This window comes from Ochotona princeps, chromosome X, assembly GCF_030435755.1.
Source record: "Ochotona princeps isolate mOchPri1 chromosome X, mOchPri1.hap1, whole genome shotgun sequence".
NCBI lineage: Eukaryota > Metazoa > Chordata > Mammalia > Lagomorpha > Ochotonidae > Ochotona > Ochotona princeps.
The window spans coordinates 73,783,266-73,999,791 of record NC_080865.1 but is presented as its reverse complement, the minus strand read 5'-3'; the positions used below and the strand labels follow the sequence as shown (position 1 = coordinate 73,999,791).

The 216,526-nt window shown below is 38.9% G+C and overlaps 1 protein-coding gene and 1 long non-coding RNA gene across 11 annotated transcripts; one reads left to right on the top strand and one right to left on the bottom strand.

Moving 5' to 3' along the window:
- Positions 1 to 4,922: 4,922 nt before the first annotated feature.
- CHRDL1 (chordin like 1) lies at positions 4,923 to 132,054 on the top strand. 10 transcript variants are annotated; one of them, XM_058658893.1, is made up of 13 exons: positions 4,923 to 5,323; positions 8,806 to 8,954; positions 30,579 to 30,691; positions 34,561 to 34,654; positions 83,469 to 83,638; positions 85,049 to 85,142; positions 104,859 to 104,926; positions 112,638 to 112,806; positions 116,281 to 116,475; positions 122,386 to 122,481; positions 123,967 to 124,134; positions 126,186 to 126,275; positions 129,178 to 132,054. In XM_058658893.1, exons 1-13 carry the CDS (start codon positions 5,172 to 5,174, stop codon positions 129,306 to 129,308), a joined length of 1,689 nt encoding a protein of 562 aa, XP_058514876.1. In that variant the 5' UTR covers positions 4,923 to 5,171; the 3' UTR covers positions 129,309 to 132,054. The 10 variants fall into 10 exon arrangements, with proteins under 10 accessions (XP_058514876.1, XP_058514875.1, XP_058514878.1 ...); XM_058658892.1 differs by having other exon boundaries at positions 116,281 to 116,490; XM_058658895.1 differs by having other exon boundaries at positions 4,924 to 5,323; positions 83,499 to 83,638; positions 116,281 to 116,490; positions 129,178 to 132,053.
- Positions 30,643 to 56,275, bottom strand: LOC131478580 (uncharacterized). Its single transcript, XR_009244556.1, has 2 exons — positions 56,156 to 56,275; positions 30,643 to 30,787 (listed from the first exon to the last, which is right to left on the bottom strand). It is a non-coding gene; the product is annotated as an uncharacterized LOC131478580 (long non-coding RNA).
- Positions 132,055 to 216,526: the final 84,472 nt, after the last annotated feature.

Here is a 216,526-nt window from a genome sequence, read left to right as displayed (position 1 = left end):
CAAGGTTTTATAAGCTACTCTCTATCTAGATTTGTGGTTTTCATAAAGTTCTCGGAAACAGAATTGTTTTCACTAGTGGTATCAGTCAGGATTGGTTAGTGATGCTGAAAAAATAAGCAGCTTCCAAATCTCAGAAGTTTAACACACAAAGGTTCATTTATCACTCACTGCAGATATCCAAAATGAGCCTGCTGGGGGCTTTGCTTATCTTATTCGCTCAGAAACCTAGGCTTCATTTCAATGCATGGATCCATCATTCCTGGGTTAGGGGAAGGGGATCATTGAGAAAAGCATGCACTCTTAAAAGTGCCACCCAGAAGTGGCGCATGAATTTTCTTAAGATTTCACTGGGCAAAGCAATTCAGATGGCTACGTTCCACTCCAAAGAGGGAAAAACGGTAAGACCTTAGTAGGATCCTGAAAAGAAGAAAGTTTGAGATATTACATGAACCACACTGATGACAAACAATTTGTTTTCTAGTTATTTCTAAAAATGAATAGCAGGAAGAAAGTATAACAAAGAGGCAAAAATTCAGTATTCAACAGGAATGCATACAAATAGAAAAAGGACTCATTAAACTATGGTTTAATGGTTCTAAAAAGTCATTAGAATGAATTATCAACTATTACACAGTGAATCAAGTATCTCCGACAAATTCCAGCTTGGTCTTATTTTTGTGTGTGTAAACAGGTACTTTTGTGCCACACTACTCATCTATTTTTATGTATTCTGCCATTGCTTTGAAAGTTTATTCAACAAGTTGAGATTTCCATGTTCAAGTGGGACACTGGACATTTTAAAACTGAAAATTTGTGACATCAGAATTTTGTTTAGTGTTAATCATTGCGCATTACCTCCAATTTCACATGCTTAATGGAGTTAAAGAGAGAGAGTGAGAGATACAGAGAGACAGAGATCTTTCATCCACTGATTCACTCTCCAAATGGCCACAATGGCCAGTGATGGGCAAGGTGGAAACCAGGAGCCAAGAACTCTATCTGGATCTCCTACATAAATGCAGGGGCCCAAAGATATGGGTTATCTCCCACTACATTCTCAGGTGCATTAGCAGGGAGCTGGATCAGAAATGGAGCAACTAGGATTCAAACCAGCACCCATATGGGCATCAAAGGCAGTAACTTTACCTATAGAAAGAAAAGTTGATACATTGACCCCCATTAAGCTTAAAAACTTTTCTTTTGTAAAAGCCAATGGGAAGAGGATGAAAAGACAAACTACAGACTGGGAGAAAAAATTAGAGTAGATACACAGATGTCAAATGAATACATCAAATGATAGCATTTGGTATTCGTGGAATGCAAATATAAACCACAATGAGCTATCAATATACACCTATTACAATGGCTAAAATAATAACAAAAATATTGGCCAGGATACCGACAAGCTAGAAATTCCTTTATTGCTGGGTGGGAATATAAAATAGCATGCTTGCTCTAAAAATTGAGGTAGTGCTTACTAAACTAACATGTACTTACCATGCAATCTAGCACTGAATTGTTAGGCAGTTATCCCAGAGAAAGAAAAATTTATACTTATGCAAAAACCTGTAGAGAAATGTTCATAGTGGCGTTATTTATGATAACCCAGAGCTGGAATTAAATCTTCAACAGACGAATCATTACACAAGTTGTGATACAGCGACACCATGAAATACTACTCAGCAATAAACAGAAGCAAGCTGTTGATGAAAGAAACAGCTTGACTAGATCTCTGGAGCAGCATGTTGGGGGGGAAAGCCAATCTCTGAAGGCTATGTACTGCAATTCCGTGTAACAAATTTACAAAACAAAATCATCCAGAAAAAGAATAGGTTAGTGGTTGCTAGGGAATAGGGAAAAGGGAAAGGAACCAGTTGGACCTCACTACCACAGAGTAAAACAGGAAATGATTGTGGTATTGACATTGCTCTATATCTTGATTGTAGTGGTAATCACGTGAACCTGCACTTTTGATAAAATTGTGTAAAACTAGACATGTGAGCAAATGAGTGTATGCAAAACTAATGAAATCATAATGAGGTAAATGGATTGTAGCAATGTCGATTTCCTGGCTGTGATAGTGTGCTGTGGTTAAGTATGATATCATTATGGGGAAAAAATAGGTGAAGGCAGTCAGTATTCTTACTTATTAAATTATTAATTATCCTAATTATAAAAGTAATGCAATGTAAATGTTTAATATTTTATTATACTATAGCTAAATATATAGCAAATAAAATAGGATTATTTGCTGTTGTGAATTAAATTATTAATTATCTTTATGCATTAAAAGTACATATGGATTTATAGTTATCCTAAAGAGGTTTAAAATGTGATATATGGGAGCCAGTGTTATGGTACAATGGGTTAAAGTGTCACCTGCGATGGTGGCATCATTTGGGTACCACTTTGAGTCCGAAGTGTTCCATTTCTAATCCAGCCCTTCGTTAATTTACCTGGGAAAACAGTAGAAGATGTTTTGGAGCCCTGCATCCACATCAGAGATCCCAGTGAAGTTCCTGGTTCTTGGCTTCAACCTGGCTGTCCCAGCCATTTGGGGAATGAACCTTTGAATGCAAGATTCTCCCTCTCTCTCTCCCCCTGTCTCTCTGATTCTCTACCCTCTCTCTATATATAAAGTGATATATTCATTGTTTATGTTCTGATCCCCAGTTAATTGAGGAAACAAGCCATGAGGATAATCATCGGTTCAGTTACTACAAGACTTAGTAGTAAGTCTGGGTTAGAACTCATTCAAATTGGAGTTCCCAATTCAGAAACCAAGAATCAAAGTAATGCAAGGACCACTAACACTCTGTTGAAGAACCTTTCCAAAAATCCTAGCAGCTCAATACATGGTTGCCTGCAACTGTAAGAAACACTCTGAGAAGCTCAGTAGAATCAATTCTATTGAAAAACTGGCAGTAACAACTTATTTTGAACCAATTGTGTTGAGAATGGATTTCTTATGTGGTAGTCAGAGTACTACATTAAGTGAAAGAAGTAGCTCTTGCTGCCAAATACATGAGCTGTTATAACTCAGTAAGTCTATACATTTTAAATGTTAGAATCCATATTTGCCTTAGGTTATTTATTTATTTGTTTTAATTTAAAAGGAAAGAGAGAAAGAGAGAGAGAGAGAGAGAATCTGCATACACAGATTCACTTTTCAAATGTCCAAAACAATCAGGGCTGGGCTAGGCTGAAGATAGGAGTTGGGAACTCAAACCAGATCCCCAAACAGGTGGCAGGGACCCAAGTACTTGAATCATTATCTGTTGTACCCCAGGGTGCACATTAGCAGGAACCTGGAAATGGAAGTAGAGCATTAACACAAATCCAAGCACTCTAAAATGGGATGCAGGCATCTCAAGTATTGTGCCAAGTGCCTGCCCCTGGCCCCTAATTATTTCTTGAAACCCTGTTCCATGAATTTTCTATGAGCACGTTGGAAGTGATTATGTCCTTTGTGGAATGCACACATAGAGGATATTGAATGACCAGTCGTTGCCCTTGAAGACCTTACTCTCTAGTGAGACAAAATATCAGCACAGTAAATGGCATGAGAACAGTTATAAGGGAACAAATTAGCCAGTTACAACTCATACACCAGCACAAATTGAATGCATGTGGCAACGTATGGATACTCAAGTAGCAGGATGGAGCTAGACATTTTGGGCCCTGAAGGCACCATTTCCAGAAAGGGCCCCATTTTCCTTTGTTAATAGTGAAATAAACATTTCCAGCAATGCCAGGGCTAGTTGGATGCTATTTAGACTTCCAAAGAAAGAAAGGAAATAATTTCCAAGGAAGATTATTATTGGTTTATTTTTCTCTGTTCCTGATATGTGATTGATTGATTGATTGATTGATTGCTTTGCCACTGATTTCTCATCTATAGACTGGGGATAACCAAAGGAGATTAGTTGGTTGAAAGTTGGGAAATCTGAACTGGAAGCTCAAAGCGTATATACTTATCAGCTGAGTGAGTTTGGGTACATCACCCACCCTCACTTGTTTCTTTTCATGAGAAATGACCAGGTAGTTTACAAGATGCCCCTTAACTCACACATCATTCAGTTTGTAGTGAGATTGAAACATGGTTCTGATACCATGGATATGACAGTATTCGGAAACCAGAAACTGCTTGCTGTATAACTGTTAGGAATACCAAAGTCATCCAGTTCATGTAGCAAAAAAAAATCCTGCTACTCTCCCCCAAATCCGTGACTTAACATACAAATGGGTACTGTCGGGAGTGTTTTCGTAGATTCTGAAAATTCTTTAACTATGGCTCATGGAATAAGCCTAGGTGGAAACAATCTGTCTCAGGTTCCCCAGGACACTAGCAGTCCTGCTGGGACTCTAGAGATCTGGACACAACTGAGAATCTTAGGAACTGCTCAAACTCTGGTGATTCCTGGGCCCCTGCATGTTTTTTCCCCCCAAGGGACTTAACAGCAGATGTCCATTCCATGGGGGTGTGGGAGCCCTCTTTGTGGGAGAAAGCCGAGTTTTAATGGGCCTGCCAACCCCACTCCACCCCACCCTGACGTCAAAGCATTGTCACTTTACTTGCCACATAGTGAATCTGGGGAATGGCCGGAAATCAGCAGTAGTGTTCGAGGCCATAAATTGTTAGACCGATTCTGGTGTGTCATGAGCACTCGATTTGGATCAGGCCAGGTGCAGGGAAAAGGCCCCTGTGCCAGAGAGGACGTGGGGGCTTCCTGGCCAGGGAGTCAGCATGGAGTCTAGTCCTAGGCACACGTGCGAGGGGTTGGGGAGCTCCCAGGGCCTTCCAGGGGAGACAGGGGAGGAGGGGCCGGAGGAGCTGTGCGGCCCCTTTAAGACCCCAGCGCTCGCCTACCAAAGGAGGGCGGGGGGCGCTGCGTGATGGGAAAGTCGCCGGCTGAGCCTAACACTTTTTCCCCGGTGTTTTAACTTTCGGGACCAGGGAGCAGGAATAAAGCTGCGACATCAGTACAGAGAAACCCTGCGTGCTTGCAGCTGCTGCGTGCTAACAGACTTCCCGCCAGCGCCCAGCGGCCGGCCCGGGGGCCAAGTGGAGAGCGGGCGGGCAGGTGGCCCCGGGCCGCCTCACCCGCGCCTTGGCTCTGCCCCCGGGAGCCGAGCGAGCCGCGGCTCCCTCGTGGTGTGTGAGGGCGGTGATGTTTTTCCTCCCACCCACTTCTGAGTCCCCCCTCCCCCCTCGCGCGCACTCTAGCTCTCGCCACAACCTGCGAGCCCCAGATCTCGGAGGAGCGTCCCGGAGAGCTCGGAGCTTGTGCACGCGTGACAGACGGAGGAGGCCAGTGCCCAGGTCAGTGAGCAGTGCCCGGAGCCCGCTTCTCCTGCCTCCCCTCCCAGCCTTCGCACAGGTGGGGTGCTTTGCTGTTGGTTGGAGCTGCCCCCTGGAAGTTTTCCCAGTGCCCCTTGCTCCCAGACCTGCCATCCCAACGCGGTGTAAGGTCCAGCTGCCAGCGGCTAGGATGGAGTTGGGGGCACAGGGTGCCTGAGTTTAGTAGCTCCGGGTGGGGGCTATGACTTCGAACTCGCCACTTGCCACTCCCCGCTCAGGCCTACATTTCGCTAAGCCCTGGTGCTTCCAAGGGCCACTGTGTACTCCCAGCAGAGACTCCGCAGTTGCCTTAATTACGGGCGAGTGTCCTGGAGCCAGTTTTCTCATTTATGCAAGTGCCCTGGACCAGTGGCTAATGAATACGTGCAACAGGGTGGTCAGGCAGAGGGTCACTTCTCCTTTGGACATCTGTCTAGCTTTCTCGCACACACCCCTGGGGTCAGAGTTTGACACTACATGGTCTAGCCAGATCACAGGGCCTGGAAAGCTCCCCCTGTAATCCGTCCCTGTTATGCCACCAACTAAAGTCATGAGTCTCTGCCCCACCATTCAGTGCCCCGGGCCAATTTTGAAGATGGAATAGAATAAAATGATAGCTGAGAAGGTGTTTTTTAAGCCAAGTGCAAGGTATGGTCTCTCACAAGGGGCTACCCTGGACTGAGAAACTGCCATGTTCAGTGGCAACCCACCGCTGTTTTACTTTTTTTTTTTTTTTTTTTTGGAGTGGTACAGTGAAGAGAAGATGTCTACAGGTAGACTCAGGCCTGATATGCCAGTGCCTTTCTCATTTTCAGAAAGAAAACTGATACCCTAGGGGCTGTCCTGCAGATGATAGTAAATATGAGGTTACAAGGTCAGTCAACCCTTGCATGGGGAATTAGAGACACTGTGAGGTATGAAGAACTGATCACCCTGTGGCTTGCCTTTTGGAGTCGGCTCTGATTTTCTTCCACTCAGATGACCTGTTCTGAGAGTGGACTCCTGATACTTGGTGGCCTAGATTCCCTCTGACTATACAGCGGGGCAAGGAGCGTTTGTACCCTTTGCTTAATGCAAACAATGTGAATGCCGGTTTCATAGAGATGCTTTAATTCATACCTTGCTTCTGGTATCTGACCTTTTGTTCTTGTTCTCTAGCAAAATACATTTACCTTCCTTTTCCTGTCTCACCCTCACTCCTAGGCTTCCTTGCAGATTAATGTTTTCTTTGTTGCTTCGTGGTTGGGTCCTGGATACTCCCTAAATGTATCAATGACTGCATTTCGAAGGAACCTGTAGAAGAGCCAGGGCAAGTTCCATAGCACAACAGCCTGTGTAAAGCAGACAGAGAGTTAATGCAGAAATAACTCCAGTTAACTGGGTCAAAGTATAATTTGAAAAATTAAGGACAGTTTGGATCTTGCAAGAATAAGAGTCGGCATGTTTGCTGGGCAATGTTTGCTTGTGTTTACTGCGGTAGTCCCAACAAATGCCTTGAACCACCCTGATTCCCTGAAAGAAAAAGTTACAGGGATAGGGCAGAATTAAGTGGCAGGGGAACTTAGGAAGGGACTTCTTCCAGATTGATATTTCTGCATAGAATGCAAAGGCAGGACTCCAGGGCTGTGTAAAGGAAAGGTGAATATTTATAAAGCCATGTATTTTCTGTTGTTCTCCATCACCACTGGGTAGGCCACATAGATGACCAGAACACCAAAAGAGATTAATTGTGCTCAAGTCAACTTTTTTATTTGAATATAACATGAGTTAGGTCCCAAGAAAAGCAAAGGAATTCTATGAGCTGATTTTTTTTCCAACTTGAGTTTTGAAACAATGCTACTGTTCACCGAATTGCCCTGCTCTTGTACAAGAAAAACAGCTCTGTTGCTTCTTGAATGGGGAAACCCAAAACCCATGATTTCATTAAAAGGGGGGGGGGAGAAAGAAAAGAGAAAGTTTTCCTGAGATCCATATACACGTGTGAGGAATTGGATTTTAGCAGTTAAAAATCCTCTTTGGAGCCTTGGGGGATAAGCTTATTAAAGTAGATTCAGGAAGAACCTCACTGTGTTAAATTCTTGATGAAAATGATTAGCTTCAAGGGATCCTGGTAGCTCTCAGGGGGCAGAGAGATTCTGTGTGAGTGCAAGTGGACCATAACCTCACAGAAGTTACCCCAGACATCAGCATCCAGGCCCTTGGAAGGTTAGAAACATGTCTTGGAAAAATTTGATCTTGTATTGAGTTTCGTGTAGGAGTTAGAGGAAGAAGGCAAACACATGCTATAAATACTGACAACACAAATTATCCACTAAGCCCAGTTGTTCCTTGGTACTGTATTCCTCATTTGCAATGTACGTTTTGAATGATCCAGGAAACTTAATTACATTTATAGTAGGAACTGTGGCATCTACCTCAGAGCGTCGAGACGTTCAGTTCTGCAAAACGAGCAGCTTGCATCCTTTCGGATTCTTCATGCTCTTTATTTAGGCGTAACTCTAAAATGATCGATGAGTCCAGTTCCTATCCAGAAATAACCCCAGATTGAATGTTGTACTTCTAGAATATTTAAATATTTCCATATCACCCATTGGAAGAGGTTTACAAACTCTGAAATCTATAGAAATGATTTGTGATCGTATTTGAATTGCAGCAAACTTTCCATGTTCTAAGGTTCAAATGGATTAAAATTTCCACCCTTAAACTGGAAATGCCAACCTCATGTTTTAAAGAATTGCAGTTGCTTTGATGATCTTTTCCACAGTGGTGCAAGGTGAACAAATTGCCTATTTAAGTTTACCTAATTTCTCTTTGAGTGGTCCCACTTGAATTTTCCATTTCTCAGTGGGCTTCATTGGAAACTGGTATGTCTAAATTCTTCTAGCTAAGCAGTAAAACTTTTCAGGTGTTTAATTGCATCCATTTTTCGAATTACACATATCTTTTCCAACATACCTAGTCAAACTGAAGATCCTTTTAGAGCTCAGAGATATCACTGGAGAAACATTAATACATTTGTGTTTCATCCCAGAAGGCTTAATGATAGCACTAGTTCTGAAGCTAAGCTTAGTTAGCTTTCATTTCAGAAATTACTTAGGTGTCATGTCTATGACTTTTTCCTTGTTTGTCAAAAGGCTCCTTTTGCAATCTTTCATTTCTGTTTTCTCCAGAAGAAAATCTCTTCAAAAATCAACTTCAATTCCCATAGAAAGGGGAATTTCAAAATTTATTTTATTTTCCTCTGACTTGCCTGTAAGGATTTTGCCTCAATGCTGGATAGAAATGTATGTTCATTCACTTGAGTTTTCTCCCCAGGAAAGGCAAGGTTTTATGCAGGCAAGCAATGCTTGCAGGTATGGAAATTCTTTGGCATTGTTTTCCTAGTAAGTTAGAAGCTGAAGCGTCAATGAGCTTCATCATTGCCAGGGGCTCTAAGTCTTTTTCCCCTGTTTTCTTCCCAACAGCATGAGTCCAGTGGGCCTCAAAGGTTCTGAGCTGCGTTTTTCTGTGGTCCAAGTGAGGAAGAAGTGGAAAATGGGAGGCATGAGTTATATCTTTTCCTTGTTGTTGTTCTTTCTTTTCCTAGAAGGAAGCAAAGCAGAGCAAGTGAAACGTAAGTGTCTTGAGTTTAAAAATAATATAAGTGCTTATGGTTTCTTTGAAAATGTGGTTATAATCTGTAGGAATTATGATTTATCCCAAATGTGGTCATACCATTTTTCTATGAGAACAAAGCAAATGTTGCTGGTTTATGTACGAGTTGATAAAAGCATGAGAAATTTGAATTGGGCCAACCAAATTTAGCACTGGTTTTCTGATTATCATGTAGTTTTCATCTCATAGAACACATGACACATTAGCCTATTTCCCCTTTCCTGTTCTAAGCTGTACAAATCTCATTCCATTTTACGTAACTCAAGAAATATCTGACAGATGAGCTGGATTTTTTCCCAAATTTCAGACTCTTCAGCAAAGGTTTTCAGTTTATGAAAAACAATAACAGAAAAGAAAAAGAAAAGTGGGGGGAAGAGGGAAACAGGCTCCTCCTATTCCCTATGCTGAAAAACAAAGAAGGAAGAAACCTTCACATGAGCTGGATTCAGATGAAAAAATCCTTTGAGGAAATTGAGATTCCAGAGACTGTTAGCAAATTGGATGCCATTTATTGAAAAGAACGTCCGTGCAAAGCCAGGGGATATTTCTAGAAAGTCAGCGATCCATGTGATGGGCTAACACTTTGGAGAAAATGGAGGGTGGTCAGGCAGTGGGGAATAATCAACCCTCCTTGCCACCACATTCAGGAGCCTTGAGAGTAAGCATTGCCATCTCTGTTCTAGTTAGAAGCTCTCTGCTGCCTTGGACCGGTGTGGGCCTTGCCTTCTTCAGGCTACTTGTACACTTGCTCTGAATTTACAGGAAAAGCTGTAGCTCTAGTTCCCATTTTTGGCTGCATCAAAAGAAGCACAAAGTGGAATGGGTCCAAGAGGAGCATTCTCTGCTCCACTGAACTTATTCATGAGAAGGAGCTGTGAAAATATTCTTGGTAGGAGCCGAAGCAGCATCTGAAGTCCATCACTTAAACATTTATCTCCTTTATCAGCATAAGTTAACTATATTTGGCAGAAGGCTTGCTGACAAGCAAAACGCTGCCAAGCCTATTGCATTGTTAAGTATGTGTTTGTCCCCCTACAATTTTCATAGTAAACTTACTCTTCTTCCTGGGAGAAAATAGTGCCTTTGATTAGGCTTTTAAGTGTGAGTGATCTGTGGTGATATCTAATGTGATTGGAACACAAAAGGAAGTTGAACAGGGTATGATTTCAGCAAGGAGGCTTGAATCAGTCTCCCCCTCTGTATCTCTCCGACTCCCTCCTTTTCCTTTCACTTGGAGGATTCATGTAGCCAGTCTCAGAGCACCACTCTTTCAGAAGTCCTCCTTGATTTAAGTGGATGTAGCAGAAACATTGTCCATTCGTTCTCATATCAGCTGACAGTCGTCAAGGTTCAAAAGTCTCTCCTCCATTAGAAAGAAACTTCTGTTATTTTGTGTTACACATAGTCTCATGGGGAGAGTTTATAGCTTGCAAAAGACCATCTCCTTGGGTAGGCCTTCCATATTTATGAAAAATTGAGAAATATTGCTCGTGAAAGTTCAAGCTTAGTTGGCAAACCAAAGAATGATGCTACTTAAAAAATTTTGTTTTGTACTCCAAACTACTAGTTTTTAAGGTTTCCTTGTGCCTGTGAATTTGTTCCAATCCCTTTTGATATTCAGTTGGTGTCAGAGTGATTATGTAACAGATGGCCTTGGGCACTAGTTCTTGTCTAGTGTCTCAGGCTTAAAGTCATCAGCCATTGAGTGTAATTCTGTGTGGCCATGCCCAATCTAACTGTCATAAAAACATGCAAAGTTATCTCCACCAATGGGGAAACCTCAAAACATATGCTCTATATTTTTTTTGCTACAAGCACGTATACACTCATACACAAATACTCATATACACGTACAATATGCATTTATAGAAAATTGGATTGCAGCACCTACAGTGAAAAATGATCACAAAAATGATCCAAGCAATAAACTATCACATCACAGTTTATTGAAAAATTGGTGGTCCAGGAAAATCTTGGGTTAACTTATCTTTAAATTTCTTTTTTTTTTTTTTTTAAAAAAAACCTTTATTTGCTTTAAAAACATAAGACTTCTTGTACAATAAAGCATAAGCATGTTTCATCTACAAAGTCAGAATATCTTCCTCATGGAACACGCAGGAAGAAAGGAAAAACACACACATGGCAAAGTAGTCACAGATTACCTCTAAAATAATTAAGACTTTCGGCCAGAAAAATTTCTTAAGCTATAAAATTAATGCATGCTCATGGTACAAAATGATAAGAAACTATCTAAAGAATGCATAGCCCTTAACTTCCATTCCACTCTTCAGGGAAAACCATTATTACTTGCAAATTCTTCTCTGTGTTATAAAATCATATATAATCTTATATGTGTATGTCTGTGGAGTTTTTTATGTTACAAAAATGAGAGAGATTCTGAAACTCAGCAATGTGACTAGCACATCATTCTGTGTCCGAATATTGCAGTGTAACAGTGCTATAATCTTTCAAATGCTTAAATAGGTTTGGTTGCATAAAGGTGCCACAATTTATTTAGCCTGTCTCTATTTGTAGATATTTAGGTTGCTTCCAGTTTTCCTGGCATTATGACACCTTTAACATTTATGTAAAATTTGCAAGAACTTGTTGGTTAAGGTATATGTTTAATATTTAATCATGGTAAGTACTGCCAAATTACCCTTCAAATAAGTTGTATTAATCTGCATTGCCACCGTCTGTGTCTGAATACTGATTTCCAATTCCTTTCCCAACAGTATTATTCAACTTTGTAACCTGGGATCACTTTAATCACAGAAATTATATTTCAAGTTTGATTTGATAATTTCCTGTTACTGGGACAGCTTTTCAATTGCCTTTTAATTCAGTTTTATCTCATCAGTAGATTGATGGACTCTTTTTCAGTTCGGTTGCTTAATGTAGGATTTTTAAAAGCTTATTTAGTGAGATTTGTTCAAATTTTGTTATTTACCTTCCAAATTTCAAATATTAGTTTATCAGTCCGAGCTTTGTTTTAAACTTCAAGTTGCGTTTTCCTATACACAAGCTGTAAATGTTAATGCAGTCAGACACATCATTTTCTGTATACCTCTAGATCTCTTGTTATTTCTAGGAAGTTCTTTCTCACCTTCTTTTTATATTTTCTTCTGCCTTAATTTTGGATTTCACCAGTAGTTCTCCATAAATCTAAGATGTGTTCATGTACAGTGTGCAACATGGAATTGATGTTTTAGATCACTGGGTGATAGGTTTCTGAATGTTACTTTATTCATCCTTTTGCTCCTCCCACCAATTCCAAAGTTTTCACAATTTGGCGAATATTACTTTATAATAAGGGAAAAGTTCTTTCAAGTAAAAGGACATTTCATTTTCCAATTTTTTACTGCCCAATTCTAGAGAAGCCACAGTATGTGACTAGATGAAGGGAAAAGAGTGTTTTCTTCTTTGATAGAAACGACGACTGGGGAAACTTCAGGAAACCTCTATATTTAGAAGTAATAAACTTTCACATTTCCCTTTACTGCCCAACACCATTTAACTCAAGGGAATCACAGTTTCTGATCTTTCAGAGGCTACTTAGAACATTAGCCTCTAGTTCAAGGAGGCAGTTCTGTGGTCTGTTTGCTTCCCTCTTTGGGGCACAAGAGCAGAACTGAGTAGAAGTGATGGATGCTGTTACAATCAACGATGTTCCTTCAGCTAGTGTAGATCTGAAGAGGTCTGTAGAAAATCCTTTCTTTGCAGAATACGGTTGGCAAGGAATGGTGTTCACAAGGAATGGTGAAGGTGAGTGCTGCCACTTGCTGGTAGCTGATTAACCATAGTGACAGTTTCTCTCACAAGAAGGAAGACAGGCTCAGGAAATCAGGAAATACTGACAATGCATTGTAATGGATGAATGAGCTTTTGTTGCTTATTTAAAAGTTTGTTACTGTCCAGCATCAGCAAGGTTTGAGGCCTTTAGCCTGGAAAAGGTCTTTCTGTAACTCCATTATGTTCTGTTGTTAAAGTTGTAGTCAGTGAGGCCAGGAAGTTCTCTTGAAGTTCAAAGGACCGTAATATTCACAAACATAATATTCATGCAAATGTGGGATAAATGGACTTAGGGAGTTTGTCCATTTTGGCAGTTTTAACTTGGGAATTGAATTATTGATCAAAGTGAGGTGGAAGAATTGAGTTGTATTTCTAATGGACTAGCCTGTGCCAAGTCTGGCAAAAGTTCTGGGGACAGAAAATGTTCATGTATTTCATGGAATCCATTCCTGCTTTGTAAGGTGAGTTAACTACACCTTCAAGAGATTCAGTTCTTGTTCACTTTTCTCCCTAGGGGAAAAGCTTCTAGTATTCATATTTGGCTGACAGTGGCCCTCTGGGCATCTCATGAAAGCAAATCTGCCAGCAGGTTGAAGGAAAGGACAAAGATACTAAGAAATTTTGAGACATAAGAAGTCTGGCCTTATGGAGACCACCAAAGAGCCTCTGTGTCAATGGTAAAAGGCAGGCAGAAAGGCATGATTTTTTTTTTCTCCTCCAAATTCTTACTTGGAAATTTGAGGTAAGCTGGACAGTAAAAAAAAATCGAGCAAACAAGTAGATTGATTCATATCTTAAAAAGTTTCAGTAGCCGGAGATAAAAAGGAAGTAAAGATACCTTAATGTTGGATAACATAAAATATTTCAAAGTATATTTTAATTTGCTCTTAGTTTGAAGGTGGGAAGTGGGATTTGAGACCCTAGATCCAATCCCCATCTCCAGAGCTGACTTAACATACTTTGGGAAACTTATTTAAAGTTTACTTATCAGCACAGTGGTGGGGGTGGAGAGTGATAATAGCATAATGATTGTCCAAATGATCATCTGAAGAATAAATGAGATTGAATGAATACACTGAGATTGAATACATAGTTTTTTAGTAAGTAGTAGTTATCAGAACAGCTCTCTTGCAAGCCAGATGGCATTGTCCTCTTCATTTCAAGATGTGGAACTTGAAACAGCTAGAGGCAGAACTAAGCTCCAGGTCTCTAAATTCAGTATTTGCCCTTCCAGTTTGCCTCTGGCGTTATCTGAGGAAGAAGATTCCTTCTTCTGAATAGAAGCCCCTAGTCCCTTACACATGGAAGTCACTGAATGCATAAAAGATGATCCAAGGGAATTAATATTGACCTTTGTAACCAGAATTCCTAGGAGAGGCAGTACATTAGTTGAGAGTTAAATGATTGAAACTAGGACTAGAATTAATCAGGAACCCAAGTAAACTATGCCAAAGGAAAGTTCTGAGGAAGGTTAAAAATATGTGCCTTTATGTCCATTCTTCTTGGATTTCCCTGACTTCTCAGTAGGATTGGAATGTCTTCATAGTTTAATGCAAGAGGGCTGTGCTTAAAGTCAAGAGACCTGGTTTCCGGGTCAATTTTCTGTTGCTTGCTGTGTGGGATTGGTTAAGTCATTCATGTTTTTTGAAATATCATTTGACTGCTATGATCTGAAAACAGTTCTTACTATATGAATGGAGAATGAAAGGACAACAGAATAGGGTCTAGGGTGGTAAAGTAAGGAAACTAAGGGTCTGGCTTGTAAATGGGTTGGGCTTAACAATATCAACACAAAGTAATTACAAAGAGAATTTTATTCATTTAAGATTTATAGCTTGCTTGCTGCTGAAATAAAAGATTGGATACAGATTAAAACGAAAGAATATGTGTCAGATAATGTTTTTTAAGGAAGCCATCTGAAGAAAGTTAGAAAAAGTAGATGTTTTTAACATGTTTTTACAGCATTCATGCTCTAAATTTGCCTTCCACTTCCTGAAAAGTTAAAAAAAGAGAAACTTTGGACTTGTTTGCAAAAGAATATCCTTAATTTTATTTACAGAGATTATTTTTGTCCGCCCCCCCCCAACACTCAAGTAGTATTGCTCATGGGATATTTGAATTAGGCACATCTGGGAGGTATGAGATGACCACCTGTGACCTTGTTTCATAGAAGAAAGGAAGATTGTCTGTTTGAATTTCTTTGTAGACCTTCTGTAAAGGAAGAGGGCAAATATTAAGTTATAACTCAAAGGTTTTTTTTTCCCCCTACAAGTGGTAAGGGGATGTAGTCCAGATATTTTATCATTGAAAGATTCAAATTAATTGGAGACTAGGACACATAAATGTTAAATAAGCTACTGTTTAGTATGTTTACTAGATGGAGTTGTCAACTATCATATGCCCTAAGCAAGCTCTGTATTAACATATTTCATGATTTAAAAATAGGTGCTAATCCATAAGCATTCAAAAAGTAAATAAAAGCAAAGAAAAGCAGAAATCAGTAGTGATCTGAAAAGTAAGGATATTTGTAATTATTTGATACAAATATTTCTATTTTTTCTATACTAAACTACAATACATACTGTTTATATCATTATTATGTACATATTATCTTGCAGAAATGCAGCACTGGCTTGCGGCCAATTTGGGTCAGGGTTTATGTCTATACACAATTGGAATCTCTGAAATGCACCTATCTATAGTGAAGACATATCCCATTATGTCTAAAGTGAATGATGAATGGGGAATTCAAATTTGATTTTATTGTGTGAAAAGTTTAAGAGCCCCACTTCTATTCCTGACCAAATAAAGTCTCTTTTAACAAAGATTGTTCAACTGAATTACTGATAAGAAAAACAGGGGTTTTTGTTTGTTTTTTATTGAACAAGAGCTTTGCTTTTTGCCTAAAGTCCTGTATCATATGACACGTGAGAGATGATTTGAGCCAGAAAAAAAAAAATCAGGTCAGGTTTCACCAGCCGGCTTGTCCTTGTATAAAAGGATCTCCCCATAGTCTTATGTTAAAGACTAATAAGAGTATCATAAATTTTCATTTACCCATGCTGTTGGGAGATAGAAGGACACAATGAGTCAAAATTTCATAGAAAATTCTCCAGTTGTCATCTTAGCCCAATGGTGTCATTTTGCTTTACTGTCAAACCTTTTGATCTATAAACACTGTTTTCACATTGAACTTTCTCGAGCGCTAATAGGAAGCTGAATAGCCACAAGGCAAGTGTTAAGAAAGCCATGTTGTAAATGGGACACTCAGTATGTATTAACTTGAATGAATTCTGGGCAAATGATCCAGCATGTAGGAATAAGATAATTAACTCCTAGTTAAAGAAATAAGCTGTATGTACAGAATGAGGATGTGGCTTCTTCCTTACTTTCATTTTCTCTGGCTTCCACAGCCTAAAAATCAGCTCTCACAATCCTGAGGAAATCTAACAAGAGTCTTCAACTTCAGAAATCCAATTGTCAGAGAAACAAGAAACACGCCTCCACAATAGCTATTTTATTTTGCTCTTCCCACATTCTCCTTCAGTTTGATAAATGACAAGAGAGAAGTAATTATGCCTTTATTTTTCTTCACTGTTCTAGAAGCCTTTTTAAGAAATAAAAACTTGAAATGGAATTTGTTTACTTGATGTGTCCACTCACATAGTGAACACAAAGATTCATCTCTCCCTTTCCTCTGACCATATGTGTTATAATAGAATAAATATTATTGTAAAACTGACATGATGATGTGTCTACAGCAATAATTCTTATCAAAAACAGTTCATGGGAATGTTCTCTTGCTTTTGGATTGGTGATGAAATTGTTGACCTTTTGACCTAATCCTTGGTTCTGGGAAGTAATGATTGAGCAAAACATTGATGGCATAGTGGCACATCACTGTTGTTTACATTTTTCTCATCATTTTTCCTGTTAACATGTTCCTCTAAAGTAGCAGACATTTCTACCTCTAATTAGGGCCAGCTGAACCACTAAAAAATAGCCATGATGTTGCAGGTTGAACATCCAACTCACATGCTAACTGAAATTCCTTTGGGAACAACTAGTAGCAGCTCACGTCTTTGCCAGCTGGTATCTCTCAGTTCTTGTCTGTGATGATATCTGGGAATTTGGTTGGTGTAGATTATACTGTGTAATATTAAATTTTCTGGTGATGCCAACGCCTTTTTAAAAGGTCAAGCTTCTAAATGTGTGCTGAAACTAACTTTATCGTAGTTTCAGAAAATTGATAGTTATCTACCATACTTATAAAAAAGTAGTATAATTGTGCTAACCATTCAGCCTTGGATAACCATGCTAAAACATGTCTTAAAAATGATGTATTCATCTTTGTTATATGCATGAAAAAAGTTTCAGTGCTGATAACTTCAGGAGTACTGTTTGAAAGCACCAGTGATGTTACTGTTTTTCTCCTTCTCTGCCACAAGTTCCTAAAATCGCTATTTTCATAGTTTGGGAATATCTCTATGGTGGCATAATGGACCAAATCCCATACTACTGAGTTAGTAAGACCAATATACTGAATGAATGACCCTACTTTGTATGCAATTATTATCATATTTATGTCAAAATTTAGTGTTTGAGTAACATACTTGCATCCTAAAATAGCGTAGTTATATGGGAATATATGTGAGGAAAGTGCTGTTAGTTTTAAAGCAAATTAAAAAGAACATTTAGTTAGTATAATGTCTTTCCAACAAGATTTCAAAACGTTTTGAGAGCCTGGACACTATTTTATACTTCATCCTTCTTGTCATTGATACAAAAAATTGTGAAATAAAGTGTGCCAACTCTACCTTTGCTATAGTCCACCTTGAATTTGACTTAACTTCACTATAAACAAATTTGGTTCTACAAAAGATGATCAAAATTGTGTTGCAAAGGTAAAGTACAAGGGGAGCTTGAGACAAATTCAAGCAGGAATGCATGGAAACCGTGAATATCCTAAATTCTGAAAGTAGGTGAGTTGTACTTTACCAACTACATAACAGGAGATGCAGACCTGGTTCTAAAGTCAGGCTATTTAGCTTTGAAGCTCAGCTCCATACCTTGACTTGTTATTTCAACTTAGGCAAACTACCACATGTCTCTATGCTTCATATTATCTATTTATAAATTGGGGCTATGTGGGACATATCAGAGAGGGATGTAGTTGGATCGTGTGTGTGTGTGTAAAACCACTAGACAGTGCCTGATTTTTAAGGATTATTCAACAAATATTTGTTGTCATTCTGTTATTATCACCATTCTCTCCTGGCATCATGTTTTTAAGGTTCTCTGGCTGTTTTCTCCATTGCTTATTATCTGCCTCCAGGCTTTTGAGGCAAACATAGACCAGAACAATTCAAACTTATCAGTTTATACACAGTGAACAGTAACTCTGAATGGAATAAGGGTGAATGAAATCCATTGATTGAAGCAGTTATTTTATTCATCTGTAATTTTCATGAATGGGCTCAGATATGTTAATATTTATAAAAGTTTACATGGGAATTTAAAATATATTTCACTAGCACGACTATTCACAAAAGAGTTAGCAACTTAAAACGGTATATAAGGAATACTCCCCTTGTGGCATCAGCATTCATTGTCCCCTTGGAAGCATACTTTGATGCAAGCATGCTTAGAATCTTTATAACAGTTTGGATGGCAGTTTAAAAATGTACAAATGCACTCAACAGCCAATATTGACAGCTTATTTTATTTTAGTGCTTGCTTAATATTTCAGAGGTATTTAGCATTTTTCTTTTTTAAGATTTATTTACTTTTATTACAAATCAGATATACAGAGAGTAGGAGAGACAGAGAGGAAAAGCTTCCGTCCATTGATTCACTCCCCCAAGTGAACGCAACGGCTGGAGCTGAGTCAATTCGAAGCCAGGAGCTAGGAGCTTCTTCCACGTCTCCCACATGGGTGCAGGGTCACAAGGCTTTGGGCTGTCCTTGACTGCTTTCCCAGGCCACAGGTAGGGAGCTGGATGGGAAGAGGAGCCGCCGGGATTAGAACCGGCACCCATATGAAATCCTGGCGCATTCAAGGCGAGGACTTTAACCACTACACTATCACACCAGGTCCAGCATTTTTCTTAAAAACGATTTTATTCTAGTTGAAAGGTGGAGATATAGATTTTCCATTCACTGGTTCACTCCCCAAATGGCCACAATGGCTGGGGCTGGGTAAGGCCAAAGGCAGGAGCCAGGAGCTAGAAGGTTCTTTAGAATCTCCCATGTGAGTTTAGGGACTCAGACACTCGAACTGTTTTCTGCTGCTTTCTGAGGCACATTAGTCTGGAGTTAGATCAAAGCAGACCAGCTGATTCGAACTGGTGACCACATGGGATACTGACACTGCAGGCAATGGATTAACTGACTACACCACAGCACTGACCCCAGTGCTTTTATTATCCTATTTATTCTTCGAGTAAGAATGGATAATAATAATAATTTTTTAAGATTTATTTATTTTTATTGGAAAGTCAGATATGCATAGAGGAAGAAAGACAGAGAGGAAGATCTCCCATATGATGGCTCACTCCCCAAGTGAATGCAACGGCTGGAGCTGAGCCAATTCAAAGCCAGGAGCCAGGAGTATCTTCCAGCTCTCCCACGTGGATGCAGGGTCCCAAAGCTCTGGGCCATGCTCAACTGCTTTCCCAGGCCACAGGCAGGGAGCTGGATGGAAAGTGGGGCTGCCGGGACTAGAACTGGCACCCATATGGGGTCCTGGGTGTGCAAGGCGAGGACTTTAACCACTATTCAATCGCACTGGGCCCAATATTAAAAAAAAAAAAAAAACACAGTAGATACCCATGATAGAAAAATCTCATCTGATTTCATATTCTAATCAACCTTTGTGTCTGCTAATCCAATCAAGAACAGTAATTCAGTATCAAATATAAAACACATAGGCTGAAACCTATTTTGCAATGTGGTTTCAATCTACAAAGCACCTTCTATTTTTTGCCCCTTCAAGTACCAGTGCCTCAGTCTCCTATGATGACACTAGTCTAAAATAATGCCACATTAAGTACATTCTCCTAAGTACATTCTCAGATTTTCTCTCAAATTTGAAATAAGTTCTGTGCATGAAATGTAACTGACTTAAGTGTTTATCAGTGAAAATATAAATTTAATGTATAGAAACAGTGATTTTTCTCTCATAAATATGGAAGATAAAAAACGATGCCTCATTTAGATGTTAGTCTGGGGAAATTCATAGTGGTATCTCATCAAATAAAAATGCTGATATTGTTAAAATATTTAAAATATTTCTCATTCTAGCCTTAGAATTTGAGAAGCAAAACTCTAACCTATGAATCTACCAAGAAAACATTTATATTAAGAAATATGTGAGTGTTGCACAGTGAGATTACATACAAGAATGTTTCTCATGGAAATTATACCAACAAAGGGGGCTGATTATTAAAGTATGGTTCAGAGTTGAGAATTTGGACTAGAGAGTAAGATGCGCAGATTCCATATTGGAGTGCTTAAGTTTGATATCTGCCTTTGTATCCTGACTCCAGTGCCCTGCTAAGCAGGCCCTGGGAGGTGTCAGTGCAAACTCAAGTGATTGGGGATCAGTCACCCATGTGGGTGACTTGGATGGAGTTTTTGTTGCAAGCGTTTGGTGAATGAACAGCAAATTAGAGCCCTTTCTTGGTTGACTTCTCTGCCTCTTGTTCCTTTATATAAAAAAAAACCTTAAAAACATGATTCAACTACTTTTGGTATAGGATTGTCACAAAACACTAGTATTTAATGGTATAGAAAAGCTTTAGCATGTTAATTTTATAATGTAACTTATAAAATGTGTATATTTCATCCTGTTAATTTTATAATGAAAATCTGTATTCATGATGCAAAAAAATAGGACTGGAAAGAACTTCATGATTCTAATCTGATATTTAAAGAGCTTAGAAGTTGTCATCACCATTGTCACAAGAAAAAGGTTGAATGAAACTGAAACGGGTACACCTCTTAGATTCAATAGGATGGGAAATGGAAATAAAAGGTATACAGATTTGGGAAGAATAAATAAAACTCCTTTTTGTTTGTGGATAATATGATTGCACATATAGTAAACCCCAAAGAATCAACAATGACAAAAAAACCTTCTAGAATTAATGTGAAATTATAGCAAGATGTAAGGATACAAAGTTAATAAAATCAATGCACTTCATATAAACAAGCAATGAATGAGGTTTTAAATAAAAATACAAAGTAATTTACATTTGTATCCCCTGACTGAAACACTTAAATATGAAACCAATAGAATTTGTATGCAATTTGTGTGACAAATACTTCATAACTCTTAATGGAAGACATGAAAGCAGAACTAAAGAAGGCACAGATATTCCAGGTTCCTGTGTTGGAGCAGCGAATATTTTTGGCATGTTATTTCTACCCTAGATAATCTATACCTGCAGTACAATACTAGGAAAAATCCCAGGAAGTTATTTTGTAGGTATCAATAAATTGTTAAACTTTGTATGGAAAGGACAAAATACCTGTAACAGTAGATACAGTTTTGAAGGAGATCGAGGTGTCATAATGACCCTGCCTGACTTTAAAACTTACTCATGGGTTGCAGCAATCAAAACTGTAATATTGGCAAAAGAATAGATGAATGGATAAATGGAACAAAATATAAACCCAGTAATGGACCTATGTAAGCATTGCCAACGATATCTGTGACAAGTGAACACAAACAATCCAATGGAGAAAAGAGTTCCTGAAACTGTACATCCATATCCAAAAGTAAACAAATCTAGATGTAGATATTATTCACAAAAGTCACTCAAAATGGAGCACAAGCATAAATGCAAAAAGTAAAATTATAAAACACCTAGAGGACAATATAAGAGAAAATCTTGGTGACCATGTGTTTGAACAGTGAAATTTTGATGTAGCATTTAAGGTGGGATTTATAAAGGAAAGAGTTGATAATCTATACTTTGGTAAAATTGATATATCTTCTCCACCAAAAAGACTGTTGAGGAGATGAAAGCACAAGTCCCTGACTGGAAAACATTTGCAAAAGACATCTCTGATGAGGCAATATTTTCCAATATATGCAAAGCACCCATGAATTTAAAAAAAAATAAGAACAGCCTAATTAAAAAATAATCTGAGGAACTCAAGCACCTCAAGAAAGAAATATAGATGACAAGTTCTTTGAAAGATGCTTTACATAATATACCACTAGAGAAATACATACTAAAACAACATTGGAATAGCACTACTCACCTATTAGAATCACCAAAATCCAGAACAGTGATGGCATCAGATGCTGATGACTGTGTGGAGCAATAGGAACAAAGCTCAGTGCTAATTTGAATGAAGAACGTTAGAGTCACTTTGGATGATAGTTTGGCAGTTTCTTACAAAACTAAGCATGCTTTTCACTGTATGATCCAACAATTCTGCTTCTTGATATTTTAGAAGGGAGTGTAAAATTCATATCCATGCAAAACCTGCACACAGATGTTTGCAGCAGCTTTATTCATAATTGCCATAAATTGGAAGGAAGCAAGATGTCCTTCAGTAGGTGAGTAGATAAATGATAATAATAATAATAATAATAATAATAATAATAATAATAATAAAAGAGTCAGTGAATCTAGGCAGGAAAATATTCATCATTGCTAAAAAAGAAATGCACTATCAAGTCATAAAATACATGATGAAAATGTATAATCAGTACGTTACTAAGTAAAGTAAACCAATATGAAAAGGCTGCATATGTATGATTGTAACTATATGACATTCTAAAAAAGGCAACACTTTTAAGATGAAGCAATTAATGACTACCAAAGATTAGGCTAAGGAGGAATGCACATGAACAACACAAAGAATTTTTAGTGTGGTGAAACTACATTATGATACTATCATGGAGGAGTTTTGTCAAAACTCAAAATGTTCAGTAGCAAGAGTAAACCTTAATATAAGCTGTGGACTTTGGGTGGTAATAATGTGTCTGTCAGCTTAGATTGATCAGTGGAAGCAAATGCACCTCTCTGTTGGAGGTAGCGATAATCAGGGACACTATATGATGGGAGAAGTATAGAGGTACATGAGAAATCTCTGTATCTTACTCTCACTTTTCCTGTAAACCTAAAATTTGTATTAAAATATAGATAATAAAAGAGTGAGAAATAACCATACAGTTATTGAGTACTTGTCCCACTCACAGCATGTTTCAGTGCATCAATATGTCTATTGTATAATAGTGGGATTATAGTTGAAAGGACTACAAGAGTCAGAAAATATTTAAGAAGTTTCTAAGGAATCTCCAAGAAGCTGGAAGAAGAAAATGAGGACAGTAAAACACATTTAACCTTTTACATCATAATTACTATGAATAGTAATTGCAGCATAAGTCATGCTGAAGGCCTGTTGATTTCCAGCCAAAAATTAGAAAACATAATAAAGCTGGAAAACAGTCTAATAACAAATCAGCTATCAGAACAAGACTCAGATATTAATATATATCATAATTATCAAGCCACAAATTTTAAATATCTGTTTAGCATGCTAAGAACTGTAATGGAGAAAGCATTGAAAAATATGGACAGCATAATAAGGAATATTGAAACTCAATGAAAACAAAATATGAGAAATCAAAGATACTGTAACAAAAGTGAAGATTGCCTTTGATGTGATTATAAATGGTTTGGTCAAGAGGAGAAAATTATTGATGCGTTAAAGATATGCCAATGGAAACTTACCACAGAATATTTTCTTAACAAAAGGAAAAAAACATCCAAGAAGTGTAATAAAGAATGTGCATAATGTAAAAAGAATACCAGAGAGGAGGAAAAGAGTGGAAGGAAAAAAAATGGAAGCATTTGAAGTAACAATGGTTGGTAAATTTCCAAAATCTGACAAACACCACAGTACAGATATAGAAAACTCAGAGAACACAAAGCAGGATATATACATAAACAAAATCGACAACAAGGCCCATCATTTTCAGACTACAGAAAGTCAAGAAAAAAGAGAATATCTTGAAAAAAAAAAGAAAAAATAACACATTATCTGTAAAGGAATTAAGATAAACCTTACTCATATCTCTTTTCAGAACCTCTGAAAGCAGGGAGAGAATGGAAAGGAATGCTTAAGTAGTAAGAAAAACGAAATCTCTGGATGTGATAGTCTCCATTACACAGTTATCATATTCAGATGTGAATACACAATACAGTATGCATCTCTACTTTCAGACCCAAAATGGACTCCCAATGAAACTGTTTACTATATCTTGACATAAGATGCTGAGCTCTCTGCCATTGTCCATGCCCGCAATGATGGACAGATGACTGTGTATGAAGAGCTATATTATAGTAATGATATAAGGGATCTCAGTGAGGGGGGGAGGGAGTTAGGGAGGGGATAAGGGAAATTCCAGGGCCTATGGAACTGTATCATAAAATGATAATAATAAAAAGAAGTAAAATTTTAAAAGAAGAACAAAAATCTCCCCACCTAGGATTCTGTATGCACTGACCTTTAAAAAAAAGTTATGAGGGCCCAGTGTGTTGGCCTAGTGGCTAAAGTCCTCACCTTGATGTGCCGGGATCCCATATGGTCGTCGGTTCTAATCCCGACAGCCCCACTTCTCATCTCCTGTCTCAACTCCCTGAGCTGAGCTGGCGTGGACAGAAATCTGTAGATAGGAACCGAGAACAGGTCACAGGTCTCCCAAATGAATGACAGGAACCAAATTATTTGAGCTATCACTGTGGGCTTCCAAAGTCTGTATTACTAGGAAGCTGGGTACAGGAGCCAAATCTAGCTATCAAACCAAGTTACTGTGACAGGGGATGTAGGCATCTGAATCAACATCTTAAAATTTAGGCCAAATGCTAACCTGTGTGTCCAGGGAATTTATCTTTTAAGAGAAACATGAAATGTAAAGACTTTGTCAGAAAACAAAAGTGGAGATAATCTGTTACCAGTAGACCTGACTTGCAAGGAATTTTATCAAATTTTTGAGAAGGAAGAACATTATGGAACTAATACATGAATGTAAAATTAAATGTTTTTTCTTTCATTATATAATAGTCAATAATTTGTTCCAAGTAGTAATGACAGAATGGGAGGGAGAAATTGAGACTACTCTCTTAGAAAGTGCCTTCACTTGGGCCCGGCGGCGTGGCCTAGCGGCTAAAGTCCTCGCCTTGAAAGCCCCGGGATCCCAAATAGGCTCCGGTTCTAATCCCGGCAGCTCCACTTCCCATCCAGCTCCCTGCTTGTGGCCTGGGAAAGCAGTCGAGGATGGCCCAATGCATTGGGGGGACCCTGCACCCACGTGGGAGGCCCGGAAGATGTTCCTGGTTCCTGGCATTGGATCGGCGCACACTGGCCCGTTGCGGCTCACTTGGGGAGTGAAACATCAGACGGAAGATCTTCCTCTCTGTCTCTCCTCCTCTCTGTATATCTGGCTGTAATAAAATGAATAAATCTTAAAAAAAAAAAAAAAAAGAAAGTGCCTTCACTCCACATTAAGCAGTACAGTGTTACTTAAAACCCTACCTGATTTAATTATGAATATATATTGCATACTCTAAGGAAACCATTAAAACATCTGAAATAATTGATATGCTAAGAGGAAAGAAACTGGTATAGTATAAAATGTCCAGTTAAATTCAGAAAAGACAGAAATGAAATGAAAACTAGAGAACAGATTCCAAAATATATAGAAAAAGACAAATGACCCAGAATAGTCAATACAATGAGGAGAACAAGATCAGAATACTAACATTATTACGCTTTAAAAATTATAATGTGGCTATGTGATAGAATAGATTATAAAATACTAACACATAAGAAAAAGAAACAGAAATAGACCAATACAAATATAGTCGATCTCTGACAAAAAGGAGCAAAGGGAATACATTGGAGAAAAATGTAGGATTTTTTGTTTGTGTTTATTTACAAATGATTCGTTATCGAATGGATGTCTACAAGGCAAAAAAAAATCTAAACACTGTATTTAACCCTTTAACAAAACATGTATCAAAATAAAATCAAAGACTTACATATAAATGCAAAACCTAGGTGATCTTTATACTTGGTAATGAAATTATACAGTACTAACGGCATATGACATAATAGAAATTTGATTAATTGGACTTCATTCAAAGTAAAACCATTCTAGTTATTTTTAAAAGATTTATTGGAAATGCAGATATACTGAGAGGAGGAGAGACAGAGAGGTAAAGCTTCCATCCATTGATTCACTCCCCAAGTGGCTGCAACGGCCAGAGCTGAGCTGATTCGAAACCTGGAGCCAGAGGTTTCTTTTGGGTGTGCCACATGGGTGCAGGGTCCCAAAGCTTTGGGCTGTCCTCAACTGCTTTCCCAGGCCACAAGCAGGAAGCTAGATGGGAAGCAGGGCTGCCGGGATTAGAAGTGGCGCCCATATGGGATCCTGATGCGTTCAAAGCAAGTACTTTGGCGGCTACGCTATTGAAGGCCCAAAGAAAATATTCTATGAGACAAGAACCATGCATTTACAGTGCACATATCTGATAAAGCATGAACTGTTTTCGGAATATACAAAAAACTCCTGAAGATCAATAATAGAAAAGCGAACAGTTCAGAAAATGGGGGCCCGGCGGCGTGGCCTAGCAGCTAAAGTCCTCGCCTTGAAAGCCCCGGGATCCCATATGGGCGCCAGTTCTAATCCCAGCAGCTCCACTTCCCATCCAGCTCCCTGCTTGTGGCCTGGGAAAGCAGTCGAGGACGGCCCAAGGCTTTGGGACCCTGCACCTGTGTGAGAGACCCAGAAAAGGTTCCTGGTTCCCGGCATCGGATCGGCGCACATCGGCCCGTTGCGGCTCACTTGGGGAGTGAATCATCGGACGGAAGATCTTCCTCTCTGTCTCTCCTCTCTGTATATCTGCCTTTCAAATAAAATAAATAAATCTTTAAAAAAAAAAAAAGAAAATGGGAGAAGTATCTAAAGAGAGATCTGATCAAAGAGTATATAAAGATGCCAACTATGTAATGTATTCAACACTATATGCCATTAAGGAATAATATTAAAACAATAGTTAGATATCACTACATAGTTATTAGAATTGCCAACATATAAAACAATAATTCCAAATGGTGGTGAGGATGAGGAGCTATGAGAACTCTCATTACTGAAGGGAAAACAAGATGATAAAGTCACTATGAAAGACTGGCAGTTTTTACAACGCTACACCTGGTTTTACTATACAATCCGGAACCATCCCACTAGTCAGTATTCAAGTGAGTTGGAAACTCATGTCTACACCAAAACTTGTACAGAAGTGTTTGTAGCCATTTGGTTCTCAATTTCCCAAAATAAGAAGCACCGCAGTATACTTCAACAGAGAAATGGAGTGTTACCTAATAATGAAAAAGAACTGTGAAATCATGGAAAGATTTGGAGGAACTTTAAACCCGTGTTTTTGGGTAGTAGAAGCTGATTTAAATGACTGCATGCTCCATGATATCAAGTATATGACATCCTGAAAGACAAGTTTCCATATGGATGTTAGAAAAGATCATTGGTTTCAAGAGTTGAAGTTGTAGTGGAGGAGGGAAAGAATGGATAGGCAGAACATAGAGAATATTTAGGGTTGTGAAATTATTCTCTGTGCTACTGTAGTAATGGATCTATATGTCATTATACATTCAGCAAAAGACATGGAACTATATAATATGAATAATGAACCCCAATGTAAACCATGTACTTTAGTATGTACAAGTATTGGTTCTTCGCTCACAGTAAAGCTACTACATCAATGCAAAATATTAATAGGGAAAAGTGGAAGGGGGTGGAAAAAGTGTATACAGATAGCTTCTTTATTTCCTGATTAGTTTTCTTTGTAAACCTAACAGTAATCTCAAAATTAAAATCTGTTTATTTAAAAGGTCTATTTATTTTACTTGAAAGAATTATAGAGAAAGGGAGGGAGGGAGACAGAGAGAGAGAGAGAGAGAGAGAGAGAGAGAGAGAGAGAGAGGAGACACAGAGATTTTTCATTCTCTGGTTCACTCCTTAAATGGCCACTACGGCCAGAACTGGGCTCGTCAACCAGGATATTCCTTCGATCTCCCACATGAGTACAGTGACCCAAAGACTAAAGCCATCCTCTGTTGCACAAATATGTGTAGAAATTTGCCACATCTATTGCAGTAAGTGCAGTTTTTATTGTCCAGTTTGCTGATATGATGAATTACCTTGTCTGAATTATGAATGTAGAATTTCCAAGATAATGCTCACTTGTTTATAAAGTTGATATTTTTATACCTCATTGGACTTATTTTGTTGAGAAATTTTTTATTTATTTTTCAAGATGAATATTTATTTGCAGTGTCTTGTAATATATCTGGGTTAGGTGTGAGAGCATTGCTTGCACCAAAGATTTAAGATTAGGAAGCATTTGTCCTGTTTAGTTGGAATGTTTGATGAAATTTCATTAGTGGAAAAATCTAGACCTGGGGTTTTCTTTGTGCAGAAGTTTTCAACAAAACTTCAAATTCTCTCAACATATAAAATTGTTCAGGTTATTCCTCTCTTCTTGAGGAGCTTTTGGTGGTTTGGGTGTTTCAATGAATCCATTCCATCTAACTTGTGGAAATAACTGGCATAAAGTTACTGATAGCAACCATTTTACCCTTTGATGTTGATAGACACTATAATGAAGTCCACTCTGTCTCAAATATTGGCAAGTTGCATTTTCTATTTGTCTTTGTTAGTCTTGCTGAAGGGTTATTAATTTTATTGACCTTTCTAAAGAGCCAAGCTTTATTTTATTGATTTTTTTTCTAATTGATTTTCTGTCTTCAATTTTATTGATTTCTGCTGTTCATTATTCCTCCCTTCTGTTTTCTTCTAATACACTTTGCTTATTTCCTAAAGTATTGATTAGAGATCTATGTCCTTTTAAAATATAGATATTTAGCAGTATAAATTTCTCTCTAAGTATATTTCTTCAGCTCAATCTCATCCGTTTAATGTTTTCATTTTAATTTAGTAACAACTGCTTTGTAACTTTTATTTTTAGGATTGTGTTTATTTAACATTTTGTTCGAGATGCAGAAAGAAAGAGATAGAGACAGATAGGGAGAGATCTTCCAATCCAGTGATATATTTCTCAAATGCTCAGAACGTCAGGGGTTGGGCCAGGTCCAGGATCTTGGAACTCACTGTAGATCTCCCAAGTTGGTGATGGGAAATCAAGAATTTGAGCCATTGCCACTTGCCTTCTAGGGTGTAAATTTTCAGTAAACTGCAATTAGAGATGTGTTAAGTCTTGAACCCATACACATTGATATGGGATACAGGCATCCCAAGCAGTGTCTTAATATCTGAGCCAAACACCCACCCCTAGATATATTTTTTATTTTTTCTTCATCCCTTCGTCTATTTACATGAAATCAGATCCTTATTTTGAGTTTATGTCTGATACTTTTCCCTATTATATTCTTACATTTTATTTTTATTTTTATTTTGTGTACATTTTCAAATTTTCTAGGTTGTTATGCATTACCTTTTAATTAGAGCAAATTAACTAATATAAAATAGCACTCTGCATTTTATAGCACTTTAAAACTTACAAAGAGCTTTATTTAATCCTCTACCATCTGTTTCAGAAACCTAATCTATATTTCACAGATGTTGAAAAGTGATGTTGACAAAGCTTAAATGACTTGCTCAGTGTTACACAGCTATAGCTAGTTAGGACTCAAACTCAGATTTTTTTTTAACTCCAAATTTATTGTTCTGAAAAAGTTTTAAATAATGATTTGAAATGTAAACTACACTTCATTTTGTTGGTAATAGGAAATATTCATAGAGAATATTTTAGCAATATGACAACATATATTTACCTTAGCATAATTTTGTTTGGAATGTGTGAGAATGAACTTTTTTTCTCATCTATTCCCTATTTCCATTTCTTTTTCTCTGAATTATCTCCTTTTGTCCTTAGCTCCTTTTTCTAATATATTGATTGGTCCTTTACTTACTGATTTGAGTGCTTTAAAAATGTTCTAACACTAATACTGTATTTATTGTTATGTTCTCATAGTTTATTGTTTATTATTTCATTACTCTTTTGATATTGATCATATCATCAAAAGGGAGTGAGTGATTTTGGTTAATTTGGTGTTATTCATGCAAGAGGAAGTCTAAGTTAATGGCTGCAGAGACTGTTTTTAAATATTTTTGCTCAGAATTTTACCCCCCGCACTTATCATGGTACCTGACAAATAGAGAATGCTTAAATATCTACGCAGTGCTCAAATATTAGCAAGTGTAAGCAAGGCCATTTTAGAGACCTAACATATTGCTCCTACACTAACACCAAGCATCTCTCAGAATGTTCTGACACATCCACATTTCAGTCATTAGCTTCTGTTTTCAAATCCTTTTCTAAAAACAATACACAATGTGCTCTCTTACCTTGCTGTTATGACAGAGTAGCAATGACAGTTCTGGGATTTATTGTCAATCAAACCTGGATTGAATACCACTTCAGCTACTCACTGATTATATGACCGTTGATCTTCCTAATATATAAAAAAAAAGATTAATAGTAACCATGTTATGGATCATTATTAGGATCCAGTGAGCAAAGAATGTAACACATACCAAGAGTAGGAGATCTGAATAACACTAGACCTCTTTTCTTGATGTATAGTAACATCAATAGAATCTGTGATGGTCTTTGGATTTTGCAATGCAGTCTATGTTTTCTAATAGGTGTATTCTCCAACTCCATCCCCACAGATTCAGAGACATATTGTGTGTTTCAAGACAAGAAGTACAGAGTGGGTGAGAGATGGCATCCCTACCTGGAACCTTACGGGTTGGTTTACTGCGTCAATTGCATCTGTTCAGAGGTACAATCTCTTATAGAATGTGTTTTCCCAGTTTGCTCCTCAGCATGTAGAAACTTTCAGTGTCCTAATGGTCAGGAAGTGTGGGTGATTAAAAACCTGAAAGAAATGAAAATGTAAATTGCAAAGAAAAAGAAGCATCTCCTTTTTCTTCCTTATTTCTTTCTTAAAGAGTAATTTATTTTTATTGGAAATGCAGATTTAAAGAGAAAGAGTCACACACAGAGACAAAAGTCTTCTATCAACTGGTTTATTCTCCAAGTATCCAATGGCTGGTGCTCAGCCAATCTGAAGTCAGGAGCCAGGAGTTTTGTCTGGGTCTGCTGTGAGGGTGCAGAGTCCCCAGGATTTGGGCCATCCTCTGCTGCTTTCCCAGGCCACAAGCAGGTTGCTGGATGGGAAGTGGAGATTCTGAGACATGAACCAGTGTCAGTATCAGATACTGACACTTGAAGGAGGAGGATTAGGCAGTTGAGTCACTGTGTTGGGCCCCCTATTTTGTTTTGGCTTGATCTTTACGAGATATCTCAGAAGCTTTTTTCTGGACAGACATTTATGTTTCTGTGGCTAATGATATAGAACAGGGTTGATGGAAGCAGAAGAACTTGATAATAGGAACAGGGGAGAAAGCTTAATTTAGTGTCTGGAATATAAGAAAAATGATTTTTGAAAACTATTTTCTAGACTGTCCTTCAGGGAGAGTATTAGGGAAGGTTATAAACTGCTTTTTTGGGCAAATACATTTTATGATTTCTCAGTCAACAGCCATAATTAAAACTGAGGTTGTGAGCCATTGACCTGTACATGGCGTGAATTAGAGTTCTCTTGCTTGGATTTTGGTTCCTGTCCAATCATGCAAAGAGGCTTTGGGGCAACTTACATGCTATTTCTGCAGTAGATAAAGCAGGTAATTCCATCATCTTTCTGTGACTTACCTGAGGACCACAGCTATGCTGCATGGATTTCATGGTTAGGATTTTTCAGCACCAATACTGTTGACATTTGGGGTTGTTTAATTTCTCGTAGAAGAGGGCTGTCCTTCTCCCACCAAACAAGAGTAGTAACAATCCCAGTGGTAATCAAAATATATCTCCAGGGGTGGCCAAGTTGCCTGGAGATCACAATTGACTGTGATGGAGAAGCATCACACTAGGTCAGTTATGAAAGAGAACCTTCGGCTCAGCCTGGAGAATTGAGAATTTTGAACATGCAGAATGTTCAATAACAGTCTGTTACTTGAAATCTTAGGTAAGAACTGTCATTATTCCCTCATGTACAGCTAGAAAAGGAAGTTACTTGCATGCCAGATCCTTTTGTATTTGGAAAACAATCTTGTGCCCATGAAAATATAACCTTCGGGTAACATTAAAAGGTGTTGAGAAGCCATGAGGATATAGAATTAAGACAGACCAAGTTTGCAGCCCTGAGTCTACCACTTTAAGCCATGTTACACAGGACAAGTTATCTCACCTCTCTGAAATTCCTTCAGTGTCTGCTTTTAAAAATGGGATGGGGCCAATGCTATAGCATAGTAAGTGGGTAAAGCTGCTGCCTGCAGTGCTGGCATCCCATATTGGCACTGGTTCAAGTCCAAGCAGCTCTTCCTGTCCAGCTCCCTGCTAATGCACCTAGGAAGATGGCCCAAGTACTTGGGTGCCTGTATCCAGGTGGGAGACCAGGATGAAGCACATGACTTCAGACAAGCTCAGTGTTGGCTATTGCTGCTATTTGAGGAATGAACCAGTGGGTGGAGGATCCTCTCTCTCTCTAATTCTGCCTTGCAAAAAAAATGAATAAATCTTTAAAAAATATAAATAGAAATGCCATGATTCTTCTACTTATTTCATCAGGCTGTCATAAGGCTTAAATTCACTTAACTATTTAAATCACTTAAAACAATGATTGTTGATGATAAACATCCAAGAAGTATAAGCTACTGTTATTATCATCGTCAATGTCATCATCATCGATATGATGGTTATCACGATCATTAACATATAATATCTAGGGCCTGGCACGATAGCGTACTTGTTAAAGTCCTCGCCTTGAGCACACTGGGATCCCATATGGTGCCGGTTCTAACCTTGGCAGCTGCACTTCCCATCCAGCTCCCTGCTTGTGGCCTGGGAAAGCAGTCGAGGATGGCCCAAGGCTTTGGGACCCTGCACTCGCGTGGGAGACCCGGAGGACGCTCCTGGCTTCAGATTGGCTCAGCTCTGGCTGTTGCGGGCTGCTTGGGGAATGAACCATCATATGGGAGATCTTCTTCTCTGTCTTTCCTCCTATCTGTGTATCTGACTTTGCAAAAAATTTTTAAATATATATGTATATATAATATCTAGCATAGTATTCAGTACAGTCATCCCTGATGTCTATGGGAGCCTATTTACCAAGCCCCCATCAGATACCAAATTCTGTAGATGCTCAAGTTCTTTACAGAAAATGGCACAGTGTTTGCAAGTATCCTGTGCACAGCCTTCTGCGTACTTTAACTTGTCTATCTATAACCTCAGTGCCTAATGCAGTGTAAATGCTACATAAGGTGCTGTTATGCTGTATTTAGGGAATAATAAGAAAAATAGTTTTTCTATATTCAGTACAGACAGTATTTCTTTAAAATATGATTTTGCTCCATAGTTTGTTGAATTTCAGAGGTCTGATTTGCAGGTATGGAGGGGCAATAACTTTAAACAGCAATTTGGTTTAGCTGATACCTCAGCCAGGAAGCATAGGTTCTGCTGTGCTTTAGCAATCTCGCTTCAAGATGCCACTACCTGTTGTGCTGAGTGTATTGTATGAGGAACTTCTGTGGCTTTATCAAATGCAGTACTATGAGAATTTATTCTATAAAACATGAAGAAAAGGGGTTTTTGTAAGGTGATCCTAATTTGGAAAAAAAGAAGCCTGTCCCTTTAAATGGCTAGGGCATGTGTTAAATAGAGCATCTGGGGACTGATTAACTGCCTGGTATGGCATGATTTTGTCGGATTCTTGGCCTAACACAACGGGGATGGACAACTAACCCTTTGGGGCCGAGGCTTTGATGTCTATAGGGCAGTGAAAATGTTAATATGATCCCAATGCCAGCAACTCAAGCACTGGCCATCTTTCCATCCTTTTCACCACTTTCTTCTCTCACAACAGCCTGGCACATACGAGAAATCCTTGCTTCAAATGAATTATGGATGGAAAATGTAAATGAAAATTGATTTCTAAAGTCTTCCTTTGTTCTAGCAATGGTTCTGAGCTGTCAGAGCTAGGGATCTTGTAATTGTAAATCAGGCAGGGACCCAGTTGTCTGACCCAGGCGTACTAGATGATCAGCTTAGTTATTTCTCAAAAGAATTTTGGCTAAAAAGGGAAATGAGGAGAGGAGTCACTAGCCTACTGGACCAAGATAGAATTATGTGGGATCCAGGATCTGTGTGCTAGGATGGCTCCTACACAGGATTTTGGACAGTAGCTTGCAGGGAGGGGGAGGGAGCATTGCTCATTGTCCTTTCCCTTCCATGGCACTGAGCAGGTGATTATGAAATTGGAGTAAGCTCTTGGAAGACTTGTAGCTGGAGCTGCAGAAGGAGAGAAATGCCGCAGAGTCAGGCCAGAGGAAGCCTCCCACAATTAATGGCAGGCTTTGAAACCTTGAACAGACGTGTTCCCAGCCTTAGAAAAACATGCCAGTAAGCTATCAACCAGCCCCGCAGAGGTGCTAGTGATGAGAAAAGGAAAGAAAATGCTGATTGCATTCAGTTTCTCGGGAATAGGTTTATTCACTGTTGGGGTGAGTCCCTGCATGATTGTTTCCCAAATTGGCATGATCCCAGTTACCTTTGAGATCCATTTACTTTATCTTGCTGTCTATTCTTTTTCAGAATGGGAATGTGCTTTGCAGCCGAGTAAGATGTCCAAACCTCCATTGCCTCACTCCTGTGCATATTCCTCATCTGTGCTGCCCTCGTTGCCCAGGTAAACAAATTTGTCTCTTTAATATTTTCTCTCTCTCTCTTTCTCTCTCGCTCTCTGTCTCTTAATCTCTCTCAGCTTGTTTTCAGCTCATCTTTCACCTAACCCAATCCAGTCCATCTGCTTAACTCTCCAGAAGGAAAACTGAAAAGCTTCTTGAAAGTAATAAATGTAATAAAAGTAATACAAGACACTTTCAGGCAGCCCAGACTGGCCCCCTAAATGCTGTTGCTAACCCAAGCAAGCCACATTCTAGTAAGCTACTGGTAACACAATAACAGATTTTTATTGTGATTTTCATCACTTAAAGGTTGATGTCAACTGGGGGAAAGGAATTGTGTCCCAAGAGATTTTCTGCCATAAGCAGCCTCTTCCTGCCACAAGTGGCCCATAAGGAAGGAGTTGCTCATAGCGGCATGTGTCCTGTGCAATCAGTACAGGAATTGCATCTGAGCATAGCTTCTAAATGATGGAAAGGGCTATTCATAAATCAAAGCTGCTGAACCAGTGAGGTTTATGACTGTTCAAAGCTGCATGCCTACTGCAAAACCAACTGCCCCAGACTGCACAGTTATTACATGCACACTGTTAAGAGCAGCTTCTAGGAGAAAACATCAGAGACTTTTTCACAGGCTGTTAGGACTTCTACTTTCATGATTTACAGCTTTGGTGTTTGCTGACACAAGGACTCCCCTAGTATACTTTGTTCATGTCTTACTGAGACTTGATTCCCACAATAAAGGCATGTAAGTGTGAAATGATTCAGAGAACGTGTGTGGGTCCATCAGTAGTCCCAGGAAAAGCAACATTACAGTCTGAGAACCCGTACATTAGAAGTTCTTTCACTCTTTAAATTGATTCTGTTTTCCCCTAAGACAGAGGTTCTTTAGCTGAGGGTTTCTGGATGGATTTTAGGTGATCAGACAACCCTGTAACATTGCATGCTTGCAGGTTTTTTTTTTTTGGTGTTGTATACATAAAGAATCTTAACAAAGCTCATAGAAAATGCATGTTTTAGAAGAAATGCATATGCGTTCCAAAAAATTTTCCATCAAAATAAACTTATCTTTTAATTCCATTTTGCACAAACTTTGTAAACTTCCCTCCTGTAAGAAAATACCTGTGGAGACAAGCCATATCTTTATTGATATTCCTAAGGGGAAAAATCCCCGACATAAGGAGCCACTACACTGGGGCATAGATGAGGCTGCTTGTAGGGAAGAACATCCAGACTTATAAAGAGAGAAATAAAGCACATCAGGAAAAAAAAAAAAAAGATAGGGCTGAGAACGGAGATCAGTGAAAATTTAGTTCACCAAAATGTCACGAGAGCTTAAGGTTTGTGTAATGGAGAAGAGGTGTTAAAATTCCTTTTTTCATCATTTTTCTAAAATATGCTTTCCTGCATATTCCCAAATATATACAAATGTACACAGGGGATTTTTTTTTACCAGATGACAAAAACACATGCTATACCATGCTATGTTGGTGATTACAGTAATGACTTCAAGAGATGAGAGATTGACTGGACAGTTGACCAACTCAAAAGTTAATTTTGGAAATAAATCCCTGATACTCATTGGTTTTGTGTTTACTTATTTGATCCTGTTATTTAAACTGGAATATAATAACCTGGTGTAGGAGAAGCTCTGATAAATAGGAGTAGCACTTCTTAGAAATTGGAGAGAGCTTTAAAAATTGCCAAGAACCCTATCACATAGCTTTATGAAGGTAATTTTTTCCAAATGTCTCTAAAACTGGTCTGATGACATAGAAACTCATGTAAACTACTACATGAAAGATTGCTGTTCCCTGGGAAGAAGATTGGGGAATGACTTCCACTCAGAATCTGGGGCTGAAGAACGGAGTAGAATATGTCTGTCAACTACCCCAGCTGTGTAACAGGAAGAATGAGAAAAGGGGAACATGGGCCATCACTCACTGCTTCCCAGGATGCACACAAGCAGGAAACTGGGTTAAAATGACAGAATAACCAGGAGTTGATATGTCTCCAGCAACAGTTTATAGTGCTGTGCCACAATGCTTGCTCCTTCCCTAATTCTTGAATGATAATTTGACTGGTTTTAAAATTATTGGGGTGTGCTTATTTCCCCCCAACATTTAGCAGAAATTAGTAAATGGTTTGTTGGATCTTTTGCTTGTAGGTAAGAAATCTGTTGTTTGATTATGCTTTAAGTTTTTATGTTTTTCATTGATGCATTCAGTGAGATATGTGGATTTATGATTTATTTTTCTTCCGTCAATTCAGCACATGATTTTTGGCTTAAATTACTCTAATTTTCTCCTCCACATTTTGAGAAAATATCTCTTCCCTTTCTCTTTTTGATTTAATTCATCATCTGTGTCTTTTAATGTCTATTTCACATCTTGGTATGCTACCCATAGTGATATGTATAATTTCAGCTCTGTCTTCCAATTCACTAATCATGTTTTGAATTTATTTATTTATTTGAAAGAGAGTTACAGAAAATGAAGAAGAAACACACACACACACAGAGTGAGAGAGTGAGACAGAGAGAGAAATGATTGATCTTCTATCTGCTGTTTCACTGTGGAACTGTTGGATTGCTGCAGATATCAGGGTTGGGCCAAGGTCAAAGCCAGGAGCCAGGAGCTCTATCTGGATCTCCTTTTTGGGTGACAGAAGCCCGTGCACTTGATCCATCCTCCTCTTCTTTCCCATGTGCATTAGCAGAGAGCTGAATTGAAAGTGGAACAGCTGGGACTCAGTGCCTATATGAGATACAGGCTTCATAGGTGGCAGTTTAATCTGTTTTGCTACGTGCCAACCCACCATTAATTCTTTCTGTGCATATTATTTAGGTCATCTGTTGAGTTTGTTTATTTGTTTTGTTTTCAGTAATTATATTTTCTTTCAAGTTTCCTGTTATTTTTAAAAATACTTGCATGTTGCTATAATCCCATTATTTCTTGGGATCTTACTCTCTTTTATATTTCTTTAAGTGTTAAAATTCATTTAATTCCATTTTAGGTTGTTTAAATATCCTTATTTTTCAAGTCTTCATTACCATCTTTGGTGATTTTCCTTTTAAAGCTATTATTTGCGTATTTTATTTACTGGGAAGCTAAAAAAGGAGACAGGAAGACAGAGATTTCCTATCTGTTGATTCACTTCCAATTATTCACATCAGCCAGAAATGGGCCAAACTAAAACAAAGAACCAAAAACTGCATATAGGTCTCCCACACAGAGGTAGGGACCCAGTCACGTGAGCCATCACTTGCTGCTTCCAAAGGTACGTGCATTAGCAGGAAGCTGGAGACAAGAGCAGAACCAGAATTCAAAGCAAGGTGCTGGAATATGGAACACATTTATCCCAACAGGCATCATAACCACTGTGCCAACGGCACGCTCTTTGTGTTGGATCTGTTGAGATTTTCTTAGTTCTATACCTTGCACGGTTTTCTAGCTTTCATTTGAAAGTTCATTATCTATTAGTGTTTTCTCTGGCAGGAACTCTTCCTTCTTTGTACATGGTTGTTTCAGAGCTTATGGTTCACTTAGCTCTAACTTAGGTCATATATTGGCGTCTCAGCTTGGGCTCCTTTTGTCTAGATCATCTATTTTTTCTTCTGTTTTCTTATGCATTACTGGTCATTAATAATGATCTTTGGGCCTCAGTTACAACTACCTACATTAGAAACTCAGTGTATTTTAGGCAACAACCTTGGGTAGGCAGTTGTGTCAGCACCTCTTCACATGTGAGAAGTGTGATCCTAGGCCCCAGCTTGAACCACAAAGCCACTTGCAGGTTGCAGTTCTGATTTAGCTGCCTGGACCTAGCTATCCAAGTCTAGGCCCAGCTGATGATATGTCTTCAGCGCCCAATTTATTATTGTGCTTTCCTCCTGTATTTCATTGCACAAAATATCTCCTTTTGTTTCTGACTATGATTTTGGCAGTTTTGAATTTTAATTAATTTGTTTTTGTGTTTTTCACATTTCATTTCTCTTCTTGGAAAAAAACAGAAATATTTCTCACGTTATCTTTGCCATATTGAATCAGAATGTAACCAATCCTTATTTTTTTTCCTATTTAAGATAAAACAAGAATAAATAGGATTAAAACATAGCAGAGAAGAATCGAAGTTAATTAAAGTAAGAACTTTAGGACACAGTGGTTATTAAATCCCAGAATAAATGACTTCAGAAAGTTTTGTCATCTTACAGAATATCTCTAGAAATATAAAGTTACTCAGAGTTCTAAGATACAGTTGACACAGTCCTGCCTTGAGACAGGGCAGTGGACTTGATGATTCCTCTGTATATCTTCCACTTCACTGATTATTAGGCATGAGGAAACTCATGCCTTCAGGGCCACAGAAATATTTGGCTAAAGGAAGGGACTCTGGTTTTCTGTCTTAGCCCAAAGGAAGGCATGGGGATGAAAATTTCCTCCTCTAAAAACACAATAGAATGAACTATTTCTATGTCAAAACAGTAAGACAAACAAGCAGCCTACATGCTCAAGGTATTATTTTTACATACCAATGGCACTTGGGGAAGCTCGCCTGAGCAGTGACGAACTTGGTCATAATATCCTACCTGAATGCTTAAAGCTCATCTTCCGTTGAAAAAGACAGAGGAGCCACACCTTCCCATTTGTTTCTGTAATTTCCATGGCTATTGCTTTTCCCTGGATATAAGGACATGCAGACTCCATTTCCAGAAATACTAAAAACAAACTGATATTGATTCCCCTGAAGAACAAATGAAATTCTTTCTCATCAGCACTTACCCAAAATTCTGTTGCAAAGATCATATCATGATCATATATCACAAGGTTCTACTGGATTCAAAGAAGCTGGTGATATGTGGAGACTGGAGCTTTCTTAATGGAAAAGTCAAAAAACTTTATAAGAGTTGCAAAAGTCATTAAACTATCCTAATTTTCAATAGCACTCCATGTAGTCTTTGATAATTAGAGATTTGTGGGAATGAAATTCTGTGCTTTTAGGAAAATGAGGTAGAAAAGGGAGGAGGGAGAAATAAAAACATCACCTCATTCCTTTTTTTTTTTATACGTATAATTTTATCCCCCAAAGAAGACTGTTAGAGTGATCAGAAGCCTAAGTCATGGTATTATCTAACACATTTTTTATGGTCATTCCACTGAGAATTTGCGATTCAGAATTAATAAATTTGGGTTCCTTTGGAGATATTTCAGCATTCCTGTGTTATTAAAAAGCTGTTAAAAAATTGCCAAAATAACTGATTTGATCTGGTTACCAGAGACCTAATCCACGGTGTTTCCTTTCGGCTAGGTGTGAAAAAGTTTGGTTGTATGATATGGTTTTAACAGGGATAGTGACAGTGTGGTTTTGCCAAGAGAGGTATCCCTTATCCCAGTTTTTTAAATTCAAGGTAGGTTAAGGAAATGACCTTTCCACTGGTGCATTTATAGTCTGTTCACCAGTAAACAAAAAGCTGAAAGCCCAGTTCTTTCTCAACTGTAGTTGGGTTGTGAGTAAGCTAACAAATGTGAGCATTTCTGCTGTAATTTTATTTATGCACTTGTGAAAACCCTTACATCCTACAAATTATGTACTGGAAAACATTAGTACTATGTGACAGTTTCATAGGCTCTGGGAATCTCCCGACCCCTCCCTACGCCCCTCCCCCCTGGTGGATTCCTCCACCTTGATGCAGTATTACAGTTCAAATTCAATCAAGATTCTTTCCTTGCAAACGTATGCGAAAAAAATTAATAAAAAATATATATAAAAAATATTGTATGACTGTGGTTGACTGCAATTAGCCCAAATGCAGAGAAATGAGAATAGGGTGTGGAAGAGATTATCATTGAATTCTGTCTGCTATCTGCTTTTGTTTACATATACAGTTCTGATTTTCTGCCTAGTAAGTATATGGAATGTGTATTAAATATCTATTGTTGTTGTGGCTAAAGCATCACACACTTGTCACACTCTTCTTTTGCACTTATTAAACTAAACACACTCTCTTGCTCATAAGCTCTTACAAGGAAGCAATAAAGAATCAGCTGGGATTCCTTCAGTGCAAAGTTTTCTTGAAGAAGGATCTGCTTCCAAGACACTCAAATGGTTGACTTGGATTGTTCATCAAGGCCTTGGCACAAGATTCTTTCCACAGGGCAGCTAACAAGGCAGCTGACTTCGACCTCAGCCTATGATAGGTAGAGAGAGGATGTGGGCTCACTCTTGGTATCTTTCTACTGGAAATGATTTCCCATTCATTTGCCCTGTTCTGTTCATCAGAAGTGGATCAGTAAGACCAGCCCACAAGTGAGCAAGAAGGATTCCCAAAAAATATGTACATTATGCGAAAAGATTTGGAACTTCTTGGAGGATATTTATCTCTCATTTGGTGAATGGCATGACGTCAGCATTGGATAAACATTTGCCAAAAAGTTGAATTAACATTTCCTCTTATTAAAAATTTGCATAAATAATGCTATTCAAATTATATGAAATTAAATGAAATATGGTTTATACTGAGGAATAATCTGGACTTCCAAAACCAATGTAAATAGCTTAAGTAACTAAAACTTTGCTTTACTCAGTTAATCTAGTATGTAATTCAATACAACTCAAAATTATTATTCATTACCTGGCTAATAGCTCAGTGACTTTGTAAAGGGTTAGTAAGTTATTTACAAAGAGACAAACTTTCTGTAGGTAACAGCAAATTTTCTAGCTTAACGTAAACATCATATTTTTGTATTAAAATGTTAATGGTGATGGCTTTACTTTGGTGCTTTCTGAGCAAGTGGCAGCATGTACTAAAAGACTATTTAATCAAAGATAATTCATATCCACAAAGGTGAAAGTTGTACTCTCTCTCACTCTCTTTTACACACACACACATGTCACAGTGTATACGGCACATGCCTAGACTACTTTTCAAGTAGATATTCTAAGCATCAACATACATAGAAAAAATAATGCTTATAGGACATAATGAAGTATTGTTTTCTATTTGAATTGAAATTTCATGTTCAGTTACCTTCAATATTTTAATACATTGAAGAACAAATTACAGTGACAATTTATTAAGACTTCTGTTCTTACAAGGAATGTAAAACATTGGCATTTCTTATTACAGATTCTAAGATCTAATTACATATTGGCAGCTGTCAGATTATATGATTAGAAAGAGGATTGTGGATAAATTTTTCTAAAATATATTTGTCAGGTCTGTCTCTCAAGCAAATGATCTGGAAATGTCATTTTGTCACTTGACAGAGTTACCAGAAATATGATTCCAGTGAGGAAAAGAGTTATTAGACAAGAGTTGAAAATGTTACATTTAGCAAGTTCTATCTCATTGACAGGTAAAATGTATTCTTTGATTTAAATGTCATATTTCTTGATTTTTATGCCATATTTTTGGCATGTTTTATTGTTTACTTGCTTAATTTGGACTTGAAATTTTACGTTACCAAATAAAGGTGTATGTGCACTGGTTAGCCAAAAAAAAAAAAAACATTAGTACTTATGGGAAAAATAAGATTGGCAAAAACCAGTCAAAACTCAGGCAACTTTGGAGCCCTAATACTAATAAAACAACTATACAAATTAAATTCTAGCATGATTTGAAAATGCATCATACACCATTTATGAATAAAAGGATATTATAGTAAATATAAGCTTAGCCATCAAAATGATTACAGTTAATTGATGGATGGAAATGACTTTAAAGGAAAGATTGAAACTACTAAGTTAAAGATACAAGATAAAATGCATACAGATCAGACAAAATTATGAAATAACAATTTCTAATACAGAGCATATACTGGCCAAATTGAACCATGAGGAAGAATGTCAGATGAATAGAAATGAAAAGGAATACTGTATCACATTATGGCCTGCTGATTTTAGTTGAGTTCATATACGTTGTATTCAGGTATTATCACTTGGTTGTGTGGAGCACTATTTTGCTCAGAAAAGTCATGTATGAACTAATACATTTTCTGTTTTATACCAATCTTATTTCCTCATTTAGAAATCCCATATGAACAGCTTTGCACTAAATAAATTTGTGCTAGAGCAGAATCACAACGTACAAGATGAGTTGCATAAATGACATTTGGCCTTTGATGTGAGTTAAAAGTCATTCAGACACTCTGAATCTGTTTTTGGTCTTTAAACACTGGCACTTTGTGTTACCTTTTCCTCATATATTTGTATAAAAAAAAAAAGAGTTCTACATCTTTGTCTATGTCTGTGACTTCCAGTGTGGTATTAATTAATCAGCCAGACAGGCATTTTTTGCTCTTTGTAGTTTATTTTAGGACAAAAGTTCAAGACAGAGATGTATTTATTTTATATTATGGAAAAGTGCACATAGCGTAAAATTTATATTTTTAAAGTATACAGTTCAGTGTCATTAGTAATGTTCAAAGTGTTGTGCGATCAATCATTCTAACTAATCTGATTCCAGAAATTTTTTCGCCATCCCCAAAGAAGTCTGTAATCATTACACAGTTGTACCTCATTCCCTTCTCCCACCTCCTAGAAACCACTGAAAACACTTGTTTCTGTTTCTGTAGATTAGCCTATTCACATAAACTGAGTCATAAAGTATTCATACATAGACTTCTTTTTTTTTTTTTTTCAGTTTGGTGAATTCTTTTTTTTTTTTTTATTGTATTGTTGTTGACAATCTTTACATAGTTAATTACAGTTAAAGGAAAAAGAAAAAAAAGAAAAAAAAAAAAGAAAAAAGGAAAAAAAAGGTTCAGAGGGATAGGAAAGTGGGCAATGCCATTATGTCCATATTGTTTCCATCCTGCATCTGAGGTAAAGGGGGACATTGAGGGAGAAGCCCCACCCGGTTTCCCGCCCACCCCAAGTCCCGGATGTGGGGCATGCTCCGAGATATGTGCCCAAGTGGTGTTAATAGTTCTCTAGTTATGAATTGCTGCGCGTTTCGCTCGATGAGGTCGTCCACTGATTGATATGGTCCATCATAAAGTCTCCGTTTGCCCCATAATTTGCTGCCAACATATAGCTGAGATGAATGACTGTCCCGTTCTGTCTTCTGTCTTTTCTTGGTTAGAGTTCTGAGTCCAGCAGTTCGATTGGGGAGATCTCCAAAGATACTTTGAGGTATTCCCAGATTAGTTTTTTGTATGTTCTAGCAAGCACAGGGCCCGGCACAGTCCATCACCCCGATCAGCTGGTGGTTGCAACTGCTGGGTTGGTTCTGTTTTCAGTCCCGAGTTGCACTGGAACCAATGGGTGTTGCAGTCCAGTCTGGTTCGGCCCTTACATCAACCAGTGGGAGCTGCAGCCTAGTCGGGGCGACCCACATTAACCCCCACCAAGCCCGCCCCCCACCCTGGTTTGCCAGTATGTGTAGCAGAAGACCCGTCTGTCCCCCATCCCATTTGGCTCTGGTACCCGTCAATGGGTATTAAAGCTTAGTTCTATCTAATCAACTCAACCATCCAGCCCTCACAGATGTTGTTGAGTGCCTCTCTATCTAGCCATCCCAGCCCCCATCCTAGTTTTCATGCCCTCCTACGGGAATAGTGATTCAGGAAGGGGGAACCCACTTTTCCCTCCCAGGTCTCTCTGTCCCGGTTTATGCACTCTTTAGGTGGTCCTTATTATTATTGGAAAGCCGGATATACAGAGAGGAGGAGAGACAGAAAGGAAGATCTTCCATCCGATGATTCACTCCCCAAGTGAGCCACAACGGGCCTGTGCTGCACCGATCCGATGCCGGGAACCAGGAAACTCTTCCGGGTCTCCCACGCGGGTGCAGTGTCCCAATGCATTGGGCCGTCCTCAACTGCTTTCCCAGGCCACAAGCAGGGAGCTGGATGGGAAGTGGAGCTGCCGGGATTAGAACCGGTGCCCATATGGGATCCCGGGGCTTTCAAGGCGAGGACTTTAGCCGCTAGGCCACGCCGCCGGGCCCCATACATAGACTTCTTTGTACAGCTTTATTCACTCTTACATTGTAGTATGTATCATTACTTCATTCCTTCCTATAAATGAGTAATATTGCTCTGATTGCATGAGCCAAGTTTTGTTGACCCATTCATCAGATGATGACTATTGACTGTTTCTACCTTTTGAATCTCATGAATCATGCTGCTATGAATATATTAATACCAATTTTTCTGCAGCACGTATTTACGACTTGGGATAGACATATTACTAAGTGTGATATTTCTGGGTCATATGGTAATTTTATGTTCAACTTATTAAGGAATATGCCCCCAATTTTGATGATACTCCATTTTTTTGGTTTATGTTTTTGAATATCTATTGCTGCCATCCTTGTGACTGCCATTGATCACTGCTGTTGTCACCATCTACATCTGATCTCCACTGCACTGTCCTCTTAAGTTTCATTAATTTCTGTTATGTATTCACCTGCCTCTTGGGTTTCATTTAAAAAGATAATTTTATTTATTTTTACTTGAAAGTCAGCTGTTTTACAGAGAGGAGAGAGAGAGAAAGAGAAATCTTCCATCCACTGGTCCCCTCCCCAAATGGCTGCAATGGCAGGAACTGAAATGACCCAAAGCCAGGAGCCAGAAGCTTCTCTCCAAGTCTTCCATGTGAATGCAGGGTCCCAAGGTCCTTGGCCATCCTCTGCTGCTCTCCCAGACTACAAGTGGGGAACTAGAACAGAAATGGAGCAACTGGGACTAGAAACAACACCCATATGTGATGCTGGTGCCACAGGATGGAGGATTAGCTTGCTGTGCCATCATGCCAGCCCCACATAAATTTATTTTAAGTAATAACATCCAATTAGTATATTCTTTTTCTTTCTTAAAATGACTGCCATGACCATAATGTGCAAGATGATGTGTAAATGTAAAATATTGACGCATTAAAAAAAATCAGCTCTGGGTCCAGAACTATCTAAAACCTTAACAAATGTTGAAGGTTAGTCTCTGGAAAGAAAAGATTTATTTTACTCTAGTTATAGTATTATTATTATTATTATTATTATTATTATTACACTTGTTATGAGGGATTATAAAAAGATGTTCACTGATGTTCTCTAGACCTGATATGTATTGCTGACTGTTTGTTTAGTCCTGATGTTCATCTTTATTTTATTTCCATTATTTTTTTTCATACACTTGTGCCTTGGCTAATTTATAAAATATGAAGAATCAAAATGTTCTTTGATAAAATGGCACCTACTCAGTAAGGTGATTTTATTCTCTGACAAACTCTTTAAATTGATTTTTTAAAAATATTGTGATTCCCATTAGCATGTTCAAAGCCCTTATGTCATATAAAAGCAATGCTTCTAGAGGAAAGGTGACATTCTATCATGGTAGGGCAGCACTCTTTCATTTCTTTCTATGGAAGCTAACCAAAGCTAACCCCATGCAAAGGTGAAGAAGGTGGCACCTCACTGAGGGTTAATGAATGATCCCATTAGTCCTTAGTAAATCTTTTATTTTTTTTATAAGATGTATTTATTTATTTATTTATTTATTTATTTATTTATTTATTGGAAAGTCAGATATACGGAGAGGAGGAGAGACAGAGAGGAAGATCTTCCATCCGTTGATTCACTCCCCAAGTGGCCACACAGGCCAGAGCTTGGCCGATCTGAAGCCAGGTGCCAGGTGCCACTTCTGGGACGCCCACGTGGGTTCAGGGTCTAAGCTTTGGGCCATCCTCTACTGCTTTCCAGGCCATAAGCAGGGAACTGAATGGCAAATGGGGCTGCCCGGATTAGAACCAGCACCTGTATGGGATCCCAGAGTGTTCAAGGTGAGGACTTTAGCCACTAGGTTATTGTACCGGGCCCTTTTGTTTTCTTAATTTTCAAGAAATCTCCATAGTTATAGTTACTCTTGGTTTACAGAGAATATTGCCAAGTTTGCTGTAAGGAATACAATTTTATGGGATTATAATTGGGAATACTAAGGAAAATTATTATATGATGAAGTGTATTTGAGTCACTCTTTAAAATATATTTTTGGAAGTGTTAAATTATGGCATTCTTTCATCAGAAGGTATTTATTTTATAGCAATAAACTATTGATATATGCAGTATCTCAGTTTCAATAAATCCATTGGAGTAGTGGGCCGTTTTAGCATAATACTCTAAACTAGTGATACTCAAACTTTAATGGGCTTAAAAATCACCTTGCAGGATTTGATGAAATGCCGACTCCCCGGCCCACCACTAAAAACACTGATGTAGTCGGGCTGCAGTGAATAGCATGTACTTCAAATTAGCACCCCAGTGAATTCTGAGACAGTTGGACTGAGGATTGCACTGCAGCAATAGCACTCGGGAGATTTTGAGAAAGAAAGTCAAGAGAGCTCCCCACAAACAGTAGTCCACAGAGAGTAAGATCTTTGAGTAAAAGGTCCTATGCTTTTGCAGAGGGCTGCGGGAAGCATAGCAACATTGCTTTTCTGAAAAGGGCGAGCATGGGTATCCTACAAAGGCATTTTGCCTGTGTGACATTTCCCCAGAACCAACCAGCATTTACATGTACCCGCTCAGTGTGCCATCTGGCCTGCCTCCCGTGTTTTCCCAAAGGTCCCAGCCTAAGCCCTTCTCTTCTGCCATCTTCCACGTTCACGGCGCATGTCCAGAAAGCAGGACCCTCCGTGGGGAGCTCTCCCCTCTACTCCGCCCATTGTTCATGACTTGTTGGCGAGAAATGAATGGCATTTCTCGGAATTAGCCCAGGAATTTCTGCTGATAAACAAATGAAACTCTCAAAGGGAAAAGCAATCAACATAGTTTGAAATAAAATCAGTGTTTTCAGCTTAGTCTGTTTTCAACTTAGTTGGAAATATCTAGGGTATTTTAAGGAAAGGATTAGTAAAATGTCCTTTAGCAGGCTTTCACTTGAGTTGCAGGGCTGATCCTTAACCAGGGCTTGCTTTCTACTTGAGTAAGCAGAAGAGGTGATTATTACCTTGAGTTCCTGTGACCTTGGATTCCAAGACCTGTTCAATCACCAAATCAGTGTTGTCCACCCTCATTCTTGCTTCCCTGCCAAGTTGTCTTAAAACTCATAGGACTTTGATGGTGTTTTAACCTAAAATTGTCATTAATACACTTTCATCTTTTTCATATAAAATTTTGATTCCTGATGACTTCATCCATCTTCAAAAGTGGTAATTAATTCTTGTTAATCACTTGCAATTTAATCTGAATCCGGGATCTATAGAGTAGGAAATGCTTACAGAGAGAAGACAAGGGTTCGAATTGGGGATGAAGCAGATCCTGAAGCTAAGAGTTTGGCTGTCCACCTGTAGAGTTCAGAAGTAGGAGAGGCAGAGAAGGAGATGCCCACAGATTCAGGCTTTATCTCCTCCCTATGTCTGAGAGCACCAAGCCTTTCATAATGTTAGGTTCTTCATTTGTGGCAAAGCACATAGTGGTTTCCAGGCTGAGTTGCCAGCTCTCAAGTATTTTTCTCTGAGGTTGCTAATTTAAAACCAATATGTTCTTGAAGTAACCAGATATCCTTGCTATCTGTTGCCTTGAGCCAAAGGGTTTCACTTTAGGGTTTTGGATGCAGCAATAACTATAACCCAAAAATGTTTGCCAGATTATTTGCAGCCACTAAGATAAATAACAGTCTTTATTAGAATGATTTTTGGTCTGATTTTTGTATTTAGCTTTTTACACTGTCAGCTATTCCCTGAAAGTGATTTTATAAACTGGCAAAGTTAGGGTGTCAGTTATTGAAATCTGTTCCAAAATCTACCCTCTTACAGGACTCCATTGTTGGCTATTTACAGTGATCTATTTTAGAAATGTCCCAATGTGTTGTCTGTTGTCATTGTCACGTATATGCTGAGACCCAGAGTGGGAAGTGGTTCAGTAGTATATATGTAGCTGCTTAAGAAGTGCTTTCTAGGGTTACTATCCTAGAATTGAAGAAAGACTATGATGTATGAGCATACCTCAAAAAGCCTTTGGGAAATGCAATTAAAAGAAGTTTATGGGGCCCAGCGGCGTGGCCTAGCGGCTTAAGTCCTCGTCTTGAATGCCCCGGGATCCCATATGGACGCTGGTTCTAATCCCGGCAGCTCCACCTCCCATCCAGCTCCCTGCTTGTGGCCTGGGAAAGCAGTCGAGGACGGCCCAAGGCTTTGGGATCCTGCACCCACATGTGAGACTCGGAAGAGGTTCCTGGTTCCCAGCTTCGGATCGGTGCAGCACAGGCCGTTGCCCTCACTTGGGGAGTGAATCAATGGACGGAAGATCTTCCTCTCTATCTCTCCTCCTCTCTGTATATCTGACTTTGTAATAAACATAAAATAAATCTTTTTTTAAAAAGAAGTTTATGTTGTTGCAACAAAATTAAGTCATACATAATATCTTCATAATATGCATTTTCTATGAACTTTTTGAAGAACTTTACATACTTTTTGAAGAACTATACATGTTTGTATATCTATATACATACACACAAATACATTTGCATACACACATATCTTTCAGGAAAGGGCTGAATCAGCATTGTCTGTAGGAGGCAGAGGAATCCGGTTGGTTAGATTTCATTTTAACTGAGAAGGAAAATAAGGCATCAAATTTGGGAGTAGAGGTTATTTTTTTAAACATGAAGACAAGGTAAGTTTTTTTTTGAAAGTTCTGTTTTTTTTTATTTATAAAATGTTTATTTAAAGCCAAGTAAATTCTTTCTCACCAATACCGTGTTGATTATATAGTATATCCATTTATTGTATTGACAGGGATAAAATGAAGATTGAGAGAAAACAGGAAAATGGTAGACTGTCTGCATGCCTTCCTTCCTTCCTTCCTTCCTTCACCCCCTTTCTTCTTTTTTCCCCTTACTTTTTAATTCTCTCTCTCTGTTTAGTTTTTTAATTATGTTATCATGGTCGAATGTACATGTCAAAAATTTAACAAATTTTGCCATTTTTACTGTACAGTTTATATTGTACAATCAGTGCCACGGTTTCCAGAACGTTTTCATCTTCCCAGATTCCAACTTTGTATCCAATAAACAATTGTGAATTTGCGCCTCCTCTGCAGCCCTCCTGGGGCCGCAGGTCTACTTTCTATCAATCTGATTACTCTGTGTACCTCTTAAGAATGAAATTGTACAATATTTGTACTTTTGTGACTGGCTCATTTCACTTAATATGCCTTCAAGATTCACTCCCAATGTAGTATATCTCTTTAAAAACAAATGCTGGGGAGAAGAAATTTGAGAAATGGTTGGTATCAAATATGAGGAAATTAATAATAATAACAATAATCAATCATGCCTGGCAATGCAAAAAAGGAAAGAAATAAGTAGTGAAATCAGGAGACAGCCAAGCATTCTTAAAAGAATATAGCAAACAGGGCCTGGCACAATACCCTAGTGGCTAAAGTCTTCACCTTGCACATGCCGGGGTCCCATATGGGCACCAATTCTAATCCCGGCAGGCCCACTTCCCATCTAGCTCCCTGCTTGTGGCCTGGGAAAACTGTTGAGGACAACCCAAAGCCTTAGGACCCTGTACCCATGTGGGAGACCCAGAAGAGGCTCCTGGCTCCTAGCTCCTTACTTCTGATCGGCTAAGCTCTGGCCCCTTGGACCACGTGGGCAGTGAATCAATGGATGGAAGATCCTTTCTGTCTCTCCTCCTCTTTGTATATCTGACTTTCCAGTAAAAATAAATATAAATTTTAAAAATAAAGTTTTAAAGAATATAGCAAACAGTAGTTTTAATTGCACATGTTTTCATGGCATGAGTGACCACATTGTCTTTGCAATGACAGGCGTGACAAGCAGTAACTAGCAGGAATGACCATGTGAAATGCTGAGTTGTGAAAGAGAGAAACCCTTTCTTAATGTTTCCCAAATAAGTTCATTGAGTGGTATCCATTATGTTTATTACCAACAACCTTCGTCATCTGCTTTTGGAGACACCCAAAAGACTCAGACTGTATCCCTGTTTCCCTTTATCTTGAGAAATATATTTCCCAAAGAGCCTCTATTGAGATTGATTCCTAGGGGAAATCATATCTGGAGCCATTCAGTGTGGTTTTATTAGAAAGATTATTAAAGGATTAGAGCATCTAACCTATGAGTCAATTTTGAAGGAAAACTAATTACTTAGCCTGGTGAAAGACAGACTGAGGGGATTTCAACAAGCTTCAGAAAGATAAATTGATCCTAGGACACTGATCAACTTTCTCCTTCCATCTCCAAATGCACAGAAATGAGCTTCAGCGGGAGAACATGAAACCCAAGGATGTATAACGAGGCATGGATAAGAGAAATTGTTACTTGGAGGTCATAAAATTACTTCTCAAGCTTAACACTGAGTAAAAGCAAGACATGAATAAATGCACAGACACATGCACTATGATTCAATTATTATGATTCAATGAATATGATGCTCAAAATAAGTGAAACTTTATGTGAGAGTATTTCGTAAAGGAAATGAAATTAAAGAGAAGTCTGGTTATTTAAAAAATGGAAGTTTAAACATATTTTTTTCATAACATACATTTTTCATGAACTCCTAGAAGACACCTGCACTGCTTCATGGCTCTTGAGTGTGATAAAACTAAAATGTAAGGCAGAGAAGAAGTGTCATAATCTGCATGGTAGTGATCTTCATGATCTTCATTTGGGAGGGAGGGGGCTTCTAGACATTGACGGTGCATTCATTCCAGTTGTGCATGGTGGTCACATGGATTCTTGCTTTATAATCAACAGTCCAACTGGATGCGTACATTTATATGTTTAGGATGTCAGTCTTACTTACAAGTATAATATCTTTTTAAATGACATAGCATTTTCATTTGTTTGAGATGATTATGATTAGTGTTAAAGGTGATCAAAAAATCCTGCAAGGTGGTCATCAAGTATGTGATTCTGTGGAGGCATGTGGCTGTTAACTAGAGTGGAAGAATACTGTCGTTGTTGCTTTTCCTTGTTATTTAAATTATATGGTCTTCTTGGTGTTTGTTTCTTTTGTTCCATTTTTGAGAGGACCACAAAGCAGGCATTTCAAACACTGGAGAAGTTCCCTCTATCTTCTGAATGCGCCCTTGGAATTTTTCAGAAGGCAGCTTCTGGGGCATTTAATGCTTTGATCTCCAAGCTGCAGAATATACTGTTTGTTGATATCTGAAGGAAGCTATCTGCTTCAAGCTATGTTGTTGGCCAGGAGGCCCCTTGGCTTCTGGAAAATCAAGCTTATTAGTTCCATCTTTGGGAATGAAGAAGAGTTTTGTCCCTGTGAGGTATATGTGCCTTCCCCCAGATAGCGGGTTGCACTGTTCTGTCACAAGTACATGAAGACATGCATCCAGAAAAGATGTAGGTGCAGCTATGCTCCCCCAACTCACTGTTGCACTTTCACAGAGCAGGCTAACTGCTTTGCGTCTGTTTTCTCAGCTTGCAAAGAAAGAGTGATGATGTATTCTTCCTCCCAAGATTTGTAAGAGACAATGAAGAGAGACGTTGAAGTGGGAAAATGCTTTGAGAAGTATAAGGGGGTATATTAAGTAGTAGAAAGAAGTTTAAACTCTGGGTTGCCAGATTGCGGCTGTTCCCTGTTTATAATATTGGCAAAGCCTGAAACTTAGCCCACAATGACAGCACCACAGAGTTACTGAATATGTGTTCCTAGCTTAAGGAAAACGACGTGAGTTGTCTAAAGCCAACAGGTGACAGACTTAATAACTGTTAGACAAAGTTGTAAAATAGCATCACCTATGCCATGCCTTTCTATTATTTGCTTCTTATGAGATTTTAAGAAGTACCTTAAGTGAGTGTCCTGCACAATAATGCTGACACTGTCAAAGCCAAGCAGACCCCTACACACAAGAGTCATGTTGAGAATGCACCAGAGACAAGGTGCAAATCTCCGCATTCCCTTGAAAATGTGAAGGGCAGCTGTTCTGACACCTCCCCATTCTTCAATCAGTAAAACAGTGGGCAGGACTGCTTTGTGCAGCTGAACACTGATTAAGTTGCCCTGATTGCTAATCTCCAGCCAGAATTTCTTCATCCACGATTTTCTTGCAAATTCGCTTTCTTAGTGGAGCCTGTCTCACAGCTTCTCTTGCAGGAACATTAGGATCAAGGAAGAGCTGTTGCTATAGTGCTGTTGCTACAGTGCTACCAAATCAGGGAAGAGAAGCTCCCCCAACCTCACCTCCCACCCCCTGCTAACTTAGCCCGGGGCTTTGAAACTGTTTTGGTCATCACAGTGACATGATGGGGAATGTCATTGGCATTTGGAGGGCAGGAACTAGAGATGGTAAGTGTTCCTCATGCAGTAGGAACACAAGGCAGTGAAGAAATATTCCCCACAAAATTCCAGTGGTTATCCTATTGAGAAATGCTGGGCAGTAGCCAAACCCAGAGAATCCCGGGAAAGGGATTGCCTCATAACCAGAAGTTGGTGTTGTGATTTCACAAATTCATTCATTCATTCATTTCACAAATGTTTACAGTACAAACTTGGTGCCACATCTCATGTATTGTGCTGGGGATTCAGATCCCTGCTTCAAGAATTTCACAGTCTGGACGGAGAGAAAGCATAAATAATGAGCATTAGAACAGAATGTGCTGGATACTCTGGTAGATGTAGAGACAAGATTTGTGTAGGCAGAGAGGGGAGACAAGAGAGATGCTTTCTAAGAGTCAAAGGTCAGGGGAAACCTGACATTTGAGTTGGACCCTGACAGGTGAATGGGATTTTGCCAGATGGAGAAGGAGGAGATAAATAAGGCATGGGCAAAGGTGAGTTTGTGGGGACCTTTGACTGTAGTGGCCCCTGGTACTTTTCTTGCACTATTTGTCGTTTCTTGGAGTTTCTCCCGTTTTCCCCTCTCTCCAGCTGCTCACTTGTCACATAAGTCTCTAACATTTGCTGGGAATAAGGTTGGGTCTCTCTTTCCCGGGGATTTACTCTTTATCAGCAGAAAGGTGAATGCTAAACTGTAACAATTCACTAAGGGGAGAAGTAGTTACAAATATCTATAAGAGAGGATTTGGAGAGGGGGATTGAAATGTTTACATACATTCAATGCGTGTGAGTAAACATGGGCATTTGGGTGCATGGGTATGTTGGAGTGGGTGAGGTTGTATGTGTGTGTGAGAGAGGAAAAGGGACGAGAGAGGTGTGACAATACTTCCTGCTTTAAAGTACTGTTATGAGGATTAATTAAACTGTGTTATGAACGGGGTTTAGCACAACGTCCACTCCATACCATTCCCTCAATAAATGCAAGCCATTATTGCTGTTATTTTGCAATTCAAGACAGAGTACAATCCAGAGAAGTGAAAATAACCAGTCCATGGTGGAGATGAATATTTTATTCTAAGACTTAGTAACTGTGTCAGGCTAGGTTCCAATATGTGCCTGATTCACTTCCAGTTTTTAAGAAAGGTGACTGATTGGAATGTAGATATTCCCAAGTGGGAACATAACATTATTGTATGTACATTTGTCAACTTTCTCTGTTCCCATTTGGAATATATGACAGGTACAAGAAAAGTTGTTGTTTTATAACAGTGTTTCACAAGATTCATGAAAACATGGAATTTAAAAGATAATGTGTTTTTGGTGTGAAAAAATTTGAAATCCATGCATAGTTTTGTGTTTTTTTCATGATATACATTTTCATGTGCTTTCTGAAGACATCTGTTATGCATGGATTTCAAAAATTGCGCTAAGATAAACATGTCTTAATTTCATTTTCCACAGACTAGTTTCTAAAGTACCCTTTTACAAGTGATGTGAACCTGCCTGGAGGTTGGTGTCAGTAAGTCAGTCCTCATGTGCAGGAACACAAAGTAGGAGAACCACAGTGGTAGGAGAAGAACCAGGGAGATGCATTAGAAAGAAATTAAGTTGGGTGGGGCTGGATTAGGGAACAAACATCTTAGCTGGAAAAGGGAGGAAGGAGCAAAAGAGCAGGAAAAAATAAAGAAACCGAGGAGACAGGATACATAAGATCATCCAACTGCCCCCAAACTGAACTTACAATGTTTGCTGTGTTCTCTTTGGAAGAGGAGTTGGCTTGTCCAGAATTCAATGGAAACTTGTTGATTGACACTGAGTTGGGCACAAGTTCAGTGTGAGTGTGCCTCCAGCTATTTATTTGCTTTTTAGAAATTGCACCCTTTGCAAGTAAGACTGTTTAGTTTCTACTGGAGCCCTGGAGCAGTGAGTTTAGATTGTTAAAATAGCAGCCATTAACACTCCCTCTATTATGACACTGTCCTCTCTTACCACCTCCCCTTAGAGGAACTGGCCATGAAGTTGTTTGACAAAAGTTTAATTCTTCTTTCCCCACCAAAAGAAACTGAGTCTCCTCCTCTGAGTCACAGGCAAAGTTTCTTAGTCCTAACCCAAAGTCCCCCAGGTTTATCTATCCCCTCTCCACCATCCCCACTCACACATATGACTCCCACAGCCACTCTGACATACACTCTCACACATCACACCCACACCCATGCACAAGCTAGAGAAACCCTGGGGAGCCCTTGTGCTTGTCTTGCTGTTCTTTTGTTTTGCTTTCCTTCATTTGCTTTGTTTTCATTTGAAGTCAGTCTTTGGGATGACATTGGGTGATTTTTTTTTTCATGTTATTAATAGTGCTGTGGAGGGAGCATGTAAGGACGCTCTTGACTCAGTCGCAGCCCTGGTTGCTTCTTACAGCTAATACATACATGCATAATGCTAACTTTCATTGATTGATCAAACTAACCTTTGTTGGACTTTGCATACAATACCTCTTGGGCAAATAGCCCAGGGAGCTGTAAAAGATGCATGAATTCCTGGATTATCCAGAGATTATTCATAGGTTTGCTTAAAAGGGAATTTTTCATGAGAAGAATAGATGACTATAGCTTTCCCAAAGGCCCTGGGCAAACATCAAAGAAACACAGACAATGGGGAAAGTGTGGCACTACTCAACTCCTGCTCAAGGCAATAATCTCCACCAGACACAGAGTCCTCCACTGTCTTCAGAAGGTCAGCATTGGTCACAGCTGAACAGCTATCATACATTCAGGCCAAGAAGGGATGGAGGGAAGTTCTGGGATCTCTGGGTATCTGTGGTTCATGGTGTTTGTACCAGTTCTGTCCAATAGAATTGTTTGCGATGACAGAAACATTGTATATCTGCACTCTCCAATATCAAAGCCACCAATACATGTGACTCTTAGACACTTGCTGTGACCACCGTAATATGAAACTATACATTGCATATAATGTTGCTTAGTTTAAATGTAAATTAAACATGTGTGGCTAATGTCCATTATAGTGTCAATTCATCCTATTCATTGGATACTTGGGTGCTGTGTTGAATGCAGTGTTATATTTTCTATCCATCTGTTCAGTGTCTTACAACTAGATCATAAACTTTAGGACAGGAAGCATATACTCTTCAACTACAGAAAATCCTAACTGGAAGATATACTTTGTCCAGCCCTCTATCCCCACCTTTAACAAATAGGCAGACTGAGAAAGACATTGTATCTTACCAGAAGCCACAGGGCTCAGTGAGTTAATCCTGGATCCCAGGTCTCCTTTGCCTCCTGTCCTGTGCTTCCACCACAGCTCTCTTGCAAATAAGCTTGGAAAGAATAAACACCCTCTTCCCCACTCCCTCCACTGCTTACAAATGAGACTCACCCTCTGATATTTGGAAATAATTTGGATCCCAAGTCTATATTTATCTCTTCATGTGCCAAGGCACAAAGTAGGCTGTGGACAGATGTTTGTGGAGTGAATTAATTCTCTGAGGCTTTCATTTTGCCTGTTATCTTTTATGTTGTATTTTTAAAGGAAACCTATTTCTGTTTTGGTGTGTGTTGAGTCACTCAGTGTATATACTCCTAAAACCCAGGCAGTTTGGGCCTCTGTGGATAGAGCTATAGTCTAGGTGTAAATTACAGAGTCAGGAAACTGCCGGGCACAGTGAGAAAAATGCCGTAGCACTTTTGGCTCTTAGCTCATTTATATTCTATGATGTCTGGGGACATCAGACCTAACTCCCACTCTTCTCCACCTTTTTATAATAATTTAGAACTAAAGATGCCATGGAAACAATTTGGACGCCATTTCTAGCAATTCACTTAAGCAACTGAGAGAAAATACCTGTGCACTGTAACCTCACAATCTAAGTGGGAAGACAGTTTAACTCTGTAGATTCAAGTAAAGTATCTTTTTTTTTTTTCATCTTTTTTGTCTCATTTCCTGCTCCTGGCCTTTGGCTCTAACCCCTGAGCCAGCCGATGCTAACTCAGAAATAGTTGAATTGAAGCAAAACCTGTTAACAGCTACTAAAGGCTAAGTTTTAGCCAGGCAGCTGACTCCTTCAGCAGCCATGCCAAGAGCCAGGCGGAGGCTAGGTAGCAAATGCCCTGTGTCCCCTCGGCAGTGGGACAGCCAACTTGTTGCGGGTACCACCTAGTGAAGGAACAATCTGGCACTGAGATAGAAGGCTTCCAGGAACTCGACCAGCCCTAAAAATCTGAAGCCCAAGTATAGTCATCGGATGCCAAGGACACAGGAGAAAGTCTTTGGAGCATGTAGAGCACCACGCCAATTGGAGTGCCTGCTAAGCCAGTCCAGGATTCCTAGCATTCCAGTCACGCCATATACACCCCCACTCCCAGAGGGCAGCCAGTGGCCACAGCAGAGGTCACCTCCAAAAGGCCAAGACCCTCATTAGACCCTCCAGGAGTCAGTTTCCTCTCTTTGGACTGCCCTGCCTGCTTTCTCTGTGCTGAGTTCAGGGAGGTAGATAAACCATGCTGTTCAGTTTAGCTTAAGAATCTCACTTGCCATGGACTCTCCAGGCAGTGAATCATTTTGAGCAAGCACTTAAGCAACTTTCCACTGAGTCATCCTGAGGACTGTCAGGTTCACTAATCCTGACATATACTGTGTATATCCTTTGTTCAGATCTTGTCCCCATCCTGATACTGGGGGGAGTCAGGGGTATAAACAACAGAACTTGAATAATGCGCTTGTTGGGAGTCCTTGTATTAGGGTTCTCTTTGCCTCCCTTTCTCCACAAAGGCCTGAAGCACTAACAGACTACTGCCAGTACCAGCTCTTGCTCTGTGTGTCCTTTTGACTATATAGATATAAGCTTATGTACTCACTGAGTGTCAGTACATGTTTGCATTTTTTCTAGATTTCCATGGATGTTTTCATTTGATTTCTTCTAGAGCAGGAGGCTAACCTTTTTTTCTTTTCTATAAAGTACCAAATTTTGCACATGCAGACTGTATGGTCTTTGTTGCAACAACTTATCCATTGTAGTGACACTTAACCACAGACTAATATGGAAATGAATTGGCATAGCTGCATTCCAATAAAACTTTATTCACAGAAACAAGTCATAATCAGATTTGGCCTACAACACCTGTTTTAGACACAACAGACTAATGGGTTAAATTAATGTGCTTAACCTAATTTAACATATCAGAGTTTCTCTGAATACCTGTGTGGGAAAACAATCATTCTCATCCATAATTTTTTAAGGAGGAGATATAGAAAACACAGGAATGTTTTCACCTTTTCTATTTCGAGAATCAAATTCCATTCATCTTGTAGTATTGAATACCTTGTAATAATAAGCATTTCCTGAATTGTGATGCAGTAATACCCTACAAATGTCAGGGCTTGAAACATCAAAAGGAAGTAAGTTTATTTTGAGTGTGACAATTAAACTTGCCACATGGGGTACCCACATCCTATATTTGAGCATCTGATTTGAGTTCTAGCTCTTTTGCTTCCCAACTAGCGTCTTGGTAATATGCACTCTGGAATGCATCATATGATGCTCAAGTACTGGAGTCTCTGCCACCCACATGAGAGACTTAGTTGGAGTTCCATTTTTCTGGCTTTGGCCTAACCCACTCGTGGCTGTTGTGTGCCTTTGAGGAATGAACTGGAGGATTCAAGGTCTCTCTCTCTCTCTCTCTCTCTCTTCTTCTCTCACATTGTCTCTGTCTTTCTTACCATGTCTCTCACTCACTCTTGCCCGTGTTCTTACTATCTCTATCACTCTGCCTTCCAAATAAAATGAAAAAAAATACAGCAAAGATTTGTATCATACACGATATGTCATTTTCCTTTTGGCTATGTCACTCTCACCGAGGGGACTCTGAATGACAGAGCTTTGCCATCTGGAATTAAGTTCCAGTGATATGGGAAGGAATATAGTAAAGTGTGCTTGGCTTGTTACAAATGCCTGCCCTGAAGTGATACAGATTATTTCTGCTCATTTGCAAGTCACCTATGGCTGTCATTTGACTTTTAGGGAACAGGAAAATGCAATGCTACTATATTCCTGGAAGGAAGACAATTGTAATACTAGTGCATAGCGCTAATGACATACACTTAAAACTCCTTTCAATGCTTATTCTTAGTAGTGCTTCTCAACTGTCATTTGGATTATCTAATCTGATTGTCTATTTTGCCCAAACCTGACAATGATAGCTTGGGGCCCAAAGCACCAAGGCAGTGATTATTCATTAAAATGCTGTTTAGACCAACCATGAACATGAAGTCTGGCCTCTGAGCCAGATTCTGCATACCACTGGATCCAAGGATTGATTGCCATTGGGCAGTAAGCCTGAGAACAATTGGACCTCCTATGCCTCTGGTTTTGATTTCACTTTGGTTTACTTTTAATGTGAATTTGCATCAGAAAGGGAGTGTTCAGCCTGTGCTGGGAAGTTCTTTCCCTGAGTGTGATGGAGAGCAGTTATTGAGATAGAGGAAGGACAAGGGACTAAAAACTAAAAAGTGTAAGTGAGGGCAATACAATATCATGGGAAAAATTGCAACCTGTGCTTTTAGGAAAGAGGATATATTCACCAGGATAAAAGAACTTACAAGGATCAGCTAATGTCGCTAACAATCCCAAAGTTTTATTGGCTAAACACCATGAGAGGAGCAGTGAGCAGCTGGCTGTGGGGAAGGAAGGGTTTGCTCCCTGTAGTTATTCAGGGAGCCAAAGCCCTTTCTCTTTGGTAGCCTCATCTTCTTGTAGGGATCAAAGTATTCCACTTTGTCCCTTGGTCTATTTTTTTTTTGAAGTGGAAAGTTGTGCAAGAGGCTACAGTGATCAAGCTTCTAAGGCTTCTACAGCATTTGTCACTGTGTTTCCATTGGCTAGAACTCATTCACATGGATTCCCCTATTTCAGTTGAGGCTGAAAAAAGCGCTGTAACTGAATGCCAGGGAGAGGGGGCAAAGATGAATTTGATGAGCACACAACACTGTGTATACCGCTGTATGCATGCGTTAAGCAGGGATGACTCCTTGTAGGAAGGGTTCCATTTAGCTGAGACTTTGTATTACAGAGTTAAGGTAAAACCAGTCCTCTGAAACCTGGCATCTTCTGTGTACTTCACAAGGCCTCTGGACCTACTTGCAAGGGCAGTTTACAGAGCTTGGGGTGAATGATAGGGAGGCTTGGGGTGAGTATGCCAGGGGCAGGATTGTAGAGGAGGTACCATTTAATAAAATGAAGCTCAGTAAACCTGGACCACTCAGTTACTTCCTAAACTGTTCATAAACTGCTCCAAGGATGGAAAAGAAAGCCATTAATTAGGAACTGTAAAACTAATCTTATTTCTCTTTTTGCCTTTACTGCCAGGCATTCAGAGTCATTTAACACTCACATACAATTATGCTGACTTATTCATTGATATTTCTTGTAGTTACTTCTTGATTCCGGTCTTCTGTGTTTTCATCCTTAATTACTTTGTGATATATTCTGTTTGTGAGTAGATTTGAAGACTAGCATTTGTGAAAAATGAGTTTTCTCTTGATATCATGACTTCCTGAGCAATCAATTTTATTTTTTTTAAGATTTATTCATTTTATTACAGCAAGATATACAGAGAGGAGGAGAGACAGAGAGGAAGATCTTCCGTCCGATGATTCACTCCCCAAGTGAGCCGCAACGGGCCGATGCGCGCCGATCCGACGCCAGGAACCTGGAACATCTTCCGGGTCTCCCACGCGAGTGCAGGGTCCCAATGCATTGGGCCATCCTCGACTGCTTTCCCAGGCCACAAGCAGGGAGCTGGATGGGAAGTGGAGCTGCTGGGATTAGAACCGGCGCCCATATGGGATCCCGGGGCTTTCAAGACGAGGACTTTAGCCGCTAGGCCACGCCGCCGGGCCCACTGAGCAATCAATTTTAAAGTGTATATTTTAGAGAAAATTGTAGAGAAAAAAGGTTCAGTTGTAAAACTAAAGAGCACATCAGCCCATCAAGAGAAGCTGGCACTCTAGTGTTTAACCTAAAGCTGTTAGAACTGGAATGGAGAGGCGCTTTGTGCTTCCCGTGCTGCCTCAATGTGTTTTGGCATAGTGGGATCAGCACATTTGTGTATATTATTTACTTTAGTCTCGGGTTCCTCAGCTACTCTGGGACCTTTGTTGTAGGAGTGCATTATATGATAGTTAGCAGTTGCCCTGGCTTCCATGCACTAGCTTCCAGTACCACTTTTCCCTATGCAAGATGACCAAAAATGTCTCAGACATCTCCAAATGTCCTCTTAGAGAAACAGTTGCCCCAAACTGAGAACCAATACTGTAGTCCTAAAATGTTTTTATTGTTTCGAATAGATACTTTCACTCATGCTGCTGTATAATTTGATGTATTTTGCCATTGCTTATAGAGATAGCAATTGGAGACAAAAATATGGGTGGCAAGAAGCACTGTTCTAAGATTGTCTACATTTATATTTCAGTGGGGTAGAGATGGAGGCAATGTGGGACAAACACCACATGTTTATGCAAAATACTGATTAAAAAGATTATCTCCTACTTGTTAACCTCTAAGAAGTTGACTAATTTCTAAGGCATTATTGCAGGTTCTGAACATGACAAACTCTAGAGCTGGATGCCCTAAAGCATCACTTTTCAAAGTTGGACATGTAAGTGGATCACTGGGTAGCTTCCTGCAGTACAAGAAGGGTTCAGTAGGTCTGGGTGCAAGTGTGAGATTCTTAATTTCTAATTAGCCCTCAGGTGACATGAATAATATTGGTCCCCATACCTTTTAGAGTTAGTTATCTCTGATAAGACAAGCAGAATATCTGGACATCATTTTCAGCTTCTTAGAAGGAATTGTTTTGTTCCAAGATTATTTCATAGGCCTAGTAACTAGTAACTTATGTACAATTTATTTAAGCATTCCCCCTTGAAAAGGAACCACCCAAGATGGGAACCTCCTATTCTCCTCAAGCATCCAAAACTGAATATGAAATGAATTAGTCAAGCATGTCCTTCCAATCAGTCAATTAATATTTTAGATCATTCAAAATGTATATGTGTCTGAGAGAGAATGGCTTCCTTATCTGTGGAAGCACCTAGAAGGACTTAAGAAAAGCCACAGTGTAAAAGATTCTATGTAGTTGACAGTTCGAATCTAGCTGTAATTTCAAATAATGCAACCCAGATTTCTAGAACAATGTAGTGAACTACCACTTCTGGGCACATAGAATTCCAGTTATGATTTGACCTCTTCCTTGTTTTAGTTCCCTCAGCTGTAACAAGAGTTGATGGCTATTCCTTTTCAGAGGATGACTGTAGGGAAAAAAAGAGCCAGTGAAGAAGAATCTGAAATTACGAACACAAAACGTGTTCAGTGGTAGCCCGGGTCATTAATATTAGTTGCTAATATTGGAGCAGTTAGTTTAATAATTGATATTGTGTTCCTTGCTTGCATTGCATTCCTATTAGCAACATCTCTCGCTGTGTGTGATGATTCTCAAACAGGAATGAGGTGGTGTTGGAATGAAGTCCCACGCAGTGCCTTAAATGCAGATTCTAGATGTCATCAGGCCCCAGCCTCCCACCTGTCCTTCCTTAGTTTAACTCACTGAATTCATAAGGGAGTGATACAGCTAACCACCCAAGTTTTTCAACTACCAGAGTCATGCAGTCATTTTTTAAAGATTTTTTTTTTTTTTTTGGAAAGTCAGATATGCAGAGAGGAGGAGAGACAGAGAGGAAGATCTTCTATCAGTTGATTCACTCCCCAAGTGAGCCGCAATGGCTGGAGCTGAGCCAATCCGAAGCCAGGAGCCAGGAGCCTCTTCCGGGTCTCCCATGTGGGTGCAGAGTCCCAAGGTTTTGGTCCTCAACTCCTTTTCCAGGCCACAAGCAGGGAGCTAAATGGGGAGCGAAGCCATCTGGATTAGAACTGGCACCCATATGAGATCCCAGCACGTTCAAGGCGAGGTCATTAGCCCCTAGGCTAATGCACCAGGCCCATGCAGTCATTTTTTTCCTCCTCCAGCAGATAAAGTATTGGTGTCCAGTATTATTTTGAGCAGTTCAATTTAATGGAATTCCAAGTCCGGAAGGAAAATTCTGAGGCCATGGCAGATAGTAGCTACCAACTGCATGTAATCTCTGGACTGATTGAAGCCCATTTGGCCATCACACCTACCAAGGGGTGTTGTGCAGGCAGCTCTTGCAGAGCATTGCATGAATACCCTGGGGTTAGACTGCTGGCTTCCTGCTCACTTCTGTGCTAAGGCACAAGTTTCCTTGTTCCTTATCTCACAACATGGTGAAATCTAGCCCCACCAACCCAAGGATGAAACAAATAAGCAATATACAAATCTCAGGACCTGACAGCAGGTACTTGCAGCTTCTTTGTGATCGGCCCTGGTCCTCCTTCCTTGTGGACTCTTTCAGAACTCTCAAATACCCTCACTGAGGGGGGAACACTTGCTGAGATGGGAGTCAGCTACCCCTTGACCTGTCCACATATTAAACCAATGTCCTTCCTTTACTGTAAAAGTTTGTCGTCGTTATTTTTATGTGACATTGGGAGCAGGAACCAAGCTTTGGGTAACAGTGTGTGGAGTTTGGAACTGCTGCCACCAGAAACAGTGATCTGCTTGCTCCCCATTTGAGATCCCCATTGGTATAAAACAATGATTGTTATCTTACACTGTTTAGCATCGGTATGCCGGAAGAGTCCCATTTTCCAACTGGAAATTTTTATTCATCTTTATCATTTATTTGCTCTTCACCTTGATTGCTTGAGGTGTAATCACCATCTTCTGGCAACCTGTAGAGAAGCTGTTTTGAATCAACTTTCCCTAATACCTTTCCTTTCCTTTCTCTGTAGTGTGCACTGTCATCTAAACTTATTCTCATCCACCAGGAACTCTTAGGTATGCTGCTTAGAAGATTTCCTAGGAGGAGATTCATGACAGTTGGGCTTTCCCTCTAGTAGTTCCCTGACATGGCAGATGAACTGCCTTGGTCGGTCTCCAGGAAGAAGTGGACTGCGCTTTCCTAATAGCATTTCCACTCTTCCAGCAGCCTGGAGCCTTCTGCTGCCCCCACCTTCCCTTGAAGCCTCTGCCAGTGGCCTCCAGGGACTACTTTTGTGAAGTCGGCTGTGAACAGTTTTCCAAATACAACAAAATGTGTGTTTGGGGATAAGCTTTCTCAATTAATCCTCAAATACTGAATGCCTCTTTTCTTCCTGTAATATGTAATGTGATAGCAATCAGCTCTTGCAGTCACCCTCTGACAGGTCCTGCCTCCAGCCTCATTGTCTCTCCTCCAGTCATCCCCAAACAGTCTTTTGAAAATGTAAATCTCATGAAATCACTTCACTGCTTAAATCACTTCCCTGGCTTCTCAACCTATACAGGAGGAAAAAAAAATGCAAATTCCTGGACTTGACTTCTTTGTATCCCCAGGTGCCTGATGTCATTGAGTTATTGTTGCAAGTGCCAATGTGTGTGGTTCCAGTTATTAGCACTGAACAGTCTTTCAAATGGGTGGGGAATGTTTTCTCTTGATTTATGGAGCTTGCTAATGAAACGAAGAGGAGAGACTTTTCAGCCACCTAGGGGAGACAAAGCAGGTCTTAGCTGAAAGTTGAGTGGGGTTAGGGGAAGGGTCCTATATTCAGTCATTAATTCATCTAAAGACTAGGCGTGGTGCAAGGCAGCACTTTCAAAATGTTGTTCTTGGGAGTTCATAGTTTTTATCCAGGTGAAAATAATAATAATAATACAATAATAATAATAATAATAAAAGAATATAATGGTTAAGTAAAATCCAAGGAATTGCTGAGCTGCAATTAAACAAATTTCTTCACTGTGGGATTTGTGAGAGCTCTAACATACCAAAAGGACATTGTGAGCATAGAATATGGACCTTTTCCCAACTTTATTTGAAGCACAGCATTTTGTTTTCATAGAGCATCTTGCAGAGCAGACTTGGGAAATGCTGGTGTAGGCAATACAATGGAATGCTTGACCAAACGCCCCACTGTCTCATCCAGATGCCTCACATTGTTTCTGTAAATGCTGCTTGAGGGTAGTGACTAATTTGTCCATTTCAAAGGGTCATTGACCTTCACAAAAAAAAAAAAAACCTGGTTCCCAAAGGATTACAACTAACCAAGTAATAGTAGAACTCATACTTAATTTATTTAGGGAAAAAAAAGTATGCATGACATATGTTACCATAAAACCTGTCTTTAGCAATTAGGTATCATGCTAAATAGTTGATTTAACATTTGTAATTTACAAATATATATTTTGCTAACGAGAAAAATCTAAAACTCATTGTATAGTAGTAAAGGAATACTAAAAACACTGTGCCGAGGAGTTCTTTTTATTAGACTACATAACAAAATTAAGACTGGTGATTCTAGAATTAGTCTCTGAAAACAGAGGGATTTGTCTTCTTTCTCCTTTATTGCTCTGGATTTTATTGAGTTTCTCTAGGCTTAGTGCTTTATCACTGAATTTAAATCTTAAAAGTACTGAATTTGAGTCTGGGATTTGTCACTAATTTACATCCCTTGACCTTGATTCCATTGTGATAAAAAGGAAGTCCATTTCTGGTTGACTCTTGGAGATAAACATGGGTAACCTTAGGAGAATTAGGTAATGGGATTGGACTAGTCCATGAGTTCAATAATGTGGCTGATGATAAAGCTATTCAGTGAAGTGGAAGAAATTTTGATTGGAAAGAATGGAGAGGTACCCCCCTGAAGACTTGGTTAGGAGAAACTTCTTACCAGGAAGGGCTGTCAGCACAACTCAAGAACATAACTTTTGAACCATAGAATCTGGACAAAGTTTGCTGCAGAGATCCAGCACTGCTGAAGAGAAATCTTCAGCCACTCACTTTGTTTTGCATGGAGCATATTGCAAATCTGATAGACTTCATAGGCCCTTTCCCCTAGAAGATTGCATGCACTCTCATGCACTCAAAATTCTGTATGTTGGGCCTGGTGCAGTAGCCTAGTGGTTAAAGTCCTTGCCTTAAATGCTTTGGAATCCTATATGGGCACCAGTTCTAATCCCAGCAGCTCCACTTCCCATTCAGCTCCCTGCTTGTGGCCTGGGAAGGCAGTCCAGGACAGCCCAGAGCCTTGGGACCCTGCAACCACGAGGGAGACCCAGAAGAGTCTCTGAGGTCCTGGCATTGGATCGGCACACCACCAGCCCTTGTGGCCACTTGGGGAGTGTATTAACAGATGGAAGATCTTCCTCTCTGTCTCTCCTCCTCTCTGTATATCTGACTGCAATAAAAATAAATAAATCTTTAAAAAAAAAGATTTATTTATTTTTATTGGAAAGTCAGATATACAGAGAGGAGGAGAGACAGAGAGGAAGATCTTCCGTCCGATGATTTACTCCCCAAGTGAGCTGCAACGGCCGGTGCGCACCGATCTGAAGCCGGGAACCAGGAACCTCTTCCGGGTCTCCCACACGGGTGCAGAGGTCCCAATACATTGGGCCGTCCTTGACTGCTTTCCCAGGCCACAAGCAGGGAGCTGGAATGGAAGTGGAGCTGCCGGGATTAGAACCGGCGCCCATATGGGATCCCGGGGCATTTAAGGCGAGGACTTTAGCCGCTAGGCCACGCCGCTGAGCCCAAAATAAATAAATCTTAAAAAATATTTGTATGTCATGTCAGAATTACTTTTGAAAGTCACATTTTTTTCCTCTCCAGCTATCTAGATCTCAGATGAAGAGCTGTTTTGTCCAGGAAAGATGTATGTGTATGCTAATATCATGGATGCTAATGTCTTCAGAGAATTAATAATAGACTCTGAGCATTCAGACATGTATATATCTTTGGATGTTTATTCCTCCATGCCATGCCCTTTTCCAGTGTACGAGCCACCAGGACACAGAGCAAAATAAGACATAGACCCTATGTGTTTGCATTTATTGGATACTTGGAAAACAGTATAGATGCCATCAGGTGCTGGACTGTCAGGTACAAACAGGCAGGCCATTAGAATTTCTGCAAGAAACTGGAATGGGTTTGATGGATCCTGGAGGCTGGGCAGGATATGAGTAAGCCAAGAGTAGTCTCTGGGGGCAGCTGGACCTAGTGTGAGTCAGGGTAGAGTAAGCCAAGAGCACTGAGGAGGCAAGGACTAACAAGTCTGAAGTGAAACATTATTTAGCCAGGTGGCATATCCTCAGGAGATACATCTTGGAGATGCACTTCACAACCTTGCTTGGGCCATGCTGTAATCTTGTTCTGTATAAGGAGTTTCAGTTCTTGAGTGACAAATTGTAAGGCTAGAAGTGCCACTGGAGAGGCAGTGTCTCGCAAGCTGAGAGACCTGTCTGAGTTGGCAAACCTCTATGGCATGTGGTAAGTTCTGGACACTCGACCACCAGAGCACACACTGTGAATGTTTTAAATGATTAATATAGGATTTATTTCAGCAAGAATACATATAGTCATCATTGCTGGATGAAATAGGAGATGTTAAATGTTCGATCCAATTTTCTCTCCTGGATAAGCTTTTCTTTCTTATCCCTGCCCGCCTTGAAAATATTATACCAGAAATGCAGGGGCCCAATTCCAAGCAGAGCTCCTAAGAGTGAGGTCTTAGGAGTGGGCCTAAAATTTGGATAGATATTTATTGATCTTACATATGCCCAATGACTTAAGGCAGGATCTTCATTTGGGGTTCCGGAGATATGTCATATTCGGCCAGATTGAGAGGGTAGAGGTGGAAGTAGCCAGGCCTGGTGGCTTATACTTGAGGAATGATATCTCGGTGACCTTTTTTTTCCCTCCCAGATAAAATGTACTTGGTAAATTGCAAATAATCCCAATCAATTCCTTTGTATAACATTGCTTCTCTGCACACTGAAATGTTTCAAGCAACATTAATTGTGTCTGTTCTTAATACATAGCTAAATACAAGCACATGAAATGATTACCCTCTGCAGATACACATGGACACACCAGAGGTTCTTTCGAAACTGAAGCCCAGAGAGATGCAAACTGATGACAGTCCCATCACTCAGCAAGCCAATAGGGAAATCTCGCCAAGAACCCATGTACACCCGCCCCCTCCCACCCCCGACAACAGCAGCAACCAAATCTGCCTAGTCTACAAGCAACTTTTGCTTCACAGAGGTGTGATCTCTGCTCAAACAAACTCTCCCTTCAAGGCAACCCTCCCAGCCATATGCCTAACAAGACAGCATATTCAGGCAGGATGAGCTACTGACTGATGGCAGCTGCAACATTAGCGGAAGTGGGATGAGAACACACAGATGGGGTCCGGATAAGGAAGGGAGTATGGGGATTAGACCAGGGTGTGAGCTTTCAGCACCCTCTTCCACTCTCCTCTCCAGCTGGAGAGGCAGATGACTGTTTCCTCTCGCTCGGCACCTTCTTGGTTGGGACCCAATGTTGTGTCTGTCTGTTCAGCTGCAGAGTGATCTGTTGAATCTGCTACAAGAATTTCCCGGCCTGGGACCCCAGTGGGGGTTAATCAGGAGTTGGGGTAGGGGGTCTACCAGCTTGCTGAATATGTGGGCCTACCAGGCATTTCCTTGAAAATTCTAATGGGAAATGTGCCCTCCATCTGCAACTCTTAGAGCTCAACTGTGAGACCCAATCCATCTCCTAAAGGAGAATATATATTTGAGACTGACACCCTTTACCCCTTTGTGGTTCCTTTCCTCATTTTTACCTGCCTCCCTGTCTCCACAGTACAAAGCTCCTTAATTTTGCCCAGTTCTGGCCTGTTCTGATCCTCCAGACTTTATGTATGCGTTGTAGGATGTTTAGCAGTTTAGGTGTTTGTTTGTTTGGTACAAACTTTATTGAGGTATAATTTGCATACTATAAAGTTCTCCTCTCTTAGCATGTTCATAAGATTTTACAACTAATAGCAACAATCCCAGGATATTTTCATGATTCCCAAGAGACATCCCATACCTACTAGCAGTTACATGCTGTTCTGAACCCCACACCCCGGCATCATCCACTAACTGTTGTTCTGCCTCTCTATGTAGATTTGCCCATTCGGGCCGTTTCATGTAAATGAAATCACTATATGTGGTATTTTGTGAATGGTTTCCTTCACTTAACATTGTTTCCAAACTACATCCATTATAATGGAATAAAATTGCTTTTATGAATATGCCATCTTTCATTTGCTCATTCATCTGTTTATGGACACTTCACCTATTTCTGCTTTTTGATTATTGTGAATAATGCTGTTGTAAGCATTCATGTACAAGTAATTCTTTGAATTACTCTTTTACTTCCTTTTTCATTTTCTATTTATATAAAGGAAATGAATTTCATGTATTTCATATATGCAAATTTAAGAGCATAAGGACACTTGCTATTCTACCCCCTCTTAATCCCTTGCTCTCACCCTTCTTTTTCTTATTTTTCTTTTCTTTTTTAAACTGAAATACTTTTAGTTCACTTTATAATCATAGGCATAACCCTCCATTAAATAAAGAATTCAACAAATATTAAGTAGAAAAATCACTGCTCCTCAAGAGCGTAGGTATGAATCTAATAGTGGAATTACTGTCGAGTGGTAACTCTACACATAACATGTTGAGGAATGGCCAGGCTAGAACTACGGTTTTACTTTCTCCCCTGAAATATGCAATGTTTATAATTTCTTCACATCCTTGTCAACACTTGTTGATATGGTATTTTGTATTATAGCGATCCCAGTAAATGCAAAACTGTATCTCATTGCAGTTTTGTGTCCCTCCCACCCCCACTAGGGCCTTACTAATTAATGCTTGACTCTAGGAGCATGGCAGACATTTTGTTAGAGCAAAGAGGAAGAGAGTTTACGGACATGGTAAACTTGCCCCCTTCGGAAGCTATATCATTGAAGGAACAGTCTGTTCTACTGAAGAGTTTGCTTCCCCTGCAGAATCCGTCAGTCAGGTGCAAAAGTTTTTAGGTGAGGTTTCCTGGAAGAAGTAAGACTAGAGCAGGACCCTGAAGGGAGGGGACAGGACGACAGGCAAGAGGAAGAGAAATGAAGACTTGTTCTAAACTGAAAACTGTGGCATTCTCTAGCTTGGATATTGACTTAAAGATGCAACTCCAACATTAGCAATTGCTGTAGTTTAGCAGTTCTGAAAAACAAGCAGTGGAGGAGGAGATTGGAAATGATGGCTAAACTATATATAGTGGAGTAGTTGGCTGCCGAGTTTAGTCTTTTTCTGCCCTTTAGGATTTTTCATAATCACAAACACATTGGTTGACCCATAAATCTACCTGCCCAGGGCCTTCAGGAAATCTAAAGCAGAGTCTTTGAGTTTGTGAAATGGCTCTGGTCAGAACTGAAGTGGTTGGCTAGAGAAGTGACACTTTGTGGGCTCCACTGAGAAAGCAGTCAGTATCAGCTAAAAAAGCTGATGTATAAAATGATTATTTTATGAATGTGATGGCTCAGAAGGGACTCTGCAGTCACCACTCAAGGTCTACCAAGTTTTGAGAAGTTCTACAGGCCAGTAACAAGTAATGTTATACTACATGGGACAGAAACAAAGCTTTTCACAGTGTTCCAAGTGTTGAGAAGTTTTGCCTTCCAGAAACTCTGTCGTTTGTAACTACTGGTAGTAGAGCAAAACTAGTATTTATCGAGCATGAAAATTTACATGGTACTCTACTGAACACATTAGATGTCTTGTGTGATTCTCACAACAATGTAAGAGTATAGGCATTGTTATCATCCCCATTTATTAAGTGGGGAACTGAAGTTCATAGATGTGAAATGGTTCACTTAGCTAGTAAGTGACAACTAATTAATACTGAAGCTGGTAGTTGATCCCAAATGGGGCTCTCTGAAGCAAGGCCTTTACTGTCAATAGAACAGATCTTGGCAACTGCATTTTCAGCAAGCTTTCTCACATAAGTCCTAAATTCTGGAACATGTCCGACTCTTTGCCTTGTGCCCTACAGCCTCATTATGGTGAAAGCATCAAAGAAAATGACCAAGCTTTAAAGCATTGTCTTCCATTGGCACATCAATATGAATTAATTAATGGGATTAGTCCTAGCAGGGCAGCACTATGGGTCATAGAAGAGTTAAGCTTTATGAAGGATGAGAGTTTAGGGAAAATCTGGAAATTATAGGTCCCTGCCTAAGCAAAGTAGATCGAGCAAAGTCATACAAAGAGACCCAGGGCAAAAACAAGTGATGATAGTTGGAATACTGAAAGGAAATCTAAATGGTAGGCATCTCTGGTTCAACTTAAGAGCCCATTTGAAATAGTAGTTTTGCTTTCATTAAGCATTTCAAGGAAAAACTTATCTGAACCTTAATGACCCAAAAGTCGGAGAACTGTTACTTTTTGGAACAGGGCACAGAAAGCCATTCTACATCCTTGCATATACTCTGATTTAGCCTGATCAAGATGGAGTGCCTAGTTGCCCCTCTCTCTACCACAATGTCACTGTGTTAGTCAAAGATGATTTTCCACTAGAACCCGTATTTTTCTGCTTTCTCTATATTTGAGTCAAAGTCTAAATTTGCCAGCCCAAATTTACACAATGCATTAGTCTGTTTTCTGTACTATAACCAAATACCTGAGGTTGAGTAACTTAAAGGTGTAACTCACAGCTTTGAAGGCTTATGTCCAAATACCATGGTATTGCCTCTAGATGGATTGTATCATGGTATCATGGGAGAGAGAGAGAGAGAGAGAGAGAGAGAGAGAGAGAGAGAGAGAGAGAGAGAGAGAGAGAAAGGAGATCAAATAGTGATAGTGGAAGCCAGAGAAGGCTATGTGGGACTACTTGGGATGCCATAAGAGCTATAGCAGTTCCTTATAAAAAAAAGCCCTCCACTGAAGACCTATAGGGCCCCAACTGGATTCAACCTTTTAAAGTTTCACCATTTCTTAGTACCATCATATTGATGTGCATGCTTCCAATAAACACATGAACCCTTGGGGAGCACACACAAAGCATTCTCAAACCACTTTAAAAACAATTTAAGAGAGAAGCATAACGCAGTGTTGGTAAGAGGGAACACCCTCACTGAAATGAGGCTGGAATACAGGCATAGCCAGCATCTGACTCACTAGTAGAAATAGAGCTGAGCTTCTAATAACTGGCTTTATAGGACTGATTTTCTATGGTTGCAGGGCCCCAAGATGGTTACCTAGTACAATTTTGTTCAGTCTCCAAATTTAATTTTTAAAGAGTACATCTGTATCATTTATGAATATAAATGTGCATGTACAAGTACATAGGACTATCTATTTATATGTTTATATAAAAAGTTATGAAGTGGGCCTGGCGGCATGGCCTAGTGGCTTAAGTCCTCACCTTGAACGCACCGGGATCCCCTATGGGCGCTGGTTCTAATCCCAGCAGCTCTACTTCCCATGCAGCTCCCTGCTTGTGGGCTGGGAAAACAGTCGAGGATGGCCCAATACTTTGGGATCCTGCACCCCTGTAGGAGACCTGGAGAGGTTCCTGGCTCCTGGCTTCGGATCGGCGCAGCACCGGCCATTGTGCTCACTTGGGAAGCTCCTTTCTTTCTCTCCTCCTCTCTGTTTATCTGACTTTGTAATAAAAATAAAATAAATCTTTTAAGAAAAAGTTATGAAGTAACATGTCTTATTCATCCTATTCCACATGAGTTAAATTCTTATAGTGACTTACAGTTTCTCCTGCAATGTTTAGTACATTTGTATCTTTGTAGATATTTTATTTATTATATTTATTTGAGAGGCAGAATTAAACAGAGAGAAGTAGAGTAATAGGGAGATCTTTCATCAGCTTGCTGACTTCCCCAGTGTCCGCAGCAGCTAGGATTGGCATGCTGGGGCTTAGCCAGGCCAAACCCAGGAATCAGGGGTTTGAGTCAGTTCTTCCATATGGGCGCAAAGGTGTAAGGATTTGGGCCATATTCTGCTGCTTTTCCAGCTACATTAGCAGGGAACTGGATTGGAAGTGTAGCAGCTGGAACACAAACCATGCCTATATGGGATGCCAGTATTGGAGGTGGCAGTGTAACCTGTTTTACCATGAAAATATAAACAAGTATTAATATAGCTCTTTTAGAACTATGTTCTCTATTATATAAAAGTTAGTAAACCAATGCATATTTTTTAAAGATTTATTTTTTATTGCAAAGTCAGATATATATAAAGAGGAGGAGAGACAGAGAGGAAGATCTTCCGTCCGGTGATTCACTCCTCAGGAGACCGCAAGGGCTGGTACTGTGCCGATCCAAAGCCAGGAGCTCATCCAGGTTTCCCATGCAGGTGCAGGGTCCCAAGGCTTTGGGCCATCCTCTACTGCTTTTCCAGGCCGCAAGCAGGGAGTTGAATGGGAAGTGGAGCTGCCTGGATAAGATCCGGTGACCATATGGGATCCCGGAGCTTTCAAGGCAAGGACTTCAGCCACTAGGCCACCACACCTGGGCCAATGCATATTATTTTATACTTTATTACTCTCATTATTTAATAGATATATTTGAATATAGAAGAGCTTACTCTTTTACATAACTATATAATATTTGTATTGATGAGCCATCACATATCTAGCAAGATGTTTTCTGATAGATATAAAAATTGCTTCTATTTCTTCCTTTATAAACAAAGCTTCAAAGAAAAACTTTAATGTGTTTGCACATGTTGCCATGTATCTGTAGAATTAATTCTGCAAAGTAGCATTACTGTTCAAATATATATCTATATGTATGTTATAATTCATAGATGTTGTCAAAAATGTCACCTATAGAAAGCTTAGAAACAGACAGGAAACGGTCAGCGGGGACACACTTATAACTCACTGGGTGGGACACAAAGATTAGTTACTCCTCACTGGGGTATGGAAGATTTCTCTGCACACCCCTCCTAAACATGCTCACCTAAACTGTTGACATATATCCTGTTAGAATTATAGAGTTAGACCACCCGAAAAACAGCCAGGTTCAGCGAAAACGTGCTTCAATGCTATAAACTGCTAAAGACTAAAATTAAAATAGGCATGAGACAGCTGAACAGCAATCTAAGCCATTTTAAGCAATCTAAGCCATTTTAAGGTGTATAGAACACGGTTGAATGTAAACCAAAATTGAAATGTCTATGAAGAAGTCACAGGTTGTGGTTGAGAACCTGCATTTTCCTATTAACATATTGGTTAATCAATACCATGTCAATTAAAGCCACAATGTTGTAAATGGTTGGAAATATTATGTTGGGGCTTTTAATTGATTGGGATGATACTCTGCCGGCTCTACCTTCAGACCAGAGATGGTCTCACCAAGAAACCATTGAACTTACCAGGACAATAGGATGCTGGACTTTATGCTTGGTAAATACCTCCAACGAAAGAATGTCAACTGAATTTGAACTATGGTAATGCAACAAGGTGGAGCAACCCACTGTGGGGGGAGAGTTTGTGGAGGGTCGGGGGGAATTCCAGTGCATGAAGAATGTATCACATAATGCAATGTAATTAATTTTTTAAAAAAAATGAAATGCAATAAAAATATGTTAAAAAAAAGAAGACAACATGATATTTGGCTTTCTAGGATGGATTATTTTACTAAGCATAATGGTTTCCAATTGTATCCATTTATTGCAAAAGACAGAATTTCATGCATTTTAATACCCAAGTGCTATTTCATGTTATATATACACCACAATTTCTTATCCAGTCAACAATTGATAGAAATGTGGACTGATTCTCTACCTTAGGTATTGTGATTATAGCATATATAAATACAGAAATATGGATAATTTTTTCTATATGCTGATTTAATTTTCTTTAGGTAAGATCCTAGAACTGCAATGGCTAGGTCATATGCTAAGACACATGTTCAGAATTTTCAGAAAACTCTGTATTTTTCCATGATGATTTTACTAGTTTATATCCTCCTCAATAGCATATAAGGGTACCCTTTTCTCCATATTCTTGCTAGAAGTTGTTATTTTATAACTTTTTGGATAAGAGTCATTCCGGCATGGGTGAGTTAAAATCTCATTATGGTTTTGATTTGTATTTCCATGATGACTATCAATTTTTATCATATATTCATTATCTGTTTCACTTGTACTTCATCTTTTGAGAAATGCTTATTTATACCTTTAGACTGTATCTTAAGTGGATTGTTTGTTTTGATGTCCTTGTGCTTCTTGAACTTCTTACACATTCTGGATATTAAACCTTTATCATTTTTTTTTCTCAAAAAAAATGTCCCCTATAGCATCTGTATCAAATATTTATGTCCTTGTCAAGAAAGTATATTAGAGCACCCAGTTTTGTGGTATAGCAAGTGAAGCCGCTGCCTGTGATGCCAACAACCCATATGTATACCAGTTTGAGTCCTGACTACACCACATCTGATTCAACATCCTGCTAATGGCCTGTGAAAGCAGCTGCAGATGGCCTAAGATGGTCCCTGTCACCCCCCACGTGGAAGACTTGGGAGAAATTCCTGGTTCCTTGCTTTGACCAGGCCCAGCTCCAAACATTGTGGCCATTTGGGAAGTGAGCCAGGGATGAAAGATCTGTCAGTCTCTCACTCTCCCTCCTTCCCTGCCCCCAGGCCCATCATCTCTGTATAGTTCTTTCTTTCAAATAGACAAATATTAAATAAATAAATAAATAAATAAATAAATACGTTTTTTAAAATGAAAAACATTACTCAAAATTTTGGATTTCTGACACAAGGAAAGGTGATATCACAGGAGGATCTAATTTACAATTTTCTTTTTTTTTAAAGTTTTTTTTTTTTTACTTTTATTGAAAAGGCGGATATACACAAAGAACGGGAGACAGAGAGGACGATCTTCCATATGATGGTTCACTCCACAAGTGACGGCAACGGCTGGAGCTGAGTCAATCCGAAGCCAGGAGCCAGGAGCTCTTCTGGAATTTCCTCGCGGGTGCAGGGTCCCAAGGCTTTGGGCTGTCCTCGACTGCTTTCCAGGGCACAAGCAGGGAGCCAGGTGGGAAGCAGGGCTGCGGGATTAGAATTGGCACCCATATGGGATCCTGGCACGTGCAAGGCGAGGACTTTAACCACTACACTATCGCGCTGGGCCCAATTTACAATTTTCGCATGAAGGAGGTTATGCCTATCCCTCCCCCCTTTTTCTGGGTTTGTTTTTTCTGTCATCTATTTATTTAGTTATTTAGCTCCATGACATAGTTTTATAAGCATTTGGGTTCATCCCTCTCCTCCCCTCCCATCCTGCCCTCCCCATTTCCTCCCCAATTATTTATCCCCGTGTTATCATGAAAGCATAGTCACTCAGTTCACAGTTAACAAGCTTAACTTTCTGATATTTAAATATATCGTGACATGGCAAGTATAACAACAGGTAGAAACATAGTATCATAATATGTAGGTATGTGAGTTTCATTGGGAACCCTCCTTTAATTCAGAAATAGAGACACGTACTGTGTGGTATCTTTACTTTCCAGTATGCTAATCTCCCTTGTATAGTTTATTATATACATATATATTGATATGTGTATTAATATATATATTATCTCTCTCTCTCTCTCTCTCTCTCTCTCTCTCTATATATATATATATATATATATAGCTTTGCACCTTAGTTGTCTTTCATCAGAGAAAATATATAGTATCTGTCCTTTTGGGTTGGCTTACTTCACTAGGTATAGTGGATTCCAGTTGGGAATGATAAGATGATAAGATTTCATTCTTTTTATAGCTGAGTAGTATTCTATAGAGTAAATGCATCATAATATCTTTATCCATTCCTCTGTTGATGACCATCTGTGTTGTTTCTGTGTCTTAGTTATGGTGAATTGTTCTGCTCTAAACATGAGGTTCCAGGTAGCTCTTTAATGCAAATTTTACATCTTTTGGATATACTCCCAGGAGTGGGATGAATGGGTCATATGGCAAATCTATTTTCACTTGTCTGAGGATTCTATAGTGATTTAATAGTTGTACTACTTTGCGTTTCCAGCTACAGCAGATTAGGGGGACCTCTTTCCCCACATCCTTGCCAGCAGTTGTTACTTGTTGATTTCCATATGTAGGCCATTCTCACAGTTACACAGAACCTCATTGTGTTTTTATTTGAATTTCCCTGATAGATAGAGAATCTAAGCATTTTCCATGTGTCTGTTACACTTTTGAGTTTCCTCTTTTGAAAAATATCTGTTGATGTCCTTTGCCTATTTCTTGACTGGATTGTTTGTTTTGCTGTTTTTAGACTTTTGGGAGTTTTTTGCCTTAGAAGTGCCACTTCTGTCCGTTGTCTATTTATATTCTTTATAAACATTTTCTTCACTTATTATGGGCTTTCTATATTTTAAGAACAAATGAGATTTTAATTTAAAAATAGCAAATTCAGAAGAGGTTCTATGCCAGTTTGTTAGATCTTTCAGCAGCAAACTTTTTCTTTAAGTGAAATTATATTAATCACATAAACATGGACATCAACAGGATTAGAACTTTTCTCTTGAATTGGAAATGGAGACACCTCTGAAGAATCTTAACACAGAACGTACTTAGAAAATGCTGTACATGGCTGGTTGGATTGTGATTTTGGAATCTACTAACCCTTTCAGCTAGGAATATTTTCTAGAGCATAGCACAATTATTTATTGATTCAATATTGTCTGGCAGTTTGTGAGAATATGGCTTATTTTCCATTTGGAACTTTTTTATATTCCTAAAATGAGTTATCATTTAACATTGTTCTTTGTTCCTGTATCTCCGATGAGAGTAGCATTCTCCTAAAATCAGGAAAACTATTCCCCTGTAGTTTTAACCAAACACAGTGCTGGGTATTGTCAAAACAAGAGAGAATCAGTGTCTTAACCCTTATCCCTGAAGAATTTACCACAAACAAGCTACAAAACAGGGGCCGGGAGCCATAACCTAGTGTTTAGAGTCCTCACTTTGCATCTGCCAGGATCCCATATGGATGTTGATTCGTGCCCCAGCTGCTCCACTTTCCTTCCAGCTCTCTTCTTATGGGCTGGGAAAACAGTCAAAGACAGCCCAAAGCCTTGGGACCTGGCATCCACTTGGAACATCTGGAAGAAGCTCCTGGCTCTTGGTTTTGGATCAGCTCAGCTTCGGCCATTGTGGCCACTTTGGGAGTGAACCAGCAGATAGAAGATCTTTCTTACTGTCTCTCCTTCTCTGTGTACATCTGATTTTTCCAATAAAAATAAATAAATTTAAAAAATAATGTACAAGACAAATTTCTTCTATTGAATTGTCCATTCATCCCTAGAAAACGGGAAAATCATGTTTTTCAGATTCATAGCTTTCCTCTATATGCCTTCCTTCAAGAACACCATCATGTACCATTTTTTGTGAATATTGTACCTGTGAATTATCTCTGAATCTCACAGTCACATAAGGTAGATGGTGTACTCCCTTTGAATTACAAAACAATTGAATAACCTTCTCAAGAGTACAGGGCAAAAACATACTGAAACTGGTGTGTTGGTCTATTTGGGCTACTATAACAATATACCACAAACTGGAAGGTTATAAATTGATTTGTCACCATTTTGGAAGCTGGAAAGGCCTACATCAGGGTCCCAGCATATTTGCTGTGTGGTGTGGGCCTACTTTCTGGTTCATAGATGGCAAATAGTATGTTATGTGAAAATAACACATTATCCCAGCCATTTTCCCAATTTCTCTTCCCTTGTATTTATGTTTCTGAGACCTACGACATAGAGCACTTTGACTGTGTTTTATTGTGGAGTGTATTTATGTGTCTGTTTGACAGCCTAACTTCTTTTCCTGGGGCACTACCTTCAGTTTCATCTCCTGCTTCCACTGCCTGCACAAATGTTGCTATAATATCTATAGAATGGCAGAGAACCAGGGAAGCATTAGAATAAGGCTCAGCCATCAGAGGGAAGTAGGAGTCAAAGTAAATGTGGTAACAGCAGAAAAGGAATGATTTTACATGAAGTTGAGGACCAACTGATTCCTGGAAGCTCTAGGAAGGTTTGTACTTATTTCATTATTCCAGGAACTGATTTGTCTTCTGATATACCAACTGGCTTCCTGATTATCCAAGAACATTCTCAATATGAGAACGGAAATTTGAGCATGTGGAGAGTGGTGATGAGAGAAACCAGTGTGAAGACTTTGAGTTCTAGAGTAGGAAAGAATGTAGTGCCAGGAGGGGATGTTGGCGGATGGAAGGAAGTAGTGTAGGACCATATACTTCATAATAAAATTTGCCAGGAGCTCTGAAGGGGGAAAAAAGGCTGTACCAACACTATTCCTACTCATGGTACTGACTGACAATGTGTTGCTTTTGAAAGAGGTTCTGGATTTGCAAAATCTAATTGCAAAAAGGTCCTATTAAGACCAGTAAAGCACTAATGCTGATACTTCAGGAATCAGTGAGAAACAACTGGTAGCAAGAGACATTTAGGATAAGGAGGTGTATTTTGAGTACCCAAAAAATTGTAGTTCAGCTGGAGTATATGACATTTTCCAGGATGGACATTAACACTGTGGTTAAGACACTACTCGGGACACCTGCATTTTGTAATGAAGTGCTTGTGTTTGAGAACCTGGCTCCACCCACAATTCCAGTTTCTTTCAAGTGCTCATCCTTGGAAGCAGCAGGTGACATAGCTCAAGTACCTGGGTCCCTGCTGCCCACTGACCATACCCAGATTGAGTTCCAGTCTCCCAGAGAGCAGCCTGGCCCAACTTTGGCTATTGTAGCCATTCGAGAAGTGAACCAGAGGCCTGGAGGCTTCTCCCTTCCCATGTCTCTCTCTTTCCATTCCTTCCCTTCCACACTGGACACACCTCTCAAATAAAAAGGAAAAAAATGCAAAGATCATTATTACCATTGAGTGAAGAAACAATTTTCTGCTTATCTATTTACTTGACACATGATTTTGCCCCATTCCTCCTCATAGTGTTGTATGGGAGAGGCTAGGGGCATGCAGTCTGGCCATTCTGTGTACCATCCTCCTGACGGACCTTTAGCCAGCTTGGCTTTGGTCTGCTTTTTTCCCAGTTTTTGGCCAGGAGCACAGTGAGGGTGTCCGAAGGAGAGTTGATTAGAAGCCCAGTTACCTTGAAAAATCTGGGGTTCGTTAGGGTAGTCTCTGACTTGACTTTCCTTGCCTCTCTGGTTTGCAACCATGCTGCATTGATCTTCCAAAGATGCAAAGGGATGCTTGAGACCGGTATCCCATTCTTCTAATGTAAAAAAACACTGAGACCCCAAAAGTTTAATTTTTCATGCAAGATTATGAGAAACCGGAGACTCAAACTGAGGTTATAACTCAGTGGTCCTGCTTTAAAACTTTAACACTGAAGACAGCACAAATTTTAAGGCAGTAAAATTACCTCATATTTCCAAGGTGCTTCCCCTGTAAAGCAGCTATGTGACATGAGTCAAATCTTTTGGGGCCTCCATAGTCTCATTTTCATTATTCTCCATACATTATTAAGGATGTTGGAAGAATAAATAAGAGTAAATGAGTTGTTAAGATATTTTAGTTGCATGAAGCTAGTGTTAAGCATGACTGAAATTATTTTCTTTTTGATTCTGCTTTTTCTTCCTATCTCTTGCTTTCTGTTCGTGTCCTGTTGAGTATATTAAAAAAAAATTCTAATGCCAGATTACTCAAAAGATTATTGTAAGGAATGCTTTCAAGGTTATTCTTCCACTGATCCCCCCCCCTTCCAATTGCCTTCATTGATTCCTTACTGAAAGGCCTGGTTCAGAAATCAATCAACATTCTTTAGAGGCAAAATAACTCCAGAGGGTTTTTTTTTTTTTTTTTTTTTTTTTTTTGTATTCTAAAGTTTTGCCAGCTCATGCAAACGCCATGTAAAATATTATTTTGTAGGTCATTGTAGTTTTCCATTACTACAAGATGTTGAGATTTGGAATTATTAAAGCAAAGCCCAGGGGACAAATGGCACTGCTCCTGTCCTTTCTCTGATGGCTTTCACTTACTGTTGCCAGCTGCAGCTATGTGCTGTATTCACTTGTGGGCATGGGGCAGGGACTCAACACAGAGGAACAATTAGCCTGAATTAATCTCTTTCTTGGAGCTAAAATTTCTTTTTATAAAGGAAAAATAAAATAACTTTCTTTATAGGCTATAAGGGATTATTAACAACTAGTTAATACCCAAGGAATGAGTTACTCAGACATTGAGGCTAGGGGTTGATGTTGTGGTATAGTGTGTTAAACTGCCTCTTGAGACACTGGCATCCTGTATTGGGGCAGCAGTTCAACTTCCACCTACTCCTCTCCTGATCATGCTTCCTGATAATACACACCTGGTAAGGCAGCAAAAGATGTTGCAAATCCTTGGGTCCCTGATACCCATAGGGGGATACTAGATTAGAGTTCCTAACTCCTGACTGAACTTGGCCCAGTCCTGGATGCTGCAGCCATCTGTGGAGTATAAAAGTGGTTGAAAGAATACACACACTCTCTCACACTGTGCCTTTCAAATAAGTTTTTCTTAAAAAAGAATTATTTATTTTTATATACAGAGAAGAGAGGAGACAGAAAGGAAGATCATCCATCCCCTGATTCACTCCCCAAGTGGCTGCCACGGCCAGACCTGAGACAGTCTCAAGCTAGGAGTCAAGAGTCTCTTCCAGGTGTCCCACATGGGTGCAGGGTCCCAAGGCTTTGGGCCATTCTGTACTGGTTTCCCAGGCCATAAGCAGGGAGCTGGATGAGAAGTGGGGCTGTTAGAATAAGAACCGGCGCCCATATGAGATCCAGGCACATGCAAGGTGAGGACTTTAGCCACTAGGCTACAGCTGTGGGCCCTCAAATACATCTTTTTAAAACGGTAAATTGAGGATAGATCAAATTATGCAAAAGTGTGACATTGAGTTAGTTACTCAAATAATGAAACCAATGAATCTGCAATGTCTGTGTCTGGGTACTCTAAAGTATAATGTTCTAGAGGTTTAGGTTACTTTAAATATTTCAATGGTGTTTGGATTTTAGTTCAGATTAAATGGCCCTTTCCTTGTTACAATCAGAAGTAGTTGATATCCTTCTAGATAGTGGCTAGAGAAAGAAGATTCTAGAGTCAGATATCAGTTCAGAGCCATGTCACTTAAAAGTGGCATGATTTTGGGAAATCATTAGTTTCTTGAGCCTAAGTTTCTCATCTGCAAAATGCATATAAATGTAGGGTATGTGTCAGAACATTATCAGTAACAGGAAATGAGGTGATGTATATAAAACACTCAACCCTCATTGCCTATCATACATTTAGGGTTCAATAATGTTAGCTACTATTTTGTCATGGATATTATTATAAATGACCTTTATCATTTTTACCCATCCTGAGAGTAATTTCACTCTATATTGAACTATAATAAAATGGACTCACATTTATTTGTTTTCCTCATGAAACACAGAACTGTCCTGAATTTTCTTATTCTACTATCCTGTGGTAGGTATTTCCCTACCTCTGTTTTTATCTATAATTCACTCATGAATATTTAGTTTAATTTTAGTGTGTGTGTATGTACATGCATACATGTACATATACACATGCAGTATATGTGTTAATGAAGCCCAGTGACTAGACTGCTAGAGACCATTCACCTGGTCTCTACATAGCAACCCTGTGCTGGACTTCATCGAGTAAAGAGATATTTAGGAGTTCTACTTCTCAAAAAGCAATACATACCCAGAAGTCAATAGGAACAAGATGGAAATTAGGATCAGAGGACTATATTTTGATTCTTTTTCTCACTTCTCACTAGCTTTATGACTTCAGTTTGTAAGTCACTTAACTTCCAGTAGCTTGTTTCCTTCAAATGAGAAATAAAGATCAAATCAACCCTACCTAATCCATAGCTTTGTTATGAGGCTTCATTATAATAGAGGACGATGTTGTAAATGGATTTGTAGTATGCCACAATTCACAAATATGAATTCCAGTAATATTGAAGTGTCAAATTCTATGTTTCAGACATCATATGCCATGAGAGGTCAAAAGCATGGGCTGGAGTTGTTAGAGAAAACTTCATGGAGGAAAGGGGATATGAGCTGAACCCTCATCAGATAAGATTTCAGTAGGTATATGTGTATAAGTGGGGAGTATGGGACAGTGGAGGAGGAGTGACAAATAAGCTGAAGTTACAGAGGCTAGGGCAAAAGGCAAATATGCAACCAATGATATGAAACATGGTAAAGGGAATTCTTTTGTGGGGAGTTATAATAGATGGCTGCTCTTCTGAAGGGACAGAGGCAAAAGAATAATAGGTAACATAAGCCCAGCCCCTTCAGTCAAGTTGATTTCTTAACATAGCTAGATGATTTCCTCCATCAGAACTGGGCTCTTGTTCTTGTTCTCTGCTATCTTGCTAATGCTTCTCACAGTGCCTGACACATGCCAGGTGTTCAATGAATGCTCAGCAGGTGGGAGAATGGATGGATTCTCTCGTCCTTCTATGTAATATTCTCTCAACTCCCTCTGTGTAATACAGCCCCATCTGCTGTTGGGATTTATGAAATTCTTTGCAGTGATGCCAAGACCCAGTAGTTGTCCTTTTTCCCTACCCTGTTCCAGAAGACTCCTTACCCTCAATGAACAAGGTGACCAGCAAGTCATGTGAGTACAATGGGACCACTTACCAACACGGAGAGCTGTTCATGGCTGAAGGACTCTTTCAGAACCGGCAACCCAATCAGTGCACTCAATGCAGCTGTTCGGTGAGACCCAGATTTTAATGTCCTTCCTAGTCCCTATCCAAATATGAGACCTCCCTCTGTATAGGTAGTTCTTGTTTGAATCTACAATCTAAGATGTTTGAATGAAAGGTCAGTTCCATAAGCCTTGCAGCTGATCTAAAGCTCCTGATTGTTAACCTGTAAACAAGGCTGTTGAACATATAATACCCATTATGTCCCAGCCTTAAAGCTATAGGACAAGTAAAATATAAGCCATTATTCATGATCTGCAGTCTTTTTTGTAATAGTCATACCACCTAAGCCCTTATCAAAGCACTCAATTATCTGGATTGCTGGGAGTGTTCTGACAGGAAAATTTACTTTCAGCTTTAGGGCCACTCCATGTAATTCACAAGAATATGAAGTGTCTGTTAGTTCTTAACCTATGAAGTTCTACCAATTAGTAATTTCTGGTGTCGTGCAGTGAGAAAACTCTTTATAGGTGTTTAATCATGATGATTCTTGTGCCATTTCTTGTCAAAATACCTGCATATGATTCATGAGTAAAATATATCCATTTTATCTTTACTTGATTGCACAGTTCAAAGAATATAGGAAATCTAGTGAATGAAGAATGTTTAACTGAAGTATAAAAGAATGAAGTTAAATATAGAAACGAATGTTTTGCCTGCAAGAGGCATTAAACCCTTCATGGCCAGGGGGAATTTATAGAATCACTTCCCTCTAGGGTTTTCAGTGGAAATATAGTATCAGTGTTTGGGAGTATTTAGTTTTGGCCTGCTTTCCTATTGGTCTTTCAGGAACTCTTCAAGCTCCAGAAGGAAATGCTTCTAAGAAGTCAGAGCAATGCTTAAAAAGAATAATTTTTGTAAGATAATTTTAGGAGATTAAGATTATTTGAAAATATAGGTGTAACCAGAAAGTAAATTGTATCCTTTCTCATGGGCGAGACCAGGCTGTAAAATTCAGACCATGTTGTATAGTTTTGCTGTACTCCAGAGAGCTTTTCTCAGGCTTGGAAGAAAAAACCCAGAGAATGCTACAAATGATGGCTATAGTACACATCTTTATTTTGTTAAATACCCAGTATCCAACTGAGCCACAGTGAGAACCAAGGAATTCAGTGAGCACAGAAGAATGAGACTGAATCTGGTGATGTGGAGGTTGGGCAGCCTCATACAGTAGTCTGTACCATCTTAGATTTGGATATCCAACTAGGATTGCTCGCCCTTATGTGACTTAATCTCTGATGTGAATAGTAAATAGAACAGTAAGCAATGTGTAATAAAATATCAGAAGTACATAGAAACAACACTGGAAGAAAAGTTGGGAAGATTATGTTGTTTCAAACCTACTTTATTCCTGGGACTGAGTAGATTTTTTACATGTATTCCAGATTGTTCTGATCTTAATTCTATTTGTCCTTGGCAGGAGGGGAATGTGTATTGTGGTCTCAAGACTTGCCCCAAATTAACCTGTGCATTCCCAGTCTCTGTTCCAGATTCTTGCTGCCGGGTGTGCAGAGGTAAGTGTCATGTGTTCGCAGGCCTGGAGTACTACCATCCTGAGTAACAGAACATACGAGAAAGGAAAATACTTCTCCGGTGACCTAGAGAAAGGGGATTTTCTATGGTAGCCTTAGTATTTTGGGTGTAATCATTCACAAAATGGGGGGGAGAAAATAACATTGCTTTCTAAGGGCCCATAGCCTGAAAGAAACTGTGCTGGAGTATAGCAGGGAGGATGGGTGCGAGTCAGCTAATGTGGAAGTGAATATCTTTATCTCTCCTTCCTTAATCCCTTAAAGCTTTGCCCCTAAATTATTGTATCGTAAAACACAGACCATTTCCACTCACAGCCATAAAAGGAAGATTGGATCCTGCAAAGCACTGATGTGACCATCTTGAAGGAGTACAGGCTAAATTTAGCCATATTTTTTTAAAATCCCACAATAAAATGGTGACAAATTCAATAAAAGCAAAATGGAAGACATCATCTTCCCAATTTATATACAAAATAGAATCAGTTTTGTTTTTCCCCTTCAGGTTCCTAGTGTCAAACCTAATCACATTTAATTCTTCCTTTGTTGCTTCTTTTCAAACTACCAGATCTATCAACAGTATTCTATATTCCTCCCATTTTCTGATTTCTCACTGGAGTATCATAATATGATTAAACATCTTCTGTATGTTCAATCCTGTGATATAAACCAGCTTTGAATTGATAAATATAGACCATAAGGCATCTTTTTTAAGAATTGCAAAAAGGATCCCATTATTTAGGATGACTTGCTAACATTTTCCAGGAACATCTTTCTTCCTTTAGCTGTGGCATTTTTGTGCAATATCTAACCTTCTCAACCATATATGGTGTCCGTAGAAGGAAACATATACCCTTTGCTCTGATAGAATTCACATTTTTTCAGAGGAGGCAACCAATAAATATGTAGATATAAACAATGTAGATTCTGAGTTAAATAATAAAAGACTAGGATGGAAAACAAGATGTTTATTTAGGTTGGATAATCAAGAAATTCTCTCTGAGGAGCTGATATTTAAACATAACCTGAATGATGAAAAGGAACCATGCACGCAGAGTGCGAAGAAGAGCATTCCAGGCCCAAGGAAAAGAAATGCTAAGACCCCTGGCAGGCAGGAGCTTGGAGCATTGCAGAAACTGAAGAACTACAGTGGCTGGAATATTATGGTTCAAACTGGCAAAAGATGATGGCACAGAGATGAACAGGAGTTAGATCATGCAGGCACTATATAACATGGGAAGAAGTTTGGGTTGTGGGTTTTAGTGCATTGGGAGGTTGTGAGCAAGAGCATAGCTTGATCTAGTTGAAGTATTGAAGGATCTCCATGGATGTTGCATCTAGATTGAATTGCAGAGAGGCAATAATACAACCAGGAAGAAGGATAACAAAGCAACCTCCCTGGTGGGAAGACTGCTGACACGGTACAGAGAAGAGGTTTAGAGTAGAGCCTCTGGGGCCAGGCTGTCTCAGGTCCAATGTCAACTCTACTACATTCTAGTTGGCTGATCTTAATTTTGTTAACAATCCTGCCTTGAAGATAGTTGTTGATTTCTAAATGAGACAATGCAAGAAAAGAACCAAGGATGATTTCTTGATGTAGTGAACACTCAGTAATGACAAGCAGACAAATCTAACTTATGTTTAGAGCATTGGTATCAAGCATGGGTGTGTATTGGAATTAATCTTTATAGATTTATACCTAGGCCAGAAGGGGGAGGTGATTCCAATGGGCAAGCAAAGTTAAAAAGAACCAAGTTAGAGGAAAATTTATAAGATTTTCTAGTAGGGGACATGTAAATGACTCATGCATCACTGCTCTTTCAGTCTTCCAAACAGGGAGCCTTAATATCATTATATCTCTGTTCAACATAAGACGTTTATGCTGGCACATATAATACCTACTATAAACCAGTTTCAGTTGTAAGAACTTTTTATACATGAACTGATTTCATCACATGACAACGCTGTGTGCTGCATAATGTTAGTATCCCCATGTTATTATGAGGAAGCCGAGGCAGAGAGAGGTTAAGAACTTTGTCCAGGATCAAGTAGCTAGTGAGCTAAGGAATTAAGATTTGAATCCTGGTAGTCTAGATTCCAGAGTGCAGACTCTGAACTATGACATTACTCCTGAAATTGATGCCTTTCTGTTTCCACTACAATATATGTCAGCCCCTTGATACTGATGGAGAAGCATTGCATGGTCTTCCCCAAATCACCTTCATTGGTTTTGACTCTTCCATTCACAGGCCTCTGGTTTCAGTCACATTCCTGTGCTCTTGAACCTTTCTGCCTTTGCTGTCTGCTTCTCCTCTCAGTGTTTCTCAATCTTTTGTGTGCTGCAGAATTACCTAGAAAATGTGTTGAAATTCAAAACTTTGCAACACTTTGCAGATATTCTGATTCAGGAGCCTTGAAGTGATCCTAATTTAAAAAATCATTGCGCATACTGATGCAAAATGATTGTTTATGGACCAACACTTTGAAAAACCATTCTCATGTCCAAGTAGATGATTTGAGAACTCCTTGGAATGATGGTTTTGTATCTGAGTTTGGTGCATTAACATGCATATTGTAAGTCTGAATCCTATATTAATAGAATGCAGGACTCTCTGCCATTGTCCATATCTACAATGTCAGGATACAGTTAAATATCAGAATGATGGACTTATGACTGTTTATGAAGGACTATACTATTGTAATAATGTAGGGGAAATCAGTGGGGGTGGTGGGGAGGGAAGAAGGGAAATCTCGGAGCCTATTGGACTAAATGCTAAAATAATAAAATCAATTTTTAAAAAAGAAAAACAAAAGTAACCAATTTTAGTCTGAATATTCAGAGCAGCTGATTCGAACCATATGGCAACCAAGTATGTGGTGAATGGTAGACATTTTATGATAAAGGACTGTATGGAAAAGAAAAAATGATTGCTTAAGTAACACCTGCATTTGTGCAGTAGGGTAAGAACAGCGAATCTTCCCTCTTTCTGGAAAATCCTTTCCCTCCACCTTTCCTTGCCTGTGAAAGTTCTGGCAGTCTTTCAGTAACTAGCTCAAATGCAGCCTCCTTAGTTTCTAACATAGCTCATCCTCAGGTCACATTTTGATAACTATCAGCTGGAAAATCTTTCTTCTTTCATCACCTTCCCACATTTGTGCCTGATTTATGGACCTCTATATCCAGCGTATTCTTCAGAGGTCACCCTAAGTGTAAACCTACCTTCCCCTTAGAACCCTTTAGTACTGAATTTGTGTTTCTCCAGTACCATTATCACCTTATTAACTTTTTCCTCTTTTTTTTTTTTACTGGTGCCAGTATCTGATCAGTCATATCACTGTATGAATGTCTTATGGCAAAGGCATTCTCTGATCCATTTTTGTTTTCCCCACCATGGTAGACACAGACTAAGTGCACTTTCAAAGATTGCTAAACAGTATAATTTGAATTACATATTATTAAAATAAGAAAAGATTTTCATATTTTTCTCCTGAATTATTAATTGACTACAGTGGATAGCTAGAAGTTCACTGGTTTGTGCTCAATAGGAAATTATTCTAGGTCATTCCTGAGTCTTATGCTGATTATTTTTTTCTCTGTTGCATATTAGAACAGCATAATTAATATTTTTCTTTGGAAGGAATAGCCTGTTTCTGACTACTAGTATATGTTCATTGCTTTTGATAGCCTACTTGTACCAGTCCTCCTGTGTCAGTCAGGATTTGGTTACAACCTAATTTGATTTATGCATTAACAAGGTCCTACAGCTTTCCAAACCTGTTTATCACAGTATGATCTGATTTGAGAGTTCTTCAAAAAGTTCATAGAATATGTATATTATGAAAATACCATGTGTAAATTTATTTTTTCAGAGAGTTATTTTTATTTTTGCTGGAAATGCAGATTTACACAGAGAAGCAGAGACGGAGACAAAGATCTTCCATTTCCTGGTTCACTCCCCAAATGGCCACAATCACCGAAGCTGAGAGATATGAAGCCAGGAACTAGGAGCCTCTCCCAGCTCTCTTACATGAGTGCGGGATTCCAAGGCTTTGGGCCATCCTCTTCTCCTTTTCCCATGCCACAAGCCAGATGAGAAGTGGAGTAGCCAGGATGTGAACCAGTCCCCATATGGGATGCTGGTGTGTGCAGGCAGAGGATTAGCCGATTGAATCAACATTCCAGCCCCGCCATGCATGAATTTTTTAAAAGTATTTTAACAAAATAAATTTATCTTTTAATTTCATCATCACAAAAAGTTTTTGAAGGCTCTTCATATATTTGTTCTACACTACAGCGATTAGATTCTAGGAAAAATGGACCTAATGTTCCTCGCCCTTTTTTCTCATCTACCCTTTTATCTATTTTGAGTATTCCCCAGATAAAAGAAAGTCCTTGTACCTGTGATTGCTAATATAATCAGCTAATTGCTCTAATCCAGTTTTTAAGATGAGATTATGTTGTTTGGGCAAAAAAAAGTGAAATCTAAACTGAAACATTTCTGATAAAGGAAAGGAAACTGCAAAAGGATTTATTACTGCTTCTGAGAGGCAAAATAGTATATAGGGTATAGGTCCTGAACAGAAGGAATTGGATTTATGTGGCAAAGTTAGCATCTGTTGATGCTCTGACCTTGGACATATTACTTAACCCATTCAGAACCTGTATTTTCTCAGCTATACGAATGAAAATATACTGCCACCCATGGATGACGGTGAAGATGAATTCACATGGCATAAAAGTGCTAGGAGAAGTTTAATATTGCTTGATAAATGATAATGATATAATGATTGTACTATTCTTCTGGAGAGCAATAGAATTGAATCTTCTCTGTCTCCAGCAGTTTTGCCTTTTTATTTATTTCATCTTCATGGACAGAACTTTATTTCTAGTCTTGTTGTGACAGAGTCTAGGACTATCTTGTTTCTAGTTCTCTTGTCACAATTTAAATTACTTTGCTTTTATTTTGTCCTCAGAAGTAACAGATAAAAGCTACTTATTATTGATCATGTATTCTTCCCTCATGTAGTGTGAGGATGCCTTCGATCCTTTCCTTGCCTTCTCTTCTTCAGCCTAAATAACACCATTTTCTTTAATCTTTTCATATAAAGACTAAATCCTACACTTTCATAAAAATTGTTTTTTTTTCTTTGCCTCCAATTTCTTTACATGTTTCATTTGTATATGATGTGGCTGAAACCCTTCTGAAGTCCTCATTTCTGACGCACCTAGAAATTTTTGTCTGTTGAAATGATGTTTTTACAAAGGGGTATCTTGTGTAATCATTACTCATACAGCAGGGAACTCAGACACTTCTGTCCTATGCTGGCCACCCTAAGCAAGGGCCAACCGCTGAAGAAGAAACGACCTTTGAGTGCTGGGCTTGCAGACCTCAGTATAAATGGCTCCATTGAAATGACTCCCATGCCGTGTTAGCAGATGCTAATTTGTGCCCCCTTCCTGGGTTACACAGCAGTACTAGGCATGCATTGACTTTCAGCTCCAGCCTCAGTTGTTTAGACATTTCTATGCGGCTAGGACAGTCAGGAATGTTGGCAAGAGTGGCACAGATCATTGTTGGCACTTCAGCAAACCTCATCTGGTCTGGAAGCAGAGTGCCAACATCCACTGGAGCCTCAAGGGAAACTTTATCAGAAGAAAAAATCTCTTCACAGAGATTTTGCTACTGCCATGCCACATTTTGGGCAGGCAGGCCTCAAACCTAAACCCACACCCAGCTTCCTTCAACCATTTATCATGTCTGCTTCCTGTCTCCTGCTGACTTGCCAAAGCAAAGGAGAAGGCTATATGCTTGGACCTTTGACAAGAGAGAGGTATTTGAGAGTAGGCTATGGACCATAGTGAAAGCTAAATATGCCGTTTATTAAACAGTGTATGTGTGTAGCAGTTGCTACTTGCCAAGCAGTTCTAAGGGCTTATTACTAGAATAACTCATTTGACCCTCACAACAGCAGTAGAAACCATTTAATCTCCACTCTATAAATGAGGAAACTGAGGCAAAGAAATGATATGCCCATGGATAAATAGTATGTGTCCTAGTCAGTCTGGAGGGAATTCCACGTTCTTACTCCTTGCACTACCCATTGAAGTCCATTCATAGGAGTGTGCCAAGTGATGTTTCTGGTGCAAAGGAGGAAATGAGACTTGCTTGGCACATTGTATGCTGTTAGCCCTAAGAAAATATTGACACTGCTCATCTTTTTCCATGAAGGCTCCATTCTGCCCACTCTCAACCACAACGACCAACATGTTCAACTCCTCTCTGTTTCTAGGCCTAAAGAGGCCCAAGTATAAATATGTATCTGATTTCATTCAGCATACATTTGTAAAGCAACTACTAAATACCTGGCATTGCCAGTACTGGAGCTGCAATGGTAGATAGAAACAGACATGAAATCAGCCCACATGGTATTTCAGTGAGAAACACCATCATGTATCATCCAATGGCCTACATAACTGTGCTACATTCCACAAAGGAAAACTGTTATAAAAGCCAGTAACTGAAGCAACACAATCTAATGAAAAGGAAAACAAAAATTCCTGGAACTGTCTCTCTGGTCTTAACTCACACCATGTTCCTCCTCTGTCTCTGCTCTCCAGGCTAAAGGAAGATGTACTCAAAAATTAGGGAGATAAATGTTGACAGTCCTGTACTCCCAAGATCCCCAACTTCTGCTGCCACTTTAGAAACATCACTCCCGTCACATGCAATGATGCTGTGGCAGTCTCTACATTATTCTCGCTTTACTCTTTTTTGGGGGAGATTTGATAACGTAGTTCAGTGCCTGTCATTTCTTACCATATTGTGCAATCGAAATTCCTCAGCTCGTTTTTAAGGGCCCTCTGGTTTGGCTGAGTGGATAAGACACTATTTAGATGTCTGTGTCCCATATCAGAGTGCTTAGTTTGAATGCGTGGCTGTCCTCCTGTCTGCAGCTTTTTGCTAATACAGACTCTAAGTGGCTACAATGATGGCTCAATTAATTGTATTTCTGACATCCACGAGAGAGACTGATTGAGCTCCTGGTGACTGCTTTCAGCCAAGTACATTCTCAGTTAGTGAAGGACACTTAGAGAGTGAACCAGTTGTTGTCTCTCTCTCTCTCTCTCTATTTCTCCCTGGCCCCTATAAAACCATCTGATCCTTCCTTGACCTACCCATCCTCATTCATTTGACACAAACACACCTTCTCAGCTTTGTCCTGTGATATGTTGTCCCCTTTTCACCTTCCCTCTTGTTATATATCTTTCTTTAACCCCACAGTTTGGAATAGTTTTCCTTCTCTCTTCTACCTTCCATTAATCCCATTAATCTTTCAATAATCCAGCTACCCTTAAGCTTTTCTAATGGATATGCCTAATCATGACTACTCATTGAGTTTCTTCATCTGTGGCCACATTAAGGCCTTGATGTGGCTAATGGATGTACCTTAGTCAATTTTGTTTTGTTTTACACAATAAGTGAGGGTGTATAATTTATTTTTTTCTGTTACATTTATTTTGAATTTTTCCCATTTATTATTATTATTATTATCATTATTATTAGTAGTATTACCATTATTATTAGTAGTATTACTTTATGATACAGTTTCATAGGCTCTGGATTTCCCTTACCCCCTCCCCAAATCCTCTCACCCAATACACTGATTTCTCCTATATTACAACAGTATAGTTCCTCATACACAGTCCATCATTTTTGGCATGGACTGTGGCAGTGAGTCCAGCATCCTTTTGTCAGGATATAGTAAACAGTTTCATTGGGAGTCCATCTTTGTCTGGAAATAGAGATGCATACTACATTGTATCCTCACATCTGGATATGACAGTCTCCATTACACAGTTACTATACATCCCTTAAGTAAAAGCCACGATACAGAATCAACATCAGGAAGAAAAAAGAAATTAGCAACACCACGAAGTTAAATAACATGTTACTGAATGACTAATGTGTCACTGAAGAAATGAAAATCAAGAACTTTCTTTTTTTAAAGATTTATTTATTTTTATTGGAAAGTCAGATATACAGAGAGGAGAGACAGACAGGAAGATCCCATCCGTTGATTCACTCTTCAAGTGGCTGTGACAGTAGCAGCTAAGCTGATCCAAAGCCAGGAGGCAGGAACTTCCTTCAGGTCTCCTACACAGGTGCAGGGTCCCAAGTCTTTGAGCCATCCTTGACTGCTTTCCCAGGCCACAAGCAGGGAGCTGGATGGGAAGTGGGGCTAGCAGGACATGAACCAGCACCCATATGGGATCCTGGTGCATGCAAGGTGAGGACTTTAGCTGCTAGGCCACTGTGCCAGACCCAAGAACCTTCTTGAAGGAAATGCTGCAACAGTATGAGCCATCAGTCAGTGAAGAATTTAATATGAGAAAAAAAGTTTTGAAAAGATGAAACTAAAAACAAAACCATCAAAATCTATGACCTATAGTTCCTGCTTATCTTTGTTGGTGAGATGTGTCTACTGCAGGCAACAAATAGATGGGCTTTATTTTTTAATCCAGTTTACTAATGATGACGTTTGATTGATGGGGTTTAAGCCTTTTACATTCAGGGTTAATATGAATAGGTGGTAATTTGTTCCTGTCATTTTAGCTGCAGTTAACTCTAAGGTTGGCAAAGGTTTTTGCTCCTTTGCAGGGGAGTCTTCAGCAATATTCATTGTGTCTCTGTCTCTTGTTTTGCTCTTGGTCATTGTACTTCTGGTTAGCAGATTCTTCTCCTTGGGGCAGGTTTCTAAGCTGTGTCACCCACAGGTCTACAGTTCGATTTACTGCAGTTGGTATCCAGTTTTTTGTTTGCAGTCATTTGTGCCACTCCATCCAGTGAGTTTCAGGTCTGGGCTCTTGTATTAGATTTCCACCATGGCCTCCAAAGTCCCAGCTCCTGGCTCACCAATCTCCACCTCCTGTGATCCTTTGCTGTGGTTGAACTGTTGTCAATACAACCTGTCTCTCGCTTTGTGTTTGAGCAGTTCCCAGGATTAGGGAGACACCAGGCGTCCTAAATAACTAGGTTGTTGGTGTTGCTGATCTTGCCAGAACCTGCTGGCTGTTAGGTCTGAGGGCAACCTGGATCTATTTTGACCCTTAGGGTGCCAAAGTCAAATGGCTTAACCAGGCAGCGTGACAACAACAACAACAACAACAACAACAACAACAACAACAACAAACTATAAAAACTAGTGCTGGGCCAAGCTTAAGCCAGGAACCAGGCTTAAGGAATCCTGATATCCCACATGGGCGATAGTGGCCTAGGCACTTGAATCAAAATCTGTGGCCTTCACAAGCATATTAGCTAGAAGCTAGATTGGAAGGAATATTGCCAGCACCCAAATTGGTACTCTGATATAGGGTGTCACCATTGCAAGTAATATAATGTCAGCCCAAAATGGGAATTTTAAAAATTGTTTTTATTGGAAAGGCAGACTTTAAGAAAGAAAGAGGCAGGAAAAAAAAAAAAAGAAGCATCTGCTGGTTCACTCCCCAAATGACCACAACCTCCTGGAGCTGAGCTGATCCAAAGCCAGGAGCCAGGAGTTCCTTCCAGGCCTCTCACATGCATGCAGGGTCCATGGGGTTTGGACCATCCTCTACCGCTTTCCCAGGCCAGAAGCAGAGCTGGATGGGAAGTGGAGCAGCTGGGATAGAGACCAGTGCCCATATGGGATCCTGGTGTGTGCAAGATGAGGATTTAGCCACTGAGCCATCACACCAGGCACAGAATGGGAGTATTTTCGCTACCTCTTTCAAGGTAATGAAGACTGAAAGCAACAGCAGTTTGTCAGTGTTTAAGATGACTGCCTCTTTCTCAAGACAGATTTTTCCTAACTAGCAAGCAAGAGAGTGAGAGAGAGAGAAACTTAGAAGATTTGTACTTTGGATATCAGTTTTGCTGGAATCTGAGGATCATATGAAGAGTTACAGATGAGGTACCTTATTTTTTACTCATAAAAGCCAAATTTTCATTTTTTAAAAAAGTTGTTTTTCACGACACAGTTCCATAGGTTCAGGGATTTCCCCTTTGACCCTCCATATTCCCCCTGCCCCACCCCCACTCTTTTCCCCCATATTGTTTTCAATAGCATAGCCTTTCACCAGCAGTCATCAGTCCATCATTAAGTGTATCCTGACATTGTAGGTATAGACAATGGCACAGTCCTGATCCTATTACCAAGATATATTTAACAGTTTCATTGGGAGTCCTCCTTTTATTCAGGAGTAGAGATGTATACTGAAATGTATCTTCACTTCTTGGTATGCTGGTTTCCATTATGCAGTTCCTCTAGGTGAATATATGTATATGCATGTTTACCTATATATCTATTGATCATGCATTTGAAATTTTCAAAAATTTTAAAGTAAAACTAGGGAAAATATTGAACAATTCTAAATGTAGAACTTGGGAATTCGATCTCAAGTTGTTTTGTTTTGGTCCACATTTTCTCAGAAACACCAACAATTCCTGGGCATGAAGATCATAAGGAAATATTGTTCATGAGAAGCATTATATTAAAAGTAAAAATTGAGAGATGGCTATTTTAAAAGTAAAAATTGAGAAATGACTATTTGGCCTAGAGTTGAAGATGACAGTTATAATGCCTGCATCCTGTGTCACAGTTTCTGAGTTGGATACCCAGCTCTGGCTTCCTATTCCAGCATTCTATTAGTGCAGATCCTGGAAGGAAGCAGGTGGTGGTTTAAGTGGCTGTGTTCCTACCACCCGTGTAGGAGACATAGATATAATTCCTGGTTCCCAGGTTTGGCCTGGTCCAGCTCTAGCTATTGTGGGATTTTAGAAAGTTAGCCAGTGATTGGAACAACTGTTCCTCTGGCTCTGTGTCTCTTCATTGATTCCTCTGCATATCAAATAATTATTTCTACCCCCAAAATGCATACATTCTAGAAATCTGCTATATAACATTGTGCCTATAGTTAATATTACTAGATTATATATTTAAGAAATTTGATAAGAGGCCAGATCCAATTTTAAATGTCCTTACTACAATACAGTGAAATTTTTAAAAAGTAATTCCATGTTTTTCAATTACTATGTTTTAATCTAGACTTCAACCTACATTGAAATACTTTTCAAAGCTATGTAGTAGTCTGACAACCATTAATAATTTACATGAACCATTTACATTCATTAATGTGAAACTATCTCTGAAATTTAATATTCTGACCTCTTTCTTTTATAATTCCCAACTGGACTCTTCCCATTCATGGAAACTTTCCAGGTCATTTTTGTTCTCTGCCCATATCTTGTGCTCAGAATTCATCTCCACAGGACCTTCACACCCTCTACAGTCATGTTCAACTCTCTTGGCATACCTCTTATGTCCAGATTTCTTTCTAGTTGGAAATCCCTTCAAACAGTGATTGAGACAACACTGACTTTCATATTGAGCTTAACAAATTAATAGTGATGATTCCTAATTGGCCATCTGGGATATCCTGTCAGGGCCAACAATGTGCCATTCCATTTGTGGGGCTGGAGACCCTACGTGTGTATATGTAAGTCTGGTTCTACAGCAAAAATAAAGAATTTCCAGTGAAGCATTTCAGAGCAATTATTTCTGCACGGGTAGTTAGAATCAGTCTTTTTTCAGTCTTATTCTTTCTAACTACTTCAAGGAATGTCATGGCTGCCTGCAAACACACCATTGAATGTGCCCATTACTCACATCAGAACAGTTATCAAGAGCTTAGACAACAACATTTTTGGAAATGAATCTGATTGGTTGACTGGTAGTGTAAACAGACAGAAAAGAAAAAAGAGGAAAAAGCAATGCCAGGCGAGAGAATTATATTTGCATGTTACCCACATTGTAACTAAGAACTTACAGTTTCCACAACCCAAGAAAAGTGGGCACTTGATATCAGGATAGTTTAAAAGTATCTGAGCAAAAAAGAAATTAAAAGATATACTTATTTTGGTATACCAAAATGCATAGTATAGAAAAACTATGTATGCAGAAAAAGTTTTTGCACCAAACTGAACATTTAATGTACCCTTGTATAATCATCAGTTGATTTAAGCGAAGTGCCAGTATGACTACGTCAATGTTCTGCTTGGCTTTCATTTTTAAAACCAGTTCCTGTTTTTCACCTCTACCAAGGAGTTGAATTCTCTTCAGGGTTGCCAGAAAGCCAAAATGCTGTTTATTAGAAAAAAGAGGGATCTTAAAAGTGACTGCTTTTCATTTTTTAAAGATTGTTTTAAAAGATTTATTTTTTAAAGACAGAGTTACAGAGGGAGAGGAGAGACAGAGAGTGATCTGTCCACTGGTTCACTCTTCAAATGGCCACAACAACCAGAACTGGACCAGTCTGAAGCTAGGAGCTTGGAGCTTTTTCCAAGTCTCCAAGGATTTACGCCATCCTCTGCTGCTTTCCATGGCCATAAGTGTGTAGGATTGGAAGCGGAACAGCCAGGACTACAACTGGCACCCATGGGATGCTGGCACTACAGGTGGAGGATTAGCCTCTGAACCACTGCACAGGCCACAAAGCTGCCTACTTTTCATTCTCAGGTTGACTAGGCTGTTTACATGGCTGGATCACTGACGTTCCCTTAGCCATTCTGCTTTTCATTTTCAATACATGAATGTGTTAGCATGGCACTCTACTTCCTTGAAGTACTAGGAATTTTGACACATTTATTGTTATGTAAATTACAATGTCCCGACAAAGCAGATCTATTCATTTTGGCCTCATTTTAGTCAAGAGACAAAAAAGAGTTGTACCTAAGATGCAGTCTTGTTTTCTATAAAGATGAAAACAAAAGCAGGACTGGAATAATTATGAGAGACTCCAAGCCACATTACTGGGTTTGACTTAAAGAAATCTCAACAATCACTGTTTTCTGTCTCCAGGACCTGGGCTTCTGGTGATCCAGAAATGTAATGACTGCCTTTCTGTGGGAAGGCACAAATTTTCTCTTTCCTAGTCTTTCTTTGTTTAATCTAGACTCAGCTCTGTTCAATGTCTAGCATACTTATAGGAGTCCCTTAAACTGAGATTTTCCTTTATGTAAATTATTCCTGAAGAGAAAAATGGAAGAGTAGGCCAAAAGGATTGGAGGTAAGGGTAAGGAGTAATAGCTAGTACCTACACGACAATTACCATTTGCAGGTGTTTTGCATATAATAATTCATTTTAACCATCACAACCCTGTAAAGTAGCAATTATTGTCTCCATTTTAGCAATAAAAAAAGCCAAGGCACAGTGAGATTAGTTTGCTTGACCAAAGTCACACACAGGCAGGAAGGGGCAGAGCCAGAATTTGGATCCAGGCTATCTGGCTCTAGTCTGTTCTTGTAGCTGTTACATTGTATTGCCTGTGAACTTGGGGAAGTAAAATAAGTTTAGGAACTCTGTTTTCTCTAAGACTACTTGGAGGAACAGACTGTGATCACTCTGTTCCCAGGGGCCAGATATGGTAACAGTCCAGCAGATGCATTGGGACTGCTCTGAGAAGCCCAAATCCATTTTTATCCATGAACTTGGATCTGTTTAACAGCATCTTCATTGTAAAAGATGACTGTGGGTCTTAAGCACAAGCTATATAACAGTTTCTTAATTTTCTCTCTTCCTGCAAACACATGTACTCTCAAAATGTACTTTATTTCAAAAATAAGAGTTGCTGATGTTTCTGAATAAATTCTTTTGGACTCCTCTTCAGATTTGGCTTGCTACTGTTGGCAGGAAGTTTCCCCTTGTGATGTGCATTAATATTTCTCAAACAAATATTTTTATAATGTTAATGGCTTGCATTGACAGTATAAACAATAATATATTTTACTTGATAATAAAGTAAGTTCTAAAAAGCAATGGCTATCCATTTTATGACACTGGAAGATTTCCTGTAATACTATTTATCATTATGGGTTTCAGAAATCCATCAGTGGACAATCTATATCAATATTGGTTAAAACTTAACAGATATATTTCAGCACACTTCATTCCAGTAGAATCTATGGAATTATATTTATTGCAGAGACTTCTTAATATCATCGGATCCCAACTTCTACTTAATCTCTAGCTTGGTTATTAAATATAGGCAATTAAACACCCTACTGAAGAACTTGGTGACATAGGAGGTAGAAATTCCATAGTAGTTTCTTTTTATCTTAATATCCTTTTCTACTTTTCCTGAAAAGTCCTTTTACTATTTGTTTGGACTTTACTTATATCAACTCATTCTTCTGAATGTTTCTCTTCTAAGTCACATCTGAAAGATGCATATCGTTTTTAGTATTTGTATTATGATTACAGCCTATATAGCTTACCATCCAAACCAAAATATTTTTAAAATCATGATAATTAATGTCTTTCAGAGAAATAGGAAACAGATCTAATGGTTCTAGGTAAATTGGGTCTTATGATCACCCTATATATCATGTCTCATGTGGTTCAGAAGTGATCAACTGCTAGCATAATTTTGCTATCTTTAGGGGTATCTCAGAATTTCATTTAGCACTTATCCCCTTTGAGAGGACAGGACTTGCTTCTCTGTCCTAATCAAGCCAACTGGAGAGTAATGGAAGCCATGGGGGTTACAAACAATCTATACATTAGACCAGCATTTGACCATTTTTCAAATAATTATTCTTCATTTCTCCCATTACCAAAAAAGCCAAATCATTCCAGTTCCATAGGGTACCACTCAGAGTGTAATTGAGGTTTGAATAAACAGCACATGCGGCTTTTAAGGTTAAATGAATATTGTTTGACATGCAGTATGCTGAAGTTGTTTTTAATTTTGTTTTTAAAACTTGGTTAAAATTACATCTTGTTGCTTCTCGGAATTAACTAGAATTCATCTGTCTCCATTAGAATCATTATTATTTTTACAAAATGCCTTGGCTGGAATGAAGATGCTCAATCTCAAGATAAATATTACAGTGAATTAGAAATAAAAGATAAGGAGCAAGTTTTCATGTTATTGGTACCTAAGTTTTTCTAAAAGTATCTAAGGTTGTAAATAAATAAATGGGACCTCTTTTCAGCCACCCAGACAAAAATTACAGAGGTCTAAAAGCCACTTATAACCAAACAAAATATTGGTATCTAAAATGTCTTCAGTTTGACTATCATTTAAATAGAATAACTAAAAATGTTGAAATGCTTAGAGGCTACTTAATGGAACATTCGAGCTTAAATAATCCACATTGGTGACTTTAATATTGTACAGGGAACAATACTAGCAGTTCCTGGTGTTTATATATATTTATGTAAGATATATAGATTATGAATAAACTCACTGAGAAGTAATGGAATGGCTCTAGTAGCTTTTAATGAACTGAGATGGTTCAAATTTAGTCACACATTTATATCCACAAGTTATTTGGTCATGGCACATTCATCTGAATTTGTGGATTAATACTGTTTCTGTGCTTGATATTGACCTGCTTCATTGCATTTGTAATAGGCAGTATATGATTTTGTAATGCTTTGACATTATGACTGCACTTTAATTAAAACCCCTTTAAACCTCCACAGCCTAAATACAATAAACTGAACTTCTCCGAAGGCCATATAAAGGTCAAATAAACCTTTCTTGTCAATTGTAATCATGAGAGTCCCAGGTGGTCTAGAGGTTAGGATTCGGCACTCTCTAAATTGTAATCATGAAATTAACACTCTCAGTGACATTTGTTAAAAAGAGCTATTTGCCATTTGTCCCTTGTAATTTGTTTCCCACTTGGCTACTTAATTTAATCCTGAAAACACATCCTACAGATTTTAAATTTTGCTTTGTCATTTGCTGGTGAACCTTTTCTAGTGTCTCATCTTTTTTTAGTTCATTTTCGTTAGGCTCAGACTCACCACTAAAGCAGGATTCGTGCATCTGTGTTGATCGCTCCATCACTATTAGTGGCATTCCCTAGCTCTCCAAATGTGCAACTAGAGAGTCATTTTATACAGTTTTCTGCTTTACCTTTCTCCTTTCGTGATCAAATCTTCCCTGTGTATCTTACCCTTCTGCTGTATTATTGAGCAGCTTCTCATATGGCCTGTCATTTTCTGTAGCATCTTCCTGTTTGACCTCCAAGATCGCAGTTGCTCCCTACAAGTCTGCACTACATTGTAAGAAGAAACTTTGCCAAATATCATTTTGCCCTAGATACCCTTACCTCCAATAGCAGGCTCAAATGTTAATTCTTCAGTGTTTTTGAACTCCGTGCAACAATTATTTACTATCCCCATGTAGTTCAACAACTTGCCCCATTCCTTATCCCTCTCACTCCCTTTTTCCCTCCTGCTTTTTTTGGTGTAATCACCAGTTCCATAACTCCTGTTTCCACATCTAAAGCTCCTATTCAAGCCACACCTGCTTGCTCTCTCCCATCTATAGCTTCCTGTTTCCAAAGCTCTGGTCGTTTGCAAATGCCATTCCTTTCAGTTGAGATATTCTGCCCACATCTCTCTCTCTCTGTTTATGCCCTCCAGGATCTACTTCTAAAAATGTGATTTCATGATTGTTTTAGTAATCTTTCTAAATTACATCTGATTAATCCCTCCTGCTTTTAAAAAAATCTCCTAATCAGGAGTCTCTTTCATTCTCCAACCCTTTCTTCACCCCTCTCTTTCTTCACCCCTTCATTCTTCACCCCTCTCTTTCATTCTCCAACCAGGGTGTAAATGTTCTGAAATGTAAGGGCCCAGCATGATTTCTTGCTCCTCTTGTTTTAGCATCTGGCTGTCTACCCAAGAAACACTCAATGCATGTGAACTGGCTCTTGGCCATTATTTTGTAGTGATAAGAAAGCACCTTGACTCTTCGAGTGATCAGTAAGTCAGGATTTTTATGTGAATCTGTGTGCAGTTTTTGTCAACTTTCTTTACTAAGTCACAGACTAACCAAGAAGACTAGATTATACTATTGACCATGCACTTAATTCCCTATTTTGACTGCACTGAAATTCATTGTGTGTTTTGAGCCCTTGATGAGTTTCCAGCAATGTACTGTATGCTCCAACACAGTTCTTTTCAAACTCCTGCACCTACCAGAATCCCCTACAGAGGCTTATTAAAACCTAGATCCACTACCTCCAAGCCATAGTTTCTGCCTTACTAAGTTTGAGGTAGGATTTAAATGTGTATTTTTCTCAAGTGTTCTTTTTGTTTTTTTAAAGATTTATTTTATTTTCATTACAAAGTCAGATATACTGAGAGGAGGAGAGATAGAGAGGAAGTGGAGCTGCCGGGATTAGAACCAGCGGCCATATGGGATCAAGGCAAGGACCTTAGCCACCAGGCCACACCACCGAGCCCTCAAGTGTTCTTAACATACGTATTCCTGCTGCATATTCAGGAACCCTGCTTTGAGAAACAATGCTGTTAGGGGATACACAAAGACATAGTCTGTCTCAAGGAGGTTACAGTTTTTCCAGGGAAACAAGGAATGCTCCAGGATCATTAAGAGCACACAATATTGTATTTAGTTTGCACTCCTTCAGCAAATATTGAATGAATATCAAGTGCTCAGCACTACTGTAGCTGAGGTTACATAAGTGAACGTGATAAGTAAGGATTGTTGTCCTTGTGGAAGAATTCTGATAGGGGAAAGCAGATAATAGACATAATAAATGAAGTGCAAGTTACCAGATGTAAGGCAGTAATTAGTGCTAAGGAAAGGGGGTGATAGGAAACTTTTAGTCAGGATGGCGAGGGGAAGACTCAGTTTCATCACTTTGTAAGTATTTATGGAGTAACTACTATGTGGCAAGCTCTGTAATACATAATGGTGTTAAAGCCTTGACTAATAAAAATAATAAATTCCACCACAGAGTATATATAAACAAGTACTTCAGAAAGTTCATGGAAAATAGAACTAAAAGGCAAGCTTATTTTGGTACAAAACATTTTGAAATCTGTACATAACTTTTTCAAAATGTGTATTTTCTATTAGTTTTTTTAAGACTCCCCTCCATGCATGGATTCTTTTTTTTTTACACCAAAATACTCCTGTCCTTTAATTCCATTAACCACCAAACTTTTTAAATACTCTCATACCTAATTGGGAACCAGAGAACATGAAGTTTCAATGTTAATTCTCACAAACTCATTATTTGGCTATGTATGACTACTTGCCTTCTCTGACCACTGGTTTCTGCACCTCTCAAGTGGAGCAGTTGGACAAAGTGATGAATGAAATCATATACATTACTAAATCTATGGGGTCCTGAGTCCTTTAGGCAATCAAAAATATGTGTTTGAGGAGGGATTTGTATGTGGAACAAACGTAAATGTTAGTCATTAGTAGGAGAAGATTGGAAGGTGTTATTCAAAGAAGAGTGACATGAAGTAAGTTTGGAAGCAAGAATGGGAGTCATGTGTTCAATGAAGAGCAAGATCAGAGGATTCCTGTTATAGAACAACTGAGATGATAGGGTGTAGGATGAATGTTCAGTAAAAATAAGGTAGAGGCTAATTGTGATAGCCTTGGATCAGAATCCATTCAATATTTTGATCAGGAAATGACCTCATTATATAATCAAAGTGGTGACTTAGAGAGCTTGTTCTATTAATCAGAGTCAGATTTTCAAAATTCATATTTTTTCCTATAAGATCATATTTGAATAATAAAGGGCATAAAAATATACTTTGTTATGAAACCTTATCTGATCCTAATATTGCTATACAACTAGTTTTCAAACCCTAAAGCCAATGATATAACATTGCATTCTGAAGAATACCAATATATACTTGAATTGGTAATATGTGACTATTTAAATGTAGGTTTTTGAAAACTTGAGAGATGAATTTCTAATTCGAATGGAAAATTCTTTACATGTCTATGTGTCTATATTCGTAGACATATACGTGCTTTTATATTATTATTCAATTACATTTTTAGTTAAATACTAAATTTATCTTTACATATTTAACATATTTTGAATGGTGCAAATATCTCTGAAAATTGGCTCTTAGCTTGCTTGATTATAGGTAACACGTGGTAATGTTTTGGAATTTGTCCTCTTGATTTTCTTCTTTAATCAGCTAACGTATATCCATATCTCTTGTGAGTTTGTGACTCTCACGACTGAAAGTAGATAAGCTTCCTGAAAAAATTTAGTCTACTAGATGACATTGATAGGGAGTTCATTGTCCAAATGGTGGGCCATATTGACCTAAAGAAAGGTATGTCAAGCAAAAATAAAATAGAGTCTTGGGTATTTGTTGTGTAAATGCTCTAATCATAGAAGGTTTTACCTTACATTTCATATAAAATCATAATTTCTCAGACATATAATGGTAAATTTAACAAATCATAACAGACTAAATCCTCAAAACTCTTTATTTAAAGGTAGTTTAAGCACAAGTGAAATAATAGCTACAATATCCTTAACTTTCACTGAATAAACAGAAATGACAATGAGGTCTATATTAATGTAAAAAGCAATCATTTTCCCTTTCATTTTCTAAGTCACCAACGATGTTACTAGATTGTCTATTTGGAAAGTGGCCACTTTGTTCAAAGTTGTTTTGATAAATGAGGCACACCCAGAGAAATCTTTCAGCATTGTTTTTTGAAGGGCAGCCACATAAGCTAAAACATCTTGAGAACTTTGGGATCAGATCATAGTACCAAAAATGTTGCTGGGTCACAAGGGTGATATTTTTCCCTTCTATGTATGTATGATTCTTTCTTTTCTCCTTCTGATAAACAGGAGATGGAGAACTGTCGTGGGAACATTCTGATGGTGATATCTTCCGGCAACCTGCCAACAGAGAAGCAGTAAGTGTGAAGAGTTCAAATAATTCAACACTCCACAGCCATCAGGCCAACCTTTTCTCTTTCCATGGATACTATCCCAGAAAATACAAAAAAAAAAAAAGACCCATTTCTAATATAATTATTCCTCTTCTTCTGAAATTTGAATAAGAGCAGCAATTTGCAGCCATGTAAATGCACTGTATAATTGGCAACCAGGGTCAGCACATAAACATAGCCTTGTATCTAGACCAGGAGTTGATATCCTTTCAAGGTAATTTGCCAGTTGCATGTTCCCTGTAAGGAAGGCAAACCACTACCACAGTGTTGCACCATGAGGACCTTCTGTAAGAATGTCAGTCCACTCCATCCTTTTTATGGGATTAATGGATTCTGTGGCTATGTCCAATTAAATTATCTGTTATGCGTTAGGTTCTTCATCATGTAATTGGAAGAAAGTTAGCCATATTCTTCCTTTTATTTTACTCTGTGGTGTCTCCTTACTGTTGTTAGTCTTAATCTCAGATTAAACCTCATAAGTAGGTATCTCCCTAAGTATGGTAATAGCATGTTTTGTTCCTTTGTATTCTGAAATAATTGACAGAATAGAATCCCTCTCTTTAAAAATACCTATTTAAAATGAATTTTATTTTGAACTTCTTAAAATCTGAACAGTAAATGTTAAAGTGCAAAGAATCTATCATATTTAAAGTACTTATAATAGTGTACAATATGTAAAGAAGTGTTCATTGCACATAAGCAAATTTTTATCACACCTTTACATGAAAGAAGCATAAGGGACTTTTATCGCAGCATTATCTCAGTAAGTGTGAAACAGAGACAACATAAATGTCTATCAACAGGCCTTAGTTAAAGATACTCAATTCTTTGGACACTGTGAAGTTGTTAAAAAGGATATGGTGCATCCAAGTATAAGTAAAGTGGTGCCAATCTCAAGATGTAATATATTAAGAAATGAATGCAGTATAAAATTTTATTTTATGTAAAAATTGTGTGTGATTATGTGTAACATGCATATCAAGAACATATGGGAGGTCACATACCAGCATATAAAGGCTGGTACTCTCAGAGGAGTAAAAGTGAGCAAGTGAAAAGATAGCCTTTACATTTTTAACTTTATTTTATCTATTATTTTAGGTTTTCCACACATATGAATTGGTTTTATACAAAATAAAATTTAAATATAAAACCTTAGATTGCTTCTGAGCAAGTATTGGATATGAAACAGAAACTAGGGAGTCCAGGATAGTGATAGTGTGAGGTAGGGAATGATAGGGGATGTCATCAAATAATCAAGACAAACATCACCATGTTGCTTAGTCTGGGATTCCTGGTAATCACATGGGCTGTTTCTGACTTGCATGCCCTGTCTTGCAAACACCCAACCCAAAGGTTCAGCTGTGAGATTGAGCATTTTTTATTTGCTCTATTCTCTAGCGATTTTGTGTTCTGGATATTGCTGTCTATGAATGAATGTTGAAACATTATTCTGGACAACTCAAAAAAGCAACATCCCACAAGGGAGGACAATCTTCCCTATTTGTTGGTTAATATAGAGCCCAAGAAAAGATTTTCTTCATATCTGCTTTACAGTCAAGTAAGATTCCTTCCAGATCCTGAAAGGATGTGATATCAGTCTCAGTTGTTTTTGTATTGTGAATTTTCTCTTGTCTCAGCTCCATTTTTTTTCTTTTGCTGTAAGAAGTTGAAAGTTGCTAAATTAGTGGCTGTTAATCAGATGTCTTTCTAAACCAAATTTTGGGCTTATTCATCTTAAGATATATACCTTATTCCCTAAGAAGCACCATACTATGTATTGTCACTACCTTATTGGTCTTGGTGGTGGTGGTGCTCTTTCTCTTTGTTTGTTTTTTACTTTGTTCAGCATCATTGTTCTTCCTAATCTGCTAGTCAGAGGGCTTCACTTAATCCAGGACTTCCTGTAGCAAAAGAGGTCAGGTACAGAGCACAGACTTTGAAATGGTTATTGATTTTTTTTTTAAGATTTATTAATTTTATTACAAAGTCAGATATACAGAGAGGAGGAGAGACAGAGAGGAATATCCTCCGTCCGATGATCCACCCCCCAAGTGAGCCGCAACGGCCGGTGCACACCGATCCGAAGCCGGGAACCAGGAACCCCTCCGGGTCTCCCACGCGGGTGCAGGGTCCCAAGGCCTCGGGCCGTCCTCAACTGCCCTCCCAGGCCACAAGCAGGGAGCTGGATGGGAAGCGGAGCCGCCGGGACTAGAACCGGCGCCCATATGGGATCCCGGGGCGCTCAAGGCGAGGACTTTAGCCGCCAGGCCACGCCGCCGGGCCCGGTTATTGATTTTTAAAGGGGTTTGAAACTTTTCTTTAGAAGCAAATATTTGGTCTTGGTAGACCAAAAAACCAGATGGCTCCACTTTATTATAAATAAATATTTCCTTTTGTTCTAAAAGGAGTGGTTATTATGGGATATGATTTGAATAATAGTGTCTTTAGTAATGGAAAAATGTCTAACTGGCAAATAGCAAACACTCAATAAATATGTGCTGAATAAGTGAGTGAAGAAGGTAAATCAAAATTTATGCAGTGGCACAGGTGGGAAAGTGAAGGTTTCATTCTTCCTAATACACAGCAATTTGTTTCAAATCATAAAGAAAGGCTTTAGATTTGTTGTTTGATCTGGAGAAACGTTAAATGAGAAGATAGCAGAATCTTTTCTAAATATCCGTTGCAGGCCCAACTTCCTGTGTGGGAGCAAAAAGCACAGCCCTACCAGCACATTTCCTATTCAGTAGACTCGGTTTTCTGGTATGCTGCTCCTATTTTCAGGGAACCAGAAAAACCTCTGTACAACACAGATGATTGGTTTATTTTGCCAAGTGGGCTGAAAACTATCAGCTTAAGGGAAAATTGTGGTTCAAATATGATTTTGTTGTGAAAACTGGAAACGCTGTTGTTTGGTTTCTACATCGTAGCTTTACATGCATTGGTGCTTGTGCCATTAGGGAATGTAGGGTGTTTGTGTGTTTATGTGTATAGTATCTCATGAGCAGAAATGGAAAGCCATATCATGAGAGTAAGAATAATGTTGCTGTAGACAACAGTCAAACTTTTGACTGCTGTTACTAGTAGATTACACTGAAGTTTACCATTAGAAAAATTGAAGATTTGGGGATTGAGACAGCATGAACCATAACAGAAATGCACATTTTATTCATATTGTCAGAACAGTGGTTGAGGATGAAAACCGACATAGGGTGTTTTCCAAACAGGAATAGTCCCAGTATAATGGTGAGTAATATATAAAGTTTTCATAAGTGTGTAGATTGGAATATATTATGAGCACACATCAAAGACATAACAAAAGCTTCAATGAACACAGAGAGATCCGATATACCTTTGCCCAGTTTCTTCGAATGGTAACACCTTGCCAATGTATAGTACAGCATCACAACCACAAAACCCTCTTTAAGGTTCTTAAAAAGAGTCTAAAGACTGAGGTTTTCCTGTTTCCAACAATAAAACTATTGTATTCTATACCTAAAATCAAGCAAGGGGATTATTTCCAGGGAGCCTCTACAATGCTGGTGATGTCCCCATACCAGAAAATGATTTCAGAGCCACCCCCAAAGCCTGAAATACTTCTTGGGGATTCTAGCCAACAAATCAGTAATTATGAGGGCAGTGCTGCAACACGTGGTAGGTTAAGCCTCTGATTGAGGCACCAACATCCTATATGGGTTCTGGTTCAAGGCCTGGCTACTCCATTTCTGATCCAGCTCCGTGCTATTGTGCCTAGGAAAGCAGTGGAAGATAGTCTAAGTCCCTGGGTCCCTGCACCCACATGGGACATTTAGAAGAAGCTTCTAGATCCAACTCAGCTATGGCCTTGTGATCATCTGGAGAGTGAACCAGTGGATGGGAGATCTTTCTCTGTCTTTCCTTCTCTGTCTATAACTCTGCCTTTCAAATAAAAATAAGCAAATCATTAAAAGGTGCATCTCAAAGACATGTTTTTTAAAATATATGAAAATGTATCATAAAATAATAAAAAGTTTATAATTTTAAAATACAAACAATATATGAAACTATTAAGCAAAGTAAAACCAAAGCACAGCTTTGTGGTCCTTTCCACCTGAATGATTTTGACCTACTCTCTCAAGCAGCCTATTTGCAGCTGGTCTTTAGATAAGCCGCAGTTTCACACAACTATCCAAAGGCTTTTTTCTACTTTGCTGTAATTTACCAGTTCAGAATGGTCCCTAGTCAAACTCTTTCAATATATTTTTTTGAGGAGGTGACCCTAAAAGAGCAATTACACTTAAGTCAAATTCACATAGCAGAGACAAACCCCATGCCTAAATATTCTTCTTATTAGTGATTCAAATTAACTTCTAGGTATCATTAAAAAAAAAGTCCTGATATCCAGGCATCACCCCAGACCAATTATTCTCTGGGAGTGGGACCCAGGCATCAGTGTATTTTACAGTTCCCCAGATGACTCTAGTGTGCAGGAAAGGTACAGAAGCAGCCATGTGTGTGGTTGTGAGCACTGTAACCAAAATTCTAGGATTAAACGTCCACAAGTTCTTGAGCAATTAAAAGGAAACATGAATTTATTTTGGTGCAAAAAATGTTTGAAACCATTCAGAGTTTTGTTCAGAATATATGCAATTTCCATGACCTATTTCTTGGGGGGGGGGTAGTATGGGAGGAGGGATGTTTTGTATGCATGGATTTCAAAAACCTTTACACCAAAATAAACTTACTTCACAGTTCCAATTCTTACATTTAGATGTGTTTTGTGTGCCTGAAAGAACTTTTCTTTGTGATAGTGGATCACTAAGTTTGTTAGGAGCATCCTCTTTTGAATCTTCTTCTCGTTTCCTTTTCCTCCCCTTCCTTCTATTTGTTTTCTCTTTGCCTCCCACTCTCACACTTCTACCATCTCACAAACCTCAATTTTCATTGTCATCCCAAGTACATCACCTCGCCTATCTAGTGTCAGTTTCTCTGTCTATAAAACAAAACGTTTCATGGGGAAAAAAGTTTTCAACATGATAAGGCTGTGGAGAGGCTGAGTGATCTCTCATAGGGCCTGTAATCAAAATTCCTGAGTCTTTGGAACAGGGTGGGGTATGGTGGGAGGGCTTGGATCATTTTCCGACCCTTATCATGCACCTTGGTGCTGAAGAACAGCTTTTCCTTTTGTGCTCGGCATTGTGAATCATAGAACTTCTTGTGCTTGCAACTTATCTGGGGTCAGTGACCTTCCCTCTAATTCCATCCCTGTTGGACTCCTTCCTTTTAATGTGGAATATACACCAAACAAACTTTCGCCTCTGTGTTCCTTTATAACAAAGGCTTGCCAAACTTTTGTGGAATGTGAGTGATCATGGCAAGAAAAAGAAAAAGGTATCAAGCCATTGTGGGAATGAAAAATTATTTGCACTGAGAATCCTGTCTGTGTGCATGACAACAAATTCATGCAAATCCTTACTTGTGTGAATTTTTATAGCAATGCAACAGCAGGGGCTCGTCTGAAATAAAGAGAATAATTTTTTTTCAACAGGCTGAAAAGTTCCCCTTAACTGAGCTCCTGTTCACTATGTCCTCCCACCAAGAGACTAATAATATTACCAAAGCTAAGTTTGTAATGTGTGTGTATGGCACATAATTTCAATAAATGTTTTATGGGATGGTGGGATCAGGGGCTCTTATAACCATCTTCTCAAGATTCCATGCTATTTCTGTCATTTCATGTAATGATCTCCCCTTTTAAATTGCCTGTGAATGATTTTTTACTAAGCTGCCCCCCCTTTTGTCCCTAATAATTGCTCCTACATTATAATTAGTGTTATTTGGCTTTAAGCCCTAATGTTCCATTTTTTTGTTTCATTCTATCCTCAGCCTCTTTTGGTTCTGGGTAGGGGGTGGGTAGCAGAACAGTGAATGCATCAAGCAGGTTGAACTCTTGCTGCAGGAGTAGCAGCTGAATTATTTGTACTAAAGATGGTAAACTTCCTTTAGGAATCATAGCTTCATTCATTTAACAAATATTAGCTGAGTACCTTCTAAATGCTGAACATCATTCTAAGCACACAAAACAAATTATCAGCTTTGTGTGGAACTTATATTCTAATATACTCATGGACTGTCAACTTTGTTATTGATCAAGCACATAGGGCATCTCTGCTCTCTGTGAGATCCTGAGCTGTTGCCTTTGGTTAGAGTCTCAGTACACCTGACTGAGACTATGCTTGACTGCTTATCCTTCCTCCCAAGCAGTTCAGCCTACACACCATTAAGGTCCGATGCTTCCAAGCAGTTGTGATCCAGTTACTTAACTAAGAAACAAAACAAAACAAAAAACAACAACAACAAAAATCCTCAAGGACTTCCACACCAGCCCATCCTTTTCTTATCTTATAAAGTCCTCACTCCTTAGTCTATCATTTAAAGTCCTCCATGATCTGGCTCCAACTCCCTTTTAGATTGCTATCCTGTAACTGTTCCCTTTTATGGACTCTATGTTTCCTGTTACACCTTCATGCCTTGGAGTCTCTGACTGGAATATTCGTCACAAACTGTGCCAGTAAAATGTCTATCAACTCTTCATGGCTCAGACCAATTCTTCATGGCCCAGGTTGCCAACCCTCCCTTGTCTAGTAACTCTTGTCCTAATTTATGCACAGTGTATGCTTCTGTGGCCTCTGGCACCATCCACCTTATGTTGTAGACTGTTCTCCTAACTTTTTTTAATTGCTTATGTAGTTTTTTTTATTAATTAAATTGCATTATGTGACCCAGTTTCATAGGTACTGGGATTTCCCCCCACCCCTCCCCAAACCCTCCCCCCATGGTGGATTCCTCCACCTTGTTGCATAACTACAGTTCAGGTTCAGTTGAGATTCTTTCATTGCAAGCATGTACCAAGCATAGAGTCCAGCATCTTATTGTCCAGACAAATTCAACGGCTTGTTGGGGAGACCATCTCTGGTCTGAAGGTAGAGCCAGCAGAGTATCATCCCTATCAATCAAAAGCCCTGACATAACATCAGCAACAATTTATAACATTATGGAAGTAATTGACATAGTATTGAGTAATCAACATGTTAAAAAAATAATAATATTTATTTATTTGGAAGGCATTGTTACGGAAAGAAAGGAAGAAACACAGAAAAATATTCTGTTTAAACACTGCTGACAATGCCACAGAGTCCAAGCCAAAGTCAGGATTTAGGAACGTAATCTTGGTCTCCTCTGTCTGTGGCAGAAAAGCCAAACATGTGGGCGATCTTCTGCTGTTTTTCCCAGGCCATTAGTTGGGTGCTAGACTGGAGGTGAAGTAACCAGAACTTGAACCAGTGCCCATATTGGATTCCAGTGTCTTGGATAGTGGCTTTACTTGCTGGGCCACAATGATAACCCCTTAACTCATAAACTGAATATGACAGTCTTGAGAAGGAAGGACACTGCAGCTGTTTTGATTGTTTTCTCTTAAAGGAGTTTGTGAATCTAGTTAAATCTATGAGAAGAAAATCTTAGCTTACTTCCGCCAGTGCTTTCAGATGATCACATTGCTATTTCTATTATAGTATGTAGACATTTTCAGTTCAGCAGCCAGCATTATAAATCAAAATCACTGTATGTCTTCTAATGCCTATAACTCAATCTCTGCGATCTTGTTGACCTGATTTTTTTTTTTCTGGTCATTTTACAGAGACATTCTTACCCTCGTTCTCACTATGATCCTTCACCAAGCCGACAAGCTGGAGGTCTGCCCCGTTTTCCAGGGTCCAGAATCCACCGAGGAACTCCTATTGATTCCCAGCAAGCATCAGGGACCATTGTGCAGATTGTCATCAACAACAAACACAAGCATGGACAAGGTAAGGGGCATCCTAGTCTCAAATTTCTTTCATCTCAGGGATTCAGCTGTCCTGCTCCTTGGAAGACTAGGGCTAAGAAATGAACCTTTCTCCCATGTGGCTAACTTACCATTGCACCTACAAAATGCATATGGAGAAGTGACACAAGGGGGAATCTAAGGGGTTCCCTTCAAACACCCAAAAGAGCATGATCAACTCTCCTTGTGCTTGTGAACCAGCCTCCATAATTTTCTGTGTCTCTTGGAGGTTGGAGGTTAGGTGGTTGAAAATTCTTTGCCTCAGAATGAGAAGTTGTTCATTTTCCAGTAGAGCACCTGATTTCCAAAGGGACTCACTGCCAAATAATTCCAAAGTGTAGTCAATGCATGGCATATGAGAGGCTTGTCTTTATTTTTTTTTATTATTATACTTTTTTTTATGACACAGTTCCATAGGCTCAGGGATTTCCCCTCCCCTTGCCTGGCTAATCTCACCACTGATCTCCCCTATATTATTACAATAGTATAGTCCTTCGACAACAGTCACATGTCCATCATTCTGCTATTGAAGTGTATCCTAACATTGTAGGGATGAGTAATTCTGTAAGTGAACTCTAGAAACCACCTGACTCAGCACCAGGAGGACTGATGAGGTTAGTACACTGACATGTAGCCCACTCAGCCACACCCTGCCTGCAGCAGGCACCCACATGCGTCCCGTAGTCCCATTTCTTCCTGAACAGCATTCTGTGACCTCTACCACCCTCCCAGTAGCGGGGGTAGGGAGGCAGCAAAACAATTCACTGCTTCTTAATTTTTTTAGGCATCCTGTCAATCAGCCTTTTGGAGCAAGAGCTCAGCTAGTTCATTTTTATGAAACCACAAATATGTTTTGTTTCCTTTAAAGGAAAAACAAATCAAAGACAGTTCTCTGAATGGGTTAAAAGTAATAAATTATTAAACCGAATGATTGAATAACATGGGTGAAAAACAATCCGTTACAGAGAACTCCTACTATAAATCTTAACCAAGATAGTCAAGCCAAAGCTAGTTGATCACATCTGTTATTAGTTAGATGTAAATTTCAGATTACAGGTTAAAAATTCAATTGCCTTTGAAACTTACAGGCTTAAAAAAATCCAAAAGTAAGCTCTTAATAACAAAAAGATGGTATATTAGAAGAATTGTAAATGCTTTCTACTGATGTGCGTATAATTTGAAATTTACTATTTTTAACTGCCAAGGCATTTTGATAATGTAAATTTATTATTTTAGTTGGGGAGGGAATTTAGGTAAACAGGCAGATTTATTTCCAATATTACGGTGCCTCAGGTAAAGCTTTTACAAAATAATGTAGAAATGGACTTCAAAAATCCTAAATCCCATAATTTCCACAAGGCCTCCTCATTTTCAGGGCAGCAGCTCATTCCTCGGTTGTCTCTGTATTTATAGTTATTCATCTGCTCTGTCAGTTTGGGTGCAGCAGTTCTCTTCTGACCTTTCCATTATAATTCACCGAAGAACCGCTTGTCCGCACCCTCAACTCTCAAATCCCCAGCTGGATGATTCAAAATCACCTCAGACCTTCTAGGTGGGGAAATGGCTATATTTCCCTCTAGAAAACAGATTCCATTCTATTCCACTTCAGAGTTTCTTTCTCAGTCTCCTATTTCCTTACTGCAAATGTTTAAGTCGGTGGGGCGGGGGGCGGGGGGCGGGGAGAGCGTATAAGATCTTGCCTGTTCGACTCCTTAGCATGACTCATCTTTCTCCTTAACTCTTTTGCTGATTATGTGGCCTGCTGAGATGCAGCTATTTGCTTCCTTGTTAGGATCAAAGAGAAGAAATAGGACTCTATCTTTGTGATCTTGAATTCTGCCTGAATTTTCTTTAAGCAGACTAAATTCCCACTTGATACTCTCTTCCCACAATGTCATATCTAGAAGAGAGTATCACTGAGGAAGGCAGAGAAGAGGTGAGGGAAGGAGAAAGAAGAACACATCTGCCCTGCCTAGGGGTGATCCTTTCCATGGCCCAGAGCCTCACAATCGAGGTCTCAGGTTTCTATTCTGTTATATTGTAAGGTTGAGAATCTCTGGTTTGGGTTCTTGGAATTGTTTCCATGGATTGACCTGTTAGAGTGTCCAGTGCTCCAGAAGTTTTAACAAAGGACAGGAAATGGCAGCCAGCATCATTCATATTTGTTAATGTGACCCAGGGGGCCTGATGAGAAAGAAATAGCTCAGTGACTCATCCTGAAGCTATTGTCTAGCAGCCAAATCAGTCAGTTCCTAGAAAAGCCCCAAGCGGGGCTATCCCCTTCCCCTTGCCCACCCCCGCCTAATGTGCTACAACCCACCCCGGAGATGTTGATTGGGATGTCTACAAGGCTCCCCGGGGCAGGATGAGGTGATGGGGATAATGAGAAACACACCCATTCACTGTCATGGCTTGAAACATCCACAACATCTGAGCGCTCTCAGGAAGGGAGAGAACTCATTCTGTGACCTCCCCATTCATAGCCTGCTTGTAGTTCTTATCCTGGAGCCTAGTTCCATCCCTAACAGTAGGAACCAGCCGGGTTTCAGGGTTGATTTTCTTGGAAACAATGTTGCTGTGGTTGCCTCCTTTTGTAGGGCCCTTGATCTGCAGCCCAGATGCTTGCTCTTTCAAAGTGCCTCAGCAAACATGGAGCCAGTGATTACACTTCCCTCTTTACAAGTGTCAGAATGTCAAAGGAAATCTATGGAGCAGTCAGGAACTAGCTGAAGCCAAATCACTGCATCCATTATGAGATGCAAGACCAAAGAAGTTATTTTAAAATTAGAGGCATGAAAATCTAGACCTTTATAAATTAGCTGAGATCCTTTCCCTGTAGGTATTGCTTTCACACTTTCCTTCCTACATCACAAAGCAGGACTAGTATCATTAAGTTCCATACACAATCTGTGTGGATGGATCAGACTTCCATAGCATTTGACATTCTGAATGCATTTGCCACAAAGTCAGAAAAACAACTGGCAACCTGGGAAGAGCCATAATTTTTGCATCTAGTATCCTTGCATAATGAATTTGGAGAATTTTCATGCTTGGAATCATATCCGCTTGGACCACAGAAATCTTTTTGGGACTATGGATATCAATACTAATATTCTAGTAGAGAGTCCTTCTGTTGCCCAGGAAAGATAGAAGTCTGCTTTCATGTGCTCATTTATTCTTCCATTAAAAAAAAAATACTTATGGCTTACTCACTATGCTTCAGGCCATTTGTGACCATCCGGAGACTTTTACTGAAGACTTGGATGGCTGCTAACAGTAGAATGAAGCAGCCCAGGCTGATTCAAGGTCATGTAAACTACTCTGTATGCATATACCTATGGTATGGCAGAAACAAAGGAAGCTGGGTGTGTTGAACAGTTTAGGACTTGCATTCTGAGCCTAGATACACCATTTTAACTCCCTAGCCTTTAATTTCCAGGCCTATGTTCTCTTCCAGTGTGTGTTTCCAATGGAAAGACCTATTCCCATGGCGAATCCTGGCACCCAAACCTTCGGGCGTTTGGCATTGTGGAGTGTGTGCTGTGTACTTGTAATGTCACCAAGCAAGAGTGTAAGAAAATCCACTGTCCTAGTCGATATCCCTGCAAGTATCCTCAGAAAATACATGGAAAGTGCTGCAAGGTGTGTCCAGGTAAAAAGGCAAAAGGTGCGTTGTTTGGAGGTCCTACCTTTAGCTGACTGAAAAACTCATATGACTTTTTGCCTGGTAGATGTTTGCAATGAAAGAATCTCAACTGAATTTGAACTGTGGTGATGCAACAAGGTGGAGGAATACACCATGGGGTGGGGGGCGAGAATTGCAGGGCCTATAAAACCATGTCACATAATGCAATGTAATCCAAAAAATAAATAAATAAATAATTAAATAATTAAAAAAAAGAAAAAAAAGAAAAACTCATATAAGTCATCTTAACTTTCTTTAAGCATCATAAATATAGCAATTTGTCATATAATTATAATGATAATAGTTCAGATAAAAATAAACCTCAATTTCTCCTAATCTTGAGGAATACAAATGGTTTCTCGGAAGAAATTTACTACTAAAAGATATACCAGCAATTTGCTTAAGTTTGCCATACTTCCTATGTAGGCCTCAGAGTCAAACTAATGTTATTATTAGAAAGAACAGCGACATTTTTCATTTCTATCACTAAAGAGCAATTGTCTATCCAGTCAAAGTACATTATCCTTTTGAGATAGAAAAAAAGGTAAGTCATAGTGGTAAGGATTGAATTCTAGTCCAAATTTGCAAATTTGTTTGAAAAACATGCCGTCTTGTCAGGAGAGCAGAGAAATCTTCCACATGCTTAGAGTGTGAGAGGAAGATGTTAAGTATACTCTATCAAGATTGTAACAGGTAACTTATAGATAATAGACTTGAAACTGCATTAGACATTAGCAAAAACTGTAGAGACATACAGTGGGATCCAAGAGCGATCTGGAGAGCCTCTTAACAGGAGGTCATATGCATAGAGCAGGAGGGGACCACAAAGTGGAGCAGGAGGAAAGAGGAGGTCTGTATCCTAGTCCTGGAGACCCCCGGAAACCTCCCAAATGCCTTCACCACAGAAGCAGTGGATACCTCATCAAGGACTGTCAGTATTGGCACCAAAGGCCATATTCCAACTGCCAAGGAGATCACAGGGAATTTGAGTGCCCTCATAGGCCAAGAACTTTGAAGTCAACCATTCCCTATCGGATCTCCCACACAGGATGGAAGCAACCCAGAACCCTCCTCACAGGGTCTAATGACATCTGAACAACAGCCAGAAGCCCCAGGTGGTCCTCAGAGAAGGAAGAATAGTAAACTTCCTTCTGGACTCAGGAGAGGAGCCTTCTCTGATCCTTACTTAATTCCAACTTTGACTCCCCATCCGCTTTTGCACTGACCATCAAGGTTGCTCCGGAGCCCCCAAAATTAGATCAGATAGACAGAGACAGACCAATAAGGAAAACTTAGAACAGACAAGGAAAAGTCAGCTTGGATTCTCACATACCTCACTAGGTAGGACACAAAGATCAGTTTTTCCTCACTAACTAAGTTATTAGAGATTTCTCTGCACAGCCCTCCTAGAACTGTTCTATTCCTCAATTGTTAATATATGGCTTGTTAGATAATATATGGATTTTTAGGTAATCCTAAAATTCACGAAATTCAGTAAAATCTTGAATAGTATAAAATGCTAAATATATATATTAGCATTTATATAATACATTATCTATCTAGCCATATATTTATCTAGCTATTATATTATATACATAATATATTATATTATACATATTATATACATAATACATTTTCTATTTATATCTATATCTGTATATATCTAGATATAGATATAGATATGACTCAAGACAGCCGAATAGTACCCTACAACCATTTTAAGGTTTACAGCAGCTGGTTATGTATAAATGAAAATTGAGATGTCAATGAAGTAGTTACAGGACTTGGTTAAGAATTTGCACTTCCTAATACATCAGTCATTCAGTAGCATGTTATTCAACTTCATGATGTTGCAAATTTCCATTTTTCTGTCTGTTGTTGATTTTGTATTATGCCTCTTCATTTAAGGGGATGTATAATAACTGTTTATTGGAAACTATCATATCTAGATGTGAGGATATTCTGCCATCTCTACTTTCAGATCAAAGATGGACTCCCAATGAAACTGCTAAATTTATCTCGACAATAGAATGCTGGACTCTCTTCATGGTCCATACACACAATGATGGACTGTTTATGAACTATACTGTTGTAATAATATAGGGGAAATCAATATGGGGGTGGGCTTTAGGAGAGGTCGGGGGAAGTCCCAGAGCCTATGGAACTGTGTCATAAAAACAAAAAAAGAAAAACATGCCATATGTACTGTGACCCTCATCAGCCTCATCTGTACAATGCAAAGTTCAGAACAGTTAATGTCTTTGTTCCTTTCCAAGACTAAATTTCTAAAATCATATTATTTCTATTTCAAATATAAGAAAACTGAAGTGTATAGATTGCTGGTACAGACACTCCAGCATCCATTGTCTAGATATGTCCAACAGTTTCATTGGGAGTCCATCTTTGATTTGAAAGTAGGGATGCATACTGCATTGTATCTTCACCTCTGGGTATCAGGGTGGTTTTCTTTCTGGCTACTCATAGGGTGGTCCATAGACCTGCAGCACCTTAGTGCTAGTTAAAAATCCTAACCCCCAGATCTACACCCTGGAACTACTGTATCAGATTCTTCATTTTTAAAAGATTTATTTATTTTTATTGAAAAGGCAGATGTGCAGAGAGAAGGAGAGACAGGAAGATATTCTGTCTGATGGTTCACTCCCCAAGTGGCTGCAATGGCCGGAACTGAGCCCCTTCTGGGTCTCCCACGTGGGTGCAGGGTCCCAAAGCCCCGGACCGTCCTCGACTGCCTTCCCAGGTCACAAGCAGGGAAGTGGAGCCGCCGGGACTAGAACTGGCACCCATATGAGATCCTGGCGCATTCAAGGCAAGGACCCCAACCGCTACACCATCACGCCTGGCCCAGAATCTGCATTTTAACAAGATTGCCATGCGATTGATTCTAATGCACATTGAAGTTTGAAAAATATTAATTTATGGTACAAATGATAATTTCCCAATATGGGGAGTCCCATATTCACACATAAATATGGAACAGAGCGTAAATAGGAAAAAAGGGAGTGATCAGATAAGGAATACAGAATATGAACATCCAAATTTATCAGGAAATTAGGGTTAAAAAGAGAGCACATTCTAACCATTGTGACCACCCAGCTGTGATGGCCTATTAAGATTTCCAGATCTTTGATCTCAATAGATCCTTTACCCATTTTATGTCAGTTATAGTTCCATCAGTATAATTTTCTCTTCTGTCAAGTGTCTTAACACCTCAAGTTGAAAAAGGAATACAACAAGATAATTTCAGGGAAAAGCTAGTAGTTACATAAACTATGAAGAATACAAAAATTTTCTCACTATGTAAGAGTCTAATTGAAATCCCAGTCCTTCAGACCAAATCCCATCTCATTGTGTGCTAAGCATACTATTGATGCCAGTGAATTCAGAAAGAAAGAATTGAAATTTGTGAGACCAGGACCTAGAACTAACATTGATCTTCAAATAAATGCCTTCTTGGTTTTGTGATGTTTATTGAAAATTTTGGAGAAAAAAATGAAGTCCTAGTAATTCTTAAAGTAACCAAAGACATACACTAAAATAGATAAGCAAGGGCTTCTGATGTGCTGTTTATAATGCTGAAAAATTATAAACATTCTGAAATAATACAAATATGGAAATAGTTAAATTATGTGTATGTACTGTAGTCTATTGTACAGCCATTAAAAATAATTGTAAATCAAAATGTACAAAACAATGTTTACATTGTGACCCCACTGTTTATTTTAAATGGAAAATATATGCATAAACTAAAAAGGAGACTGGCAGGACATATGACAAAGTATTAATAGTGATCATCTTCAAGTGACAGGATTATCGATACTTCTCATTTCCTTTCCCTTTTATGTATTTTCTAAATTTTATTTAGTAAACATGTCTTTCTTATACAATTAGAATAAATATTATTTTTTACAAACTGAACTCTGAGGGTGAGTGTCTGGCTTAGTGGTTAAAATATTGATTGAGATACCCATATCCCATATCAGAGTGTCTATACCCAGTTTTGGTCCCTAACTCTGCTTTCCTGCTCATACAGGCACTGGAGGGCAGCGGGTGATGGCTGACGTACTTGCATCCCTGCCATTCATATGGTAGATATGGATGGATGGAGGGACATCCAGCCCCTGGCTATAGGCTGGCTCATCCTAGCCCTAGCTGTTGTGTGCATTGTAGTGTAGGCTATTCTCATACCCTTCTCTCCATTTCTTCCTCCCCCTTTCTCACTGACTCTCAAATATTTCAAGTCCACCATCTAAACTGATGAATCATAGTAAATAAACAAGTTTCTATCAAAGAGCTGTTTTGCCCACTTTCCCACTGCACTGAGGCGTAGAAAGAGATGATCTTTTGGGCATTACAAAAGGGCATAGTTTCTGTCTCAGTTTGTATTTCTCTTTGGGCCAGATATGGGTATCAGAACGCTGAATCACTCCTGCTGGTCACATTATCTTAAGTATCCACACAGCCCAGGACACCTCACCCAGATACTCAGAAACTGCAGAACATCAAATGCACTTGTTCTTGCATCTAATCTACAAAATATATTTAGTGCGTACTCTGTGCAAAGACACAGACACTGAGGATAAACAAGACAGACAAAGAATCTCTACCTTCATGTTCCTTATATTCTAGCAGAAAATACAGAATGTAACCCAAGCCAGTAAAGCATTTTTCAATAATGATGAGTACAGTGAAGAAGGTTTAGTAGAATCAGGAGATAATGGATGAAGCAGGAAGCACCTTCAAATGATTGTTGGAAAATGCTTCCCTAAAGAGGTAATATTTGAATAGAGTACTGAATGACGTGGTCAACATAAGAAATGAAACAATCTTGATTATTTTTGACTTCATAAGAAATCATATATGACAGAGGAAAAGGAACAAGCGAGTAAGGGAGTAAGGGAAAAAGAAAACCAGTGGATGGCCCAGCATGCTAGCTTAGTGGCTAAATCCTCTCCTTGCATCCACTGGTATCTCATATGGGTGCTGGTTTTAATCCCAGCAGCTCCATTCCCAACCCAACTCTATGCTTGTGGCCTGGGAAATCAGTAGAGGATGGCCCAAGACCTTAGGACCCTTCATTCATGTAGGAGACCTGGAAGAAGCTCCTGACTCCTGGCTTCAGATTGGCTGCCTTTCCAATAAAAAGAAATAAATCTTTTAAAATTAAAAAAAATCAGTGGAGAAAAGAAAGTCTTTAAATTCAGTTATGTTGGTTAGGGGTAGAGGACAATAACTTTGCCAATAATCCAGTCAGAGGTTTTGTTGTAACAAATGATTATGGGTTCTTCCAGCAACAGACCAGACAGAAATGAAGTGTGACTTTCACCTCTCTCTTCTTGCCTTTGTTCTGACACAGACTGTCCTGGCCTTTCCTATCATTGGCCACTTATGTGACTGTGTAGGACTTCCATTTCCTGAGGGTTTCCCCAATTCATCTCTCACATCCTTTGCACCATTCACTGAACCTGGAATTCCTACAATTACACCTTTCGTGTTATGGCATGAAAAGTCCTGGTTAAGACATGGAAGTTTCCTGGAATGTCTTGATATATCTCCTTAATCAGTCATCCTCATTTCCATAAAGAACGGTTTCCTAAATATTTTAATTCTGGGGGGTCTCAGTCCAGGAATATCCTCATGGTACTTGATAATAGCCAGAAGTGACTTAAACCATGGCATACTTCCCTGGAAGGAAGTAAGAGATGGTGAGCGTGGAGTGAGTACTACGCACCTTGAGGTGAAGAGTCTGAAAAATGGAGGAGAATGTTGCTGAATAAATCCTTCTAAAGACAACCTTTGCTTCTCATTGTCTTCAAATGCCAGCCAGGATTGAGTCACTGGTGGGTTTTGTTGTTGTAGATCCCTCCAGTCTAGTACATTCAGCTCTTGGAGAGGAGAGAGTGGTGGTGCAGGATGATTCTTCAGGATACTGGGAGAACTTTGAGCATATTACAGGTACTTCCAGTGCCATCATGAATTCCATCTGTCAGTTACAGCAATAGCCAGTATTAAGCTGGTGAGCAACATTTAACAAATGAACTTGGCTTCTGTTTAAAAGGTGATAATCAATTACATTAAGGTCCCTATACATGCAATCATCTCCTCCCTACCTGCACACATTTGAATACTGACTAGCACACATCCCTTAATTATCTAACATATTGCCCAAAAGAGTGGCCAACAAAGTAATCAAATTGCTACGTGAAAGACAAAATAATAAGAAAAGAGGGCCGATTCTAGGATAATTTACAAATTGAATATTCCAGCTTGGAATTGTCAAAAGATTATGGTTGTGTCCTTTTCGTGCCAAATGGTGGTAGAGGTGGGAAAGTTAATCAGGTCAGCAAGAGACATACAATAACAATCTGATTACAGCTTCTAGTCAATGTGTCTGATTGGCTAACTGGAGCTCTAATTAGAGTCACAGATCCAAAGCACTCAACACTCAATGGTTTTGTGATCGATGATGTGAATATTCTTGCAGATGGCTTCTGCTCAGTTTTCAGGATGTCCTAAACTTCTCTTTGTCATTCCTGATTTCACTATATACGTTAAGCAGCTGAAGAAGGTGCTTATCATGAAGCCAGCAGAGAAACGTAACTCATTGATAAGCAAAGTAAAGCAATTTTTTTCTTGGAAGGAAACTGAGAAAAATGGAGGGTAGAATGGAACTTTGAGTATTATGAGACTGCTACCTTTATGCCTGGGAGCTGAAATTCAACAGTTCATTTTATATATTAAATGATCCATAGTTGAGGGAGTTGGCCCATTTTTTGTGTCTCCCAACCTTCATTTGGCACAGCATACATATGACTAATTTGACATCTAAGTTTTGTCACTGGTGTTGATCTTGCATTATTATTCCCTTTACAAGCAAATCAACAGCATTCAGAAATGTCAAGCCAATTTGGATAGATTTTTTGGGCAAGTAAATATGCATAAAGTATCATGACTGTTTTCTAAGTGTACCTAAGTAATGTCAGGGAAGTTAAAACCAGGCCCTGTCAGCCCATTTCCTGGGCCTATTTTGGCAACATTCAGCTGGATATAGTAAGATTCTGAGTTGATTGTCCCTTAAGTATGTAAGATATTTGTACTTGTTACATGCTCCCTCATCATGAAAGTTCACTTTCTAGTGATGATGCTAGGGGAAATCCAATTTAGTTTGTGGGTCATTGTCCTGCATAACTATGGATTCTCTGGTCATGTGTACCCTAAACAAAGAGTATGCACTCCTTTGTGATCTGGTGATTGTCCTAGGAACAGCCTAAACAGAGCTAATGAAATATGAGTGGAATTTCTTGTCTCAGTAAGAATGTTTTCATAGATTGATCGCTTTTGAAGAGTGTGAGTGTTTATACAATGTATCAGACCAATGTAGAAGTTTGCCTCTAGTTTTAGAAAACCATTAACACGACTTTGATTGCTTCCTGATTTCAGAAGAACTTCCAGGCCCAGGCTTTGACAGCAAAGGCTACTTTTGTGGAGAAGAAACAATGCCTGTATATGAGTCTGTGTTCATGGAAGATGGGGAAACTACCAGAAAAATAGCACTGGAGACTGAGAGACCACCTCAAGTAGAAGTCCACGTTTGGACCATTCGAAAGGGTGAGCAAAACAATATGAATTTTTGTTTTTGTAAAGGTGGGAGATGGAGTCATAGGTAAGAAAGAGTACCTCACCTTAATTTTGCTTCAATCTGTTTCTCTATTTGGCTCAGAAGTTTTCCTAGTATCTTGAAATTGACATATATCTACCATTGCTGTAATTATGACCTCTCAGATTTAACTACAGCCTATGCAGAAAATTAGGTATTGATCTGAGGTTTTCTTTCTCACATCACCAAAACCTGGAGGAATGATTCCCAACGTTTGCTATCTGCCACAATCATCTGGGAGAGTTTATGTTTGCTTGTTTTAGTTTTTGTTTGTTTATTTTAATACTCATGTCTGGGCTGTGTGCAGAGGGATTCTGATTTGTTGGTCTTAGATAAAGCCAGGGCATTGTGCTTTCTCAGATGCTCTTCAGGTAATTCCAAGATGTAGTGTGCCATTTGTTGGAATACAGAGCCCAGAAAATAGGTAAACCTATTTATTTTGTGCAAGACTAAGTTCCTAAAATTATGTTATATGTTCTAGGGTAAGAAAAATGTAAATTGCCATGCCTTTCCTCCAGAAGATTGTAGTATCACTGGCGAAACAATCCGAGTCATAATTTCTAGTTCCTGATTACCCACAGTTTTACTACCATAGCAAGCCACATTCTGTTCATTGTAATGCTACAGACACTCAAACTATTCTGTAAGCGCAAGACCCGTGCTGACCAAGTTTGGCCACATTTCCTAGAAATCCAAGTATAGATGTGAGATTTCATTGGAAATAATGCTGAATGAAACTGAGCCTTTTGTTACCATGCCAGAGTACTCAGGCTTGAGCAGGCTTAAGCATCACACAAGAAGGTAGTGCAAAAATGCAGTTGCCAGGCCCTGCTTTGGAGATATATAGGCCTTAGACATGGTTTAAACATGTGCAAGTTTAACACATAGACAGGAGATTCTAATGTACATGGCACTTGGAACATACTTTGAGAAATGAGGGGTTTTCTTCTCCGCTTTCCCACAGCAACCTTTTTTCTCTAAAGAATGTGGCCCTTCCAACTCCTTAAAAATACACTAGAACATATATACGTTTCTTGGTTCTATAAGTAGGCATGCGAGTTTACTATGTCTAACTTTCTAACTCATTGAAATGAGTCACCTGAGATGTGATACCAGTTTGTTGGCTTCCCTATCATTGGCCCACTTTTCGTGGCCATATATCCCCCACCTCACTGATACATGTGGATTATTTGTAACTTGTAACTTGTTGGTATAGCATCTAAATAGCCTTATTCCCACTACTGGTTATCAAGGACTGTGTTTGATGGACAGAGAAAATCCCAGGTTTTCTCCAGCTTACCCCAGGTAGACCTTTTGAGAATTATTTAAGGGTTGATAATCTATTGCTAGTTAACTGTAAGGCAGTCTTTCGTTGACTACCTATTATTCAGATTATAGAATAAGGAGCAGTTGAGACTGTAAAACCACTCTATTTTAACTCTCCTATAGTTTTATAAGGGAAAGCTAAGGGAGCAGAGCTGTGGATATTTCCCAAAGGAAAATATGCTTTTCAGCAAGTTCAGGATTGGGAGTAGCTTCTCCATTTACACAAACAACCTGCTTACAATCCTCCTGCTGCCTCTCATTCTTTGGCCGGTGAGGGGGGTGGGGTGCAGCCCAGTGGTTTGGCAGGAAGATTGTCTACCCAGATTTATGGCAAGGGAGGAATTTCTAATGCTGCCTTTAGCTGCAGAAATACCAACCAGCACTCATGCCTGATTCCTTGTGGCTTTCACTAGGAGGGGGTCCATCATCTTTAGCATTATCTCTCTTGTCTCCATCCCTTGAGAAGCCAAGTGGAGGCCAGAGAGCCAGGAAAACAAATGGAGTCAATTATAGCCCTTGAGCCATCCAAGTTCCTGGTTAAGCACATTACACAGCCCAGCTCAATACTCATAAGCTTCAGTAATGGGATAACGGGCTCAATCCAAGCAGGAAAGGGGGTTAGTGGTTGAAGCTTGAGAGTGTCTGACCACCTGTCTTTGTTTTTGTTTGTTCCTAGGCATCCTCCAACACTTCCACATCGAGAAGATCTCCAAGAGGGTATTTGAGGAGCTCCATCACTTCAAGCTGGTAACCAGGACAACCTTGAGTAAGTGATACCTATCTCTACTCCTTACTTCTCCTCTCTATTAGTCCTGTTTTCAGTGTAGCAATGACCCAGCTAAAGTCTCCCTGTGTTTTCAGTAAATATAAGCTATGTTCAGTGTCAATAACAGAGGATGCTCTAGCTCTTCTCCAGGAAACTTGGCAAGAAAGAGGCTATCTGAACATGAATGAAGAGCTGGAACATGCTTCATACCAACCTACAGGCAGTCCAAGTATAGCCTACTTTCAGTTTCCTGGGTATCTTAAATAAAATTGCTAAGTGCACAGTCTTGAGAGCGTTAGATAAAACTCACATGATTCCCAGCCTACTATATGTGTGGAGACTTCACATCAAGAAGGCTGTGTCCTCTGGTGACTGGGATAAGAGACAGCAGAAAAATGAATGCATACCAATTCCCATGTCATTTCAAAATTTTCTGACTCTTGGAATTGCTTCGTGTGGTCATGTTTCTTTAAAAGCATTCAGGCACTTAAGAATACTTGCAGCTCTCCCACTTTCTACACTAGATGGAGCCTAGGGACTAGCTACTTTTCAACACTTGGGGGAGGGGATAGGGCAAACTTCTAATGGAATAAAAGGCACAAAATTTCTATCCACAGGAAATTCTAGTGGGCGAGACAGAACATGAACATGCCTCCAGTATGAATTAGTATGTTTTGGAGGAGTTAAATACCTAAATGCCCAGGGGAATCTGCAAAGAACAATGAGATGAGAGCCAGGTAGGCTTAGTTGGGGAAGGCTTCGTGGAGGAGGTGTGTTTTGAAAGAGAAGGGTAAGACTGGGCAGCAGGTCAGAAACAGTCCAGGAAGAGAGTGAAGCCTAAGACTGAGGAGCAAATAAGAAATGTGGGTGGGAGTGAGGAATGATGACAGAGGCCACACAGGATGCACTGAAAGATGAGACAACTAACTTGGAAGCCAAGAAATCATGGAGGGAAAGAAGATAGTATTAAGTTTATGTGTAGTTTCTGCAAACTTAGAAAGTGTAGTGATATCTAAATGGTACTTTGCAAAAAAAAAAAAAAAGAAAGAAAGAAAAGAAAATAAAAAAGAAGTAGTTTTTTGGCAATTAGATGGGTTTATTTTTATTTAGCATCTGTTTTGGCAGTCAGATTATAAACAGTCCTGTTTGCTATGCCAAGAAGTCAAACTTGATCACTAGGTCAAAGAATCTCAGTGGAGGTTTCAAGGCAAGTGAATGATGCATTTAGATATGTTTTGTAGAAGAAAACACATTTTAGAGTTTGGAGTGCAAAATGAACTATTAGTAAGAGGACTGGTGATAGTCTGAATTAGGGAGCTATTTTACTATACTGTATTATACAAGAAAGAAAAGGTTACTGCCAAAGATGTTTCTGAGGTTAAGTCAACAGGGTTGATGTCAAAAAGAGAAATGATGTTGGAACGACTCCAATATTAACAACATTAGAGACTGAATGAATAGTAATGTCATTCACTAAGGGGAAAGTCTGAAGGATAAGCAGGTATTGGTGAGAAAAAAGTTTTATTTGTAACATGATTAGATTAACATGTTTGAGAGCTTTTAGCAGTTACCCAGAAGAGCAGTGGGAAAGAGAGTCAAATATTTGTCATCAGCAGGACTGATAGATTATAAAATTAGACAGTATGAGAATTAATGGAAGAGTTGGGAGTCCTTAAATCTGAGTCAGCAGGAAAGGAGGCAGAGATGAGGACCCCAGGATGAGTGAAGTGATGTGAAATTACAAATTAATATTACAAAGAGTACATTTTAATTCACACTGTGAACAAAGTGCTCTGCTAGGCTACAGGAATTTGAAAGATGGTGTAGATTTACTCTGTTAAGATTCAGAGTATATAATGGAAATAAATGGTGTATGCCCCAAACTGTGTGTAGCTGAAAGAAATAGATAATGAGCTTATCACTCAGGGCCCACTGTGGATAAAGAAGAATGTGTCTGACTCCTTACAGAATGCACCTAGTAGAGTTGGCACATTATAAGATTTAGTGAAAGTTACTTCGTTGACCAACACTTTCCTCATTTTTCATCTGTCTTCCCATGGAATCAAAGAGAAGAGGGGGAAATGGGGAATCTAATAGAGAAAGGACCAGAGAGATGGGGTATATAGGGAAAGAGTACATGTGGCTGCAAAAAGGTTCAAAGGAGAATTAGATTTAGGAGGAATTTGGACTAGGAGTTATGCAAATTGCTTCACCATGAGAATAAGAATTAAAAGCAGACTGGAGATAGATTCAGGGTAGGTAGAGACAACAAGGAATGGAGTGATATGGCTGAGTTAACCCAGAATGGGATAGGATCCGATGGCACATATGAGAATAGAATAGCTCACAGAATGGATTTATGGGTGATGAGGGAGTTGTAAAGATGACATGTGAATATAGGAGAATGCAAAGCTATGCAGTTTTTCTATCGAAAGATGGAGGAGGTGAATAGTCAACTGGTGAACCTAACCAGTATGTGGGATCCCAGAAGGTAAGCAGAGTGCCAATGATGCAGTAAGTACTGCATTTGCAAAGTGACTTTCTGAATTTAGAACCAAGTGATCCATCTCAATAACTAATAGATAGTCGAGCATTTTGCAAATGTTAAAAAATAATCCTGTGAAAATTCCATCAATACTTGGCTTTTAGTAATGACAATCCATTTTTTAGCCTCCAGATTCTTATGAATTTTATGTGTTAATAATTCTGTGATTCATTTTCCATATCTGCCTCCAACAAAAGTATTTTAGGAGGCTGTTTTGTAAAATTCCCTGACATTTGTATTCTAAAATACCTTCTGGATATAAGTGAAGGGGGCACGGAATGGGACATGTTGGTTCTATTATGAATTTATTCAGCTCTTCTTTAGTGCTCATTCAGTCACTTTGTGTTTGCCTTTTAGATCAGTGGAAGATATTTACTGAAGGAGAAGCTCAAATCAGCCAGATGTGTTCAAATCGTGTGTGCAGAACAGAACTTGAAGATTTGGTCAAGGTTTTGTACCTGGAGAGATCTGAAAAGGGCCACTGTTAGGCAAGACAGAGAGTACTGGAAAGGGTAAAGCAAGAAAACTTAAGCTGCAGCTGGACTGCAGGTTTATTTTGCTTAAGTCAACAGTGCCCTAAAACCCCAAACTCAAATGCAGTCAATTATTCACGCCATGTACAGCATAACTTGCTCCTTTATGTGGAATGGTGTGTCAGCCCTTAAACATCTCCTCCAAGGAGACTGGACAAGTCTTGAATGATTTGTGGGAGGAGGAGGAGCAGGGACAGAACACCACAACACGGCTCTAGTTTCTTGGAAGAATCACATTTCTTTACAGGTTAAAGAGCAAGCTAAACCCCCAGAGTTTCTATCTAAAAAGCCATTCAAATGAAAGAAAGAGAAAGAAACTGCTTAGGAGGAGTTCTCAAGTTCAGAGCAATGATCTGTATGAAATTACAGTCTGAATTCTAGAATGTTTTGTGTTCTTAAAAAAAAACTAACTCCCCATCCACACTTGTACACACACACATGCACGTGCATACATACACACATATGCATACGTGCACACACATTAAACTACAGCCTCCAGTCAGAACTAAAACCAGTCTAGGCTGTAGCTTTATGCTTCTTTCCCTTATCTCACTCCCAAATATCTTGGAAGTTGTTGGTGACCAGCAGAATAAATTTAGAATGTGATCAGAAGGCTATGCTCATAGGTCTTTGCTGCGGCTGTTGAAGTCACTCACTAGTGGAGACTCAGAATGTAATTTCCTGGAACCACCTACTTCAAAGTGGTAACTATATTTTCCATAATGAGACCATTTCTCTTTTCTCCTTAAGCCTATGGGGCCGCTGTAAGTCAGTGAGAAATGGATACAATTTTCTGAAACCGAATTTATAAGAGAAAGTAAGCGTTGAAGAAACAAATTGATGAAAGTCAAAAGGCCATCTTTTCATGTCAATAAAACTTACCAATTAATAGATCAGTACTCACTAATTTCCTTAAGGCATTGTTGTCTAGCAGAATATTTGAAGTACAGAAGCTCCTTAAAAAGACATCTTTCCTTCTTCTCTACTTACAGGAGTTTATTTTTACTTTGTAAGAGGGATTACTCTTTCGGAGTTTCTGGAAGTTGGATCTGTGATTAAGAGAGTTATTGCTCATTTAAAGAGCTGGGGATACTGATTAAGAATTAAATATTTATCTAGAACTATTTTACCACTCTTGCTCTATCCACAAAGCTTAAGTTTGAATCAGAGATCCCAAGGAAGAATGCATCTGGAAGGTATCTATAGTCCAATACTGGAGCATAAACGATCCATTGTGAGGTGTGGCTTCAGAATCATAGAAATCTGTAGATTCTTCATCAGAAGGGTCTCAAGCCTGCCTTCTGCATTTGGACGATCTGAGGAAGACAAACAAGTTCTAGAGAGTAGTTAGAAATATTAAGGAGCTGGAAGGCCCTGGTTTCCTGTTGTATGCCCCTGACTGAGAGAACGTTGTCCTGAGATCACGTGACATAAAGCTGGCGAAAATGTTAAGAGGTCTGGTCTTTACGGCCATCTGGCATAAAGGAATCAGTTTTCACAAAGGAGATACAAGGTCTGTGGCCAGGACTGCTTGGAACAAGGCTCTCACCATTCCATTGCACACATTTCTCCTCAGGAGAGGGAGGTGTCACGCCTTGTACTGAAGGGTCTCAGAGCATGAGTGTGCATGTGTGCAATGGGGTAGGGTTGTTAGTCACCTGCTTCCTCCCTCTGCCACTCCCAGAGCTAGCAAGATTTCCCTAGTATGCAGACCAGTGGTCGGATCCTGGTGCAAAGAGGTGACTTGACTCCCTTTCTACATGAGTCACCTACCCAGGTGTTCTCAGAAAGCTCAGTCTTAAGGGAACACCCAGAGAACTTCCCTAGACAGACTCCTGCCTTCAGGTGCTGAGACACACCTTCCCTCAGTGCTGTGAGGAGCAGGAGCTGAGAAACTGTTAGTCAGTGTAGAAACCCTCCAGTGTTTGGTGTTGTGTAGAAAGTAGGGTATAGGGAAAAGGAGGCCAAGCCGTCTGTAGTTAGTAGAGAAGAATGGATGTGGTTCTTCTTGTGTATTTATTTGTATCATAAACACTCGGAACAACAAAGTCCATAAACACCATTTAGCAGCCATAGCCATTTTCTAGTTAGCTCATGTAAACAAGCAAGGGTAACATAACAGCATTACCCTTTCACCATTTTCACAGGACATGTACCTAGATATGGTACATATTTATGTAGTCACTGTATTTCTGGATTTTTAAGTTAATAAAAAGTCAATTTAAAAAAAAAACATTTGCAAGCATGTCATGTAAATGATTTGCCTCTGGTCAATTACTGTGTAATAAATGAAGGGTGGACCTGGTCATTTTGTACTCAGCTTGATAGCTTTCTATAGCATAGTGGTAAGAAATAAGAACTTTGCAGTCAGACTACCTGAATCTTGAAGCTCAGCTCTGGACTTTGCAGCTCTGCTTATGAGTCTCCTCAACCAAAAGTGAAGGGATAGGAATACTACTGCTTTCTGCCTATGGTCCTGCATCGAGGCTTCATTTAGGCAATGCACAAAAACTTATTTGAAGTGGTGCATTGAGAGTGCTCATTCTTGACCATAGATGTTCAAGGACGTCATGGCAAAACTGGCATTGTGCCACAGTGGATTACGCTGCCACTTGGACTGCTGGGATCCCATGTCAGAATGCCAGTTTGAGTTCCAGCTACTTCAATTCTGTTCCCATCCCCTGCTGATGTACCTGGGAAGGCAGTGAATGATGACCCAAATACTTGGGTTCCTCCCAAGCCATGATGGAGTTTCTGGCTCCTGGGCTTGGCCAAACCCAGCTCTGACTGTTGTGGCCATTTGGGAAGTGAGCCCAGTGAAGAGAAGGTATCTCTATCTTTGTATTGGTCATTTCCATCCACTGTCACTCTACCATTCAAATAAATAAACAAATAAATCTTTTTAAAAGAATGTCATGGAACTTCAATGTTATCATTGATTCATAGATTCTGGCATCCCTTTAAGCCTAGCCACTTGGGTTGGGAGCATAGATATTCATTTTTTTTAATACAAAAGCTTGTACAGGTGAGAGTTTTGTCACATGTGTTAAAATTAAATTTCCTCAACACCCCAATATCAGTTAAATTGTGTTATCAGCAAAGTCAAAATATGAGAGTACTTCAAGAGAATAGTCAAATGTGACAAACTCAGCTGAAATGTCAAATAGTATATAGACAGAAGTATATGCATTGGTGTTATAAACACAGGAAGAAAAATAACTAGTGCTCCATTGATTGGAATAGAGGCCAGCTTGGAATGGACAATAAGAACTGAATGGCAGGGCCCAGCATGATAGCTCAGTGGCTAAATGCTAGTCTTGCACATGCCAGAATCCCATATTGGCACTGGCTCATGTCCCGGCTGTTCCACTTCCCATGCAGCTCCCTGCTTGTGGCCTAGGAAAAAATTGGGAATGGCCCAAAGCTTTGGGAACCTGCACTTATGAAGGAGATGCGGATGAAGTCCCTGACTCCTGGCTTTGGATCAGCTCAGCTCTGGCCATTGTGGGTCACTTGGGGAGTGAAGCCAGCAGACAGAAGATCTTTCTATCTCTTTCTTTCTGTAAATCTGTCTCTCAAATAAAAAATAAATAAATATTTTTTTTTTATAAAGAAGAAGCACTAAATGACAGATAAGGTGTTTGGGAAAGCAATTTAATCACTGCTTGGGATGCCAACATCCTTTACAGAGTGCCTGGTTTGAATTTCAGCTGCTATGCTCCTGGTCCAGCTTCCCATTAATGTGAACTCTAGGGTCAGCAAGTCGTGGTTCAAGTACATGGGTTCCTGCTACCCCTGGGGAGACCTCATTTGAATTTCAGTCTTCTAAATTTGGCCTGGTACAGCCCTGGTAGTTTCAGGCATTTAGGGAGTGACCCAAAAGAAGATGTTTCTGTCTTGCCCCTTTCAAAAAAATTAAAAATAAAGGAATGGGGAAATGAGGAAGAGGAGACAGCAGCTCAATGTACCTTGTGTGGAGAAGCTCTAGCTCAGTGTGTAGAGATATAGTGAAAGAAGTAGTTGAAGGAGGATATGTAGTCCAAGGAAAGTTTTTTTTAAATAGAAAGCTAGCTATCCATGTGTGAATCCTGGATATAGACCCTATAGAAAGAAACAGATTAAAGATAATGGAGAAAGGGAAGTTAGTTTGTTGTGTAAGGTATATGAGAAATTATGCCCTCATTTTGAGCTCCTGGAACTCATAGTTCTTGACCCACAATCGTGGTGGAATTTTGGTCTTTGCTGGCCAACCCTTTCCATTGAGCTGTGCCTAGTTTCTTTCATCTCTGACAGTTTGCTTCCTCTAGGCACTTGGCATAATTTCTTCTGGAATGGTGAGCTGTAAATCCCAGTATTACTATACCTCCAATGGTAAAACTTCAAAGCAAACCACACAACTTGACCCCATGTTGCTCTCTTCCTTCTCTCTGACCTATCACATCCAGATTTCACCTTTCTGTCCATTTTGTCTCCCAAATGTACACAGTGCTTATAGGCATTTTTTCTCACCTATGCTTACAAGCTCTTCACTCACTTTATTCCCACCATGATTCCTAAGAAGCAGCAAAGTTTATCCCATAAGGGCTCAAAACGTACTGTCTGATATCACATGGTACCCATCACTTTATTCCTTTCTTGTTTTGAGTCTCAAAAGGAATCAGAATGTATCACTTTTGCATAAGGATTGTTTTTAGCTGAAGACTGCTGAAAACCATGTTCAGATTCTCAGTGGAGAATGCAAAGGGACTCCTCTGCCCCCTCCCTTTATTTAATGAAAAAGCAGAACATGATTTTTCCTTTGTGAATATGTCCTTGTGCTTGTACCAGAAAGAGATGAGAGACTCTTACTATTGGAGATAGGAGTCAACATCAAGATGAGTTTGCATCAGCAGACATTATTAAAAAGCTTTTATATTTATTGACTCCCCCATATATTTCCTCATCATCTCCCCATGATTCATCATACCTTAAAGCCCAAGCCTTCTTCCCTTTGTGAAAAGGCTGTATAACCCCAAGAGTCTAACCAGCATTTTTGAGCTTCACTTCCTTTCTGTGAATTTTTCTGCATGTAAACATAAATAAAAATGTGTGCCTTTGATTTAAATAAAAGGTTTCTTTGTTTAATCCATAGGACTGCAATCACTAAAGCTAAGAGAGTAGAGGTGAAGTTTTCACCCCAACACTGACCTCTATGGTTGGCACTGCTAAAAATGTCTCTCCACACCTCTATCACTGTCCTTGCTAGGCACTGGACTGCCAGCTGCACTGCTGCTACTGGGAGCTCCTTTTACTGCTCTGGAGGTGCCACCATGATGATGGTGCTCTGCAATCCGCTGTTTTCCCTAGTGGGATTCTGTATCCCACAAATAAGTGGAGATGATGACCTTTACCTCCTCCCCTGTGACGTTATACTTTGCCACCTTACATTAGAGTTTTTAACAAGCAGTGTCTAAGTATGTTACTATGTGTACCAAAGCAGGGTCTACTTGTACCCTGGAGATGTATAGTTTTTTCATAGAAACAAGTTCTTAAAACTCTGCTTTCAGGCCCCAGGGTGTTAGCCTAGTGGCTAGGTCCTCACCTTGCATGCACTGGGATCCCATATGGATTCTGGTTCGTGTCCTTGTTGCTCCACTTCCCTTTCAGCTTCCTGCTGGTAGCCTGGGAAAGCAGTGGAGAATGTTGCAAAGCCTTGGAACCCTGCACCTGTGCGGCAGACCTGGAGGAAGCTCCTGGCTTCAGATTGGCTTGGCCCAAGATGTTGTGGCTGCTTTGGAAGTGAATGAGCAGATGGAAGATCTTTCTCTGTCCTTGCTCTGTAAGTCTGCCTTTCCAATAAAAATGATAAATAAATATTTTGAAAAGATTCCTGTTTCAACCCTATGCTCAGGGCTCTTTTGTCAGTGTGCAGAGTCTGTGATGTACGCAAACCTCCTGGTTAGACTGTCCTTCTGAGGCAAGCATTGTCATACAGCAGGCAAATCCAGCACCTGCCGTGCCAGCATCCCAAACAGCCAATAGTTCAAATCCTGATTGCTCCATTTCCGATCAAGCTCCCAATCAAGCGATGGAAGATAATCTGAGTTCTTGGACCCCTGCCAACCCTGTGTGAGACCAGGATGGAGTTCCAGGATCCTGTGTTCAACCTTACCCAGTTTTAGCCATTGCACATATTTGGGAAGTGAACAAGCATATGGAAGCTCTTTCTGTCTCTGGCTCTCTTTTTAAACTGTGCCTCTCAAATAAGTGAATAAACTATTAAAAAGACTGTCCTTCCCATCTCTTAACCCTTTGGAACCTATGTACAGCTTCTTTTCCCCACAGAAACCTTCACGTAAATTGCTTCAAGGGCCTCCCATCTCCAGGCAACCAAACATACCAAGATCCCTTTTAAACCTCCAGAAGTAGAGGTTGCTTCTTGCAGGCAGAACTTTGGCCACGTACACAACTCTCAGATATCTCAGCCGTGTCTCTGATGCTGTGCATTTGTGTGTGCACATCTCACCACTAGAATGTCTCCTCTTTGTCAAACTCCTACTTATCTTCCAACACTCAATCCAAACATCACTGCCTCTGTAGAATCATGTGTGATAACTTCTTAGTATGCCACCATTTTCCCTTTCTTCCTATGTACTATCTCCTCCAACCATAAGTAAGTTCATATTCCTGGATCTTAACATGTTTTTAGCGCTCAAACTTTACTTCCTTTGCCTGTAATTCTCATTCCCTGATGTAATTTCTTAATAAATGTCTACTCATCATCTCAAGTTCACATCACTTACCTCTGAGACTCTTTATCCCTCCACACACACTTAGAAGTTCCTTTCCTTGGACACCTAGATAATAATGGCCCAACTACTTACCCTCTGTCATTCATAGGGTAGCTAACTGGTATGTGTGTTGTTTTATATCCTCAACAGTCTTGTGTGGAGATACAATTGTTAACTCTATTTTAGAGATAATGGTATTGAGGAAATTCACCACTGAAAAAATATGTTTATTTTCATTTACTTGAAAAGGAAGAGCAAGAGAAAGAATCTTCCATCTGCTGATTCACTCCCCAAATGCCCACAACAAGGATTGAGCCTGGCCAAAGCAGCTAGGACCTACATCTTATACTCCCACGTGGGTGATGGGTCCAAGTGCTTGGGCTATCTTTATACCTTCTCAGGCACATTGGTAGGGAGTTAGACAAGAAACAGAGTAGCCTGAATTTGAACTAGTACTGTGCTATTGCATACAGGCGTCATAAGCAGTAGCTTAATTGACTGTGCCATTCCAGCCACACATGACATAATGGTGTTTTGGTGAGTGAAAGACTATATACAGGACAATGATTAAATAAGATGATCTAAAGATTTCCTAGTGACCATCCAGTGGAACAAGATATGGAGGTGGAAGGCAGTGATAATGATCATTCTGACCCTGTGTAGGCCTAGGCTGATATATGTATTAATGTCTCAGTTTTTCATAAGGTGAGAATATACGTATATATAGGTACATGTTCATATACATATATACATATACACATTTACATATATATGTGTGCTTATATATTTAAAGGAAGAAAAAGCTAATAAAATAAAAATATAAAGAATGAAAATACTTTCATACAGCTGCACAATGTGTTTGTGTTTTAAAATAAATATTAATCCAAGAGAGTCAAAAATAAGAAAAAAAATTAGGTTTGTGAAGTTAAAAAGTTGCATTAAGGAGCTTAAATTTGTGATGAAGTAGGTTAAACCTCTGTTTCTGACCCCAGCATACTGAAGGACCAGGTCCAGTCCTGGCTGCTACACTTCTGATCCAGCTCCATGCTAGGACTACTGAGAAAGCAAGGAAAAAGGACCAAATCGCTTAAGATTCTGCCATCCATGTGGGAGACCTGGATGGAGTTCAAGACTCCTGGCCTTGGCGTAGACCAGCCCTGGCTGCCCACTGGGCTATTTAGGGAGCAAACCAGAAGATGAAATATCTCTGTTTTCCTGCCTCTACCTCACTTGCACTGTCATTGTTTTTCAAATGAATCTTTAAATAAAAATTACAATATGCTAAGGTAAGTTTCTGATTAAAATATTTTTATGAATTTAGTGCATCCTAAGTGTACAGTGTGTGCAAGCCTTAGTTGTGTGGTAGTATGTTGTTCTAGGCCTTCACCTTTACCCACCACTCACACTGTCTCAATAGGAGCAATTTCCAGTTTGCAAGCTTAACTTACTATGTGGTGTATTTACTGGTATTATTCCGTTTTATGCCATATTTTAAAACATACTTTCCTGTGTCTACATAGACAAATACCATTGTATTATAGTTGTCTCCAGTATTCAATACAAAACATGTTGTGTGGGTTTGTAGGCTAGGAGCAATGGGATAATACTTAGGTCTAAATTAAGAGAGGGCTATCACCATCTGGGTTTGTGTGGATATTCTCTGTGACATTTGCACAACAAAAACGCCTAACAATGCATTTCTCAGACTGCATCTCAATCATTAAGCAATACGTGACTTCTATATGTAAAAATGTGAAGTATTTTTTCAGCCACAGTCTTCCTAATTAAATTGGAGAGCTCTGAGAAGGCAGGGACCCAATTCCCAGCGCCTCCAGACATTCAGTACTTGTTTGCCAAGTGAAGAATCCATCTGATGAGATTCATTCTCCAGTGGCTAAATAAAACAGTTCACGGAATGCTGAACATGAAGGGCTAGGCAGTCCTGTACAACATTTTCTCTGTACCTTACTTTGAGGAAAATGAGTAAAATCTGTGTTGAAAACATGAATGAAAAGCTGTTTGCATATTCTGCAAAAGTATTTGTTATGAGATGTCATTTATGTTTCTAAAAAGGATATATTTATTTTATCTGAAAGACAGAGTCACAGAGAGAGAAAGAAAGATTCTTCTATCTGTTCTTTCACCCCCACAAATGGCCACAATGGCCAGCGCTGGGCCAGCCTGAAGCCAGGAGACAGGAGACTCTTTGGGGTCTCCCACATGATTGAAGGGATCCAACGACTTGGGCCATCCTCCACTGTTTTCCCCAGGCACATTATCAGGGAGCTGGATTAGAAATGGAGCAGCTGCAACTCAAACTGGTGCCCATATTGGATACTGACATTGCAGGCAGCAGCTTTACCCAGTACACCAGAGTGCTGACACCCAAGATGTCATTTAAGATAACTGATAATTATTGAATTTACACATAATATTTTTCAATGCTGCTTAAAGAGATGTCTCTGTCTTCAGACCAGAGAGGGTTTTCCTAAGAAGCCGTTGAACTTGACTGGACAATAAGATGCTGAACTCTATGTTTGGTATATGCTTGCAATGGGGGAATCTCAACTGAACTTGAACTGTGGTTATGCAACAAAGTGGAAGAATCCACCATGGTGGGAGGGTTTGGGGAGGGGTGGGGAGAATCCAAGTACCTATGAAACTGGGTCACATAATACAATGTAATTAATGAATAAAAAAATTAAAAAAGAGATGTCCCTGTCTTTGTGGCATAATTCTCAGAGTAAACCTCGTCTATGAATTTCATAGGTACCCTAAGAAAGAACCAATTTGTGCATGTTTAAGCTCAGTCATTGAGGGTAGTGGCAGGGAGTGAGGAGTGGGGGATTCCTCTCTGTTTCCTGGGTGGGAGAGGTAGGATGAGACAGAGGAGCACAGTGAGGAGGAACTAGCTCTGGGCAAAACAATGAAAAAGACAAAGTTCTTGACAGAGAACAGATCTTGTTCTCTGTCTCCTCACATTCTCTGTTGGCAGTGTTGGCACATAACAACTGCACAATGTGTCTGTTTCTATGCTAGTACCATGCAGTGTTAATTGCAATAGCTTCATAGCATGCTTTCAAGTTTGGCATTGTGATACATCCAGCTTGATTGCTTCCTGCCAACCCTCTCCCCCAGGATTTGCTTTATTTCTTAGTGTTTTTATGACTCCCTACGAATGTTAGGATTTTATCTAATTCTTCAAAGAATGTCATTTGGGATTTTGATAAGGATTGCATTGAATCTGTGAGTTGCCTTAGAATGTACAGGTATTTTACTGATATTAATTCTTCCAACCCATGGACAAGAAATACCTTTTGTGTCCTTGCTGTTTTCTTTCATCCATGTTTACTAATTTCAATTGTAAGGATTTTTCATTTATTTGGTTATATTTGTTGCAAAATATTTGATCTTTTGGTGACTATTGTAAATAGGATTTCTTTCATGAGATCCTCTCAGTCAGTTTCATAATCGGTTATAAAAAAAGCTACTGTTTTTGTATGTTTATTTTGTAGTCTGCAACTTTACTGAGTTGCTTTACTAGTTCTAACAGCTTATTGGTAGTGTGTTTTTCCATGTACAATATCATGGATCTGCAAACATGGATATTTTTACTTTCTTTCCAATTGGAAATTTTTTTTCCTCTCTAATTACTCTCCCTTCATACTTCCAGTACTGTGAGGGGCCATGGTATCTGCCCAGGTAATGTGGTGCAACAATGGCATTCTCAATAGAGAAGTTCCAGAGACAGTTACAAGGAACTTGTTTGTTTATTAATAACCAAGCACAAGCATATATAAAAAGGGTCCAGGGGAACAAGCCTCAGGGTAGTAACAATATTTATATTGGATATAAGCATTTATTACATATTTAAGCCTAGCCAATCAGTACAACTGTCACACACTTTGCCAGGTGGCACTGGGTAGCCCACCACAACTTATGTAACCCACCCACATCCTGGAGTTATTTATTACAAGACTACTACAAGTTTACCACAAGATGGGTGTGGGCTGGGTAGACAGAGGGAGAAGGTGACCAAGCTACTACTGGAAAGTACCCAAATTACCAGAAGAGGCTGAGGGAAGGGAAATGCCCAGAAGGCCTCAAGCTTCTTAACAACTATATGGGTCCACAGGGATCTCAAGATGTCATTGAAATAGGAGAAGGGTCTCAAGGCTTTTGCCAAAACCGAGGGAGGGTCTCAAGTCTCTAGACATGCACTGAAACTTGCTCCCGCTGCCCAATCATGTAGGCTACATCAGCTGAGACCCATCCTGGCACTCACTCTCCCACACAGTACTATGTTGAATCACAGTGACAAAAATGGACATCCTTATCTTGTTCAAGATCTGGTGGAAATTTTTTCAGCTTTTCTCCATTTAGCATGATATTAGCTATTGGTTTGTCATATATATAGCCTTTATAATTTTTAAATGTGTATCTATTTGAAAGTTAGAATTACAGACACAAAGGGAGTGGGTAGACACAGAGAAGAATCTTCCATCTGTTAGTTCATTCCTCCAATTGCTGCAATGGCCAAGGCAGAGCCAGTCCAAACCAAGAGCCAGGAGCTTCTTCTAAGTCTCCCACGTGGATGCAGGAACCTAAGCACTAGTGATATCTTCTGCTGTTTTCTCAAGTCATTAGCAGGGATCTGGAACAAAAATGAAGCATCTGGGACTAGAATCTGCTAAGCCACAATGCCAGCCCCATAGCCTTTATAATTCTGAGGTAGTTTCCTCTGCACCTAATTTGTAAAGAACTTTTCATCATGAAGCAGTGTTGAATCTTATCAAATGCTTTGTACTCAGATCTTGAGATGACCATATAGTTTTGTTCCTCTTTCTACTGATGAGATTTATGATGTTTGTTGATTTTCTAATGCTGAACCACTCTCGCATCTCGGGGATAAATCCCACTTGATCATTATTTACGACATTTTCAATGTGGTTTTGGATTTTGTTTTCTAGTGTTTTGTTAAGACCATTTGCATCTGTGTTCTTAAAAGATATAGGTCTATGATTTTCTTTTTCTGTTGTGTAATTGTTTCGTTTTGATATCAGAGTGATAACGACTTCGTAGAAAGTGTTTGCCAGAGTTCCATATTGCTCAATAGTTTGAAGAGTATTGGACCCAGTTCCTCTTTAAATGTTTTGTAGAATTTAGCAGTAAAACCATCAGGTTCTAAACTTTTTATGCCAGCATGTTCTACATTGTACATGGAAGCTAAACTTCAAAAAGAAAAAAAAAGTTAAGAAGAAGAAAAAATGCTTGTGCATATCAGTGTTGCTGGACACAGGTTTGCCAAATTCTGTTTTAGACCTTGGTTTTTTTTTTAGATTTATTCATTTTTATTGCAAAGTCAGATATACGGAGAAGAGGAGAGACAGAGAGGAAGATCTTCCATTCGATGATTCACTCCCCAAGTGAGCCGCAACGGTCGGTACACCCCGATCCGAAGCCAGGAACCTGGAACCTCTTCCGGGTCTCCCACGTGGGTGCAGGATCCCAAGGCGTTGGGCCGTCCTCAACTGTTCTCCCAGGCCACAAGCAGGGAGATGGATGGGAAGTGGAGCTGTCGGGATTAGAACCGGTGCCCATATGGGATCCCGGCACATTCAAGGCAAGAACTTTAGCCGCTAGGCCACCGCACCAGGCCCTGTTTTAGACCTTGTTAAGCCAGTAGTTAAAAATGTTATACAGAATATGGGTGAAATGGTCATCTTTCCATTCAACTATTATTCATATTCCTTGCCTATTTTCCTGCTAGACTACGATCTATTTTTTAAGATTTATTTTATTTTATTGGAAAGGCAGATATACCAAGAGGAGGAGATTCAGAGAGAAAGATCTTCCATCTGCTGGTTCACTCTCCAAGTAACTGCAACAGCCAGAACTGAGCTGATTTAAAACCAGGAGCCAGGAGCCTCTTCTGGGTCTTCAACTTGGGTTGCAGGCCATGCTCTACTGCTTTCCCAGACCACAAGCAGGGAGCTGAATGGGAAATGGAGCAGCCGGGATACAAATTGGCACCCATATGGGATTCTGGAGGATGCACAGCAGAGAATTTGGCTAGTAGGCTACTGCAGAAGGCCCAGACAACAATCCTTTTTTTTTTTTTACCTGTTAAATGCTTTATTTGATGAAGAATTAGGCCCCTGACTTATGTAAACTAAGATATATTAATTAGAAAAAAAGAAAGACATGTGGGGAGGTAGGAAGGAAAAATTGTTACATTGTTGGAATTGTATATATGCACTATATGAATCTTCAAAACTTAAAAAAAACTAAAAAAAGATTTAAAATGCAATTATGGGACTAAAAGTTAGAGAAGCCATGTTGACTACTCTTTTAAAAAATGATCTAGGAGCTGTTAACTCTAATTTTAGTTAAAACCTACAGGATGAAATGTGTCACATATATTCCAACTGTTGATTTACTTGTAGATGGAAGGCGTCCATTCATTCAGCAGCTATTTATGGACTATGCTAAAATGAGTCAGAAAATATGCTTGGTTCTGAAATTCCAATGGTGAACAAGATAGCTCTGTGGTTTCTGCCCACATAGAGGTTACAGTCTACCAAATAATATTTTGAGCAAATAATTATAAATGTGATGGACAGTATGAAAGGGCAAGTCCAAGATAGTATGACAGCTCAGATCATGAGAATTTGTCCCTCATCATGGGGGATCAAGAAAAATTTTCTTGAGAAAATACCACTGAAAGTGAGACTTAAGGGAAAAATGTGGGGGGGGGGTTCCATATCATATTATTTTAGATAATAGGATCTCATTGTGGGACTGAAGAATTGATTCTCCAGATGACTCCTATTACAATGTAGGTGCCCCTGCTATGGAAAACTGGCTACCTACTGTAAACCCTCCCCCCCCCTAAAGAAACTACAGCAAATAAGTCAAGAACTGAACCCTAAGGATATGGAACACAGGGAAACGTTATTAAAAAGAAATCTCGAGCTGGTGCCCATGATTCAATAGGCTAATCCTCTACCTTCAAGCGCCAGCCTCTCACATGTGTGCCAGCTCGTGTCCCAGCAGCTCCATTTCCAATTCAGCTCTCTGTGACCTGGGAAAGCAGCAGAGGATGTCACAAGACCCGGAAGAAGTTCTTGGCTTTGGATCAGCTCAGCTCCAGCCATTGCAGCCATTTGGAGAGTGAACTAGCAGATGGGATATTTTTCTCACCCTCTCTCTGTATATCTTCCTAATAAAAATAAATAATTTTTAAAAAAGAAGTAAATGATACAAATTCGAAATATTCTGTGAAGAGTTGGTCTTAATTGTGGCCCTCCAGATGAGGTGAGGGAACCATTCAGTAGCCAGAGCAAGACTGTACCAATGGGAGAAACGTTGTCCCTGATAGCATGCATAATTACTGGGTTATGGTGACCACATTCTAACTGGCTCTTATTATTATTTTTTTAAAATTCTGTATAGACAATAAACCCGTACATGGACTGCACCCTTCTGGAGCACAGCCATCCACCCGTCACCCACATATGCCACTAGGTGGCAATCAGGCACATTGGAGAAAGTCAAGCAAAGTTTTCAGACCCATAGTCTGAAGCATTTTGCTCTGCAATTCTAGCAAAATCAGCTCTCTGGAGTACCTCTTGGGATATGGCCACTTCCAAAGCAGCTGAAGTCATCATTGTGTATTTGCTCTGTTAGTACCAGTGAAAGTAGCCACTTATGGTCCTCAGGTCACATCATGCAGAGGTGAACTGAGGCAATCAGCTGGTTGTCAGGCAACTGAAAACCCTTTCTGCAAGGACCACGAATTGTTTCCACACGTCATTTTTTGCTTTGGCTAGTAGAGACCCAATCTGAGTGTGATTATTCTTGGACCTCAAACAAAGGCCTAATCACATGGAGTTGGGATTGCAAAGGACCAGATATTAACCCCAAGCCACAGACAGGAGTATGCCTGGAGCAAGACAATGGGATTGAGGAGGTTCTGGTGCAATGAGAAAGTGGAGGGTGTTGGGTTGAAAGGAAAAGGTCAATGTGTATTTGGAGTCAGAATTGCGGCCTATGGGATGCCCTAAAGTTTCGGGAACTGAGGACAAGCTTCAAGAATATTGAGACATTCTGGCAACTTTGGAGAGGGAGCCCCTCCAGAAAAACACAGACAATTCGAGCTCTTTGAATGGCTTTGGTTAGAAAGTGGAATTCTGGGCTGGATGAGATGAGGAATGTTTGCAAGCACATAGAGAGGAAGGAGATTCTGGGAAAAAAACAACGGGAAGAGAGAACTTCAAAGGGAAAGGGTCTGTGCTATGATGCCTATGTCAGTGCCATTCCACATGAGTGTTCTTTCAAGTTCTGGCTGCCCTATTTCCCAACTAGTTCCCTGCTAATGAACCTGGGAAAGCAGCAGGAGATGGCCCAAGTGCTTCATGCCCTTGCTGCTCATGTGGGAGATCTGGATAGAGTTCCAAGCGCCTGGCTTGAGCTTGGTCTAGCCATGGCTGCTAAAGATATTTGAAAAATAATCCAGCAGATGAAGACTTTCTTTCTTTCTCTCTCTCTCTCTCTCTCTCTCTCTCGATGTATGTGTGTGAATCTATAACACTGCTTTTAAAATAATCTTTTTAAAAAAGTCAAGCTCTAAAGTGATCTTTTCAAAGACTACATTCTGTTAAAATTCTAGGATAGATATTGTTACTTCCTTGTCTTCCCAATAAAATAAAAAGCAGATAAATTTGGTCTTGTTTTTTATATCTTTCAACACCCTTCTGCTTTTTAGTCCCTTTTCCTGATGCTCGGTATACAATGGGGTTTCCCTTTGAGTGCTTTACAACACTGGAAGCAACTTGGGAACATTTTGAATTTGGCTTTTGGAGTACTACCATCAAAGAATCATCCACCTATCAAAATTTGACTGCTGTCATAATATAGAAAGAATCAATCTCCTCAGGTATACATATCACCCCCAACAGTTGGCTTTCCTAAAGCACTAGATTTGTTTGGAGTCATTTCTGACCCACATTCTGCTTTTAGGATGCAATCATTTAATGTCCTACCCTGAAGCAAGCAGATTAATTCATTCACACGTGTTTATCACTGCTAATAAACAGATGCCTAACATGAGAAAATTTTATATGCTACAGCGAAGAGTATTTATTTATTTTTTTAAAAAGATCTATTTATTTTATTTGGAAAGTCAGGTATACAGAGAGGAGGAGAGACAGAGAGGAAGATCTACCATCCACTGATTGACTCCACAAGAGGCCCCAACAGCTGGAGCTGAGCTGATCTGAAGCCAGAAGTCAGGAGCTTCTCCCTGATAGCCCACATGGGTATAGGGTCCCAAAGCTTTGGGCCATTCTCGACTGCTTTCCCAGGCCACAAGCAGGGAGCTGGATGGGAAGCAGGTCACTGGAACATGAACTGGGGCCCATATGGGATCCCAGGGTGTGGAAGACAAGGACCTTAGCTGCTAGCTTACCACACTGGCCACTAAGAGTCTTTATTCAATTCAGTGATTCTTAAGAGTTTTCTGTCTACATAACTTTTTAAATGAATCATTTTCTGATTACATCATGACTATGGTTGTACTTCCTTGTTTCTGCTGATTGAGAAAAATAAATAATTAAAAATTTGCTAAGAATTCAGTAACATGTTAGAAAGATTTTTGCCTAATAAATCAAAGCAACAGCCATCTATGCTTGATAATAGCACTGAATATATGTGTAAGATATGTTTATTCCCAAGAGAAAGTAGTGTTGGTTTACAAAATGGTTTCCAGATTTCTTACAATGACTTCCTGGGTTCCCAGAAAGTTGTAGTCCCAGGGTAAGGGCCACGGTCTAAAGCAGAGAAAAAAAAAATCTTTGGAGAGTAGACAGTTGGTCTTGTGGTTAGTACACCTGCATCTCACATCATCACACCTGGATGTGATACCTAACTCCTGCTCTTCTCCAGCATTCTACTAGTGAAGACTGTGGAAGACAACAGTGGTGGATCAAGAAGTTGGTCTGACACCCAGGTAGATTGAGTTCCCAGTCCCCCACTTCAGTCTGGCCTAATCCTAGACATTTCAGTCTTTGGGGGGACTAGACTAGTGGATAGGAGTTAGAACACACACACTCTCTCTCTTTTTCTTTCCCCCTCAGCTTTTTAATCTCAGTCATAAATAAGTACAATTAAAATAGGAAATTTATGCTCTCTGAATGTTTGAAAATACTTTTGTACAAGCAGAGTAGGTTAAAGTCATTCCCATGCATCTCATAAATATATTTTCTCCAGGTAGGGCTATTTAATAGCCAAAGAAAGAAAAATGAATAGTTAACGTTTCAGGAAGCCACAATTAAAGCTCATGTGAATGACTACCACAGAGGCAAATATTGGAGTAAGCTGGTGGTGCATTCAGGCTTTGACTTTGGGGAGTACAGATTACCAAACAATAGACCATTCTTCAAAACTTGTTTACTGTCACAAATAGGAAAGAATCAGTTTCCCCAAGCAGGAATAATTGAGTAAAGCTGTAAAATCTCTGAGTACACTAGGGCTCACACAATGGATATTTATGGTGTGTGTGTGTGTGTGTGTGTGTGTATATATATATATATATATATATATATCAATAGAAGTGTTATTTTTTAAAAACCATCTCAACGAGTGCCGTTAACTGTATGGAGTTTAATATAGTTGCCTTATTAAACTCCTGATATCCAAGCTTTTTGTCCATCAAATATTTAAGGTGTGTGAACTTGGGGTACCCTTAGCTGCATGAAAGACTGACTCCTATTCGTGTCATCTACTGGAGTGTATATTGATCTACTGTGAGTAGATGATGATGAAAACCAACAGATAATGAAATAGTAGTGAATAGTCTTTTTTATTATTGTAGCAAAATACACATGACATAGAACTGACCACGTGAATGATGTTTAGTTATTCAGTTCAGCAGTACTGTTTTTAAGTGCACAGTATAGTAGTATTCAGCACATTAACTTTGTGGCTGCATCATCACTGTCATTTATTTCCTGAAGTTTTTTATAGTTTGAAACTAAATATCTGTAACACTTAAACAGTAAATCTCCTCCCCACAACCTCTGACAACCACTATTCTGCTTTATGTCTCAGTGAATTTGATTATCCTAGGCACCTCATCTCAATAAAATATAATGTTTGTTCTTTGTGTCTGGCTATTTCAATTAGCATGCTGTTTCAAGGTGTATCTATGTTGTAACATGTATCAGAATTTTATTCCTTTTTAAGACTGAATGATATCCAATTGTATGTCTCCAGAAAATATTTTATTATATATTTATCAATCAGCACACATTTGGGTGGTTTCCACCTTTTGCCTATTGTGAGTAGTGCTGCCATGAACAATGATGCACAGATATCTGTTCAAGTCTCTGTTTCCAGTTCTTTCCAATACGCTTCTAGAAATGTTCAATCTTCAATCACTTGGAAAAGTTTTTATTTTTCTGCTGAGGAAACACCGTACTGTTTCCCATAGTGGTTGCAATAGTTCATATTGGCATCAATAGTACAAGGGGCTCACCTCTGTCCATATCCTCATCAGCACATGTTATTTTCTAGAATATTATGCTTTGTAATAATACTAATGATGATGATGATAATGGGATGAAGTGATGTGTCACCTCAGTTTATGATAAGCATTTCCCTAATTATTAGATATATCAAACATCTTTTTGTGCTTATCGGTAATTTGTATTTTTTTTTATAGAAATACTCATTTAAATTCTTCACCCATTTTGATTTTGCTCCTTATTTTTGTTTGTAGAGTTGTAGGAATTCTTCATATTTTCTGGTTACTAAGCCCTTACCAGATACATAATTTGAAATTTTTTTGCATCTCATAAGTTGCCTGTTTACTCCATTGATGATATCCTTTAATATACATTTTAAAAATTGACAAAGTCCAAGTTAACTTTCGTTTTGTTGATTATACTTTTAATATTATATCCGAGAAATTATGACCAAGCCCAACATTGTGAAATATTCCTCTATGTTCTCTTCAGAAATTTCAGTTTTAGCTGTTCAGACTGATTCGCTGTTAATCTAATTTTTGCATATGATATGAAGTAGTGTTTCAGTTTATTTTCTTTCTTTTTAAATTTTTATTTTGTATTTATTATTAGAGAGGGAGAGAACAGATAGAGAGGGGAAAATGGAAATGCAGAGGAAAGATTCTCCATCTCCTGGTTTACTCCACCAATGCCTGTGGCAACTGGGGCTGGGCCAGATCAAACCCAGGAACCTGGAACTCAATCGAAGCATCTCATGTTGATGCCAGGGTCTCTAGCACTTTTACCAGCACCTGATGCCTACATGTTCAAATTAGCAGGAAGCTGGAATTGGAAACAGAAACAGTATTCAAACTCAGGCACTCTATTGTAGGATATGGGCATCTCAAGTGGTGTTTTAACTGCTGTGCCAAATGCCCATCCCCAGTCTTTATTCATTTATATTAGGATATGTAGATTTCCCAGAATCATTTGTTAAACAGACTGTCCTTTCCTTGCAGAATAATCTTGACACTCTTTTCAAAGCTTACTTGGCTCTGTGGAGCTACTTCAAATAAGTGTGGAGAAATTAAATTAAAAGATGTGCTTCTACATCTTAGCTATTGCCTATTAAGCTGCTAAGATGAAAGTAGAGATAGCTCTTTTTAAAGATTTATTTCATTTATTTGAAAGGAAGAGTTAGAAAGAAAGAGGGAGAGACAGATCTTCAGTTTGCTGGTTCACTTCCAAAGGACCACAATAGCTAAGGCTGGGCCAAACCAAAGCCAGGAGTCAGAAACTTCATTCAAATTTCCCACATGGGTGCAGGAACCCGAACATTTGGGTTTTCTTCCACTGCTTTTCCAGGTGGATTAGCAGGGAGTTGGGTCTGGAGAGGAAAAACAGGGACTTGAAGCAGCACCCATATGGGATGCCACTGCTGCCAGCAGCAGCCTTACTACCTTTGCCACATGTAATTCTGTCCTATACATATTTTGTGTCCTCTGGGTATATTCCTAAGAGTGGGATACCTGCGTCATTTAGTAGATCAATTTTTTGACTTTTGAGAAATCGCTATACTGTCTTCCATAATTATTATAACCGTTTACATCCCTACCACTAGTGTTAGTGGAACAATATTGGATGTTCATTGACTGATGCAGGAAATGTGGTATATGATTTCACATGATGGAATACTACTGAGAACTAAAAAAGAATGAAATCTTATCTCTTGCAACAAACTGAATTCATCTGGAGACCTTTATGTTCAATGAAATAAGTCAGACACAAAATGACAAATATTATATGTTCTCTCTGATTTGTGGTAGTTAATATGTAGACAACCAAAAACATGTAATGCATATGAGTGAAACTGACATCTTGGAATTTGATTGTTTATAGCCCTTGTCTTTATTCTTACGAGACAATGGTTTTTCTACTTCTTGCTTGTTCGACATTTTGATTGATGGAGAATCAACCCTGTGATTATAAAGTAAATTAGAAATACGGGCCCAATACAGTAGTCTAACAGCTAAAGTCCTCGCCTTGCACATGCCGGGATCCCATATAGGCACCGATTCTAATTCAGGCAGTCCCACTTCCCATGCAGATCCCTGCTTGTGGCCTCGAAAGCAGTCGAGGATGGCCCCAAAGCCTTGGGACCATGCACCCATGTGGGAGACCTCAAGGAGGCTCCTGGCTCCAGGCTTCAGATCAGCGCAGCTCCAGTCATTGCAGCCACTTGGGGAGTGAGTCATTGGACAGAGGATCTTCCTCTCTGTCTCTCCTCCTCTCTCTGTGTATTTGACTTTCCAATTAAAAAAAAAATAAATCCAAAAAAACCCACGAAATACATTAAGGAGAAGGAAGAAAGGGAGGAGGTATAAAGGAAAACAATGGAGCAAGGGAAGTATCATTGCCTCCTTGGAACTATACCTATGGAATGCATGAAATTTGATATTTATACTACAAAAGATAGAAGACTTTAAAATTAGCAACTAAAGAATTTGAAATAAAGAAGCCTATTATATACAAAACATCCCTCTGTAAAGCAACAGCCAAAGTGAGATTTATTTTGCTTCTTCTGAGCCATACATTTTTCTGTTTTATAATCATTAGTTATTTAATTTAAAAAGAAGCATGTTATAGGCAAAATTAAAAGTAAAAATAAAGGAGGGAAGGTGAAGGGAGGGAAGCATCATTATGTTGCTAGAATTGTATCTGTGCACTACATGAAATCTGTTCTATCCAGTGAGAAATACTACTAAATCCTGGAACTCCTCCATAGACTACCCCATTGGACTTACAATGAAATCCTCTATCATTACTAAAAAAAGCAAATGTTTAATTCTTATTTATATGTGTTAGGATAATTCAATTAACCTTTTAAACATGGAACACCTATATGTGAAGTTATACTATTAGGCCTGAAACCCTCCATTAACTAATTACAAATAAATGAAAAAAAAAGAAGATATGTTCATTTTAGTGTGAAAACTTCTAAAATTAATGCCACTTTTTCTTTAAAATTTTTATTTATTTATTTATTTTATGATAGAGTTCCATAGCCTCTGGGTGCCACTTTTTGGTAATACAAAGTTTCTAATTTTTTTTGGAGACCTCTGATATTTGAAAGGGTCTATTTCTAAACCTCTGTTCTATTTCATTTTTGTATAGTCTGTCTTGGTGCCAGTATTATTCTGTTTCATCAAGGCAGTTTTGTGGTAAGTTTTAAAGTAAGGAAGCATGGGTCCTCCATTCATGTTCTTTTTTAAGATTTTTTTTCCTAAGAATTTTCTGAGTTATTTTTAAAAATAACTTTACCTGGTTAAATCAACTTTTTTGTCCTATTTCCTTCCCTTAGAAAACATGAGCAAAGAATGTGAGAGAGACAAAGATAATGGTAATGATAAATACCTGCAGAATGACATCTGTATGTGCACTCTGAGATCTTAGGTTCTGGGATATGGTTAACCATAATTTTCTGTGTTTTCTTGCAAAGCATTTATGTTTACTGTGCTTTAGTTTCCATCTGCTCTGAAACCCAAAGGAACATGAAATTGGCCAAAAGCAATCAGGAACTTATATATTTGACATCGAACTATGAGCTATACAAAGAACCTTCACTTTAAGACTTCTTCAGTGGTTCCTGGATGTTAAATCAATCACTATTTAATTGAACCCAAAGGCAATGAAATGGCTATTGGTTTACTAGTATGATGGATATGTCTGCCTTATCTAATGAGGTCACCCACACATTTTAAGGACTATTTTAAAGGAATATTATGGAAGGCTGAGAAGAACCCTGGAGAAGAATGTGGTCCTCCAAGCCTAATTCAGTTGTTCTAATTCTGATCACACAGGATCTCTTCCAAAGCTTCATAGGCAAATGAACATTCTAAAAAACATTACATATGAATTTCAAACATTTTTGGACCAGAATAAGCTTATCTTCTAATAATATTTGCCACAATTTTTTGAGCTATTTTCGTATTAATGCCTCTTAAGGCTGTGAGCATTTACAGCAACTTACAGTTGAGTCAAGCTAGAAGGCAAATGGTAGCTCTCCCATCTTGCTATCAACCAAGGTCGGCTCTTCACACAGTGTGAGGCAAGAAAAAGCACCCATCTTCTTATCTTTAGAAAGTTTCTTTTTAATGTGACTTACAAGGCTTTAACTGTTCAGTTCCTGTGTTATTTCTTCTTATGGCAACAAGTTACCTCAAAACATGGTAAGTACAAATAGTAAGCCCTGACTAAATAAAAATACTGTGTAGCAGACGTCCAGGAGCAACTTAGCTGGCAGTACTGGTTCAAGGACTTTCAAGAGGCTGCAGTCAAGGCATCAGCAGAGACTGATGTCATCTAAGGTTCAACTATAAGAGAATCTTCTATCAAGTTCATTCACATGGCTGTTAGCCTGCATCAGGAGATCTGCTGTGAAGTTCACTCATGCATGCCTCAGCATACAGCTTCCACATGAATGCAAGTGGCTTGTCTTAGAAAGAGCAATCCAAAAGTGAAAGATGAAAGATATCCCAAGATGGAAGCCACTGTTCTGTTAAAGGCCAGTCTCATCAGGGGCATGCCATCACTTCTGTCACATTCTATTATTTAAAAAAATGCAAGTATGATATTGCAGAATTTTTTGGAAGAAAAGAGGGATGGCTAGTGTGAGGGAGGGAGTATAGAGAAGTATTGCTGTGTTCTTAAAACTGTATACATAAAATACAAAAATCATCAGGTGAATCACTAAGTAAGAAGTGTTACACAAAGTTTCAAGTCTTCAAAGCAGAGAACATTGGGAACCAAATCAGAGGCTGACAATCTCACGCTGTCCAGTGTCTCTTCAGGATTTAACTTAAGAACCCCTTCCTTAATAAATTGCATTTATCATAATGGAAAAAGTATATAATTTGAGTATGATTAACGAACATCTACCATCCACAACAGACAACGTGAGAGTATCAATCACATCTGTATACCCTCACCATTGGATTCTAATTGCATAATAATAATCCTGATTGATAGTGGATATTCAGTCAATATTGATTGAGTGAATCAGTGAGTGAAAAATTAAATGAAATCTCATTGTTTGGGTAAATATTAGAAAAATTTTACAAAAATAAGAACATACACAAAGAAATGTTCATAGCACCCTGATTTGAATTTTTTTTTATCTTCTATCAGGGTTTCAACTTTAGGATTTCAGTAGAAGTGTTCACAAGCTTGGGGATTCCTTTATATGCATGTTAAGAAAAATGAACATTGGAGCTAAGAGATTTATCTTTGAAGGGATTGGATATCTTGGTTTTGGTGGTAAATATGATTTAATTTTCAATATAGAGGTAGAATATGTTATATAATCACTATTGCCCAAATGATTTTCTAACATATTTAAACAGAAGAGATTTTTAAACTCATTTTAATTGGCCCTAGTTTGGAACTCAACAGAATGGTGGACATGAAATCTTGCTAGTCTTTTTGGTTTCCAGGGTTCTAAAATGTGTCTTTCTGATCTGCTCAGCAAGTGGTGATGATGAGCTTAGCCAGATAAAAGTATAGTGAGAGAAAAACGAGAGAGAGAGAGAGAGAGAGAGAGAGAGAGAGAGAGAGAGAGATGAAACAGACCCAGTGGCTCTGGAGCATCTCCTGAACATTTAAAAATCATACATTCCTGAAGAGCAAGAGCAACTATGAGGTGGGAGAGGGTGAACAGACAGTTTGTGCCCATCTGGCCTACACATTCTCCCCAAAGCCTTTTACAATAAGGAAAGAGTGAAATGGCCCACTTACCACAGCATGATTATTCAGGCAGATAAGAAGACAAAGAGACCACTGTCTCTATGGGATTGGCAACCAAAGAAAGAGCGGAAGCTTTCAACTGGATTTGCTCCAGCATCCCAAGGCTGATGGAAGATTGGATTATTAAGAGTTTATGGCCTCCCAGATCTATTTGAAGCCTGTTCCATGCCTCACTGCTGGCCTAAGCTTCAAGCTGCCACAGATTCTTTCATCCTCATGAACTCTGGCTTGGATGAACAAAAAGAGACTGCTTCTTTGGTAGGAGAAGATCCAAGGGCTGAAAGATTGAGCTGCAGGGAAAGGGTTTGTTGTGCTTAATGAGCTACCTGCTAAAGGTTAAAAAAAAATCATTATTGCCATTGCCACTGCAGCTGCTCGTCAGTTCTTAGGAAGCTCAACCAATAGGGCATGCTCATTTGGGATCAAAGGAAAATAATAATAATGGTAATGAAAACTCCCCTGCCTGTCATGGATAAAAATATGAAATGGACTCTCATCCCACCTACTTGAAGGAAAGTATAGTAGAGAGGTAGGAAGATAGGGCTCCTTCACGAGTGAATTATCCATTAAAGAAATCAAGCAAGTGTAAATTTAAGTTGGCCTAACAGCAGAAAGGATGCAATGTCCTCGACTATTTTTCCTGGATGCTCCCTCTTAGAGGTGTGTGGTGCAAAGGGTTATCTCAGAAGAAAGACAGTAATTATGTTAGTGAGGATTCCCAGAGATTTTCAAAGCCCATGTGGCCCCACCAGAAACTGGTTCCCAACAACTCATTCAACAAATATTTTTGAATGCCTACTAAATGCCAAGAACTGTCCCTAAGACAGCTCAGTGAACAAAGCAAGCAAACATTTCTACCCTCGTGGAGCTTGTATCTTAATAGAGGGTGACAGACCATAAATAAGATGATTTAACAAATAAATACTGTGTCAAATGATGGCAGATGCTATGAGGAAAAGTAAAATCAGAACTAGGAAGGATGGGAAGTATTAGGGAGGGTGGCAGGGATTCATGGAGTAAATGGGTCACAGAGGATGTCATGAAGAACTTAATATTTGAGCAGAGACTTGAAGGCCATAAGAGAAGTAGTCATGTGAATATCTGTGGAAAAATTTTCCCAGGCAAGGGGGAGGCCATGTGGTAAGAAGCTGGCATGACTGAAGAACAGCAAGGAGGCTAACGTGGTTAGAATGATGCAAGAAGAGGGAGTAGTTGGAGTTTAGATTGTAGAGATAATAGAGGACCAGATGGTGTAGTGTCTTTTAAACCAGGGATTTGAATTTCATTATCAGTGAGATAAGAAGCTATTATTAGCCCATTTCTGTTGCTAATAACACAATCCTATAAACTGGGTAAGTTTTACATAGTTCTTGTCCAAGGTCAAGATCCTGCATTTGATGATGATTTTATTAGCAGTCTTGAAACTGGTGGTGTGTTTTTTGTGGGTGGGTGTGAGTCTTGTCTCTCTCCTTATAAAGCCACCACTATTCATCCAATAATTGGAGCTCTATCCGGTGACTTTAATCTGATCGACTCTCAAAGGCCCTAGTTCTGAACACAAACCACTATTAGTAATCCATAGAGCAGGAGAGTATAATGATTTGGGGCAGTGACACAGTAGCAGAAAGATGAGAACTGTTCATACTCTAATACATATACAAAGTAGAGCCAACCAGATTTGCTGATGGAGTAGGTGGGTTATGGAAGACAATGGTTTGGAATGACCATGGTACAGGCACAGATAGAGTACATTGGAATAGATTGGGAACAAGGAGCAGCTTGAACCTGAGCTCTTCACTTTGTGTCTCCTGTTCACCACAAGAGCTTGCACTGCCCCAGATAGCTTCATCCTACTAGTCTGCTCCTCATGCTTTTGTTCATGGCTGACAAACTTTCCATCCAGAGTCATGTAATAAATACTTGAAAGTTGGTGGGTCTGTGATCTCTCTCACATCTAATCAAGTCTGCCATTGTTGTGCAAAACCAATCATAGGAAATAGATAAGTGACTATGGCTGTATTCCAGGGCAGCTTGACTTTCAAAAACAGACATTGACCTGATCAGATCAATGAGCTGCAGTTTGTCATCTTACGTTCTAGAGCGATGATAAGCATGGTGTGGGCCTTATATGGCAAACCAACCTCTTCAAATACTTATAACCTGAATTCCAGATGAAATAATGGGCACCACTGAGTATCCTTCAAACATGGTTGGTTACTAATATTTTATGAAAGTTTCTCTACAGTGAATGATCCAAGATAGACTCCAATAAAGGTGTTTTAATTTCCAATAAATGGGTAAATATCTTCTAAATATCTTAATTTTTCTTGAATTCACCTCTCATTTTCATTTTTAAAAAGTTACTCTTCATTGTTGTAGGACTGTTTCTGTCTTTCTGCAACAGTGACGATCTAATCCAGTTACAATGTGTTAATGTCTTATTTAACTTCCAAGAAAGTTTGCAATCCAAACTCTACTTTTGAGTGTGCAGTATTAAAATGAACTGTCCTTTCTGGGATTGGCATAAGTTTATTGATATATCAAAATTTCAGCTCCAAGCTTGCAGAACAACTTAGTTCATATGCATCACCATTGGAACTTGGTAGACCTTTGTAAGATGGACTGTTACATAAGCAAATTTGAATATGATTTTTTTTTCAGATACAGAGATTTACTTAATTTATTAACTTACACATTAAAAATATATTTATTTTAAAGGTACAGGAAAGGAAGGGCAGAAAAAGAAACCAGATGCTAAGATGTTCATCTGGACCTTCCATGTGGGTGACAAGGATTCAAACACTTAGCCATCATCTGCTGCCTGCCAAGGTGCGTTAATAGGAAGCTGCATTGGAAATAGAGTAGTTGGGACCAGAGTCAGGCATTGCATTATGTAATGCGTGTGCCCTAAGTCCCAAAGAGCAACTTAACCTTCCCCACTACAGGCATGCCACTATCAACTTACATTTAAATATGTTAAAGAAAGCTTAACATACAAAATTAAGTAATTTATAGGAAATATAAGATATATTGAAAAGACAGAGGCAAATATAAGTAGCACCTGTATACTCACCACCCAGTTTAATAATAAACTATTATCAATACAGTAAAAATGCTTTGTATACCTTCCTTGATCTAAGTTTCTTCCCTTTCTTCCCAGAGTTAACGTCTATCTTAAAAACAGTTGTGCCCTTTCTTGTACTTACACTGTACACCATGCACATATGAATGCATCCCTAATATAGTATTGCTTTATATATTGTTGATCATTGTATCAATTATATAATACTATCATTGTTCAAGTTGGATCCATAGTTGATACATATAAATAAAGTACATTAATTTCTACTAACCATAGAAGGCTCTACCTATGTACAGTCTTTACCTCTCCTTATCCAATTTTCACTGATGATTTCCTTAGTTGATTACAATTTTATACTATTTCAAATAATCCTTCAGTGAACATTCTGGTTCAGTCTCCTGGTGCCAGTTGTGACAGGGAGAATGCAGCTTTGTTGCTGAGTTCCACATCCAGTGTCATGGAACCCCTTATTCTATAAAGTGGCATGTATGGTAAGACAAAGTTCCGCCCTGGGAGATCTAACAGCCAAAATAATAAGAAGGTCTTCAGAACTGTCCTATAATACTGTAGCTGTGAACACATTTTTAACCTAAGCCAACATGACCCAGCTAAGAGAAGCTGGAATAAAAAAACCAAGGTTACCCTCTGTTTTCATCCTTAGTTCAGTATATTGGTCCCTGAGAGTCAATGTAAAATGTACCTGTTTGACCACAAACTCTACGTGCCTGTTATTATGGATCTACATGTATCTGTGATGGGAGTCTTTAGAAGTTGGTAAGAACCAGGATGTAATGTCATTCGATCTGATGTCACATGTGGCAAAATGCTTCCCAGATGATGGAGTCAAATCTAGGCTATCTTGCAACACAAAAGCATAAGGTAATTGAATAACAAGTCGATGCCTGGATCTTCCAGTTGCTCCCCAGGTGTTTCCTGCTGTTATGCTGTTGTAGAGCTGGAAAAAAAGAACATTCGACGTTTATGAGTGTTTACTGAGGAGGACTCATCCTGTAAGTCAGTAAGGAACTTGACAGTTTGGACAATAATGTAGACTAGTTATTCTTCTTAGAATGTTTCCTGAAGATTTTCTGTTCCTCACTGTGTTAACGTTTGCCCCTTTTATAGAGTGGTCCCTAGAGATTGCCTATGTCTGCATCTGCCAAAAACAGGAAAAAAAATAGCTTTGAGAAGTTAGGGACTATTATCATTTAAATGCAGTTTAAAGAGAGACTTTCTTTTTGCTTCCCCCACTATGCACTGTACCTTAAAGAACTAATGCAACTCTGTTACCTATGCAGCCCACATTGTGGCTGGTTTGAAAGAGCTATAATAGAGATCCTTAAAACATTTACTTTCTTAGAAGAAGTCCTTTTCTACTCCCACAGAATTTCTCTTAGAACATCCTTAGATATGTAGCCCAAAACCCGTTCTCCTGCCCCATTCCACATGCAAAATCTTTCTCCTCTGCACACAGGTGCATTTTCAGGAAAAGTTTGAACAATATCTTAACAACATTAGGCTGCTTTTACAGGATACTAAATTGAAATATTAATTCTTGCTAACTTTAGTTATCTATTTTACAAGGTATCTATTGTGAAACTACATTTTTAATAAAATGAGTCAATTTGATGGAAAAAAAATATTAAGCCACTAATAAGGCAGATCCTTTAGCAGTATAGCAAAGCTAGTGAAGGTAGTATGTAAATGAGTAATGCTTACAAAATACAGACGTATATAAACATTTTTGTTTCTGAGGGTCTGCATAAATAGTATAGAATTTTCAGATAGCATTTCAATATCATTTAAATCCATTTGTAGTGGAGTTAAAAAGTTTTAACCAATGAAAATGAAACAAAAAGGCACTTCTAAAACATGCCAGTTTTAACACACTAAAATCAACAGTGCACTAACTTAAACTGCCCTGTAGGATAACATTTCTTTAACATTAAAAAACAGTCTTTATTGTATTTTTTCTTAGCAAAGTAATATAACATGTAGAAAACTCAGCAAAGTATCAGTAACTACATGTGGAGGACATGCGAGTTAGCCACACTCAGAGACTGTTATAACCATCTGGTTTTCATTAATATGTGCTCTTTCATAAGCTTTTTACTTAAAATATTCTGAATATTCTTTCAAGTCCATTATAATACCTCTACTGATTGCCTAACATTTTTCCTTTTAAAAAATTTTATTAAAAGAATAAATTTCATATATTTCATAGATGGAAGTCTCAGAAGCTAACCATACTTCCCTTCCTCCCTCAATTCTCTCTTACTTGCCTTTATTTTGTCCCCTTTAATTTTTGCAATAATGTAATTTGTTTACTTGATAATCACAGGATCATACTTTATGTAGAACTCAAAAATAACTTTCACTTGCTATTCAGCTTAAGTAAAAAAATATACTATAATTCCATAGCATGCCATGTGATAAAAAACACAAACTATTGCTATTTACAAATACTTACCTATGTGGATCAGAGTATTCTTACTATTGTGCTGCCAAAACAAATTCCAGAAGTGAATGCACAGCTGTAACATAACTCACAATGTCAAATGTTTCTTTTTGTAAAAACAGCCATATTTATTTTCTTTATATATAAGCACATATTTGGACCATCAAATTTGTATTAGTGAACTCTCATTTTTATGTGTTTTATGAAGTCCACTACAGAATTTTTTTAAGAAATGGGGCTCATTGATGAACAGGTTTGAAGACCATTAGTGGTATGAGGCAGCTAGTGGAAGTAATAAATTTTGCAATATCATGATATACTGAGATAATATGTAGAATCAGAGGGAGAGTTTTTAAGTAATTATCATCAATTTAACATTTCTTGTACCAATTAGGATAGGTAGATTTCTTGGCAGTAGCAACTGAAAAAATTTTAGTTGTGAATCACAGAGTTTATTTCTCACTCATACTCTGTCTATTATGGCTTAGTTGATCTTCTGTTCTATATCATCTTCACACTAAAACCAAAGAAAAATAAATTAACCTTTAGCTAGAACACTATTATAACAGAAGGGAAAGGGGCATCTTAGCTCAGATTTCATGAGCCATGCCAAGTCCTATGATTATGCCTCCATTCTACAAGGCAGAGATGTTTAATTATTCCAAAGGGATTGGACACAACAAGGGTCACAGAACATAGGTAAACAGCCCTACAATCTATACCATACCAGATTCCTTCAAAAGTTCGTGGAAAATTTCATAGAAAAGATAAATTTATTTTGTTGCAGAAATGTTTGAAATCCATGCACTGTTATTTCATAATACTCAATCTTCAGAAACTGATGACCCCTTACTTGCATGGATTTCCAAACTCTTTTGCACCAAAAGTAACTTACCTTTTAATTCCAATTGCCCACCAACATTTGAAGGACCCTTGAACTTATTTGCCAGGACTTCTTCATACATCATTTCAGCAATCTGGGGACTCATCCCTGTAATTACCCTCCACCATACAAATGAGGAAATGGAGTCTCACTGAGTTTAAAAGGTTTGTTGTAGGTCAGTAGCCAAGCTGGGATTTAGAACCTAGACAATCTGACTGCAGAGTCCAAGTTTTAGAACATTAATTCGTGTTATTTTATTAATTATTTATGCACCATATTGAAGAGAAAAAGGAAAAGAAACTTCTTTCTACTGGTTCACTTCTCAAATTCCCAGGAGGTGGAAACTCAATCCAGATTTCCCATGTGCATGTCTAAGATGGAAGTACTTGAGCTATCACTTGCTACCTTTCAGGATGAGCATTACCAAGAAGCAAGAATTGGGAGCAAAGATAGGATGCAAACCCAGACACTCCTAAATCAGATGTGGGCATTCCAAGGGGCATCATGAACTACTGTGCCAAGTGTATGCCCCTGCAGCTGAGGCTATGGTCCTTATGTTGGGCTACTTAATGAACTGATCAGTATTGCACTTCAGTCTGAACCTACACTAAGTACTTACATAGGTTGCAAACTGACAACAAAGACTGCAGTCCTACAGGAGACTTTAATATAATTCCATTTAATGTGGTTAATGTATAAATTTCATAAGTGCAATTTCCATCACCTTCAAGTGTAAAAATCAAACTCATTAAAAACAGTTCAACACAGCTCATTTTTTTGTCACTAAAAATATACCTCTACACATTTAGAAAGATTACTGCCAATCTTAGAATGGAGCACTACATGTAATTCAATCTTCTTTCTTAGGCTAGAAATAGGCCACCAAAGACATAGCCTCACTGAAGGGTGTTCCTTAAATTATATTCTAGAGAAAAGGCACCATGCAATGAGGAGGCTCACTGAGCAGATTCTGAATAAGGGGAACCCACCAACCCTAGAATCAGATGATCCCAATTCCTGGGAACATCACTAATAGGACAGTTTCTTAGTCAAACCAAAATCTGAACTTTTGCATACATTCAATGTGCCTGAAGACCCAAGTCAATCAGGAAAAAAGTTAATTGTTCTGGAACTCATGTAGTAAGCAAGTAGGATTGTGAAACTATGGAATACTAGCAAGCTGGAATAATGGAATCCTGGCTATGTATTGACCAAACATGCAGGTTGAAACGTAGAGCAAATTCCTGTAGACAAATTCCATAGCCAAAGGAACAGTCTTTGGAGCTCTCTGATCCCATTCTCAAATACTCATTTATTCACAGGTAACATTTTTAAAATCCTCAAGTAGTTTTGTGAGTGTGAAAATTTATTTTAATACAGAATCTGCAAAATTTCTCAGTTGAGCGTACCTGTGTTTTAACTCATTTTGTCCTCATAACAACTCCATGAGGAAGATACTCGTATTAACTCAATTGTATAAATAAGGAAACTGAAATATGAGAAACAATTGTAACTTATGTATGTTCGAAGAAGGTAGAGACCATGTCCCTGTGTTTCCAGCATTTCGCGCATAGCTGATGCCCAGAAAACAGTTGAATGAATGCAGAAAGGAGCAAGCAATTGATTCCTTTCACGTCACTTGCAAACTATTAAGTTTCACCCTAATCACTCTAAGATCACTCAAATATTTTATCCCTTGCCATTTAGATTGTGCCACCATGACTTTCTGACCTTTAGCATGGTTTGGGGTAGGATGGCTAGTGGAAGGAAGGTGGTTGCTTAGCCAATCAAATTGAAATTCTTTGTTCCCACATTTGCCTTTATGAGCAAAACAAAGTAAGATAATCTTGAAGAAGGAAGCTCTTAGAGAAAATGTTTTCCCACCATGGCCTCATATGCCTCCAAATAGTCTCCACAAGTCCAATATTTTTTTTCTAATGCAATTTACATTACCCAGCTAAACAAGGCAGTCTAAAAAGGGCACCATTCTGTACAAGTGCTAAAGATTTTGGTCTTGATTTCCAGCCATCAATGGAATTAACCACATTTTGGCCTTGGAGAGGTTGAATTCCTGATTCTTTCTGCCATCTCACTTATAAAGGCAGAGGAGGAAAGGAGGGTGCCAGAGAGTAGGCATCAGCCTGGCGTCTGTGGCATAACTACTTGGGAAATTCCATTCTCTGCAAAATCCACATCTCCTTTTTGTACATCCTGTGGCTGGGGTTCATAGCTAGGGGCAGAGACCACACACTTCTGTCTCTTAAGCCCCTTCCTCTACCTTCATCAAAAGCAGAAAGGTGCTTATGCCCAGACATCAGGGGAGAGGGGCTTTGTCCTCTGCAGTTTTCTTTCCTGTAGACTGCAAGGACAAGAGGTATATCTCTTTGGACCAAGTTGCAAACACACTAACTCTTCTTCCGCCCCTCAAAGAAGGTAGCTTTTGAAAAATCAAGCTAAGAAATATTGCCATTGGGGCCAGAATTGTGATGTGACAGTTTAAGCTCAGATATCCCATATGAGCACCAGTTCAAGGCCTGGGTGCTCCAGTTCTGATCCAGCTCCCTACTAATGCTCCTGGGAAACCAGTAGAAAATTACCCAAAAACCTGCTACCTATGTAGTTAATCCAAATGGAATGCTAGCTAAACTTTTAGCCCCAGCTTGCCCCAGTTCCAACCATTGTGACCTTCTGGGAAGTGAACCAGCAGAAGGAACATTCTCTCTCTCCCTCTCTCTCTCTGACTTTCAAATACAGAAAATGAAACTTAAAAAAAAAAAAAAACAGTTTTATTGTCAGAGTCTTGAGGTCAATGGCTTGCAAATATCTTTCAAGTATAAAATTCTTTCATAAAGTGAATATAAATATCTAAAATAGACAAACACTGTAGCCAAAAGTAGGGACAGGGACATTGACTTCTGGCAGGTTTATTTCTCCTATCCCCAGCTCTGCAAACTCTTCATGAGTATTAGGTAACATTCTTAAAGGTAAGACCCAAGACAGAGTAATTAGCCATGTCTGGCTTTCTGGCTTCTGTAACCTGATTTCAGTGTTCAACTTCTAGTGTGTAGGAGGCATGTCACAGCCATGCTTCAAAATAACAGAGAATGCCCGTGATTTATGGCAATTTCTGTTTTTAAATGGCTTGTCCTTCATCCAGTGTATGCACACTGAGGAACTCAATATGGAGGGTGGAATGCGTTAGAGCTCAGATAACTGGCCAAGTCTTCAATGTTTAACATATAACATTTGGAGTGTGCAATGGAGCTGAGTAGTGAATGCTTTAGTAGGCTGCTAGGATCTGCATATTTTCAGGCAATGATGGCTTGTTTGCTCATTTATTGGTTAAATGGTAATTGAGTGTCTGCCATGTGTCAAGAAAGGTCCCAAGAAACAAGAGATCACTAAAACGCAGTCTCTTTCCTCAAAGGGCTTATCTTGAAGAGCAGGAGATAGACATAAAGACACTTCAAAACTGTGCAAGTGCCTTTAACTTTCATTCCCTGGAAGTCTCCATACTCTGGGCTTCATCACAGGTTTCTACTCTTGGGTTAGCTTTGACTGCCAATTTAGATATTGAGATTTTTGTAAATCTATAGACGAGGTGTTTTTAAAATATGATATCCAAGTTAAACACAATATACAAGTGATAAAATGCATTTTAATTTCCACTAATCTCTTACCAAAAACAACCATTTGTGTCTATTATGAGTATAGGTAACATACTTCAGTCTTTTTGGGCATAATTATGACTTTGCCACCGATAGAAATTGCAGACATTTTCATGTTCAATTAATATTGTTATAACTGTCACAAAATGTCATCTTCATTATTACTTCAAAATCATGTTTTCTTGACTTGTTACAAGACCTTACTATTTAATGTTTCAAACCACAGAAACTAGTCTGGCATGAATATATTTGTATATTTTTACTGTTTTGTTACTATATTCAACAAAATTGGCTTCTTTTACAAATGTATGAAGTTTTTAAAAAACCTTATTCTGGAGCAAGGGTGCTGGTATTATAGAGCTAATACTCTGCCTACAGCACCAGCGTCCTATATGATGGCAAGTTTGTATTCCAGCTGCTCCACTTCTGATCCTGCTCCCTGCTCATGGCCTGGGAAAGCAGTGGAGAATGGTCCAAGTTTGGGTTCCCTGTATCCACATGGGAGGCCTGAAGGAAGCATTTGGTTTCCGGCTTTGGATCAGCTCACCTCCAACCATTGTAGCCATTTGAGAAATGAACCAATGAATGGAAGATTCTCTCTCTCTCTCTCTGTGTGTGTGTGTGTGTGTGTGAGAGAGAGAGAGAGAGAGAGAGAGAGAGAGAGAGAGAGAGAGTCTGCCTTTAAAAATAAAAATAAATGAATATTTTTAAAAAATTTTTATTCTGGTGCTGATGTTGTGGCACAGCAAGCTAATCCTCCACCCTGTGATGCCAGCATCCCATCTTGGCACCAAATCATGTCCTGGCTTCACCACTTCCCATCCAGCTCCCTGCTTATGGCCTCAGAAAGTGGCTGAAGATGACCCAAGTCCTTGGGCCCCTGCACCCATGTGAGAGATTTCTGTCTCCCAGCTTCAGATCAGTTCAGCTCTGGCTGTTGCAGCCATTTGGAGGGCCAGCAGATGGAAGACCTTCTCTCTTTATCTCTCCATCTGTCTGTGTTAAATCTTCCTTTCAAATAAAAATAAATAAATCTTAAAAATAACTTATTCTGGGAGGAAATTCCTAAGTGCCCTCATACTGTTAAAAGGGGCAATCATGTCAGCACCAGTTAAGCAATAATTTTAAGAGTAAATTTAAGAGTGTCAAGGAAGAAAATAATTTTCAAATACCAAAGTCCCCATGTCTATAGTCAAAGCAAGCATAGGATTTTAGTATAAGCCATAAGTGAAGGCAACTCAGTTCAGGATGAAAAGGAAATTCACATAAGCCTACAGAGGGAAGAACACTTCTGACACTGAGAATGAAAGAAGAAACAACAGGCAAATGGACGAATACCAAAAGGGCTTGATAGAAATCACATAAGCAGGTATGTACATTTGTGATCCAGAATAGAGTGGGTAGATGTGAAGCCCTCTACAAGATCAGCAGTCATTTGATGATGCATCTATCTGGTAGATAGGATGGTAGGATTGCAATAAGATGATATGGCAAGGTACTCAGGCCTATTGGAGCACTTCTGTTTCTTCATAGACTATGGGTGCCCTGAAAGGGCAGCGGATGGAACAGAGTTTAAAAGCATAAAAACAATCAGTGGACCGGACGCCTGTGTTTGGGATGAGGAAGCTGTTAAGATTGGGAGTTTCGATATCAGAAACAAGGAGACAAACCCTGGATTTCAGAAAAAAAGAGTAACCAATAAAATCCTTCAGAGATCACAGGGGAACCACTAAACATAACTTTTCACATGGGTGGAGCGCTCTTTCCAGACCGTCCGCTATTCACAGCAGAGAGCAGCAAGTACACAAAGCTCCATTGTCCCCAGCATCATTGGCTCCAGGCATCCCATTTTACAAGAAGAGCAGAAATGAAGTTACAATACACAAGACTAAACATTTTTCCAAAAAGACAAATCTTTTAATGGGCGTAATGAAGTATGTACTGACATCCTCTCCTGCTAGCCAGCTGAGTGGGAAGTTTTTGATGTAGTTGAGTTCAGTTCTAGGGATCATCTTTACATTCTGGGTTGCTGAGTATACATTCCACCCCTGTTGTATGTATTTTTTTGTGCCATGAGAGTAGTTGGTTCAATGTCAGGAGAAACACAATGGGGAAAGTATTGAGTTCCATGAGGATGTTAATGCCAGCAAAGGTTGCACTGTGGAGGGAATATTTGTGGTATGCCTTGAAAGGTGAGTATGCTCACTCGAGTCAGTAACTCAATTGAAAAATCAAACTTCTGGATAGAGAAAATAACTGTTTGCATGGTTTAATCTGAACAGTGCCTGGAAAGACCATTAATGCCTCCAAAATAGCACCCAGAAGACCATTGTTTAAAATCTTTGATTTTGAATTTAAGTGGCTTCTAGGCCAGCGCTTCTCAAATCATAATGTGCTTCTAAATCACTTGCTGATTTTGTTGAGCTCCAAGTTCTGATTCAGCAGATATGGGGTAGGAAATCAGATTCTGCATTTCTAATAAACTCTCAGGAAATTCCTGCAGTATTGGTCCACTAACCACACTTTCATTACCAAAGTACTAGGATTGCCTTAGTGTGTACGATCACTAATGTTTGTGGTGTCCCTATTATAATGTAGCAGGCACTGTACAAACATATAATTTTTAATAAATTGTCCAAGGTCACTGTTACGATGAAATTGGGATTGGATACAGACTGCCTTATCATGGACATAACTGTCAGCGAATATATCTGTTGTCTTTATCTTCAGGGCCCAATAAAATTGTTCAATTGTCTAATCCTCCCTGTTCAAGTATTGGAATCCCATATGGGAACTGGTTTGTGTCCTTGCTACTCCACTTGCCTCCAGCTCCTTACTTATGGCCTGGGAAAACAGTAGAGGATGGCCCAAAGCCTTGTGACTCTGCCTGCATAAGAGACCCAGAAGAGATTCCTGGTTTCTGGTGTCAGATCAGCTCAGCTCAGCTCTGGCCGTTGCAGCCATTTGAGGAATGAACAAGTAGATAGAAGATATTTCTCTCTCTCCTTCTCTCTATAAATCTGTCTCTCCAACAAAAAATAAAAGAAAAATGTTAATTAAAAAAGAGTGTTTCAAGGTGAGAGTTTTAGTTTTGCTTTGATTTTTAAAAGTCTGATTTTTGCAGCAGTCGAAATGTATAACAAATACAGATCAGAGTACTTCATGGAAAATAGAATTAAATACAAATTTATTTTGCTGCAGAAAGTTGTGAATTCCATGCAGTTTGTACAGTATGCACAAACCTTTTGTGGTGTCTTTGCATGATGATCTGCTCAAAGGGACTGGAAAATCCAAAGCCCACCGGCACAGCCACCATACTCATTTCCTATTGCAGCTGCCAAAGAACCACCACAGACCTCCAGAATATCCAGTTATATCTTAACGCTTTTAAAAATATTTGATTCGTTTATTTAATCATTTATTTAATTTTATTGTCAAGGAAGATTGACAGAGAAAAGGAAGGACAGAAAGAGAAATACCTTGCATTCACTGGTTCACTCTTCAGATGGCTGCAATGGCCAGAGCTGAGCCAGTCTGACGCCAGAAGACAGGAGTTACTTCCAGGTCCCCCTAGTGAATGCAAGGACCCAAGGACTAGAGCCATCCTCCGCCTTTTCCAAGGCCACACTCAGGGAGCTGGATGGGAAGTGGAGCAGCTGTGTTACAATCCAGGATCCATATGGGATGTGGGTACTTATAAGTGGAGGATTAACCAATTAATATTAACTAGGTCCCCGCCTAGTGCCTTGAGGTGTTACAAATTGTGCTTTCCTAGGATATTTATGGGTTAGTTCCTCTAGAGGAGGTTCAGTCAGGGATGCTGGGAACAGAAGGTACCAAACACATCCCTAATTGGCTCAGAATTCACTAATTCTCGATGATGTCTTCTCTAGAACATGCCTGGGTTTGCTTGGTTTCTCTACCCCCTCTCTTCTCCAGTCCAAACGCCTGTCTCTTGGCTTCTGTTCCTTCTCTAAACTGTAGGTACAGCTTTGTGGGCTGCTCCTTCCGACCCCTAAACTAAGCATTGCTCCCTGTAGCTCTGACAACTTAGACTGCCATCCTTATGAGAGAATGGGCGGTGGGAGTTTTTAGAATATCTAATCCCTGATTTTGAAACTTTTCGCTGGGGGCTGGTACAATAGTTCAATTTACTAGAATTCTGCCTACATGTTCTGTCATCCCATATGGGTGCCAGTTCATGTCACAACACCCAGAAGAGGTTCCTGGCTCCCAGTTTCAGAACAGCTCAGTGCCATGCCAGCTGTTGCAGACATCTGGGGAGTGAACCAGTGGACAGATCTTTCTTTTATCAGATCTCCTTTTATGTAAGTCAGCCTTTACAATTAAAATAAATAAATCTTAAGGTAAAAAAAACACCTTTGTTCTGTGAAATCTGGAACTCCCTGCCGTCCACGCTTTTCTGTCACTCTGTTGAGTAGGATGACAGGAGAGAAGAAGAGTGGATGTGTGCATGGGACGGGAGGGTAACTTAACAGAGGATGGGGGAGGGATAGGTGACTTACCTATTACAGAACTTAAACAGTTGGAAGTTGCAATTGATGATTTTCACTCTTGACATAGGTCACCCTGACGTGAATGTTCTGAGTCTTCCTGCCAACCAACAGATGCTGCATCTTTTACTTCTTATACAGGCTGTGGGATGTTCTCCATTGGTTACTTGAGCCTGGTTACCTCCTCCTAGAGCCCAGGGAAATCTTATGCCCTGAGTCTCAACAAATTCTAGAAATAGATACTACATAATTGTTTCAGACATGTTTCAACCTTAGGACCATTTCTGATGTTGTTCCAGTCTCTCCCATTTAGCAATATGTCACCTCCTCAGAAATGTCTTCCCTGACCACCTTACCCAAAAAAAGACCCCCACACCCTGCTTCATAGTACTTAGCATTGGTTCATTCTAAATTCTGTATTTGTACATGATGGACAAAACATGAGCTCCAGCCAACTACTCTTCTTGAAGACCCTAAACCACTGCCTTGGACATGATTGATACACAAGAAAAACTTGTTAATCAATGAGTAGATGGATGAATGAATGAATCCAATTCACACTTTTGAGACTTTTTATCAATCTATGGCCTTCTGCTTCCCAGCAGGACATTAGCATAAACTCGCTTGTTCCCTGGCATGAGGTAGTGGTCAAGAACTAATTGAGTGAAAGGGAGAGATGACTATGGGGAGAAAGACTTGGGGTAGACTAATAATTTTTGCTATTTGTAAGGACATCATGGATATTCATGCCAGAAAATCATAGTATCAAAATCAGAATCCTAATAAAATCAATCACTTTAATGATTATAAAAGTTTAAATATGGGTTATGCATTTTAAAAATTATTAACAAATTCAAAAAGTATAAAGAAAATAATGTGTGAACAAAAGATTGCTTTCAAGACACAAATTGCAAAGGAGACATGAGCTTTCTGTTTGTCAAAAGGTCAGCAGGAACTATAGCAATTCTGCGCAATAATAGACTGGTAGTCCCCAGGGCACCTCTCAAAAATTCTGAGATTCTAAGCCTGAGCATACCCCATGGCTTCTGATCTGGCTGTACAACATTTCTTTCCTGAGGAGTGCCTCTCACGAAAGAAAATGCTACTCAAATTGTTTTTTCCCCACCATAAAAAAACGTAAGTATGGAAATTTCAAAACCACAACTGAGCTGTGGTCAAAGCAGACTTCAATGAGCAGTCACAAGAAGAGGGTGCTGTAAAACAAAGGCAACTTTCCCCTCTCCTTTCGTCCTCCGTGTTGGTCACATTCCAGTTTTCTAGACCTAGACAGCAGACCTCTAATTTATGCAAATACGCAACAGTTCATAGGTGCAACTGACACTGCAATGGGTTACAGAAGGCAGACCTTGATGTTCTAATTTGGATTCTGTGCCCTGGTGACTGTGGAGAATGTAAAATGCCCCATATACAATTTGGGCCTCATCCATTAGTGCCCAACCCTGCAGTCAGGTGAAACAGTTCAGAAAGTGGCAGGCTTCAACTTTTTTAAATGAATGTTGAAAATTACACAAATAATGATTGCTCACTGAGAAAAACGAGTGAAAAGGTACAAAAATGATGAAATATTCAAGGATAGCTACTATATATTGATACTTCAGGACTTTATCCAAATATATATATATTTTTTTTTTTCATGGCATTCTTCTTCTCTTGTTACTAGTCGTTCAAGGCTTCTTTAAACACGCGCAAACACAAATTTCTGGTAAGGTGCCTGGAAAAGTCTAGTTTCCCTCTGCCACCCATGTGGGAGGCCAGGGTGGAATTCCTGGATTCCAGCTTCAGCCTGACCCAGTTGCAGCTGGAATGGACATCTGGGGAGTGAATCAGCAGATGGAAGATTTCTCTTACTGCCTCCCTCTCTCAAAAACTATACCTTTTAAGCAAATCAATAAATCTTTTTGAATCCCATTATGAAACAAATTACATGCTTCTGATTTGACAGCAGTGTGACTGCTAGTGACAATCCATGGGAAAGGCATTCTTCCGTGGACATTTACTTACCAAAAATGCCCCCTAAGGGCATCACAAGTTAAGGTGCTTCTAAGAATGCACACACCCCATATCAGAGTGCCTGGGTTTGACCACTGATTCACTTGATTTCAACTTCCTGTTAATATATAGCCTAGGAGGCAACAGATAAAGGCTAATGCACTTGAGTTCCTGCCACCCATGTGGGCAACCCAGGTACAATTCTAGACTCCTGGCTTGAACCTGGTCCAGCCACAGGTATTGGGAAGCAAACCTCTGGAACTAAGGTATCTCTTTGATTCTGCTTTTCATATAAATGAAAATAAACATTTTTTTTTAAAAAACAAAGTATTCCCGGGCCCAGTACATTAGCCTAGTGGCCAGTATGTTCTCCTTGCACATGCCAGGGTCCCATATGGACACTGGTTCTAATCCCAGCAGCCCCACTTCCCATCCAGCTCCCTGCTTGTGGCCTGGAAAATCAGTCGAGGACGGCCCAAAGCCTTGGGACCCTGCACCTGTGTGGGAGACCCAGATGAGGCTCCTGGCTTCATATCGCCTCAGCTCCGGCCATTGCGGCCACTTGGGGAGTGAATCAATGGACAGAAGATCTTCTCTTTCACTTCTCCTCTTTGTATATCTGACTTTCCAACAAAATTTAATAAATCTTTTAAAAATATTCCCCAGTACTAACTTTTATCTGAACCTTCCAGTTAATTTTGCTTTTTTTAGATTTTTCATGTTTGTTAAGTACATATTGAACATTTTAAATATTAAATGTATAATAAAATATGACATTAAATATATCTTCATTATTATGAGTCAATATTTTATGACAATATTATATATCTCAATATCATACAAATTTGACCTTTACCTGATGTAAGAACATTTTTGCCTTCTACTTTTACCACTGTAGCAGCTTAAACTCCACCTCTCTTCAAAACAGAAGAGGAACTAAGCATGCTTGACCCGAATTTTCATCTTGGTTTTGCAACTACAAGCCATGTGATCCTGAGTAAATTACTTAGCCTCTCTAAGGCTTATTTACTTTAGCTACAAGGTTGCAAAGATAAAATGGCACCTACTTCACTGAGGTAAGGTGAAGTCAGAGAATTTGTGCAAAACACGAAGAATGTAAATTACTCTCATTAGTTAGTGTTGCCTATTTGTTAACAGCACAGATTTTGCAGTCGGTCTTCTAAATTCAAATCTTAGCCCTAAAATGTTTTGGGTGTCTGAATTTGAGCAAATGTGCACCTCATTTCCTCTGTGCACCTCATTTCCTCATCTGAAATGTGGAGTATCTATGTCATAGTGCTTATAAAAGAAAACCCAATTAGTTAATTTATGCAGAATGAATAACACGTAGTGTTGGCCATTAATCAATATGGTACTATTATTGTTACCATTCTTGCATTGAAGTACTACATGGCCCATTTTAAAGAGGCTTATGAAATGCAATTAAGAATGTGCGGCAAATAGAAACTTAATACACTGCTGATGTGCAGGTGAAGGGGTGCAGTCACTGTGGAAAAACAATTGGTTCCCTGATGAGTTAAACATGCACTGACCATGGAATTCAGCAATTCCACACCTATATTCATATATTCAAAGGAACTGAAAATGGGTGTCCAAATACAGACTTGTGCATAAAAGCTCATAACAATATTATTTGTCATTGATATAAGCAACACAAGTGTCCACTAACTGAAGAATGGGTAAAAGACATGTAGTGAAATTTTATTTGGAAAAAAGGAATGCGTGCAGAAATATGAATAAATCTTGAAAACTTTATACTCAGTAAAAAATGCCACTCACAAAGGATCACAAATTTATTGCATGGTTCCATTTATTTGAAATGTCCAGAATAGTCAACTCCTTAGATATGGAGAGTAGATTAGTGGTTTCCTAGGTCTGGAGCAGGGAGGAAGGGAGAACAGGAACAGGGAATGACTGCTATTGTTTATGTGGTTTCTTTTCGGGTGATGAAAGTGTTCTAAAATTAGATTGTGGTAGTGGTTACACAATTCTGCACTTTAAAGGAAGCTTTCAACTATATACTTTAAGTCGGTGGTATGTTTTATTTTTCCTCAATAAGTAGACTTATTTATAGACTTATATGCAATGGAAAAGTTAGGTTCCCACTCTTACAACTTTACTGGAAGTTTTGGTCAAATGCGTTGGAATTTTTTGGTGATCTCAATGAAATGATTATCAGACCAAGAATTGGCTGCTCTCATGCGTAGAGTTAACCAGATTGTGTCGTGGCCCTCGGGGATCTTTGTTAGAGAGTTAGTTGTTTTGAATCTTATTACAACCATAGAGATGCTCGCTGTCCTATGACCTAACATGCTCAGGATAACTTCATGATATATATGAGTCATTATGGGAAAAAAACGGCCTTGTCTATCTTATTTTTCACTATAATCACAGTGTCTTTTTGATACACAGCAGGAACTCAACATGATGAATTTAAAAATCCAAGGATGAACAGATAGGCAACAAAAGTTATGATAAAGTTTTTAACCAGAAAAACTTAAATCCAAATCTCATCCTACCACTTACTAATTATACAACATCCAGTAAATCATTTAAATTCTCTTGAACTCAATTTCTTGTTAAATGGTGAAAATAGCACCTCTTTCTAAGGCAGTAAACTTTCACTGAGATAAAACATGCTCTTTAGTAACATAATAAATTCTATCTTCCTTCATTCCTTCCTTTTTCATCCACCAATTGGAAAATATCTATGGTCCTGCACAGTCTGCAATTGATAAATAGCCTTGTGTTAATTCCTAAGGTAGCAATAAACATGACCATCGACACTTTTCTAAACACAAACTTAATGTCGTATGATGTCTGTTCTCCATCATGGATGTTGGTCATGAATTTTGAGTTCACATGATGCCAGAATTGGGAGGGCTCATAGTAAAAAAAAAAAAATCATCTAGTCTGGGCACTGTACTTGATGGATAATCTTCAAATGCCACAACATTAATGGGCCATTTGGAGACTCTGACTTAATGAAAATGAGTGGGCAAAGACATAACTGGCAAGGCAAATGACAAACCTCTGGGGGCCATCAGGGATAAATTCCAAAAGTGATTCATTGTATTTACCCGTGAAACAGTTCCCAGTGATACCTGACAGGCTAATCGCCATGCATGTATTTATACAGGCTGAGGCAAAGGACACCACAGAAGAGGGAACCAGTAGAGGAACAGGTGTTGATCTTCAACTTTCTAAATACATTAGTTAATGCAGAATGTCTGCAATAGGAAAAAGCAGTTAATATTTTTCAATAAGGTCCTGCTTATATTCTGATTTTAAGGACTAAATTCTTATTTCTTCACTAAATTTTAGACCTTGACTTTATATGCAATATCTCAGCGCAAACTCCAGTGAATGGCAGTGTGCAACTAAAACAGACAAATATTATCTTCATTTATTGAGGTCTTAAGCTGAGAATGAATCGTTAGCTAATGAAGCAAATAATTGGCTTATTTGGAAGGTAAATAAAGGATAATTAATTTACCTTGCCTCCTGTAGTTGATAACTTCAATTGTGACAGTATATTTTTACTGTATGGAGAAAATGCACTCCCAGATTCCATCTCTTCATTTATAAAATGCCCAGAAATATCAAGGATGATACTGGATGTGTAAGAAGTGAATCAACACTGGGAGGCAGAAGAGCCTAGTGGTTAAGAGCACAGGGTTTTTTGCTGTTGTTTTGTTTTTTTCAGTCAAGATCATACCATAGGCTAATCCAACATCCTGTTAACACATAAACACACACACACCATACATGTATAAATGCTTGATATCTAAAGTATAAACATATAGTTGAGTTTGAAAGCAATAAAGGAATCTCCAAGTGCCAGAGACAATGAAAATGCCTCAACTAGTAGTAATCACAATTTGAAGAGATGTAGCTGAAAAAGATACAGTAGATAAAAGGATCTGTCATGCTAATATTTAAAGACTGAGAGTAGCCAGAGTTGCAAGTTCTGTGTATTACAGAAGGGGAGTGGAAATGTAATGGATGCCTCATTGGCAAAAAAAAAAAAAAAAAATTTTCGCTGACCTGAGGATCAGTAATTAATTGCGTGATCACAGCTCCAAGTCTTAGGTGGAAACAAAGCCACCCTGGAAAAATTAATGCTCCGATATGATGTGAGGGAAACTGGGAAAAAGAGAAAGAAAGAAATTGATCAGCAGAAAACACAAAATAACGTGGATAGTTGCAATAAACACAAATGTAATAAAACTTTTTTGAGACACTCAATTAGACATGAATTAGCTATATGTTGTCTACATGAAGCCCATAATATCAGGAAATATTGAAAAAAATTTTTTAAAGGAGGAGAATGTAAAAGGACATAATTGGTCAAATGAAATTTCAGATGAAGAGGATTGAGACAAAAACATTCATCACTAAATGATGTAAAGTAGTTCCCTACAAAGAAAAATGTATATACATCTACAAATATAGTTCCAGATATGTAAAATGAGAGTTAATAATCATAGTGACAGAATTTTTTGTTTGAATATTTTGTTTTTAGGTGTTTTTAATTTTTGATATTTCATATTGTTATTATTTTCCATGATATCATTTTGTAGGAACAGGGATTTCACCTTTCACTTCACCTTCTTCCCTCTCCATTCTCCTCCCCACCATTTTACCCATATTACAATAGTGTAGTCTTTCAGCAACAGTCACAAGTCCAACATTATTCTATTTAAATGTAACATGGCTTTGTAACTATTGTCAATGGTGAAAATCTATTATCATATCATCAAGGTATATATAACTGTTTCATTGGGAATCTTCCTTATATTCAGGAATATAGAGAGACATACTACAGCATATCTTCACTTCCCAATATGCTAGTCTCCAATATACAGTTAATCTATGAGAAAAAATATATATGTGTTTACTTATATATCTATTCGTTTTGTATTTTGCATAAAGATTGCCTATATCAGAGAGAATATATGGTATTTGTCTTTTGGGGACTGGCTTATTTCATTCAACATAATGGTCTCTAGTTGGAACGTTTTGTTGAAATGGTCATGAAAATATGGATGGAAAATTCACATTACTCTTTTCACAAAAAAAGATTTATTTCTTTTTATGGAAAGGCAGATTTTCAGAGAGAAGGAGAGACAAAAAGAAAGATCTTCCATCCGCCAGTTCACTCTAAAGTGGCAGCAATGGCCAGAACCAGGGCAATCCGAAGCCAGGAGCTTCTGCCACATTTCCCACACAGATGCAAGATGCCACGGCTTTGGGCTGTCCTCTACTGCTTTCCCAGGCCACAAGCAGGGAGCTGGATGGGAAGTGGAACAGCCAGGACACAAATCAGTACCCATATGGGATCCCAGGGCATGCAATGTGAGGATTTAGCCACTAGGCTATAGCACCAGGCTCTGGAAAATATTTTCTAAATTTTTATGTTATTTAAAATATAATAGCTAGGGCCCGGCGACGTGGCCTAGCGGCTGAATGTCCTCGCCTTGAATGCGCCGGGATCCCATATGGGCGCTGGTTCTGGTCCCATTGGCTCCACTTCCCATCCAGCTCCCTGCTTGTGGCCTGGGAAAGCAGTCGAGGACGGCCCAATGTATTGGGACCCCTGCACCCGTGTGGGAGACCCAGAAAAGGTTCCAGGTTCCCGGCATCGGATCAGCGCGCACCAGCCCGTTGTGGCTCACTTGGGGAGTGAAACATCGGATGGAAGATCCTTCCTCTCTGTCTCTCCTCCTCTCTGTATATCTGGCTTTGTAATAGAATAAAATAAATCTTTAAAAAATATATATATAATAGCTACCGATATAATATAGTTTTAAGCGTATTATAAACATTTTATGTCATTACTTCTAAAATTCAAATATTAATCAAGCCATGGTTTGTAGCCCTTACAGATTTCTGTAGTATTAATACTTTAACTGTGTTTGATTTCAAACTACTGACATACATCTTAATAAAAAGATGCACAGTAGCTTCGTGATATAGCAGTTCCTTTCTTCAGATGCAATAGATAAGAAGTAACCTCAAGAGCATGAAATTAGTAAAATAGAGTAAACTAATTATTGAGAGGAGTATTTGAATTTCTTATTAACTCTGTTATTAATATAATTGATTTAATTACAATTTGAGATAATCTGCTTTTCAATAATTTTTACAATCATATTGAAAATATCCTGAAAATGTAACAGTTGGATCTTACTGGATGATGGTTGTAAACACAAAGAATGTGAAAGATAAGAAATAATGAAGGTGAAGCCAGAGGCAAAGTAAATACCTATAGGGATGATTAACAAAATGAAAAAGTGATCCTAGGAAAGGGCATTTGGCACAGTGGTCAAAGTCACCACTTGGAACACCCACACCCAACTAATTCATTTCCCATATAGCTTCTAGCTGATGAACATCCTAAGCAGTAGTAAGTGATTGTTCAGATACTGAAGTCCCTGCCACCCACATGGGCAACCCAGCCTGAATTCTGAATTCCCAGCTTCACCCTGCCCAGACTTAACTGTTGCAGACATTTAGCAAATGAATTAGCAGATGGAAGATCTCTCTGTGGTCTTTCAAATAAAATGGAAAAAAAAATCTGGCTCTTCGAAGAGGTTGATAATATAGCCAAATTTTTGGCAAAAGCAATGAATGGGAAAAAGGGGACAAATAAACAATATTGAGAATACGAAAATAGAACTTATTTATGTAAAGAGGTTTTGTAATTAGAGAATACTATATATGACAATGATTTATGTTGATTGGAAAATATGGATAATTTTCTACAAAAATGTTTTTTTAGAATGGATACAAAGAACAAAAAGTACACCTGTGGGACATTTATTTGAAAGGCAGAGTAAATGAAAGAGAAGGCAAAGAGGGAGGGGAGGAAAAGAGAGAGAATGAGAGAAAGAACGTGCTTCCAAAGGTTGTTTCACTCCCCAAATGCCCACAAAGCCAGTGCTGGATCATGCTGAAGCCCGGAGCCAGGAAATTCAATTAGGTCTCCCACAGGAGTAACAGAAACCCAAGTACTTGGACCAACATATGTTGCCTTCATAGGTACATTAGCAGGAACCTGGCTGAGAAGCACAGCTGCCAGGGCTTGGAGCAATACTCTACGAATAGCCTCTCAAGTAGTTGCTTAATTCATTGTGCTACAATGCTGGCCCCTATCCAGATAGTCTTTGTAGTAAAATTTATTAATTAATCAAGAAATGATAACACCATTTCTTATAAACTATTCTACAATCTAAAAAAGGAGAAAGGTACTCTAATTAGCTGGTATAACCTTGATACTAACACTAAACAAAATCAGAATAAGAAAGTATACATTCTTCTCACTTATGAACTGAGTTTTAAAACTTAAACAAAACTGACCAATCACATACAACAACAAGCATTATAACAAAGTTTATTCTGGAATGTAATGATAATTCAACACAAAGAAATCTACCAAGTAATCACATTCCCGGATTCATTGAGCACTGGCCATTTCATTTCCCATTTTGGCCAGATATATTTACTGGAGCAGATTAATGCAGCCTCAGGTTTGTTCCTATGGATTGAGAACATATGTTCTTTTTTTTATCACATTCAGGAAAGGATATCAGAAACAGATTGCATTCATATGGGATGGAAAAAACAAACATGCACAGTTTTGCCCCAAGTCTATTTTTAACGTTTGCTCTCTGTCAGATTATAGTTGGAAGAGATCTGAGCAATCTGTACATCTCAGGCTATCACATAGCATCACTGCATCATTAACTTTATGCTGATTGGACACAATAGACAAAGAGCTGGTTTAATATGCTCAAGCACTTAGCAAGACACACGAGTTCATACAGGGTGAATGGTAAATCCTATAAAGATTCAGGAGTCTGCCAATTTGGTAAAAGTTTTTGGCTGTCCATTAGTCAGGAACATGCCGTGACACTCCCTATTCAGCAAACAAATACATGCAGCATCTATAACATTTTTTATAACAAAGAGAGAAGGAAAATACTTAATATGTCACTTTGGGTTCCAGAGTAGACTAGTGACAAGAAAATATAAGTGATATATTTGCCAAGTGACATAGAATGCATACCAGATGAGCAAGAATGCTGATGGCTGTCAATAGAATTAGATATAAATGGGGCTCTGCAACAAGTCAAAACCACCACAAAAGAGCCCTGCCACGTGGGCTGTGACTTTAAAGACACTATACTGCGCAGGTATCAGTGATGGAGAGAATGCAGTGTGAAATTAATGCAGGTCTCTGAAGTCTTGGAGCATGACTATGCCATCTGCGGTGGAAAATGGCATATAATGCTTGACTTTGGGTACTCCAAGTAGTACTGTATCCAGAACCATTTATTATGAACTGAGTTCTATTGCATTCACCAATTCAAAAATCCAGGCAGATTCAATAATATTCCATCCTAAAACAAAATTTTTGACCTAGTTTAGTAAGCAATTAATCTTGTGGTTGTAATATCTGCATCTCACAATATTGGAAGTAAGTTTGTTTCTCAATTCCATATGCTGACTCCAGCTTTCTACCAATGCAAACCCTAGGAGGCCTTCCCCACACAGGGGACCTGAACTGTGTTCTCAACTCCCAGCTTTGGACCTTGCCAAACACTGCTCATCACAAATGTTTGGAGAATAAACCAAAGATGGGATCTCTAGCATTCATATTCTCTCTCTCTCTCTCTCTCTCTCTCTCTCTCTCTCTCTCTCTGTCTCATTCCCTTTTAAATAAATAAATATTTAAAGATTAATTTAATTTTATTGCAAAGTTAGATATACAAAGAGGAGCAGAGAGGAAGATCTTCTGTCTGATGATTCACTCCCTAAGCTGCTGCAATGACCGGAGCTGAGCTGATCCGAAGCCGGGAGCCCAGAGCCTCTTCTGGGTCTTCCACACAGGAGCAAGGTCCCAAGGCTTTGGGCTGTCCTTGACTGCTTTCCCAGGCCACAAGCAGGATGCTGGATGGGAAGCGGGGCTGCCAAAATTGGAACTGGCTCCAATATGGGATCCTGGCATGGGCAAGGCGAGGACTTTAGCCACTAGGCTACCGTGCCAAACCCAATAAATAAATATTTTTTAAGAGTAATTCTGGGCTGTTTTTCTAACTCATACCAGTTGTTGACCTTGTTTCATGGCTTCTCAATTATGGAAATGTATAGTGATGGAGTACTGGGGTCTACCATATCCAGATGTGGGAGTATAATACAACATGCATCCCTGCTTCCAGACAAAAGATGGATTCCCAATGAAACTGTTGGAAATGTGTAGGCAATGGAATGCTGGACTGTTTGACATTGTCTGTACCAGCAATGTCGGGGTACACTTAAATAAGAGACTGATGGAATTGTGATTCCTTATGAAGAACTATACCACTGTAGTAAAATGGGGAAAATCTGTTAGGGTGGGAGTTTGGGGAGAAACCCAAATCTATATGAAATTGTACCACATAATTCAAAACTTCAATGTGTATATATATATATATATATATATATATAAACAAAACAACAACAAAAACAAACAAAAAATAAAGAGTAATTCTGTACCCCAGAATTAAGGTCAGTTTGGACCAGAAAATGTCATTGAGTTGTATGACAAGACCTACCACTCATGTACAACACTCTACAGTCCTCTGCTCTACCAGCTGAGCTATCGAAGGGAACTACCTACCACTCATGTAATCTGCTATGGCTAGCCTGTCATTACTCCTTCTGTTTGAACCTATGGTCTTATGAAATTTATTTATTTAGTTATTTATTTACTTTTTATTTTTGATGATACTTACATAGTTGATCAGAGCAGGAAGGATTGAGGGCTAGGGAAAAGTGGATGTGATCATTGCTTTCAAATTTTCTATTTCTTCTTCTTGTATCTAGGGGAAGGGGGAGCATAAGGGGAGAAGCCATATCCAGCCTCACAACTGCCACAGTACCCAGTGATGAGGAACGGCCACCCAGTATCAACCCTGGGTTCCTGATATGGCCCATGCTCCATGGGTTCTGCCCAGGTGATTTCAATAATCTAAAATGCTGTTGATATTGCTAAACCAAGGGTGAAGGACCCTTTCCAATGTCCATTGGCTGACATGGTCAAACTTAGAGTCTCAATTCATCCAAGATACTTGCTGTCATCCTTTTGGTGTGGTAGTTGTCTAATTTGTTCTTTCTTCCTTCCTCTGCTATGGTACCAGATGTCCTTTTTAGGTCCCAAGTAGCTGCCATTTGTCAATGGAAAAATATGGATGGGTTTTAAGTTGGGTCTAGCTATCTGAATAATAAGTAGATCATATATATAGGTACATATACATAAGTATATACATATATGTGTGTGTGTGTGTGTGTGTGTGTGTATATACAGAATCATAAAACTTTATGGAAGTACCTAAAATAGAATCTAAGTAAATTGAGATATATACTATGGAGTTCTCTCAAGACTCTTTATAAATATAAATCAACATCAAGGAAAATCCTAATGCTGGGACAGCTTGACAAGTTGATTCTAAAATTTGTATGGATGGATAAAGTTTCAAAAACAAGCCAAAAGAAACCTCAACTACCAATAAACTGCCTACAAAATAGCATGGATTTTTATAAACCACAGCAGTTAAAACAACGTAATGTTGGCACAGGAACAGTCAGATATATTAATGGAAGAAAAAATGTAATAGGCTTATGTATACATTGGAATTTTGTGTATGATACAGACAGCTCTGCAGATTAGAGGAGAAAGGATAGATTGTTCAGTAAATGAGATTGGAATGACAGGCTTTACACAGAGAAAATTTTAATATACCTTCCAAGAATGCAAATTTTAGATATATTAAAAACCCAAAAATGGAAAAGAAAATATAAACTATTTCAAGGACTACATGAACACTTTATAGCCTGAGGGATTCTTAAACACCATATACACATCCATAAACAAAAACAAATAAAAATGTAACACTTTTATATAGGAAAACATAAACACATAGAAAGTTAAAAGTCAAGCACAAAACAGGAAAAATATTTGAAATACATAGACAAATAATTAGAATTCAAACATAAGGAGATTTTGATTAACAAGAAAAATATATCAATGGAAAAACATGGACAAAGATTATAAAAAGGAAGTAAACTAAACAGAAAACCTAATTGGACCATAAAAAAAATGGAGAAGGAAAAAAAAAAGAAACTCATTTTTATTTGTAGTTATGTACTTAAAAAATAGCAAGGAATTCTCTTTTTCTTTCTGCTTTGCAAACAAAAGAGAATTTAAAATGCATTTAGTATACTAGTGGTTAAGATGCCAGTTAAGAGGCCTACAATCCACATCATAGCACCTGTGTCAGTTCCCTCCCCAAAATTCTTGCTTCAGCTAACTGCTGATGCAAACCCTGGGAGAGACTGGTGAAGTTCTGGTCACCCACATGGCAGATCGGTATTGAGTTCTTGGCGTCTTCTGTCAGCCCAGTCACATCCATAGAAGTCATTTGGGAGGAGACGGGTAAAGAAGTAGTTGGATGGATGGTCTTTCCCTTGTCCATTTACTTCTCTACCTCTCCCTCCCCCACTAGATTCTTTTAATGATAGTCTTCATGATTTTCTTTGGTTCTTTGAGCATTTTTAAGAGCAAATTTAAAGATTTTGACTAATGTGTGTATTCCCTGGGTTTCTGGAATAATTTCTTTTTGCCTCGTCAATGGACTACTTTCTTGTTTTTTTGCATGTCTTTTTTTTTCTCAGCTGGAAACCTAGATATTTTGAATATTAATGTGGAAACTTTAAATATCAGATTCCAGAAACAGATTCTCTCTGCCTGGAATTTGTTGTTGCTGTTTATCATTGAATATTTTAATTTTTCTATAGATATTTGTTTATTGTGTCTCTTACATTATTGTTGGAATTATTATCTTTATTTTCTTATGTGGTATTGCTGAGGTATCTGGCATGCTAGTTTAGTAATTAGCTAGTATTTTGATTGAATTTCATTAAACACCTAAAAATAAGAAGAAAAGAAAAAGAAAACCCTCTGACTCGTTAAAGACTGATTTAGTCTTAGAACATTTCTTTGAAACTAACTCATTTTATTTATATCTCTGTCTTAGCTCTCACTTCCTGGTTGCATGGATAGTGGTGATCACACGGAAGTGAGATCTTAGGGCCTTCCTCATGCTTTTTAAGAGTGAACATCCTTCTCTTGGTTTGTGCATGATCTTTATTTCTCATTTTACATAAGACTTCATAAATCATTTCATTCCCATAGTCTCTTTTTACAATATTTTTGCTCTATTTTTTGTCTAGCCTGTCTATTCTTTCTGAATCCAATATTTTTCTTGTAAATTCTTTTGGCAAATCCATTAAAGGAGATGCCTCAGCCCAGCCCTAGGAATAGTCTGAGTCAGCAAAACAAACATTAGTCCTAGCATTAATCTTTGAGCAAACCTGTAGTCATGCTACAGCAAACATTGACATTTCTTTAACAAAAGGTTTGAATCACTCTTTATAGCACTAGTGAACTGCACCCAGACTGTAAGATACCATCTTTATGGCTTTCAATAAATTCTAGAATGAAGGGTGAGAAATTGGGCAATTCAAAATGTCACAGCACTCCTTTACTACAGTGTAGCAACCTGTTTCTTTGTTTAGCACTCTCCTGGTTATTGCCAGTTTTTTACTACATTCTGGTGATCTGACAGCTTGATTCTGACAGTTATTTTCTGCTCATTGTGGAAAGAGTAGAGCCTTGAAATTCCTCTTTCATCATTTTTGGGAATTTTTCCTTAAAAAAATTAATTCACAAAACAACATTATACATTACTAAGATTTATTATGTGTAAATATATAAATTCAAACTAGACATATTGACATGGAAGTTTTAATAAGGAATGATTTTAGAAAAAGAGAAAATTACAAATGGGCTGAAGCACGAAGTTAAGTAAAATATGTATGACACAAAATTCTAGCCTTCAGACATTTTACACAGTAATATAATACTCTACTTAACTTCCTGAATCTTTCAAATATTTCCCGTCTCTAAAACTTACAAATTCATTAAGTGAAATAAGGCATGGACAGAAGGAAAAAAATTGTGCATTCAAGTATATGGAGAATCTACATCTATTGAATTCATGAAAGCAGAAAGTCAAGTGTTGGTTACTAGAGGCCTGAAGGTATACAGGAGGAACAATATGATGTATGTGCTAATTAGCATAACTTAATCACCTTACACTGTATATCATAATATCACTGTGCTTCTTTTATATAATTAGTTTGTCAAAAAGTGAATTGCATTAAAATTTAAGAAAGAATATAACTAAATAATTGAAATACATGCTCAGTAATGAAATCAAACCTATTCCACAGATTGCAGAAAAGTATTTTAGAAAGAAGTATATCTGATAAAGAACGGTTTCACAAAATATACAAGGATTCTTAAAATACAAAAAGTATTAACAGTACAATCTAATTTAAATAGGCAAAAATCCTGAACAGATACTTAACTAAAAAGACGTATAAATAGAACACAGGAATAGGAATAGATGCTCCACATTGTCATTAAGTAGTTAGAAATTAAAATAACAACAAAATATCACTACACACATATTAGAATAGTCAAAAAATACAGAAAACTGACAATTGCAAATACTAGCAAGGATGAGGCATAATAGAAGCTGTCAGTAATTGCGGGTAGGAATACAAAATGATGCAGCCACTTTGAAAGACAGTTTTGCCATTTCTTATCAAAATAAACAGATTCATCATATAATCCAGCAATAGTTGTACTTGATAGTTATTGATATTGATATTTATTTGCAATTTGCACATGGATGCATGTATGCCCGTAATTTTCAAACCTTGAAAGCAAACAAACTGTCCTTAAGAAAGGAAAACTCCTTAATAAATGGAGTCTATGTAGACAATGGGAAAGTATTCAGAGCTAAAATATAATTAGTAACTAAGTCATGAAAAGACATGAGAATTTTTTTCTTTAATCAATGTGGAAATATTTTTATTATCTATTTTATGTCCTCCTATTTGAGAGAGCTCGGGGGGGTGGAGAAGAGAGAGAGAGAGAGAATGAAGCAATTCTTCTAACCACTTTTGAAAAAAGATTTAATTATTTGAAAGGTAGAGTTATAGAGAAGCAAAGACAAGAGATTTTCCATTCTGCTGGTTCACTTCCCAAGTCATCTCGACAGCCATGGCTGGGCCACACTAAAGCCAGAAAACAGGAGCTTCATCTGGATTTCCCCAAGTGAGTTCCAGCATACAGCACTTGGGCCATCTTCCACTGCTTTCCCCAAGTACATTAGCAGGGAGTTGGATTACAAGTGGAGTAGCAGGGAATCAAACCAGCACCAATATAGGGTGCCAGTATTGAAAACCATAGTTTAACAAGTTATGCCACAGTGCCAGAGCCCCATTCACTTGTTTGCTCCTGAAACATCTACAATAAGTGGGGTTGGGCATTACTGACCCCAGGAGTCCAGAACTCAAGTCAGGTCTTTTACACTTTGGATAGTGTGAATAATTGTACAATGAACATGAGGGTACAGTTATCTCTTCAACTTACTGATTTCATCGATTTGGGGTACATAGCCAGTAGTGGGATAACTGAGCCATCTCATAGGTCTGTTTTTAGCATCTTATTGAGATGCTTTCATACTGTTCTCTATAATGACTGTAGTATTTTACCTTCCCACTAACAGCACACAAAAGTACAATTCTGTTATCCTCATATTAAGACCCCCAAATCCAGAAATGTAAGAAGCTGGATTCTGGTCACAGTCCCACAACCACATAGCTGGATGCCCTTGAGCACTTTGCTCTTGTTTTGCCTCCCATAAGAGGATAGCAATTCCCACTCTCTCTGCTCACCACACAAAACATAATGAGGACTGCATAAAAGTAAGTGCCTGATTATGTTTTTGAAAGTGTAAAGGACTACAAAAACTTAAGAGTTTGTTTATAGAAATAGGTTATCTCTTAGTGTTCTCCACTGAAACATAACTAGTAGCACACTCGCCATGTTCTTTTGGCAATGTAGAGATGAGTGGCATAATCATTCATTCATTCATTTATTTATTCCACAGACTGAAATGAGGGCTGACTGTGTCTAGAAAACTACTGGGTCTTGGAAAAGCAAAGGTTAGTAAGTCCCCACCAAGCAGACACAGACAATGTAACAGAGAAATAAACATAAAAAGTAAATGCGTTATACTGTGATAACTGTTTTGATACCACAAAATGACATGTGTATGTGGGGGTGGGTGGGTGTTGGTGTGCATTCTTTGGATAAATAGGGGATTTATTATGTGGGCTGCTAAAGAAGACATTACACACATGAAGGCTTTGAGTAATAACTTGGAAAATGGCTAGATGGAGAAGAGGCCATTGTAAGTATAAACAATTATATAAGCAAAAATATAGAGGCATCAAAGCACAAGGCATTTATGGTGAGAATGATATTTATGGTTGATTTGAGGCAAAGCATATAAAGTAGACTAGGAGGATGGGAATATTAAAGTATCTTTCAAAAATACTATCTTCATGGTGCCTGTGGAACATCTCTTGATGCCATAAGCATATGCAAATAGGTATACAGAGTTATTAATTTGGGAGTTATCAATACATATGTATCAGCTACATATGATGAGGCAGTAACACTAATCTAGAAAGATATTTGTATTTTCTTGTTTTGGGCACTTGAGTAGATTTATGTATTTAGGAGAATGGCCTGGCAAGATGGCTCAATTACCTAAGCCTCCCCTCATATCCTCCAGGAGCCCATATGGGCTCCTGTTCATGTCCCAGCTGCTCCAGTTTCCATTCAACTCCCTGTTTGAGGCTTGGGAGAGCAGTGGAGAATGCCCAAATGTCTTGGGACCCTGCACCCATATAGGCAACATAGAAGAAGCTCCTGGATCTTGGTTTGGGATTGACATAACTCAGGCCAATGTGGCTATTTGAGAAGTGAATCAGCAGATGCAAGATTCCCTGTCTCTCCTTCTCTCACTGTAAAATCTGCCTTTCCAATAAAAATAAATAAATCTTTAAAAAAAACATTTAGGAGGAGGAACAATGAGTGGAAGAGGTCATACAGTCCTTTGAATATGGGGGGTCCAAATGAAGATGTTTAGTAGACATTTGGATATACAGATGTGGCTTTCTAGAAGATTTAGTAGGAGACACAGAAATACCACAGCGACATTAGCTGAAGTAATATAAGTGAATGAAATTGCCAAAGTATAAAGAACTAAGAAAAAGGTAAATATTTGCTGGGATGGAGCCACAGTGAACACTAACGTGCAACAACTAGGCCAAGAAGGAGAATGCAGGCAGAAAGATGTAATAACAGCTTGACCTGCGCTAGTATTGTAGCATAGCAGTTAAAGCTATTACCATCCCATATGGGTGCTGGTTTGTGCCTCAGATGCTTCATGTCATTTCTACTCCCTGCTAATGGCCCGGGAAAAACAGCAGAAAATGACCTGTGTGTTCATGCCCCTACCATTCACTTGGGAGACCCAGACGAACCTCCTGACTTCAACCTAGTCTCGCCCTGGCTATTGTGACCATTTGGGGAATGAGCCAGTGGATGCAAGATCTCTTTCTGTCTCTTCTTTCATAAATCTACCTTTCTGATTAAAAATCATTTAAAAATATTTAAAAATTAAAATTTAATTCAACACATGAATAATACTTTTAAAAAATACAATAGAGAGAAACCAAGGGAAAGGAATGTTTCAAGGAAGAGAGAAGCAGCTGTGTGAATTGCTGAATGCTGCTATATTGAGAAAAATAAAGACTGATGGGGATCTGGTGAATATCTAGAGGATATCAAGTTTTCACTAACTATTTTTTTGGACACAAGGCACACTAAAACTATCAAACCTTACACCTTAAAAAAGCACTATTAGCCAATGTCTTTTTTTGCCAACAACCTGGTATGGGCCTTCCCAAGCAGGAGCGTCCCAAAGTTTCCAGTTTCAGTGTATTCTATAACAGTTTGAGTTCCCCCTGGCCATTCAGTTCCCCTGACCAAGAAATCACCTGGATACTTGTTGAAGCAGTTGTACTCAGTTTTCGCAAAGATACATAAATAAATAACCCAAATGAAACTGACCATATATGCCTCTGTAAGGTGAAAAGGTTTATGTGCTGTGCCTGGACTATGTTAAGAAACTTAAAACTGGAATTTGCAACAAAAGGGGCAAAGTGTAAGAAATCTTAGAACAGAAAATTCCACTTGAAACACTTAGGCCAACCTTCATACTGGTTTACGATGAGAGAAAGTGAAAATTTACAATATGCTTTCCGTAAGTCCTGACAGCCCCCAAACTAGGACTTCAGGAGGCTGGCTTAGAGGCTGTAGTTCATTACCAGGGAACAGAGTGCTTAATCACAGAAGAGGCTTTGTCTCTGAGAGGACCACATCTCACACCTGTGCTTCTTAAGCTCTGTGACTTGGACCTTTTTTTTTTTTTTTTAGATATTTACACCAAAATCAAACCAAGAAACAAGTTGGCCCCACAGCCCAAGTGAGACCTTAGTCAAATACTAACTACAGATGAATTGCTTATAGTTATTCTTCTGATACCTTTAGAATCTATACAAATTAGAACAAGCTAACTTATACAACATTAAGATGTGATATCAATGCGCAGGCATGGTGACACATCACACTAATCCTCAGCCTTGTGGCACCAGCATCCCATACGGGTACAGATTCATGTCCTGGCTGCTCCACTTCCGATCCAACTCTGTTTATGAACTGGGAAAATTGTGTATACATTTTTCCTTGCCTCATTGTAGTGACTAAACTTCCAATATGATGTTAATTAAGAATGGTGAGGATAACATTCCTTGTCTTTTCTTCAATCTAACAGAAAAAGAAAACCATTCAATTTTCCATGATGCTACCTGTGATTTTTTTAACAGATGCTCTTTACCAGGCTGAGATCATGTGAGTTTCATAAACTTGAGCCACTGAGTCAGCATCACTACCTTCCAGTATCTGTACCTCCAAGAAGCTAGAGTTAGGAGCCACAACTGGGGAACAAACCCAGGCACTCTGATCCAAGATGTGGGCAACCTGACCTACATGCTTGCTGCTAGGCTAACTGCCTACCAGTAATAGATTTTCAATCTACTTCTTTTTATAATTACTATAGAAACGTATCCCTTTATATAAATAGAGAATGGAACTGAAGTACCCTAAGAGGTTCTTCACAAGATAAAGTTCCTCTCCTTCCTTTCTTGTTCATAAACTTAAAACAACAGTCTTTTTCTTGAAAGTCATCAGAGCCGGTGTGATGAATCAGACAAAACATTTTGAAATGCCTTCTTGGGAACCTTGGGGTGGGTGGCTGTAACAGACAGAGTAATGCTCAAATATAATTATTCCAAATTTCCAAGATTAGTAAGGGTGGCTGGTAGAGCCTCCCATCCCTAAGATGATACTGCTTATCAAGCAGCCTTTAAAAGGATTCTTGTGTTTGCAAAATCCATCTGACATTCTTTAGCAACATTTTGGAATCACAGACCCTCTGGTGACTCAGAAGGGGCTTTCACAGCAGTGTAGGAAAAAGTTACTTCATCACATTGTTTTACCAAAAATGATTAAAATATGCATAATTCCCCTGGAATTAGTTGTTTTTTAAAAAAATTTTATCAAATAAACAACTCCAGGGTTTTTTCCTCGTAATCACCTTAATACTATGCCAAAGACAAAGGAGATATTTGACACAAACACTTTGGGAGTAAAATTTACAGTGTTTATTAGGTTCCTCTCTGTTTTCTTGTTTAATCCAAACAAATAAGAGGAAAAAAGAAACCTCTAAGGCCAACTTTTTAAAACTCTCCTTCTTCTTCTTCATCATCATCTTCTCAACTTGTCACCCCTATCTTTGGCATCTCAAAGTACCTCTGTATCTCTTTGTAAGTTCTGCTCCTCTAAATTCTATTTTTTTCTTTTGATTTTAAGACAGAAATTTCAGTGAAAGGCAGAGGAATTTTAAAGAAAGGCAAATATCCCAGATTCTTCAGTTCTTATTTCACCAGCAATGCCTCTGATGACTGTGCCTTTCACTTTTTTGCTGTTGTTGTTGTTCAGTAGATTCATCTTATCTTCCTTTCCCCTTGAAAGCTATGTTCCCACAAATCGATATGCATTATCTGACCTTTTCACCTGGAAGGTATCTTGACCTTTCCCTCCAGTGAAGCCAAAGCCAGAAGAATTACCTTTATTTGATTTCCTGCACTGCCTTGAACTCTTGCCTCACTTTCCATTCTTCCATCTGAGGGTCTCAGTCAGTTAAGAAAGCCCTCATATATTCATCTAAAGCAGAAGTAAGAGAAATAAATAAGCCAATTTCATGTGTCCAGTTGTCAGTGATTCAAGCGCTGTGGAGGTAAAAGACCCTTTTGTGGAACACTAATTCAGTCAAGCCAGCATCACCTGAATCGGCATGGCTAAAGAGGACTGTGCTGCCCCTTAAGGACTAATAGCCCCCTCAGCTACTTATTCACTGAGTCAGGATTTTATATCTCCTTTTCCTCCAGCCGCAGAGTACCTGACAATGTAGATAATGTGTAGTCACCATCATTTGTCTGTGGATGGAAATAACCTAAGAAGATGAGCCAAACTGCAGAGAGAGTTAAGAGACACAGAGTCCAGAGCCTTGGGCTACTGGGGAGAGTGGGTGAAAAAATCACCTTGCAGCAAGAGAGAGGCCTCAGAGCATGGAGATTGAAGTCTCTCAAAGTCTGAAGGTGGCAATGTTAAAACCTTTCTCCTTGTTCACCCGAGTCAGAGCCTAATTCTTAACCTCCTCTTCTCCTTAAGTAAGTCCTACTTCCATGCATGTCCATGCATGATTTTCCAGGCCCATTAAGAACTATTGGTGTATCCTGGTCCTCATGTATACTGAAAATTCTATTTTTCACACAGAGAAGAGTTGCCCAAGGAACAGCAGTGTGTGGCTAAGTGGACTTTTAGCTAGTGGGATATTCTGATTTCTAACAGCTGAAAGACAAGAACACATTTCCTGGTTGTCATTAGTCTATGACATCTTTGTGTCTCCAGAAACACCTCTCCAAACAAAAAAAAGGACTGATCGGTTAAATCACCAAGGCTAGTCCAAACTGGGCTGGACAACACTGGCATAGAGCAGACACAGGCACTGTGAAGTGTTCCTAACACTAATGCTTACTGTGTATCAACCTCTCCCTCACCCCAACCACCGTCACCCCTTCTAAACTAAACACAAGTGGATCCAGCAAGGAAAATGTTAAGAATTTAGAAATGCAGTATATGCTAGAGGGAAATAGGTGGAAGAAAAGAAATAAAACATCACCGAGGATAGCAGCTCAGGGTTGCAGAAAAGTCTTTGGGTACCTAGAAACTGACAGTTAATTACTAAGATGTCTGAGGAGCAGATTAGTCTGATCATTGCAAAAAGATGAGTCAAGGACTAAAGAATGAGAATCATTCTGGTTGGCAGAAGAGCTAAGTCCAACCAGGGACTACCTCCTAGCTAGAGTTGTGCTTAAGAGGTGAGTCATGCTAAGTCTTTTTGTTTGTTTGTTTGTTTTTGAAATAGAAATAACCCCTGAATATACCAATTCTAATGAGTATCAGCAACATCTATTGGATCCATGATAAGCTTGATCAGAGTGTTTAAATGTTAGACTGTGAGCTCACAGCACAGTGATGGACTTGCTAATCACAATCTAAAATGAACACCACGTCTCAGGTACTGGGCTCAGTCCTGGGGATTTAACAGTGAATAAAGTATGAATTTGAGAGACAATTATGTGCTTACCAAAATCCTCCTTGGAGAAGCACAGTACTAGACTACATTTCCTAACATTCTTTGCAGTTAGAAGTGATTATCTACTTCAGTCGTGGCGAACAGAAATCAAACAGAAGTGATATGCACCACTTACAAATTTGGTTCATAAAAAAACATATAAATTATATAATCTCTTTTTTCCATATTAATGGGTTAGGTATGGCTGCTCAAGGGACCTTGGAAAACACATGTAAATGATTCTACCACACCGTCAGCCTACATCCTAAATAATTTTATGCAGCAGAACACAAAACGCAATTATCTACCACTGTCATCACCAACTTGACCTCATGTGGGCAAAATAAATAAATAAATACATAAACTTTTGTTAAACAATTGAGATTGAAAATTTGGAATTTACCTATACCGAATCCAGCACTATCTTACTACCAAAATCAATAGTCCTTGTTCTCATGGATATTGCAGCCTAGTGGGTACACTCAACAGGGGTTTCTAGAATCCTATGGGAAGATAAAGGAGAAAATGATCAACTGCATCTATGGGTTATGACAAGATTTCACAGACTGCAGCATTGGAGATGAATCTTGGATGAAAAGTTTCCCCATAAACAACAGTGAGTCAGGCAGGATGAGGAGAGCATATGCAAAGACCCCAAAATGAAAAAATCTCAAAAAGAGTGTGACTGAAGAACAGAATGCATCAGAATTTTGAAGACTTATGGGGATTTAAGCACTGGTAAGAAATGCTAGGTCACTGTGGATACAAGGCTATGTGAGCCCAGACATCAACATGTTTGGAAACAGTTGAAATTTTAAGGTTGGAGAGCAGCACACAGTCCGCTTTGGGATGTCAGCCCAAGCCAATCTCCAGACCAAAAGATCAGGGGACAAGGAACAAGGCACTTGACATTAGTTCTTGCTGCTGTTAAGGATTCCATGACCCCTATGCTATAGCTAGTCGCTTAGCACTCTCATCCCTAATCACCACAGAATGAAAAAAGGAGTGGTCTTGCCCTCATCCCTCCTATTCCCAAAGGTTACTCTTCTGGGCAGCAATCCACAGGCTATACTCTGCAGCTGTTGCCTATGAATACCTTCCAGGAGGCAAGATCCCAGGAGCCAGGAGTGGAAGGGAAAGAGCAAACACCTGCAAGTTCTGTTGTGTCTGATTAATTTCAAACAAATACACCAATGTCTCAGATGTTCCTGGACAGCTCTCCAACATCCTGCAATTAGCTTAATGGATGAGCTCCATGCAGGAAAACAGAATGACAGTAACTCTGATCCAAGGGGTGAAGATGAATACATAAAACCATAGACTGAACTGTAAGAGAACTTTGAGATCACCCAAGTTCAAATGCCTTGTGTAACAGATTAGGAACCTAAGGTTCAGGAAGGGGTCATGATTTGCGTTACGTCAGAGTGAGTCAGTAGCACAGACAGGGCCTCCAGGTCTCAATTCTCAGCCCAGTGCTCTTTTCACTCTACTAATTAAGCATCTAGACTGGTTGGAATGAGAATGCTGCAAGCTACTGATGAAGAAAATAAGGGGTAGCTCCAAGGCAGGGAAGCTTCACATGCAGCCAAAACATTACAGACAAGAGTCAGTCACATGCTTTCCATTTATAGTCTTTCCACTGGGCTGTATGTCTGGGAACAACAGACAGAGGAAAAACTAATTTGTACTTGGTCTACATTATAGAGGCAGAGAGAGTCACCTCTCTGATAGGAACAGAGGGGTGTCAAAGAGGCTTTGATGCCTTAGATGGTCCTACCTCAAAGCCTGCTTTTGCAAGTACACATTGCCTTTCCTAGATGCTGTCTTTAAAAGAGCCTTTCAAAGAAACCACGCAATGCCATTTGCTAACACTAAAATCGTATAAATTTGGCCTACAGTTAATTCCCAAGGGCCCTATAATTCTACACTGAGAGAAGGAACAAATGATTTAATCCAGGAATCTGACCAATAAATCAGAGTGCTTGGATTTCTTGAGAATTGTCCTGTCTATCTACAGAAGATATCCTTGCTCTGGAGACTAATTGTATTGAAAAAACAGTACAGAGACCTGGATGGGGCCTACAAAAAAGACTTCCTGATCCTGATACTGTAAGCTCTATGGAGCTCTGTGGGTGTACCCTGCAGTCCCAATCACTACCATCATAAGGTCTTGCTGGTCATGCCCTTGAACTCACCAGGCAGTGATTCCTCTCTTCACTTTTCCTACAACTGGCTTTACTGTAACTCCCAATACCTCAAGTTAGTACAGAGCATGACAGTTTGCAAAACTCTCTTCCTGTACCCTAGAAAATAGATTATCTTCTCATTTTAAAAACAGGAAACCTGTAACTCACAGTGATTGAACGACTTACACAGAATGACAGAAACGGTAGAAGTCATTGTCAAGTCAAACTGGAACCAAAGTGCTCTGTTTCCAAACCTGCCTAGCTTCTCTATGCTGGTGTTTCCCAAAGTGTTTTCCACTGATTATAAGATCATTGCAAGTTGTGTTGGTAGAAAGAAGAGTTTCGTGACCTAGTAAGTTTGAGTTTTCTTTTTCTCTTCACTGTACTTCTGGTGATATATCTGACACATCAGCATATTAGCGGTTCCACAGAGTAAATTGTACAATTCAGAGTTTCCAAAAGTTATTGATTAGTAACAAGAGCTCACTTGATTGAATGCTTAGTGTGCTAGACCTTATTCTAATTATCCTAAATGTTTTCCTTTTATTAGCTGATTCTATCCTCTTTTTAATCTTATGATGTTAATGTACTTAATACCATGTAAGGCTGAAATCAAGGCTCTGATAGATAAAGTCAGTTGTTGAAGTTCACACAGTAAGAGCATGCCAAAGAATGTCTTCAAAATCAACAGTCTAATTTTGTTCAAGAGTTGACCACAAAAATCTCCTGCCCATTAAGCCCTCTTAATATCACACAAAATCTAGCCACTGAAAGAAAGGCAATTTGGGAAAACACAGTGCCACATTCACACCAACCTTTTCACAACAAGCTCATGTTGTTCCTACTGCCTCATCCCTCAACATACAGAATTACCCCCAAGATGGTGTTAGTTTGAAATGCTGTGTAAGGGACTAACAGGCTGGAACACATGACAGATGTTTGGCTACATGGAAAGAGAAAAAGGTATGGAGAACATGAATGCTATGCCAGGAGGGCCACTGGAGACAAGGATTCTGAAACGTGAGGCAAGAAAATATTGCTAACTAGACAGGCCTGCTTCACAGCCTTCATTCTACATGCCCAGAAGCAGAATCATAACTGAGCTCTCAGCTGAGCAAATCAGCCCTCTGCTTTCTATTCAACGGAATAACTGGAGTGTTACATTTGCACTATGCAGGATGCTACTGACTGCAATGTGAGATGAAAGGTCCAAGGTTAATCATTTCAAATGAAAGTCACAGCTGAAACCGAAGTGCAATGGTCCCACCACTGGGAATGGACACATGTGTATGAATGTGTGCAGAAACACATATGCACAAGCACACAGAGATCACATGCATTCACAATACCACGAAAACTGACTGATGAGGTCAACTCAAGCCACCAGTCAATTTAGGTCAAGTGTTAAGAAAGCAAATCAGAGGAGATTCTTGACTAAACTGGTCAGTCAATTCTATCCAATTGCTCTGTTGCTATAAAGCAACAGCAACATGATTGTCTTTGGGAATGTGGACAGTAATAATGAGACACAGGAACAAGGCAGAAAAAATTGAGTTGTAACACAACACATTTGGGTTAAATGTAAGGGAAAGTTTTTTTGATAATCAAAGGATGTCTACATGCCTCCTTTGAAAGAATTGTCACAAGCAGAAAACAATGGAAAAACTTCAACAGAGAAACAAATTGGAAAAATACTTGCATTGCAAGCATAAACTAAGAATTGCAGTCTTAAAAATATTTACTAAGAAAAATTTTTTTAATTTAAAAAAGAAATGTAACCTCAATATTTTTAAATGTTTTACCATTTATTATAAAAAGCTAATTTATACAACAGAAAACAAATGGCAAAGATTATAAACAGGTGAGTCACAGCAGAAAAATCTCTACCCACGAATCCAGAGTCATAAGCAGAAAATATCTCAGAATACCAATAGCCAAGCCTTACGTGACAGTACATGACTCTCAGCCTCACTAGGAGTTAGGACCACAAATATTAACAGAACAAAGAAATGCACTGTACCCTTCAGATTGCATACATATCTATTGGAAATGTGACTTGCATCAACTTTTTGCATCTGGCATTACAGTAGTTACAAAATTTTCCATCCCAGATGCCCTTTGGTCCAATATTCCCTCTGTAGGGAATATATATCCTACAGAATTAAAAGAACAGGCATATGAGGATACATATGTATAAAGAATGCAAAACACCATGATATATCGTGGCTAAAAATTTAAAGCACAGTAATATCCATTAATAAGGAAACAGTAGAATTAATTCAGTTACATTTCTTTGTGGCTTTTGTAATGAGTTAGAGCAAAAATAGTGACCTGGAGATGTGTCTCTGATATTGTTAAGCCAAAATGTTGTAGGAGAATGTATATCAGGTCATCTCATTTTTACCAAAAAAGGGGAGGGGATGAGACCTGTATCTTAACATGTAAATCTTGAAAAGCACTACAAAAACACACATACAAATTGATTATATCTATCATTTTGCGTAAATAGAACTATAAAAGACAAAACTGTTTCTTTTCTTCATATACTGCTTTAATTTTGTTACAACAGAATATATTGCATTTGAAGTATTTTGCATCTTTCTATTACATGGCAGAAAAATCACAATTTTAAGTTATCAAAAAAAGTTAAAATACCCAGAAGCATTTTATACTCTTAAAAGACTTTGTCCCAACATCCCAAGGTCTGTTTAAAAATAGAAAACAGCACTTTCCCACTTCTAGACTCATTCTGTGTAAATACAAGAGCAAGATTCCTTTCTCCCACTGATGAAAAAGTCTGTCACTGTGGACTCTGGGCTCTTTGGAAACTACACTGTGGAATCAGGACCAAAGGCCAGTGCTAATGTCTGGAGTCAAATGACAAAGTGTATGTTCAGCACACAGGGTGTGTGACTTCAACTAAACTCTGAAGAATCTGGTTTCTTATGTGGCTCATAAAACAGCTCTAAAGGCATTTCCCAACACAGAAGTTCAAAATGTTTGGGCTGGAGAGCCACATTGGTGTAAGCACGTTTCTCCAAGGTTGCTATTTGGAAGGACAACACTCAGCCACTTCAAAGTGGTTCTAGTCCGCTGATGTAAAAATACTCTGGCCTGCTGATATAAAAAACACAGAAAGTCAGTCTCATTTTTATAAGCATACCAGTATTGCTAAGTGCAATAAACTGCCTAAACCCTGGACATTGATAATTTCAACTTTTGAGGGAACTGCTTCAATCGTTGCAGGTGACTTTCTAACTTGCACTCACAGAGTTGTCATATTGTGATAGCAACCTTAGAGGACTGGTCCCGACACAAAGAAAGCTGACCTCATACAAAAAGGCCAAAGGGTGCTGTGGTTAGGACTTTTGCCACTACTGCTAGCAAGAAAGACTACTGTTTTTGAGTGTTTTTTGAATTTGTGTTTACTATGTGCCAGAGTTTGTGGTAAGTGACAAAGGTTCATTGGGAGTTTAAGTAATTTGTCTAAGGTCACACAACTAGAAAGAAAATAATAAAAGCTTGAAATCCACACGTAGTTTTTTTTTTTTTCCCATAGATGCATTTTCCGTGGACTTTAAGATCTGTCATGTGATTTGAAACTAGAAACTGAAAGCTGTTATTCAAAAGCCTTTGCTTTTGACCTCTCTTTTCCTAAAGAATCCCCGGAGTTCTCTAGCCTCAGATCTCAGTCTGATTCACTCTTGTAGGCAGACAGGCAGGTAGGCATTAATTCAGCAAAATTATTGAGCACCTAATATGTGTAAGGTTTTGTGTTCGGGATATAGAAAAAATTGACACACTGTTCCTACTCTTGAGAAAATTATATCCTGATGTTAGATATAGATAAACAACTATAGATATTAAGCAAGGCGTCACTGTAATACAAGGGGACATAAAACAGTTAACGCAATGAAAATTACAATTAGAAGGTAAATTTATTTCAGTGATTTTTTTAATTTTTAAAATTATTTCACAATTTTTAAAGCATTTTTGACATTCACTTCAAATGTTGACATTATAAACATATAATACATGTGTTTTTTTCTTGAAAACAGAAATATTGATTTCATAGATGAAGGATTCTTGATAAAAATAATAATGTGGAGAAAGAAAAGTTTATTGCCATCTATATGGTATGATTCAGTGAAGCAATATTTATAAGGAAATACCAAATGATAGGCTATCCACACAAACATTTTTGAAATCCGTGGCTGTGAGGTTTTTTCAAAAAGGTCATTAAAATGCTGTACTATGAAAAGAACTATGCACGGATTTCATTTTTTTTGCACTAAAATAAAATTAACTTTTAATTTCTTTTTTCCATAAGCTTTTTGGAGTTTCCTCATCACCAGTTGGTAATAGCTTTCTCAATGCTGGATGATGTACAGTCTGCTCCTAGAATAAGTCAAATCAAGAACAAATGATGTTTTGGATTCTGTGTTTACGTGGAAAACCTGTAGTGTGTCCTAAGCATTAGGGGATCTACCCTCCAGAAGCTCGTGAGCTTGGTTGGATTTACAGCTGGATTCCTTCAGCATTCATTCTTCCACACTAAAAAGAGAATGGAGGAAACATGCAATGTGTATTGCTGTGTAACAAACCTCCCCGAAACTTATTGTTTTAAAACATCAACTATTTATTTGACTTCTAATCCTGTGGCCACTCCAGTGATTCACAGGGCAGGGATTAGGGCGAGGTAATATCAGACATCAAAGGCACAAAACTAAAGTAGGTGCTCTCACAGTTATGCAGTTATTAGCCCCATATTTACAAGACCCTGAGAGTGAATGTCTCCCTCTGTTTTGGGCCACTTCTAGGTCAACCTAGTCCTACCCCTTATGCTGATCTCCACCAGGTTCTGTTTTGTTCTTTTTCTTGTTTTCTTTAAAGAAACATCATTTGCTTCACACCAAAAAAAATACCTTTTCTTTGTTTCTTCTTTTTTACCAACTGACTTCAAGTCTTCATACAGTATTTGTTTTATAAGTCATATAAGATTATATTTCAATGTGAATTCTTTATATTCTGATTTTAACCATTTATTTTTGTTGAATTTTTGTCAATATAAAGAGAATGTATTTCATATATTTAATAGGTGCAATTCTAAAATAACCATATCTTCTTCTCTCCCCTTCTCACATCCTCAATTCCTGCGTCCTTCGTTCCTTTTTCCCCTTTACTTTTTGTAAAAACATAATTTTAATCTACTCTATAATCACAGGCTTAATGCACCACTAACCATTATATTTAACAAGTAAAAAGTAGGAAGACCACAATTAAGAAGTGAGGCAACAAGTTGGTATTTGGCACAATGATTAAGACACCACTTGGGACACTGCACACTGTGCCAGAGTGTCTGAATATGTATTCCTAACTCCAACTACCTGCTATTGCACACACTGGGAGATAATGGCAATGACTAGAGTAGTTGAATCCCTGCCACCCTTATGGGAAAACCAGATGGAGTTCTTGCCTATTACCTCAGCCTCACTGAGCCTTGGCTAATGCAGGCATTTGTGAAGTAAACCAGTAATTGAGAGATCTTTCCATGTCTCTCTGTACTGTCCCTGTGTGTTTCAAGTAAATAAAAATTTTGTAAAGATCTCAGGTATGATATAAATTCAGTTGAAATTCTAGAAATTAGGCCACACTTCAGAGTGCCAATTTAATTTATTAAAACAATTAAGACTAATTATGCTACAATATAATCTTCCCCATGTCTGGAGGGACAATGGAACCACTTAATGGTTCCTCCATATTCAGATATTATCCTGGAGAAGCAGAACAATGATTCTACAATAAAATCTTCATACAAACCCAATGTATTCTGAAAAAAATTATAATGATTTTTCTGCAATTGATTAATTAGGAGAAATCACTTTATGTGCTAATGGAACATGTTAACATTATTAACTCTACTGTTATAAAATAATACTGCAGACACTTTTCATAGCTAACTTTTAAATCAACTTCATATTATAGACTACATTTTCCCAAGGAACTTGCAGATTCATACCACTTTCTCCACTACTATTCAACATAGTCCTAGAGGTACTCGCTGAGGCCATAAGACAAGAAAAAGAAATCAGAGGAATCCAAATGGGAAACGAAGAAGTCAAACTCTCACTATATGCAGATGATATGATTCTTTATGTAAAAGAGCCAAGAGACTCAATACAGAGACTGCTAGAACTTGTACGAGAGTTTGGTAGAGTGGCAGGGTACAAAATTAATGAACAAAAATCAACAGCCATAGTGTATGCGAACAGCCCCAAGATGGAAAAAGACTTAACCAGCAAGATACCATTCAAAATAACAGAGAAAGGTATGAAATATCTGGGAATAAATCTAACAAAAAATGTAGAAGACTTATTTGAAGAAAACTACAAACTACTTAAAAAAGAAATTGAACAAGACCTCAAAAGATGGAGTAACATCCCATGCTCCTGGATAGGTAAAATCAATATCATTAAAATGTCTATACTGCCAAAAGCAATATATACATTCAACGCAATCCCAATCAAATTGCCCAAAACATTCTTCATGGAACTGGAAACAATGATCCAAAGGTTCATCTGGAAGCACAAAAAACCACGGATAGCTAGAACCATCCTGAAGAACAGGAAGTTAGCAGGGGGAATCACAGTTCCGGACCTCTGGACATACTATAGGGCAGTGGTTATCAAAACAGCGTGGTACTGGCACAAAGATAGAGAGGAAGATCAATGGAGCAGAATAGAAACACCAGAAGGAAACCCACACAGATACAGCCAAGTAATCTTTGACAAAAAGACAAAAGACAATCCAGGCAAATGGGAAGGTCTGTTCAATAAATGCTGTTGGGACAACTGGTTAATAGCCTGCAGAAACAAAAAAATAGATCCACATCTCTCACCATACACTAAGATCAGATCCAAATGGATAACAGATCTAAACCTACATCCAGAAACCTTCAAACTTTTGGAAGAAAATGTTGGAAACACACTGGAACACTTAGGGGTAGGCCCTCACTTCCTAAAAAAGACTCCAAATGCAGTAGAAATCGAGACCAAAATAAACAATTGGGACCTCATCAAACTAAGAAGCTTCTGTACAATTAGAGAAACAATCAACAAAGTAAAAAGGCAACCCACAGAATGGGAGAAGATCTTCGCACACGACATAGGTGATAGAGGGCTGATCTCCAGAATATACAAAGAGCTACAAAACAACCAAATGTCAAAACAAACAAGCCACTCAAGAAATGGGCACGGGAAATGGGCAAACACTTCACAAAGGAACAAACCCAAATGGCAAATAAACATATGAAAAAATGCTCAAGTTCCCTGGCAATAAGGGAAATCCAAATTAAAACATCAATGAGGTACCACCTAACGCCAGTAAGACTGGCCCACATGAATAAAAGCACCAACAACACTTGTTGGCGAGGTTGCGGGGAAAAGGGATCCCTACTCCACTGCTGGTGGGGCTGCAGGCTGGTACAGCCTCTATGGAAATCAGTACGGAGAATATTCAAACAACTCAAATTCAACATACCGTATGATCCAGCAATAGCACTCCTAGGAATATATCCAGAACAATTGTTTTATGAGAAACCAACATGCACTCCTATGCTCATAGCAGCACAATCAGTAATTGCAAAAACATGGAAGCAACCAAAATGCCCATCAACAGAGGATTGGATAAGAAAGCTATGGTTCATCTACTCCATGGAATACTACTCAGCTATTAAAAAAAACAAAATGCAGTTCTTTGTGGCCAAATGGGCCAAACTGGAAACCATAATGCTAAGGGAAATGAGCCAATCACAAAAGGTTAAATACCACATGTTTGCCTTAATTTAAGATGATATGATGTTATGTATAACATGTTATGTTTTGAATGTTATATGTTGTGTATAAACTAAAATTGAAGTGTAGGTGAGGTGGTCACAGAAGGTGGCTGGGAACTCGCATTTACTTTTAACATATTGGTTACTCATTACTATGTCAATTAATTCCATAATGATGTAAATTTTTGCTGATGGTATGTTGGAGCTTTCAATTGACTGGGATGATACTCTGCTGGCTCTGTCTTCAGACCAGAGAGGGTATACCTAAGAAGCCGTTGAACTTGACTGGACAATAAGATGCTGGACTCTATGTTTGGTATACACTTGCAATGGGGGAATCTCAACTGAACTTGAGCTGTGGTTATGCAACAAGGTGGAGGAATCCACCATGGTGGGAGGGTTTGGGGAGGGGTGGGAGAACCCAAGTATCTATGTAACTGTGTCACATAATACAATGTAATTAATGAAGTTAAATAATAAATAATTAAAAAAAATATACTTTCAAGAGTGATCCACACAAAGAAATATAAGCACACCGGTTAAGCAGAGTGAAGTTTGCATTTGGAGGAACACTATTCAAATTTGTAGAGTTCTTTTGTGTCATGACTGTCACCTTGAGAGTCACCAAGCAGATTGATGGTACAGGAGAGCCTTCCTCAGGCGTTTGGCATTTGTTAAGTTATTGGCCATGCCAATAATTGAGCCTAGGCAAGAAGTCTTCAAAAAGTTCATGAAAAATTAAGGCAACTATTGTGACACAGGGGGTTAAACCACTGCTTTCAGGACTCCATACCCCATGGCTAAGGGCCCAAAGTGTAATTCTGCCTCCATCCCTGCTTCCTGTCCAGCTTGCTGCGAAAGCACCTGAGAGGCAGTAGATGATGAGTCAAGTACTGAATTCTTGCAACTCACGAGGAAGACTCACATGGAGTTCCTGTCTCTTGGTTCCAGCCAGCCCCATACATCTGTGGAGTGCACCCGAGGGTGGAAAATCCCTCAATCATGCTTCATTACAAATTTGGATGAGTTAGCTGAATAGGAGATGTGGTTAGAAGGAATAAAAAAAATCCAAGTTAGTTCATTTTATTATTTTGCCCCTCTGTAGCTGGAATCCATGGTAAGAGGGTGTGTAGGTAGAAATGAAGGTTTTTTTTTTTTTTCTGTAAGAAGATTCTTAACCTTGTTCAAAGAAAGGCTTGCTATGGTGCAATGGCAGATTTGGGGAGTAAGTTATTACTAGGGAAGCTCCTTGGAAAGCTCATGTGTGGAAATTTCAGGGAAGCATATGCAAAATCAGTTCAGTATCATTTCTCCTATTCAGCTAACTCATCCAAATTTGAAGGCTAATATAACCAATCTCTTTGCCCCAAATTTGTCTCCAAGCAGCTCTACAATGGAGAAATATGTTTTGATCCCATCTGAATTCTGAAGAGCAATGTTCTGAAGAACATGTTCCTAGTCTACTGTAAGTTTCCAATTAAACAACAACAACACTGATGCATGCAAACAGGGAGACAGATATATCATCTTTCATGGTGGCAAGCTTATGCCAAAGCAAAACACTTGTGGCAATTGTCAAAGACATCAATGGTTTATTGTGAAAACGTGGAGCAGTTTCAGTCACTTACTCTTTCCTGGAAATCATTCCACAGCAAGAATACCTGAGAGCTTCATTTTCACGTGGTGGAAGCAGAGAGCATATTATTCACTGGTGAGGAAAGCTGACTGCATTTTATTCATTGACATTCCCAAAGAAAATCATTAAAACATGGCTACTGAGGTAATAGTGGAAATGTATTCATTAAAAAAAATTTTTTTAATGCCTTAAGGAGGGCCCGGTGAGGTAGCCTAGTGGCTAAAGTCCTCACCTTGAGCACACCAGGATCCCATATGGGTGCCGGTTTGTGTCCCAGCAGCCCCTCTTCCCATCCAGCTCCCTGCTTGTGGACTGAGAAAGCAGTGGAGGATGGCCCAAAGCCTTGGAGACCCTGCACCAATGTGGAACACCTTTTGGACCCTGGCTCCTGGCTTCAGATCAACTAAGCTCTGCCCGTTGCGGTTATTTGTGGAGTAAATCAATGGATGGAGGATCTTTTTCTGTCTCTATTTCTCTCAGTAAATCTGCCTTTCCAAAAACGTATTTTTTTAATGAAAGTCATTAAATTGCCTGCTGATCACAAGAAGGCAAGTATGGGAGGATTTGAAGTTTAGCCAAAGGACTTGAGCTAAGTTGCCTTTCCACTGACATACTCTGTGCCCTATTTGTACTGATCATCTCATTTCTCCATAAACTCCTAGGCTTCTCATGCTCACATTTTGTATGCTTTTCTTTTACCTCAAAAATACCTTTTGCTGTTGCTTTTGCCTCTTGAAAATCCAGTAATTCTGGAAGCCTAGATCAAGTTCTAAAAGGACCTTCCTTCCTTCCTTCATTTTCATGGAAAATGAAATTAAAAGGTGAGTTTATTTTGCTGTGATTTTTAAAAATCCCTGCAAGTTCCCCCCCCCCCCCGCTAATATTCATTTCCACGAACTTTTAAAGAGCCTTCCATGACTGACCAGGACTAGGACCACCTGTCACTTTTCATAACTGGTAATATCCGAATCATCAGTTGACTGGTTCATCATGTTTTGCTTTATGCTGGTTTTCTAAGTTTTAGCCTTGTTTCCCAAATTGGATTATAAACATAGAATTCAACTCCCTAAATATTTTCATACTCACTCAGAATGGCCACAGTGCAACTTTATATGAAGCAACAAATGCTTGTAAATTATCTGTGGATCAGTAAAAAAAAGACTCATTGATGAATCTTCTGTAGGTACGTAGGTTCTTAATGAGAGCAAAGGTTTGAAAAGGTGTTTCCAGATTAACCTAAGGAAACATAAAGTATATCATATTGCTTCATGGGCTGACATATTCCAGTACAATTAGCTAAATGTATTTGTCTTACATGGAGAATTTATGGAGATGTAGCTACTTTGAGGAGGGGTAATACAAGTCCATTTGTACATATACTCATTTGTGGTTTGACAATCAGCTATGTGATTATAGATTATGGGCCATTATTTCCTAATTTTCAATCAGTAGTTATAATGTCAGACAGAAATAAAATCTCCATGGTGAGAGAGCAGTAAGAGCCAAGCTAGCCCAGTGACCTGAGCAGTGTTGCCACAGCCAATGTGGCAGCACGAGGAGACTAAAGCAGCCATTAACTGGAATCAGGAAAGCTGAGCTCAGGTTTATCTCCTAATGTAACTGGGTGATTTCTCTGCTGTTTGAGTCTCAGTCTCACCTATAAAATGATTACCAATAGCTCAATAAGATGAAGATGACAGAATTATTGCTCCTTACAATTAGCTAAGATAAGATCTGAACAGACAGCAGAGAATTTTCACCATGGTTTATAGAATGTACCACAGCTACTGCTCACTAGATGTAGCTGATGGATCTGGGAGGAGTCCAATGCCTTAGCATTTACCCACCTGACAGGGCCACACACAATGTGCTATATGGAGATGAGCTTTGTTGAAACCTAAGCCAGTGTTTAACTTCTCACTACCTCAGTTCACCCTCATCTCTTCCAAGTTTATATGGAAGGAGATGTTCTTATGGAGCAAGGAATTTTATTAGATGCCATAACTATAAGCTGTTACCTCATCTCAAGGTTTTCAGGTGTGGTATCACTTAAAATACTGCTGTTTAAATCAGAAATTCACATGGTGCTTAATTGCACAGGCTGTATCGTATCACTGCGTGTTAGAGGAATGGAGTGATGAGGATTAATTGCTTTGCTCAGATGAGTATGGAGACAAAATATTACTAACAATCTACATACGGATAATTTTAACTGGATAAATAGACTGAGCCAGCATTTTTAAAACTAATGTTTATATTCTGTGTCAGGAATTGTGCCAGGTGCCAACTTCAGTAGAACTAGAAATATGATACATGGGTTAAAAGAAGGGAATTGGGACTTAAGTGTTACTTCTTTGGTCTCTAAGCCAAAAGCCCACAACTCAGGCCAAGGGTAAGCCATTCTAGAGAATAAGGCCTCGTGTTGACGTCCTCATCCTGTTTCTCATTCATCAAAGCAAAAAACATAAATATCAAAAAGTGAGACAAGTTAAAATAAAGAGAAAAATCAAGCAAAAATGATGTTAAGAATGTAAACAAGAAAGAACAAAAAAAATAGCCATGAAAATCACGTTAGTCAGCCACAGAAAGGTCAGATGTGTCAGAGTTTCCATGAGTGTTTGTAGACTATATGATACCTCTTTCCTCAGCCAAAGTTGGTATTCTCAGGTTTCTGAGGCTCTCATTCATCATGAGAAGGCCCAGGGATAGTCATTAGACACACACACATACACACACATACACACAACCCTCACAATTTCAAATAATTTTTGGTCTCTATGGCCAGAACAGAGACTCCCAAAGAGCCTCCAAAATCATTTGTTAAATGATCTAATAGTAGACATTGTGGAATCTAAAACTGAATAATGTGGATCTCCACAACTGAACAGAATATAACAAAATGGACTATCCAGGCAAGTGTGACACTTGGAAATTCAGGTAGGAAGTCAGCATCTAGGAAATACGTTGGCAGAGGGCAGAGCCCCAGCCACTGGGCTTGAAGTTTATGCCAGAATTGTTGTCCTGCGACAATATGACTAAAATAGCCTTGAAAGTACTAGACAGTTATGACAAACTGAACAATCAGGAAATGATACTTGAAGGAAGTTATTAGAGCTGGAACAGAAAGTCAAGGCCCACCTAGAAGAGATTAGCCTAAGGTCATGTCCCAGAGTTTCAGACTAGGAGACAATCCTTCCTGACCACAGTTAGTTAATATGGTCCTAGCCAGCATGGATGGAGAATGTTAAGCTTGTGGACTATATAATACCTACAACATCATTTGGTCTTATATTGAAAAAGCAACCAAGTTAATTTTTGCTGATAGCTGTGTGTGGTCCACTAATGATGTTGTGAATATCAAATGGGCCTTGGCAGATAAAAAGTTTCCCACCAGTGTAACACAGAGGGAAAATGTAGCTGAAACCTGCAGGAAGAAATTATATAGCCCCAATTATAGGCAGACAAGAATAGAAGCTTAAAAGCAGAGGATTTGAGACTCTTGCCTTCTGACAAGAAACTAATAGAAACAATCAAACCAAGGCATTGTTGGCAACTACGTCAAATATATCCAGAGTGAATATACATTTTTTTTACATTTAAAAATACTTTATTTTGGTTAATGATATAGTTCCATAGGCCCGGGCCCTTCGCCAAATTCCCTGCCTCCACCCGCACCCTCCCCCTCCCCCCGCCGATAGATTTCCCCTCTAGTTTAACAATGGATGTCCTTCATGAACAATCACAATGAATCTACATTTTAATGAAAAAAAAACTAGGGTGTCTATGTAGCTCTGTTTCTAAGTGGAATTGAAGTAAAGGTACAGAAAGTAAGAAAAACCCTACTATCTAGTGTCAACCACTCTAGAAATCAAAGAATATAAATTTCCTACTTGGTTTGAAGGAAGAAAGAAATACAAATTGCCTATTTTTTTGAGAAAGCAAGCATATAATTTTTTTTGCTGGATTGCATCTTGAGCTCGTATCCTGGGGTGATAGACCTTCATGGATTCAAGTCCACCTGCCCATTCCAACATCTGAGAGAACAAGAAGAAAACGAAGCAATGGGGAAAGACTTAGCTGCAGAACTGAAAGCAGCCACCAGAATCCCATCTGGATTTGGACTTGCCTTTCTTAGGAATCAGAAACTGTTGATCAGAAACCATTACAAAAAAAATTGTAAATTTTACAACTTGGCTCCATGTTTGCTATTTTTACTATTACCTGACTGCTCTGTAGTGATTTGCCTGCAAATCTCCAGAGCGGGGATCAGTACAATTTGTAAAATACCAGATTATAAGTATTTCAGCCATTGCAGTTCAGCTAATGTCTTCATTACAGCCACTCACTTTTGTTGCTAGAATGCAAAGACTTGCACTGATGCATCTGGGTATGTTCCAACTCAATGTTATTTATGAAAGTAGGTAGTAACCCAGATTTTGACAGTGTATTATAGTTAGTGACCTATGCTCTAGAAATCCAAGAACCATGTGGGCTCACCATTAGGAGGAAGTATAGGATCACAGATATTGTAAGCACATGAATTAACGATGAAAAGAAGCAAGTAAGGCTGCTATGGAGAAAGTGGAAATAGGCAGAAACTTCAGAACTTGCTGCTGAAAATAAGAAAGGGTCTCAGAAATCAGCTCTGGGATCTTAGAAGAGACAATGAGGTTCATCAACAAAAGTCCTTGTATGAAACATTCTGGTCAATGCTTCACATGGCACTTCTGTAACCATAGCATACAACTATCTCCTCTATTTGTCCATGGAATCAAATCTGAAAAGGGAAAACATGTAGGTTTTAAAAAATGAAGGAGAAAACTTATGAGCTGTAGAAAATTTAGAAGTTAAAAAAAAGTGTGACTATCTCATAATGAAACAACTGGGGCAAAAAGTGGCCTCAACAGCCGGAGCTGAGCTAATCCGAAACCAGGAGCTTGGAGCTTCTTCCAGGTATCCCATGAGGGTACAGGGTCCCAAGGCTTCGGGCGATCCTTGACTGCATTCCCAGGCCACAAGCAGGGAGCTGGATGGGAAGTGGAGCAGCCAGTATTAGAACTGGTGCTTATATGGGATCCTGGCACCTGCAGGGAGAAGACTTTAGCTGCTAGGCTACCACCAGGGCCCCAGCATGATATCTTTTTATGTCAGAAAGTTAAGCTGGTTAATGTGAAGGTAATGAATATGTTACTGTTATAATTTGGGGCAAAAAAAAAAAAACCACATTAAGAGAGATAGGGAGGAGAAGGGTAGAGGAGAAATAGAAACCCCTATGCTTCTATATCTGTAAGAGGAAAAGTTGACATCTCATGTAAATTAAAAAAACAAAATGCAAAATAGATTTATGTGGTTGAAGCAGCATGCACATATGCTTACAGATAATCTACTGGAACATTTTCTCAACTGTGCTCTACAGATTACAACTGAATCCTAGACATGTAGCCAAATTTTGTAGAATACAGAAGTTCCTATAGGAAAAAAATCTATTTTCCATTGGGTCTTCTGATATTGTAGCAGTCACACGAAGGTGAGAGCACTTAAAAAAAAAAAAAAAAAGCACTTCCTAACCTCCGGTATAAAGGATATAAAGGATAACAACTCCAACCTAGTATGCTTCAGGTCAAAATGATCTGATCCTACTTCTTCTGAATTCTTCCCAAAAAGACAAAGGCACACCCAGGAGAACGATTCCAACTTAGTCACAACTAAGGGGTAAGCCAACCAAGTAATTCAGGGGGAGAGGGAAAGGGAGGTTTACAAAAACACACCCTCAAGCATGTGCATCCACTTTGAAGCCAAAATGAATCTGAAGGAGAAACAACTCCTCATTTTCCACTTTGTTCTCATTAGGCTTTCTCTCTTTTGTTGTGTGAGCAGAAGGCAGTCTCCTTGGTGAATAAGGAAGGCTTTAAACAGAATCTCTACAGAGCACATGAATCAGACATGATGGAAAACTGGTGACTCCAATTCATTAGCTCAGACCCATGACCTCTCAGTGGAAGAGAGCTAGAAATGTTATTCTCTTGGTTTACAGGGCCATCTGAATAAGCTTGGGTGACTGAAAATACTGATCCTTTTCAAACACCTTGTTTAATCACATGGCTGTAAGTTTGGTCTAAACCTAAAGAAAATGTGTCTATGACAAACTTGTTTGCACAGACATGCTTGTATGTTATTAATCATGCTTGGAATATGACTCCCCTAGATCAAGATCACAGCTACAAAAACAGCTGTTTTTGACTGAGCAGATCAGACATTATTTAAATATATTCTACCTCCTAGTTTGAGAATTGATTAGTACAATGTTTTGAAATTATTATAAAAGGTATAAAAGTGTTATAAGGCATTATATGAGGAGAGGAAATAAGCCTAATTTGTGGCAAGAGAATTTGCCCTCGATAACAAAACAGCTTTCAGTACTTCCAGAATGATTACCGAAGAGTATATGGAAAATGATGGGAAAGAATAATTGAGTTCTATTTCAGCTCTGCTACATGTTTACCTTCTGTAAACACAGGCAAGTCACTTAGCCCTCTGAGTCTGAAGTTCTTCAGTAAACTGAAGGTCAAAATTGGCTGTTTCGCATTGAGGTAGCAAGGACTAAATTGAAATAAGAATTTTGTATAGATTATTTGAATGTTTATTAAAAGGCTACCATGTGGACTTCTACTTCATGGAGTACTATTAAGCTATTAAAAATAATGGAATTCAATGAGAAGAAAGTGTTTTGAAGAAATGAAACTAAAAACAAATACATCAAAACCCATGATATAGTTTCCACTGATCTTTGTTGGTGAAATATGTCTCCTGTAGGCAACAGATAGATTTTTTTAATCCACTCTACTAATCGATGACGTTTAATTGATGTGTTTAAGTTGTTTACATTCAGGGTTGATATAAATAGGTGTTAATTTAGTCCTATCATTTTAGCAATGGCTTGTTCATTGATTTAGTCTTCTGTTGTTATTTTACTGAGATGTTCTTCATATTTGCCTTTGGTTTTGGTGGGTGCTATTCCTTTTCTCTGTCAAGAGAACTTCTTTTTTTTTCTTAAAAGATTTATTCAGTTTGGGCCCGGCGGCATGGCCTAGTGGCTAAGGTCCTTGCCTTGAATGCGCTGGGATCCCATATGGTCGCTGGTTCTAATCCTGGCAGCTCTCCTCCTCTCTGTGTATCTGACTTTGTAATAAAAATAAAATAAATCTTAAAAAAAGAGAAAGTGATATCATTAAAAAAATTTTAAAAAAAGATTTATTCAGTTTATTACAAAGTCAGATATACAGAGAGGAGGAGAGACAGAGAGGAAGACCTTCCGTCCGATGATTCACTCCCCAAGTGAGCCGCAACAGGCCGGTGCGCGCCGATCTGAAGCCGGGAACCAGGAACCTCTTCCAGGTCTCCCACGCAGGTGCAGGGTCCCAACGCATTGGGCCGTCCTCGACTGCTTTCCCAGGCCACAAGCAGAGAGCTGGATGGGAAGTGGAGCTGCCGGGATTAGAACCAGCGGCCATATGGGATCCCGGGGCTTTCAAGGCGAGGACTTTAGCCGCTAGGCCACGCCGCCGGGCCCCAAGAGAACTTCTTAAAGTGTCTGACTCATAGACCATACAGTAGCATCATTTTCTTCAAGAAGGTTCTTGATTTTCTTTTCCATTTCTTCAGTGACACATTAGTCATTCAGTAGCATATTGTTTAACTTCATGGCACTGTAAATTGTATTTTTCTTCCTACTGTTGATTTTATTCTGTGGCTTTTCATTAAAGGAGATGTATAGTAACTGTGTAATGGAGACTATCATATTCAGATTTGAGGATACAATGCAATATGCATCTCTATTTTCAGATCAAAAATGGACTCCCAACGAAACTGTTAAATATATCTTGACAGTAGGATTCTGGACTTTCTGCCATTGTCCATGGTTGCAATGATGGACTTATAACTGTTTATGAAGAATTATAATATTTTAATAGTATAGGGGAAATCAGTGGGGGAAGGGGATTTGGAGAGAGGCAAGGGAAATCCCAGGGCCTATGGAACTGTATCATAAAATGATCATCATCCTCATCACAACAATAATAATAACAATAAAATGAAAAAGAATAATGAAAAAATAGAATTCTACCATTTGCAGTAAAATGGTCCCAAATAGAGACCATTATGCTTAGTGAAATAAGCCAATCTCAAAATGGAATATATCACATGTTCTCTCTGATCTAAGGTAACCTTCATGGAAAACACAAGGTAGAGATAGATAGATAGATAGATAGATAGATAGATAGATAGATAGATCGAGCATGTATATACATATATTTATTTAGAGGATCTGTATGATGGAGGTAAGTATACCATGAAGTGAAGACACAGTGCAATATGCATCTCTACTTCTGAATGAAAGGATTCCCAATGAAAAATATACCTTGATACAAGAATGCTGCACTTTACACCATTCTGTATACCTATAATGTCAGGATACACTTCAATAGCAGAATGTTGGATTTGTGACTGTTGTTGAGGGACTAGACTATTTTACAGTACATGGGGAAACAGTAGGAGGGAAGGGATGCAGAGGGTGTAAGGGGAAATTCCTGGGCCTAAGAAACTGCACCATGAAAAAAATTTACTTAGCTAAAAAAGGAAAAGGCTACCATGTGCCAGTCATAGTCAGCATTACAGAGACATAGAGAACAGTGCTTGGGCTAGCAGATGAGATATTTGCATTTACAGTATGGTGACCAGAGTGGGAAAAAATTAAGTAAATGCCTGGGATAAAGTTAGAGGTGAATTATCATAATTTCTTCAATCACAAAAGAAAAAACTGGGATGGGTTACTTTAAGAGAGGGAGGTCGTCTACAGGGTGTATGTTCCAAAGAAGAAACTATGAAACGGAGCAAGACCCAATTAAAACCTTCAATGACTGAGTCAATGTTATGGAGAAGTGGATTAAGCTGCTATTTTATTTATTTTTTTTTAATTTTTAATTAATTATTTTGCATTATATGACAGTTTCATAGGCTTTGGGAATCCCCCTCCCCCTCCCCCCTCCCCTCCCCCCTGGTGGATTCCTCCACCTTGATGCAGTATTACAGTTCAAATTCAATCAAGATTCTTTCCTTGCAAACATATATTAAGCATGGAGTCCAGCTACTTATTGTCCAGATGGGTTGAACAGTTTCTTGGGGAGACCATTTCTGGTCCGAAGTCAGAGCTGGTATAATATCATCACAGTCAATTAAGAGTCCCAATATAACATCAACAGCAATTTGCAATATTATGGAATTGACATAGTTTTGAGTAACCAGTATGTTAAAGAAAAAAAAAAAAAAAACAAAGAACAAAATAACAAAAAAAAACAAGTCCTAACCACAACCTATGATTAGCTCATTGACATCTCAATTTTAGTTTATATACAGGACCGGACCGGCTGCTATATACCCCGAAAAGGCCACAGGGTACCATTCAGCTGTCTCATGTCTATTTCATTTTAGTATTTAGCCATTTGTTGTGTTGAAGTATAATTTTGTTGATCTTGGCAGATTTTGGGATAATCCAGACTGGCCTGTAACTCTAACAAGATATTTGTCGACATTTAAGGTGCAGAACATTTTTTTTTTTTTGGGGGGGGGGGTGCAGGGAAATCCTCAACACCATGGTGAGGAGTGACCAATCTTTGTGTCCCACCCAGCAAGGCATGAGCCAATCCATGCCAGCTCTTTCCTGTCAGATTTCAAGCTCTACTTTCTGTTGTTTGTCTATTTATTTTAGGGTTTTTTTTTTGTTTGTTTTTTGTTTTTTAGTTTGTATGATTGTTTGTTTGCTGTGAGGGGTTTTCGAAGCGATCCCGATGGTCACTGCGAGGGAGGGCGGGGGTCCAGAGGTGGAGCCAGGCTCGGACCAGAGAAAGCTCTCCTCCCTGGTCCTGAAGGACATTAATTGTTCTTCTGTGTCTGCTGACCGCTCAGGGCTTCTGGCTGTCTTTCCGATGACGTTGGTTTCTACGCGGTAGTGTTTGGACTTCTTCCATCCCCTGCGGGAGCTCCAGTTGGGGGTGGGTGACCTCAAAGTACTCGGCCTCCGAGGGCATCCCATTCCCTGTGGCCTCCTTGGCAGTTGGGGTATAGTCCTTGTTGCTCGTATTAGTAGTTTATGTTGAAGATCTGGGAGTCTTCATGGTTGGGATCCAAGCTTCCTCCTTACCACCTGCTCCACTCTGGAGAGCCCCCCTGCTCCACGCACATGACCTCCTGTTAAGAGGTTGTCAGGATCGCACCCGATTCCCCCCTCATGCATTGGTATAGTAGTTTTATTGTTGTTTAGTGCCGCATTGAGTCTGCTGTCTATGAAATACCAGATTTGACCTTGATAAGCTATATTGTACTTTTTTCTCACTCTTTTTATGGTCCTGAAAGATTTCCCTGCACTCCCTCCCCATTACCGGTTAATATAGCGTATTGAGGGTATAGTAGGTTTTACACTTTTTTGATGTGAGCACAAGTTTGAGTCCAGGTTGCTCCACTTCCTATCCGGCTCCCTGTTTATGTATTGAGAAAGGCAGTAGAAGATGGCCCAAGTGCTTTGGGCTCCTGCACCCACCTGGGACATTCGGATGAAGCCGCTGTATTCATCCAGGTGGAAACCTGGCTCAGTCCAAGCTGTTGTTGTCATTTGGGGAATGAACCAGAGTGGGAAGATATTTCTGTGTTCTTTGAAATAAATAAATAAATAAATAAATAAATAAATAAATAAATAAATAAATAAATAAATCTATCTTTAAAAAATCTTCAATGATACTAAGAATTTGAAGAATATATCATATTTTAAATAGCAGAATGATGGACTTGTGACTGTTTTTGAAGGATTATACTGTTGCACTAAAATAGGGGAAATCATTGGGGGAAGGAAAACTTAGAAGGAGTGAGGGGAAATCACTGAGCCTATGGAACTGCATCATAAAATAAGTAAATAAAGAAAAGAAAAACACAGTGTCCCCTCACCATATGCATCTAAAGGAGAAATTAAGTATAAGGAAGTATAACTATGTTCTGAAATTCTCAAAATAATGAACACACGCACTTATAATGTTCCAGACATTGTGATTTTCATTGTGATTTTATGCATTTTATAATTGTTAATTCATTCCATTTCAGTAATAATTCTATGAGAGATAGCATTATTCCCGATGTTACACATGAGAACACTGGGCTATGCAGGAGTTAAGTAACTTTCCGAAAGTTACACTGTTGATAAGTATCAGAGACAGCATTTTTAACTTGATTTATGGGTTTTTAAAGATTCAGTTCAAATTTACAGAACATTTTAACCAATAAAAGTAGAGTATACATTCTTTTGGAAAGCTTATACTGCAATTACTGTTAATAGACCATATCCTGGGTTACAAAAGCAAATTTAACAATTGTCTATTGATATACCATAATATATGTTCTCTGAGAATAACAGAGTCATACTAGATAACAATATCTTAATAAAGATAATAAAAAATTAAGTTCTTTTCTCTCCCCTCCCCTATCTCTCCCTCTCTCCCTCCCTCTGCCCCTCCTCCTCTTCCCTTTTCTTTTTCTTTTATTTTTCTTCTTTCCTTCCTGTCTTTTTTTTTTTTTGAGAGCAAAATATCAACAATTTAGCACTTATGCTTTCTTTTTTAAACAGAATGTTAGGGACAAACATTGTGGTGCAATAGTTAAGCCACTTCTCAGGATACCTGTATCCCATATAAAAGTGCCTTGGGTTGGAGTACTGCCCCAGATTCCAATCCAGCATCCTTGGAAGCAATCTACGATGGCGCAAATAACTTGAGTCTGGATGGAATTCCAGGGTCCTGGTTTTTGTCTTGCCCCAGTCCCATCTGTTGCAGATGTTTGGGGAGTGAAATAGTTGATAGGAGGGAGCCTATGTGGTGGTTAAACAGACTAATTCTCTGCCTTGCAGCACTGGCATCCCATTTGTATCGCTTTCTATCTGTATATACACCTTTCCAATAAAAGTAAATAAAACTTTAAAAAATGTATTTTTTAAAAATTGACAGGCAGATTTACAGGGAGAAGGAGAGACAGAGAGAGAATCTCATGCTGGGCCCAAAATGAACACATTTTTTAAATGAACACAACTTTAGACATCATGAAATCTGCTCCTATAAAATGTGTGGCTATATGGTGATGGTCTATGATGTCACAGGATTAACAATGCACATTTTTCTGGGACTTTCATTTTATTCCAGCACAAGTGGTTATACCGAATAAATTTTACTGATAAAGGTATGTAAGACTGAAAAAATGACTAATACATAATATTATTATTACCTCTTAAATTATCAGAAAAACAGGTTTATGAAGACTCGGTAACTTACTCAAATGCTTTGAAGCAATGGGAACAGCCTAGCTTGGAGCCTGACTTAACTGATGCCATGTATTTTTAAAAACTTTGCTCTATATCTTTAAAATACAGATAGATGATAGAAAGCAAAATTCACAAACTTAACAGTTTGAAGAAATTTGAAACATAGCCAGCTACCATAAGCTACAACTTCAGATCCCACTAGAAGGATAAAAATTCCTCAACCACTATAGCTACTCTAGTAGGAAAAATGAGAAGTACTACAAGAAGTGAATAAAACCAGAGTTGGATGAATGCTCACAATGAATATTTACCAGTGATTACTGTCTTATGAATATCTATGTCTGGTTCTGTTGTCAGAAAGATCCTGAAAAGAATAGATCACACATTCAAATAAGGAGCATATAATAGGAGTTGAATGAATTGGGCTAATTACACAGAAATGAATGGAACGTAGGGGACATAAAATGTGTACTTCAAAAACAGATAGCTAATATCAGCCAAAATGTCATCAGCCTTGGTCTGAAGGCACAAGAAGAAGAATACTGACTGGAGGACAGAAGAGAGTAGTGTGCGTAAAGTTGCCATGAGAAAAGCAATGACCTTTCATGGAAGGGCACAGCCAATACAAAGGAAACCTCATAGTGAGAGGGCATGACCTTACTCTCCTCCTTTCCTCTGCCTCCCGAGGGAGCGTCCCCTAGACAAACCTAGCCAGATGCCAGAAGGCAAAGGTTGATGTAATCCATACACTTCAGATTATGGAGGGTAGAGAGCAGGGAAGAAAAGGGAAGACTGTTTGGAAACAGCAATTGAAAGACACGGGACACCATTCTCTGCTGTGCCAATGGAGACTATTCTGCACTTGTTGATACAATGTAGACTCAGTATTAGTGACACCCAGATTATTCTAGCTCATGAACACACACACACACACACACACACACACACACACACACACAAACATCAGAGTGCGTTCAATAAGCTCTTGCTGGTTGGTCAAATAGATTAACTCCTAACTCTCAATGTTGCAACAAGATAGAAGTATTTCAGAGCGCAAGGCAAGCATTTCTGATTGTGAAGAGTTTCCACCTTGGCATCTAGGACTTAGATTCTTCCATCTCATATCTCCACCCCCCTTTAAAAACTTGTCATTCTTTCCATTCAGTTAGTCGATAGAGAAATGGACTGATGTCACTGCTTCTTAACTATTTTGGTTTAAGACTTGCACAAAGCAATTTCCCTGAAATTTAGTTAGTAAGAGCTAATCATCTGGCTCCACCTAAGTGTTAACAGGGCTATGGAATGCTGTTTTTCGCTGCACTACACTGTGCAACAGCTATCCTATGATTCAGAATGAGAATCTTTGAGAATCAGTTACACAGCAATGCCATTTGTGTGTCCAGGTTCACAATACCTAAAAGAGTAATAATCACAGGCTGTTATTTGGTAAGCAATGTGTGGAAGAGAAAGCAAGTATCAAACCTAGCAATTGCCCTGAAGAGACACACAGTTTTGGTAGAGGCATCCTGGTAAAACAGATAAAATTGAATCAGCTGCCCTATTTGCCAGTCCATGATATGCAATAAGGTGAAAATAATACCCACATAAGGAGCTGATTTATCTCATTACCTTTGTCATCTAGTTGTTTATAAGCTTAACACTTT

Coding starts and splice junctions, on each gene's coding strand:
- CHRDL1 (XM_058658892.1), top strand. CDS start 5,172: ATGTTTTTCCTCCCACCCACTTCTGAGTCCCCCCTCCCCCCTCGCGCG. Junction 30,692..34,560: donor TCAATTGCATCTGTTCAGAG/GTACAATCTCTT, acceptor ATTCTTTTTCAG/AATGGGAATGTGCTTTGCAG. Junction 122,482..123,966: donor GAACTTTGAGCATATTACAG/GTACTTCCAGTG, acceptor TCCTGATTTCAG/AAGAACTTCCAGGCCCAGGC.